The sequence below is a fragment of the Alligator mississippiensis genome, chromosome 1 (assembly GCF_030867095.1).
Source record: "Alligator mississippiensis isolate rAllMis1 chromosome 1, rAllMis1, whole genome shotgun sequence".
Lineage (NCBI taxonomy): Eukaryota > Metazoa > Chordata > Crocodylia > Alligatoridae > Alligator > Alligator mississippiensis.
Genome location: NC_081824.1, coordinates 177,573,475 through 177,861,832, shown reverse-complemented (window position 1 = coordinate 177,861,832; position 288,358 = coordinate 177,573,475). Strand labels below are relative to the sequence as shown.

Below are 288,358 nucleotides of genomic sequence, written 5' to 3'. Positions count from 1 at the left end.
CTGCCATACTGCCCCTCCCAACTCCTCTCTTTCCTTGGTGCTTCTAGCCCCCTCTGCTACTGCCAAATGTGTGAACCCTGTCATAAAACACCAATTTAATGCACCAGGCTTCTACCCTTTCATTGGCTAGACTCTTTCTCAAGCTCCATGTCTGCTATGAAGCCTATAAGAAATAAACAAGCTTATAAAACACTGGATACAGCACTTGGGCAAAGGGTAGGGTGGGGTGGGGTGGGGTGGGGTGGGGGGGTATAACCAAAATATGTTACAGGCATTGCCTTTGACTATCCTACTTTTGTGTTGTGCTCCCTTCCCACTCCCTCTGTCTAGTTTCATCGGTCACACTGGGAGCACTTTGTTGCAGGCACCGTGAGCTCTTCCATATCTTGGAAGCACCAGGCCCCTTGCAGGCACGGCCATAGACTAAATCTAATTATAATTATAACAAGGCATGTGTGTTTGTGTGTGCAGAGTTCAGGATTTTAGTCATGGCCTTCAAGGAAGTTTTGTCTGAACAAAAAGCTCTAAATGGCCAGAGTGTGTTAGACTCTAACTCTGCAGTCCTTCAGCGCAAAATTCCTTCGGGAACTTCCATAAATGCATGTGGTCACAGGGGAAAATAGGTCTTGAAATGCTACCAGTAGCTGAAGGGCCCTTGCTCATAGATTTGACTTTTTCCTCCCTTCCCCCCTCATTTCTGTCATGTTTTCTGGCTATTTCATTTCTCACTAGTTTCTTCTGATCCCTTAGGGGAAGTCTGTGTTGCAGGTTTTATTAAGTGCCAGTCACCAGGCAGTCCCAGTTGCAGCTGTGCATAAAAGGGTAGCTTCAAAGAGCAGCTTTAGCAATAGCAGCTTTAGGCCAGATACTTAACTGGGGCAGCATAACCTTCCTTATCTGCATACATATACCAAGCACTGTGCCCAGTGCCAAGGCTGTTGTCCATAACATGCAAAAGGCCCAAGGACAGTACCCTATAGTAGTTACATCCCTTATGTAGAGTAGGAGTTGGCTACTGCATTTAGCAAGTTGTTTCAGTCCATTGGCTTAAAAGACAGCAGCTCATATTGTTAGAGCTGACAGTCTGTTGGTTCTAGTCCTATTGTAGGCCTTGGTGAGATCCATCACCAGAGCTGACCCTAAGGGATGACATGGGGAACTGCCCAGGGTGCCATGGTCAGGGGAGGCACCAAACACACACACACATGTGAGCAGCCTGTGCTCACAGCAGTGTACTCCCCCTGCTCCACCCCACCCCACCCCACCCCCGCCCTGGCTGATCCCTGCCCCAGGCAGGAGGGGCGGTGCTCAGCCCAGCCTGCCTCCCACCTCCAGCTGCTGCTCAGGAGGAGGCAGACCAGGCAGTGCAGGCAGCAATGCCTGCCTGCCTACCTGGCTGATGCACTGTGCAGCTTTGCCACTCCACTAAACTGTCCCCTGTGCCCCTGCCTACCTGTGTCTGCCTTTGCCTGCAGCAGCACTGCTGACCTGGGGGTGAGTGCTAAAATACAAGTTCACCCAAAGCACCATTTTCTCTAAGGCTGGCTCTGGCAATCACACGTAATCATTACTGTCAGGTAGTTTTGAAAGTTTCCCTGTTGTACCTGCTGCAGTTGCTTAAGTGCTGGCACCTTAGTAAAGGTGGTGAATCCACTCCCACCTTGGAGACCTCTCCTGGTCTCTGCACTACTCAGTACAGGGAATGCGAGTAGTAGCTAATTCCTTCACAGAGATCTTCATTTAAAAGACAGAGGCAATAGAATCAGAGAATCATGGAAAATGATGGTTGGAAGGGACCTCAGGAGGCCATCTAGTCCAACCCTCTGCTCAAAGCAGGACCAGCCCCAACTAGATCATCCCAGTCAAGGCTTTGACTAGCTGGGTCTTAAAAAACTCCAAGGATGGAGACTCTACCACATCTCTGGGTAACCTGTTCTAGTGCTGCACCACCCTCCTAGTCAGAAAATTCTTCCTAATATCTAACCTAAACTTCCCTTGCTGCAACTTGAGACCTTTGCTTCTAGTTCTGTCATCTGGCACCACTGAGAGCAGTCCAGCTTCCCTCTCTTTCGAACCCCACTTCAGGTCGTTGAAGGCTGCTATTAAATCCACCCTCAGTCTTCTCTTCTCTACATTAAATAAGCCCAATTCCCTCAGCCTCTCCTCATAAATCATTTGCCCATCCCCTCACCATTTTTGTTGCCCTCCACTGGACTTTCTCCAATTTTTCCACGTCCTTTCTATATTTGGGGGCCCAAAACTGAACACAGTACTCCAGATGTGGCCTCACCAGTGCTGAATAGAGGTGAAGAATCACTTCCCTTGATCTGCTGGCAACACTCCTACCAGTGCAGCCCAGTATGTTAGCCTTCTTAGCAACAACGGCACACTGGTGGCTTATATTCAGCTTATTGTCCACTGTAACCCCCAGGTCCTTTTCTGTAGAGCTGCTGCCCAGTCAGTCAGCCCCCAGCTTGTATTGGTTCATGGGATTGTTCTGTCCTAAGTGCAGGACTTTGCATTTGTCCTTGTTGAACATCATGAGATTCCTTTTGGCCCAATCCTCCAATTTGTCTAGGTCACTCTGAATCCTAGTCCTACCCTCCAGTGAGTCTACTACAACCCCCAGCTTGCCATCCTCTGCAAACTTGCTGAGCGAGCACTCGATGGCATCTTCCAGGTCACTGATGAAGACATTGAACAAAACTGGCTGCAGGGCCAACCCCTGGGGCACTCCACTTGATACCAGCTGCCAACTAGACGTTGAGATATTGATTACTGCTCTGAGCCCAATGCTTCAGCCAGTTTTCTACCCACCTTACAGTCCATTTATTCAGCCCATACTTCCTTAGCTTGCCTGGGAGAATACTGTGGGAGACTGTATCAAGAGTACATTGCATCAAGGTACACCACGTCCACAGAACCAGTCACCTCATCATAGAAGGCAATTGGGTTGTTCAGGCATGACTTGCCCTTGGTGAATTCATGTTGACTGTTCCTAATCACCTTCTCCTCCAAGTCCTTAAAAATGGATTCCTTGAGGATCTGCTCCATGATTTTTCCAGAGACTGAGGTGAGGCTGACTGGTCTGTAGTTCCCTGGATCCTCCTTTTTCCCTTTCTTAAATATGAGCATTATGTTTGCCATTTTCAAATCATCCAGGACCTCTCCTGATAACCATGAATTTCAAAGATCATGGCCAGCAGCTCTGCAATCACATCAGCCAACTCCCTCAGCAGCCTCAGGTGCATCCCATCCAGCCTCATGGACTTGTGTATGTCCAGATTTTCTAGGTAGTCCCTAACCTGTTCTTTCACTACAATTGGCTGTTCACCTCCTCCCCAAACTGTGCTGCCCAGTGCAGTAGTCTGGGAGCTGACCTTGCCTGTAAAGACTGAGATGAAAAAAGGCATTGGGCAGCTCAGTCTTTTCTGCATCCTCTGTCACAAGGTTGCCTCCCCCATTCAGTAAGGGACCCACACTTTCCCTGATCCTCCTCTTGCTACTGTCATACTTGTAGAATCCCTTCTTGTTCCCCTTCACATCCCTTGCTAGCTTCAACTCCATCGGTGCTTTGGCCTTCCCAACTTCATCCCTGGATGCCCAAGCAGTACTCTTATACCCCTCCCTAGCTGTTTGTCCAAGTTTCCACTTTTTATAAGCTTCCTTTCTGTGATTTAGTTGACTGAAGAATTTCCTGCTGAGCCAAGCTGGTCTTCTGCCATACTTGCTAGTCTTCCTGCACATCAGGATGGTTTGTTCCTGCACTCTCAGTAGGGCTTCTTTCAAGCTCTCCTGGACTGGCTTCCCTGGGGATCCTGCCCATGAGTTCCCTGAGCAAGTCGAAGTCTGCTTTTCTGAAATCCAGCGTCCTTACTCTGCTGCTCTCCATCCTTCCTTTCCCCAGGATCCTGAACTCAATCATCTCTTGGTCACTGCTGCCCGTTTTCCCCCAATTCTTCCCTGTTTGTGAACGGCAGGTCAAGAAGAGCACAGCCCCTAGTTGGCTGCTCCAGCACTTGCACCAGGAATTTGTCCTAACACTCTGCAGAAACTTCCTGAATTGCCTGTGCACTGCTGTATTGGTCTCCCAGCAGATGTCAGGGTGACTGAGGTCCCTCATGACAACCAGGGCTTGTGATTGGGAAACTTCCACCAGCTGTTTGAAGAAAGCCTCATCCACCACTTCCTCCTGGTCGGGTGGTCTATAGCAGACCCCCACCATGACATCACCCTCATTGCTCTCCCCTCTGACCTTAGCCTAGCCTTTCAACAGGCCTGTCTCCAGTTTCATACTGGAGCTCTGAGCAATCATATGGCTCTTGTACATAAAGTACAACTCCTCCTCCTCTTCTCCCCTGCCTGTCCTTCCTGAACAGTTTGTACCCACCCATGACAGTGCCCCAGTCATGCAAACTCCCACCAAGTCTCTGTTATTGCAGTCACATCATAGCTCTGTGACTATGCGAGGACTTCCAAGTTTTCCTGCTTGAGTAGGAGGGTAATTAGCAGGAAGGGTGCACAGAGCTGGGATGAACTGTCTCTGTGTTTTATTTGATACTTGCTTGATTATTGAGTTGAAAAGGGCAAAGGCTCCAGTGACACAGTTGCCTCTAATGCCTGGGCTTTGTCAAGCCTGGGGACCTACTCCAATTTCAGCCATTGCTGGTAGCTGCTCCAGGATAGCCCCTTGTTTGGCAGGCAGAGATACCTCTCACAGCAGTGAGTTCACCTCTGGCTGAAACCCTAGGGGTCTGCACAGGTGAAACTGCATACATAGCTAAAACGGAGGCAAATCTTCAGTCTAGATGAGGCATACAGTGAAAAGCAGAACACTGCGGCCTCTCTCATGAGGAATCATCCAGCATGCAGGTGTTCTGGCTAGCACTTTTATCTTGCCCTCTTAACAATTTTATGCTGCAGGGCTTTTTCCTCAGGTTTTCAAAAGATCCCAGGTCCAGGGCCTCTAATAGCAGCTGCTATATGCTCCCCAGGGTAGGGATGATGACGATGATGGCAATGATGATGTAACAGCATTAACGTCAAGTGGCTGAGGCAACTGCAAATAACTATAAATAAAATAGCTGGATAAAGCCAAGAGACTAGAACAAGCAGGATCCTTTGTGGGAAAACTAAGGTAATTCTTCATTTTCTGTTTAATGCTGAGATAGTGCACTTCTGGGTTCTTTTCAAAAGCAGTGAAATAAGAAAGAGCAAAAGAGAGAAAGAAAGATAGACTTTTCTTTATAATGTTTCAGACCTTCATTATACAAGGTCTGGGAAGGAGAGCGTTGTCAGTTAACACTAAACCATAGCCAGAGAATGAAAACTTAAAAGAGCTGCTTGGAAAGCAAAAGATGCTGTTAACTTTGCTCATCCACAGACGCAGAGATCAGCAAAGCCAGGAGTCACATGGCATTCAGACGCATGTAGCAGTCAACCAGTGCTTCAGTCCTTACTGTTTCCTAATTAAGAGCAATTGTTGGGGTGGAAAAACACTGAAAACACCTCAAGCATCCTCTTATTCAAGCCACTGGCAGCGGCAAAAATAGTATCTGCTGCACGTGTCTAAGGAACCACAAGCAATAAGGAACAGTGGGGTTCCAGAGGAAAATCTTGCCAGGTAAATTTGACCACTGGATCTGATCATAAATACATTTAGAAAGATCAGAACTGATTTATAAACTGTGTTCAAATTTTAAAAAGATCTACATTCAGAAGATGATTTACTTACAACTACTACTGTTTATTTAGTATGGAGAAGAGAAGACTAAGGGCGGAATTTGATAGTGGTCTTCAAATACTTGAAAAGTGATCATAAAGATGATGGAGATAGACTATGAGGGTATTCAAGCATTGGAACAGGCTAGCTAGAAATTGTAAAATCTCCATCCCTGAAAGTGTTCAAGAGCAGGTTAGACAGACACTTGGCTGGGATTCTTTTTTAGGCATGATCCTACCTGAAACCAGGAGCTGAACTAGATGACTTCATATGGTCTCTTTCAGCCCTACTCTCCTATGATCCTGTGAACTCTATGGAGGGCCATAACCAGGAGATACATGTACAAAAGATGCTTGAGAATTCAGAAACAAAATCCAGATTCCACATGGGCAACTTCATCTTGAGGAATATAATTGACAGGTGACAGGGGCTAGAGCAGTTTACTTTTGTAGGGCTAAACATGACCTTATAACACTACAGAAAGTGAGTGTGCACACTTTTAGGCTGGTTGTGGTGCTACAAAGATGATGCACCTGCTACAAAAAGTTCCTGCTTCAAAAGTTTAGTGCTACATTTAACATGTGCACAGTTACAGAGAGGCTGGCGAAGTCTGGGGATTAGTAGCCCTGAAAGAGTAAATCAAAGGCAAGATTGCAACTCAATATGGTAGCAAAGAGGGTCAATGCCGTTCAGTGCCGTCTGTTAAAAGAAGGATACTTTACATTACAAAAAATGGCTGTTGGGTCGGTCTTGTAGAGATTAGGGGCAATGATCTAATACAGCAGTTCCCCAAATGGGGACTGTGACCCCAAATGGCATCATGACATGGAAAAGTGGGGGCATGATCTCCATAGAAATTCAGTTAGAGCAGTGGGGCTTGGATTATTAATGGGATCAGAAGCCCAGAAGTAAGGTTGGCACAGAAAAACACTGGGAACCAGTCATCTAGTTGTTCTTCTGCAACTCAAATGTTCACAGTCCTCCCAGATCTGGTACTATGCTTTGGAAGGTGGCTTACTCTACCTAGGACAGTGTCAGACAAACAAACCCCTTTCTGCGCACATTGGGTAGATCTTCCCCTCCACAGAAAGTGGCACTTATGTGCCACTTAACTGCAGAAGCAGTATAACCCTGGATCCAAACACCCTTGAGCTTTGGGTAAATTCAGATCTAAATTCAAACATTGTCTCTGGATCTTCCATCTATCGCAGGCTGAGCCAAGACTTAGATCAAAATAACCACACAGTTTGGGGCAGCTCTGACTCAGCTCCAGCTCCAAAGTGTGCAGCACAGCTCAACAGTATTTCCCTTGCCTACTGATCTCTGGAACTATGTAGACCAGGCCCTGATCCAAAGTCCCCTGAAGCCAGAAGGAGTCTTTCTACTGAGTCTGTGGTGTCTTACACCGTGCCAAGCACATTATCCATGTTCTACAGTTCATCATTACTACGTGCCTTGCCATAGCACCCCAAAATGGTATCTAGAATAAGAACCTTTTTTTGCTAAATACTGTGAAAACCCAGAGGAAGACCTAATCCTGATAAAATCTCCTTTGTTCACTGGCTCACAGGAAAGCAGGCAAAGGAGATTTTACAAAGCATGTTTCTGCTGAAGCATGGGTAACTGCTGCTGCTGCTTTGTGGTGATGTATTCTGCCCGTGTAGATAGCAGACTACTTGTTCTCTCTCTCTCTCTCTCTCTCTCTCTCTCTCTCTCTCTCTCTCTCTCTCAAGTTCTTGGATCCAGAATATATAATAAACATATCTCTGGGAACACAAGAAAGAAAATGGAAAAATTCAAATTATTTACCAGTCGACTCATGCTTAGAGTAGCACCCATGGCTTAGGTTTAAAAATAACCCTTAAATCTCATTTAATAGCTGCTATCAAAATCCTATCTGAATCCTAATGCAATTTTTTCTTCCCCCTTTCCACATCCATCTAGTCCCAGAGAAGAATGACAAAATATTGTCATTATGTGTCCTTCATTTCTCTGTGTCGCTCTTTGCAATTTAGACGGCATTTGACTCAGCCATTTGAAAGAGCAAATCCTAATACTGCACATTCATGCTTCATCTTTCCCAGAGAAGAAAGGGAAAATTGCTGGCATTATACAAAAGCTTCTGTATTTTGGTTTCCCTCTATATTTTCCTCTATGTGCTCTGTGGCTTTTCAAAACTACCAGACTCACCCAACCAACTTGAATCTCTTTTCTTTCCCCTTTTCTTTTGTTTTTTCTGGGGGAGGCTGTATTTTTCTTTCCACACTCAACAGGGGATGGAAAGCAATATGCAGCCCCAATAAGCTGGCTTCTGCTGCCCACGTCCTTTTAACAGTCTTTCTGGTTTCCTCTGAGGCTACATAGGCAGCAAAGTAAGAACCTAAGGCAATGGGCCAATCCAGTTTCCATCGTGAAAGCAAAACACTTGCTGCCTTCAGTAGGAGCAGAATCAGAACCAGGACATGCTTTTAAAAATACAGTCCAGTTAAAAGGAAATCTGGATTACACTGAAGAAACTTTTGTTTACTAGAACAAAAACAAAAATGGATCCCCAAAGGTGCCCCGGGCTTCAGAGGGGGATTGAATTAGGAAAAAAAGTAGCAGTTGTGTTTTCTTGAGCATTGTCCTCAATTCATATCACGCACACAATGAGATGTATAGATTTTTACAAAAAAAATTGTTCCTCTTCCTTCTCTCAGATGCACTGAAACAACAGCAGTTTTGCCATTTAAACAGTCACAACTAGGTTTCAGAGTTAACAGCCCACTGAGGAGAACCAAAGAGTTCAGAAATCGGAGATGGGGCAGGTTCTGCATGTATTTAGGGCAAACGTCATTATGATGCATTCACTACTGCTGACCGCAACTATTCAATAATGGGGAATCAGGCTCACCACGATGACACATATATACCCAACCACACAATAATGATTTAGATTTTTTTTATTTGCTTTCTGTCATCAGGGGTTGACTTTTCAAGCTTATCTCGCAACCAAGGAAAGAAACTTGCTTTTTGAAACAAATGAAAGCTGAGCTTCTGAGGCCTTTGCGTTCCATGTGGGCTAGGGCTTCGAGAGCAACTAGCTATCAGACAACTCAGCACATCATGAGAGTTGGCAACACCATGAATTATGTTCAGCTCACAGATATTTTTTTCTCACCTGGTAGGTCCAAAGACTTCATTTTTTGTGAGACAATGAAGACTGGGATGAAAGCAGAGATTATAGGGCCCACATTGGCAGCACAAACAAAAGTATCCAGCTACTGAGATGCTGTTGCAGTTCAGCCCATTTCAACCAGGGCTCAGGGTAAATCAAGCCCCTTATGACACATCCCTTGGAGTCTAGCAGATGTAACTGTTTCTGTTGTGTCTTTGTCCTTGCTATTGAAAAAGTCATCTGGGCCCCCTTCCTTCTCCGGGTCAGAAATCCAGACATTTTGATTCCTTTTTGACCTCAAGCTCAGTTTATTCAGTGAAGCCCTGAAGAGATAAGCAAAAGATACTGTGCCTAAACATTTAATCCCACAATGTGGGACTCTCTTTATTACTATTTTTACAATGCATTAGTTGCCTGCCCTTGGGGTTAGAACTGGGCAATGTAAAAAAAGTGAGATCCTGACCCCAAAATGTTACAGTGTCAAAGACAGAAACCAAAGAAGACTGGAAAACCAAGAGGATGGTTGGGCTCTGCCTATTCATGTATTTAACATGGATATTTTGGGACATAATGATGCAGTAATTCCCCAAGGCCATCATGGGAGAAGTGTTCTTTATATAGCTTTGAATCAGGGGAGTATAATGGTTTGCTGAGTTGAATTTGAAAGGGCATTTGAAAACTCATGGAAAAAGGAAAGGGGACATCAATGAGAGAAGCCTTGAGGGTGGTGCCACGAATGAGCCCAGCAGGTGGGTTAGGGAAGGTAATAAGAGATGAGGGCAGATGTATAGGCTGGGCCTATACATAGCAGTGAAGATGTGAGGGAGCCAGTGGTGCAGTCAGACTGATAGGAAGAGTGTTTTTACTGGCTGCATTTTGAGTGGCCTGTAGGGAGATTCCAGGGAATAGCAGGCTAGAGGACTGAAAAGATTTTCATAGGACTTTACAAAGAAACCCTGGAGTTTAAGTAACTTTTTTATAGGCTGCACAAGGCCAATTTCACCTGGAAAGAATATACAGATGCAAAAATGTAGAGCAATCAATATCCTGGACAAGGAAATACATTTATTATTTGCTAATTATGTGATATCTGTTGCTTTCACTGCTGATCTCTCTTTTTAGAACAGAGAGAGAACTGGTTTTGATTTCACTCACACTGGTTTTGCATCCATTTTATTCCACTGACTTCAATGGAGTTGCATCCAATCTGCTCGAGTTTAAATGTGATCAGGACTAGACCCCACATCTGCTTAAAGATTTATTGGTTGGGATGCAGTAAGTGTTTTCAGCTTCAAATTGTAGAGCCTCCCAGAAACAATACTGCTGGGAAAGATTGAGAATGTTAAAACCTTCTGCTAATTAAGTAAATGTGTATTTATACCAGCTCAATCCCACATGCAGCATATGACCCTGGGAGCAGTGTTCAGAGACTGTCCTATTCCTGCCCAGCTAGTGGCAGCAGCGCACCTATGAGTCAATACCTAGTTAAAAATGAAATCAACTTTGCCCTTAATAGGCCATAGCTCCTTTTTAATCCTTGCCACCAGGGGAGTGACATATTGACCAAACTGTAGCAGGTCCAAGAATCACTCATACATGGAGATATCTGCCAGTGTACTACACCATGACAGCAGAAGGTCTGGCTAACATCTCTACAGACCTGGTCAATATGAGGGTGTAGTGGTCAAGTGGTAGGCCGGGAAACGGCAGGTGGGTAGTTCCCCACGATGGAGCAGAATTAGGCACAGAAGCGTATTTATTAAACCAAGATTACTTTACTTACACTGTCGATGGATACAGTGTAGGCGGAGAGGTAACTTCAGTTACAGTTGCAAACCGAACGAGAACTCTATAAACCGAGGTGAAATGTCCATGAACAATTCAACGAGCATGCAGGACACGGAGTAACAATTCAATGAGCATGCAGGACACGGGGTACGTCGGGAAGGTCGATGACGGGGAGTCGTTGGTGGGTGATCAGCCCACCAAGTTCACTCTGAGATGGGCGCGGAGTTCTCCAACTTGGGCGGAAACTGCTCTAACTTTTATACGGCTAGCGAGCCAATTGCTAGTCGCCATGTAGGAATAATTTAGAACCGGCCAATAATGGTGTGAGTATTTGCATAAGGATGGTGGGAACTTTTCTGCATCGGGGTTCTCCACCGTAGTGGAAAATTCCACTGTGCTGAGGCACTTAACTACTGGGTTCTGACATGCCCCATTGCCGATGGCACAGCTGGAATTGGAGCACATGCACGTCGTTTAAATCGTCATCATCTCTCTCGGGGGGTACATATGGTAAACGGGTATATACAAAAGCATACAGCGAAAAAAGTTCGTCCTCAATGGATCGAATTAAATAATAATCAATGCAAACACAAATACACATAAGTATATTAGTTATAAAAAGTTCAATTATGAGGACTTCGGTAGGTGTCATGGTGAAGTCACACGTCAGGCCCCAGCGTCTCCGGTACTCTTCTTCTCTATCTCTCTTCTTCTCTTGGGGTTTCCCTCCGCCACGCACAAAAAAAAGCTGTCGAGAAAAATTTCTTAGAACAGTTAATCAACTTATATTACAGTGTTTATATGGAACCGCGCGCGCGACGGGACAGCCAATTGGATTTTTTCGCTGCTTCCCACTTCCTTTAAAGCACACGATACAGGTACTCGGACACAGTCCTGCTCTGGACGATTCTCTCTCTCATGCTCGCGGACATGACCGATGCGGAAAAGGGATGACGATCCATACAAGCTCACCCGACGTGAACCTCAGGCGTTGCGTGGTTTTGTCCGCGCTCAGCAAGATGAGAACGTCATGGATTCGTTGTCTGGCTCTTTTGGATATTGGAAACCTAGTTCATATGCTAGTTGCCATTGGCCCGCGTCTCCCAGGATTCGTAGCTGCCGTTTAGTGAGCCTAGAATGGTGTAGGAGGAATCCAAACATGATCCTCTCCTCTGGTGTTCTTTGTGGCAACGGCTGCAATGTTTGTCCAAGGTCAGATTCACGATGCCTTGTGCTCTGAGCCTCAATCGGGCATTCAGTGGGTCGATGCTCTAAATCGATAGAAGTTCCTGTGTCCGACTTTATAAGGGCCTGTAATCGCAGGAGTTGACGTAAAAGGTTACCTGCGGGTTGGCCAGCTAGTGGGTTGAGGAGAATCCGAAGGATGATGGCATTCCTTCCTCCATAAACTTCAATGCAGTCTTCCACGCTGTTGAGAGTTACCGGGACAATTCCAGGGTTTCGCAGGTGGCGGTGAGGCCACGGTCCTCTCTGCTGGGGCTGTGTTAGTCCCAGTGCGTGTGCTCTGGAGTTCCAGGAACAGTATGAGATTCCTATTATTGCTAGTAAAATTTGTTCTGCTCTGGCATTTGATGGGCGGCCGTCGTGCCATGCATGGGATTTGTGGCCAACTTGGCCCGCAACAAGTGCTGGAAGTGGGATGGGCCAGTGAACGTTGCACATTACTATGTCTATGTTGGTGGCGTGCCCCCCACTCCACGAGGCTTGCCGGGTCAGGAAGCTTGCCTCTTCCAAGACTAGCAAGTCAGATCCAAACTCCACGACCAGGCGTCCTAGCCACATGGCCAGAGTTTCTTCAGGCTTTATTTTTGATTCCTTGCATAACTCCTGTAACTCAGTCCAAGTACGAGCGCGATAGGTGGTGGTGCGAACTGCACCCTGCGCATTGATTACTCGGTTGACTATCACTACAGGATGAGCTGCTGTCGAAGCTGTTGCTGTGTCTGGTGGGAGGGGCGGATGCAATCCTCCGCTCGATGCCCCCTCCGCGTGATAAGGAGGTGGGGCCACCGGGAGCGACGTCACCTCAGTGGGCGGGGCTGCTGGGCGGATTCCCGCTGGTTCTTCTGAAGCTCCGCCCTTCTTTTCTGGGTTCTCCGGGCGGCTGACTCCTTCCTCAGTGCCATCTTGAAATGACGTCGACTCGGGGCTTTCTTTTACTGCCGCCTCTTTAGCCGCCTGAACAGCTGTGAGCAGTTGGGCTTCCAAATTTGCATTCTCCCGCAGCAAAGTTGTTATGGTGCGGAACATCACATTCAACATTCTCCCCTTGTTGCTCTTCGGGCCTACCCTCTCAGTTGTGGCGCGTCCCTCCGCCTCTAAATTTTCACGGAGCTCAGAAAGAAGCTCGCAGCCCCTCAATCCAGACGCCAGAGCTGAGGGACTGAACCGGTCGATCGGCATCAGTTCTCCACCCTCCCGCATGAGTCGCATACAGCGGGCATACTCTTGGCTAAGAGTCGGGTCTACTGCGCCCGCCGGTATGACTCTGGTGAGGGATGCGGTGCTTATTTCCTCACGGGGCCTAAATAGGACCCGCTCACTACCCATCACACACCCGAACGCCCCGGGGTGAAGATGCGCTTCCCATTCTTTCGAAGCTCCCTCTTCCCCCTTCAGCGAAAGGTAACCGCTGATGAGCTTTTCACCCATTCCGCCCACTTGGTGATAGGCGATGTGTGCCCCTAATTCCATGGCGTTTGTCATTTGGCGCCTTTCACTGCGCCAGGGGCAGTTTCTAACTAATTCTAACTCCATCGCGTCTTCCCCAGATCCTGTTCGTGACGCCATGTAGCGGTCGAGTGGTAGGCCGGGAAACGGCAGGTGGGTAGTTTCCCGCAATGGAGCAGAATTAGGCAGAGAAGCGTATTTATTAAACCAAGATTACTTTACTTACACTGTTGATGGATACAGCATAGGCGGAGAGGTAACTTCAGTTACAGTAGCAAACCGAACGAGAGCTCTATAAACTGAGGTGAAATGTCCGTGAACAATTCCATGAGCATGCAGGACACGGAGTACAACAATTCAACGAGCATGCAGGACACGGGGTACGTTGGGAAGGTCGATGACGGGGAGTCGGTGGGTGATCAGTCCGCCAAGTTCACTCCGAGATGGGCGCGGAGTTCTCCAACTTGGGCAGAAACTGCTCTAACTTTTATACGGCTAGCGAGCCAATTGCTAGTCGCCACGTAGGAATAATTTAGAACTGGCCAATAATGGTGTGAGTATTTGCATAAGGATGGCGGGAACTTTTCTGCATCAGGGTTCTCCACCGCAGCGGAAAATTCCACTGTGCTGAGGCACTTAACTACTGGGTTCTGACAGAGGGAACCAGAACTGAGACATAATCTAAAGGGTCATCCTAATGCCTTTACTTGTCCCTTTATGTCAGCCTTATCATCACAGTACCCCAACAGCAATGCACTAAGGCTGTGCAAAGCTTCAGGTGCTGATTTGATTTGGAGGAGATTCGGCCCAATTTGGTGGCCGAATCTCTGAATCTGAATCGAATCAGGGGACCAATTTAAAGGTCTGAATCAATTCAAAGATTTGGAGAGCTTTAATGATTTGGCCAGTCCCTGGTGGCTGCATCAGGGAGCTGCAGGGAGCTGCAGCCACTCCGAGCTGGTAAGAATTGGGGGTGGAGAAGGGCGGCTGGGGGATGGGGGAGGGAACCATGGAGGGACCCCTGCCAGCCCCCAGCCCCTCCCTGCTCCCCCAGCCCCACAACCCCTGCCCACCCCCAGCTGCCCCACAGGTGCCCCACCCACCCCAGCTCCCGGCATTTAAAAAAAAAAGCCCCAGTGCTCACCGGGTGCTGCTGGATGGGAGGGCGATCCCTGCTGCCCCCCACTGTGTGGGGGCTCTGCACAAGCTCCCCAGCCCTCCCTTGCTCCCCCAGCCACCCCCCCTCCCCCGGCTGCCCTGCCTCCCAGGGCTCTGGCGCTCTAAGAAAAATAAAAACCAGAAAAGCCCCGGGACTCACCGTTCCTGCAGGAGCCTCAGGGCTTCAGGGGGCTCATGGAAGAGCCCCCCCACATGGCACAGGGCAGAAGGGATCGCCCCCCTGCCAGCAGGAACAGTGAGGCCGGGGTTTTCTCAGGGGTTTTTTTTCTTAAAGGGCCAGAGCCGTGGCGGGTGGGGCAGCGTTGGGAGCGGGGCTGGGACAGGGGGCATTGGGGGGCTTGTACAGTTTGGGCAGTGGGGAAGCAGCAGGAATCGCCCCCCCTCCCCCTCACCCGGCAACACCCGGTGAGTCAGGGCTTTTTTTTTAAACAAGTGCTGGGAGCTGGGGCAGGCGGGGCAGCCATTGCCAGGCTGGGGGGGATGGGCCTGGCCTGCCTGAATCGGAGATTCAGAGATTCAGCAGCAGCCAAATCTCTGAATCAGATTAAGCCAAATCAATTCAGGACAGTGATTTGAATCACCCAATCGAATCACTGTTCCCTGAATCGGCATAATCCGAAGCAAATATTAGCCACTTCACACAGGCCTACAATGCACTATAATGGCTTCTGTTTTACAGTCTCCAGATCTTCATGTGCCATCTTATACAGAGTGAGAAGAATAGTCTTCGGCTGTGCTGACATGGAGCAATAACAGAAGTACCCACTGACAGTGTCTACTCATTTAATGGATAAGCAGGCAATTTCTCCCTACTTATTCCCTGGATGCTTATCTTGCTGGGATCCTATGACCCCAGCTGACTTCCTGCCCTTTGGGCAGGGGGCTGGACTTGATGATCTTCCGAGGTCCCTTCCAGCCCTAATGTCTATGAAATCTATGAAATCTATTCTATTGAAAAGAAAAACAATGCTGTATGTTTCCTCTTTGACACCCAACTCCCAAGTGTTCAGATAAGCAATGAAATCTGTGCTTTCAGGCTTTGCCCAGTAGCTGTATTATAGCTGGGGAAGGCTTGGATATGAATCCACAGAAATAGTTTTCAACAGGTGGTAAAGGGGAAGAAAATAGCTCTCTACTGGTGTACAGCTTTAAAAAAAGGTTTATATTTGGTACTTTTCAGGAGAAAATTGACTCCATTTCAGCAAAGTTCCTTAGTGCCTTAAGCTGTGATTGTGTGAATGCATCTGATGCACGTAGAAATGGTTCTGATAGTTTTCATTATGTTTCTGTATCAAAGTTAAAAGTATGTGTAGCAAATGCGTTTGACCTCCTGTTCTCTGGACTCCTGCCTGTAACAGATTTTTTTGCTTCAGAGGTCATATTTACCTTACTGAAACAAACATTCATTCAGTCATACTTCTTTCCTAGGTCTTTCTGATGTTGTTGCACCTACTTCTGAGGCCACAAATCTTTCTGTGAAGTGGGTCCTCCTCATTATCATCTCTGCAACCCACTGTTCTTGATCTAGATCCCTGAATAAGCAATGGCAGAACTGTGACTGCTTATGGGAAAATAATACATGCTCTGGTTATTTATTTTTGCCAAGCTGAAAATAGGATTCCATCTTTGTTGCAGGTTTGGGGCTTGCAATTATCTTTTGATACAGTGGACGAAAAGGTCTCACTGGAAGAAAGCAAAGAAAATGGATCCTATACATTATGGAGGACTCTTTTTCTGGAGTGGCAGCACGTCTTTTGTATCACTGATGAACACTCAAAGATCCTTCCCACCATCAAATACCTGTATTCCAGACTAGATGACCTTGTATTCCATTTTCCATCATGTTCTTAGATGAGGATGATTGGATAAGATTGCCTTTAAACCTTCTCAACATTGCTCCTTCATTTTCCAAAGACATTGCTGTTGACCTGCCATTCCCTCTCGACTCAGACACAATAAGCTTACCATATAGCTTCTGCATGACCTGAGGATGGAGAACACTGTACTCTGCATGTGCTTCACTTACCTAGAAAAGCCATTAGCCCAGACAATAAACTGCTAAAGGAGGCTGCAAAGTCATATCACTTTTATGATGTTGCTATGCTATGGATGATCCAAGTGAGGTCTTGTCCCAATCTGCAAGTATTCACCTGAACCTGCCTAAGTATCAGAGTTTGTCTGTTTGATCCTCATCTGCTCTGTTGAGATGCATTGTGTGTCCATCAAGCGTTCCATGGAGATGTGAATAAGTTTGGATCTAAGATATGTATGTTGAACATCCAGAGTAAGAGATATTTTGTTTGGAGGTGTGGGGGTAGGCTGGACTATTATATATACAGGATCCTCTTGCAAAATACCAATTTGGACTTACAGCTGGATTTTGAACTGCTTCAAATATAAGGGCTGTTGATGGCTAGCTATTTGGTTGAAGCCTATCTCTATGTATAATGGGCCAAATTCTCTGCAGTTATAAATAGGTACTGTTAACTGAAGCCACAGGACTACATCCATTTACAGCAGCAGAGAATGTCTTAATCAAATACATTTTATGTATATGCAAACTACATATCAGTTGCTATATTTCAAATGTCCTGTTCATTGGCTTCCTACATAACATTTGTAATGTACTCACTCACTTCTTATTGTTACATACATTTTATGTGCCTTGAAAGCTTAAACACACTCCAGTACATATTCCCCCAAGAACTACTTATAGAAAAGGAGTGTAATTGTTTTCTCTGTGTGCAGTTACAGCCTTTCAAATTGCTTTTGGGACACAGTCACCAATGGAGAATGAAGCTTTGGTTTTCATTTTAGAGCAGCAGTCCGAGCAAGCAGATGTAGCCAAATGAGGCTGACATTTAAAGCAACTACTAAGATTACATTACGGAGATTATATTTAATATGGCTGGCCAAATCTTTCGTACAAAATCAATGTTCTTTTACTTAATAATACCCTCAGCACATCTTAATGAAGGCTCCTTCAGGACAAGGTCCTATTTTTCTCCAGTCATTTTGTTCTGTGACATCGCTGTCTGCATCAGATGGTACATAATGTTATTTTCATCTGTTTCTATTGAATTTACTACATTCCCATTTTTGATTTGTCAATTTCAATATCAATTAATCAAAGAATTCTGAGGAGGGAAATATTTTATTACAGAACAAGGAAGAGAAATTAATTTAAATCTTGTGCTTTTCTCTAACACCCGCTTTGTATTAATGTTCCATCCAGCAATCATCAGCAGGAGCAAAACCCTAGACCTTCAGCACAAGCCTCTCCTGCTTGAACTAAAGGACAAAGTGTGAGCAGATGGTTCATAGCCTCTTCTCTGTTAAGCAGGCAGTACTGGAAAAGGCCTGCTTTCACCCAAATACTCCTGCCTTAATTAGAATAGACTTCACATTCTCATTAAGAGTCCCTCTTCCTAGCTTCTAATTGCTAGGAAAACCAACAAGAAGGTTGTTTTGTTTTATTTTTAATTACTATTTGAATCACACAAATATCATTACTGATAGCGCTATGTGACATTATCAGTGTGCCCATGGGCAGATCTAGAATTTTGAAAAAGGGGGCGCAGATGGTGAGGTGCATCATCACATATAAAAACACCACATATTTTTCATCAGTTAAAAATAAACTAGAAGCTTTACTAATATGCTAGTGGCTAGGGCTGTATTAGTCAATTAAAGATTGATGCAAAAACAAATGTAACTTCATTGGAATGGCTTAAAAACAATCTGTGCCGCTGTGAAATAGGAGCTTCATGACCAGGAGCAGCTAACAGACAGCAGAATTGCAGAACAAAGGATACTTCTACTGGGGGAACATTAAGACTATTCAAAAGAAGAGAGAATCATTAACACCTGTGGAATGAAGAGTTTAGAAGGGATCAGGTAGATTATAATGAGCCATGAAATCAAGTGAACCCCCTCAGCACTGCCTGAGTTGAAATGCTGCTGCCACTGCCACTGCCAGGCAGTTGGTTTAAAACTTTGGGCAGAACAAGAAACAAAATGAGGTGCAAGTGCATCAATGCTCCCCCCTTCCCTGGGATCCACCCCTGTGTGTGCCCCATGGTATGATAGGACATTCAGAAATTAAGCTCTGGTGTACCAGGACCAGCTCTGGAGTCCCTTGAGATACAAATGATTCCAGAGCAGATTGAGAAACATTTCTAGCACATGCAGCTCTGCAATCCAGAGTAGGCCAACTACAGATACATTCTACAAGGACCAAACCAGTTGCAGCCATAAGAGGCTAAAAAATAAAGAGCAAAAGGGTTGCTGTACCAGTGACTCCAGCTATTGGCGATGCATAGGGGGTGCCCGTGGGTGTACATGCACCCCCTGAGATTGGCCGTGTACCTGCTGAGATTGCTGCTGCCGGCGGTGTCTGTGGGTGGTTGCCGCTTGCCACCCCTCACTCCACTGCTGACATTACCAGCAGTGTGTGTGGGTGGTCATCAATCGCCACTTGGCGCTCGCCACCCCCTCTCCCCCTGCTGCCGCCACACTGCAGCTGCATGTGAGCGGATCCTGCTCAGCCTGCCCTCACCGCTGACATAACCACAGCTGCCTGTGGGTGATCCTCACTCGCCACCACCATACCTCCTCTGCCACTGCCTGCAGGCAGTCGCCATGCTCCCCTAGCCTTGGACCACACGAGGCGTTCATGACTCCAGCTTCATTGGGGATTGCCAGGCTAGTGTAGTTAATGTAAGAGTCATCTTGAACCTATGTCTAATTTCAAGCCAAATGTCATCCTTTGTTTGCAGGCTGCAAATACTGTGTTCATGAATTCACTGCCTAAGAGTGAATTTTGACTCACCAGGACCACTACAGTGAATTCCAGGTGCTGGTCCAAGCTCAGCGCTTGACTGTTCTTGAACCCAGAATTGTGACTCAATTGTGATATTGTGTGCCTAAACATCTAATCCCACAATGCACTTGTGGCATCTCTGTCACAAGCTGCAACATATTGCCCCAATATTGTAGCATAATATGGCATGACTTTCCTTCCTAAATCTGTAATCAAATTCATTCAACTATAGCTACTTTTAGCACAGTGACTCCATTTTCCTTTATACATACACTGGCTAGATCAGATGTTTCATTTTGCCTTATAGCCAAATGACAAATAAGGAGAGGAAGGGAGGGGGAAGGGAAGACCGTTCATGAAAAATAGAAAAGCATCATCTTGATATTGGAGAAAAAAGATGAGTAAGTCCTACAGAGCTATATAAATATCATAGATGAAAATAGAAAGACAGTTTGAATAAAATTGGATGTTTCCACAAGCCCTCACCCTTGACTCAATCCAAGGTATCTTTGCAGGTCATAAAATCCAGTAAAACATTTTTCCTTTGCTGCTTTTTTATGTATATGCAAAGTGACCCTGCACTCTCTCACTCTGACTGCAGCCAAAAGCAAAAGCACCAGAATGCCTTGGGAAATGCATGCATGCATCCTCTCACACTTTATTTACATTACTACCCACAGCACAAAAGTACCAGAAAACTGACCAGGAAGTCTTCAGCTCCAACAAACTGCTCAGCACTTAGTCTACGCTTAACTGAACTTCATTCATTATGTATCTACAAGACGCACCTAATCTAGAACCCAAACCCCAAAGATCTGAATGCCTCCAAATATTGTGGTAGTTCAGATCTGGTCCTAAACGTTGTGGCTGGGCTTTCTCTGTGCACAGTGGACTGAACCAAACCCCAGACCCAAACACTCTTGAATATGAATCAAGCTTGATTCTTTGTCTAAGCTCACAGCTGAATTAATTCAGGTCGGCATCTCTTTACACAAATGCTGATGAAAGGAAGGTGGACATTCAGGTCTACAGAAATTCTGTGCCAGTGTGTAGGCTGCAAAATTTAAAAAGGGATTAATAAAATACAAGCTAGAAATTAAAAAATAACATTGGATGGACTATGATCTTATTTTCCATGTTCCACCAGAGCCTTTATCAATCCCATCTTTTTTTTTTTTTTTTTACTAGAAGAAAACCCGCCAGTTGCCACAGGGTTCTTAGTGAGAATGCATTTCCCCACCCCCCTTTGCAGAGGAAAGGCACAAGCTGGTGATTCTTGTTTGCTAAAGACAGATACCCCATAATGGATGAGGCATCTTCCTGGAATTCGCATTCTATGGTAAGAGGAAGCGGGGGGCCAGCTGTGTGTTCATTGTGCAGCCTGTTCTTCCTCTGCCTTCGTGCCTGTCGTGTCCGCTTGACGATTGGCAGTTGCTTAATTAGGAAAGGTGAAGCTGCTGGGACTGCAAGGGAATGATAAAGGTAGATCTTTTGTATCCCAGTGTTTAAAAATAAAAAGCAATTTCAGCAGTCGCTGCAGGAAAGGAACGTGCTTAGTGAGTTCATGCCGGGAAGGAGCGGAGAAGAGGGGGAGGGGAAGATAGAGAAGGGAGGAGTGAACAACTGTGACAACCGAGTTATCTACAGAGAGAACTGAGAGAGAACATAAAAATGTGCTCAGAGAGCTCTGCCAAAAACAACCCTTACTCAGAATAAATTACATTGCCCATGAAATATGTGCCATACAGGACAGCTTCTGCAGCTATTTTCGCTTCAGCCTTTGCTGTAGTTGCTATGGGACCAAGCCTGCTCCCATTCAAGTCAATGATAACAAGGTCCTTAACACCTGTTGTACAGAAGCAGGCCTCAGGGCTTCCTCCTGCCAAGTTCTGACCAGCCTCAGTGTATGCAGATGTCAATGCAAAAGGAGGTGCTCAGCCCGTCAAAGGATCAGGCCCTGCCATTCAGTTGTAGCCCACGGTTGGTGCTAAAAGCCTTCAGTTCCCATTAAGACCAGTGACAGTGCAGGCCATCTTGCTTTCTGGTGCCTTTGACATGAGGCCCTGACCTGCTGATGCAAAAGGAAATATTTGCATTGATTTCATGTTGTGTTGGAGGAAACCCTATATGAATCGTACCTACCTGGATAAACAATAGCAGACTGATGAAGCTCTGTGAGAACTTGTACACATGACAATGTTGCCATGTACAAGTGATGAAATTCCCCTTTGTGTAGCTTAATGGCATCACACTTTGCATGTATGTGAGTTTTTGGGGTTTTAAATTAGTTTTCATCATTACAAACTAAACCACATCCCAATGTAGTTTAGTTTGACACCTTGCAAATTGCAACAAGGAGGCCATAAATCTGTCATCTGTACATGGTAATTCATTGAATTACATGTACTTAGCCCCTCTGTCCACCAGGTGTTGCTACAATTTTTGTGTGGTGAGCACCCTTGTCCACCAACTGTCACTACACTTTGCAGGTATTTGCAGGTATTTGTGTGCAATGAATGTTTTAGTATACCAGGTGTAGCTGCAGAGCCCAACATGAATCAATCTTTTGCTGACCTCTTTTTCATACTTCAGTAAATAAATAGTTCAAAGAAACCATTTTGTGTTTGTCAGCTCCTATATCATTGTTTTGACAGCTGGGTGTCCTAGGGTAAGTTCAGGGGTTGAAGATTGGGGTTGGTGAGCTATACCAGGCATCCAGGAGCACAGTAGCAACCAGTAAAATCACAGTCCCAAGTGTCCAAAGTCTCCAAGTACCTCCTTTTTCACATGAGATGCGTCCAGCACAAAAAAGAGGGCACTGAGCAGAACATTACAATGGCTGAATCCCAAATTAAGGGTTGGCTGGCTAATGTGGGTGCAAGGTCCCTACACCCTTTTTTTTAATAGGTCCCATTTGGACATCCAGAGCTATGCCAGGCATCAAGGTGCCAGAAGCAACCAGTAAAATTGCAGTCTCAAATGTCCCAAGTCTTCAAGCATCCCCTTTTCACATGAGATGTGTTTAGGAGGAAAAAGCAGGGTGCTGAGCTGAACTTTGAAACAGATGAACCCTGAATTAAGGGTTGGTTGGCTAATGTGGATTTGAGGTCCCTGCAACCTATTTTTGAACAGGTCCCATTAGCAGATCCAGAGCTATGCCAGGCATCGAGGCATCTTTGCAAAAACATAGGTCATCTCTGGCCCTGTTGGGTGTGTTCTGTTCTGAGCATTTAACACTTCATACAAGTTTAATGACCCCCCAGAGTTCATTGCATATTCTTCTTTGAGAAACACAGAGCAAAAGTTTTTTGGTCAAGCAGCGTAGAAGAAAACATGCGCTGACCCAGAGGACATCCAGCTACCCACCCCAGCCAGGGATTCCAGGTGAACAAGGAGCTCAGGTCTGACAAGGAGGCCTGACTACTGCCATCCCCCATTCTCCATCAGCCTCTCTTCCCATTAGTCTTGTCCCACTTTCCCATAGACCCTTCACCCCTCCTGTACACATTATCACAGTGGTAATGCAACTGCCACCTATTTTGGTTGTGCTTCTGCAGCCTACTCTAGTCATGCTTTTCCCCGCTGCCCCTCCCCCTCCCATTTCCCTCCACTGCATCTTCGGCAGCTTCCTCCCCCTTACCCCTCCTCCCCCACCCCATCAGCTACAACATCAGGAAGAGGAGCCAGAGGCAGAAGTACAGCCAATGGTAAGTTTGCCGTTGTGGGGGGCTTAGGTATATGGTAATAGGGGAAAGCGTGAAAGTATAGGTTAGGGTATGTTGGAATATGTTAGGCTCTTTTCCAATTGCCCTCCAGCTGTGCCTTGCTTGCAGACATTGGATGCAGCAACCCAGACTCCTGAACATGGATATTTAGCCACACCAAGTGCATAGATATGCCCAGACAAGGCTTGGGGAAATCTCCCATGGGAGATTTTGTAGCCTCTAAGAGGAAGCAAGGAAGGTAAGTTTGGGAGTATGGGGCAACTCCCTCTGCTTTCTTTCTTCCCCTGCAACACTCCTGTCATTTGGTGAAGAGGGTCACTGCTACTCTGATGGGACTCCATTTTTTGAGAGGAAGAAGACTTTGAAGGGGGCATTTTGGATCTTTCCTTTTATTTATTGCTTTCTAGTTGTGGGATAGGGGAGTGGGTATTCAGCAGTGTTTCCATTTTCTCCATTTGGTTATTTGTTTATTTATATTTGAATTCCTCTTTTATTTTTGTAAGTTTCTGTTTTTTTCAATCAAGGTTTTTTCAATCAAGCAGTACAATCTGAAGGGCATCAGTCTTGTCAGTGGTGGCTGCTATTGGTGTTGGGAGTCTCCATTGAGGGGGTGTTGGTATGAATTTGGTGTGGAGGATGCTTTCAGCCACAAGGGGTGACTGGCCGCCATTGGGATTTGGGGTTTGTCCATTCAGTCCTCTGCTCAGCACCTGCCTTTTTTCTGCTGTGTGCTTGACGTGTTTCAGGAGTAATCCACAAAAAACCAAAATCACCAAGTTTCTAGAGGAGGTGTGGTTACAGGAAACAAGTCCCATTGGGAGTGGGACCTGTGTGGCCCCCCCCACCATGCACCTCTAAGACCTCCCTTTTTGACTTACTGTTGATTGCTTGTCTCCCATAACACCATTAATTCACTCATCGCTTTTATGCAAAACCAACAAGCAGGATTCTGTGAACCTGATCATGAACCTAAAGCATGGCTGCTTTATGAATAGCAGGTACACCCTGTCCCATGTCATCCAGAATCAGCATGGCTATAAGATACACAAAGTGACTACGGGTTCAGCCAGAGCCCCCCACCCTGGCTTGACCCAGTCTAGACTCAAAATGACCCAAGTGAACCCCTCTGGCTGGTGCCAAAAGTTGCAAGCCTGGCAGAGCACGTCTATGTCAGCTGTTCACACTTTGCCCAGGCCCTACAGGGTCAGAGCTTGTGATGAACTGCCCTTGGCCAGGTCACCTCAAGGCCTATAAACTGTCTGCACAGCTCCCCAGGGTACCCTTAATTGATCTGAGATGTCTGACGTTCAGGGCAGAACTGAGCGGACCAGAGCACATAGTTCTAGGTCCACTTGGACCTTCACTGAAACTAAGAGCCTGGTGCATGTGCTGGGGGACCCTGATATCATGCTTCAGTTTTTCTGCAGCCCAAGGACCAATTGGCACATCTACCTGATGTTGCAAGGAGAACGTCAGAACAGGATCACAACAGGACCACACTACAGTGCCGTGTCGAGGCTAAGATGCTGCAGGCAAAATTCCACAGGGATGTTGACAGAGCACAGCAGCAGGACACCGCACTCCATTACATGGCTCAGTACAGGTACTTCCAGCTGCTAATTGAGGTACTGAATTGGCATGAACACCGAGGGACAGAGACTTCCAAGGCATCCTGTCCTGCAGACAGTTTGCCAACCATGGCTGCCACTCGCAGGCAATCCAGGGACTCCAGTGGAGAAGAAAGCAAAAGAGTCCCGGCCATGCCACCATCCGGTTCCTCCAAGGAGGGTAGACCAAGGACCTTGATCTCCACACCTGGTATGTGAAGCCCTGGGGAACTTTATAGTCACCTGTCACCTGAATTGACAGCTGTTTGCAGCTGGATTGTACTTGTTTACAGCCACTCAGGGTCTGCTACCAACTGTGGCCAGGCACCCATTCTCGGTAATTTTGGTTCGAATGCTTTCTTTCCGCACACATGCAAGATTCGCTGAGTGTGTCTATTTTGAGTGGCAAGAGTCCTTAATTCACTCTATTTCACACATTTGTTGATTTTCTTGATTTCCTTGATTTTCAGCTCTGATTCCAAGGATACCCAGGCAACTAAGGCAGACTGTATCCAGTGCTAGAACTGACAGGGTGGTGAATGCCCTCAGGGAATGTGAACAGTGGGTGCAAGAGCTGGTCAGACAGGTTAGTTGTGCTGTGGGAAGCATCATGGGAATCCAACACAAAAGGAACTATGCTAAGTCCAGGAGGCATTCCAACACACAGCAGGACAGGAAAGTACTGATGGGCATACTGCTAACCATTCTATGCCTGGTGGTCATCAGACCCGGTCCTGCAGCAGCCTCTGCACCTGCCCATGCCAGTGAGCAGCAACGGTGGGCATGGATCTGCACTCTGCAATCCAACAGTTCTCTGTCAAGCTCAGAATAATTAGTAAGAATAGTTATTAATTAGCTCTGAGTAGTTAGTAATTGTTATAGTAATTGTTTAGTTATTGTCATAGTAATAGTTTAGTTAATTGTTATAGTATAATTATAGTACAGTAATCCATAGTTATTCATAGTACTTTTGAATCAAAATTTTTAAAAAGTTGTTCTTTGGTTTGTTTCCTTTTTTATTTTTGTTGTTTGTAAATAAAGTTTTCTATTCCCTTTGTTGCATTTTTCACTCCTTGTTCTCTCTCTTTAAGAGGTAGACTGTGGAAAGAGGTTGTTGCTAGCCTGTGAATGGTTGGCAGGAGGTTGTTTGATGGCCCCTTGGTAGCTTGATGTGGTCAGAGGACCTGCCCAATTAGGGTTCCCCACCGTAGCCAAATTCTGGGCCAGGACACACACTAAGCTTCCTTGGTTTGCCTGCTATCTCTTTCTGTGGTCCCAATAATAAAAGCCTGGGCCTTGAAAAACTCCCATCCCCTCTAGCTCCCCCCTTGGGTGGGCTGCCTGGGGAACGATGTAAAGCTGCATGTGCTTAGAGTAAATGTTATGGGTGCAGTGCAGCAGCTCCAGTTACAGTGGCCGCCACTGGCTGTCCATGGGTGGCCACCTGCTGCTGGAGCAGGAGGGTCCAGTCCCTGGTACACCTCCAGGCGGCTTCAGGGGCAGGTGGTGGCAGGTGAACCAAAGGCAGCACTCCCACAGGGCCCTGCACCCTCACCCCTACATCCAGATGTTGGCTCTGCACAGGCAAGAGACAGAAGCATTTTTTGTGTGGGTTTGCAACATTGCGGAGATATGATGCTCTGCACCAGGGGCCCAGTGCTGCCCGGCCTCAGATCAGTGGTTGCAGTGTGAGGGTGCCCAGGGGACATGGTAAGCTGTCCAGATGGTCAGGGCTATGCCTAGACAGATGCTGGCTGAACCACCTGTCCCTGCTTGATCCTCTGTGGCCGTTACTACGCTATGCACTGGCCACAGGCAGCCTGCCTGCCCTGCCCCTTTCCCAGTTGCCACAGCAGCAGACTCCTCTGCACCTCCCTCCCTGAACACCAGCCATTCTGCCACTCTTACAGTGCCACACAGAGCCTGGCATCCATGCTTGGGGCGCATGGGGCTCCTGAACAATTGGGGCAAGGGACTAGCTGTGTCCCTGCCTTCCCCACAGGGGGCCTCTCCAGGGAGGTACCAGGAGGCCATTCCCCCATGCCACAGCTGTACCTCATGTGCCCAGGGCAGTGCGTGATGATCTGTATGTGCAGGCAGAGAGGTGCCCAAACCATTATGCTCTACTCCTGCTCATCCTGCTAGGGCCCTGGGCACACCTGCACTCCTGGTTCAGGACCTTGAGCTATGATAGCACTGGGGGTGAGCCTGGGCTGCCGCGCAACCTTCGCCACCGGTTGGATGGCTACCTGTGGCAGCGCTACACATCCTTGCCTGCACTACCAAGGAGGACATCGCTGCCAGCATCGATGCCTTCCTCGATATTAGAGGCCATTTCCACCCCAGCTTTAGAGACATGAACATGTCAATAAAATTTTGTGCTGTTTCCTTCCTGCCTCTCTGTGTGCAGTGGAGGTGCAACCTGGGGCCAGGGGGAGTGTGGGCGGGCCACGCCTCTGCAACCCTTCACCTGTGAGCAGACAGACATGGATGACAATTCATTTTAATTGCATCTAAGAATTTATTTTAACATCAGTAAACCAAAGCAGAACAGAAAAAACCCAGGAACATAATGCCCACTCCTCCAATTTTCCTATAGAAAGATAAGCAATTCACTAACAGCTAAAAATCCAGCACCTGTTATTGGTTCCCTTCCCCCCGTGCACCCTTTGTGTAACCCTCCCCTTCATCCCTAAAGCATACTGGTGCTCTCCTTGTCCAGCTAGAGAAAGGGTATCCCTTGCTTGCAGGCACAGTGCCTGTCAATGAGGTTGTTGCAATGTGGGGCTGATTATGGATTGCGTTCTCTGTGAAGCTCCTGGGCGGGTGGGGGGGGGGGCACTCCTCACGAATGGGGGCTGGGGTCAGTTGTTTAAGGAGCTCCTGTCTAAACTTTCCCTCCTATCGCCGGGTCCACTGGACATTCTGACAGAACTTATTGGGCAGGCTGAGGAATCTTATTGTGCTGGCCATGGCGTCCTGGTAAGCTGCTGCCTCTAGCTTGTCAATCTTTCAAAACATCTCGCACATTTTGTCACCCAACTCAGCTGTAGTGTGTACTTACAGTTGGGAGACCAACACTAAAATCTCCATCATGCCTTCTCTTGACTCTCACTGCCTGCAGTAGTGCTCACACATTTGCTCGGCTTTGGTCTGTGCTAGTGTCTGAACTTCAGGTGTACATCCCAAAATTCCAGCAGATGCAGTAACTGGTAACAGGAATTGGAACAAAAAAAAAGGTCTTGATGGTCAAACATCTCGTCCCACACCCCCACTAGCAACTTTAAGAGATGGCCCAGCATGTCCACTCCATGTATGTGAAATATTGTACAACTGCAAGCAGTGGACATATATGCCACTTCCCATAGTAACCCCCTCTTTCACTAAGCCCTAGTTGCCCAAACCAATCTAATGCCCCTTTCCCGTAACCTACAAGTCCCTGGGTCTGGATCCTCAGCCACCTCCAGTACTGACATCGATCTTTGTGTCTCAGGAATTTCTGGTGTGCGGGACAAATTCGGGGTCAGTATCATCGTGGAGTCCTATGCGTACTTCTCCTCTTCCTCTGGGATATTCAGGACAGATCCTGGGGAGAGTGGAGTCATGGTCAAGAGAACTTCTTCTTGGTTCTCTGTTGCCTGTTGATGCTGCAAACACTCACTGCCCCCCACCTCAGACTGGTTGTCTGAAGACTGAGCAGTGACTATCTCACTGCCCACTCCAGTGTCAGGACAGTCTGTAGGCTGTTGCTGGCTAGGTGATGCTACGGCTATCTCCTGCACCCCATTGTACAAAATGATCATTTGCAAGCCCTCCTGCGTCCTTTGAGAGAATGGTCAACAGCTTATCATAGAATGCAGCTACTGTGTGTCTAGTCTGAGAATGAGAATTCTGGTCCTTGGCCTGATGGAAAGCACATTTCAAGGCCTTCGTCTTGCTGTGGCACTGGACCCAGGCATGACTGTGGCCACATTCCTTCATTTGCTCAGCAATGGTTGCATAGACTGGCTTATTTCATCGATTTGCCAGCTGCGACAGAACCTTTTGTTCCCCACAAATATAAATCAAAGTCTTCAGTTCATCATGGCTCCAGTTGGAGGCCATGGCTTTGAGATGTACAGGGCTGCTCCTCCAAGACAGACAGACATTGCTCCTTCTTTTATGCCACCATGGAGTATATTTTCGGGGCCAAAATTAGGCAGTGAGAGAGGGGTTGCTATGCTCTAACCAGAGTCAATAGATGCTTTCTGCCCATGGCTGAGAGCAGTTACATAGACATTTATTTGTATGGAATCTTTTCATGCAGGTCTGACTTGAAAGATATGCATACCTATGAAGGTGTGAACTGTGCCTTAGTACTGATACTAAGCACCAATCTGCCCAAGTGAATTTTCCTAACAGAACACCATTGAAATCCATAGCCTGCACAAAAGTGTCCCGCACATGCACCCATTGTCCAGAACAATAGGTCTTAATGGCTCACTGCTGGTAATACCCAAAAATCACTACCTGCAATGCAACTTTACTGAAAGGAATTACTACTGGCCCTTCAAGCACCCTCCCTCTCCCACCCTGGCAGTGATTGCTCATGGATGCCTGGCATAGTTCTCAATGTGCTAATGGGACGTATTCAAAACAGTGGGTGTGGGGACCTCACACTCACATTTGTCAACTAACTCTTAATTTGGGATTCAGCCATTCAGTGTTCTGCTCAGGACCCCCTTTTTTCTGCTGAACATGTCTCATGTAAAAAGGGGCTGCTTGGAGACTTGGGAAAATTGGGTCTGTGATTTTACTTGCTGCTCCTAGCTCTGGATATGCTAATGGGACTGTTAGGGTGATTGTATTTGGATCTTGGGAAGCATTGGATTTGCAGCTGAATAAAAGGCTATAACCTGTAGCCTAGCAAAGCTGCTAACCACAAGGCAGAATGGTATGTTAAAAGTAACAATGCAAGATGCTTAGGCAAGCATTTTCCTAACAATGTAGTAGTGTTGTAAGATACATAGCTCATTGTGTAAGGAGAACAGGATGCAAACCACTGGCTATCATTAGAGATAAAGTAGAAGCAAGACCTTGGAGATGGTGAAGAAATCAGCAAGAAACCGCATATGACCTAAAGAAGCCAGGGTCATGGTTTTAGGCATGCACTCATAGTGAAAGCAATGTAAATAAGTGAAATGCATAGGTAATTCCATGCTAAAGAAATAAAGAGTAAACAGAGGTGGAGTTTAAGATAGGAGGGAATATGAGTGGGACAAAGGAGGGACAAAGGTGGAGTAAATGTTAATGAGAATAAACCAAGATGTATAAATATGAAAAGAACTAATGTTCAGTGCAGCTCCCTGGTTTGTTGGAGCTGGCCTGAAGCTGTCTCCAATTTGAATAAGGCTGTTGATGAGCAATGTGTGCAGGTGATGCATGATGGCATTGATCCATTGTCTCCCTAGTTGTTGGGCATTGTGTGGAGTAGGGGTCTAACAGGGACCTATTGAAAAAAATGGCTGCAGGGACCCCTCTCCCACATTTGCCAACCAATCCTTAATTTGGGGTTTGGCCATTTCAGTGTTCTGCTCAGCATCCCCCTTTTTTTCAGTTGACCATGTCTCATGTGAAAAGTGGGTGCTTGGAGACTTGGGAAAATTGGAACTGTTCTTGTGGCCATTAGACACCTCATGTTTTCACAGGAGGGGCATTTACAGGAACCTGATCTGTGTAGGTTGGGAATTAAAATGTAAAGAACATGACCGTTATAATGCTAATGACCTTATTAACAAGCCCTACCTAGTCAACCCCCTTAGCACAACCCCCTTAGCACAAGAAAATGCTAAAAGCCCTACCTAGTCAACCCCCTTAGCACAAGAAAATGGTGCTCCAAGGAACAGTTGTTTTCTGCATAACAAGATGGCTTTTCTCATTTGTGATGTAATCATCCAGGAGAACCAGATGATCTTGGACCCCTGGAGATGTCCAGCTGGAGAATGGAGGCACTCAATAATGAAATCATGCAGCTACTGAGTGCAATGTATGCTGTGATGACCCTTGTACTGAGGCACCAGTGCAGGATAACAGCTTCACATGCCTTGTTATATCAGGAAATTTTTTGGCTGCTACAGTTGGTGAGCTGACAGGTAGCTGTGGATCTTGAGACTGACAGGATTCTGTGGATCCACCTACAGAGCAACAATCACATGGTCTGGGCACATGCGAGCAGCTCTGACCAGTGGGAACACATCATACTCTTGTCTTGGGATGATAAGCAGTGGCTGGAGACCTTCTGCATGAGCAGGGACACATTTTCCCACATAGTCTCGATGCTGTTGCCACACATTGAGCACCAGGAGACTGTCAGGTGTCACCCCTCACACAAGAAAAGAGGGTGGCCATGGTCATCATGAAACTGGCCACCCTCACCAGCCTCTGCTTCATCAGGAACTAGTTTGGGGTGGGTCCCTGCCCAGCCAGGGTGGCAATACGTGAGGCATGCCAGGTGCTGCAGGACATTGCACTGAACAACTTCATCTGCCTCCATAACGACAGGAAAGTTGTTGAAGGCTTCAAGGCCATGGGGTTCCTAACTGCATGGGTGCATTTGACAGCACACACATCCCAGTCCTATCCCCATCCCAGGAGAGTCGGTCATTTATCAAGAGGAAGGGATTTGACTCAGTGATCCTCCAAGCCATAGTTGATCACCAAGGATGCTTCGCTAACATTTATACAGGCTGGGCAGGCAGCATTCATGATGCATGTGTATTTCAAAACTTGCTGCTGCCTGGCATGATGGAGAAAGGACAATATGTACCTGTGGTCCCTGATGTAGTGATCCAGGGTGTTTCAGTGGCCACTTATCATGGCGGATGTGGTTTACCTCCTTCTGCTTAAGCTCATGAAGCCATATGGAGGGCAAGTTATTAACTGGCAACAATCCACGTTCATCTACCACCTCAGCAAATGCCGTATGACTGTTGAATGTGCCTTTGGCCATCTGAAAGTACAGTGGAGGTCACTGAACTACAGGCTCGAGGTGGAGCCAGAAAACATCACCACTTTCATTGTGGCAACCTGCATGCTCCACAATATTTGTGAGACCAGGGGGAGATTTTTAGTGCCTCATGGTCTGAGGAATTGTGGAAAGTGAGGGAGGCAGCGTCCAGGCACAGACATTGGCAGGCAGAGCACGGTGCCCTCCCTAGATCAGCAAGCAAATGGTGGTCAGGGAGCCATTGTGTGGAATTGCCTGGCTGCACACATTCTGGCTGCTGCAGATAAAAAGGTGCTCTGTAGGCCACCGAATGATCAGCACTGAACGCTAAAACATTCAGCAGTTACAGTTCAGTGTTTCTATTCATAAAATAAAACATTTCATTGCAGCACTTCTGTTTGAGTACATTGTCTCTAGTGAGATTGGGGGTGGGGGAGGAGCCAACAGACGGCTGAATTCTAAAGGTTTTCCTTTGCTTAGGGGAGGGGAGGAGCCACCATCAGGGCACTCCTGAGGCTGTCCCCTCTGCTCACGGCCCTGCTCCTTTAGGCTCGTGATTGGGTTTACAGAACTCGGCTTGTGGGGGTGGGGGGGAGCAAAGGTTTTTTCATGGTTGTTGGCAGCCTGGTTGCAGGCATCTGTGGCAGGCAGCATGCATCTCCTCCCCTCTGGCTGGCCCAGGGCCAGGGGCTTGGAGCGAGTACGGGGCTCCCTATGGGCAGCAGTGGCTTCCAGTGGTTTTTTGAAATCTGAACCACCAGGACTGCAGCAGGGCAGGGGAGCTGGGGGGCAGGCACCTGCCACTCAAAAGCAGGAGAAGGGGGTGGGCAGGAGGGGGCCTTCAGGACAGGTGCCTGTGCTCATGGGGGCGAGGCAGTCAGGAGACACTGCCTGGGAGGTGGAAGGGGCATGGCCAGGCTGCCTGGCATGGCACTGGAGCCCCAGCCCTTTGCCTCCCTCCTGCCCATGCTGGGCCTTAATTGCTCTGGTCCAGTCATGATGGGAGCAGCTGGGGGCCCCCTCCAGCAGGGCTGGGGGGAGAAGGGGTCTGTGGGTTGGGAGTGAGGGACATGGGGGAACAGGAGGCTGTGGGTGATGTGGGGGTGGTGGGCTGTAGGTGAGGGGCCCTGGCAGTGCCAGGGGACTGTGAGTCAGGAGTAAGGGGCAGTGGCAGGGCCAGGGACTCAGGGTCAGCAGTAGGGCTGGGGGGCTGCAGGTAGGCACTGAGAGTTACCAGCATACCCTGGGAGTGAGGGGCACCGGTGGGGCCAGGGATCTGCGAGTTGGGAGTGAGGGGCAGCAGCAGGGACACCCCCACACCCTCCCCACTCTTGCTCCCACTGGCCATCCCAAGTGCAGACCAGCACTGCTGTGTGACTGGCTGCCACACACAAGGGCTGCCTCGGCTTGAACCGCCCCCTCCCCCCATGCCTTCCACCCACCTGCCTTGTTCCTGACGGCCATCTGGCCAAATGTCAGCACCCTGTTCGAGTGGAATAATACTAAAAAAAAAAAAGTGGATTTACACATGAAATAAAGTTTATTGATGACATAGTAAAATGCAAAACAAGGTGAGAATAAAAATAAAGATTGGAATAAAGATAGGAATGAAAAGAATAAAAAATAAAATAAGAATATATATTTTTAAAATAGTGGTGGAAAAAATAGAAAAAATGTGTAAAATATATGAAAAAATAATGAAATTAATGGAAGTAATGAAAGGACACCTAATTAAAGTATCTACATTAATGAAACAGCATCACTTCCTGTGATCTGCACATATCAGCATGCTGTGAGCTACAGGCACCTCCTGCTATAATTTAGTACCAAGTGATCAGCGGGGTGGATTGTTATGCGGCGCCCCCTACAGTAATTTATTTTGAATAGTGAACTGAGAAATTTATGAGATTTATGAGTGCTCACGTGTACACATTAAAACCCACCATTCCAATTGAAACCCTGAGGATTAAATCCCCGTCACATATACAAGCGCCCTGTATGTCTAAGTAAGCCAGGAAGGTCTTCAGAACAGCTTTCTACAGTACTGTACCTCTAAGGAAGCAGAAAACAAGAGTAAAACCAAGATAGGGAATCCCTTTCAATGTTGGTTTCTTTCCTTGGACTGCAGGGGGAGCTAGAAATGAGATCTGAAATACAAGAGTAGAATGTTGTCCCACAAAATGCCCTCACAATTAATACTCTTTGCTGAAATCTTAACACTAATAAAGTAGCCAAGGATGGCTTTAGATATCCATAGTAAAAAGGAAGGAATGTCTTGGGGGTTATCATGAGAGTGAAATTCAGATCAGGCTTTATATGGCCCATACTACTGTAGTGTGAGGCCCTCAGTATCTTAACTAAAGTAACACTTGCCATTCCCAGCCCTGTGAATTGGGTTCCCCCCTTTACGAATGGGGAACAGAGGGTACTGATTGGATCAAAGCCCCAAGTGAAGCATCTGGCAGGTCAGGGAATTGAACTGATCTTCCAAGTCTTAGACTAGTACCCTAAACACTCGACCATCTTTCCTCTCTATCCAGGCACCCCATGAGATTTTGGATCAGCTATTTAATGTCTCTGAGCCTCTGTCACCTCCGCAAAATGAGGATAATACCAGATTGTTCCATTTGTAAATCAACCTTTTTTCTCCCTCAGAAAGAACCATAAAAAAAAATCATTAGTTTACTTATATGCAGGGTTAGCCTTGGCAATAGGCATTCAGTCATATCGTAATATCCTAATTTTGCTTGACCCCTCACAGAGGCATCAACCTGAAAATGTGGGATTGACTTATCAGTGGAATGATACAGTAGTACATCCTTCATCTGTCTCTCCTGTTCAGACTGAAAGCTTTTTGGGTCAGGACCAATCTCTTAATCTGTGTCTGTGCAGCTCCCAAAACAGCTGGGCCCTGATCCCTACTGGGCATGTAGACACTAAGGAATAATAATGTGGGTCAGGTGTGGGTCCTTGCTAAGTATTTCAAAAGTTACCACCCTTCCTGAAATACATGGGAAAAAGCGGTTCTCAAACACACAAGAAACATGAACCATTGACCAACTTGGTCCAAACCTCAACATGGTTTTGAGGTTCCTGCCCAGTCAGAATTTGGAGGTAGGGGTTGGATTTGTTTCTGCTGGATCAGAAAGCAAGTTCTCCCAAAGGAGAAGTAACAAAGATTTGTAGGTGCAGTGCTAGCTAGCCTGACTTCGACAGGTAACTTAACCAAGCCATTCTATAAATCTATCTTTATTCTGTCTATGCAACTTGCTGCATATCTGCAACGAACGTGAATCCAGCATGCATTTAGACATGGCAGATTAAGACTGCGTTGTATCTCGCGCATTCCAATCTGCACCATCTTTAATAAATACACGCAGCAGCTTATCCCTTCTGACAGGAGGGATGTTGAATTTAGTTAAGTGGTACTTGAGCTCAGATGACTGAAGAAATTACTGACAGCAGAACAAGGAGGCAAAGTGTCTTGCAAAGATTTAGAAGATTAGCATTCTCTCAGGAAAGCCTTCATGGCTCAGATTCTGCTCTCAGTTACAGCTGGGAGGTCAGTGAGTTCGCACAGGTAAAATCCAAGGCAGAAGTTTAGCCCACAAAGTGTGGCTTTGCATGCAAAAAACTCCATGAGCTTTTCCAACACCCAGGGTTGTCCAGGCACAGTCCAAAAACTGTGAGATAAGAACCATCTCTTTGTTCTGGGTTTGGACAGTCCCTAGCACACTAAGGTCCAGCTTAGTGACTGAGACTGAAGGGTACTACTTGTAGCAGGCTCCCCAAGCCCCTGCTGCTTTGGAGGATGGGAAGCCAGCATCAGAGGGCTGCAATCAGGTGGGGAGCTGAGCAGAGAGGTGGGGAGCTGAGGGAGGCTACAAACAGGGGCTAAAGGGCAGTGGGAGACAGCTTGGCAGCTGGCTGCATGCCCACAGGCAGAAAGGGCTCTAGGCAGGTAAAAGGGCAAAGACGACAACTTAGTGGCTCAAGCTGCAGCACCTGAGGCCAGACTGCTACAGACCACATTGGGTTGAGCACTGGGTTGCTTAGAAACCCCTGGGCAAAGTGAAGGCCACATGACTGGAAGGGATGGACCCCAGCATACTAAAAGTGTGGCTTCTGGTACAGAGAGCTTAGTCTAGCCCTGACATCCACTGAGGGAAAAACTCCTGCTAGCTTGGGCTGCTAGAGAGGGGATTCTAGGCAACACAGATGCCCAGAGAAGCTGCAAGGAGCTAGCAGGATAGGAGTTGCTGGGACCCAGGGAGACCCAGGAGGGGTTTGGGTAGTGGCTGTGGGCATGGTGTGGAGGCCACAGGTAGTGTGCCTGAGAGGCAGCCTGCAGTAGGAGAGGCTAAGGCCCAAAAAGGGAGAGCCCTGCAAAGGTCCAGGACCTGATGGGCTGTGTCGAGTTAAAGCCAAGCAGTTAGAGACTGGAGATAGTGGCTGTGTAGACTCAGGAGCTCCAGGGGCTGAACTCAGTACAGGGCCAGGGGCCCAGTGCAAGAAAGAGATGGACCGGGCCTCAGTCCACAGCTGAGAGGGAGAGAGGGAATGGTCTAGCCAGGGATAGGGACCCACTGGGGCCTGGTGCATACGAGGACAGGGAAAGAGGGCCCAGGACACGAGAAGACAGAATAATATGTGCAAGGTGTGAGTGTGGCTATGGAAGTGCCTGGAGGCCAGGCACGCAAAATATGGCCTGCAGGCTGGATGCCGTTCTATCCGGTCTGTGGGGCCCCTCCAAAAAACAATTGCCTGCCCACAGCTACCCCACTTCTATATATACTATGCAAAAACATAAATCAGGACAAATATTTTTTTGCTGTGTTATGCTGCAAAAAACTTAACTTAAAATTAAAATATGTCATATTAGATGTTTTATTTTTAGTATATGATTTTTTTTCTGGTTCCAAGATGGCAAACCCCACTCCTAAAAGGAGTACTGCTGGGGGCAAGGGGAGGGACTTCTGCTGGCAAAGGCCATGGGCTAGGGGTGAGGCCTCTGGTCCCAAGATGGTGATCAAAGGGTGAGGCACCTGTCAAGGGGTGGGGCTACCCTTTTGGCCCTTAACAGCTCACCAAAAGTCATTAAGTGGCCCTCCAGCCAAAATAATTGTCCACTCCTGCCTTAAGGCAATTCAGACTGTATGGATCATGATTAAGGCCCATAGGTCCCAGTGTCAGAGAGGCAGTGTTCAGAGGAGTGGGGCTTCCCAAGAGAGACAAATAGGATTGGGCTTAGAATAGCGCCAGTAGGATCACTCCAGGGTTTGGGGAAGGGGCAGCCTCCCAGCATAACACAGCATTAAAATCAAGGCATAATGGGCAAGACACCAAGGAGGTGCACCCTAGAGCTAGAGTAGGGTAAGATTAAGGCAGCCATCAGGGGCATCAAGGGTGCCCTTGGGGTCAGTCTTGTCACACTACTACTACTAATAACAAAACTACTAAAGATAATTTATTTACTTCCAGCCATTCTGATTTCCCTAAACGCTCCCCTGACAACACCAGAGAGTACTATATGTATGAGAAATATTGTCAACACTACACGAGCTGGCTGCTGGTGATATCTCTTGTCTTGTTTGCCAATGTAATGTGGTTGTCCCCTGCCACTGTGAGCCATTACCTGTATTTTAGGCTCTACCTGGTTTGTCCTGATTTCAGAAGGAATGTGTAACAGTGTGTAACAGCACTAAGCCTTTGAGCTTGATCTTGGGTACGTCTTCATTGATTTTAGTGGGCAGTGAATCAGGCCCTTTTTAAGCAAGGAGCCATCTAAGCTTTGGAGTGCCTTTGGAGCTAGGCTCTTTACTCTTAAGCTGATCAAACAAACAGTTAGAGCAGACACTTCCCTTTGGTGCAGTAATTTCTCTTCTGCCAATTTCTTAGTGGGCAAATCCTTGCTCTATGTTTGTCTATCATCTTGTACACACTGTGTTCAGGGAGTCCCCTTGACCCATGTCTGTCAGTTCCATGGACATTGTCTTCCTGTACCTGTATTGCTTTCTTGAGGTTTCAGCATCCTTTTGTGGGGGAGGCAGGGTTTCCTACTCACCTGTTGCTCAGTTATACCTGGTCATGAAGATCTTTTCACTCTTCTGCCTTACAATATCAATCTTCCTCTGCTTTGTTGGCAAGGGAATATGAGCCAATCTCTGAGACAGGCAGAGGCTGAGTTACTGCCTGAGAGGCCTTTAATTTCAAGGTTAACAGGATATACACTACTAGTTTTCTTAATACTGCCATCTTCACATAACAGTTCCTTCAGACTTCTCTCTCCATGTGGTTCTTTCCATCTATCTGGTCTGAGCAACTTTAATTCCTGTAGAAGATAGTGCTTCTTCTCTGCATGGTAGAAGGGTCAGGTAGACAAGCAGACAGACAGCAGAAAATCAAAACCCCCAAACCAAATCCATGATATATATTGAATCAAAACAAGATTTAGGATATTGGAAAAATACAAATTCCTCATAAGCAACATTAGCAGACATTGGCACAGATGGTGCTGATCAATTTCTATGTTTGTTGCGAATCAAAGAGTGTTGTGGTCCCTAAATGAGATTAATCATCCTGAACAATACCACATCCTACTGGGGAAGATGCATCTCATTTCTATTCAGGCTTCTTAGCAGCCTCCATTCCATAGCAGAAATGCAACCACCAACAAGCTTTCTGGCTGCAGGTTTGCACCAAACTATGAAGTGACCTGCACTTTGACACTGATCTTGTTGCCATTTCCAAGGTCTCTAGCACTACAGTCCTAGTAATACTGTTTCAGGAGTCTTAACATCTTCCCCTGATGAACAGGGGCCTGGCCACTGTTAGGGACAGGATGCTGGCCTGGGTGGTCCAGGAGTCTCACCAACCTCCGCATGCAATCAGTTCACGTGGGTTTGAAACATTAGCAAATTCCTTGGCCTTAGCAGATGGTAAACTTGATTACATTGAGAAAACAAGATGCTAATGAAAGAAAAGGAATGATGTTAAAGGGTGTTACTTAAAGCTTTACCCCATTATTGTACAATGTAACAGTTCCACCATCTTAGGTTCATTTAATCACACTTTTGTAAGCAGATTGGAAAGTGCACAGATAAAGACTCCATAGACATCTAATTTAGCCCCAGAGAATCTGTGAAGCTTGCTGATTCTAACTGCTCCATTTCAGGGAAGGCAATTAGTGATAAAAGGGAAATACAGCTACAATTCCTTTTATCGAAGGAGCATAAATGACTACAATAAAGAATATAGCACTTATAGGGCCCATTTTGCAAGGTGTGTGCTACAAAGACATAGCAAGAGAGAGCTACTGTCCAAAAGAGCAACCTAGATGGCTAATCTACAGTGTAAAGACAAGTAAGACAGTTACATCACTCAGGCAAGAAGAGGTTTTTTGAAAGGTTGATGCAAACTAAGAATTCTCTTTTGTGGTGGGGGTGGGAATGGAGGTTTCAATGAAAAACAAAAATTAGGTCTTTCAAAATTGTTATGAAAAGAAATGGAAGAAAAACATGAAGAGGGAGAGAGACCCCAGCAGGGGCATTCACTTGAGATGTAGGAAAACCAAATACAAGTCCCTGCATTACTTAATTGAGAGCAGGGACTTAAATCTCAGCCTATGCGAATGCACTCACATCTGGGCTAACAAGTGCAAGGCTCACTTGGTAAATCACGTCATGATCCTGAGACAGTTTTGTAGAACCCAACACATTTCCTTTTTCTATTTTGTGGAAAATGAGGTTTCCTATAGGGGGCTGGGAAACAGATTTTTTAAAAAGAGAAAGAATCCTCAGCCCACTGATCATATAAATCAGGAGTATGCAACCATTTGCTATTGCAGGCTGGAGCTTGTGATCCAGACTCATGCTGCAGGCCTCAAATCTCTACCCCCTGGAGAGATCAAGTTGCCTGCATTTCTCCTCACTGCAGATACCAGGCCCCTCTGCAATGAGGTAAGCACAACCATGAAAGAGCAGCAGGTAGGGCTGCAGACAAGGGTGCTGTGGAGGAGACTGCCAGCTCCCTCATGCAAACTTGGGCTGGGTCAGACCTTCCCAGGCTGGATAAAACATTTTTTCAGGTCACATCTGGCTCATGGGACACAGGTTGCTGGTCCTGATGTATGTTATTCAGTGTCCCACAGAAACAAGTGCCAGGACAAGGAGCCAAGCCTGCAACTCTTCAGTCACTGTTTGGTTTCTTAAGGATAAGACTGATCATCTTCAACCTAACTCTAGTTCAAACTTGGCAACATTTATGCAAAGACTGTATTCCGCCCCCTTTGAATAATGAGTAAAACAAGGCATGGAGAGGGCTGAAAGCCTGACTTTTCAGAGCACCTTCATGGACCCCAAGTAAATCAGCGACAGAGGAGGGCATAGGACACAGGATTTGTCTTGGTTTCTAGTCCTCTGACCTAAGCACTAAGTCAGTGATTTCCAAAGGGTGGGCTGCAGCACACTAGTGTGCCCTGAGATAGCCCATGTGGGGAGGTAAATGCTCTTCTCCACCATCTGGCACCTTGTGCCTGCCCCAGCAACTTTGGTGATGATGCCTGTGGCTGCTCATCTAGCAACTGCCGAAGTTGCTGCTGCCTTCCCCCAGTCACCTCTGCCCCCAGGCAGCCCCTGTGCCAGCCCCCCAGTAGGCAGGCAGGTGCACAGATGGTGTCATGCTTTGCAGCTCTATTCTTCCTCTTCCTCTTCTCCCCCACTTCCAGGGCCGGCAGGAGGGGCAATAGGCTTGACAGGCAGCTAGAGCAGCTTCAACCGTGAAGGTTGCCCTTGTCCCCTGAAGTACAGACTGGGGGTCAGGAGGGGGCAGACAGTGGAAAGAGCAGGGCACAGCCCTTTTTTTGGTGCCGTTCTTTTACCAGTACGTCTCAGCACTGATACAATTTCCTTTGGCAGGGGAATGGAATATGTTATAAGTTTTGAAATATAGACTTCACTCTTACATCTGAAAAGGCGTGTGTATGTGTAAGTAATATATATTACACACACCCCTTTTCAGATGTGACATGTGCCCCCAATTTTAATCCAGAAATGGGTGCCCCGGTTATGACAAGTTTGGGGAACAGTGGACTAAGCGATGTCCTCCTGGAAACTATTCCCATCTCTGGGCCTTCTGCTGTTCAGCATCAACACAAGACAGTAACATCACCAGCAGCCGGCAACTGGCACATCAGCAACAGAAGCTGACTCAGAGGTGGGGCAAGAACATCAGACATCAACGCTGCCAGCCTAGCCGCTGCTGCTGTCCTATCTGGCCCAGCCCCTGCTGCCCGGGGCATAGGCACTGGCTGTTAGCGCCTCTGACACAAGAACCTAGCGTTTTCCAAAGTGCTGGATACTTGACCTCCGAACGATGCACATTATACAGGATGGATAAATATAGCCTTGTTTAATTAAATAACCTGTCCAATAAGCAGCTTCCATATTCTGTGCAACATGCAGAGGAATATAAATGGGTCGTATCTATTCCAAGGGTGCAAAATGATGCCTCGCTATTTTTTGCATTGCTCCGACTTCCTGTTATAGTTACCTGATTAATGACTCTGTAAGTGCAGTGTCCCTGGAAGTACTCCAGGTTCCAAGTAATCTCTCTGCTCTGTGCATCACTGGTGGAGCTCATTCTGGAACTGTACCATGAGTTCTATAAGCTGATTGACTGAGCTGGGTGACCGGCAGCATGATGCAAAATAGGACGTGCACAGCTCCAGGGAGATACAAGGGACCCTGCTAAAATGCTCTCCCTACCTGTTTTGGTTCCTTTCTCTGAGGCAATGATTGATTTTGATTCCTGTATTTAAAGACACCTGGAATGAAAGGTGACCTGCAGTTATTTACAAAACAGCCAAGCTGGTCAGCAGCTACTAGGGTGAAACAGAGAGCTAGCAACAGAGTGATATGGTCCATCGGTATAGGAAACTCCATCAATAGATCTCAAATGCTTTACAGCAGTAGTCACCAACAGGTAGATCGCGATTGACTGGTAGATCACAGAGCCTCTGACAGTCAATTGGGGGCTGAGCGCATGTGGGCATGCATGCATGCATGCCCTCCCTCCTCTCCCCACCCAGCAGGTCAGTCTGTGGGAGAGGGAAAGGGAGGGGAGGGGGGCACATCAAGGCCCCCTTAAGAGAGTGGGGCAGGGGCAGGGGCTGAAGTGAGTGGGGCCCTGGCCAGGTCGGGTGGTAGGACAATCAGAGCCCAGGTGGTTCATCCAGGGGTGCAGGGACCGGGGGTCTCCCACCACTGTGCGTACCCCAGCAGAGGCCTGGGGGGTACGTGCCCCCCCCGATCTGTGCATGGGGAGGAGGCGGCTGCTGCTGCATGATGGTGTCTGAGCCCTGAGCCCTGCTGCAGCTGCCCTGGGAGCAGCGTGATGCCATGTGTGCCCCACCACCAGGCGGGCAGGGGGTGCGGCTCAGGTAGATCCTGGGTTGCACTTTAATTCAAAGAGTGATCTTGTGCTTAAAAAGGTTGTAGACCACTGCTTTACAGGCATTAATCTAATGAGTTTCACAAATGCCCTGTGAAGTAGGGGAGCAACCATATCCCCACTGTGCCCACAGTGGAGCTAAGAACCTAGGTCCCCCAGGAAGTGACACAGCAAGGAATGCAACGTGGATCTTATTGATACCTGCTTCAGAGCAAACAACTTCACAGCCCTCCAAAGAGTGTGATAAGTTGGCCAGTCCTGACAAACACTTGATACCCACCTTCTTTGCACTTTAATCCAAGCTTGAATGTGGGTGCTATGGTGCACAGTTGACAGCCTAGAGGTCACAAATTCAAGGCCACAGCAGAAGTACTCACAGCGTGGCCCTGTCAGATTCCAATGAATCTTCAGATTCTGTTCAATATCTTGTCACACAAGGACATGGAAAAGGAAAGGAGAGGAAGTGCAATATGGGGGCATTCTCTCTGCTCAACACAGGAAGGCTGAGCAACAAGAACATGCTAATTGGTAAGGGTGACCCCATGACTGACTCCACTGAAAGCTGCTGCCACATAGCTCTAATTTGTGCCCCTGACGTAGGACCGAAAACTGTGTCCATACTGCCACCCAGCATGCCAGGGAGCAATGACATTAACACCAGCAAAAAGTAGGTGGACGGATAACTAACCCATGGGTGGCTCTAAGATAATTAATCAGGGAAAGCAGAGGTAACAAAGGTCAGAAGGTAGGAATTTGAGCAGTTCACAATTAGTCTAGCTTAATTTTTGACTAGCAACATGCATCTAGGTGGTGTGAAGCACAGCATCATGGTGGACAGTTCACCTGAACATGTTAATTATGCTGCCCTGGTATGCCATAACATGTCAGATACATCTTCAAAGAATGTGTCCCCTCCCTCCCCACCCCCCCAATATCAGGCAGTCTTTAACAACCAACAACATATACAGCTTTATTACCTAAGGAAAGCCAGGCACACACAGTTCATACATAGGGCTTTTGACCTAGAAATCTCATGCCAGGTTACAACGGTGCAGCTTATTCCTCCCATTTTACAGATGGGGAAAGCAAGGCACGGAGAGGTGGAGTTAGCTTGGCCAAGAGCATCCAACTGGCCAACAGCAGAGCCAGAAGTAGAACATATGCCTAAGTCCTAAGCCAGTACACCAGCCACCTTGCCACACTGCTTTCTGGATAGATTGGGGCAGTGATGATGACTGTACTGCTTGGCCAGGTTCAGAGCCTCTCAACCTGAGTCTCCTAGCTTGTGAGGCTCCTTCTGGTGCCTGTTACCAAGGCTGTGCATGGCTCCCTCTGTAGCTACACATGTGAGAGGTGTGGAGAGGAAGCTGTTCCTGCTTGCACAGTCACTCTGTCTATAGTTTCTCCTGCTCCTCGCATAGGCCTTAACTGGTGCAGAAAGGCTGTTGAGAACTTTCAGCCTATATCACCACTGCAGGAGAACACTGCGGCAGTATCGCTTGTCCATCCGCAGTCTTAATATCTAATAGATAATTAAAGTTACACCTTCCCTTTTCATTAATATTTAATTATCCTATCTTTCATTTGTATAACACCTTCCATCATTAGCAAAAGAAAGGCAAGGGCCTCTCTTAGAATACTTTGCCTCTAGTATACTGTGAAATTTTAGATCCTAATACCTTGGTATTATTATACATGGAAAAGCTATTATAGTTTCTTTTCAGAGGCTTCTGCAATGTAAAAGTTACGATAGTCTTCTCCCTCATAGGGCTAGTAAGTTGGGTTCAGGGAGGTTAGCTTTTTAAAAAAAGCATGAAAAAAGTGGTACTAAAGCATTTGTGTATACACTGGTGTGATAGCAAGATTTTTACCTACACTTTGAGATCACCTGGATAACCTCACTTGTGGATGAACTGGTTTAATTTTTTTTTTAACCACAAAGTTTTACCTTTAAAGAAAATGTCCTTTTATCCAAAACGAAAATTCTCTTGGAAAACTATTCAAATTAAAATTATCCATGGGGGTAAGGAGGGGAGGGGGATTTTTAATACCAGTAACATTTGCTTATGTATATTTTAAACAAAATGTTAGCAGCATTTTTATCAAAACTGTTTCTGAAATAATTTTCTTTGTCAGCTTTGCTTACTGAGAACTGTTTTTTTTAACTGAAAATGGAGTTTTCAAGTCAACTAATTTTTTCATGACATTTTGAAAATAATCCTAATGAAAATATTGATTACAATATTGATAAAACATTAAAAACATTCACAAAAAGTAAATTGGATCTCTCTCAAACCCTGTGAAATAGCAAGGACTGTGACATTTCTCATTAAAGTAAAGAATTTCTCTCAACCCTGGGAGAAAACCTGATAACGATGGTTGGTTCTTTTAGCCCTGTGTGTCAAGTGGTCAGGAAATCTATCAAAGCACATTAGCTGATTCCAAAAATATCCCATTGGTCTGCAACGCAATTCTGCCTAGCAGTAGAATTTGCAAAATACCAACAAGATTATGAGGGGCATTATTGACAATCTCCATCTAAACCCCCAGGAAGAATGCTATATTTCTCATAGGCTCCCATGAAGTTTTAAAGCTGTTGTGAATAAGAAATGACAGCTCAGGGACCAGAACTGCAACTAGAGATGAAAGGGAAATATTTTGAAGGTCTGGAAGCTCTTCCTCCTGACAGGAGTCCCTCAGTAAAACTGAATGAACAGCCCAGTGAACTACAGGGGTAGGTGCTGATATATATGCTTGGCCTGAGGGGTTCAGAAGCCCTCCCTGAGGCTACGGTGGTACCAGGGATGTCTGTTGAGAGTCATTGAAGGAGAAAGACCTGCTGGAGTACAGAGTGCCTCTTATGACTGATTGAACCATTGTGGGTATCCATATGGCAGAGTAGACCAGTAATTCTAGCCCTTTCTCTAGTCTCGTAAGTCAATGTAGGCCTAGAGAAAGGATACCTTTTCAGGGATGGCTATGGCAAGAATCTCCGGTGGGTGGGTGCCAGAACTCACAATAAGACCGTGCTGACAGCTTCTTTAGAATTAAAACTAAAAGGTACACAGATAATGGCAGTGAAATGGAGACAACCACTGGCAGTTAAGTCTGTGCTAATGTTAGCATGGGTACTACTGGTGCCATATTTGTTACATCACATTGCAATAAAGGATAGGTGGCAGTGGCATGAAAAATAGGTTCTCTGATTCCATGTGTACCTCTAAGGCAGAGGTGAGCAAAATACAGCCCGCCAGGCAATTCCATCTGGCCCGTGGGTGCCCACCAATTAACTGTACCCTGCCCGGCCCATGCTTTGCTCCCACTCATATGCGTGGAAGGGCCCAGCCTTCTGGGCAGGGCTGCTGTTGCCACTGTTGCTGCTGCTTGGCTTCTCCAGCCTCCAGCAGCTCCTCCTTGTCTCCCTGCTGCAGCATGCGCTCTGGGCAGCAGGTAGGGAATTGACAGGAGGAGGAAAGGGGGGAAGGGGACAGCTGCAGCTGAGTGGGGGCATGGAACAAGGGGCTGGGGCTGGCGGGAGCATGAAGCCCACACCCAGGAGGGTGGTAGAAGTGTGAAGCTCGGGTGGGTAGGGTGTGGGTGGGGGGGGGGGAGGGGGGAGTGTGAGGACTCCCACACACTCCCTCACAAGGCGCACAGCCTCCATTGGGGCAGCAGCAGACAGGGGCCCTTGGGGCACTCGTAGCAATGCTGCCTGGCAGTGTGCAGCATCAGTCAGAGCTGCACGTGGTGGAAAGGAGCATAGCCAGACGGGCCCGCCTCTGTAGTGTGGGGCTCCCTGCGGCGCACGTGCACCTCGTGGCACTCGCATGCTACTGGGGGAAGCCTTGTGCAATGGAGCTGACTGCCTTCCCTGCCATCTGCAGCTGCCAGGACTCTGCTGGAAGTGGTTGGGAGCTCTGCACCCTGCTTCCATGGTAGCAGCCGGCTCCATCATGCAGGGCTTCTCCTGGTGGTGCACAAGTGCCTGGAGCTGCATATGCACCATAGGGAGCCCCATGTGATAAAGGTGGGCTGACCTGGCTGCACTCCTTGTTGCCATGTGCAGCTCTGGCTGGAGCTGCATGCTGCTGGGCAGCAGCAAAATACAAGAGTAAGACTTTATTTTGACATATTATACAGTCATCTCTATATATACTACACAAACAGAAATCATGACAAAAATATTTTGTAATAAAATTAAAATACATTATAGTATGCTTGATTTTTCGTATATGATTTGGGTTTTTTTCCGGTTCAGCTGGCTACCCCCCAACCAAAAGGAGCACTTCCAGGGGCAAGGGGATGGACTTCTGGTGGCAAAGATCAGGGATTGGGGGGGACAGACTTCTGGTCCCAAAATGGGGACCAGGGGGCAGGGCACCCATCAAAGGGTGGGGCTACCCTTGCAACCCTTGACAGCTTACCAAAACTCATTTGTGACCCTCCAGCCAAAATAATTACCCAACCCTGCTCTAGGGTCACCAGTACCAAAAGCATTGAAGCCACAGAGGAAACAGTAGGCTGCCAGTGTGGAAGTGGAAGACTCTCCTTATTGGTTTGTATCAGACTCAACAAAACCCACAGGGCCAGTACTAGGGATGACAATATCAGGGGCCACGTCTCTGTTCAGATGATTCTAGGGAGCATAAACTTGAGGCTCTTATTCTGGTCTTGATACCAGTGGAGACATAAAACCACTTGTCAGAGGCAATATGGTCCCCAGAGTCCTTTCTAGAGCACAAAGAGGCCTTCTTATGTCTAGAAGCTTGCTCTTGGCCTGAAGCAGCTGCAGTATTTGAAACCCTGTGAAGTGGTGCTGGTGACACAGGTCCCTATGTCTAGTCCCAACAGGAGGTAAGTGTAATGACTGGGTCATGGGTGGTTTTGTCTAGTGGTTAGGCTACCAGAGGCAGGCCAGAGACCTGGGTAGAGTCCAAAACACAGGGAAAATCCAGGATTAGGAAACAGGTACCAGGTCATCAGATCTAGGGGCAAGGTCCAAATTACAAGCTGAGTCAAAGTTTGGGAGTCAGAGACTGAATTACCAAATCCAAGGGAAAATCTAGAAGCCAGAGTCTAGGAAAAGCATAAGCAGTGTCAAGAAACCAGGAGTATTAGCCCACAGAGTCTTGCTAAAGCAAAACTGCAGCAGGAACCATTGGCTGGCTTGGAATCTGCTGCCACAGCAAGAGCTACATGGGTAGGGTGCCCTCCTGGCAGCTGGTCAGGAAGCCAAGACAGTCGCCAGTTGAAATCATTAGCTGGGGTAGGGCTACCAGACAGAGCCCCAGGCAGATGTCCCATAAGGTAATTAGCTCTGTTAGGGCCCCTGACAGTAACAGACTACTCAACCTTGTAAGGGCAGTCAAATAATGCCAAAGGAGCAGTTTTCATGGGGAACAGCAGGATATCCTCCCCGCAGACTGAGCAGGATCAGAAGCTGGGTGCGCAGACTCTTCGAGCAGCTAATACTCAAGTGCATTACCTGTGTTCTGAGTCTGCTTTTTAACAGATTTACAAATGCTTCATTTTCCCCTGCTATGCCCTTCACCAAGGCACATCAAGCAGCAAGCCTCAAGATTGCCTGCAGGCACAACTACTGCACAGGAAGGACAATGCTTGAAGTCTGAGGACTTACGCGTTTCAAAAGTCAATGCCAAGCATCCCCAGGCCCTACATAACACAGGGATAAAAGAAAATGTTTATAAGCTAAGAGCTAACTATCCTCACTAATTATACTAGCTATCTATTTAGAGTAAAATGGGCATGAAAGTGTTAATAGGAAAAGACTAGGAGGCTTTAAAAAGGCATTGCATTTGTCCCTGCAGAAGCCATTTTCTCCCAGAACAAAGTGCAGTCATTCAGATATCCATGTCTGTTGTCCCAAAAACAATCCTAAACAGGTACATGGGATAAGACATATTAACAGTTTGCCCTGGGATACTGCAAAGTGTGTCTGAATGGTTGTCCCAGAACTGCATCATTGGATCAATGGCTGAAAATAGTCAGTGCATTCAGTTGCTCACTAAACCCTGATTAGAAGGGCAATGTGTGTATGTATATTAATCTCAGAACATTTCTGTTCTGGGACAAATGCAGGCACAACTTGTCCTAGGACACATACTATGCCTGTTCCTAGCTTGAGAGTAGGACTGTGGAAAGCTTCGGGTGCTGATTCAATTTGGAGGAGATTTGGCCTGATTCGGCAGCTGAATCTCCAAATCCAAATCGAATCAGGAGACCAATAAAAAGGTCCAAATTGATTTGAAGCTCTCTGAATCGATTTGGAAAAGATTCAGAGAGCTTCAGAGATTTGGGCAGTCCCCGCTCGCCACCACAGAAAGCTGGACGTGGACTCCATGCTGGTAAGTAGGGGGCAGGGGAGGAGGGCTGGAGGAGAGGGGAGGGGACCATGGGGGGAACCCCGCCAGGCCCCATCCCTGGCAGGAGCCGATGAGTTCAGGGCTTTTTTTTTTGAAAGAGCTGGGAGCTGGGGCTGGGTGAAGCAGCCATAGGCGGGGCTGGGAGAGTGGGTGAGGGATGGGGCCTGTCTGATTTGGAGATTTGGCTGATTTGGCAGTGGCCGAATCTCCAAATCAGATTTGGCTGAATCGATTTGGGAAAGTGATTTGAATCACTGAATTGAATCACTGTCCCCAAATCAGCTGAATCCAAAGCGAATACTAGCCAATCCGCACAGGCCTACTTGGGAGGTGTGCAGATAGCTCCAAAAATGGGCATATCTGGGATTTTGAGAAGGGGGGGTACAGATGGTCAGGCGTATCATCACATGTGAAACAGCAGATATTTTTCTCAAGTTGAAAATAAATTAGAAGCTTTACTAATAGGCCAGGGGCCTAGGGCTGTACTGAAGCAAAAATAAATATTACTTCATTGGAATAGGTTAGAAACAGTCTGCAGGGTTGTGTGACATATATGCTCTTCATTACCAGGAACAGCTAACAGCAGAATTGCAGAACAAAGGTTAGCTTGATTGGTGGAATGACCAGACCATTAAAAAGAATTGAGGATCATTCATACCTGTGGAATGAAGAGTTTAGAAAGGATCAGGTAGATTATAATGAGCCATGAAGTCAGTTGACTTCCTCAGCACTGCCTGAATAGAAATGCTACTGCCACTGTCAGGCAGTTGGTTTTAAATTTTGGGTGCAATGAGCAGGAATGAAACGAGGGTGCAAGTGCACCACCGCCTAGATCTGCCCTTCTCTCCAACTCTTGATCACAGTCAGTAAGAAGGAAATAAGAGCAGGAAAAGCATCTCCACCTTTTTTAGCTTCAGCTAAAGGCACAATTACACAAAAGGACACAAATGTAGGTGCAATGGGTTTCAATGCGAGTGTAACCTCTCTGACTCCAATGAGCTGGATCCACATGCATCTAGAACAGAGGAGACTTGTGCAATCAGTCAAGGAAGAGGCCACAGTTCCTGAATGTTATCATTCCTGTACTTAGTCATCAAGCAGCTGCAGTGTCTCATCTCCCTCTAACCTACTACTCCTACCCTCCTTACTCCCTTAGCTCAAGTGATGGCCCTGTATATCAAATCTTCAGGTTTCCATCCTGATCATCTGTGTGGGTGTCCATCTGATGGAATTTGTGGAGCAGGGGGGTTCAGTTTGCTTTTTTTTAAGTGCAAGGTAAGTATAAATGTATCTACATTAAGAACAACATTAAACTTGCAGTCAATCACTCAGATTTGGAAATGCCACTGTTAAAACCCTATAGGTTTACAGGACCAAAGCCCTGGGTCTCACATGGGCCCTGTAGGAAAAGAGTAGTTTAACACTATCATGTGTATACCCAAGGACCAAACCAAGACTGCACAGGGAGCCATAAACCTGGTATTTCCTAACATTTGTGTGGTTGACTTTGCAAACATAATAAAGTTCTTTTGGCATATTTTTGTTTGCAAGAATTTTATAGACTCATCACAAAGAATGATCCACTCTCTAGTATGAAGAATGGCAGGTACTTAAAAAGACCCATGTAAATGATACAGTTAGGACAGGAAGTAAAGAATACCAACACTTGTTGTGAGGATCCTTCCCTTACACCTAAGTAGATAAATCCAGTACTGTATTCACTAGTTAAATAATAACAAACTATCTCTTGCAAAAAGTATAAAAGGGCTTTAATGGCTATAAGTAGACAATGTTCTTTCTGTTTTATGCCTCTTTTATCCCTTCTGTTTTTATTTCACCATACGGCTTAATCTTGCAAAATCTTGACTTGCTGGAGGAGCATTTTCCTTGTCTGTGTTCACAGCAGAGGAGAAGGTAGAAATACTTGTTTGCACTGAGTGAAGCAAGAGCAATTGGTTCTGATTCCTCATGCAAAGTGTTTAATTCTAAAGCTTTAATGTTAAGCTCTCCCAAGTGGGGAGAGCAATTAGGTAATGGTTAAGAATGGTTACTTCTGCTGCAACTGAAATGATCACGGGTAAATGTGTTCAGAAATACCTTAGAGTTACATTATGGTGCTAATTAGTAAGCTCTGCACTACTTCTTCGGCAGTCCCTCACAGTCGAGGATGATTGTCTTCAATGATTGTCTTATCTGCATCTAAAGATGATTGCTGAGGCCTATCCAGGATCAACAAACTCTACTGTAGCTTGGCCACATTTCCATGTAGGTTGTGTGGTGCTGGATTCTTGATTTGGTCCACAACATGTTGTTTCTGCCGTTCCCGCTTTTCCATCTCCTGTTGTTGTCATTAGGTTTCAAAGTACTGAGATTCCTGCAGCAGACTCTTCCTCCATTTGGGGCAGTCCTCAGCGATGGTCTCTCACAAGTTGACATTGATGTTGCATTTTTTTTAAATTGGCCTTGAGGACATCCCTGAAGCACTTTCTCTGCCTCCCTCTTCAGCATACAGCTTGGTTGAGCTGGGAGAATAAAACTGGCTTCAGGACTCTGGAGTTGGACATCTGGATGACATGGCCAGCCCAATGAAGTTGATGTTGGATGATCATCGCCTCAGTACTAGTGGTGTTTGCCTGCAGAAGGACACTAACACTGGTGCATCTGTCTTCCTACTGGATTTGGAGGATCTCCCACAGGCAGCATTGATGGTACTTATCCAATGACTTTATGTGTCTCTTGTACGTTGTCTATGTCTCAGCTCTGTACAGCAAGATGGAGATCATGACTGATGAACCATGAGCTTGGTTTCAGATCTGATGTTGTGAACTTTGAACACCCATTTCTTCAGGCATCCAAAAGCTTCACTTGCATATTTAAGGCAACGTTGCATTTCTTCATCGATGTCAGCCTTCTGCAAGAGATGGCTCCTGAGATAGTGGACATACGCAATGTTCTCCATAGTCTCACTGTGGATCTGGATTACTGGAGCTGGAGACTGTTCATTAGGAACTTGTTGGTGGAGGACATTAGTCTTCTGAATGTTAAGCATCAGTCCCATTTTCTTGTATGTCTCAGTAAAGACAATGAAGATTGCTTGAAGGTCTACTTCCAAGTAAGCACACATTACAACATCATCAGCATATGGAGCTCAATGATTAAGGTCACAGTAGTCTTGGTTTTGGCTCAGAGTCAGTTGAGGTTAAATAGCTTACCATCCATTTGGTAGTTTAGCTCCACTCTAGCTGGAAGCTTGTGGGTGGTCAAATGTAGCATTGCAGCAAAGAATATTGAGAAAAATGGAGTGATGAGACAGCCTTGCTTAATTCCCATTTTAACCTCAAAGGAACCACCACTTGCTACTGTCATGGAGCAGGCAAAGAATGGTGACAAATTTTGGTGAGCATCCATACTTCAGAAGGATCCTCCATAACACTTCTCGGCTGAGTCGAAAGCTTTCATGAGGTCAAAGAAGAATGTGTAGAGAGGCTTATATTCTTCTGCAGCTGGCGAGCTGTGAAGATCATGTCAGTTGTGCCTCTGGAGATTACAGAGGCTGCTATACAAAAATTTGAAGAGAGAAAATCCAAATGCAGTTCAGTACATTGAAGCAGGGGTCAGTGACCTGTGGCCCATGGTCTGTATGCATCACAAAAAGAGATTTTATCTGGCATGGAAAGCCAGAGGGGCAGCAGCAATCAGTGGCAATGGTGAGTGATGCAAAGCGGTGCCAGCCAAATTTGCAGCAGCAGCTTGCCTAAGGACCAAGCTGTGTCAGCTCAGCCTGCTGTTGCTGAAAGGCTGCTGACACCTGCATTAAAGCCTAAAAGGTTTGAGGGAAAAGCACTTCTCTGTTCTACCGTTTCCTTTGTGCATTTGACAGTACTTTGGCACCAGTCCAACTCCCTCTTTCGGCAGTGAGGTAGCACTTATACGGCTGACTTTAGTTGCATAAGTGGTATTTTACTTACCCGCCCAAAGGTGCAGTTGGATTCGGTCCTTTGTGTACAGTCAAATTTATTCTGTTTTCTGTATGAGGTGGTCAGTTGCCAAAGTTGTTTGTCTGGGTCTTTCACACAGCAGCAACAGAGGAGGCAGATAATTCATAGTCATATTTTAAACACATGGAGGGGTTCAAGGACAGTCAGGGTAGAAGGAGCAGTAGCACCTGGAATTACTTAAGTTTCGTGATTTGCTCACTGAGCAGATTTTAAGCTGACAAAGCCTTTCCTGTTTCCAATTGCATGTCACAGAGTATTGCATCTATGATCAGGAACGACCGTAATCAGCATGGTAGTAATGCATCAGTAGATTAGCTACAGAAGGCAGTTTAATGCCCTTTTTCATAGACTCAGTTTCACACCCCTTAAATACCACATTTACTCACACACCAGGTTTTCCCCAAAAGTGCCTTTCCAAAACTGGAGAGTGTGTCTTAAGCTGTTGGGTTTGTTTTTTGGCCGGGGCGGGGGGGGCAGGGTTGGTTGTGGGAGCATAGAGGAGTAGAAGCTGCACTACAAAGTGGCTGCCTCTTCTGTCTGGAACAGCAGAGCAAGCAGCGATGGCATCCGGTGTTAACCCTTTCACAGCTGCTACTGAATTGGCAGTAGCTTTTGTCTGAACGTAGAAAACTGCTACCAATTCAGTAGTGCCTGTGAAATGCTTAACATTGGTACCCCTTTTGCTTGCTATGCCAGAGAGAAGGAGCAGCCATTTTGCAACACAGCCTCTCCATCAGAGGCTATGATTGGAAAAATCTTGTTTTCTACATTTTGCCTTCCAAAAGCAAAGTGTGCATATTATTTTGGGTGGGTGCGGTATGTGAGTAGGTTTCTTTTTTTACCTTCTGGCTTTGCAGGGGAATTGTACCATGATTCTCACCCTGTCAGACCAACAGCTAATCTGAATCCTACCAAAACTGATTTCCACAGCATCCTGAGGGGGATCCCAGAATCATGCCCTGGGATATGAGCTGTGAGGAGATCCCATTCACCCATTAGTGCGGTAGTTTTTACTGAGGTCAGGAATGGCTGGTCACTCCAAAGGCTGTGATCTCAGGGGCTACTGGGTCTGCAAGAGTCACTTTTCTCAAGAGGGTGGTGATTTCTTGCCTCATTTTTCAGTGGTGGACAATACACTTTGTACAATTGCAACACTCCGCCAAATCACTGAGGTGAACGGAACACCTACGGTTTTCAAAAGATCTCCGGGGCGTTAGCTGTCCAGTGCCCAGTGATAGCTCAGAGAACTTACGTGCCTGATTTCCTTGGGTTCCTTTGGAAACTCATGCCTATATTTCTATAGCAATGACACAGAAAAAAGTTTCATAGTAGTTCATAGTAGCTAGGGTCAGGAGGGACCTGAACAGATCATCTAGCTTGACCCCCTGCCACAGGCTGGAATGAATGCTGGGTTCACAAGACCTCAGACAGGTGATCATCCAACCTCTTTTTGAATTTGCCCAAGGTAGGGGCGAGGACCACTTCCCTGGGAAGTTGGTTCCAGATTTTGGCCACCCTAACTGTAAAATATTGCCTCCTGATCTCTAACCTAAACTTATTCTCCATCAGCTTATTACCATTGTTCCTCATCATCCCAGGTGGTGCTGGGGAGAAAAGGGCTCTACCTATTTGCTGTTGATCTCCTCTGATGAGTTTGTAGGCAGCCACCAGGTCCCCACTCAGCCTCCTCTTGTCGAGGCTGAACAGGTTCAGGTCCCTCAGTCTCTCCTCGTAGGGCCTGTCCTGATGCCCTCTCACCAAGCGGGTGGCCCTCCTCTGAACCCTCTCCAGGCTGGCCACGTCCTTTTTAAAGTGTGGTGCCCAGAACTGGACGCAGTACTCCAACTGCGGCCTGACCAAAGTTGCATAGAGGGGAAGTATCACCTCTCTTAACCAGCTTGAGATGCATCTTTGGATACATGACAAGGTATGGCTGGACTTGCTGGCTGCGGTCTGGCATTGGCGGCTCATGTTCATCTTGGAGTCAATAACGACTCCAAGATCCCTTTCCACCTCTGTGCTTTCAAGAAGGGAACTCCCCAGCCTGTATGTATGCTGTGGACTCCTTCTCCCAAGGTGCAGCACCCTGCATTTATCTATGCTGAACCCCATCCTATTCTCATCTGCCCACTTTTGTAGTCTGTCTAAATCTAGTTGCAGCCTCTCTCTCCCTTCAAGTGTGTCCACCTTGCCCCACATCTTAGTGTCATCAGCAAACTTGGACAATGTGCTTTCAACTCCCTTGTCCAAGTCACTGATGAAGATGTTAAACAGTGCGGGCCTGAGGACTGAGACCTGGGGGACCCCACTGCTCACATCTCACCAGGTTGAGTACGACCTGTCCACCACTAGTCTCTGGGTGCGCCCCATCAGCCAATTTTTTACCCATCCAACCGTGCAGGCATCAATGCCATAGTCACTTGATTTATTGATGAGGATGGGGTGAGAGAGTGTCAAAGGCCTTCTTAAAGTCTAGAAAGACTACATCCACGGTGACACCATCTTCCAAGGATTTAGTTACTTGGTCATAAAAGGCAACCAGGTTGGTCTGGCAGGACCTGCCTTTGATGAACCCATGCTGATTGCCCCGGAACATGATCTCCCCTGCAGGCCCCCCACAGATGTGCTCTTTGATGATTTTCTCCAAGATCTTCCTGAGGACTGAGGTGAAGCTTACAGGCCTATAGTTACTTGGGTCCTCCTTCCTCCCCTTCTTGAAAATAGGGACCACATTAGCTAGTTTCTAATACCCTGGCACCTGGCCAGACAACCATGAATGCTCATACAGCTGGGCCAAGGGCTCCCTGATGACCCCTGCTAGCTCCCTCAGCACTCTTGGATGGAGGGCATCTGGACCTGCAAATTTTAAAATGAATAGCCCTTTCAGAAGATCCCTAACTACCTCTGCACTGACCCAAAGCCTGTATAGGAGGTCCCCCCACCTCCTCCCTGATCTTGCTACAGAAATGCACGATTGATTAATTCTGACTGATGTGTTGCTTTTACCAGTCATTTCTGCTATTAATGGGCAAGATGCTATTGAAATTAGCCTTTGCTAAGGAGGGCATGTCTGTGCCACCTCCCAGGAGCATCATAGTGAAGAACAGCATGCCCACTCCCAGCACACTTAATCTGGGAACAGATGTCATGCAGCCAGCTTGGAGCACTCATAAATTCTGTCTTGGGAGTGCTTATTGGCATCTACTTGATGCAGTTCCAAGGTGGATATAGTTCAGGTCCAGGTGTAGCAAACAAGTTGCGTTTCACTGCAGCACTCCACTAGTCTAGCGGGGATCTGCATAAGCCTTTAGTCATCCAGTTTGACTACTGGCCCTTGTGAAGACTTTTCCTCCCCAGTTTCCCTTCACCCAGCAATTCACAAATGCTTCGCCTTTGTCTCCATTCAGATGGACAAGAAGGCTACATGGTCTTCACTCCTCTTGATATTTTGTTTCCAATCTAGCTGATCAGGATTAAAACATAACAAATGCAGTAAGAATAGTGTAATGGAATCAACTGTATTCCTCCTGTCACCTGGATTAAAATTTAAGACAGCAACTCTGAGCCTTAGCCGGTCTTCCAGGCAGTCACACACCTTGATTCTCATGATGCATTATGGTGGTTTGAGTGTACAACTGAGGCAGAGACAGGAAGGGCTTCACTGAGGAAAGCACCTAACCATGGACTGAATGTTGACCTCCTGTTTGTGTTCAACACTGTTGCATTCAGTAACGCTCTTAAGTACACAGTTAAAAGCAAGCACAAGCTTAAGTGCTCAGTTGAATCAGCCTCAGCAACTTGCCTTAGGCAACAGCATGAGTCTGCTGAGACTGGAATTTTGGAAGCTCTTTGCTGCCAGGCTATGCTCAGCCCACCAGACCTCTTTGACTCTCTCCAGAAGCCAGTGCAATATGAGGCTGAAAAAATGAGGCAAAGGCGCAGCCAAATCAAGCCCAAATGTGGAATTAATACCCTTTCCTCTCCGCTAACCAAGCAGACTGTCCCAGTTACTTCCTGCCCATTCCTTTAGTTTTCCCAGTAACTCTAAACACATGTGCTTATTCCATTGTGTTAACAATTATTCCGAACCGAACAGCATAGGCACTTATTACTCCTGGTCAGACATGCATCTCAATGACTAACCAGCAGGGGGAATGACAGCCAGCATTGCAGTCAGGTGAAATGGAAGCTATTACGGTTGCATGAGAGTACCTGCAGGACAGCTGGGCTCTGGAGTGTCATGAGACAGAGGCCCTGCAGCACCAATATTGTGACTGTGCATCTGAATACCAACTGACAGTCTGGAAAGGAAAAAAGCAAATGTCTTTTCAGAACAGGCAGCCTATTAAACAGTGTATCAGCAGTCACTTTTTGTTGATATATTTGAATATACTGAATGTGCCAGAGTACTGAAACATTCAATTTTAGACCTGGTTTTTAAAGTAGCTCAGGGGGTCTCTTTTCTTCCATCTTCTCTTTTCTTTATGGCTACTTAGAAGGGCAGGACACTTTTGTCACAAAAATAACACTTGCAGTTAAGAATGAAATTCAACTTCAGTTACACATAAAGAACACGGTATACATGAAAATTACAGCAGTTGGTCTTTGTACATTGTGAGTTTTCTAAGAAGTAAGATAAATAGATTAGTTTACATGTTAAGATTATAGTTACACCATGCTAGGTATTTTTGGATTTTTTTTCACCAATGATATAATTACTGCCCCTCTTTTAAGAGTCCTTCAGTTAAACTCACTGAAATCTAAGGCATCCCACTTATGTGTATTCTGTGCACATCTGCATCTTGGACCCCGGCAAAACCCAGGCCATGGTGGATTCCTAACAGTTCTGGTGTTTGAGCCCCAAAAACAAAGTTTAAACATTTGAGCTGTGTGTATGGGGCTGCTCAGAGCTTTCTTTTGTGTTTGCTTTACACAAGCCAGCTAAAGGAAAGAATTTAGGTGAGATCACATCTCTCTCCAGCTTCACACTGTATAAGATACACAGCGGACTTGTTTGACACACAATAAACTGTCAGGTGGCGGTGGAGGATGAGGGGGTGCTGGTTAATCTTCCTAGCTCATATCAACTACTGCTGTAAAGTATTATGCTACTGGTTAGCAGCCTGGACACTGACTAGGCCCCATCTTTTCCAATGTTGCTGCTGGGGGCATAAAGCATTTTGAGTAACAAGGTAATGAGCCTTAATGAGGTGAGAACAGCTGAATGCATAGTTCCTGAACAAATTAGCCCTATGTGCAATTCAGCTGAAGCAGTACCTTTAATATTGAAATCAATGAGTTTTGCCAAAGGGTTAGAGCTATTTACATGATTTAAATGGCTGCCCATCTTATGTTACTCTCAGGCATCTTAAGTGGCTTATACTGTTCTTATTACCTGAATAGGAATATAATAATATCTCAACAGCCATATTCCCTTAGCTCAATGCTTTACTAAGGCACAGTGACTGCCAGTAAAAGGCTGTACAACTGGAGAGAACATTTGTTCCTTGTGGCTGTATGTGAAATGCTCTCACGTGGTAGAAGTGGTCTCATGTCCAAGAAACCAATGAAATGAAACTCATGGAAATGTTTGAAGTCTTTATTGTTGCTGTAGAGTAAATAAGTGACACGTGAATAAAACATTCTAACATATCGGTGGTCTTTGAAAACTAAGGCTATTCTGTGGATTTGTCAGATCCTGGTGTCTGTTTTCATACAATGCATTTATAAAACAAAGCTATAAAAACACCCATTTTTTAAACAATTGAGATTGATAGAATGCACAGAACTAGAGACTACATTTAGTATGATCAACACAACAATCTTACAGACCAGCTTTTGCTTCCCACATTACTAACATTCAAAACAACAAAGAAAAATGCTTCAGTCTGATGCACTGTTATCTCAAATGACTTTGATGACAAGTAGAGACCAAGCATGAGTTCAACCTTCTTTTCTGAGCAAAGAGAAAGAGACCCATGATCCTGATCAGGAAACATTTGAATAAGGAAAATGAATGGTACCCTTAAAGGCAAGAAGAGCGTGCCATTCTTCTCAAGAAACACAAGTGAGATCTAACAGACACACGGGCCCCATAGCGTGAGTGCAGAATGCACCAGGGCATGGCCACTGGGACTAGAGAGAATGGTAGCTCTCAGAATTCATGCTAAGAAAGTAAGCGGTCTCCTGGTGCCAGTATGCTTCCATGAAAGATCAGTACATTTGATTTCCAGAGCTCCAGAGCCTTCTAATTCAGTAGCACTGGAAACATTTCAAAGGGAAAGGATGTTAAAACAGAGCGGTCTGGCACTTTTTAATATGTGTAGTTTGAATTAACTAAACAAGGGTGAATGAAAACAAAACAGCCTCCTAGTGGCCTGAATGCTAGGGCTAGTTGGATAAGAACCAAAGGGGAAAGTGAATATAATCACAAGTTTTCCCCACTTCCCAACTAGTTTTATTCAGCAATGTGGCTCCTGAATTTCACCAAGATTATTCTTCTTTATTCAAATGTTAATATTTTTTTCCCCTTGTGTTTATAAGAAATCTGGAAATGGAGGTGGATTTTTGGATGCTCTCCATGTTCGTGCATCAGCCTCAATAATATTAGCTTTGCTTATAGGAAAAGGGTTTTATTCACTTGACTTGTGCTGCCCTTCATTGCTAGGGCAAGCTATCCTAACACATAGCATTTATAGCTCACAAGACAACAGAGTGACGACTATATACATATTTTTATTTCTATGAATGAGAGAGAAGTGAATTACAAATTTGCTGGATGTCTCCCACATTAAGGTATGTAAGAAATTTGGCCTCACTGAGATAGAAAGCTCCCCTTGACAGGTCAGCTCTTGGTTTGAGTTTCATTTTTAAAACCATTTAGAGATCTCATAGCAACAAAATACAGACTTAAAAAAAATACAGTAGAAATTTGCACTTTAGAAATGACCAAAGTCTCAAACTTTGATCCCTGACACATTTTATGACACCATAGTTCGCTTTAGGACAGAACGGAACGCAGATGGTATGTGTGTTGGTGATGTGAAGGCTTGACCTCTGCAGTATTTGCTCAGCATCTAGGTTGGGGCTGTTGGAGGAGGCTAGCCTTTGATACTACAGGCGTCTGTAGAACCCAAGCCTTGAACAGATCCCCTTTGAAAGGTAGACATAGATGAGGTTTTTTTATCTCTTACTGCAGGAGCTGAGACAGCTGGGATCACCGGAAGTTGAAGCAAAAAGCAACGCTATCATATGGAAAACACACTATGTAAATTTGAACAGCTGCCTTCATATCATAGGCCATTTAAAATGCCTCCCCAGTGCAAAAAGACCATCCTTTTCTGCTGTACTTGTGACAATACAGTATCAGATGTCAAGCTATTTATGCATGTATGTCTAAATATAATGTGAGGAAGTTTGTTAAGAGACTCATGCCTAAATTAGATGCCATTTTTACTAAAGAAATAAAGGTTTAAAAAAAATTCCTGAAGTAAAACAGATGGCTTCAAGTACTTATGCATAATAACTAATTAGTCATTGTGAGCAGGGATTAAAAAACAGCTGTCACCTTGTAAGGGGCAGTTAAATACAGGTCAGTGATTTCACCCAACAGTGGCCTGAGATTCAAAAGCATCAGATAACCATGCTTAATGCTCACATTCAAAAGAGAACCAATTTGTCTGCAGTGCTGAGCCCAGTGTTCTAGAGATGCAAAATAATACACAGTAAAGTCTTCAGACTGCAAATTTACACTTCACAGTAATATAACTCATCATATGGAGTTAGATCACCCCAGCATAGCACAGGCACCTTCCAAAGCCTTTCGGGGAGCAGATCAGAAGAAATAAGGAATGGTCTGTGGCTGTGCAGTAGGCCATCTTTGAGGCTAAATGGCAAAGGCAAGCTGAGGCGTTTGCTAAGTGCCGAGGGTGTTCATTCCATAGTCTCCATAATCTGGAACCTCAATTTCTACTATACGATGAGGATTGTGTGACATCATCAGAAAAAAAAGTCTTCTTTGTCTGTAAAGGTTTGAAAAGACCAATATACCCTTGGTTTATCTGGCGTTCCACCAATTTCGCTTTTCAGTGATGGACTCCAACAAAGGACTGGCCTCTGAGAAAGAGGAAAGCCAAGGAGCATACTAGTCTTTGCACAGGGAAATCATGTTTCCTGTGTTGTGATAGGTTGAACTATTTCTTTTGTCATAACTGCGTACAACCAATCATGGCCTGATTGAGTTTTAGCAGATCTGAGTTGTGAACTAAGAAAAAAAAAGTTTTCCTACTGTAAACAATGAGGGTGTCTTTCCACGTGCTTCAGGGGTGGAGATGGGGGGAGGGCACTTTAATTGGAGTGGCTCTGTCACGTATTTGGCATCCTGCTCTGCAAAATGGTGGTGGGGGGGCTTTAACTAAAGCTTGTTTCATGACATTTGGTTAAAGTGCCCCCACTGCCATTCTGAAGTATGGGGATGCTGACTACAAGAGATGTGAGGGCTGTTGGAGCATGCTAACTGGCACGTTCCAGCAGACTCTATTGAGTCTGTTCCAACACACTGTAATTATAGCATGTTGGAGCAGTGCCCCTGCATGTCTACAGGCATCCTGAAGTTTGAAATGACTCAGAAAGCACTTTAAAAACCAGAGAAGCAGATTCAGGGAGTAGACATTTTTTCAGATTAGTTACTTCTACAGAAAGAAGTCAATACTTGCTAGCTACCTAACAAACAACTGGTTTTGTTTTAGGGGAACAAATGCATCTAAGTAGCAGGTGCAAGTCTCCATAGGGTACAGGTGTTATGTAACTGACAGCTGAACTGCAAGGCAGGGGGGAGGGGACGGTTGGTGGTGAGAGTTGGGGTAGGGGGGAAAAAGCTGGCAGAATAGGTCTTGGAAATATTCAATTAAGACTCATGTTGGGTTGGAGCAGATGGCCCTGCCTGTACAACAACATAAGACATCAAGGTTAAAATTATCATCTAATTTCTTATTCACTGAGCCAGCCAGTCAACAGCCAGGAAAATCTGTGAGAAAGAAGTTTAAAACAAATACAAAAATATTAGAAATACTGGGGAAGGAAGGGGGAGGGGATCTGTATTTTATATTTGGTGATTATTTTATGACAAGGTGAGTGTATGGGAGTCACAGATCTGTCTCTCTCAGCTGGACATTGTGTACTTGCACATTTGAAAAGTTCAGGGTGCATCACATTTACTAATTTCTTAATGATTGTTCAATAATCCAGCATGTTATTTCATAACTACAGTATGCTGCAATTGCTAACTGCTTGCAAGAGCAATACTGATATTACATTCAAAGATAAAAACTATCGTTTTCACAGTTAGCAAGAACTAATATTTCTCTTTCTTTTCCACAGAACAAGTGCAAAATATCTTTAGTAATAATGGTAGTAAGAAAAGACTGAGTGTTATCATGCAAAAAAATGTGTCCCTGTACAAAGTCTGCGGCACATCTCAAAAACATCAGTTATCTCCCCTTGTTCCCTGCTGAACAGCCTTCTATTCCGTCTTCTCACCATACAAATTTTGTTGTTTATTAACATATTGATGACACGCAAGCTCAATTAATTCTAGCCCTCCAAATATTTTCTGTTGCATGGCAAAAATGATGACCATGATCAAAAGATACCATCGCACAAAGCTGTACAAGTACAGCAGTACAAACATAGCAAGTGTGAAGACTGTCCAGTACAAGAGTGAAATGCACTTAACAACTAGGACCCTGAGTTCAGATTTACATGGTGGAATTATGCTTCGCCCCGTTGCATCGAAGTACTTTTCACCTTCGTAGAACTGCCGGAGTCTTTCCTCTTTCTCTTCCCAACGCTTCTGGCACCAGACCTGCAGCTCTTCCCTGGAAGTGGGCACAGTGTGTACTGGATATCTGCGGACATGAAAATGAATCTCCTTTGGGAAGTTTCCATTCAAAATGTGCTTCTCCGTTTGAGGAATGTTTTGAGGGTATGCCACAGTGATATCATGGATAGCATCAAGGTTATTACCTAGAAGAAACATTTTTGAGAACAAGATAAATACAGACAACAGAATAATCAGTTTTCATGACAATTAATAATGATTAGCTTAAGGCTACAATTAAAAGCTGTCAAAATCATAGTTGAATTCACAAAGGTTTAATGGCAGATACTGACTATCCTACTTATATAATGTTTAAAGGCCAGCAGGTCAATATTTCCTAATCATTTTCTTTATCTGGATTATAGCTAAGTCCCCAAGGGACAAAATGACATTCATTTACAGAAACACTATCCTTTTACCCATCCTGTTTGAGAATTCTGGATTAATGTTAAATTTCATTTCAAAGAGAGATTAGTATAGGTGTGCCTGGTCTTTGCTCCAAGTAAACATAAGGTTCCGGTCACTTTATTTTCATATCCTTCTGTAAACTGTTTCTTACTGCATTGGAAACTGCAGTTCCCTTTTACCTACTAGCTACGGCACTTTTTGCAAAATGGACTGTAATGGCCATACAAAAAGAAATCTGGTTTAAAATTTGATTCAGATATGTATCAAAAGATACATTCTAATTCATTGACGGGCTAGGAAAAAAAGAGAAGAGACAAAAACCCCAGAAAACTAAATCAGGGAAGTCTTCATCTGATAGAAGATGGCGAACAGCTTCATGATCAGCCAGGTTGGGAAACAGAGCAGTCAAATTAACACTCCCCTTTAAATAGAACTATTCAGTGTTTCAAATGCCAGACATTAGTGGCCTTTGCATGAGGCTTATGGTTCTTCAGTACATTCTAGGCCTGGAGAACTAGAAGCGATGTGCAAAAAAGGGAGAATGTTATGTTTGGGTACAGCTAAGTCTATGATTTGAACCTGTCAATCTAATCTAAAAACAACTTTAGATTAGACATTATAGAGGGGTGTTGACAAAAGGACTCTGCTCTTCTATCATTATGCCTGACCGAGCCAATCTACGTGTTAGAACATAAATGTTGCTAAAATAAGTTTTATCATAGCGTCTGTGCATTAATATTAATTTCAGGAAGATGCACTCTTCTGAACATCCCCTCTCCCAGCAGCTTCTGGCCAAATGACATTCTTTTCACATTTTATAAAGCTAACTTTGCTAGTTTAAAAATTATCTAAAAATAGTTGTATTGCACACCAATGTGACATTAATGTTATGATTTGCCAGCCCTATGCTATGATTAATTTTGTGTTGCTGTTTTGATTTGGTTGGTCATCTCAAAGCAGAAAATGGTGAGTTGGAGACTAAATAGATTCAACTTGTCTATAGGGTGAAGCAACTGAAGGCAGTTTCCACCAAAAGGGATTTCATTTCTTAGGTGAAATCACTGCATGGAGACACCAATTTACTGGTCCCAAGATTATCCCCATCTCTGCACCGCTGTCCCACATCTCTAAACATGACATAAAAAGAGTGGGAAGTGTTACTTTAAAAGCCAGTGTTCAAAGTAACATAGCCAAAGTTCAACTCCAAATACCCTGAGGTTAATATTTACTCTGCTTTTGAGAGTTCAACTTGTACTTGTTACCTTGCCCCTTGTTGGCATCAATTTGGCTTCCTGAACACAGTCACTTAGGAACAAATTTCCTTTTGGATTAATTACCTTTAAACCCTGCTTAACAGTGTTCTCTCTCACTCATGTTACCCTCAATCCTCCCCTGTTAACTTGTCAGCTGGTGCGTAGCCAGCTGGAAAAACCTTTGGCCGCTGTTTACTGCATGGTTTGCATGAATGTCTAGCAGCTAATATTGTGATGTAGGCAGCATTTCTTAATTTTATCATTTAAGCTGGCATGCTCCGATTGACACATACAGTAACAATGCACATTACTAGAAATGGTTATAGAAACTGTATGGCTCTGTCCCTGTACACTAAACAGTTGCTCGATCACTCATTAGAGCAACGTTATATATTTGGGCCAATTTGTTCATGTGCCGCAAGGGTCTGTGATGCTCTTGCCATAAATTGCTCAGATACAGACACTGGTGAGATACAGATCAGACTGCATTTTACCACTGTGCAATATTATAGTTTTCTCCCATAAAGTGCTGTGCCACATATAGCTTAGGCCAGGGGTTGGCAGCTTATACTGCCTGTGAGCCAGAAATGGCTCAGGAAAGTTCCACCTGGCCTGTGGCAGCACAGAGTATCAGGCACAATACAGCTGTGGCATGTCCCCCATCCCCTCTACAGCACCCTCCTGCTGCTCTCTTGTGCCTGCACTGACCCTCATTGTAGTCGGGCCAGATACCTATAGTCCCAGTGCAGCTAAAGGTTGCCAACCCCTGATTTAGATCACTGAAGAATTGCACAGGATTCCCAAGGGCTTGCTGAACAGGTTTTGTAGAGCTATAGAGTCGGATCCCATTGAGATGGGGAATTGCTGCATTCTATACTAGAAACTTTCAAAATTCCTTTTAAGAGAGCCACAAGTAGAGTGCATCAGAGTAACCCAGCCTTTAAGAATGAACTGTGGCCAGGCCAGTTTCATGCTTTTAAGTCTCCACCTTTGCAGAGGAGCCAGATTTTTTCTCTGCCCCTTTCTAACACTTCTAGTCCTTGTGTTGCAGCTCTGCCCTAGAAGTGGGCATGGCTTGTATTGGGCAGCTACCCAAGTGATCCTAGATAAGCCTACTAGATACATGCCTTAGTGAGATGTGGACTTCCTAAGTTCTTCCTTCTATACCTGAAGTGCAAAAAAATTATCCTGTTCACTTCTCCCTGTCCACAGGGCTCCTGTTCTATACACCACTGTAAGCTTACAAGAGTGAAGAAAGGTGGATCAGACCAAGTGACAGCATTACATAAAAAATCCCTTTAGGCTGTTGCTAAAGATAAGCTAGTTTAGCAATGGATCCAGCAGCACTCTTTGCATAAAAATGCCCTTGACAAAAAATGCTAAATAGTACTACACAACAGCTCTCCAGCCTTCTCTCCATCATTTCTGCCTAGATTCAGCTGAATAATTATCTTGCTGTTATCACCCCTCCGGGGGGGGGGGGGGGGGGGGGGGATTCAGATTTTTCTTAAAATCAAGACATTACACATAAGCAATAAGTAACATTCAACACTTCCATCACCATGTTTCAATTTAAAAATAATATATTTATTATACGATGGTGTGTATTAGGCTCTGATGGCGAAATTAAGTAATCTTAACAATGCCCATTCTGTTCATCTTATTAAAACTCGTATTTTGTTAGCATCCTCTCACCCACTCAACTGCATCATGCTTGAAATTAGACAGTCCCCATCAGAACAGAGACCAGGTTCTCTCTGCATTGCAAAGTGACTATTACATTTTGACTGTAAATTAATCCTAGGGCAGAGCTCAAAAACTTTTCCACAGTAGCTAGACAAAGCTTTACTGATTCTTTGTTACAAATGGGAAAACTGAGGCAACTGGCTTAGACTAGCAGCAAGTGAGGACTCCTAATTCCCAGCCCTATGTTTTGCTCATTAAACTACCATAATATGATGATAAACACAAAATAAATATTTTTGATAAAGATTAAATGACATAGGTACTTCAAAGGCAAATTCAGCAGTCCTAAAGGCAGAGAAACATAAAATACAGAAATACAAGAGTTAATTTGCAGGGCTCTTTAAACACATCATTTGTCTTGGTCATGAATATTTAGAAACAAAACACAAATGGCATCTTGAAGCTTTTAATTCCCTGGCAGAGTTCACATACAGAGATGACAAACTTCAGCCCTTCTTTAATAACTGTTGAAAGGAGCATGGCCTCTGCTATTATTACCTGCAGTAAGCTGTTGGATCCACACTGCATACCTCAACAACTCAATAAAAAGTTTGAGAATGTTCTCCATTAATCTGTCAATGCCATTTATTAATATGAATAAGGCCACACTGCAACCACACAGCACCATACAAATGAATGTGACTTTAAAAAAAAAATCACTGCAACAGGTAAGTAAATCCCAGAAACTCAAAAATTCCTTAGGAAAGGTGGAATGTCTTTAATTACAGTCTGGGTCATTTTCTCGGCAGCCATGCCTTTAGGGCTGCCTCTCTCTTCCAGTGCAGGCTCATTTGCTGTGCACTGCAGAAACAAAGACACAGCAGCTGGTACAGGACAAATATAATTTCAGGGCTGGCCAGCAAAAGGCAAGCAAGGGCCACGTCACAGGGAATGATGTGTTATGGGAGAACTGCAGGGCAACCAGAAATGCAGGGACTGGGGAGAGAAAAAACTGGGTATGCTGTATGTTAGAAACAGCTAAGAAGTGATTAGAAGGGGAAAATGAGAGAATGACTCAGGAATGGAGCCAACTAGAGAAGAGGAGATAGTGGAGGAAGGTGGCAGTAAATATCTTGCTTAGCAAGTTATTTCTAAATAAGAAAGGATGCCACAGGAAGATGAGGAGGAGAAGGAGGGGTGAAGTATGAAAATACCATGCTGTGCAGAAAGTTTAGGTTACTGGACTTAGCTTTACTAATACATTTTACCTCTTATGAGCTCTCTCTAGAATATGACCCATGTTCCTGTTAAAGAGTGGCAGGGTAGTAGAGGGATTTGGCAGGTGGTGCATTAGCAGAATGTTGCGGATGGGAACTGCGTCAAACTGGAGCTTACCGTTACCAATGGGCATGTAACTAGGTTAGCTAGGAAGCAGGCAGCACTTTCTCCTTACTGAATTTAAAATTTAAAACCCTGCTTACAAATACCTTGTTCTGCACATTTCAAGTGGAACCCATAATCTGTATTTAGAGTCACATTGCTCTAACTACCATTAGCTGTTCTTAATGAGCCAGTAATTGAAAGCGGTAATTGTCTGTAGCCTGTGCTTAATGAGAAAGACCTGAATGAACGGGGATGTACTAACTTTCCGGGATGCTTCTCATTTGTGCAAATACACCTGCTATTCTGGGAGGAGAGAAGAAATCAAATAGTGCTCCGCTGAATCCAAAAAGTTAGCTCCTCACTGACATTTCACCTTCAGGATCCAAGTTTAATAATTGCCTAAATGAGCATAACCAAGACAGTGAAAGTAAAAGGTGACAGGCATGCATTTCAATGGTCTAAAACACAACCGTCAGTTTTAGAATCTTTCAAATTCTCCACAGCCCTTTAAAACAGGGATGGGAACAAGTCTATTTAGCACGTAATGGTGAAGCTGTATGCCAAACAGTACGTAAGCACTGCAGTAAACAGGAGCTGTATCACAGTCCTGCTAACTGACTCAGAAAGCTGGATCCCATGCAACCAATAGAGGCAGAGTGGTTAGGTAATGTGTGTCTTAATCTTCACCTACTTAGTAGCTACTAATCTGGAAAAAATCCTGAAAGTATTACTGTGGGATGCTTTGGCTTTAATGCTTCCTGAGAGATATACTCATGCTCCACTTAAACTTGCTCATACTTTGGGATTGAACAATGTAGGATGTTTTTTTTTAAGTAACTACAACACTAAGTTGTTTGCTTTGGGCACTGCAGTCATAAGTGGCAAAAGCTAGCACAAGTAATTCTGACTGGGTTTGCGAACAAAGGAATAGCATCAGCAGTGAGACTTTCTTAATTTAAAATATTTTTTTTAGGAGAAAAGTTCATTGTATTTGTTCGTTAGGTCAGATGCTTTGTTAGAATCTTTCTTGTAAGAAGCTCTTTTACTTGACTCAAAGCAAACCTATCTCAGGCACACTGAAATGACATTTAATTGTGAGTTAATAAAATACTAAGAATACTAATGAAAAGGACTGCACCATCAAACTCTTGCTATACTTAAGATATATTGATGACATCATCATTTGGACTGAAAAAACTGCAATCTCTGATTGAGTTCCATCAAAAATTCAACAATCACCATCCCTCCATCCAACTATCCCTTGAATGCTCCAACACCAAAATCTCCTTTTTAGAGACAATGACCAGTATTCAGAATGATAAAATACAGACCACGTTATACAAGAAACCCACAGACCAACATACATATCTGCACAGAACCAGCAATCACCCTAAACACACCAAAAAAGTTGTGATATACAGCAAGCCCTCAGACACCACCGAATTTGCACTGAGGAGAACACATGGGATTGCCACCTCACCAATCTTAAAAAGGCTTTCACCCAACAAGGACACTCCTCCAGAGAGGTAGATCGCACGTTTGAAAGAGCTGCCCGGATACCACATGAAGAATTGTTGCAGTACGGAAGAAACTCCCCCACAAATCACACACCGCTGGTTATTACATATCACCCCTCCCTCGAACCCATACGGAAAATCCTCAAACAATTGCAACCCATACTAGAAAGAGACCCTATTCTTAGAGAGATATTCCCAGAGCCACCCATCCTAGCCTTCAAACAAGCACCGAACCTCGCTAACCTCATCACCAGAAGCAAACTTCCTCAAGCCCAGAACACACCAAAAGGATCCAGACCGTGCTATGACAAGAAATGCAAAACCTGCCAACACATCTCTACCACCCCCACTATTACTACACCCCACAACAGAGCCATCAGCATCCCAGGATCTTACAGCTGCACCTCCAGGAATGTAATATATCTCATCCAATGCACCTAATGCCCTGATGGAAAATACGCAGGAGAGACCAAACAACAACTGCGCACCAGAATGAATGCACACCGGAAATCTATCATAGACAAGAATATCCAATTACCTGTGGGGGCACATTTCTCACAAGAAAACCACTCTCCCTCCAATCTCTCAGTCTTGATCCTCAAAGGGAACTTACAAGGCACGTTTCACAGACAAGCCTATGAACTTCACTTCATCAACCTCGTGGATACTAAAAATCAAGGACTAAATACAGACATTGGATTTATGACACATTATAACCTGCCTGACATCTGATTCCCCAGGTACCTCTCCACTATTCATCCCCCTTCTCTCCCCTCCACCCAGCCTGTCTCTCACCCATTGACTCCTCAACTGACATCTTCACTGACTGCTTATCTTGTATGCATACCAGCCCAGCCCCTGGCTTCTTTACTTTTCATTCCATCCAGGAAGAGCACACACCAACTGCAGAGACTTCCTCAGTCTGACGAAGGGTTTTTAAACTCAAAGTTGGCTTAAAAATTTTCCCAAGCCGCTCCACTACTCTGCCCCTCCCTCCCCCCCACCCCAATTCCAATTTACCTTAGATCAGCTGGCCATTTTTAACGCGATCTAACCACCCCAAATGTATGTATATACCCTACTGAGAATCTGGGCATCTGTAATTTGTCCTTACATTACCTGTCACTGACACAATTTTCAGTTCCAGTTGCACAGAGTACTAAATAATCCTGCCCCACTCCCCATCTCCTCTGAGCCAGAATTGACTATGATACTGCAGATTATATCCAGACCAATGTAACATCATGAAATGGTTCCTAATAAGCTGCCAGGCCGATCCTGATTTGCATGGTTGCAAGGCTGTTCACTGTGTACCTAGCATTGCGAAGTCACAGGGGCAACAGCTGTACGTAGGGGTTTCCTGCACCCCTCCAGAATATCTAGGGTAATGGGCCTCTGACCCAATATGGGGCCTTGAAGGCACTATCGCAATCACAATAATGCAGGGGAATATTACATTTAAAGAATGGCATTGGTCCAGACATTTTGAGACATTCAAAACAAAGATAGAAACCAGCAGAGGGAGAGGGATTACCATCTAACTACATCTGATTCCAAAGAATCACAGAAAATATATGTTTGGAAGGTAGCTGGGAAATCATCTTGTCCAACACAGGAAAGATCAACCATAGCTAAACCATTCCTGACAGAAGTTTGTCTAACCTGTTCTTAAATCCTCCAATGTTGGAAATTCCAGATGCTTCCTAGATAATTATTCCAGTGCTTGACTATCCAAGATGGTTAGAAAGTTTTTCCTAATGTCCAAGCTAAATCTCCCTTGCTGAAATTGAAGCCTATTACTTCTTATCGAACGGACAGGGAAAAATAGTTTATAATAATCTTTCTCTTGGTGTCAACCTTTTGTATACTTGAAAACTTATGTCTCCCTCAATCTTTCAGCTCTACAGATTAAACAACCCACTTATTTCATTCTGTCCTCATTGGTCATGTTTTCTAGATCTCTTCTCGTTTTTCTTGTTGTCCTCTGGACTATTTTTAATTGTTTCACATCTTTCTTGAAAAGTGGTGCCCAAAACAGGACATAGTACTCCATATGACACACTGCTAGCTTTGAGTAGAGTGGAAAGATTACTTTCTGTCTTACATACAACACTTGTGTATATGTGCCCATACAGTCTTTGTGCGCGTGTGTGCGCAACAATTTGACAGTGTTACCTCATTTTCTATTTGTGCCCCAGATGCTTTTCAGCAGAACTGTTGCCTAGCCAGTTATTCCCCTATTTATGCAGACTACTTCTCCAATTTGTCAAAATCATTTTGAATTTTAATCTTATCCTTAGAAGTGCTTGCAACTCTTCCAGCTTGCTATTGTTTGTACATTTAATAAAAGTGCTCTCTATTCCATCATCTAAGTCATTAAAGGAAATATTGAAAAGTACCAGATGCAAGACAGACCCCCGTGCTCAGCCTCACTTGATGCATCCTTCCAGTCAGAGAGTGAGTAATTGCCAACAACTTGGAGTACAATTTTCCAACCAATTAGGTACTCATAACAGTCTCACCTAGACCATAGTTCCTTAGCTTGTTTATAAGGCTGTCATGGGAGGCAGTGGCAAAAGATACATCACATGCACTGCTTCTCAGCACCCACAAGACCTGTTACTCTCTCCCAGAAGGAAATTAGGTTGGTTTACATGACAAACCCATGTTGGCTGTTACTTCTCATCTTCTAGGTACTCTCAAACAGATTACCTGATTGTTTCAGCATTTCCAGGAATGAAAGTTAGGCTGACTTGTCTATAATTCCCTGGGTGCTCCTTCTCCCTCCTTTAAAAAAAAAAATCAGCACAATGTTTGCTGTTTTGCAAAAGTCTCTGTTCTTGTTTTTCCTCTATGAGGAAAGAGAATTACTCAAAAATTATTCCTAATGGTTCTGAGATTGCTGCAGCCATCTCCTTATGTACACTAGCATGAACTCAATCAGGCCAGCTGACTTGACCACATCTAACTTTTGTTTTTAATGCCAATTCCACTAGCCATTTGATCAAAGTTAACCTTTTTAGTGAAGACCGAAGCCAAAAAGGCATTGCATAACTTAGCTTTCTTGGTATCGTCTATTATTAGCTTTCTCTCTCCGTTGAGAAGAAGCCTAACTCTTTCCTTGGACTTCTTCATACTACTAATGTAGATACACAGATTGTTTTCTTGTTACACTTTATGTCACTGGCTTGATTTGATTACTGCCCATTGAGTTGATCCCTGTGTATTAACTCTCAACCACAGATAACACCATTGGGCATTTGTTATCTAAAACTGTTTACTGGAAAGTGTTAGTCTTGGCTGCTGAAAGAGTCAGTTTTCTTAGTAAACATACTAGCTACAGGAAGTAATCTTGAGGATTTATAACCCCCGCTAGGGCAGTATAATCTCTGTGAAGATCCAAAACTTCAGACATTTCTCTGGGATAAAGCTAAACCACTTAATAGTGATCGGGGATTCTTTTCTTTTTTTTTTTTTTGCCTAAATATACCAATCAAATAAGCAAGTCAGAAAGAAAAAATGTTAATGTCAGTCTTGATTTAGTCCATGAAACAAGCTTTGAATCTAGAGATATCAAGCTAACCTACTCAAGTTTGCACAGGTACTGCAATATAATGGGCTCTCAAAATATTCCCACCCGCTGACTTGAAGAGGTCAAAGAAATGAGACTTTTTCTCTTGAAGTGTTATGTATGCAAATTTCTGGCTATTTTTTCTATATGATTTATACTTATTATTCATGTTAGACAAATTTAATGACATACAGGCTTTTGGTTTGATGCTAGATTTAGTAACACCCAGAACAGTCTCTCGATTTGAAACCAGCCAGGAAAAAAAAAAAAAGGAAATTCTGCTTTAAATGTGAAGTCTGTTGTAAACCCATTTACTTAATGGATTTTAAAGCAAGAACAGACTAGAATCATTACCTGTATCTGACCTTCCAAATACAATAGGCCATAGAATCTTTTCCCGTAATTTTTGCAACAAGGCTGTAACTTTGTTTTGAATTATAACATGTTTTAAGAAAGCCCACAATTTTGTTATGTGGACTTCCAAAGATGAAAAATCTTCCATATCTCTACACAAATTGTTTCAACATGCAAATGTTTTTTTCTTTCAGCCACTGGACTTTGTTATGACCTTGTCTGCTAAATTAAAAGGGCTATTTAGAGTTACATTTCTTCCCCATGGAAGTCCTTCAAGACTGTGATCAACTCACTTTAAGTTTTTCTCTTGAATAAACTGAACAAATTAAAAGCTTATGCCACTCAGTATGCGGCATGATTTTTATAGCTTAGTCTTATAGATCTCTTCTGAATGCTTTCCAGTATTTTAGCACACTTTTTGATATGTGAGCACCAAGCTGGACATCAAGCCACTTAAAGTTTTTAATAAAGCCACAGACATCAGCAAGGCCTTCCTACTTTTGTTATTTATTTGCCAAGGCTTGTCAAGACTGTCTTCATCTTCCTACTCATAGCTGCACATTTGGAGCTCATGTTTTACAGGTTAACTGCTACATCAAATGACTTTTCAGCATCACCACACTGCAGGATGCTGTCTAGTATGTTTTGAGCGTGAATTCTATTCTTGGGCCGTGTGTAGACAAAACGAGGAGGGTGCATACATGACACTTTAAAGCGGGCTAAATTCTTTTGCACCATTTAATGGCGTCGGTGTTTGCACACCGAGGCAGCGTATTGTGTATTAATTCCAGCTGTTGTAGGAAATTCGGCAGCGTAATGTGCCTTAAATGACTTGGCGTGCAGCAAACTAAAACTCCCCCAAACACTTTTAGTTTGCTGCCCTACAGCTGCAGAGCAAAGCACCGGGCTCCGTGCAGCTCCATGGTTCTGCAGGAAGCTCGTGCAGGCAGCCTAGCAGCAACCCAGGAAAGCAGCTCCACACAAGAAAAGTGGTGAGCCTGATCTTTTTTTTCCACCCCCCCAGAGCCTGCCTGAGTTGCATGGGGGCCCAGTGCTTCCCTCTGCGTCTGCAGTGGCCCCCGGGACCATCCAAGCCAGGTGCCTGCTGGTGGGGGCCGCCTGGGTGGGGGTCGCCGCTGCCCTGGAGGGAAGCACCACCCCCTCCCCTGCAGCCCAGGGACTGCTACGCCCACCGGCAGCTTGCCCTTTCCTCCCTGCTGGAGACGCAGGTAAATCAGGTGTGTGCACAACATGGGGATTTAATCAGCCCTAAACTGAAGCAGTGTTTTTAAAAACCCACCACTTCAGTTGAGGGCCCCCGTTTCAGCTACACATGCCCTTGGTTTTTAGGTACCTGAATCTTTCATTTGGCTATGTTAAAATGCACGTTTTCAGATGAGACCACTTCACCAAATGCCCCACATTTACCTCTATTACAGACTTGTCCTCATCATTATTTTCAACTCCACCACTTTCTGTAACACCTGAAAAGTTTACTAGAAATTATTAAAATTTTTCTGCCAAATCACCAACAAAAGATATATAAGAGCATTAGGATGAGAAGAGTTCTCTGCGGGATTCCACCAGAAATACCACCACAGGATGCTAATTCCCTGTTTACCATTCCTTTTGAGATTTATCAGTTAACTAGTTTTAAGGCATTTATTACCTATAGGCCACTTTTCATCTTTAGCTCTCATAACATTTTATGAAAGATACCATTACCAGTACCCATTCAGGCAGAAAAACAGACAGAAACTTGGCAGGTTTTGTGGCCTCAGCAGGGGCCACCACACCTGCAGTTTTCATCCCACTGTGCCTTAACACACACAGGGTCATCTATGTCATGAGTTGTGCCTGTCAGCAGCTTGAGGTGCAGTTCTCTCCAAACCCCTGTACCGATCTCCTTGAAACCTGGCAGGCTTTGTGGCCTCACCAGAGGCTATCACCCCTGCAGTTTTGATCCCACTGTGGCTTAACCCATACACATGACATGAGTTTGGTTTCAAGAATTTGGGGTGCAGTTCCCCCCAAACCCCGTACCCTATCTTCTTGAAAATTGGCAGGCTTTGTGGCCTCAGCAGATGCTACCACCCCTGCAAGTTTAATCCACATCAGACAGAAAACAACAAAGTTATAGATATTTAATTGATTCCCCATTATACCCTATGGCCAGATCTCGGAGGCGGCTCTGAGGCTTCGGAGCCGCTTCAGCCGGATCGAAGCGGGAAACTGGTCTGGAGCTCTGGATTGGATCCCTGGCATCTGAAGCGGCTGGACCCGAAGCCGGATCGAATAGCTGCCTAATTGCACAGGCCTATTGGCTACATTTGAGTGTGCCAACCTGGCAGCTGTAGTTCAGTCTTCAGAGCAGTGCTCACCCTCCCGCCCAGCATCTGAAGTGTTATTCTGTGAATTGCGAACTATAAATAAAATGCACAACATGCGGAGAGTAAGGGGTAGGATGATGGGGGGGGAAGAGTACAAGGATTTGAATATAAGTTATTTTCAGTTGCTAAGTGTGACCAGGCATAACTGACTCATTGCTCTTAATTCCATCATTCTTAAACTGTGTTTGTCAAACCTAAATAATGAAAATACTTGGCCTGTTTGCCCTCTGTGATGTGCACTTGCTCTCTCTCAGCCTCCCATAAGGCTACATATTCATTCTACATACATGTACATGATGTAGTTTTGTAAGCTCAGTCTTTTCATAGCAACATTAAACTGTCTTATTAGTGATGACAATATGTTCCTATCTAAGACATGCTGCTATAGTGTTCCAGATCACTGCAGAAGGTAATGTTTCATATAAGGAGAGACAGTCAGGAACTGAAGTACTGCTAGGTATTTGCCCAAATCCAGTAAGTCTGAGCATGGATTGCCTAGCAAACACCGCATAAACTCTGAAGGCAGCATTCACAAAGATGCTTAACATAAAAAATAATTTACTACACAGCAATAAAATCCATTTTAAAAGTGTCCACTACCCCATGACATTTGCTACTACCCCATGACAGAGATATCTGTAGAAGAACAAATATGTAAAGATGAGTAAAATTGTAAAAAATAAATAAATAAATAAATAAATGGGACATTCAAGTGTTTTCCAGAAATCCTAGTATCAGGACGGGGGTGGAATCCTTAGAGATTTACAAAGGATACATGCACACAGTCATGCATATATCAAATCACTTGGCTCCTGACATGTATAAACAACCTCACATTGCTATTTTACTTTTGTGACTTTCTAGCAATAGTATAAATGGTTCACAACTCCCTCCTGTCTCAGTCTTAGCTATTTGTTTCTCAAAAGCTAGGCTGAACAAGTACCTTACCTATTCATAATCCCTTCCCCTCTGCCAGTGCAACACGTGATCCACATCTGCTGTAATACCACCCCCTGTTTCACACTTTAACACCATCATTTTTTGGAACGGAAACACACAGTAACAGTTATTGGAAGGTAATTAAAAAGGGTTAGAGTTTGTTTTTTAAAAGTGAGAGTTCTTGCTTTTGCTTCTATCTGACCTCACAACATTAATGGTAAAAATTAATGCTGTGTTTTGCAAATGGCTTGAGAGAGACAGACTGGGAAAGTTATTTTGGGCTTGAGTGTTCTCAGCATGGCTTAAGCAGAATTTAGGTGCCTCGTTAACAAAAAATGATCCAGAATGACCCCACTCCAGCAGCTGCAAAATCTTTTAGGCATCTCGATTCAAAAGGGACCTCCATTTTGTCCAGCAAAGATCCCCCATGCACGCTCAGAAACAATTCAGATCAGCCACCTAAGAGGCACCATACTCCTACCTACATTGTGTTGTGATCCATATAATTGTGGAGAGAAACCTAAGTTCTTCTGAAGTCCCTGATTCCTTAGGCAGATGGACAGTATGCCTAGCAACTCGTTAAATGCCAGCAGCCTGCATGCAAAAGCCTAGTGTTTAAGAGTACTCATCCTAGAAGTGGGAGACCTCAGCCTGAAGGGATTTGAGGCCTCATCTCCACTTGCTGGAAGAATGCTTTTCCAACCAGGCTTGCAGGTCTCTGGACAACCCGAACACACAATTAATGGAGCTAGGAAGACAGCAAGAAAGAACAAACATGACTACAGCTCAGGAAGGAGTGCGCTCCCCTGGGAGGGGGCAGTCCTAGGTTCCTGTTCCTGCTGTCAGGGTTACTTCTTTTTTCTTAGCTAACGGGACAATGCTTAGATGGCCAGTACGCCACTCAAGGGGCTAGAAGGACAAGAACATGGGAGTGAAACTCTACTGACCTGTCCTGAAAGCATTTCCCTGAGAAGGAGTGCTGGGTTCTGCAGCCTGGGCTATTTCTGATTTTTCTGCCAATCAATGTCTACTGTAAATGGTGTAAACAGGAACCAGAAAGCCAGGACGATTCCTTTCCAGGGGAACACCCTCCTTATGCTAGAGTTGTTCCCTCCTGCTTGTTTTCTCTCTAGCTCCCTGAATCTTTCCTTCTTGGCTGCCCAAGTTCAACGGAAGAGGTGGAGGGCAGTGCCATCCAGGCTAGGCTTAAATCTGATGGTTACAGACACTTCCTCGGGAAGGGGATATGTGGGTTGGAATCCCTCCTGGGCTGAGAATGTCCTAGAACTGAGGTTTGCCATTTTATGGTCAAGCACTCCAATGACTAGGCTACAGGGCAAAAGGTGAGCACCACCACTAACACTCCCATTTGAGACTCGATCTGGAGCACTGTGCTTTATGTGAACAAAAAACTGCTGTAATTTAGACAACTTGGCTTAGTTAGGTACTTCCCATTTGGGCACTATGGCTCTTGAGATGACAGAAGTAACTAATACAAAGCATTGAGAGTTCACTCCGAGTAGGGACACGAGCATACCTCTATGTCTAGGTACCTCCTGCTCAGCACCTAGTTGATGTGTGTGGATCAACCATGAGAGGCACCCAGGCCTTCCCATTTACCACAGAGGGAATCTAAGGACCTACCCTGTTGATTGGGATCCCCTTGCTGGAGCCAGGCACCTAAATTTTAAGGCACTGCAGTGCCTAAGTGGAGGTGTCTATAAGGCTGATTTGCACCTGGCTTCTTTTCTTCAAAGGAGGAAATGAAAAAGAAAGCTACAACAACAAACCCTGTTAGAATAAATACACTGAAACCCATGATCTGTTTACATTGTGCTATCATTAAAACTGGAGTTTTTACTGTCTCAGTTAAAACATATATATTAAAATGGATCATACTTCTTGCTTTCCCAGTCTATTCAGGTTCAATTAATTTTCTTGCCATTTGTCCAAGACTATCACTCTCCTCAATTTACTTAAAAAACATCTGCCTTTTATAGCTCTGGAATAAACATACCCTTTGTTTAAGAATTTCCTAATTATATTTACTGAACCGGAACACTTTTTCCCCCCCAGGAAAGTCTCTTTAACTCATGCTGCCTCCAGTCTGTTACAAAATTATGGAAACCTGGGGTAGTACAGAACCAGAGATTAGAGAAAAAGCAGTATGGCAACAATCTTTAGAACAAGAAAATGATCACAATGGAATAAAAGTTGATCTGGCCAAAAAAAAAAAAAAAAAAAAGTTACCCTCTTCTTTTCAGATGTGTCCATAACGTTTTTAACTTTCCTCAGAAAGAAATATTTGTTTAACCTGTTGATGGAAAGAGGCTGCTGTTTAATAGTAAAGCGATACTGCAAGAATGACTACGAGCAAAGCAATGGCTATATGAAAAGTCAGACTTTACAGTCAATTCCTTAGCAAAATACAGGTCGAAACTTTAGGGTAGATTCTTCCCATGGAATCTCTGATTTAGGTTTCCAGTTAAATCTCTCTGTCTCTCTGTAACTCCTTAGCATCTGATGAAGTAGGATGTTACCTACAAAAGCTCAAACCTCTCTTAATCCGTTAGTCTCTAAAGAACAGAGCACGCATTCACCCGGTGTTGGTGGGGACAAATCTTAGACCAGGTTCTGCCATTTTTAAACCAGTCTATGCATGCCAAACTTCGGTTCTGTTATGGGTATAGACCAGTTTTGTGTGCTAAATTTCTGTTCTATTATGCATATAGATCACTGTCTGATCACTTATACTAGTAAAAGTATAAGGTCTGTACCTGGTGGAAGGTGGTACCCTGCCCTACATCCTGCCTGAGTTCAGACTAACATAGCTAACCATCTCTTTCTCCTTAGAGTTTGCTTTGCACTTTCATCACTATCCCAAGGCAACCACTAGAGAGTACTCTTTAGCTACCCAGTGACCTTACACTGTTTCATAACCCTACCTTTATGCACTGTCCCAAGCATCACTTGTGACCCGTCTAGCCTTCAAGCCCAAAGGAAAACAAAACTGGCTGCTAATTCGGGTTGAGTACTCCAAAATATTACAGATGAGCTAAATGACATGTACAGTGCATGAGAAAAAAATAGAAAAGTTTCTCAGACTTAGGGAGGCTCGGTGTTAAAAATATAACAGATATTAAATCAAAATGCTGAATAAAAATGCACACTGCTACAAGATAAGAACAAAAATTACTCGTTGAAAGAAACCCCCTGCCAGTAGCTACCTCAGACATTTGGACTAAATGCTTCCACTTAAGTCCTGAGCTAATCTCTTGTATTTCATGCCTCACCACTTCATTCCATTTACATTCTCAACCACTGTGGCTCTCCTTTCAGTGCACAAAGCAATGAGAACACAGAACAGCGCTAGCATCTGACAACACAAAACACAATTTTGGTATTTGGTCAGCTGTTATTAGGTTTATAACTTCTCTCTAATTACAAAAAATTACACTCATCTTATCTTTTTGCCCTATCTTATTTTAAAACTTGCACAAACAATTTGTTCTGACTGTATCTTCTGTTAGAAGTGCCTCTAAATAGGGACCTGTGCTTACTGGCTGATCAGTTCCCAGCTGAGATGTATTTACCCACAAACATACTCATCTACATATCTTTTTGAATGAATTCAGTTTCAAGCAGACAAAGCACTTGAGCTTCAATTAACTTGCATAGCTCCGGCCCTAAATTAGTCAACAGAAAAGATCCTCTAAAATCATTTGACTCTACAAAGAGGCATTAATGCCAATCCCTGATCTTCCAATGAAGACAGACTTACTACACCATACATGCCTATCCCTCCCACCCCCAATGATGTACTCTCCTAATGGTATACTTGCCTGACAATAGCGAGTGATAACAGAACAACAGATTAGAAAGGGATTTATATAACATTACAAACAACAGGCATTTATGTCCATGGCAGGCTGGCTGGAGAAACAATCTTATTGTTCCCAATCCTCTGGCACTAAAACAGTTTCTACCAGAACATAATACACAAGTGGACAAATCTTATTAAATTTAATCAGCCTGATACTTGGGGGAGCTGTCTTAATCAGAAAGGGATTTAATTAAAAGCTTCAGCTCCAATGAATACTGTTTAATTATGACTGACTAATATTTATCCACAAAGAAGAATCTGTTTCAGGATTAGTCCGAGACCTGGAAGAAGCCAAATACATCAATTTAATAATGGAATGCCTAATTAAACTATAATGGAATCCTAATTGTGATATATTGCTTTGTAGTGCATATGATTTATTTAGTACAATTGCTTTTCAGTAGGCTCATTAGGGAAAGTTAAACAAAATGCAACAGTAAGAAATAAAAAGAAAAAAACCCCAGACTGACAGATCAGAAATTCCAAGATGATACAGTGTGGTGTCAAATGCTTCTCCCTCTGTTGCTTCTGCCAATCCCTCAGGTATTTTTTGTAAAACGTTAAAAGGGGTAACATATTTCCTTTCCTTTGAAAGACAGGGGACTAGATTGATTCTGCCTCCTATGGCAGCTGCTTTGCCAGGGCTACTGGTATAAATGGGCTATAATGCTGGAAGCTCCATCTGTCTTTGGATTTCCTCAGCGTGGAGGAATCCCCAGGTGGCATGCTGGCTCCTAGCAACTTTCTCTCTCCCAGTTTCCCATGCAAGGACTCATACCCTGGGAGAATTGAAATGTGGTGTAAATCTCCTCCAGTCATCCCTACTGATGTATCAGTTGCCCTTTGATTGCTGGGTGCAGCAAACATCAAGCAAAATTTTTTGTTTTAAACTATTCAGTTCTTATTGGCAAAACAGATCTAACTCATGTATAGAGAATGAACTTATTTAACTCATTTCTGTTCCAGTTGTTGGTAATGTTGGCAAACCAGGAGCCAAATGCTGCCCCAGTTACATTAAGACCACTGAAGACAGTGAGTTTGCAGAGACACCTGAGGGCACACTTTGGAATGCAGAATTTTAATTAATGGAAGGAAAGCATGCAAAGGAAAGAACCCAGCTTAACTTTCTGATGACCATGAGTTTTCAGGGCTAACAGGTGTGGGGGCAGAACATGCAGCTTCACCTGTCTATTAAGCATATTTAATTAGGAATTATTGACCTAAGGCACTAACAAGCACTCTCTTTACAAAATTACTGTTCAGAGAACTGCACTTTAATAAGTAAATGAAGGCACTACTATTCAAATTACATTTTGTAAAACATTTTTTCAAGTTCATGTCTTTATTTTGGGTCTAACCTTGCTCAGTACATATTCATCTTTTAAAAATAATATATTTAAATCTGACAGCAATTCCTCTTTTGTTTAAAAATATCTTCTGCTACTGCTTCAAACTGAACTCAAGATTAAACTCCTGGTCTTATCCTTTTACTATCCACAGAATTACCATTTCAACATGATGTGATCATGTATAGGCCACTCAGGATCCTAAATTCACATTAGGCTGCCTGCTGTAGTACATCCTTTTTTCACTCTCACAAATTCAGAAATGTGTCAGCATGGGTTAAAAGCAGACAAACAAACAAAACAACCCAAAGTATCTTAAGTCAGGGGTGTCAAAGATATGGTGCACAATGCTGCCTCCACATTGTGGACCAGGATATCACATGCAGCACATGCTGGCCCCAGCTCTGCGTATGACATGTGGCACGTGGAGCTTGTCTGGTATAGGCTGCACATGGTTTTTATGCTTAAGCCAGCATGCACACTGCATGCAGCACACAGGGCCAGTCTGGGGAAAGTGCTGCATGTAACACTTGCACCAGGCCAGCCCAGCACACTGAAGCTGGGCCAGTCCAGATCAGGCCCACGTACCAGCTGCACATGCCATATCCAGCATGCAGGACAGATCTGGCATGGGCACCATACACAGCACACACTCTGGACCAGATCAGTGCATTGCATTGGGCTGTGAAAAGCACATATGGCATGCAGTGTAGCCCTGGAGTATGTGCTGCATGTGATGCCCATGCCACACCAATTCTGCACACTGGATCTAGGGCAGTCAGGATCAGGCCTATAGACTGTCTCATGTGCTGAATCCAGCAAACAGGGCCAGTTTGGTGCAGGTGCCACAAGCAGTGCATGCCCAGGACTTACCCTGTAAACCTTGTGTAGCATGTGCCCAGACTAGCTTCATGTACCATATGTGGCGCTGGTATGTGCTGCATAGAGGTCCTGGGGATGGAGCCAACGCGTATAAGGTGCATGAAGTGGCCACACCAGATCAAGCCTGCGGGCTGGCCAGAGAGGCCTGATACTAGTACAGTTCTTAAGTCTCAGGATTCTCACCCAGATACAGTGTTACCAACTCTGTGAGACAAACAAATGATGAACTGGATGTTCCCCCAGCCTAAAATTATTTTAAAATCATGATCTTTGCTCTTCTTCCTCCTCTCAGCAGAGTACACGACACTAATCAGTGGGTAAGCACTGTTTCTAAAGCCTCTGGCTCTTATTTAATCTAGTCACATATGCTGCTACATTTCAGCACTACAATGGCAGCCCACTGCTGGTGAAAGATCTTGCAGTGACCACGCTTGTAGTATCAGACGAAGTAAGCTATTACTTCTGAGAGCGTATGTTTCTGAACATGTTAGTCTCTAAAGTGCCACCTGTCCCTGCCTTCTGCCTGTCCAATAAGGCTAACTATAGACAGTCAAAAAGCCTGAGGCTGAATAGATTTCATCTTTGCAGGTTAGTCTAAGATGCAGAGATTAAACTGACTAAGGGAACAAACATTTACTTGTGATTCAGGAAATGCAGCCACATGCCTGCAGTGGCTCAGGCCAGCCGCCAGGGGGCACCAGAGTATGGCTCTCTGGCATGTAGCCAGCATAAGCTGTGTGTTTGCTTCCTCTTCCTGCTGCCCCCCAAGGTCGCTGGGATTTGCAGTTCAGAATCACAACAGCAGGACTTTACAGGGTTGGACATCACTTGCTTGTCCTGCTTCCAGGTGCCTCTGGGATTTATAGTCCACAGTTGCAGCCAGCAGTAAGTTTAGCAGGGCAGGGCAGGACAGCTCTGTACCTAAGGGAAGTAGTGTGTGTGTGTGTGGGGGGGGGGGGGAGGGGGCGTTAACCTTCTCCCTGGCCCCAGCCCCCATCTGAAGTTTGCCGGGGGGGGGGGGGGGGACAGTCCCTGCCTTCCACCCCCCAACCCTTCTCTGTTGGAGCAGACAGCACAGACCACCCCAGGGCAGCAAAGCATGCTGAGATGCTGGGGGACTGTGATTTAACTTGAATTAAGAAGGGGTCTGGGACAGAAATTTCATAAACCAGTTTGACCCAAATCAGTTAGGTTTGATGCTACATTCAACAAGGTTTATCCTAAACCAGTTCAGCCATTTTGACACTGGTTTATGTGCACTGAGCTTCTATTCTGTTACGGGTTTAAACCAGTGTCTGATTACTTAAACCAGTTTACGTGCAACTTCTGTCTCTAGCTCAAGAGTTCACTTTCCCTGCTGGCAGCAGCAGGAACTGCATTTCAGGCTGTCGACAACCGCATCTTCTTGCCAAAGCCAATCCTGCTATGTCATTTCCAGTTTGGCCAGAAATCATCATGAGAATTTAAGAAGGGATGGGTGGAAAAAGTGTTAAAAAATTGGAGGACACAAGAAAGCATGATAGTTGGCAGTGCCATCAATGAGTAATCCACAAGCAATTCAGTGCTGTGTGTGTAAAAAGTTCAGTTTTTGCAGAAAATATCTGCCTTTGGCTTTGGTTGTTTATAGGATGTTACATTCAGCAGTCCCTTTATATTAAAGCAAGGGTTGACAACCGGGATACGTGTACCCCCCAGAAGTACTTGGAAAGGGGCTGGGGAGTAAACATGGGTGGGCGGGGATGGAGCGCTGCCACCTCCCTGAAGCAGAGCCGGAAGCGGAGGGTGTGGGGGCGAGGGCAGTGGCTCCCTTCTGTAGGCCGCACAGGCACCGAATGCAGGGGGAGTTCACATGTGGCAGTCACCACCACCATCCATCACCCTGCGTTGCAGCATGCAAGCCCCCCTCCACTCCGTGTCCAGCCCTCACCACCCCTCCTTCCCTGCTCCACCAGAACTGTACTCAGAAGATTGAAAACTCCTGTATTACAACAACTGAAACCTACTGAGACTGCCTAAATACTTTTATTCTTAGCCAAATGTAGGCTAATTTCTGAGCTTCTATCTTCCTTTATTTTCAAACCTCTGGCTCTGTCAATTTTACCAGTCTGAAAGGAAAAAATTAACTTCTGCTTCAGGGCTAGCTGAAGAACAGGCTCTGGGCTAACTGTGCCTCTCTAAGTCTGGCCTTTTCATTAAAGCAGAAGGGGTAAGGCTACTTATACTGGTGTTTTGGACCAAGTGAATCGAGCTCTACAATTCAAGTAGAAGTGTAGTATGTGGGTTTTGTAATCCGCATACCACACCTCCACATTGGTCAATACCGTGTGCTCTGCTTCAGCGCAGATTTATGGGATACCCTCAGGCACCAGAAAGCTGGCAGCTGAACTGTCATTTGGAAAAATGTGAGCATCGTTGCATTGCTTGAAAACCTCTGTACAAATACTCATCTCTGCGTCCACATGAGACAATGCAACTTAGCTGGCTTAGGCACTGGGATCTTTATGGGTAGTCATTAACAATACTTTGATCATTGATTTTTAGCACAAGAGCAAATACATAACTAAATGGCTATTGATGAGAGCAATTCGGGGTATGATTAGATTTACTCTGTGAGACTTAGAGATGCAAAGGGCCTATTTTGGTTATCTAGTCTAGTCCCCATCAAGGCTGCAGGATTGTTTTCCAGACCTCAGATATTTTTAGCTTTTAAAAAACCCACAAAATCCCACACACAGAATGGGTGTTGTTCAAATGGAATCTTTAGCTGCCCTGCTTTACTTTTCAAAGTGGAAATAAAATGAATTTAGTTTTAGAAAAAATGTGTCCAATTAATGAGCGCTGAAAACTGAAGTTTTCCATTTACCGCAGAACATTTTCTACATGAGCAATGGCAATATAAACTCACTTCATAACCCTGCCAACAGCTTTGCCCACTCTGTTTTTAGGGGCACTAAAATAAGAGATGTGGGTTTGAGAGAAGAGTTTAACATGAAGTCTTTGACGTAGACTGTAATTGCTTGTCTTTTTTTTTTCAAACCAAAGTAAAATTGGAGTTATCCAAATCCTGTGAGTGAAACAAAAGAGATACAAGAGAAAAACAAACTAAGACCTCGAATATTTTCCTTCTTTCAAAGCAATATCATTCTAGAGTTAAAAATTGATAAGTGGTTAATGCAACCTTAATTACAGTATATTATCTAGAAAGCAGCCTTTCAAGCATCAATTCTGACAGCAAAACCCATTTAGCACACCAATAACTTCTGTTCAAATATCTCTGGCAATGTGTATTTAAGTGGACTGCATACCAAAGTGACAGAAACTCTTTGATCAATTTCTAAAATATATTGTATATCAAATACCATCTAATCAGAACCTAGCTCTACAGGGGTGAATACGCTGCTGCAGAAGTAAATACCACATACAAAGAGACTAGATAACAGAATATTTTTCTACCATGCTAGATTTATGAATTCACAGGTTTCCACAGAATTATGTTCACAGACGGCACATCTACACAAGCACATTTGCTGCACAGTAACCAAAATTACTGCGCAGTATGGGCATGTGTCTATATGTGCATGCCCATACTGTGCGGTAAATATGGCGACTTATGCCAACTTGAGCATAAATTTGATACTTGCATCATGCAGGTATCAAATTTATATCCAATGAGTTACTGAGCAGTAATGCATGTGTAGATGTGTTACTGCACAGTAACACAGTGTGTGTGGACTGACTTGGGACTAACTTTAATCCCAAGTCAGTCCACACGCAGAGTTAATTCACTTTAATGCCTGCACGTGTACACACCAGCCTATTCCCACTTAGTGTACAGTAACTGTAAGCCGGTGTAAATACATGTGTAGACACACCCAGAGTGTAGTAACAAGTGAATAATTCTACCACTAAAATAAAAGCCTGAACACTCCTGCATCTTAATGTGACTGTTATTCATAGATTCATAGATGTTAGGGTCGGAAGGGACCTCAATAGATCATCGAGTCCGACCCCCTGCATAAGCAGGAAAGAGTGCTGGGTCTAGATGACCCCAGCTAGATGCTCATCTAACCTCCTCTTGAAGACCCCCAGGGTAGGGGAGAGCACCACCTCCCTTGGGAGCCCGTTCCAGACCTTGGCCACTCGAACTGTGAAGAAGTTCTTTCTAATGTCCAGTCTAAATCTGCTCTCTGCTAGCTTGTGGCCATTATTTCTTGTAACCCCCGGGGGTGCCTTGGTGAATAAATACTCACCAATTCCCTTCTGTGCCCCCGTGATGAACTTATAGGCAGCCACAAGGTCGCCTCTCAACCTTCTCTTGTGGAGGCTGAAAAGATCCAGTTTCTCTAGTCTCTCCTCGTAGGGCTTGGTCTGCAGGCCCTTAACCATACGAGTGGCCCTTCTCTGGACCCTCTCCAGGTTATCCGCATCCCCCTTGAATTGCGGCGCCCAGAATTGCACGCAGTACTCCAATTGCGGTCTGACCAGCGCCCGATAAAGGGGAAGTATCACCTCCTTGGACCTATTCGTCATGCATCTACTGATGCACGATAAAGTGCCATTGGCTTTTTTGATGGCTTCGTCACACTGCCGACTCATGTTCATCTTGGAGTCCACTAGGACTCCAAGATCCCTTTCCACTTCCATGCCCCCCAGCAGGTCATTCCCTAGGCTGTAGGTGTGCTGGACATTTTTCCTCCCTAGGTGCAGCACTTTGCATTTCTCCTTGTTGAACTGCATTCTGTTGTTTTCTGCCCACTTGTCCAACCTGTCCAGATTTACTTGCAGCTGTTCCCTGCCCTCCGGCGTGTCCACCTCTCCCCATAGCTTTGTGTCATCTGCAAACTTGGACAGAGTACATTTCACTCCCTCGTCCAAGTCACTGATGAAGACATTAAAGAGTATCGGTCCAAGGACCGAGCCCTGCGGGACCCCAATGCCCACACCCTTCCAGGTCGAAACCGACCCATCCACCACGACTCTCTGGGTGCGACCTTCCAGCCAATTCGCCACCCACCGGACTGTGTAGTGATCCAAGTCACAGCCTCTTAACTTGTTCACCAGTATGGGGTGGGATACCGTATCGAAGGCCTTCCTGAAGTCTAAGTATATGACATCCACCCCTCCTCCTGTGTCCAGGCGTTTCGTAACCTGGTCATAAAAAGAAACTAGATTGGTCAGGCACGATCTGCCTGCCACGAACCCGTGCTGATTTCCCCTCTGCATAATTTGTCCTGCCGGGCTCTCACAAATGTGAGCCTTGATAATTTTTTCAAAGACTTTGCCAAGGATGGAGGCGAGACTGACTGGCCTATAGTTGCCCGGGTCCTCCTTCCTCCCCTTTTTGAAAATGGGGACCATGTTGGCCCTTTCCCAGTCTTCCGGGACTTGGCCCGTGCGCCACGAGCTTTCAAATATTCCCGCCAGTGGTTCTGCAATGATGTCGGCCAGTGCCTTCAGCACCCTCCGATGGAGCTTATCCGGGCCTGCTGACTTAAAGGCATCCAGTTCTTCCAAATGACTCTGCACCATCTCAGGGTCTACGCATGGAAGTCTGGCGCCTTGCTGCTGCCTCTCTACAACCGCAGTGAGAGACTTGTCGTGCCCCTCACTTAGGAACACTGAGGCAAAGAACTCATTGAGGAGTTCAGCCTTGTCCCCCCTGTCCGTCACCAATTGTTTCTGCCCATTTAGCAGGGGTCCTATTCCTCCCTGGGCCTTCCTTTTACTCCCTATATATCTAAAAAACAATTTCTTGTTGTCTTTTACTTGGGTTGCCATCCTCAGCTCCATGGTAGTTTTGGCCTGTCTAACTGCCTCCCTACAAGCACGAGCAGAGGAGGTATATTCATCTTTGGTGATCTCTCCCTGTTTCCACTTTTTATGTGCTCCCCTTTTGTCCCTTAGGCTGCCCTGGATTTCTCTGGTCAGGCATGGAAGCCTCCTGGCCCCTTTCCCTCTTTTGCCTCACTCGGGGATCGTCTCGCTTTGTGCCCGAAGGATCGTTTCCTTAAGGCACAGCCACCCTTCTTGGGCTTCGATCTCTTCAAATCTCCTACTCTGCAGTGTGTCCTTGACTAATCGCCAGAGTTCACTGAAATCAGCTTTCCTAAAGTCTAGCACTTTCACCCTACTAGTTACCTTACCCACTCGCCGTCTTATGGTGAATTCTATTATTAGGTGATCACTGTCCCCCAGATGGCTACCGATCTGAAGGTCCGCTACCATGTCATCTCCCATTGCCAATACCAGATCCAGTATGGCATTCCCCCTAGTGGGACCGTGTACCTCCTGAGTCAGGTGGAGGTCCTGTACACAGGTTAGAAACCTGCGTGAGCGGTGGGACTTTGCTGTCTGTGACTCCCAGCAGATGTCCGGGTAGTTTAGGTCCCCCATGACTACCGCCTCTTTAGCTTTTATGGTCTCCGAGATTTGCCTCAGGAGCCCCGAATCTCTTTCTTCCCCTTGATGTGGGGGTCTGTAGCAGACCCCTACCACCAAATCCCTTTCTCCTTGCCCCCCATGTAGCCTAACCCACAATCCTTCTACTTCCTCATCCTTGGATTCCGTCTTGATGAGGGTTGATGTATATTGCTCACTGACAGAGAGCAACCCCTCCCCCTTTCTTCCCCACCTTGTCCTTTCTGTACAACCACCCTGTCCTTTCTGTACAAAATTCTGTTATATTGAATTATGGCAGGGTCCATGATGATGAAGTGACGTTGTGGACAATAACCCCAAGGTAGAACAAGGTTGGCAAGAGCCCATGAGTCTGCATTGAGTTTCTAAACCAAAAAAAAAAAGGTGGTGGTGGTGGTCTTATTTTTTTCAGTGATACGCTGAATACAGGCCTTTTTGCTCAATTATTTTTTTATTTTACTTGACCTGAAATGGGAAACCAGTGGTGCTTTGATAACTACTGAATGGCCGGCTAGTTTTACTGGTGTTCCTGTGCTCTCCACTGCAGCCTCTGTTTACAAAGTTATTTTGCCAGCTGCTAAAAGTAGTGAACGTGGGGCTCTTCTCCATGGAGATATCTCTGTCCTATTTCTCCAGAATGAGCTAGTGGACTGAATCAGACTAGCAACCAGAAAGTCCTCCCAAAGCTGTTTCAAGCAGCATGACAGCATGTGCCTGGGCTGATTTCATAGATAAGATTTCATAGACATTATGAAGGGGCAGAAAGTCAGCTGGGCTCAAAGGATGCTAGCAAGATAGGCATCCAAATGTTTCTTGAAAGTTTCCAGAGTTGGTACTTGCGGGGGAATCCATTCCAGGCCTTGGTGGCTCAGACAGTGAAGAAGTTTTTCCTTATATCCAGCCTAAAACAGTCTTGCAGGAGTTTGTGACCATTGGTCCTTGTCTTCCCTTGGGGCGCTCTGGTGGCAGTACATCCTATGTTGCTTCCTGTAATAGGGAACCCTTACCCTGTTACAGAAAAGTGGAATGGCCCCTTTAAGGGAAAGGTTTTTGTGAATGGGACAAAGGCAGCTGGCAAGCCTGGGGTTAATAAACAGCCCGGCAGACAGGTCAGCTGATAGGGCACGTGCTTAGAAGGGGGCAGGGCTCAGGGCATTTAATCCTTGGCCAGAAGAGCAAGGGGATCTGGCCCTGGAGACTGCAGTGGAAGATGCTTCAGAGCAGGAGAATGCCACTGCTGAGTGGTGATGTGTAGGGAGTGCATGTGCACCCCCTGACCAGCCGCACTCACTGCTTAGGCGGTGGGAAGGGGGGAGCGCTGGTGCCCCCCTGCAAGTGTGGCCCAATCACTGGAGCCGCTTCCGGGAGTGGTTGCGGTCGCCCGTGGGCCCCCACTCTGCCCTGGTCAGCAGGAACGCCTGTGGGGGACCCCTCCCCGGTTGGTGGGACTGGTCACAGGGAGGGTAAAGCATCACCAGTTGCCCATATTGCTGCCTTGCAGAGAAATGTGACCTCGGATAAGGGGAAACCCAGTGGTACAGGCAGGTAGCCACTGTTTATGTTCAGACGCAGAGTGACCTAGTGATGTTATAGCCCAAGGGCTTATGTTTTTGGTTACACCTTAGACAGGTGGTTTGAGTAGCATTATGAGGGGTGGTTTGGAGGTCCCATTAGTGCCCAGGAGGCACATGACTGCCTTGAGTCCTGCCAGGGGCCAGGCTCAAGGTGCAGATTGGGGGCAAAGGGCCCAGCACCCGAAGCAGAGTGGAGCTTGGGGCCAGAGCATGCTCAAGTGCCCAGAGCAGGACAAGGACAGGGCCAAGAGACTGGAGAAAGACAGATACCACAGCCAGGGAACTCAGGATCCAAGGAGGAGATACAGGGGGTGGAACCCAGAAGCTTGGTCCAGTATAGTAGACTGGAGCTAGAGGGCTCAGCAAAAGAAAAGGGGTGGAGGCTGAGAAGACCAAAGCCTCAACAAGGGAATGATTACAATAACACCTGTGAGACTTGTGTTGGTGTAAAGAGGTGGATGGAGTCATGTAATGGCTCCTAAGGCTACAAGAGCTGGGCCGACAGGTGGCTGGTCAGGAGGACCCACTCAGCTGAACAGGAGAAAACTGAGACCAGAGCAGGGTCTGCGAGGGACCTGCTGGTAACTAGAAGAACTGGGGCTCACTGTAGGACCCTTAGGCAGCCTCCCTTCCAATAAAACAATTACAGTGAAGGTGTGGTTGGTGAGTCTGAAGGTGAGGGCACCCTAGAGATTAAGCAGGGCAGGGGTTGCATGGTCATCAGGGGGCGTCACAGCTGCCCCTGGAACATGAACCCTGCTACACTGACCAACCCATGGAAGTGGGATAGCCATTTACTGTGGCGTACAGTGAACACACAGAGGCAGTTGCCATGGAGTAGCTGGCATGCTGCAAATTCACAATCTAATTTAAATCTCATGACAACATTTTGTTTGTTCACACCCTCTATCCTTGCATCTTAATATCACAATCTCTAATAGAATATAATCTATATTAATTTCTGACACACTGAAAAGAATTAGCTAGAATTTCTACACTTTGAAAAAGTTATAGGAGAAGAGGGGCCTGAAAGAGAATGACAGAAAGAATGACAACCACTTTTCTTCTCAGTCTCTCTCTCCCTCCTCCCCCACCCAGCATTGGAAGTTTACTTCTTTCACATTTGCTTGTGCTATAATCGATGAGTTACAACTTTTCAATATGCTATAAAAAGAATATTGTATCCTAAAATGTTTTACAGAGTTAAGTAATAAAGGAAGAAAGAAATGTAAGTATAGACAAAGGACAAGATATAAGCTGACAAGAGAAATTTGAAATGAATGAAAAGGCTGAGGATGTCATTCTGTCCAGATATCAATAGGTCATCTACCATGAATGCACACAAAAAGCTTGATTCCTCTAATGTTTTTCATCACAAATTTTTTTTCCTTAATACATGATCTATTTTAGTGGTTCTCAACCTTTTTAGACTGAAGGCACCCCCCAGCAGATTCAAAGCACCCCTCAGAAAATGCAGGCTCTTCGCTTTCACTTTTTTGTTTTTTACTACATATCAGGGTCACTATTTTAAAAATATTTACCTTTCTGGCTGTTATGATTAACTTCCCTTTTACAGCAGTTTGTAAAGGAAGGAATGGGTGAAAATAGATAGCTAAAGAAACCTAGAGCAGCAAAAAGGAATATGGCATGCACATTTGTCTGTTTCAGAATAAATCTGCATATAGTGTCCTGTAGCAGCACGTTTTACAAAGGGAATTAAAGCCATGAAATTAACATTTTAATGAAGTAGAGAGACCATTGACGTCAGGACTACTCACTGATTGCTGCTTCCAGGTGGCCTAATGAGATGAAAATGAAGTTTATATCCTCAGCTAGTCTAAGCCAGGCTTGTTTTGTGGCTATGATTGAATTTAAATGAGAAGCTACTGCTGTGTGCAAACATGTCTAGGCTGGTAAGTAGCCCCTTTTGAAATCTAGGCACAATAAATGCTTGATTTAAAAATATTTTAAGTTAGAAAAGGGTTTTCTCTCTTCCTTTCTTACACACATTTTTCAACAAGTAAGCAAAGCCAGTGTATGATATGGAAAAAGATGATAAAAACAGCAGCTTTCTCCAGGAGTCCCCTTATCAGATTTAACTAAAAGGTATGTTCCTTTATGCACTGATACACTGAAACATCCCTGGGTTACAGAGCTGAAGGGGGGGAATTATAAACTCCAACTGAGCCTCTAAATAACTTGCAAGTGACTTTTTGGGATAGGAAGCGACGGGCTGGGTTCAACTGACGGAAACGTGATCACCAGATCTTTTGAAGTGCACTTCTTCAGAGGAATCTCAACGCATGGTTAAGGTCCATGCTCTTCAATGTTTTCAACACAGACTATTATTTTTCACTGTCCAAAATCAGAAACAAACTGATGACTTTCTTTTCAACTGCCAGACTCCCTCCATGAAGTTACAGTATTCATGCTGGTGGTCATTTTTCAGAATTTTGGTGGCACCCAGTGAAGAAGTTTTACCCCACTTCACCTTCTCCAAATTAATTCCCAACCCAGTCTCAGTTTTTCAGGTCTATTTACCTCAGGGTCATAAACTCTCACTTCATGAGATGTCCTGACCTGTAAACTACTGCTGATGTTGAGAACGCAGCATAGCACAATCAAAAAACCCGATTCACTAGCCATTCCAGCCTTCCTCCAGGCTCCATCTTGTAGTACTGAAAAATGGCAACACCAACATTGCCAGAAGAGCATGTTCTGCATGTCTTACAAAGTAGGTGTTTTCCATTTTGCCCTTTATAATCCATGGAAAGGTAGTTAGCCATGCCTTCTGCCTTTATAATGTAGGTAATTATATGTTTCCTGGGTTTCTGGAATGCTCTTATTAGAAAGACTGACTGTGAAAAAGGTTGGAAAGAATCTGTGCCAATCGCACTGGGCCGCAACACAAATTCAGGGATCAAGGTAAATGACTACTTGAAGCAGCTGTGTACAAACTCTCCTTATGCTAGTAGCAATACTAGTAAAAATGATTACTTTTTCAGGGAAATAAATCTATCTGGGTTTGGGATTTCACTTTGGCCCATGAATGTCAAGTCCTTTGATCCAACATCCCCAACATTGGGTGGGTTAAATTTTTTTAAGAGCTTACTATGTCCTGGGCAGGGCCTAAATCTAATGTCTATTCATGTGTGAACCAAGTAAAATCCCATCTTTTGATTACTAGACCTTTCTTGTGTGCTGCAAGCATGTATTTTCTACTTTTCCATTCAAAGTAAAACACTGGTAAGTACATTTTTAACCCACCAAACTGCTCAGCAGTCTCAGCCCTTTCTACTGAAGTATGATTCTGTGTCAGTACAAAGTCCTTCAGTCACAGAGGCACGTACCTCATAACACATTCTCTTAGATCTGGGTAATGGAGAGAGGAGATGACTCGTTATTCTCCTATGCTCAACACTGGCTTGCACCACTCAAGATGATGCCAGTCATCTATCTCCCATCAGTCCCCTCTCTAGGTCTCTTCCCTCCACATCATAGGACAGGCCCCTTATCACCCTTTGACTTTCCTCCCATTAGCAGGTTTTGCTGTGATTTACGTGGTGACTGGGTTCTGCCTCAAGTACCACTAGATTTAGGAGTTCCAGTGGGTTCTCACACTGGCAGTCTCTTCCTTCACCCAAAGATATTTGGCATTCTTAGTTCATCCCACCCAGAACAGATCCGAGTGCAGCTTGGTCATTTTATGATAGGGAACCCAGCCTCCAGCTCAGTCTATTCTGCTGTTTAAGCTGTGGAGAGATGAGCACAGAGAACAAAGCTTCTTTCTCTCTTGAGGTTCATATGGATCAGGGCCAGGGGAATGGTGAGAAATGGGAAGGGAGGCACACTGTTTCATTATTCTATGTCACTTACAACAGCATCTTGAACAGGCTATATAGCCAGAGTAGAGAAGGGACATGAATACCCTGATTTTCAGAGATGCTCTACACCAGAGGTGGCTAATCTGTGGCATGCATGCCACAACCGGCACAGGCAGCAGCTGTGTATGGCAGCAGCTGTGTATGGCATGCAAGTCCTGGGCACTCAGTAAAGGAAGTGGAGGCAGGAGGGCAGGATACTCCTGGCTCAGGTAGTATCACATATCACTGCCAAGAGCACTCACCACAAAACACTTCCCTGTTGCAGTTAACCTAGCTCTTAGCAGTGACATTTCTACATGATGAGGCTTGAGCCCCCTGCCTCCATTCTGGCACCCCAGTGCACAAACTCTACTGGGTATGCCTTAGCTTGTGGTATACCTGTCAAAAAGGCTGGCCACCACTGCTCTAGATCTACCATTGTCCATCAATTCATCACTATGTTAAAGGGGTGCAGTCCTTCTTAAAATCAAGCTTGTTTGCAACAGCTGGGGGAAAAATGGAGTGAACAACAGCTGCTGCAACAGGTCTAGAAACCTTAATAAAGGAGGGCAACCTCCAGTCCAACTCCAACTGAAGATGCAGGCACAATCTCATTCTGTTTTTCTACAGGAAAGGCCTATTGCCCATCAGCTTCACATTTACTTTTTGTACAAACACAATCCCAGCCAGTTTGCTCCCATCCACATCCAAATCTCTGACACCAAGAAAACACAGAAGCAAATGCATGTTTCCTTCCATCTAACTAAAAAAGCTGGGTGGTATTCAACTAGTAATGATAAGAAAGCCCATAAATGCTGTGCAATATCATCTAATATCCTTAGATATACATGGAACAAGAGGAGCAACAAATTCAAACTCTGCAGCGTCCTGCATTTGAGAACCCCGAGGGAGGAAGTTAAATGTAATAACCTCCCTTTCTTTGTTATCTGTCAGTATCTGGCTCTATATTCCTCATCTGAGCAAACAACTCTTACTGAAATCAATGAGTTTTAGATGCACAAAAAAATACTTGGAAGGAGTACAACAAAGGAAGGGCTACCCTGATCTTCTTCAGGAAGGCATTGTGCATTGCATCACACAGCTTGATTTCTATATTTTATTTATCTGATTTACAGAACTTACTTTTTTTTAAAGTTATTTGGATGAGATAATTTCTCAGGCTTTTCATTCCTCGTTTCTTAATTGGCTAGGAAAGCTAGGAATGTCATAGAACTAGCTTCTAATTTTAGTTTGATGATGTTTTTTCCCCCCCAAAGCAGTCTTATAAACTGAGATGCTATGTTACAATACACAACAGCATACCATGCCTTCTAAAATAGGTTTGCTACTTGCCATTAGTCACCCTGCTGTCTCAGGACAATTGTTAATCTCTAAAATGATCTGTGATTTAGCACCACAGAAGAAATGCAATAGTGCATTAGCTTGATTTGTCTGTGATAAGACAGTACATTCAGACTTGAAGTGCTTTCTTATTTTTAAACATTCAGCAGAACTTCTTAGTTTAACTGGCATATTTATAAGCTAACAGATCAAGCAGCGTTAACTCTGGATGCAACACAATTTCTATGTTTATAAGAAACATTGTTGGACAGGAAGCACACATTTTGAAAAGGGAATTAAAAATAACCTGCAGCATATCAAAATATTGTTGACTGAGAGAACAGACACAAAAATAAAACTACTCTGGTTTATCCCTTAATCTTGTTTCTTTGTGACTATGTTGTAGTATGCATGGGAAAATATTTGACCAAAAAGCTAACTGTGGAGATGGGAACAATGATTCTGAATTTCACTATGAAATAATGGTACTGAAAGCAGTTTATGAGCTACGTCAGGCATGTAAACCAATTCTGTGTTGAGACTCTCTGACTAAATGTCAGTATTTCAAAGCTTTGTTGGCCTATCTTAAAAATCTACTCATCAGAAAGAAGGGGAGAATGGGACAGAGAGAGCAATCAAAATGGCAGAAGCAGAATGCATGAAAATGCCAGTTGGAGTGAGTTTGCTATAGTGGTTCTCTCCTGCAACATTTAACGATACCACAAGCGACTGTTTTAGCATGATGGCTAGGAGCATTCTACTAAAACTGGGGTTGCAGTGGATGTGCTCAACATCTGGAATTTAATATGCTTGCCTAAACCATACTTGCTTAACCTAAGTAATTATAAGTTTTGCTTTTATGAAACCCAGGCAGAATTTCCATCCTAAATCACACAAAAAGTCGTGAATAAATCATGTAACACACCCATGTAAATTGTAACCTGTCAAGGAGCTGCTGATTGTAGTCAAGTGTATGGCAGCCATATTGCTGCATTTTCTGCAAACTGACTACCTCAGCCTTATCCCCATCCCCAAGTGCTGTAGGTAAAAACTACATATGACAAAAGAACTTGCTTGTTGGGTTTTTGAGAAATTCCTCCCATGTGCACATCAGTGAGAAGCTGTAGGTTTAGTACATACAGTGAGAAAGGCACTGAGCCAAAATGTATGTCTTATTCCTTTCATGTCTTTCTGTGTGTTGTACACCTACCACAATCTGACTTTCATTATGAGTTGGGCCTTTTGGTGCTATTGCTATTACACCATCTTTTAGTTTTAGGGACAAAATTCAAAACAATACAAATTAATTCCAGGGACATGATTTAACTTTAACAATACACATGCTGTTTGTTTAAAAAAGTTGGGATCAGATCTGGAAATAATCCCTGTGGCTTTCTGTTGGTTCCTCAAAAAAAAAAAATCGGCATTTAAGTATTTAAGTACAGCAAATCCACTATTAATTGTCTCTTCTTTTCTGTGCAACTAAATTAATCAGCATCTTAAGGACATTGTATTGCCATTTAAACAGATAAATAAATCTGTACTTTTCCTATATCACAGTCGAAACACTGACACTGAAATTCATATGTGAATATTCTAGCAGGTAAACAGTATAGTTCATCTAGTTTCAAGCATATAAACATTATTCTTGTTCATTCAGAGAAGAATGCAACCAAGTTTTCCAATAAATTATTTATAGTGCTTTATTTAGCCCAAAATAATAAGAAAAATGGTAAAGTTACAGTAACAAATTATACAGTCATTTCACATTGAGGTCACTTGAATTTGGTCAGCTCAAAGTGTTAGAAATTCTTACCAACATGATGGCTCCCCAAAGGGTCCTATGTTAAATGGCCCTCAATCAAGCCATTACTGGAAAATGATTAGACTTTTAAAAAGTGCTGAGTATTCAAATACCATCAAATTCAGCACTTCTGATGTAAAGCTCTAAGTGTATGTCACAATGCCCCCCCAAGCACTAATGTGATTAGCAGCTTAATATAAAAGGACACACAATTTAAGCTTTTAAAGACACACACATAAATTTTTTATAGTATTTGCATTGGAGTCCTGCTTTCCAGCCTGTAGCTAAAAACAAACAAGACAAACAACAACAAACAAAACTTTATTTTTTCATTTTAAGTTTAAGGCTTCTTCCATCTCTTTGGTGACAATTTTAACAAAGAGCAATTATGCAGAGGCCACAAAAAAGGATTACACACAACACTTAAAATGTACAGAATAAATTGCGAAAATGGCGAGATAAAATCAGAACCAGGATTTCCAAGTGACAGCATCATATTCTAACAAATACATTGTGCTTAGGTATGTTGGGGAGGCAAAAAAGGGCTATGAACGGACAAGAGGAATTAGATGGGCAATGTTTTCTGAGTTCTATATAAATAGGTTTTCTTTTATATTCATGGATATACTGTATTTGGGCCCAGACTTTGCAGTGAGACACGGGGGGGGGGGGGGGGGGGGGGGGGGGGCAGGGCGGCTCTATATTCATGAAGAACAAGTTACAGATAGAGCCATCAGACTTGAATTTAAGTGCATGAGAATTTTTAAGTCTTCATCTCTGCAAGTGGAAAATATTTTCACAACATCAAATTAATAGATTTGAAAAAAGGAAGAACATTTGCACTTAATTAGAAATGCTACCGTTTGTACCAAAAACCCACTTTTAGAAAACACCAATTTGAAAATTTGTAGTTTAGGTATCTGCACCACTGTTGCTACCTCAATCCACACACAACCTCCTCTCTTCTTGCTTATTTATTTACACCGTTTAAGTTACTTTTTTTATTTCTCCCCTTTCTCTGTCACTTGCAAACAATGACCTGAGCAAGCAAAGGAAGTCACTATTATCCCTAATCTGTAATATTCTTATGAAGAAGCAAAAGTTAATGACAGAATGTTAATTTACATTATGTAAATATTACTCCTGCCTTACATATTGTGCTAGATTTTCAAAAGTTGCATACATACAGTTACAATAAAAATTACCAGCCCAATTTAACGCTTCATTTGTATATGTACTTACTGTAATTAAGCATAGGAATTGGACAACTGCATGCACAAAAGACTCAAGAGACTAAGAGCCAGATCCTATTCCATGCATCAAGACAGCTGTGATCCTATTCCACCATGCTCAAGTCCCTGAAAAAAAACTGAATGCAACAGGTGGGTTCGTCCTTATCTTCTGCCTTCTCACTGCTTTATTGTGACTTGTGGTATGACAGGCATTCGTTTCCAGCACTGCGGATACCTGAGAAAACTTCAACGCTAGAAATCTGCCTGTACTCTCCCTCTCTCAGGAATTCTAGCTTGAAGCTGCCCCCTCTCCTCTGCCCTTCTCAGGGGACCTCCTCTCATCCCTGAGAAGAGTCAAGCAGCAGGGAAGTATATAGGTGGTTGTTCCTGTGCAAGAAAAAAAATGTTCTTTCCTGTGGAAGGAACTGCATGAATACCTTTATGCCCCCAGTTTCTAGTCAAAGAATAGCATTTCTCTCACTAGAAAGGTTGCACCTATCTACCCTTAATCCTAAAGCCAAGATGATGGTGTGTTACAAAAGTAGACATTACAGGCACTTTTACACATGCTCCAGGGGTGGGGGAAGGGTTGCTTTATTTAGAGTGGCTCTGAGAGCCTCTCTAATTAAAGCGCCACAGTGTCTCATGTATTAGCATCCCTGCGCTTCAAATGGTGGTGGGGACACTTGAACTAAAGCTTGTTCGACGACCTTTAGTTCAACTGGCCCCGCTGCCATTTTGAAGTATAAAGATGCTAACAGAATCATAGAAAATGAGGGCTGGAAGGGACTACAGGAGGTCTAATCCAACCCCCTACTCAAAGCAGGACCAGCTCCAATTAGATCAGTGGTTCCCAACCTTTTTGCACCACTGCAAACTGTGGACCAGAAGTGACCACGGACTGGCAAATTGCGGACCAGCATACCGCAGATTGGAAGTAACCAGCATACGGTGGATTGGCAGCCAACCTTTTTTTATACTCAGTATAAAAAAGGGGTGGCTGCCAGTCCGCAGTATGCCGGTCACTTCCGGACTTCTGGTCTGGCAGCCAACCCTCCTGCAGACCAGCAGCCAATGCTTTGCAGCCTGGTACCAGGCCACAGCCTGGGGGTTGGGAACCTCTGAACTAGATCATCCCAGTCAAAGCTTTGTCTAGCCATGCCTTAAAATCTCCCAAGGATGGAGATTCCACCACCTCTCTAGGTAACCTGTTCCAGTGCTTCAACACCCACCTAGTGAGAAAGTTTTTCCTAATATCCAACCTAAATTCCCCTTGCTGCAACTCGAGCCCATAGTTCCTTGTTGTTACCTGCCACCACTGAGAATAGTACAACTTCATCCACTTTGGAGCCCCCCTTCAGGTAGTTAAAGGCTGCTCTCATAATACATGAGATGCAGAACCTGGTAATTACCACACTCCAGCAGACTCAATTAATCGAGTCTCCTCTGATGTGCTGTAATTACAGCGTGTCAGAGCAGCCCCGCAGCACATCTACAGGCACTTTAACACTTCTTCAGGGACTCAGTTAGGGAGTAATCACAATGAAGTGCCCAACTGGTAGAACAGGACCTGGCAGAAATTGTGCGCATAATTCTAGAATTATTTATGTGATTTGTATGCCACCCTTCCCAACAAAGACTCAGGTGGCTTACACTAAAAGAACATAGTAACATATAAAATAGGAGAGCAACAACAGAATAAGCCAACTTAAAAGGGGTACTAAAATATCAACAGAAAACAGAGACCCACTAAGCAATTATCTTGGCCTAACTGTCTGCAGGAAGGTTTTACAGCACTTCCAAAAGATGTCCAGGCTCAGGCTCTGGCAGGGCTCAAGGGAGGGAGTTTCAGAAATGGGGAGCAACTGGATATGCTTTCACCAAGCAAACCTGATATACTGATGATGCTAACAGGAGGTTGTTCTCAGCTGACCATAGGCATTGTGTGGCAGACCCATGCCCACAGCACTGCCACTAATGTGTCCTGCCCACCTGGGTGGTACCCCAGGACCTACTCATCTGCCACGACTTAGTGTTGTTTAAGGTTACCTGGTGGTGTTGTTCAGTGTTTCTTTTCTGTGACCCAGGGGTCTCTGCTGCTATTTCTTCTGTGAGGCTCCTCGGCACTTCATCTTTTCCACTCGGGTGATCTACTTTGGGTGATTAGCTCTGGAACCGGACGCTGGCGCCATTTGTTCCCTCTCGACTCCTGCCCATACTGTTTTTAGCAGGAGTATGGCCAAGCTCTCCCACCTTAGCGAATATACAACTTAGCTATCACTGAACACAAGATGCTCTGATGGTGCAGATAAGCAGGGCACCAATGCTACATGCCTCGAATCACTTCAATTCCACACTCTAGGCTCAGCAGAACGTGTTTTACCCGGTTCCCACACACTTCCTCAGGTGCAAGTACACTCTGGGTGGGCCAGCACTTTAAACCTGTTGGCGTTTGGCCATATGCCGTGCTGCTTCACAAGACGTTCCCTTACACTTGCTTGGGCCCTGTGAGGCTGGCACTGCCTTTGCAGGAATTTTTTACTCTGGGCTCACTCATACATGATGCATGGAAACCCAGGGGCACCTGATGAGCTTCGTCTCCTGGTGGGTCCCACAAGTCCTTCTTGGACAGCCCACATCCTGTCTTGACTACCTTCAGAATACCTGGTGGTGTCATGGTGAGCGAGTGGTTGCCTACTCAGGCATGCATCCCATGCCTCACCGGTCGTGGTTCCTGCACCAATACCTGCTCTCTCCCACAGGCTCCCGGCTGTCTGTGGCTTCTGCTGGTTCGGCAGGGGCTCCTGCTTCAGGAAGGATCCCCAGCTCTGCTGCCGCAGATAAGCATTTCCCCAGCCCCCTATGGACTGGGCTCTGCCAGTGTTATCTAGCAACCAGCTTCTGCAGGGGCTCAATGGTTCTGCTCCGGGTGTGGGGAGGGTATCATGTAGCACTTCTTCCTCCCTCTGAACTACAGCTAAGGAGATCCTTTTATCCTGGTAGCCTTCCAGGGTTGGGCCACTCCACAGGGCCCCTCCTGGCCACATGGTGCCAGCCAATTTCCCCACAGACCAGCCACCTAGACACCAGCGCTGCAGTGAGTTGGCCATAAGCCTGCCACACATCGCAATAAAGTTTAGCTTTGCAATTATGAAAATCCAATGTTAAGTAACTGGCGTTTTTTTGTTGCCAGGTTTGACTATTCCCTCTGACCCCCTTTCCCCCCAACAGAATTTAAGTCTGAAAAATCAGAACAAAGTCCACAAGACTCTGCTTTTTAACCCTATCAGCAGGGTAGAGAAACCTTCTTGCTGTTTTCAATAACAAAAAAAATGGAATTTTTAATTCTCACACCAATCATTTCCCAATCAAATCCTTCATGTTGTCTAAACGGATTTAAATGGTCTAACAAGATTATGTCAATACACAGAGACTGAATTATAGCAGAAACATTTAATAAAATTAAAAATCCAGCAGAGAACTGTAACATTCTCCTTCCAGCTGATCTCCTCCCACTAAAGTGGTCTCCAGTTCATAAGGAGGACACAAAACATTATGAAGCCTGCAGTATCATATGTTACAAATACATACATTCTGGCAAATTTGCACTCAATGCCTATTTAATGATAGGTTAACTAAGCAGCTTACAGTCCTAAATAATTTTATGCTAAGCCACTATTATAGGGATGCTCTGTGGCAAGCTTTTTAAAAACTATCATTTTGTTGTTATTAGGTGAGGAGCAAAATTTTATTCTAAATATCTATATTTTAAATCACTTCCCTCAAAATGGATTGTGCTGATGTAGCAGCAGTGACAATTGGGAAGGACATGTCACACTGAGGAGAAGCTGTTAGGCCAAAAAAAAAAAAGCAAAGCAAAAAAGCTGTTAATTTCAGCTACATTAATGTATATTTGAAGTGCCATACTGGGTCAGACCAATGGTTCATCTATCTCCATATCCTGTCTCCAATAACGGGAAGAATGGATGCTTTAGAGGGAGAGTGTACGAACAGACATTGAACCTTTTTGCCAAATGGATAGAGGACAAAAAACAAGGGATGTGCTCAAAGATAAGGCTGAGAAAGGAGAGGGGGAGTAAAGACTATATTCAAACTTTTAATAGGCAATAACACATTTTCTGGAAGACGTAATTCCAAAAACATCTGGCAGAGATTCAGGGCATCCATCACCACAAGCAAAATAAGGGTCAGTTGGCCATACTGTGAAATATTAAGCTGAAGGTTTTGAGAGTCATAAATTGTATAAAACGTACATGTGCCAAATATATGCCCCTCCCTAGTTGTACGCTTTTTTTTTGGTAACCTCTGTCCTAGACTTATGTCCTTCAATGCATCAATAGTGGGAAATGTCTAGTAAACTAAACTCAGAGGAATTAAGACCAAATAAAAACAGACAATGCATAAATATTCTAAGGCCCCGTTTAAGGAAACAAAAGAGTAACAAGATAGCCAAAAGCCTGAGACAAAAAACAGAGCTGTTGGTTTTGCTAGAGGGCTGTAATTAGTGAGGAATGAACCACTTTGGAGAAATTAAAGAAACGAAATCTTCCAGGTCTCAGTCTTTCCAGGAATAGATCAGGCTCTTAAGTAAACCTAGTAGCCTCTGCTGGGTATTTCAAAGCTGCTTTACTGACATCTTAATTTTTTTGTTTTTATTTCTACATGCTTTTAGTTCAGGGGCATCAAGCATACAGCATGCAAAGCTGCTTTATCCAGACTGCTGGGATACCAGAAGCTGGGGGCACAGCCAGTGCTGCCAAATCTGGAGCTACTGGGCCCCAGTGGATGTGGCTGTTGGTACATGGAGGGCGAGTGCAGGCTCTTGCAGGCACTAGAACCTTCAAGACTTTGCTCTGGTGACAAATACATCAGTTCACAGGTGGTAAAGCCAAAATGGACTATGATCTGTAGCTACCCTGAGCTGCTTCTGCATAGCACAGGCCATAGGATTTCTTTGTTCTGCTCTCCCTACATGAGCTGCCCTCTAAAAAGTGTTATAAGAACCTCCCCCATCAGGAAAAGTTACTCCACAGTGACAGAACTTCTTGCACCTATCTCTAAAATAATTGGAGAATCAGGGCACCTGACTGGATGAACCACTTGGCTAGGGGCAGAAGTTGCACATAAGCTGGTTTAAAGGGTCAGAAATTAATTTAAACCTGTAACAGAACAGAGGTTCAGTGCCCATAAGCCAGTTTCAAAATGGTCAAAACTGGTTTAAGACAAACCTGGTTTAATGTAGTATCAGACTTAACTGATAGAGGTCAAACCAGTTTGGGAACTTCTGCCCCAGATCCCTTCCTTTTTCAAGTTAAATCACAGTCCCCCAGCATCCCAGCATGCTTTGCAGCCCTGGGCTGGGCTGTGCTGTGCTGTCTGCTCCAGAGAGGCAGGCTGGTCCCGCCCTTCTGCTCTCTAGGCAGAGCATTGAGAGCTGGCTGACAAGGGGGCTGGGGTGGGAAACCTGGCTAGGTACCACACCTGGGTCTGCCTGGGGGCAGGGGCAGCCCCTGCCAGATCTCTCCCTCTGGAATGGAGGGCATGGGTTGTGAGGCAGGGAAGAGCAACAGCCTGAGAGGGACTGCCCTCCCCCTCCCCCCAAGCAAACCTGTGCTGAGGTCTGGGGTCCCAGAGAAGCTTTAATCCTCCTGTCTATAGCTCAGTGTGCTGCCCACAACCCCTCCTCTCTGCTGGAGCAGGGTGTGGGATGTAGGCAGGCAATAGCCTGCAAGGGACTGCTCCCCCAGATGAACCCCAGCTGGAGTCTGGCAGGGACTTCAATCCCCACTTCCCCAACTCAGCGCTGCCCACATCCTCTGCTCTCTGCTGGAGCAGGGCATGGGGCGTGGGCAGGTAACAGCCTGAGAAGAACTGCCCCTCCTCCCCCCAGACAAAACCCAGCTGGGGGCTGGAGGGGCTTTAATCCCCGCTTCCCTAACTCAGTGTGCTGGCACCAAGCCCTGCAGGACCAAACTGAGAAGTGAGAGGTGTTGGCCAAGGCCTGACACAATTATGACATGTGTGTGCTGGAGATGGAGTTAAGGGAACAGGAGAGGGACTGCTTGGGCTGATGTGACCAAAGAAAGCAGAGAACTACATTTACAAATGGCAGGAGACCAGCAGACTCCACCCACTCCCACCTCTGGCAGAAACTGAGGCAAGCAGTTGATAAGGGGAGGGGGCATAATTCCTCTCAGCACCCCTCAGGCCATGGGGGAGGGGGAAGAGGCTGGGGAACTGGACTAGTGCCTTGCCACCTGTGAGCACAGGACCAAGCCCTGCAGGGCCAGACTGAGAGGTGGGAGGTGTTGACAAAGACCTGGCACGGAAGAGCAGGAGGGGAGGAGAGGAGTTTAAACTCTGGGGTACCATGGGGCCGAGGGAGGTGTTTTAAACCCTCCTTCCCCCGCCCCCCCACCGTGTGCTGGCCCAGGCTGAGATCTGGCCACACCCCAACCCCCTCCCACATGAAGCAGGGGAAACACCTGGCAGGGGCTGCCCCCCGCCCCCCCAGCTGGGTTCGTGCAGGTCAGGGTCAGGGTTTAGCGCCTCCCTCCCATATTCAGGTATCCTGCTGGGGCCTGGCCAGGCTCCCCCAGCTCGAGCAGGGAGGGGTGAAAAGCCTCGGAGGGCTTCGCTCCCAGCTTTCCTCCAGCCTTCCTGCCACTGCTGAAGGGAAGGGAGGGGAAGGTGTACTCTAGCACCCCGCAGCTTCTGGCCTAAGCCACTGCAGGCATCTGCCTGAATTTCCAGAATCAAAAGTGAATGTGTTCACTTGCTTCTGGTTCAATCTACACAGTTTAGACTAACCTGCAAAGATCGAATTGATTCAGCCTTGGGCATTCTGACTGCCTGTACTTAGCTCAGCAGAGCAAGGCTGGCCCTGCCCCCCTGGTATCCTGAAGCAGTAAAGCCTCTGCTCCCCAGCCTCTGCCTGTAACTATCAACACAGAGGGATGGGGGGCAGGGGAACCCCGCCCAGGGGTGGGGATTATTGTCCCCCTGCCACAGACCCTCAAGCTGGGCTGGAATCACTTTAGGCACCTGCCCTGCCCCCCCCAGAGGCAAGGGCAACTGGAGTCCCTCAAAGGCAAGGGCAGCTGGTGGGGGCTGGAGAGACCATTCCCCCCTTGGGGGGGACAGGAAAGGGCTGGGGGGGGGGGGTGGGCATGTGCTAAGCAGCCAATCAAGGATTTGTCCCACTGGGGTGCATTCCAGTACCCTCAGCAGTGGCTGAGCGACCCAGAGTAGAGGTGACCACCCTCCCCATGCACCCCCCCGGCTGCAGCCCCTGCCCCTGCAGCCTGGTGACTGAGCCGGCAGTCCCAGAGGGAGAGGTAGAGGGAGGAGGCAGGTCAGGGTGTGCTCCCCATGGGGAAAGCCAGAGTAGTGGGAGGTGCTGGGCTGCGCTGTCCTCTGGAGCTGCCTTGGTGAGAAGTGGGTGGGGCTTTTGCCAATTTCTGGAGAGCTGCAAGTACCGTGCTAGTGAGCCACAGTTTGGCCACCATGGTCCTATGACTTTTAAACTTGATACTGGTGCACAAGGCAATGTTATTATACTGGACTTGAACTTGCCAAGCCCCTTGCAATAAACAAAGGACCTAAGATTAAGCTGTCTGAGCCCTATACTCCTATAATACATGCTCTCAGAAAAAAATCTGTTAGTTCCAAGGCAAACCCTGAAAAAAGAATAAGAAAAAAACTAGTTGCTCAGGATATTATTGAGAAAGTAGAGGAACTGACAGATTGGGTACATTCTTTAGTAACAGTGAAAAAAGATGGAACCCTTCACATTCACCCAGACCCAAAACAATTTAATAGATATGTAAAAAGAGAACATTTTCCGATTTCAACCGGGGAAGGAATCTTTACAAAGAGATGGCACAAGCAACATATTTATTTCTCCAAATTAGATGCATCAGCTGGGTTTTGGCATGTTCCTTTAGAGAAAAATAGCAGACATTTGTGCATACTCAAGCCTCCATATGGAAGATTCTGCTGTCACAAATTGCCTTTTGCGTTATGTTCAGCACCAGAAGTCTTTTGTAAATATATACAACAAATTTGATGACCCTGAAGGTGCCAAAGTATATACAACTGATATTTTAATATGGGGACATACATTGGCATGTGTGTGCGCATGTGCACACAGACACATTACTGGGTAAATGGGTTGCGTTTTCTGCTTGGAAAGGGGAGCTGTGAAGATTGTGTACCTTTAAATGTTAGGATGTCACTCAGTGACCCTCCAGGATATCACTGTTAAATGTGGGCAGAGTTTGAGAGAGAGCCAAAAAAGGAATTTCATGGATGTCTGGGTGCTTTTGGCATAAATAAAGAAACCTCCTTGTTCAAGTGGCTCCTGACTTAGTGAACTGAACCCACAACACAAGACGACCTAACATATGCTCTGCATCCTGGGCCAGAGCAAGGTCAAAGTTGGAGCCAGAGCCAAGACTGAGGGTAAGCAATGGAGAGGGAAGAGGGAGGCAGCAGAAGGGGTGCAGGCCCTGGGGGCAGATAGTAGGGGGTGCAAGTAGCAGGGAGAGAGCAGGTACTGGAAGGCACAGGCATCGTAGTGGGGGCAGGCACCATGGAGGGGGCTATGGGTGGCATGGGTAGCTTGGCTCCCCTCACTACCTGCTCTCCCACTGCTTGCCCCTGTGCCTCTACTTTCCCTGCTGCAGAGGTGGTGGTGGTGGGGGAATATGTAAGATGAACCACCAATCGTTACATTCTATACATGGAAAATATAACAAACTTATAAATTTTCTATGTATAGAAACTAATTACTGGTGGGGGGGGTCATCTTAAATTCAAAGTTGCCTTGGATTTCTCTAAATACAGTATTTTGTTTTTATGACAACCATGGAATGTGATTTTGAACGAGAAGACACAGCATCTGGCCTAGAAAATAGGCATTTTATGTCGTTTAACTCACATGAATAAAAACTTTACTGGTCTCTGATGAGGGAAAGTTTGTATTTAATTTGTTAAGGACTAAAGTATTTGGAAAACCTGGGGAAAAACTTGGGGAAAAGTACTTTTTAATAATCTATATTTTATCAGGCTTTAAAACTATTCCCCACCCACTCTGTTATCACAATGTTGAGGTCCTTAGTTTTGGGGGAAAACATTAACCTCCTTCTTGTCTCAACAGTGGTGCTCACACATCAGACTTCCTAATATAATAAGGGAGGTTCATGGGATAATTTATTAATATGTAGATACCTTTTTACTAACAAAGACAAATACAAAACACTCTTAATGAAATAGCAGCATTCTTACTACAACAGTGATGATTGCATGCCAGTCACAAAGAACTGGTAAGCTTTTACATTTTGTGTTCCAGAGCCTCAAAGCTACTGCCTTCTCTGAAGAGTCCATCAAGAGAGAGCGGGGAGTATCTGAATGAAACTTAATCTGGTTTAATAGGAAAAAAAATCAGCATGCATGTGACAAGAGTCTATAAGGGGGGCAAGCACTAAGAATTAGTCAGTTCAACCTGAAAACATTAACAGGACCTTCAAACAGTGTGTGGGTTAAGGGCAGGGAGGAAAACTATCACAACTTGCATGGCGTCTTATGGATATTTTAAGTGACTGTTTTAAATCAAAGGCAGAGGGGAATCAGAGTGAGGGGAATCTGCTGGATATTGCCTTTAAAAGCATTAGTAAAATCCATGAAGGGGTACAAGTGAGATTGGGTGATAAGAGAAGAAGAGGGGAAGACCTGATTCAAGAACACAAACACATGATAAAGTTAGGACTAGGAGCAAGGGAGAAGCGTGTTTAAGTAGAAAGACGAAGTTGGCAAAGAGTGTTACAAGTTACCATCCTTTTCTCAAAAAAAAAAAAAAAAAGATAGGGAAACTGTGCACGCCTCTACTGAAGATACTTGTATCAAATGATGGAATGAATTAATGATCTTCAAGAAGTTTGGTTAAGGAAACAGTTCCTTGACTAGTGCTTTAAATGCTAAGTTTAAAGTGGAAAGAATAGAAAATATTGGCTAATTTTTGGAAACTGAAGGAGAAAAATATGCTGCCTCTTCAAAAGGACAGCTTGCATTCTCTCTCAAAAATGTTATTTTCCCCATTTATGTTCCACTGTTAACACCAGAGGTCTATCATATTTGTTCAAACATCCAAAGTCATCATGACTTTGACAGACAGTTTGTACCTGTCAGCACAAAACATTACAGTACCTTGAATTAAAAAAACAACAAAAAAACAGCACAGGCAAAACTGTTTCTATGGCAGGTAAAAATAGGAGCTAGATTTTAGATGACAAAGATTCTCTGAGGATAATTTCTGATTGGCTAAAAACAGGGGTCATTCAGGTTTTGACTAGAAAAGGCACCTGGTTCCCTGGAGCCATGCAGCTAGACATGAAAAAATAACTTTATAGAAGCAATGAAAATTTATTGCAAGTGCAGACATTTATAAGCTGGCACTGTTTGGTTAAGATGCTCACATGTTAAATTGATATATATATATCTCACTGGCCAAAAAATTAACTCTAGATTACTATACTGACTAATTTATTTAGGATGATAAAAAGTTATTCCCTCCGCTTTGACTGTGTTCTCTCTCTTTCTCTCTTTTGGAGAATGACCACTTTGGGTTTGCCAAACGCAACACACCACAGGCAAAACAGATGATTTTATCCAAAATGTCCTTGTATGATGTTCATTATAATTTACACAGTTTATTGCTCACTTATTAATTTCAGTTTAAGCGGTTTAGATGATTAGATAACAGCCTCAGAGAACAGATAATTTCCGTAGCTTACCACAGAAAACAGGAATAGAAAAAATGAAGGGAAAAAAGACAGCATTACATGCAAATGAAAAAATACAAGCAACTGTGCATTTTTACACATTATCAATACAGGGCACTCTTAAACAGAGAACCACAAACATATTAATTTGGAATGAAAGATTGCTAGCTTTATATTCTACCTTACTTTATGTACCTGAAGAGAACTATTAACATTGTTTTTTCATGAGCAGAGAGAGGTAATTATTACTTTACATAAGGAGGTAACAAAACAGCTACTTTAGCAAAGGAACGCAGTGACTAACATTCAGCTACCCCATGTTACGTATGTATATACTTGATTATACTGACGTGATACTGGCTTTTCAGAAACAGCAGAGTTTGAAACCTAACATTTAATTCAGGCTTGCACTGAATTCTTTTTCCCCCCTCTTGGACTAATTGTAAATATACCTGTAGATTCTTAGCAACCTCTTTCCCCAAACTGGGGACAGTGAATGCCAACAGATTCAGGAAATGAAACTAAACTGGGCAGCAAAAAGAATCGAGAGAGAGAGTTTCACTTTTCATGGGCATATTTATAAAAGCATGTATGTAAGAGGCAAATAGATGGATGGCAGATTTTTAGAACTGTCTTGGCAGGTGAAATACCCATTTCTCATTAAAGCCAATGGCAATCAACAACTTCATGTAGTAGGCACTTTTTCATTAGCCACCTCTCTCTCTAGGCCAGCGGTCAGCAACCTTTCTGGGCTGCAGGCCGGAATGACCCAGTATGAGTCACAGGTAGATAACTAGATAGATTGATGGGTGCTAGGACCCAGCCATCACCACCACTGTCCTCTATAATGGCACAGGGAAAGAGATTTTCGCTCCCCCTCCCCCACATCATGGAAAATATCTGCAGATGGTGCGTCTCCTTGTGGCAGCAGGAAAAAGACTACTGCCCCCAGCTGCTGAAGCCCCAGGTCTGCAGGATGGATCAAATGGCTCTATGGGCTGTAGGTTGCCCACCCCTGCTCTAGGTGGTTCAATGCCTTTTAAGTTGACCCCATTGTCTTGCTATAGACTCAGATATGCAAAACCTTCAATTAAGTAGGTAACTTCCCTCTCAAACTGGGCGACTTGTTAAGGATACCTAAAATATCTTAGAAGTTGTTTCCTGACTTTTTGTTTTACTGAAGCTGAGCTAGAAAAGCCACATCATAATTTGTATTTGGTAAGGAATGCATTTTGATCTCCTTGCAGAGACATGTCTGGTGTAAACCAGCAAAATGCCTGGAAAGTCAGAAAGGAGACAAATATTCATACCAGCTGAGACTCTAGCCCCACAAGCCTATACAAACAATAAAGCAGCTGTCCCTTACTGGAGCCAGTGAAAGCTGCATTCATCTTGGAAGAGAACAAAATAGCTTTACCCATAAAGGGATAACACATTATTAGCAATAAAATCCTTAGCATTCTTTTTAAGAAAAAAAAATTATATTGTAAGTTGATATCTTAACAAATTGGCCTTAGATGGTTACATTAGGTTTGTGCAGCACGATGCCAACATACTGTGCATTTTCCTGATCAAGCAGAAGTAAAAGTGGGACAAGTTGTGCAGCCCAGTTTGGTGATCTAATCTAAAAATAAAGATTTTGAACAGCATTTTTTTGCTATCTGCAACAACTTGCACAATCACAATCACCTTCTATTCTTATAGGTTTCATTACTAGCACCACTTATGTAAGACTGTGCAATATCTCCCAATATAAAATCCTGTTTTCAGTTACTTATACATTTATCTAACTTAAAAATGTGGGCTGAAATTGTCCATATTTGGTGTCAATGTTGGGCAACTTTTTCTTTTTAATACAACTGCAACTGATGTTTCAGGTTAAGATACTTTTAAGAACAATGTAGAGAAGATCAGATTTTCCAATATCGACCTCTACTCTGCACCCCAAAAACCTGGCAACCTTTTATCTGAGACATTGTCATGCTTCCAGCCTTTGGAACTGGGACTTAAAATTTGGCAGAGTGTAACATTTGTGTCTAGGATGCGTCTTTTACCAGGGTCCACGAAGATCTGCCCAAAATCTGGCCAAGTTCTAAATCTCTGAAAAATTCCAGCTTGCACATTTGCAGTGGAGATTTGCTAGAGCTTACAGCTAAAATTTCAGCTGATCCACTTCTCCCCCCAAACCCTAGCTTACCCAAGCTTCTCACAGCTGCTTTTGTTGGCTGCAGTCTGTATGAATGCACTATCTTCATAAAGCAATTGAGCCTGCTGCACCCCCCAACAGCTCCTACATTTGACCACTTAGGCAACGTGGAAGAAAGGAAGCAGCCTGACTCAGACTGCAAAAAAGGACAAGAACCAGACCTGGGGCTGCATAGAGAGGACTGAGTAGGTTAACACAAGCAGCTTATAAGGAGAGCCTGGAACCCACTCAACCCAGCATAGAAAAACACTGGAGGAAGAGCTGAGGGAGACTGGAAACTACTGAGATGGGGGGCAGAGATTGGAAACAGATCTGAGAAGGAGCCAAAGTATGAGGAGACAAACTGGTATCGGCTAGGCAAATCATCTGGAACAAGGAGCTAGGGAAAATAAAGACAAATATTGGATGAGGAGCTTAGGTTCTTGGGAATGGAAGACAGTGGGGCTAAGGAACATGGGCAGTAGGAGCAGCAAAAAGAGACAAACTGAAGAAGGAATAAGGACCAGCTAGGCAGGGAGACTAGGACTGGGATCTAGAAACCTGAGCAAATGCAGCAAGGACTAGAGTTGCGTAGAGAATGGCAATGGGACAAGGCGCTGGTGGGAAAGAAGCAGGCTGGAGGGCAATGGTTAAAAAAAGGGCTCAGCAATGATTTTGGGCAGAGCACCAAAAACGCCTCAACTTTGACTTGTAAGATGGTGTCCGGATGTAGATGGTGGGGAGCTGCGAGAGGCCCAATCCTTGTTGTGGCAATACAGCCCTGACCCCTCCCCTTCCATTTGCCCCGAGGCATACGTGCACCCGCTGCCGGCAACAAACCAGGCCAGGGCTTTGCAGACGTTGGTGCAGCGGCTTGTAGCCTCCTGGCTGCCTGCCACAGCTGGCCCAGGCTCTGCATAGGCCCCTGCCACCCGCCATGGAGCCCAGGCTGCTTGCAATAGAAGGCAGAGAGGCTACAAGCTGCTGCATCGAGGTCTACAGAGCCCTGGCCTGGCTTATCGCTGGCAGCAGGTGCACGTGTGCTTCTGGGCAGACAGTAGGGAAGCTGTGAGGGGCCTGATCCTTGTGACAGTGCGGTGCCAGCCCCTTCCCCACTGTCCACCCTGAGGAGCGTGTGCCAAGCAAAATACCTTCACATGCCACACTCTGGCATGCATGCTGGGCGTTGCCAACTCCTGGGCTAAAAGAATCTCATTATACGCTCCCCTCGATACCCTAGGAATGAAAATCAAGGCTCCTGAGCCTCATTATTCCTTCACTGTCAACAAGTATCTGTGAAACCCACTGGCAAAACTTCCCCTTTCCACTGGTTTACCTAGCAGCAGCAGGTTGTTATTCTTCACCAGTAGGAGACTGTATATGCCAAAAAGTTGTGAAAGGTCAGATTCAATGGTACCTGTGCAACCTTAATTCAATTATCATGCATATATACTCACGGGGAGTATGATACAGCCTTTAAATTTCATGATTCTATATTATTTTCCCCCAGGATCTTGTCTCATTCAGTGTATAGGAGGACCTGGTCTGGAGTGGAATCAAGGCTATGCAGTGAGGGTGACCATAGGACCCCTACTTTATTTGTTGCAGAGGCTGGTAGGTAAGTAGTTAACATGTCAGAACAGGGGTGGCCTGCAGGTCATATCCAGCCCCCAGGGGGTTAACACGTGGCCCCTAGGCTTCCACCCAACTGCAGCCCCCAGCCTTCCCCCCCCCAGCTTCCATAGCTCCTAGTGCTGCAGCAGCCAGCATCTCCAGGCTCCCCTTCCCTCCTCTGGCTTCTGCTTCCTGCCCCTGCTCCTTGGGGGCTGAGCAGGGCAGTGGGACTGTGCTGTGTACACAGCAGTAGAACTGGGCTGTACATGTGGCGAGAGAGGGCCTGGATTGCTTGTTGCCCACAAAGCAGGGGGGTAAATATACAACCTGCACGGCACATAGCACCCTACCATCCAGAAGTTTTACAGCCCCGAGTCAGAGGACTGCAGGAAGAGAAAGGATGGTTTAACAATTAAGGCAGTTGACTGCTGCTGTAGAGATTGGATTCTATCATTGCCTCTGCTACACAGTTCCTAAGGGGTGCCAGGTAAACCACTTAAAACAAACTTTTCACAGGTGGCCACTAATTTTGTGTTCCTTATTTTTTTTATGTGCCTGACTTGAAACTTTGGGGTCCAATTTATAAAGTTGTAAAGATGCAGCTGAAGTCTATGCAAGTTCCGTTCTGAAAGTACAAAGTGTTACGTATAATGCCAAGTAATTTGAAAAGTCACAACCTAGGTGTCCCAAATTGAGTATCCAACAGTAGTGGACACTTTTGACATTAATGTCCCTTTGTCTCAATTTCTCATCTGTAAAATGGAGATACACTACTCCTTATCTTAGATGCGCTAAGTGACAAGTGTCAGAGCAGCCTATGAAGGAATGAGAACAGGGGTTGAATAACACAACCTTGGACAACACATGGAACAATAAACAAAATATGGTACAGTTGGTACCGAATGAGGCAGGTGATCAGTCAAAAAATGCTCTAATTAAAACCAGCATCATAATGTATATGCATAGAGGTCAAATTAAGGTTCTACAAGCAACCTTAATTTTGGCATCACTTTATATTTGAATACTTGACTTATAAGCATGGTACAGTAGAACTTGGGTAAGGTTCCACATCCCTTGGGAAGATGCAGATTTGCAAACAAGTTGGGGGATGTATAGGCACTGGGGGGCTTCTAATGAGCTTTGGATGGGTGGAGAAGATGCACCCTTTGAAATAAATACTGCATCAACCAAATGAGTGGCTTGTCAGTACAGTGACCCACTGTAAAGTAAGTGGACTCAAAGCCACATGAATACAAATAATCTAGGTTCTACTGTAATGTTCTTTTAATATATTTTTGGGTGTGTTATCTTTAGTGTTGGCCTGTCCAGAATGGTGCCCAACACCAGTGGAGAAGACTGAGAGAAACAGCTCCTTAGGTTTACTGATACTGGCTGATGAAGGAAGGTGCAAGGCAAAGCCTTATTCTTTCTTTTGTAAGAATATGGACAGATGAAATGGTTTCAATGGGGTATAAAACTAGACAGATAATGCAGATCTCTAAAAATGAGGTTACTTGGCCCAGTCTGATGGAGGATTACATAGTTTCATAGTTGGTAGGGTCAGAAGGGACCTGGGCAGATCATTAAGTCCGACCACCTGCCATGGCAGGAAAGAGTACTGGGGTCAAACAACCCTGGCAAAGTGTTCATCCAGCCTCCTCTTAAAGACCCCCAGGGTAGCACCACTTCTCTTGGAAGTTGGTTCCAGATCCTAGCTGCCCTGACAGTGAAGTAGCGCCTCCTGATATCTAGCCTGAATCTACCCTCTGCCAGCTTGTGACCATTATTTCTTGTAACTCCTGGGATTGCTTGGGGGAACAGGGACTCCCCCAGTGCCTGTTGGTCCCCTCTGACTAGTTTGTAAACAGCCACTAGATCCCCCTTTGGCCTTCTCTTGTGGAGGATGAACAGGTTTAGGTCCCTTAGCCTCTCCTTGTAAGGCCTGCCCTGCTGACCCCTGATCATGCGGGTGGCTCTCCTCTGGACCCTCTTCATGTTGTCCACATCCCTCCTGAAGTGCGGCGCCCAGAACTGGACGCAGTACTCCTACTGTGGCCTGACCAGTGTCGCAGAGAGGGGGAGGATCGCCTCCTTGGACCTGCTTGAGATGCATCTGTGGATGCATGACAAGGTGTGGTTGGCCTTCCTGACTGTGTCCCCACACTGCTGGCCCATGTTCATTTTGGCATCAATAATGACTCCAAGATCCTTTTCTGCCTCTGCACTGACAAGAAGGGAGTTCCCCAGGCGGTAGGTATGCTGCTGGCTCCTCCTTCCCGGGTGCAGCACCTTGCATTTGTCAGTGTTGAAACCCATCCTGTTCTCATCCGCCCACCCCTGTAACCTGTTGAGGTCCGATTGCAACCTATTCCTCCCTTCTAGCGTGCCCACTTCCCCCCCACACCTTAGTGTCGGCTGCGAATTTGAACAGGGTGCTTTTTACCCCCTTGTCCAAGTCGTTGATGAAGATGTTTAACAGTGCAGGCCTGAGGACCAAGCCCTGGGGAACCCCACTGCCCACATCCCTCCAGGTCAAATAAGACCCGTCCACCACCACCCTCTGGGTGCGGCCCTCCAGCCAGTTAGTGACCCATTTGACTGTATAGGTATCGATGCCACAGTCCCCCAGTTTTTTAATGAGAATGGGGTGAGAGACAGTGTTGAAGCCCTTCCTAAAGTCCAGAAAGACTATGTCCACCATGACACCTGCGTCTAAGGATTTTGTGACCTGGTCATAGAAGGCCACCAGGTTGGTCTGACAGGACCTGCCTCTAATGAACCCGTGTTGGTTGCCCCTAAGCATAATCTCCCCTGCTGGCCCCTCGTGGACATGCACTAGGATAATTCTCTCAAAAAGCTTACCCAGGATCGAGGTAAGACTGACTGGCCTATAGTTTCCTGGGTCCTCCTCCCTCCCTTTTTTGAAAATGGGAACCACATTGGCCCTTTTCCATTCCTCTGGCATCCTTGCCAGAGCACCATGAGTCCTCGTAAAGCTGTGCCAGAGGTCCTGCAATGACCTCTGCTAATTCCCTCAGCACTCTGGGGTGGAGATCGTCAGGACCTGCGGATTTAAATACGTCCAGTCCCTCCAGAAGTTCCCTGACTAGGTCCTCGCTGACCCTAGGCCTGGGTGTGCCTCCCCTGGGTCCTCTGGGGGTCCCGGTGGGGGGGCAACCCAGTCCCTGCTCAGAAAAATGGAGGCAAAGAAATTGTTAAATAGGTTAGCTTTGCTGTCTCGTGTGACAACCAGATTTCCTAGCGTGTCCTGCAGAGGCCCCACGTGACCCAGTACCTTCTTTTTACCCCGTGTATTTAAAAAATGGACTTCTTGTTGTCCTTGATCTGGGTAGCTAGTCCCAGTTGGCTTGGCTTTCCTGACCACCCCCCTGCAAACCTGAGCAACCGAGGTATAGTCCTCCCTGGGGATGGCCCCTCCCTTCCACTGGGTGTACGCCTCCTTTTTAGCTAGGAGACGTTCTCGTATGCTTTTGGTGAGCCATGGGGGCTTCTGCGCCCTCTTGCCCCCTTTGATCCGTGTTGGGATTACATCAGTTTAAATTATGTCTGTATATGTGCATCCTGCTAAAGGGAAACAGACACTTACCTGCTTCCCTCCTACTTACTGTCAAAACACTATACAGTAATACCTCGGTTAACAAATCCTCTGGGAACAAAGCTCTGTTATAACAAAATCTTCCGTTTTCTTGCCAAAAAAACAAAAAACAAAAACAAAACATTGAAAAATTGTACCTCCCTCCACTGCGGCTTTCTTGTTTTACCAGAGAAACCCATGGATTTTGCTATTTTGCAATGAGCTCCCTGTAGGCTAGCAGAGTTCCAGCCTGCAGGGAGCTGGGAGGGAATGGGAGGAAGGCGGTGAGACAGGGGGCACCATGTACATGTACAATACATGCACGTGGCCCCAGGCAGCCTGCAGAGCAGCTCCAGCAGGTAAAGGGTAGGGAGAGGAGGATTGAGGCCCCTGTAGGAAGGTAACTGGGCAGGACTGGGATTGCTGCTCAGTTGGGCAGGACTTGGCTGGGGCTACAATGCGTGGCTGCAGGGCCTCAGCAGGAAGCAGGACGGGGCCACGGGTGGCTTGTCCAGGGGAAGGGGAGGGCCAGCTCCCCACTGCCGCATGCATACCTAGGGAATAGGGGGAACCCATGTCCCCCCGATCTGTACATGGGGCAGGCACAGGCTGCAAGCTTGGGCTCCCACCTTGCTTCCCTCTCCTAGGGCCTCCACAGCCCTGCAGGAACAACCCAGTATGACTGGGGACAGCGGGGCCGCACGGGGATCTCCTCGCCACTGTGAGCTCCCCTCCTGCTGCCCTGGTGATACACCTCCTGCATGTGCCGCTGCTTTGAGGGGAACAGCCCCATGCTGCTGCCCTCACTGCAGCCCTGCATGTAGGGGGTGTCGCCAGGGCAGCATGGGGTGAGCAGCTTCTCTGCGCAGCTCATCTGCTTCCTGCCACATCGGATGGTGCCTGCCATGTTGCGGAGGTCCGGGGCAGAGAACCAGTGCAGAGCTGACAGCGGTGAGCAGCTTCTCTGTGTGGTCCCACTGTTTCCTCCCCCAGGGCCTCCACAGCCCAGCGGGCACCACCTGGTGCGGCAGGGAGCAGGGGAGCCATGTGGAGAAGCTGCTTGCTGCTGCGAGCTTTGCGCTGCCCTGGTGATGTGCCTTCTGCATGCAGGGCTTCAGTGAGAGCAGCAGCGCGGTGCTGCGCCCCTCAAAGCAGCAGCAGCATGCACAGGAGGCATGTTGTCAGGGCAAGGCAGAGCTTGCAGCAGCGAGGAGATCCCTGCGTGGCCCCACTGTTCCCTGCCACCCCAGGTCATGCCTGCCAGGCTGAGGAGGCCCTGGGGGTGGGGAGCAGGGCAGGAGCTCAAGCCTGCAGCTTGCGCCTGTCCTGAGCACAGATCTAGGGGGCATCTCCCCTACCCCTCAGGAGTGCGCACGGTGGTGGGGAGCTGCCCAGGTCCATAGCCTTGGCAGCTGGGAGCCCCCTCTGACAGGGCTGGGGGAGCAGGGGCTGTGGGTGGGGGGCAAGGGGCACCAGGAAGGCTGGGGGTGGGGGGGGGAGTGCAGGGCCAGGGGAGCTGTGGGGGGGCTTTAATTGAGCATTTAATGATATTTTCCTACTGTACCCGCCCCTTCTCTGAAGTCCTGGAATGCATCCCTATGCCTCCTATGTTATTGCTACCTCTGGTAACAAAGTTTCTGATAACAAAGTGATGTCATGGAACACATCTACTTCATTAACTGAGGCATTACTGTAATTGGGACTTACTGTGTGAACTACCCCTGAAGAGCTGCACATCCATCCATTCCTGATCATGGTGCAATTAATACTGGTACACAAAGTTAAGACTATACAAGGGTATGTACACATCTCTGTGCCTTAAAGAGAACCAAGCATCAAAACACTAGTTCATTACTGGTCTATAGCCTAGGAGCTAAAATCTGACCCTTGGATCATGATTCCAGTCAGTAGTGCCAGCTACCAACTGGTCAGCTCTTACCTGAATTTCTATTTACACTAGAGAGCCAAACAACTGCACTGACAGAGACTGACCCCAGAGTGGTTATGAAAACATGCAGTGGATCAGCAACTCCTCCAAACATGACTGAAAACCTAGGACAACAAAAAGACACTTTACTTTAAAGGGTAACAAGGTTACTGTACCCTGAACTAAAATGTGTCGATTTTAATTTGATACAATGGGGCTGGAAACATAGATGATAAAGATTTTTCACTCTTTGATGGACAACATCACATGACAACAGACAGCAACATGTGGTTGACTGGGCACATGATTGATTGCAATTAGATTGTTCAGTGTTCTTCTATGTCAGAACAGCACTGGCACAGTCAATTCCATGTAGTATTTTTCCATGATCAGCTCTCAAATAATTATAAATCTCATTTGTTAATTCATTCTGAGCTTGCAAACAAATTCATTTAAAAAACCCTGTATTTTGCTATTTTAAGCAATTATAGAAAAGTTAAAGCTTTTACTGATCTATGATCTTTGTACATGAAATTTGCCATGACAACATAGTCTTTCCTTGGACCTTCTCTGTCGTGCTCATGGTGTCAGATATCAATTTCCAAATCTATGAGCCGCTATCTGGTATTATTGCTCAGCATACAGATTCCATCTGCCCCTTCTGGGCATTTGTCAAGTTTGCAGCTTTCGACCAAGTGCTGTGCTGTTTGTTGGACACTGCATTCACACAGGAGCTGTCCACGATGTTCATCTTGTGAAATGTTGTTTTGAAGTGTCCGTATCCAGATCTCAGTCTGTTCTGCTTGACCCATGCCTACCTGTCAAAGTCATGCCCAATGGGTGACTCATCTGGTGTTGGTATAAAATGCTGTAGGAATAGGTCTGACCTTTCCCAGTGGTTGGCCCATTTCATTGCTCTCCATACATTTGGTTCAGCATCCCTTCTCTTCCAAGAGCTTGTGGGTTTCACATATAAACGGTTTATGACTTTTATGTCTCTTAAGCCTCCATCTGTTTGGGTCTTCAGTTCACCAGCTCCATCAGCTGTTATTTCTGTCACCTCTTGCCTCCATTGCTAGTAATGATGCTAGGTCTGTATTCTTATATCACTTGGTCTAATGCCTGAGAGTACAGGGAGTACATCTGTGTGTGAGTAGTTTGTGCAGCCTGTTGCGAGTCTCAGCACACTGTTAACTACAGTGTTGAGCTTTTTAGTGTGACAACTTCTGGACCATTTTTTTCAATGATGTATAAGGTCCAAGGACCATACAAGTCTTGTAAGGTCCTGGATGCTCCTTGCTCCTAATACTTTGTTGAAAAAAATATGTACTCAACAACAACATATATAATTTAAAAGCAGCAAAAATATAGAAGGCAAGAAGCAATTAGCCTATAATATGATCTTCAATCTTCTTATTCCTAAAAAAAAGGTCTATGAAGCAGACTTGCATTTGGTCATTCTTATATGCACCTGAAGTCCAGAACTCAGTTCCTGCAGTACTTCACAGGTTACTCATCGATTGTGCCTCCTGTGACGCACATAACACAGACTGAGAATTGCTGGTGCTTTATAGGAAACTTTCTGGCATCTGAGTGGAGAAAGATGGAATAAAAGCAGATTTGCAGCTCTGTGCTGAACACTTTATCACAATCCATAAGTTGACAGCTTCTGGTCTAAGTGCTTTTGATATCTCTGTTTCAAAATTAAACAGCCAGCACCAATGAAATGTGGCACAGGCATCTGTTCTGTAACTGTTCTTGTGAGAGGGATATTTTTATAATGCATATTAACACCATATTTAGAAATTGCCTCAATACATGCAGAACAAACTAGCCACTACAATGGGCCTTTAACTATTGTCACTATACAGACAGTATGAGTAGAGTCCAATTCAGAATTATCCCCAACTTCCTGCAAATAAAAGCAACCGCATTCGATATTTGAGAAGGAATGCACAAAGCAAACAAATAGGGTTCTGAGAGTCCTTATCTACATGATATCCAGCAGAAAAGGTTAAAAAAAACCATTCAGGATTTCCCACCATGTCCAGTGGGCATTTAAGCTACCTTGTCCCACCTTCCCTCACCATTTTCCATTCTTCCCTACTTCCAGGCACCAGAATGAGTTTCTAGTTCCTCCCAGTGGTTGACCGCCTTCTTCCTCTGCTTGACTTTATGCTGGATCTTGCTTTCTTGTGCTCAGTAATCTACTGTTGAACCTCCAAATCTGTAGGGTTAAAAAGCCCCTCTCCTGCTGGCCCACAGTCGGACATTAAAAACTTTTAGGGAAAGCAAATGCTCAGCCTACTGCACTTAACAGAAGTTTGAGATCCTTTTGGCAGAGAGTCCCCCAGCTGCTTCCACAACCCACTAGAAATTAGCCAGTCCCTATGCTTTTCTAATTAGATTACAAGCATTGATAATAGTACCTATCTCAGTGACGCTGGATATCCTTTACCACATTTTCCATTAAACCATTACAATCCCAAAGAAAAAAGTAGAGTTTGAAAATGTCATCCGCAAGGAATTAAATTAGCTTCCACACAATTCATTTGATTGTTTTCTAGATAACAGATGTCTTTGCGTAGAGTGCGATTTTACTATATACACAACATATGTTAAAATACCTACACAGAATAGGGAGGGGGGGGAGAGGAGAAACGAAAGGGTATCTACTTCAATTATGGATTTCGTTGCTTTTGCTGCTTTGCACTATTTTAATACAAAGTTGGCTGCTTCAAGCCGTACTTAATTTACATAAAAATTAAATCGAATGCCTCTTTGCATGCATCAACTAGTCATGGTTAGCCATCTATGTATATTTAATATATTTCCATGTCTCCAACCATTGCTAGATAATTAGTTCCTGGAAGTCTTACTGTATTTCAAACAGTGAAACATAAGATGATCTTGTTTAACATCAAGTTTCCATTCAACAGATAAGTAGCAATTTCCAATCTACCCCTACCTTTCCTTTACTTTAGCACTTTTTTATATCTAAACTAAAGTATGCCTACAACTAAAATAGGCAGTTTGTTCACAACAGAAATATCTGCCTACTTTGTTCAGGCTAGCATTCTGTACAAATAATTGCATCTTGGCCTTCTCCTCTCTCCCTCATGTTAATATTCCCCAAATTATGTGACCTGGCCCTCAACTTTGGCTGATTTCTTGGATACTCGTGGCATTTACATCAACAAAGAAACAAAGAAATTTTATCCAGAGTGTCATGCTTCTATCTGTTACTCTGGCAGAGTTACTGACTTTTCCACAAGTCAAATTATGATGTCACTGAGGTCAATGCTGAAACTCCCACCAATTTCAGTGGGGCAGGATTTCACCCACAGATTTTAAAACCAAAGTAGACCATTATGATCATCTGTGGTATCCTCTTACCATAGGCCATAGAATATCAACCAATAAATCCTACAGAAAGCCTGTACATTGCAATTAAGCACAATACAACCATGACATTTTTAGAAATAAGTTATTTTTAGTCCCATACCAAACTGCACACAGGAAACATTGCAGTGATGGTATCTAGCAAAGGGAGAGAGAAATCCTGGGAGGAACTAGCAAACTTCATCCCTTTCCCTCCTCTAAAGTGAATTCACCTCTCTGGGTAACCTGTTCCAGTGCTTTACTATTCTCCTAGTGAAATTTTTTTTCCTAATATCTAATTTAAACAGCCCTTGCTACAACTTTAGAACATTGCTCCTTGTTCTGTCATCTGTCACCACTGAGAACAGCATCTAGCTCCATCCATCTTCTTTGTAACCACCCTTCAGGCAGTTGAAGGCTGTTATTAAATCCCCTCTCAGTCTTCTCTTCTCCAGACTAAATAAGCCCTGTTCCTGCAGCTTCTCCTCAGAAGTCCATGTGCCTTAGCTTTCTCATCATTTTCATTGCCCTCTGCTGGATTCTCTCTGATTTGTCCACATTCTTTCTGTAGTGCCCTTAGACATGGGGTGGTAAACTCATCTGGCCCTATGAGCCAGATAGGGCTCACAGAATGGCCCAACACACTAAATCCAGTGTGCAGAGCTGATCTGTTGCAGGCACTCAGTGCAGCATGTTATCTGAACTGAACCCACATGCAGCTTGTGCCCAGGACTGGCCCCAACCTCGCACAGTACATCCAGCACATGCTAACCCCAGCCCTGCATGTTGCATGCAGCGCTGGTCAACAACATACACCACACTCTGCATAGGTTCAGTCTGGGGCACAGCTCCCATGCTGGATCCAGCACATGGGAGTCGTCTATGAGCCCACCCACTGGTCTGGACAAGCCCCAGATTCAGCGTTCAGGGCTGGTCCAGTGTGGATGCCGCATACAGCATGCGCCCTGGCCCAGTCTTGCATGCTGCACTCAGTGCCTGCACCAAACCTGCCCTGTGCACTGTGTGGGGCTGGAACTGGTGTGGCTGCCTGTAGTGCACAGGGACGGTCCAGCTTGTGGGCCGTATCTTTGTTGCTCCTGCCTTAGACAATCACCTGACTACAGCAATTGGGTTTTGAGATCTAGATAATATAATGTGAATTTAGGAAGATGCTATAGCTAGTGCATAAATAAGAAGAAGATAACATGTTACACCAGTGCTCTTCAGCCTACCCTGGATTCCCCTTCATTAGTAGAGTGCTGCACTGGATGCAGTATTGATCCTCACATACTTCACTGGGACAGAATCAGGTCCTCTCTAGTAGTTTTATTCATCCTGGCTCTGACACCTGTGATCCTGCAAGGTTACTCCACCTGTGTCATTCAAAGCAAGTCCTTTTGAAGAACTATTGCCTATTTGCTGTCAAGTCCAGAGTGGGAACCCTGTGCCCTAGATCCTGACATAAAAGCAGCCTCACTACTGATGCTTGCTAGTAAGCAGAGAGAAGAGCCTGGGGCCTGTTCGAGAACTCCAGGTTGACAGTCTCCCAAGGTAGAGTGCTCGCTCTCAGCTGGTGTCTATTGGTGAGCAAAATGAAGTGACAGGAGGGTTTAGGCTCACTTGCATTTTGGTTATACAACTGTTTTGGCCACAATACAGGTAAATCCTGAATTTGCAGCTAATAACATGCTTATTAACCTGGTTAGGAAATGAACAGACAAGAGAACTATATCAAATATGCCTGGGATGAAGGGTCTCTCAGCCATAGCAAAGTCTGGTTGAGTGTGAGAGCAGTATACTAAACAGACAAAGGAAGGGGGGTCCTTCCAGAAGCATCTCTTTTGTGGCAAGAAGACTGAAATTGTGCAGAGAGCAAGCTAAGACAGAGTGACCCAAAGCTGAAGACTCACTACAGGGCTCAAATGAGGGTCTGCCTGTCCAGAGTCCCTTCAACTGAGCTAGACAGTACAGCATCGCAAATGGCACGTCAGGGGAGGGAGACAGACGTTCCCTAAATCTGGACTTTGGCAAATTCTGGACAATAAAATGAGTTGGATACAACTAAGGTGACATTTTGGGACAACATGAAATCTAGGACACTGTCACCTTCTCCCTCTCAAGTCAGCAGTGCTGCTGCAGGCAAAGGCAGGGGCAGGATGGCATGGTGTAGCTCTGGTATTACCATTCAGGCAGCTAAAGGAGGCAATGGCCTGTTAATGACCCATTGCTCTTTGCTTCATAGGTGTTAACAATCCATCTCCCGTTTTTAATAGTCTTTCCACAAATCAAGCTATTTTAGGGTAATTTTGCTGTCTGCTAGGGCTTACCTATGTCACTGCTTCTGCCGCTTCATCTCCCTGACATGTGCCCAGGACACTCATTTTAAATTTTCACCTGCCAGCTGCAACCAGCCTCTGAAATCCCAGACTCTCAGCCGAACCAGGATGTATTGTCACCCTAGGTATAACAGAATAGGGGCAATAGCTTGATGCCTCATTAACATTACCTTGTAGCCACAGCCCAGAGAGTGAAAGGAGAAGAGGGATTGAGACTATTCCTAAGAAACCACGGGGACTAAAAGTTTTACTCGCATTTTTGATTAATTGCTGGCTTCTCCCAGTGTGTTCTATGTCTCCCTTTCCCTAGTCCAATCCACTCCCAATTAAGTTCACAGATTCAAAGCCTTGAAATCGTTTTGCAAGTATTGCTCATCAAGACACCTAGATGACATAATTTAATTTCTCAGGTTTCTGAGCAGTGGCCTGAGCCAGGGTTATTCAATCAGAGATGGAATCCAACCATATGCAAGTGAAGTCCACCCTTTTACTGTCAACAGTACCTGGCAAAAGGGCTACAAGAGTATGTAGGACCTCTTCTGGGAAGACCTGTTAAGTCCTCAATGTAAAAAAAACCCCAAAAAACAAAAAGAAAAGAAAAGAAAAAGAAATAAGAACCCCCCCCCCCCCCCGACTCTAACTCCAAAGATGATAAATGTGTCAAGGAAAAAAGATCTCTAAGAGGAAGGATCCTGGGGTTTCTTTACTCATCTCTGGGATTAAGAGGGAAACCTAGATGGTATAGGAATGTAGTATTAGAACAGGAAAACCATAGCCACCTTCAGCTTCTGGAGGCTGGGAGAGGTCACATCCAAAACCCTCTTTAAGCTCATATCATGGGCAGGTACCTGGCAGTGTGGTAGGTAGCCAGCAGTCTAGTGGGAGACAATTTTAACATACTAGGTTTTGCCCTACAAGGCAAGCAGGAATGGGAATTGTATCCAGAGACCTTCTTCAAAGACCCCTTTGTCATCCAAGTGAAAATCTGATGAAGAGTGAGCATCTGCACTGTCTCAAGTTATTGTGCATCAGAATGCACAATAATTCAACTGGGAAGTGCTGTCATTTAGCAGAGCTAAGAAAGCTAAACTTTCAACTCATAACTCAGGAGGGTGCACACTGTGGGAGGTGACAAATTCCTAAACTGTCACAGGCTGCCAGATGGCTATCCCTACTTTTCAGAACAAAGCATTTTATTCTGCTACTTTGGTTTGGCTTGATGGCTACCAATAAATGTGCATTTGCTCATTTGAACATGCTCTGAACAAATTGAAAAAAAGGCATCCAGCTTCTCTGGCTGCCTCTTAATTCTTATCAGTTTGCATGTCAGTTTGCATGTGGTGTGCCCAGAGAATCTGCTGTAGCTCACAAGTTCTGCTGATAAGCGTTAGCTCCTCCAGACTGCATTGCTAAAATTTCATTTTGCCTGGGCTGATGCCTCGAAACTTCTGCTATCTTCATCCAAATTTGCCCACAGAACTATAAAGACAGTGAACAGTTGTTGCTATTCCTTTCTAACCAAAGTGGAGTATTATAGAAAGGAGAGAGAAAAAAAATATCTCACGTATGTCAGCATATTATTTCCCTTGTAACTTTAAGTAATTCCTTTGGTTAATTCTTAAGCTCTGACTTTAAGTACAATTTATTTCTTTTCAACTAGCCTCCCTAGTGTATTTCTCTGGTTCTGAACATTCTTTTGTAATAATAAACACTGCTGAAAATAACTTCTTATGAACTGCAACAACAGCATGAGAAAGATGTTTTATTCCTGCAGTATACATAAAAAATATTTAGATACTTTTTCAAATCATGCATACATTTTTAAAACAATTAGTTTTTTTCCCTAATGAGCAAGTATATTCTTGGTTCTCAACATAGTTCATTGTAATGCTAATGAAAACCTTTTTTTCATACTGACTTAGTTGAAGGATATCCTGTCCTCCTGTTGCATTATTAATGTAGCCAAACCACTGGAAAACTAAGCGCAAATGCCAATCCACTTAGCACTATCATTCGGCCGCACAGAATTTTCCATTTTAACTGCAGCATGTGCTGAATGGCAGACAAAAAAAAACATACATATACTTTTCAACAGTTTTTCGTGATCTTGTGGAAATAAAAATCTGACTGGATTAGTATTCATATTTTTGTTTGCAAGTAGTTCCTTAAGATTGTTCTCACAGACATCTCAACAGATGCATCCTACTTCAGGCTTTAGAATCATGCTGATGTTCTATTTCACATGATAGCTTCCAGTTTGTCAGTGGCATTTCCTTACATGCTTAGTATATTCCAAGTAGTAAGAGCGAGATGAAACTTCCTACCTTATATGAAACAGCAGTTAAATATGGTGAAGAAAGTCTGAGGAATCAATAGCACTTCATAGGTAATACTCAAACAAGGTGTATTGACAGAACAGAATTTAAGAGATAGCAATGACTTTTAGATTACCTTTTCCAGAATCCTCTTGCATAGGATTATTTTCTACAGGGCATTTTCTGGTTTCCTCCTGTATGGAAACCAGTATTGTGCTAATACCCTGACTTATTCCATCAGCTCTCACTGATTCAATAATTAATTTGTTATAACTGCAATAATATGGTTATTTTAATTTGATATCTGTCATACAGTGCTTGTCAAGCTAGACTGTCTTAAGGAAAGGTTAGGGTGCTCCTGACCTCAGTCACACAGATCCTTCTACATGTGTTCAGCTCCCTATACAATATATTATATTCCTAAAAAAGAACGTGACAGTGGGATCCATAGGCTTACTATATTCCTTTAGTAGCTAGTTACCTGTTGCAGTTTAATGAATCTTGTTCTGTTCATTACCATATAAACAAAATGACAAGCCAGGGAATGCTTTGCTGGGCAACAGATATACTTGTCTGGTGGTGCTGAGAAGCATCAGGCTGAAAGCCAGGATAATTTCGCCATCCAAGAAGCAGAATAACCCTCTGGAAATGAATTTTCCTAGAATACTACACCATTTTTATAAATCAGAAATTATTGATATATTTTAAAAGTGTGCATGCAAGAGCATGAAGTTGGCTGCATTCATTAGCACCACAGGTATCACAAATCCTGGTGGATCTCAGCTGCTTCTCAGTATGACTTAGAATTTATTATCGAGAAGTTTATTAAATATTTGCAAAGCATCAGACTCCATCACCAGTTATATTAATAACTTATGATTCCATAGCTCCTGTTTGAGACTAGCAGATCCTACTGGACTGCTAACTACATTTTACTGCTAAAACATAAGTTATCTACAAGAGTAGATGTTTTAAAGTCACATAAAATCAAGATCCATGCCTTGAAGAGCTTACAATCTAAGTAGACAAAGATTTTTTAAGAGGTAGAAAATGTGGGGAAGAGTAAGAATAAAAATTCTGTCCATAAGGCAGTTGTACCCATATATATTATAGTTTTAACAGCAACTAGGGTTTCAGTTTTAGTTGCACAAGAAAAGAAGGGTGAGCGAGCTGAAGATTAGGTTCTGTATCTACTTTATTATATGTACCTTATTTTTGAAAGGCAACATATTCTGGGGCATGCTGCATGTGAGGAAATACAGTAATAACCAATCCCATCAGTTATGGTGGAGACAGTAGGCAGAGAGGACTGAATGAAAAACCTGAAGAAAATTTGGATGAAAATTCTTTTAGGGGAATATTTTTCAAAAGCACCCAAGAAATTTAGAAGTACAACCGAATGGATTTTAGTTCCCGAAAAGATTTTCAATGAGGTTTGTGCTTCAAAGTCTCTTAGAGGCTTTTGAAAATCTGCCCTTAGAATTTTGCATTTTTTATTTCCCTTCTCAGAGACATCTCTTTTGCCCCTGTAATAAAAACCACCTGAGCTGACTGCATTCTGGGTGGTATATATAGTATCTGATTACTAAGATAAACCAAAATATTTTTTTGTTCCAAAAGTCAAACATATTTTATAAGAACTATAACTAAACTTTATGCTGCAAAGTCAACAGCAATTAGCAACATACAAAAGATACCACTGTAAGTCTCTAAATATGTTACTGGAAACATAAATCAACTGTATTTCACACTGTGGCCATATGTTTTTAACAACATGGACTGGGATGAGGGGAGACATGCAGAATTATGTTATCCTTTTACTTGTAAAATGCTCCAATTCTAATTGAGAACCACTGTGCTAAAAGTGGTTTTTTTAATGATAGGGAATTATGCTCAAACTAAATCCTGCTACATAGTTGATAAAACACTATTTCTTGCTGTAAGGTCATCTATCCTAATTTCTTTTTCTCAGTACTACAGATAAATACCACTGTATGTCTACATATGCAATACACAACACGGGAAAACATTCTCATATCTGCCATAATAATGTCCGCTGAGAACACTGAGAAGGAAAGGCCTTATTTCCTGCCCTCCAGGGCCTTGTGGTTCAGAAAAAGGTTGGTAAAAGAAGGTCAGAAACACAATATTTCTGATCACATACAAAGTTGTAAACAAGGTGAAGAGTTGAATTTATGCTGAAGTTTCCGTTTTGATAAAAATCTATTTTAAAAAAGTTTATGCTCTGTTGCAGTCTTTTTCCCAAGCTCCCCTGCCCTCTATGTTTTCAGCTTTTCAAAACCAGTACCCATAGCAACATCCAGGGAACAATATGATGTTGCTCTCAACAGCTCTGGAATGGGGTTCAGTGAATGACTATCCAACTCAGGGATGCCAGTCAGCTCAGAAAAGTACACAACTAATGTTTTGTATGTATTGGGAGTCAAGGAAGGATTAAAGAAACAAAGTGCTCACAACATAACTGAAGCTTAAAACAAATATAACCAGGAGATAATTTAATAACTTGATTAATTTCACTTTTATTTTTATCTTGCATATAAATATTAGGACTGATACCCATTCTGCGTGCTAGGGTCCCAATTTCTTTATAACTGAAACATGATTACATGGACCATATCCCCTCCCATTCACAGTTACATAACTTTGTGGCAACTAGAGCAATTGCTCTTATATAAAAGGGTACTAGGGAAGCACGCATTTTAGTTGTGGGATCTTAGTGCAATTTAGCAGCTGGAAATGAAAATGATCAGCATCTGTAAGCTCTCAGCTCCCTGCAGAGTACTGGTTGTCCAGGGACCACAGTACTGAGAATTCCTGCCATGGCGGAATACTGTCTAGAGTCAGAATGATTACCCTCAAAAGGTCCCGATTTTCTAGCTGAAGCACATGGGCAAGGACTCTATTTGGGCTGAAAATAGTGATCATTAGCATTGGGAAAGTACATGTAGGGTGTGGACAGACATAGCATTTGAACCATTACAAGAACATCACTGATTATATTACAAGGATCTCACAATTGTCTCTGGACAGAGGTGCCTGCTAAGGGGCCTAAGTTAAACCTTTACCTTTTAAGGGATTGCACTGCTGCCAAAATGCCAACAAGGGATGGTAAAGTACCCAGACCACCATGCCTTACAGGGGTCAGGCTTCCCCTAGAGAGGGAGGAACACTAGATTGGGGGACAGGGTGGAGTGGAGTGGAGGGGTTGCCAAGTACTGGGGGGCTGTGTGGCTTTCTGCTTATGGTTCCCTAGGAACTGGGTGATCTGCCCTCTCCCTCCTCCCACCCCCTCAAGAACTCCCCAGCTTTTCCAACCCCTGCCCTGGAAAGTCATCTTTCCAATTTTATGCATCTGCTATGGATCCTGAATAGTAGGGTCCCAGGCTCAAATTGGGATGGTGGAAGGGAAGGGGAAGGGGACAGGAGGGGGTCACATGGGTTATTTATTGCCCCATTCTTATTGGCTGCAACTGCTACTCTCCATCCAACCCACTGCCCATGCTTCAGTTTCCCTGCATGCCTCACCTGCACCATGCCTGTACTTGCTTGTGCACTACTGAACTCTCTACAATGGTACCCAGGCAGCAGGGGTTGGGGGCCTCTGTCTCTTCATTCTGGAGGCTGGTTGCTTTGGGACCTCCCACAGTCTCCTTCTCACAATGAGACTTTAAAAGGACTTTCTCTAGAAAGCCCCTCAAATACCTTGCATTGCCAAGAACTGCACACAGATGTATGTGCAGGGTGGAACCTGCAGGACATATCTGGCTTCAAAAGTGCAGCAGAGAGCGAGGAACAATTACCAGTTAATGGGCAAATTCACTTCATATTGAGCATGGAATTAACAGTCATTCTGTTCTATTAAGTGCCCATTGTGCAATGGCTGTTTCCTACCACTACCTAGCAACTGACTGGTGTTTACTGTTATAGGCACAACCACCCATCCAACACAAGCAGGGGGCCACAAAATCCCTCACCCAGCCCTGCCTAAAACCTGGCAATCCCCTCACCCCCTGCATGCACACACTTGAAATAAGCCTGGGACTCCCACCCAGGGTCTGTAGCAGGGAAGCAAAACTGATGCAAAGACTTTCTGCTGCCCCACCCCTTTGCACTATGGTCTCTGCAGGCAATAGATCTTTGGGCAGTAGAGTCCTGGGCTACATCCCAGAGCAGTTGCATTGCTCTGCTCTGTGTCCTCAGATGACAATGAACTGGTTCTAGGAGGACCTGCTCAACATAGTACTCGATTTTGTGGGTATGTTTTTATAATGTTCCAGGTCTAAACTGAAGTGCTCTGGGGGATGGGTGGGGGTGCCTTTTATCATAGTGGCTCCAAGAGTGGCTCTAATTAAAGTGCCTGCAGCGTCTTGTGTATCAGCATCCCCCACTTCAAAATGGTGGTGGGGTGTTTTAACTAAAGCTTGTTAGAGGAGCTTTAGTTAAAATGCTCCCCCCACCATTTTGAAGCATAGGGACTGATACAGGAGATGCAGAGGCTAGCTGAAGCACACTAATTAGCACTCTTCAACAGACCTGATTAACAGAGTCTGTTTCAATGTACAGTGATTACAGTGCATCTGAACATCCTCCCCGCACATCTACAGGGACCCTTGGGGCTTAAAGTACATTTAAAATGTTCTAAGCATTATGCGAGTCCACACATGCATCTTCTCTTGAGAACTACTGAAACCAATGTCCATGTGTTGGCTGTTAGAATGATTGTCAAACATGTCCTGGGAGGAGACAAAGTCTTAAGTGGTTAAGAATTGATTGTAAATGTTTTCTCATCAGTATTTCCTCAGTCAACCTGGAAGTTGAGAAGATAATCAAGGAATACAGATAAAAGATTAAAATGATAATGCTCAAGAGCAGCAGTGCCCAACCTTTTTCCTCCCTTGGACTGGATGGACAGTGCTCAGTGCTCCAAGGGCTGGTTCCCACCAGAGGACCCTACCCAACACTCAAGGCAGCAAGGCAGGGCTTAATCCAGATATCTGAGGAGGCCAGGGAGGGGCCCAGATTGCGGGGGAAGAGGATGTGGTTTGGCCCAATCTGGGGGCACAGGGCTTGGGCATTTGGCACTGTGGAAGGGGTGGCAGTACTACTTGCCACTGCTCCCACACCACCAAATTTTCCATTCCAAGAGGAGCCCTGTTGGCTGGATGCATTGGCTCTACAGGCTGCATTTGGCCCACAGGCTGGAGGTTGAGCACCCCTGGTCAGGAGATAGGAATATCTAACTATGTGTATCCATGTGTTAGCCAGTGGTTGGATGATTCAAAAAAGTATACATATATAAAGATGCATGTTCTTAAGAGGGTTTTAGATTTTTGTACCCTTGCATTTATCCCCTCTGTCAGTCAGACTGACCAGCCAACTGACAGGGAATAGAGGCTACTTGGTGAACCTGCACCAATGAAACTAGAATATGTTCCTGGATGTTGTGATACCCTGCTTCCTAACGATCCAGACTCAAAACAGGGAAAGGGCTTGGTAGATTTGGTGATGTCAGGGAATTAAATCTTACCACAAAGCTATTAATTCACTTTATGTTAAACTCACTGTTGACAATAATAAAATTAATAAGGTAATGCAACAGCAGCTGCCTAACAAGGAGAGGAATTAACAAATTAATGCTTCAGAAGACTTGCATATTGTCTTCTCTTAACACAGAATCAACGTTTGGGGTGTTGTTGTGAACAAATAATTTCATAATAAATTAATTTTTCTTAAGCCTCTTGAAGGCCAACTCATGAGTAAGATGTTGAAAGAAAAAGTATTTTAAAGATACTGCTTCACTGTTTGCTATGCTAAAGTGATGGCCACAGTAGAAAAGCTTAAGATAGATGGGGTCAATGGATCTTTGAGTCATATAACTTATAAGGCACCTGTCAATTCTTTAGATCATGGTGTATGTGAAAGAGGTCTAGTTAGGTGCCTGATGAATCTGCTTGCAGCTGACAAGCCCAATTCGAGAGTGACACAGCTTGTTACAAGTTTCACAGATGCAAGTGTTGTCTGAGTTGTAGTCCAAGTTTACAAGTAACTTATATTGAAGTGAATATCAAGGATTACCATCAAGATAGGCACTGACAAAGATTAGACAAGAAGGTATGCCTTGTTTTATACCTTCATTCCCATACAACTGACTAGGGCAAACAGCATAAACTATCAAACTATCTTTTTTGAATGTTTAAAAGAAGAGATGTAATTAGAGACACAGGTGGGAAAAGCTATTCACTTCCTAAGAGACATTCTTACTGAATAATTCTTTTTTTAACCTAGCTGAAGCTAGCCACGTGGTCTACTTTTACATATGTGATCTGACCTCCAGTTGATGCAGTTAAGTCAACATTTGCCAAACATTACCACATAGTTACCACAGATACTGTCCACTGCAAGTTTAAAAGGAAAACTGCTGAAATCTGTAACACCATAATGTGGTTAACTACTGGCGCACAGTGACTTTTTAAAATGATGAGCACAGTTACTATTAATAACCTGTGAGGAGGTAAATGGAAAATGACTTGCACGTGGGTTTAGTTACAAGCCACGATTCACACACAAATGTCCAAGACTATGAGTCTTGATGCACTCACACTTGACAAAGGTTTCTCATGAACACTTAAAACATATAGACAGCAAGTAGAAATGTAAAAAGGGTCAGTCACAAGATGACAATGCTACTGTAAATAAATATAAATAAGTCTTTCTGGAAATCAAAAGTAAGCCCTGAAACAAATGAATTTTCAAAAAGAATTCAGCAGAAGCAAAGAGGGCCCAGAGAATCAAAGAAAAGAATGATTAGGATCAAAAGGAACCTTTTATACAATGAGTTCATGAAAGGACTGGGTTTACTGGACATAAGAGAGAAAACTATACAATAACCATATACCAGGGTTGCAAACTATGGGCTGCAGCCGGGTCCAGAGGCTGGACCCTTTAGGTCTGGCCTGTAGAATGGTAGCTTTGTTGGCATTTGGCAATAGGAGACTTTGCCAATGTTGTGCCTCAGTTGGAAGCCCAAGTCTCAAACGGAGGGGGAAGCTCTCTGTCACGGCGGGGTCCTCGCGGAAGGCCGTGATCTCCTTGAGGCCCTCTCACCGCGCTACTCCGGCATGAGGGCACCCTCCATTCTCGCCCGCCACGTCTTGATGGAATATATGTAATAGGGAGGCTGCCTTGTGTTTCCTCGGGCCTGTCAGCTCCTGGACCCCTCGTGGGTCTCCCCGTACAATGGGTGCTACCCAAGCGCCCTAGCCTTATGGGCTATGCGTGGCTCCTACCAGCCCCTAATACCATGCCCCAAGCCTCGCAGATGTAATGGACGTTGTTCGGTCTATACGCCCGCTTCCCGGGCCTCCTCTCTCATGCCCAGCCTCTTGCTGGGACTCTCGTCTGGCCCACTCTGGGCCTCCCCTGCCGGTGTGGTTCCGCTCCGGGACTCTCCAGCGGGCCTCCGGTCCTACGGGCCAACCACATGGATACCTTCCCTGACTCTGGCTCCCTGCGCTGCTACTCCCTGTCTTCTCAGGTGCAACCGCAGCGCCCTGCCTTGGTCTGAGGGGTATTACCGCACTAGCTTGCAGCCGGGCTCGCTATGCCCGTGCACCCACACTAGGCTACCCAATAATACACAAGGGCGTTCCCCCTCTCTGGGGGCTCGCCGCACCACACTGGGCTACTCAATAATACACAATGGCGTTCCCCCTTTCTGGGGCTCGCCGTGCCCGGACTGGGCTACTCAATAACGTACAAGGGCGTTCCCCCTCTCTGGGGGCTCGCCGCGCCCACACTGGGCTCCTCAGTAATACCGCCCCTTTCCTGGGGCTGGGGGGCTATGTTCCCCCCCACACGCAATCCGGGGTCTCGGTCCCCGTCCGCAACCTACGGGTTGCGCCCGCGACCCACTGGCCGCGCTCCTCGCCGCCAGCTGCTCGCGCAGTGGAGTGCGAGCTGCGCCTTTGGGGTCTATGTTCCCCCACACGCAATCCGGGGTCTAGGTCCCCGTCTGCAACCTACAGGTTGTGCCCGCGACCTACTGGCCGCGCTCCTCGCCGCCAGTTGCTCACGCACTGGCGTGCGAGTAATTGAGGCCTCCTCCAACCCCTACAGCCTCGCCCAAGCCTCCGGGTGTAATAATACAAACACAAAGCAAAACCACAAGCCCCTAGGCTGTAACACAAATGCAAGCCGCCTGGCCATAACTCCTCATCATAGCTCAAGCCTCCAGGGCTATCATGAGCTGTACTTGCGACTTAGGCTCCTTCCCATATCTCGGCCGAGGGAGCTCCTGCCTCTCCGGCTGCTGGCAGAGAACTGCCAGCCTGGCCTCAGCCCTGAGCTTTGTAAGGGCCAGGCCCTGCCCCCTACAGGCAGCTGGCTCCGCTTGGTTGCTCCGGCAACCCACAGCTGTGCTCACTTGGTTCTGCCAGGGCTCTCTCCCTGGCAGTTTCTCCTCTCTTAGGAGCAGGGGTACCGAGGTGCCCTGCGACACTCTCCCTACACTGTACCTTAGGGAAGGGAAAGTGACAGAGGCAGTTAGGTCCAAGTGCCTGCCCATCTCTGACTTCAGCTGGGTCAAATCCAGTCCCCCACCATAAAACATTGCTGACCACTGCTGTATACAGCAAAATAAAGAAAAAGAAGACCAGAACCTTAGAATCATAGAAAATGAGAGTGGGAAGGGACCTCAGGAGGTCATCTAGTCCAACCTCCTGCTCAAAGCAGGACTATCTCCAAGTACATCATCCCAGCCAGGGTTTTGTCTAGCCAGGTCTTAAAAGCCTCCAAGGATGGGGATTTTACAACCTCTCTGGGAAACCTGCTCCAGTGCTTCACTATCCTCCTACTGAGAAAGTTTTTTCTAATAACTGAACTAAACTTCCCTTGCTGCAACTTGAGGCCATTTCTCCTTGTTCTGTCATCTGCCACCACTGAGAACAGTCCAGCTCCCAGGGCTGTCCGTGGGGGGGAAGGGGGGCACAAATCAGGGCGACTGCCCCAGGCCCCAAGTTTTGGGGCGCCCCACGGACAGTGCTGTACAGGCCCCTCTGCGGCCACCTCGTGTCACCAGCTCCTCACTCCAGCCGCTCGCCACCCCCTCCTCTTGGGCTGATATGCCCGAGGCCCCACATACCCCTACGGACGGGTCTGCCAGCTCCATCCTCTTTGTAACCACCCTTCAGGTAGTTTAAGGTTGCTATTAAATCCCATCTCAGTCTTGTCTTCTCCAGACTAAATAAGCCCAGCTTCCTCAGCCTCTCCTTTTCTACTTAATCCTTTTTCTTATGCACTAAGAGGACGTTAATTGAAACTGAATGAGGTCAAATTGAAAACTTCTAAAATTGAAGGTTTTTGTACCTAATGACTAAGCAACACATGAAATTCACCACCATAAGATTAGATGAATTCAAATATGGTATATAGATAACAAGCATATCCAGTTATCACTGTACATATTAAAAGGTGAGTTTTGAAAGAAATATAAGCCCTTATATTTCAGGGCATAAGCCAACATCTAAATATTTTAAGTGATGGGGAGAAATTCGCTGTGCGCAGGTATCCTAACACTGCTCAAAGCAGAACTTCTTACATCTTTCTCTGAAGTGGTTAGCACTGATTACTGCCAAGAAAGAAACTAGATTCATGGATCACTGGTACAAGTGACCATGGTAAAATGTATCTTTAGGACCTGGACCTCTAGCAGTGAACTAATAAATGTATGGCTTTATGAATATGACCAAAGCTTGACCACGACCATATGACCTTAGCATCCTGCACTATCTGGTACTTGTGCTAAAGACCAAAGGAATCTAATTATAATTGATAGTACCCAATGTGACTAAGGCAGTCAAAATTAAACACATGGAGTTATTAACAAGGCAACAGCTAGCAGACAAATCTGGGAAGTCAAGTCATGCTTCAGATTATATAGACAAGTTTCAATGTTTGCAATAATGCACAACTGTCTGCTTTGTATTTTCCACATTACTGAATTTCATGGACATGCTTAGTAATAGAAAGATTTTTTGAGCAAAAGTCTTTGTGGTTTTTATGAACTAATCTATTACTAGACTTTTTCTAAAAACAGAACACACAACAGGCTTCAAACTTCAAATTATATGCAGCTATTTCTATATTAAAGGCAATACTGTTAACAGCACCAGTTCTAGCAGCCCTAATATGCATTAATCTGAATATAACGATGCATACGACATCTCAAAAGCCATACTTTCTTCTTGAAAATATTTCTTCAGAGTCACATTTGTATGCAGAACTCCACAGGTTCTCAACATTTTGAACACTGCCCCTCATTCCCCTTACTGATGCCTAGTTTATTTAGTTTTAAAAACAATAACATTGCACCCATCCTAGGCTATAGATGCCTTTGATGTATTCTTGAAATAAAGACCAGATGCTCCCTCAAAACTAGAAAAGGACCTTTTAGGTCTCAAATTAGCATATCCAACCCACCTACTAACAAAATATGCTTCCCTGTCTTACTCAAAAATCTAAAATATACCCCAAACCATACCCCACAGATCAATATATCATGACTGCTTTAGGTTATAAAGATCCTTTTAGTGAATTAAAAAACTGAGAGTCCCTTACTAAGAACACTTTTCTGTAGCTCCCACGTTTAAACAAAGAGCTCATATTCAAGTGCCCTGCCAATCATGGTTGCAGTATGGCATGAGAGACACCTCTCACATGGTCATAATCTGCAAAGCCCTAAACAGAGTAAAACAGATACCTTAAATGTATATGCTGGCAAATGAATAACACTGATAAGCATCAGGCAGATTCTGCTTATGAACTAGCAGCCAACTAGACTGCACATATATCAGAGGGCACTTGTCACAGCAAGTATTTTAAGAGGAGTAACCAAATAATGCGGTGGGATTTATTTCTGCATAAATTTAAGTGAAGCGTTTCGATGCGTGTAAGCACAAAGCATAACACACAAATATATGGTGCCAACAATAAGTATATAAATGTTCATGCTCTGGTGGCATTTGTACAATAGCTTCCCTAAAGTATCTGGTATCTGCAAAATAATTTAACTATTCCACAGGAACCCAGAACTATATACCAAGTGATCTCAGACCCTACATAACAGCAGCCAAAATTGTTGCTATGACCAAAAAAACAAAACAAAACAAATTCTTTATGTTTAGGCATTCAGTGCAATTACTGAACTGCAGTTTAATATTTTGATATCTATTTAAACCTTTAAATCTATCTTAATGTTAATCTGGGAATTGCCTTAGCTCTCAGAAAGCATTTAAAAACCATGTAGCAATTTTAGGAAAACTTAGGTAAATAACTATTTTCTCCTGACACATTATTTTACTATAATTATAGATGTTTTGTCAAGATAATACATGCAATTTTATGAAACTACATAGTGTAGAATTCAAATCAATGACTATGATTTTCAGTCTCCTTGAAACTTAATCGTGCAGCTAGCTGCATTTTCAATGTCACTTGGAATCTTGGACAAACTTTATGAAGTGCAGCAGGAACTGATATCCAATCTTCAATATCGTCTAAGTAAGCATCAAACCTTTTCAGAATTGATCCTACTTACTATATCTTGGAAAGCATCATAGCACAAACAATGTATACATGTACACACATGCATATACGTATGTATGTTTTTATATAGACATACATATATACACATATACATACATACACCCATACACCAGCCTATTTAGAGGTATGTCATACAATAAAAATAATTTTAGAAATGGATTTCTATACATTTCTTTTTTAAACTACTACATTTTTGTGGGAAAACTTGTCTGAATTAACCCAAATGCTGCCAAAAATATCTTTAAGAACTAATTTGAAGGTTGAGACAATTTCATTTATAGGATCAGCTTTCAGGCGCAAATGCCCCTCAGATCTAGGAAAAAAGCAGATATAGCTTAAGCTAAATGCCTGGTAGAAAAACTGCATTTTCTCACATTAATAAATGTGGTCACTTAAAATGGAAGTGGATGGGGAATTTGTAAAGCAAAGAAGTTATCAAAAACCATTATTGACCAAGTAAAAACAAGTTGCTATAATTGAACCTAATTAAGTTATTTACTGACAGTATTTGCAGGGAAAAGGGATTGTTTCCCTGTAAAGAAAAAAAAAAAGATTAGCATATGGGACAAGGAAGTTATAGCATATGGAGCCATAAAACCACTGTCTGTGTTAGGACCTTGAGTTATGGTGTCCAGTAAAATTATGAAATTTTTGTTCCTAGGCTCTTCTTCTGAAGGTAGTGTGTTAGTCTCCTTTGAGGACAAAGATTATAAAATCAAAAACTGAGTGGTTGTTCTGTAAAACAATACACTTCCCATGGTGATTGAGTGTTTCTGTCCATCATTGTTTTTCTTCAGTTGTTCATTCTGAAGCATACTGATTGTTTAGCTTCACCCACATCATGTTCCATATGCCCTTCATGGAAATCTGGTGCAATGGATGAGACAAATCATATTTTGTGATAGACATGTGTGAGACTCATGGATTTTGATGGTTCTTGTGTGGGGTAGGTTGATGGAGATGTGTTGGTGGATTTTGAATTTGCTGATCAGCAGAATTTGCTTCTGATTGTCACAACCCAAAGTTGTGATTTTTTGTTTGTGTGTGTGCTTTGGCACCGCTAAATTATTTCCCGCCAAATTTGTCACTTTCTTTGCATGGTAGAGTTCTCTGCTGCTAGAGAGAACTCTGGTGCAGCGGGGGATTTCCCGCCGGATTGCAGCTTCTTTGCAGTGTGCATCTCTTTCTTGCACTGTAGTGATACACATTGCAAAGAAGTTCCCGTCATTTGTATTAGGATCCGCGCCATGTTACTGGCCGATTCCTAATTTAGGCATGCGTGGCAGCTAGCGATTGGCTTGCTAGCCGTACAAAAGGCTTGGGTAGTTTCCGCCCAAGCCGGAGGAGGGAGGAAGAGAGAGAGATTCTGTGTGAAGATCTCCAAGCGCTGTGGACCCTCGCGGACCCGACGCGCCTCCCTGAAGCAGGCAAGAGAGGCAATAGAACCGAGCCTACGGAGCTTTCGCTTCTCGCCTCTCCCCGTAGCTGAGCGCAATCCTAGACGTATCCCTTTCCTGTAATTTCGGACCCTGCGGAGCCTAGCAAACTCCGGGGGAAAAACTTATTGGACCCGCGGAGCCTGAATAACTCCGGGGAAACTTTCGAACCCAACTTAACCGGACCTGCGGAGCCTAGCAAACTCCGTGGGAGCAATCGATTTGTCAGAGTCCTCCAACGAGGGTTCAAGCGGGAGCTGTGCCTGGAAACTTGTCCAGCCTACACCGATACCATCTTTGGGTGTAAGTAAACAATCTTTTCAATCAACCGTTACGCCTCCGTAACTAATTCTAACTTGCGTGCGCTAAACCACTTCGCGGCTCTCTCCCACCCCGCGTGCCCGGGCTGCCGGCCATAGCCCGCGTGCACCGAAGACGGGTCCGGTATGACCCCGGTTTGCCCCCGGCTTGCCTGTGGCGGCCAGAATGGGATTGGAATCACTGCCGCGCATGGCGACGAGGGCGGGATTGGGGCCCGGCCCGCACACTGATGATGTTGGTGAGTCTGGAAAACGGTTTGAAAACCATGGATAGGAAAAGGCTGGGGCATTGGGAACATTTATTTCAAGATGTGATCTTTTTCAAGTATAGATTTAATTGTTTAATGAGCTGTTTAAAAGGCATATGTGTTTCCATGTGCGATAGTATATCTCAACCAGGAGTGTGCATTCAATCCTTTTGTTTTGTTTTGTTTTTTTTCACTGAAATAGGTTTGTATGTCGTCTTTGGGTGGTTCATTCAAAAGATGTGGTCTACGTCTTTGGCAGAGTACTCTTATTGGGTAAAAGCAGTTCTTTAGGTTGGTGGTGGACATATGAAATAAGCTGCCTCACCAATATTGCTGCTCACAAATTCCCAGGATCAGACAACTAAAACACCATGACTACAATTTTACTAGAAAATTCTCCAGACAGACCATCAAGACTTCAAGATGAATTTAAAAAGGGACCCAAAATGGGGCTAAGAAAAGCAGTTAACAGTCAGTCATAGTCTTGACTCCACAGCACATTTTCTCTTGCTCAGACATTTCCAAATGTGATCTGGAGTAGGATTTTCAAAAAACAAAAAGGCTTAATTCTTCTCCCATTGAGTCAACAAAAAGCTCCCATAATTTTCAACTGAAGCAGATTTAGACCAATGCTGACCACTCCTGTGATTCTTACTTCACTGTTTTGCCTGTCATGTATTTCAAAAAAGGCCCAATGTTTGCTTTGATAAAAGTTAAAAAAAAATATTAAAATAATATATTTATTAAAAATATCCCAGGAAAAGCAATTTTATCTGACTTTAAATAATCCAGATACTGCAACATTTTGTCTGCGTAAGACCCTAAAGTTGAAGTGAACCTGATTATTTAACAAGAAAGCTAAGTGAATTGCAAAAGGGTAAACAGTGCACAATAAAACAACAGTGAAAAGCTGCCATTCTGGTAACCCAAGTGTCATTTAGGGAATTTAACTATTTCAACGTAACATTTTTAACCTCATATTGAATCCACAATAAAGGCCACCCTAAAAGTATCTAACCTGACAGGATCCTTTGAAGGGACCGAGCCACTTGCAATGAAAAACAAAACATAACAAAACAAAACCCGTTAAAAGCTATGATTAATCACTCCGTGTAAAAAATTCCATAACAGTAAGAGAAATTCTTCTGGTCTGTTTTACTGAACAAAGAGACTTAGAAACAAAAAACCTCAACAGAAGCCACAGTATATTGAATGAATTTCAGCATTTCAGTGGTTTCTCTGCCCAACAAGTGGTTGATTTTCAATCGGGTGGACACATTTTAGCTCTAATCAAGCAAAATGCAGAAGCCTATGTTTAATATTTCCCATGCAGATAGTTAATAGGACTACTCACATGCTTAAGTGCTCTGCTAGATGGGGGCTATATTGCTCAGCATCTCAAAAAAGCAATCTGTAAACTTGCTGGGAAGAACGGTTAATGGTACTTTGAATGTCATTCATCAGCAATGATTTGCGTAGGCTATGACAAACCTACATTAGCTCTTGCTGAGCCTGTCACAACTAAGAATGTAGTTATTACTATCACGGTTTCTCTTTATTTGAAGGATGTAAAGAGCACATATATTCTACTTATACTTAATATGTTCTTTTTTCCAACTACGTAATCTTCTCCTACAGTTTTCTGCTTGCACCTCATTCATTCCCCATCCCCATACCGTCATGTGAGAGAATCACTATTCAGTATAAAACTCAAGCACTTAAAAACTTAGTGGATTGGACCATATATTCTCAGCATTTCCTTCAGTTATTTCAGTATGCTAAATTCACAGCTGTATTATCTCTCAACTTCCAGAGAAAAATAAATAGTAACTGAAGCTGTATCATATAATTCTTCTTTACACTACTGCTAAAAAAATTAAGCATACTTCTTCAAGAAATGGAATACAGAATAAAATGTAAACCTTCCTCCTGCTTCAAAAATAGCAGTAATTGTAGTCACCACTTAACTGGATTATATCACTAATTATACAATTAATGTGCATCAGATGTATTTAGGAAGTATTTAAATTTACATGAAAGGGATTAACATGGCTTGAAAAAAATATAGTAACGCAACTTGTTACAACTGGGATGACAAGATGTTTTCCTTTTGGCATCAGAAGATAACAGAACAAGATAATTAGCTGTATTCTTCAGGGTATATAGAGGCATGGATCTGAGGGTGAGCTCAAGGTCACTGCCTTGAACTAGAAAAGAGCTGTGATATGCAACCAGAAGTAACACATTCAGAAGCAGAGGGAAAACTGTACAACCAAGACAATCCCTCACACCACTCACCAGCCTATTTTTGGCACAGCATTAGGAAAGGTTATGCGGGATTTCATTAGTTCCTATAATCTGAGAATGAGCCAGAAAGCACAATTGCATCAGTTTCGAGGGGGGGGTGGGGGTGACACGGGGACTACTAGGGCTGTGCGAAACACCATCGTTTTGTTTTGACATCTATTTCACCATTTCGAAGGGACAGTGTTTCATTTTGTCTCGTTTCGAAGCACTGTCCTGTTTCGTTTTGTTGAAACTGTTTTGCTGTTTCGACATTTCATCCATAGGCTATAATGGGGAATCATGAAAATGCCTAAAACTTTGTCATTTCTTGCCTGATTTGGATGAAAACTGCAGGGATGGTAGCCCCTTCTGAGGGCATGAAGCCTGCCAAGCTTCAAGGAGATAGATGCAGAGGTTTCTCAGACTCTGCATCTCAAACTTCAAAAAGCAAAATTGTGACACTTGCTGGCAGCAGCAGCCTCCTGTCATCCGGCGCGCAGACCTGGGGGCCCTCACCCCCAGGAGGGCTGCGGGGCTGTGCCAGACTCCTACTAGGAGTGTGGGCCCCTGGATCTGCACTGGATGACAGGAGGCTGCCACTGCTGCCTGGGACCGGTGTTGGGAGCAGCCCATGCCCAGCGCTGGGGAAGACTGATGCTGCTGCTGGCCCCAGACAGCAGTGGCGGCCTCCTGTCATCCAGCCTGGCAGTGGGAGGCAGAGAAGAGTCAGGGCTGCGCTCCGCCTCTAACTGCTGGGCTGAGCTCCATGGGGATGCAGAGCCGCTTGGAGCGCAGCCCTGGCTCTCCCCTACCTCCCACCACTGGGCTGCTTCAAAACTCAAAATGTTTTGAAAGTTTTGAAATGTTTTGAGTGCCCTCATTTCGTTTTGAAGCTGTTTTGAAGCTTTCTATTTCATTTTGATTTCGCTGTTTTGAGCTCAAAACACATCGAAACAGCTTTGAAATGAAACACGTGGCAAAATTTTGCACAGCTCTTGTTACTACATGGCTAGGGACAGACATTCAAAAAATCTGAGTCTGAACTGATTCAATCTTTACAGGTTAGTCTGACCTGCAGAGAGTGAACCACTTTGCAAGTACACAGACATTCGGCACATGCCTACAGTGGCACAAGCCAGAAGCCTAGGGGCGCTAGAGCAGCCCTCCCTTCCACAGGGAAGCTAAGCTGAGGAGGGGTGGCATGGCCTGGCCTGGGTAGGCCCACCCCAGCAGCTCCCTGGCAGCCAGGAGCAACCCCGGCACACAGGTCTGCCCAGCCCCAGAGGGCAACTCTTTAGGCAAGAAATGACAAAGTTATAAGCATTTCAGTGATTCCCCACTGCAGCCTGTGGCCAAATCACTGAAACAGCGTTGAAACTCCAAAACAGATTTGGCCGAATCAAAACGGAATAGCGATCCGAAACAAATCACTATCCTGCAAAACAACCGAATCTGAAAATGAAACAAAACAAAACATAGGTATTTCACACAGCAAGGCCCAGAGGGGAACTCTTCCCCCCACTGCCCCAGAGGGGGCTTCATGCGATGCTGCCTGGCCCCAGGGCAGGGTCGGGTGCAAGGGGATGCTCTGTTCCATGCTGAAGGGAACTCTTCCCGCTACTTCTCCTGCCAGAGGGGCAGCGGGAGTGTGGAGCTCAGCTAGGCAGGGAGTGGGTATGTGTGTGGTGGGAACCCCCCACACCCCCCCCATGGTGTGCAGCCCATGCTGCCTGGCAGCAGCAGCAGGCGAGGACGTCAAGGATCTCATGCCTGACAGGCATGGCTCTAGCCAGCTGAGCAGAGGGATTGGAGCTTGCCTTATCCCTGAGGCTCTCCTCCCCAGGCCTATAGCTCCAGCCCTGGCAGTGGGGGAAGCCCCACACTGGAGCCTGCTGTCTTCCCCACTGTCTGCTGCGCAGGTCCTCACATTCTACTGGGAGCCCCGGCCCTGCTTTCCTGCACAGTCCAGCCCAGGGCTTCTTTGCTGCAAGTGTGGAGCTGCAGGCGCACAGTGTGGAGCCCCAGGGATAAAGGCAGCCAGCACTTCACTAGGGACGAGGAGTGCAGCCTGTCTGGACTCTTCTATCCCCTGGGCTCTGCTCTGCACACCTGGAGCTCTGCACTCACAACAGGGAAGTCCTGTGCTGGACTGCGTGAAGAAGTAGGGGCGGGGCTCCCTCCACTCCCAGCAGAGTATGGGAACTGTGCAGCCAGGAGTGAGGGAGACAGCAGGCTCCAGTGCGGAGCTTCCCCCACTGCCAGGGCTGAAGCTACAGGCCTGGGGTGCAGAGCCTCCAGGACAAGGCAATGTCCACTCCCTTCTCCATGAGACGCTGGCTGGAGCCAGGCCTGTGCTGGGGATGAGCATGCTGCTGCTACCAGACAGTGGGGGCTGCATGCCATGGGGGGGGGGGGGGGGAGACGGGGGGAAGTGTGTGTGGGTCCCTACACCCTCCACCCTCCCTCACACCCTGCCCAGCTGAGCCTGCACTTCCACTGCCCCTCTGGGGGGGGGAGAAGGAGGAGCGAGACGAGTTTCCCCCAGTATGGAACAGTCTCCCCCTGCCACCAACCCTGCTCTGGGGCCAGGCAGCATCACATGAAGCCCATTCCCCCCCGCCCCAGGGGGGCGGGAAGGTAAGGGGAGGAAGAAGAGTCCTCATCTAGCACCTCACAGAGTCCCCCTCCCCACCCTGGGAGGAGGAGGTGGTGGAGGAAGAGTTCCACTCAGCATGGAACAAAGGCTCCCTCCCTGCCCTGCAGGACAATCAACCCAGCATGGCCCCGTTAAGGTGAAGGGGACAGAGAGAAGGGTTAATTCCTCCCTCCATCCCTTCCCTGCAGCTGGGGTCTGCCAGTTCTAGGGGCCACCACTGCAGCCTCGTCCCCTCTGCTCCCTGGCAGACTGGCTGACCTCTGCTGCGGCGGGGAAAGAAGGGAAGACGACAAGAATTAACCCTCTTGCTGCCGGCCACGGACCCTGGGCTTCTTGGAGCAGGCGGCTGAGAGGCTGCAAGCAGCCTGGGCTCCATGGGTGCTTGTCCACGTTACACCTCTCCTGTTATGACATTATACTTTTCCTGTATCCCTGTGACAAAAATTGCAATTAAGCTAGCTAAATAGCATCTGTGTATCCACAGTGTCAGCTGATTTTATCATTTAAATTTTTTTTTATTGTGATAATTTACAAGACCTCTGACATGTTTTACTTTTAGCTTCTGAATTTCTTCCATGAGGGTTTTTTTTATCATTTAAAATTTTCAATGTGGATCTGACTTATGCCCCAAAATGTGATTTTTCCTGCTTTGCAACTATTACACCACAAGATGCCGCTTGGGTTCACTCGGTAATCCATGGAAATTCACTGAATCTCTATTGTAACACTTCAACAAGACTCCAGGGGCTAATCTTGCAAATCTTTATTGGTGATTTAGTTCAAGGTTCAGATTAATGAAAAATACAACTTTTCTGGATACACACCCAGTCAAGCAGGGTAAAAGAGGTGAAGGGAACCTACTCCCCAGTGGCGATTCCCTTTTGCAAGCAACTCAACCCTCTGGTGCCAGGAATCGAATCCAGGTCTCCCACCTGGCAGGCAAAAAGCTGTATCACTAAGCTATTAATGCCTTGACTGCTGGATGCAGCTCCAGGCTCTAGTGCCTCCAGGATCCTCCATGTGCTGTCTGCACACTGAGCTCCCTGGCTTCATGCCAGAGGGGGGTCGGAAAGAACCCAAGCTGCTGCCTGCAGCTTGGGGCTTTGATCCCTCTGGGACCCACTGTATGGCACTCCTGGGATGGTAGGGGGCTGCGGATCAGGAATGAAGGACACTGGCAGTGTATGGTGTGGGCTGTGCTAAACTGTTATATGTGGCTTTTGCATCCAGCTCAGGGGTGCATCTCAGCCCTCCCCATACAGTTATATGCAGCTGTTATACCCCAGAGCTGGGGCTACCCCATGCCATGTCGCGCTGGGGGACTCTCTTGGACACTCCTAACTATAAGGGTTGGACCAGAGAGAATGTCCAGCTGTAATCCCAGCCCAAGAAACAGCCCAGTCTCATTTCTTGGGTGGCCCAAGAAAGATTTCCACTTCTAATTCCAGCCCAAAAGAAATGCAGGAATGGGGATTTGTCTCTGAACTGCTTGCTAGGGCATGGCTTCCTCTATTCCTAATGGGGCAAGTGACAAGAAAACAATAATATTGCTGGCCCTAGAACAGTCACATCTATAGGAAACTATATGGTTTACTGAACTGGGTGGGTGTCTGTTCACACTCCTGGAAAGCCAGGTTTGGAGGTCTACCTCAAGACACAGACTGATGAGAGCTGTAAGTTGAGCTGCAGGGGAACCAGTATTGATATGCAAATAGGGCTACTATGAAATGCTGATAAGACAATGCACTGTCAGATTTCAAGTCTCCCCTCAAAAAGCAGGCCTGGGGTCCCTGGACTCTGCAGCATAACATGACTCTGTATGAAAATATAAAAAATAAAATAAAATTGCTCAATCAAAAAGAGTGTGGTCACTGATTTCTCATGCTTTGGGGTGCCTCTCACTTCCAACCCACAGCCCCTGCCCCTGCAGTGCTGCCACTGCCCTTCACTCCCAACCCGCAGCCCCTACCCCCCAGCCCTGCCGGTACCCTCATCCAGAGCCCAAGGGTCCCAGCCAAAAAAGCAATTTCTTTGGAGCACTGTTAATGCAGACAAAGCAATTCAAAGAGGGTTTGGGTTTTTGGTTGTTGTTGTGTTGGTCTAAGGACATGGGCAGGCAAGGTTCTATGAGCAGAAGTGATATCTTTTATTAGATCAGCTGAGTAGTTAGAAAAGCTTCTTGGCAAGCTTTCAGGCTCAGTCACCCTTCTTCAGGCATGGGAAGTCTCTGATGTTCTGAGACTCCAAGAAATGAAAGAAGCTAAAAGTGTGGCAGATGTCAGTGAAAATGTAAATAGGGTCACCACTCCAGGATTTGGCCAGAGTCACTCAACTGGTTTAATAGGTTCTGTTGAGGAATCTTAAGGTAATAGGCTAAGGGATGGGAAATGGTCCTCGCCAGTCCTACAGGAGACACAATATACAACAATCACACAGAAAACATGATCATGCTTTATAGCCAAGCCACTGCTGGTGTCCCTCCCCCCCTCACTCCTGCCAGGGTGGCCCAAGCTCTGGGATGTAATGGCCACATACAAGAGTGGATGGGGAAGGCAGAGATGTACCCACCTCTGGGGTGTAATAGCTCCATATAACAGTGTATGGGGAGGGCTGAGATACACCCCAGGGCTGGGTGCAACAGCCACATACAACAGTTTAGCACAGCCTGCACCATACACTGTTATATGTGACCATTACAACCCAGAGCTGGGTGCATCGCAGGACCCAAGCCACTCCAAGAGTATGTGACTCTCCTCTCCCTGCAATGGGTGGGACTGTGGCATGAGCACGTTGGGGGCTGGTGGCTGGCATGGGTGGCACCCCTGTCTCCCCAGTCCTGCCTGTGCCCCTCACTCTGAACCTGAAGCCCCCTGCCCCACCGGCCTTGCCAGTGCCTCTCATTCCTAGCTAATCTGCAGGCCCCCCCCCAGCCCAGCCGGTGCCCCTCACTCCAGACTTGCAGCCCCCTGCCCTTCCAGCCCCCTCCCCGCGAAACCCTGCCAGGTCACCTCACTCCTGACCTGCAACACCCTGCACCCCCAGCCTAGCTGGTGCTCCTCACTCCTGACCTGCAACACACTGCACTCCTAGAAAGAGGCAGCAGTATGACTGCCAGGCAGAGCAATGGCAAGCAGAAGATGGTCAAAGCTATGGCCTGGGCTCTGAGCAGCTGTAGCAGGTGGCAGGCAGGCTGCAAATAGCTGCACTGGGCACTAGAGCTCAGGCACCAGCTCCATGCTGGTGGCAACTGTACACAGACCTTGGGGTGAAGGATGGGGAAGGGGCCAGGGCAGTGCAACCCCAGCCCCTCTTCTGCCACCCACCCAGAGGCACACATGCAGCCACTGCCAGCAGTAAGGATCGGGCCCTTTTTGTGGCTCCCCTGTGATTGCCTCAACTATGCTAAGTCAAGGTATGGGTCAGGGTTGGGGGCTTTTCAGCACTCCATCCAAAAATGCTGCCAATGCCTGACATAGCAGGTAAATCTTTCATACTGCAGTTTGCAATGCATAATAATCAGGGATCTTGCCAAATCAAATTAATTTTTTCAAAGTTAAAAAACCAATTCAACATCTAATGACATTTCCCCTTCTCTTCACTGACCTATTTTTGGAGCAAAATAATGTACTTAGGCCTCGACCAAAAGCATTTCAGCCTGAAGAAGGGAAATATGCCATGAGCCAAAATTTATTCACAGTAAAGCCATGGGGTATTACGGTTGTCACCCATGCACAAAAATATTTTTGAAGACGTAAATATGACATTCAAGTTTCAACTAGCACCAGCCCAGCATGGAAGGGAAAAAAAAGACACCCCACCCTCCTTCAGTTTCAGTCACATGGATTCACATCTATTTCTATACCATTATGATTATCTGGAAACAGAAGGTAGCGATTAGCACCCTAATATTAGGGCTCTTGATTTTTATTACTGCTACAGTTACAGTATGTAGCATGTCAGAAATTATGAGACTGGAAAAAAATATACTATAGTGTTAACGACAAGAGAGAGAAAACCTGAATATGGAGATGCACTATAACTAAACTCCATACACAAACTCAGAATCACAGGAAAGCAGGGCTGGAAGGGACTTTTGGGGGTCATCTAGTTCAACCTGTTGCCTAAGGCAGGATCATCCCTATCCAAACCATCCCATATAAATCGTTGTCTAACTTATTACTAATTACTTATCCACCAAGACTCCTACATCCTTCTTCATAGTGCTGCCAGCCATGTTGTCTTTGTGTTTTTTGATTATTCTTCTCAAAGTGTAACTTCTTGCATTTGCCATCATTGAACTGTTAGCTCCTGCCCAGCTTTTCAGTGTCAAGATCCTTCTGAACTGCACTCCTGTCCAACATTGTGTTTGCAAAACTTTCCAGTTTTACAACATCTGCAAATTTGCTCATGCAGCTCTCTATTCCAGCATCCAAATCATTAATGAACTCCAAAAACACACAAGTTCATTGTAAAGCTACTAAGCAAAACTTAATATATAAAAAGTATATACAATGCATTAAAATATATATCTTAAAAGAGAACAAATGTTTCAAAAGTCAAAGGATCAAAAACTGGGAAATAATAAAATTAAGTCTGCCCACACAGAAAATTTCAGCCCAAATATTTAAAGCTTGGCAAACTTATAAACAACTGAAAGTAAAATCTTTCCATGGAAAATACTAGCATAACTACTGACTTACCAATGCGCATACTCACTTCTTCCCTCACCCCTTGTTTAATTTGTTAATAGCCAGCTTAAACAGACACTAAAATTCCGCTATGAAAATTTGCCTACTCTGGATACAAGTTTTGTTTAGAAGTACTGTTCCAGAAAAATCAGATTTTTAGTTCATTTAGCCCCATTCTGTACTGCATAAAATCAGTTTGCCTTTTATAATAAGCTATTCCTATTTATGTGGGGGTCTCTCCTAGCAATCATAAGTGAAAAGAGGTGGGGGGGGGGTTTGTTTGTTTTTTTTACACAATCATAAAATGACTGTAAAACCACAAATATTTGGAAGAGTCCTTTGGGACAAATACAGAATGTGACCTTTTTAAAAAAAATAACCTGATTGGATTTCAAGTTGAAATTATTATTTTACCTGAAAATTGATCCAAGAATAGGAATACAAATCCAGCTAAGGGATTTAACAGTGTGAAGTTTTATACAAACTGAGTTTGTGTATAACAGTGAACATATTACAGCAAGTTAGACAAAAAACATGCACGATGTGTGGAAAGTTTAAGATGCCCATCAAAAAAAAATCATCTTTAACAATGGAGAGGAAAGGGGCATCAGTAGCTATTTAGCATGAGAGTTAGGATACAGCCTCTGAATCAGATCTTTCTAGACCTTAAATGCTGAAGGCTGCAAGTGAGAGAGGAACAGTGGAAAAAACCCTGGTCATACTGAGTTCACTCTTCCTTTTAGCATCCACACTCTGCTACTGAGACACAGGATACTGGGCAAGATCTACCTACTGTCTGATACAGTAAGTGGAAATTCTTATGTTCTTAGGCCATTTTGCACCTCCAGCTTATAATGTTGCTCATAGCAGTAGGTTGCTGTAAAGTATTTGGAAAAGCAGTGAACTTATGTGTTTGTGGAGTGTCTAGCTCAGTGGATCCCTGATTTCTTATTGTGGCCGATAAATGTTACCAAAAAAATGCACAATATGACTATTCTTCCTTAGGGATTTATAGTTTTATTTCTGAAGAGGCTTACTAAAAAACCTACAACATTAAAAAAAAACAACCCAAGTTGGATTAGGGAGTGGCTTCTTGCCTCTCGGTTAATGTTCCAATTCTGCCCAAACCTTATTTTCCTTTGGCCTTGCAGAACATATTTGCAAATTCCCAGACCAACTCTAATCTCACCCTATTACACATATCAAAAGAATGGTTGAAAACAAGAAGGCTGTCATGTCATACAAGCCAATTCTAGAACTGCTTTGGAGTAGCTAGTTTACTGAAGATCAATTACCTTGATTGCCAGAAATTAGTTATTTGCAAATAGCAGAAAAAGAAAGCAAAAATATATCAAAAGAAATGTTACCTTCCCGTAGACGTTCAACCACAAAGGTGAACCCAGTAGTTCGTGGATGCAAGACATATTCATATTTTCGAAGTCCATTCTTTTCAGCAAATTCATGACTGCGGGCTTTGGTATTGGCTAAAGATAAAAAAAAAAGCATTAAAATAATTAATATTAGTTGCAGAGAGGGAAGGGAAGAAGGCTTAAAGCTCCACTATGATGTAAAAGCAGGCAAAACAGCAGCAGCGCACATTCTACAGATGAATAGCAGTTATTTTCTGATGGAAGCAAAACTAAATGTCCTTTCAATTAGGCTCATAATACCATAAGATAGGGAAAAAATGAGTTGCTAAAACAATTGTTAATTCTCTTACTGTATGAAATTATCTTTAAACATAACTAACAGGTCCTTCGCATTGATCAAATGCAAACTCAAAGCTCTCTTTTAAGAGAGATTATAGTAAAATTTACATTGTAATATACAAATTCTATTAGCATTAAAAACACTGCCACTAAAAGGGTACAATTTATAATAATGTTAACTTTTGATATGGATTGAATTAACTTAGTCAAAAGTGTTAACTTGTGTTAAATTGTTACAAGTACCTTCTCTCCATCCAAAGAGAAAAATCTTATGCTTTTTAAAAATAGACAAGTAGGAATGAGTCAAATACGCTAGAACAATATTTCTGTCATCTCATATATTCACTTTGAACTTGATAGGCTTTATTTATTCATCTGTTCATTCATAAATTCGAGTTGCATGTCTATATGCTCATTAATTTTTCAACCTAATGCTCTCTACAGCAAGATGGGCTTGCCTCTGTATGTAAGCTTTGCACAAGCCATCTGAAAACAGTTTGGCTGAACATGTAGGGAAGTATGTATTTCAACGGTCTGGCAGAAAGAGTACTCTGATGAGGAAATGGCACAAGTCTTAAGAACTAATTACCAACACAGCCAATTCAGCAAACAACAAAAGAGACGCGCGCGCACACACACACACTGAAGAGAAAGCCTCTGGAGACGAGTGGGCAGAAACCAATTTGTTTTACAGGTGGTGTAGAATTCTCTGAACTGTCAGTATTGAAGTTAATACATTCAGATGGCTTTGCCTACTACATTTGTGTCCCCGGATGTTGCTACAACTGCATCTTCCGGGGTAGTAGGCCTAAAGTGCACACAGGATCTTCCTGAGACAACTTGAGCAAAATGAATTTAATCAAGTCCATGTATTAAACATCACTAGATGTTTTACAGTCCTTGCATTGTTATTTTTTAAAGTCAGCATTCCTGCAAAAAAGCTGCAGAAAAAGATACAATACAATACAAAATCTAACACCTGTACACAGCAGAGCTCTTACTAGAACCGATCAAATTTAACAGAAAATAAGGACAAAGCTGTTCATGGAAGGCATGCTGCTGCATAGTAATGTAACAAAATAAATCAAGCAGAAGTTATTACATTTTTCTTATAACTGGGTTAAGGTCTTTGCCACCCTAATTCATTTGCCACTGAAGCAGCAAAGAAGATTAATGCAACATTGGGCAAGTAAGGTTACACATCTTTCTTTATATTCTAAAACACATGCTTTCCTTATTGGTAGATGGGATACTTTACATGAAGCATAGCATGTTTGTTAGTAAGTATGCTACCTAAAAATCGATGTGCCAAATAATTTTTGTTGTAACAAAAAGTGGAATATACATAAGACTGTCTTTCATGGATATTGCCCTTACTTTTTTTACAATGGAGAAAGAGCTTATTGACCATCTAATTTGGATAAAATTATAACTACTGCACAGTAACCACTATGACTGTGGAGTAGTTCCAGAAGACGAGTAAATGATCCAACAGAAAAAATTTAAATGTACATTTTTCTTCTAAACTTCAGAACCAAACCACACCACTTCAAACGAACTTTATAGTTCTAAGAAAAACAGAAAAGCTTCCAAACCGAGGGTGTGTGTCCTTATGGACATTAAAATATTAAATATTCCATTTAGGACACTCATTCACACTGGTTACCTAATCCATAATTAACAGAATTACTTTTAAAATGTCAAAATTGGTCTACATTCAACTACAAACAGAGATCTACAGCATAGATTCTTAAGCTGGGTTCCAAACTAAAGGAGAAGTGGGGAGGGGGGCCAGGAATTAACAGGTACTAGGAGGTACAACCATTGTACCCTTCCTATTTTACTGAACGAAAGGAGTGATTCTAACCAGATATGTAGGGGTACCCAAGAGCCTTCGTGGCCTAGAAAAGGTTAGAAACTTAGTCTGGTACACCAGAATGCTTACAAAAGACAGCTGCAATTAAACGTAGAGCATGTTGCCTGAGGAAAGGGTTGTAGACGGTATTTGGTTATTTGAATTCATGATGCTTTGAGGACTGAAAAAGGAAAAGCCAGTAAGAGGGTGAGAAGACCATACTTGAACATTTTTTTTATTGGCTAGGGAAAGATGTTACACATAAACTGGTTTAAGTAATTAGAAACTGGTTTAAACCTGTAACAGAACAGAAGTTCAGTGCATATAAACTGGCTTCAAAATGGCTGAAACTGGTTTAAGATAAACCTGGTTGAATGTAGTATTAGACTTAACTGATTTGGGTCAAACCAGTTTATGAAACTTCTGTCCCAGATCCCTTTCTGGTTCAAGTTAAATCACAGTCCCCCAGCATCCTAGCATGCTTTGCAGCCCTGGTCTGGGCTGTGCTGTCTGGTCCAGCAGAGAAGGGTTGGGGGGCAGGGGAAAGGGAAGAGGAAAACCTGCCCACTCTGACAAAGCCCGGCTAGGGTCTGTGGCCGGGGGTGGGGGATGGATTAAGCTCCCCTTCCCCAAGTACAGAGCTGCCCTGCCCTGCTAAACGTATTGCTGGCTACAACTGTGAGCTACAAATCCCAGAGGCACCTGGAAGCAGGAAGAGGAAGTGATGAGCATCCCTGCACAGTCCTGCTGCTCTGATTCTGGAGTGGAAATCCCAGAGACCTCAGGGGCAGCAGGAAGGAGGAAGTGAACACACATCCCATGCTTGCTGTGTGCTCTAGTGCCCCTTGGCTTCTGGTCTGAGCCACTGCAGGCATGTGGCTGCATTTCCTGAATCAAAAGTGTCTGTCCAGTATTTTCGCAATTTAAACTCTGCATCTTAGACTAACCTGAAAAGACTGAATTGATTCAGCCTTGGGCTTTCTGACAGTCTCTACTTAGCTATGGAAACTTCAGTTACATGACCACATCCTATTTTTCTAACCAGAGTCCTGCCACATTCATTTACCTGGATGGCCTATATTCTATATTCACGGCCAACCTGTGGTGCATGTGCCACAAGTGGCATAGACAGCCTGTGTGTGTGGCATAAAACAGATCAAGGAGGGGACAGGCAGCACAACAAGAGACATGGCAGGAAACAAAAAGCAGAGCAGATAGGGCAGGGAGCAGAAAGAGCAGCAAATCAGGCAGGAAAAAGAGATCAGAGTGGCACTTAAGAAGTACTGAGGTTAATTTGCGGTATGCCTGGCAAAATGGTTGGCCCTCACCACTCTAAGCTAACCCAGAGTACATGGAGATATTGCACTTAGATTGACTTAAGTAGGGCTAGGCTGACTAAGTACCTATCTATACATACATTTGGGGAGGTTAGATTGGGCAAAAAATGGTTGGCTTGATCCACTGAATGTCTCCACGTATCGGAGCACAGCTTCAGGGCTAGCAAAGTCTAGTCACTCACTCCAGCCTTAGGGTTATACTTTTCTTACACCCCTTTTTCTCCAGCCCTGCACTGGGCTATTTTTAGGCCACTCAGCCACCTCATCCCCAGACAGACAAGCCCTCTCCTCACCCCCCAAACCCACTTAAAGCAAGCTTCATGATCAAAGACCAGGTCCTGGGAACAGCTACATGTGCCTTCAGGGTTGTGCAGGGAAGAGTTACCAGGGAAGGGTTGCCACCTCACTTGTATCAACAGTTGGAAGATGCATGGAGAATGAGGCTGGGAGCTGCAAAAAAAGAAAGAATGAACTCATGGCTAGGGCAAACTGGATTCTGCCTCTACTGAAAAGTACCTCTGTGATGCCCAGCTAATCATTTAAATAAAATTTTCATAAGCTGTCCTTGATGATATGTTCCTTGTTACCTGTTTGAGACTCCCCCCACAGCCCCTGATCATGCCCCTCACTCCCCCCACAGCACCCCCCCTGCTCAGGTCCTCACTTCCCCCACAGCACCCCCTGCTCATGACCTCGCTTTTCCCACAACAGCCCCCAGCCCTGCTCGTGCCCCTTATTCCCCCCCAGCCCCCCAACCCCGCTGGTGCCCCTTGCCTCCCACCTACAGCCCCTGCAACCCAGCCCTGCTGGAGGGGGCTCCCAGCTGCCAGGCTATGGGGCCAGGGACCCAGGTCCACAGCTCCCTGCCCCCAAGAGAGGGCAGCAGCTGCTGCAGCAGAAGGAGCATGGAGTTGGCTCCCCCTCTGCTGCGGGCAAAGGCAGGAGTGGGGCAGGCTCCCAGCCCAACCCCCCCAGCCCTGCTGGTGTCCCCTATCCATGACCCACAACTCCCCAGCCCTGCCAGAGGGGGCCCCCAGCTCGCTGCAAGCTCCACTTACCCCTCAGGCTCCAGGAAGAATACGGAGCCTGAGCCAGGCCTTGGCTGACTGAGAGCCTCCAGCCCTGCCCTTTCCCCTCTCCCTCCTGGCAGGGCTGGGGGTTTCCCACCCCTTTTGCAATCAGCTCTTGTAGGCTGGAACTCTGTCCACCTGCAGAACTCTTTGGAAAAGTGGGAAATCTGTGGGTATCTCTGCTAAAAGGGAAAATCTGTTTTTTCTCTGATAAAAATCAGGAAATGTGTGGTTTTCAATGTTTTTCCCGTGAGAAACAGAAAACCTAGATCCCTTGATCATAACCTTCCTGTGCCTCACGTCCTTAGTTGTTAAATGGAGATATGCCATTGTCTCATCTCAATATGTTTTGTGCAGATACATTCATTACTTTTAGTGAAGCACTCAGGTACTATAATGACAAGTGCTACAGAAAAGCCTAGGAAGAAGTAAGAAATTCCACCTTTCTTCAGGCTTGATAATTAGGTATGTAATAGCTGGGACTCGTATCAGCTACTTGTTAAGTTTTCAAATAAGCAGTCTCTGCTTTGTCCCATGCTGTCTCTTGCTCAGCAATTCCGCTCTGTAAATACCTGCATTAGTTTCCTTCCAAACCTCCTTATAGAAAGACCTCCCCAAAATACCCTGATAACAGATGGGCTGCTGGTGTGCTGGGGCCACTGTCTGTCATACTATCCACCAAATACTGGATATGGACACACCCAACACCTAAATCATTTTAAATGCAGTTTAAACCCAAAGTGAACAGACAGGTGAGCCTATTTAATAGGTTTAAAGCTGCCACGAACAGCTCTGAGGCAAACCTGGAAAATCAAGTATCCTTTGAACTGGTTCAGTTCAACCACATCCTCACTCCCTGCTTTATCTCAACCCCACCCTCCCCATACACACACATCATGCCTCCTTGCCAGCTCTTGGAAACCCAAAAATATGGCTCCATGCACTCCTGTGTCCCCCTTTGCCAAGTCAGGCAAGCACACTGCCAATTTTGGTCAACTGTGGTCTACTGAAGTTTACTGAACTCATGTTTGGGAGAGAAAAGAAAGGAGAAAATTGAAAACATCCCAGCCATAGGTCACCCACCTCATGGGACCTCCACAGTATAGATGCAAGCACCCCCACTTTCCCTCATTCACTGCAAGGCATGCTGGGCCAGGTGCTAATTCTCTTGCCCTGGTGTCAGAATCACCTACGGTTACATCATTTCCTTGCACCCAGTCTATCTTTTGGAATCCAGCATTGTTTGTCAAGAAATCAAGTGAACAGGATACAACTGAGATCACCACAAAGCTGAAATTGGAGCAGATTTGCTCTTTCATATTTTTCATATGCGTGCTCTTAGCTGAAAGACAGAAAAATGCTATTATCGGATACACTACTCAGGAAAAAAAATCAAAATTCTGCTTACTGACATGCATATAATTGAATCAGTCATGGAGGGAAGGGGCAATAAAAAACACACCTGAATATTTTATCCTGAATACTTTGTAGCAAAACAGAGCATAGAGGCATTTCACCCAAAACAATATCAGAAAAAATGTCAAAATGTTGTAGAAAGAGAAAAGCTGGCTTTTCAACAACTATCACTGGAACTACATTAACAACAATCTGAATCCCATCAAACATTTCAGACTTGGATTTTATAATGCTTATGATATGGATTTTATAATACTTATAGTAGTGAAGGTGACAAAAATGATCATTTTAACATTTCTAAAATGAGACATGCAATTTTCATAAGCTAGAGGAACGTTTTCAGAGTATAAAAAAGTCTGTACATATGCCTCTTCCAGTGTTAGCTATTTTTTGATTGCAAGAAACTCAGTACCTCTTATTGGTATTCAACCAACCTCTCAGTTTCATCCCAAACACAATTTTAAGTGTTAAGAAGAAAAACTGTAAACAAAATTGTTTGTAACTACTTCTGATAGTATACATTAAAGGAAAAAGATGCATTTGGTAACTATGGATCATTCAGTAGCAGAATAATTTAACTTTGAGTTGTGCCTGCATCATGAACAAACTGCCAACTATCTAGTATTCTAGTGAATAGAGACTGTCAAATATTTATATGTAAGGAATAACATTGACTTATAAATGTATGTAATGCCTGTTCTCATAAATGGGAAGTACATGGGAAGTACAATCATATTGCTGATGGGTAAAATTTTGAAGAGCTGCTTAAGTGACTTATGTTCCCAAGGGTGTGCCTACCACAGTAAAATGGAGATGCATTCTGGCATGTACCACCATACCTTTCCTAGTTTAATCTAGATAGGATGGGTAACAGTGACACATTAACATACACTAGCCCCTAACATGTACCTAGGAGGCCCTGGAGTTTGTGCTCTGGTTGATAGCATATGACAAAGCCAGTGCGCTCTTCCTATGGCTAGTCATGCTAGCTAGCCTGTGCTAGCACAGGTATGTTAACATGTGTTGTATACTCAAAAAAAGTATTTTTTTTGTAGACAAACTCAAAAGTCACTTTTAAACGCATTGTTTTAAAAACTTCAAAGCAGCAGAATAATAGTCTTTCCCTGGCTTTCAATGAGTTCCTCTTCCACGTATCTTTGGGAGAGGAGGACAGATTATGAACGAATATAGGTTAAATAGTTCCAATATTGTTATTTAAAAAAACAAACAAACATTTAGATATCACTTCAGAGCTTCAGCAGGAAGTAGACAAATCTGAAAGAATTGTAACTATTTAGGCACTGCTTTCAGAGGCACAGTACCTTCTAAACACACCGTCTTCCAAGCTTCAGCATCACCACTAAAAATCTCCTGTGGAATTCACAATATAAAAATCAAATGAAGACCCTTCATTTTAAGTAAAATTAAAGGGAAAATACCACAACACTATTTTCTTAAGAGTTAACGTTTAATTGTATGATCACACGTAGGCATCTCTTTCCACCCTCCTACTTGCAACCTGTGCAATAACCTGGTCATCTTGGCTGCTTGCAGATGTTAAACAAAACAAAACAAAAAACACACTTTACTGGAAGCTCTGCATCATCTGTATAGATCGGGTGCTTCAGTGGGGCATTTTGGTGCTTTTAGCTAAAGCTGATTTAATCAACTATTAGATAAAAGCACCAAAAAAGCCCTACTAAAGTACCTGATCTATACATACACTGAAGAACCGGGTCCAACTAACATGCTGCTTTTTCTGGCCATGCACCAGACTCAGAATGAGAATGCACTGAGCTTAAAGTGCTGCTTTTTTTTTTAAACATTTGGAAGCAGCCCTTAACTCCTACTACCCTTGTCCTATCTCTCTTTCTCCTTCGTTTGCTTTGGTACCTTCCATAGTAAATGGGCACATCTACACATGCAATTAATGCAATTAAATATACTCTGGTTCAATATGAGCCAGAGTAAACTAATCCTGACATCACCATCTACATGTATGTTTAAGTGCAGTATTTTACTGCACTGCCAAATACTGCTCATATCAGACAGGACTATTCAGCAGCGCAGTAAATTAATCTATTGCTCCCTAATTGCTGCACACGTGTAGATGGTGACACTTTACTGAGCAGCAAATTAGTCTACTACACAGTAAAACATCTTGTGTAGATATGCCCCATAGGCGGTAAGTTTGGAGCAAGCATAATATCTCATCTATATTGACAGATAAAAGCATATTTTGGAGTGCTAATAAAGCAATAATCAAAAATTATAAATTGTGTCTTGATATAAAGCCTCTAAGCAATTAAAGCACACAAACTGATTTCAAGTAAAAGACTGCAAAAAAAAAAGTTCCTCAAATGAATCATAGTATATAAGCATAAGTGGGATGCAGAATTTGGAAATGGATGCAGAATTTGGTACCTTTCAATAATTTGTATTTCACAGAAATGAAAAAAAAATGGTCAGAGGAATATGCAAGACAACTGATACCCAAAGCAGTGAAATGAAGTTCAAACAGCTTATCATGTACAGTTGAAAAGGGAAACACAAAGAAATATTCAAATCACTTTGCTTTACTAAGGTGCAGGGAAAAAAGCATCTGAGATAAGACAGATCATCAAGTAGAGACTTAACAATACACGCTGTCACAAAGCGGGAGATCGCTAAGGCTTTATCTATACATATGAACTGCAATGGTTTAACTAAAATCTGCAATTCCTGTGTGTAGGCAAAGCCTAAGATCGAGAGCGAGAGAGACTCTCAAGCTGTCTGATGAAAAGGATCAGAGTTGATACTGCTTTCTAGAAATAAAAGATATTTTCTGTTTTTCATTATAACTATTCCAAAGTGAACCTACTCTGTTGAATTTTGGAAAGTACTTAGATGAAGTACATTTTTTCTATCAGTCAACTTTGTCTTATTAAAAATATGTATTTTAGGTAATGTCCAACTAAATTGCCTAAGAGGAACAAAACTGTCAAACTGAAAATGTGGAGAAAGTAAGTATGTGTAGGAAAATTTTTCTACCTCAGAAACTTCAGTCAAAATGGCCTGAGCAGTCTACTTTATCAAAGCTGTGCTCTGAGTAGTGGTCAAGCAGGCATTATAGTTTGGATAATTTAATACGCGAAACTTAAGTCAGATAATAAAGACTTATGAGAAATAAGAGAAACCATCTTTTTTATGAAAAAACTATGATGTACAGTTTCAAAGGTAAAGAAAAACTGGGATTCAACAAATGTCTGGTAAACATTTCAAATGTTAAAATGAACAGTGTAAATGAGGTTGCCTGTTACCCTTCACCTATCAAACAGCTAGAATGGTTCCCATTCTTTCAGACTTTATTCACAAATAAAACAGACTAAACATTCGATGGAATTTTAATGATCTCCGTCCCAAGCTAAGACATAGCAATGTCTATCCATGAGGTTCAGTTTAACTCTCATGAAGAGCTGAAGTCAAAGAGTTGGCAGAAAATTTCCAAAGACAGAACACTGAAAATGTAAACCCAGTATTTGTTTCTAGGTGTAAACTCTGGAATGTAAAAACTTAAGCCATGACTTGTATCAAAATAGCTTAATTCACATAATTATAAATCATCATGTTCGTGTTGCAACATATACTTACAAGATTCTAGGCTAAACCTGTGATTTAAGTTAATAAATGTTTGTGAAAATAATGAAACGTGATGTAGAAAATGCTTTACCTGACTCAGAATGTAGATGCACTGTTATTTCAAGTTTTTGACAGAGAATTGTACAGAAAGATGCACTTAAGTTATGCACTTCATACAGATAGTTTCATTGTCATGTAGAAACAGACACCACTATTATTTGAGGCTGCTGTCATTGGTCAGACTATTTTGATTTTTTGATGTCTTTTAGTACACAGTGATATTTTTATTACACCATTTTTCGAAGAATATATTGAGCTAGAATGAGACTGAAGTCCACAAAAATACACATCACCTATGTTGTCTAAGTATACATAGGTGGGGGGAGTGTCTATAGTCAAAATTCCTTGTCCATATACTTAAATATTACCCATGTAGCCACTAGGCAAATGGTAAACTGAGGATCTTTCTTGATTAAAACTGCGGACATCATCCCATTACTTTTCTTACTCTTCTGTTCTTGCTCTGATCCTCTTTTTGTCTCATTTCATTATTGTGTCTTGTGATTTAGACTGTCAATACTCTCACTTTCTATCTGCTTGTACAGTGCCTACCTTGAGACCCAGCTTGAATGAGGCTGTGAGGGTCTATTACTATGTATTTTGAACACAGCAGAACCAGGATTTGGGGGTCACAACCCAAGTCTTGTTTCCAGTCCTACCACTGTGGTAATTCATTTATCCAACATATATGCACACTGGCACATGTAAATTATTCCTGTAAGGGGGGAATAGTTTCCAGCTGCCTCAAAATGTTATTTGGGGACTTTATCCTTAGCAAGGCTTTGAAGTCCTTGGACAGACACTTAGACGAGCGTGGCCAGACGGTATGTGGTGCCACAGACTACACATTCAGGTGTTCTCTGTGCTGCAAGGTAGCAGCATGGAGAGGTAGGGAAGAGGTTTGATCCCAGGGTCAAAAAAACCCATGCAAAAAAGCAGCAGGTTGGCACACGTGGGGACAGCATGCACGCTGCTCAAAACCGGTGCTTGGCTGGCCAGAGCCACAATTGAGCTGTCAGCCAGGCTCCAAGTGGCAGAATTGCCACTGCTGCATCCCCAGGAGGCCCCCAGGACCCCAGGTAAGGCTGCTGGGGCCAGCCCAGTGCTGGCCCCAGCCTCCCCTACCTCACCTGGGGTAATCTGCTGTGTGCCAGAGGGCATATGGCATAGGTGTTCCTGGGGACAACCAGCAGCCACACAAGGTGTGCCACTGCTTCTTGCATCTGGGGAAAAAAACGTCCATGCTCATGTGGACGTGGCCTTAAAGTTCATAGCTGTGCTACAAAATTCATGTACTTCATTGATTTTGGGTTTTTTGCATCATACTGAACACTGTTCCAACAGACTATGACAAGAAAATCATGAATTTCTTAGATGGCTAGCTGAAGAACCTCACAGTAAAAACTAAGGGCTCAGTATTGGTATTACAGGCTTTTGGCAGGTTAAGCTGCTTTTTACTATTGAAACCCAAGAGGATAGAAATGAGCTAACTCATAGCAGTTCAGTATACCAGTACTTTCTCCTAATGGCTGCATTTTATAATTTATAATCTAGTTAAAAAAAACCTCCATCATATTTTATTGCAGAAAAAGCCTTCAAAACATGAACTCAGTGTAACAAATGGAATAATATCTGCATGAGTCTGCAGACTACCTGAAAATATAAATTCCAGGGCTCCTATCCAGCAAAACACTTAAGTATGTGTTTCAACTTTAAGCTCTTGAGTAGCCCCATTCAAGTCAACAGAACTACTTGCATACTTAACATTATATACAAGGTTATGTGCTCTGCTGGATTGGAAACTTTAAGAGCTACAATCCTCCCCATTCAAGTCAGCAGGTATGTCTACATGTTCATTAATGTGCAGTAACCAGAGTTACTGCGCAGCAGCACTGGTGAATACCTTTTTAGTGACAGTACTGCTCAGTAGCCTAATAATACTGTGCAGTAGCGTATTTGCACTGTCCGTGCTGTGACATGCAACTGCACAGTGTTATTAGGCTCCTGTGCAGTTAACATCTCTTGTAGATGCACCCAGTGAGGTGTTAATTCTGAAGTGAAATCCTGACAATTTAAATGCAACTTTTGCTGCTCATAAAGTAAAAAAGACAATCGTCGTATGATCTAAACAACCAATTCCAAGTGGCATTTCAGTTAGTCATGGTTAGTGAACTGAATTTAGAACAGTACCACCAACTTTGCTACCAGTCTAACCAAGGTTCCCTCTAAGCTGCACATGTATATGGACACGCACAAGAAAAAAAAATCATGCCTGCAGTAACTTTTTAATGCTGCGCACCTGCCCCAGCCCAGCCACAGCCTGCTGCAGGAGAGGAGGTGGGAAGGGGAGGGCACACAGATACCCATGCAATCCCAGCCAGTATCGGAGCCGAAGGCAGGTAAGTTTCACTGGGCTTGGAGGGAGGATGGGGGGGCGCATATCGAAACCCCCACAGTGCAGGAGGGAGTGTGGTAGGGGCAGGGTGCTGCCCTGCTCCCTCCTGCACTGTTGGGATTGTTCCACAATCCAGCCCGGCCAGGGGCCTGTTCACCGTGAGTTGGAGCCTGGTGGTTTGTCCAGGGTTGTGGGCTCCCGCCACTGTGCGCATTGTGGGAGAGGGGGGGACACATCCCCTCTCCTCCCGGTTCCCCCACGTTGCACCCCTGGGATGAACCACTGGGCTTTGATTGCAAAGTACACTAAAAGTACCGGGCCAGGTTGTGGGGCAGTCAAAGCTCGGCAGCCCCTCCAGACGTGCAGCGCAGGCAGCCAAGTGAGGACACATGGCCTGGCCCTTGATCTTTGCACGGGGCAAAGGTGGGTGGGATCTGAGCTCTGCCTGTTCCCTGCCTCTGCACCTTGCTGCAGCCTTTGAAAGCGATGCTATGTGCCTTACTGCCTGGCCCGCCCAGCGGCGGGACACACACGGTGCTGCGCTGCTTTCAAAGGCTGCAGCAAGGCATGGAGGCAGGGAGCAGGCAGAGCGCACAGACCGAACTGGGGCGCTCATGGATTGCTACACTTTAGGGAGAACACTGAGTCTAACCTTTGTTGAAATCTTAGGCTCTGGGACAGAAGTTCCATAAAACTGTTTGACCTAAATCAGTTGAGTCTAATACTACATCCAACCAGGTTTATCTTAAACCAGTTTCGGCCATTACGCAAGCAGTTTAAGTGCACTGAAGTTCTGTTCTGTTGCAGATTTAAACTGGTTTCTGAACATTTAAATCAGTTTGTGTGCAACTTCTGTGCCTAGCCATACTGTCAAACTACCATTGACCCTGCACCAGAAAGTGGAATAAGTGACTCCTTTCAGTACATTTTTCATTTTAATTAAATATCTCCATTGAGCTACTACTACTACTACTACTTTGAGTGTCTCTACTTCACATTTGACCATTTTGTTATGCATGCTTGCACTTGTTTAGTGTACTTTACAACAATGTTTCTCAACCTTCTAAGTAGCAAGCACCCCCTAAAATCTGAAAATGCTAATACGTACCCTAACACTCAGTTTTCTAGGGGATTTTGTATTTACAGACTAATGTGTGCTATATGTTGGAAGAAAGGCTGTGTATATAAGGCCATGATATGACAAATGTCTGATCTGGTGTTGGTAGGGTTGCCACCTTTTACACCAGGGGTGCACAACTCAAGTATGTACCTGGGCTAGAGGTGGTGTTGCCCAAAGTTAGGAGGGGTGAACCCAGGCATGCCAAATTATTACCGGGGAATTTTAATGTGTGGCACACCAAATTTTTTGCCATAGTTTTGAGAGAAAAAGAGGGCAAGAGAGAGAGAGAGAGAGTGTTGGGGTACCCACGTACCCCCTGCCTGTGTCTCGCATACTGCCAGGGGTACATGTACCACAGGTTGAGAAACTATGCTTTATAAGATGTTTCGTTGCGCATGTGCCTTGCAGCAGGTGTTGCAAAGTCTGAGGCTCTGTGCTGCAGTCACAGGGGGTTATAGCAGAAGCATTCATGTTGCGATCCCTGCCAGGTAATACCTGCTAATACTTGCAAATTCTGTTAACACTTCAAACCATGATTTAGCTACTTATTTGGTGGAAGGAAACAGTCTTTATCATTAGAATATTTACAGTACTTAAATACTCCATTTAAGATTATGGACAAGGGTATTGAAGTATTCTTATTTTTCTTTTTGAGAAATAAATCATTAAATGTCATTTTCAACTTGTTATGCATCAGAGCTTGCATTATCAGGGCCCATAGACCTAATGTTTTCCAAAGTCCAAAGGAAAACCATGAAGAGAAGAAATAAATGGGATACTGCTGTCTCTCCCAAGACAGTGTGGCATGCATATCCAAAATAAGACATTCCTGCAAAGGTACAGATTTTGGCATGTCTCTCTACCTATTTTTTTAAAAGCAATTGTATGGAGAAAAGCTGAAAATTGTATGGAGAGTCTTGTGAAGGGGTCCCATAATAGCAAGAGACTGTGCAAAATGGTTGATTATGTTTAAACTTCTAAAAACACTAGGCAAATGTCTTTTTTGCAGTCTTGCAAAGCTGTGGGCATTAGAAAGGCTGACTATATACTCTTCGGGTGAGGGCTTATTTCAAATAGTGTCTGTAATAAGAACACGGGTGGCCAGCCTGTAGGTTGCGAGTCGAATGTAGTGACTTGGGTGGTTTAAACGCAGCTCCAAGAGGCAAACTTTTAATGACAAATTATTATTTGAGCTGCAGCACTTGCTGAGCCTGAAGCATGGCCATCTCAAAAGTTTTTGTGCAGCTCTGAGCTGTGCCAAGTTTGGCCTGCCCAGAACAGAATTCTGTAATACGTGGGAAAAGTAATATGCTTGATGGCTTTTCGCTGGTCTTGAAGTGAATGATGGCCAACCTATCATAGTTGTTTCCCTAGCCCTTATAAATAGAGCCTGCAAATTGTTTTGAATGTAGAAGACAGACAGTAACCATCTTTTTGCTGTGTATTGTTAGGCTGCTACCACTGTCTATCCCAGGGCTAGCTGAAAATACAGTGGCTTTCTGTAGTAGCTTACTAATTATCTACTAACACTTCTACTGTCCATGAGCTGTATTTGCTCCCACTTTTTACATATTTTGAAACCATTTCCTGAAGACAAGAATTTCCATCTCAGCAGATCCAAGAAGAGACAACAGAATTGACTCACCTGTGAGATCGGTTCCTTCAGGAAAGATGAGGAGTTGTAGTGGCTCACGAATGTCACAGAAATAATCCAGCATCTTTTCAAAATGATTCTTGTCATCTTCCCATTTTCTCTGAATGAAAATAAAGGCAGCAACCTGCATTGCCCAACCTAAGAGTAAATTTAACACATTACTTACATTTGTATCCTGCCTGTTATTCAAAAATGTGTTACAGAGTGAAATTGGCATACACTTTACCTACCAATGAATTGTAACTGCTTCCAGTTTAAAAATGCATAGTGATTTTGTATAACTGCTTTGGACAGGAAGCAAAGAATGAAACATACAAATGAATCTAGAACAGAGTAAGCGTGGCAGAACTTATCAGTTTCGAAAGCTACCTAGTTTAGTGCCACTGTTCTTGAAAAAAGTGAACTCAGGTCTTTAATGCCTCATCTTTTTATAAAACATTCCCTACTACTTTTCTACCATGTTGACTTATTACAGGACAGAGTTCTAAAATTGTGGATATCTAACAATGGCCTATGAAGTCACTGTGACGGTATTGCTTCTGAAATAATAACTAGAGGCATGATATTTCTCCAAGAGCTGTGTGAGAGAGGTTTAACTGAGAACACATGAAGACCATGCAATAATGCATTGCCAGTTAAGGTTTAACTGAATAATACTTTATTTAGAAATTCTACTTTATGTAGAATTATATTAAAACATATTTTAAACCCATATTATACAGAAAATATTTATTTAACAATTACATAAGAAATCAGCACTAAAAAGTTTGATGCTTATAATGTCAATACATCTTGAATTAATCATAATATTAAGTAGTATGTCCTTAGCTTATGGGCACTAATTTCACATAGAGCTTTCTTCATGGGCATGCAAATCCTGGTACAGCTGTTGGGATTTATGCCTTACATTAAGAAAGTTGTATGTCCTGACTTAAAAAAAAGGGAACTCATTCAGTGCATACCATTCTCTTTCAAGCCATTTCTGACTTTGGTTGGAATAATTTACTATATACAGCATTACTCTGTGCTTCCTTTTGGCTGTGCTGTTGTCTAATGAAATAGACAATAGAACCATGAATCAACTCCTGGAGTTTACACTCTACTCTACCATTCTCTCTAGGACATTAAGCATGTCACAATTTACACTAGTAACATGGATACTGCTTGTGAGTATATGCAAACAAATATTTGAAGACCTCCATTCAGCATCTCACAAGCTCAGTTCAACATACATCCTGCATGTTTATACATCCTTGAGATGATCTCCTGCATTGCTTATCTTCTGCTACCAACACCAGTGGCTTTGTCTTAGATTCTGGATGGAGCCCAGATGGGTCAGGGAACTGGTAAAACACAAGGGAGTCTCCCGCCTCTAACTTGTTATCCAAGGCATGCTGGTAGCAACCAAAATTTTTATCTGGAAGTTTTCCTTAAAATGAAATTGGTGGTTTCCTTCCTGTTCACAAAGACAAGATATACAAGTCAACCACAGGTCACCAGCACAATTGGAATAAGCTTGGATGGTCACAGACATCAAAATACTTTGTCCAAGCTCACATGCACCTACACTGCCTAAGCTAGCTCTAAAATATGATAGCTCTAATACCAGAAGCTCTCCAACCACAGTAGCCTGGAGATCCTAAAAAGCAGAGCAGAAAAACTAATAAGAAACTCCTTGTAAAAACAGCTACTCTACTTCTGGTAGCCAAGTACCTCTGCATCAACACTGTGGTCTACAGTGAGCATGTCCTAAATGTCCATCCTATTCTTTCAGTGGCATGACTAAAGATATACAAGAGCAACAGCTTTCCAAAGAATGAAAAGCAATCAGATTTTCACTGCCAAGGAGAACATTTTGCAATTAGAACAGATACAAGGTTAGATGGATATGAAATCCTGGATAGAACACTTTCCCAAACCTGCTAACATCTAAATTAGTTGAAATCTTCTTTGAAGGGCAGAATCAGAATATTCTACGTACAAAATAAAAGCATTCATGAGAAACCTCAGAGATTGATTTTACCAAAAACAAAGAAGAAACTTTACAAAACTTCCATCCGTTATTTGTCACACTAGGTCTCAAATTTAATGATTAGGCTTGCTGGTGACTTGCAATGATATCATTCTGCCACCTTCATTAACAGTTTCTCATTTTATTCTGATTTGTGTCTTCTCATTTTGCCTCATAAATGGGGTCTTCCTTCCACTTTGTCTTGATAACATCTTTTATTAAGACAAAGTGCATATACACAATAGTTGACAACTATTAAGTTTAACCCATCTTTTATAAGCTATTTTTTTAAATGTAACATTGTCAGGCACCTAATCAGACTAAGCATTGGAATGTTGAAGGGGAGGTAGGTTATCAACCTTACTTGGTTAATCTTGCCTATATTAGCTAGGCGTGTTAATGGTGTTTTTAAAGATTTATCATCTATAGCGTAGAATAAATACTCATTTTGCATAGCCTTCAAGCAGTCAAATGGAGCACCTTCAGCTAAGGAATCTCTGCAATCTGGACCTGATTGAACCTGAGAACAAGAAATGCCTGTATTGCAAAGAACTGAACACTGAAAAGTTTATACTTGGTAAGAGATGAACTATTCAGAATACTGTATTAAACATCTTCATCAAATTTCATAAGTTGCATTTATGAAGAAAAAAATCCTTATTCAATCCTTTTTTTCTTTTATAATGTAACACAACATTGACTTGAAAAATGTAAAATGCATCCATTGCTGTCTAGCACTTCCATCATTGTGGCATCAAAGCAATAAGAAGCCTCAGTGTAACTTGATAAAGCTAATTCTGCCATTCTCTTGGAGATGGTATTGTTTAGAGGATCATTTGGGGGGAGTAAGTAAAAGGATTTTTTTTTTTTTTTTAAATAAAGAGAAATGATTTTTGTACCCAAACTCCATCTCTTGAACATGCTCAAATGAAACCGCAAATTTAAATTACAGCTTAATTTTAGTACTGGCCTTTCATTACAGCAATGTTAAAACATGGCATAAATATTTTTGGCAAACTATTCAGAGCTTAGTTTTTCTACTGACCTTGTGCAAGGTTCAAAAGCCTATTTTCTCTCTCAAGCCGGCCAAAAGCTATTCTATTTGTTGTTCTATAAAACATCTCATTTGAACTCTGTAATCTGTATAAATGAGTTTACTGCAACTACAAGGATTTACTTGACAAAATGGGGTGGGGGGTGAAGAAGGCTTTCTATTTAAAAAAAAAATTATCATCTGATAGATCATACATCAAAGAAACCAGTGCTGAAACTGGACTTTCTTTGTGCAGCAGAGGGAAAAAACTAATTGGTATTGATTTTAAAAATGTCAAATATAACTTGCATTATTACACTTTTTTATCATGGGCCAACACAATAGCTAACATTTTCTGCATGATTTGGCTTTGACAAAATGTGGCAGCAAAGGAAGAACACTCCTACAGGATGGGAAAATTGCAAGTTGTGCTTTGTCTTTTATAGGTCATCATTGCTTACATGGGAAGAGTTTCAAATTTCTCTGGAGTTCTTATAAAGAACTTCACAAAGGAAAGAAAACACAAGTAAAAGTTAGAATATAAGTAAAATGAATACTATTTACAGCCCTTTGACAAGGCAACAGTCTTGGTGGGATGGATTTATTCTGAGTATACACCCTGGTTTTTGTCCTGTCCTGGGTGGTCTGTCACTACATTCAAACAAATGCTTGTGTCCCATTTTCAGAGGGATACCCAGGGCAAGAAGACTGTCCCAATAAAAACAGGGCTGTCCCCCACCCCCATCTCTTCTGCCCACTCAGCTGAGACTGAGTATGTCAAAGAGTTGGGGTAGAGTGGAGTGTCCCATTTTGTGACCAGGGAAATATGGTCACCTTGGATGGATTAGGAAAAAAACCTCCATGTTTTTTGCATACACCATATCTCCAAATATAATACAGACCTTGTTTTCAGGAGGCAGGGTGAACAGAAAATATTCCTTGAAGAAACCAAGTAACAGCAGGTAGGGAGGGAAGCTGTCCCTGAATCTGCTGCCAGCCCCATAAGCCAGATAGATAGGGCCCTGCCAACCAGCCCCATGGCATGCTGAGTTCATCCCCATGCAAGGTCCAGGATCCAAGGTCTAGAGCTGCATGTTGACTCTAACCCGGTGCACCAAGTCTGACTCACGCTGTGCACCAAGTCCAGGTCCACAAGCTGGCTCCACCCCCTGGCTCTGGAACCCAGCACACCAGCCTACTCAGGTGCATGGCACCATGTCATCCGGCCAACGGGCTCCCCATAGGTCCAGCTATTTGCTAGTGGGGAAGTGGTGGAAATGCTAATTGGTGACTTCTGGCTATTACAGAAAGACAGGAAATCAGTTTGTGAGGTCTAAATTCTGCTGCTCTTGAGCTTGAGGGTGGGAGAGGAGACAGAGGCAAAAAAAGTGCCTACCTGGAGGCCCAGTGATACTGTGCTGACCCAGCAACATGCTGGGAGATATGATCTCTGGTCACCCCCGCAGCGAGAGAACAGAGGACACCTGACACCAGATTCTGCCTTCCTTGCTTCCCCTCCAGGCAGCTTCAGACCTGAAAATTATATGCTGGGTAACTATGCCCGTAAATTGCACCATAATGTCTTGTCAGCAATCTTTCTTTTAAAGAATCTCCAGCATGAATCTACACCACCAATGGCTTTTGTCACTAGTGAAAGTTTATACTGTATATTTTGTGTCACTTTGTCTAAGTCACTGAGTTAATAAACCCTTGAAGTTAAAAAAAAAATAAAAAAAAATGAGCAACTTAGCAAGTACATTTCCCTATTTAAATTGCACTGAAGCTGGCTACAGTATTTCGTTTCTATCCTAAACAGCAATAAACTTGAACAACAATTCTGTTCCTTTGTATTAATTCAAGTCACTATATACGTGGCATTTAGTACTTCCATCAGATTCCTTAGTACCTGTGCTGACATGAGAGGGTCTTAAGCTTTTGCCTGGAGTTAAGATCTGACTCTGCCATCACATCATGAAGAACATAAAGAAATCTGCCATGGTTTATATAAACAGCCTATTTACGTTTATGTAGATCTGCCTTTAAAAACAGAAGAATGAAGGGGTAGGGGGAGGCAGCAAAAAAGATTTAAAAAATGAGTTTCCCGTTTTGGTTTCCATGTTTATGGAGGTTACATCCCTGGAAATGTTTGTAGTTGCAGTAAACTCTTTTATACAGATTATGGAGTTCAAATGAAATGGTTTATAGAACAAAATGGTTTTTGGCATGAACACGCACAAAGCTTAGTGGGGGGGGGCGGGGAACGATGGGTGGAGTGACAGATAGAAAACAGAAAATGCAATGGACAAATCTGACAACTTCTGCTAACCAAGCCAATTTACAGAAAAGGCAGACATAGGAAGTACTGTTTCATCTGCAGCCTGGGGAATGCTGTCAAGTTAATTGTTATAAAACTCAGGTCAGCTTATTGTCCTACATTAAATGGTACTTGTCCTCATCCATATTTTTGTGTTTGGTTGTCTGGAGTCCCTGGGCAACAGAAATGTTCTTAGTTGGAAAAAATGTCAAACGTCTATTTTGCTGGAGAGCTACAGTCTGCTTTTTATTTATTTTTTTTAATTTTTAAGAAATTTAATGGAGAAAATCTAAAAGAAAGAAATTGGGAAGTGAATCTAATCACACTGATGCTTTTGCCTTTTTTTCCCCACAAATGTAAACCATTTTTTTGGTAATATCTGGCATTTCTGATGTTAGCTCACAAATATACAAAAATGGAATGGGTTTATATTACTTTCGTGTATGTTAATTGTTAGGGGTACAGAAACTCACCTCTGCATTAAACAAATCCAAAATATAGCAGGTTGCTTCAACAACTTTGTAATCAGCTTTTTGTGGCTGATAAAAATGGCTGCAAGTTTCAAATCTAAAATAATACCTATTAATCTGAGAAATAGGTAACTTTTCTTTTCTGCTAGACTTTTAAGTAGCATGTATGTGTTATAGCATGTAGGTGTACATTTTTTCACACCTATCTTGGTTTCATTGTGCCCATGCTACAGTTTGACACCTTGATAATACACGAGAAAGGAAATGCAACTATGGAATTAGAAAAATATATTGCATTATAAAATATGTACTACTGTTTTGGCATGGGAGAGGCTAACAGTGGCTATAACCACTGTTAGCTCACATACCTCCTGAGTATTCACAGCATTATATTTAAGAACTCTGTACTTATAAATGAGGAAATATTTTAATTCTAAAACCCCTTTCCTCTTCTCTTCCTCAACCCTCCCAATTCTACTTTCCAATGGGAATCTTATGCTTCAAGTTTCACATTTCTTAGCTCCAATAGTAATTTTTGGAAATGACATCTCCAAAATTAGGAAGACAAAGAGGAGACAAAAAAATCTTTTTGAGACTATGGAAAGCGATCAACCAACACAAAGTACATATTACTTTTTTTTTTTTTTTTTGGTCTTCTGTGGTCAGCACCTGTAACTCTAAGACCCCCAATAATGCCAGTGCTGACAATGACTCACCACTTAGCAAACTTGAAGGCCCTCAGAAATGCAGCAATGGGAAAACTAAGGACTTACTGGACAAGCATTCAAAGCAAAGAACAAGGGGAGAGAGGAAGTGAAGCAACACTTGAACCACTGCATGGAAATGCTTTAGAGTGATTGGGGATGTGAAGAGGGGAAGGTTTCAACCAGAACAGTGGAAAAGAGCTTGACTATGAACAGGAAAGCAGTTTCTCTAGCCAGAGAAACTCTTAGGATGGTCAGAGGCAACAATAAAAGAACCACATGTAAAGCACTGTATGCCAGAGGTCCTGACCCGAGAGTCTGCATTGTTAGAAGCAATTACCACCCCCGACTGCTTGGCCATAGCCTGCCCACCAGCCATCCTCCTCACCTAATACTGGCAGAAGTTCAGTCAGTGCTAGGTCTCCAAATGCTAAAGAACACCTACTGCTGGGAACAGCATAACTCAAGCAGATGGGTCCCCCCACAGAGCTATACCTTTGCTAAGAGAGAACAGCATATTGTAGGATCCCAGCTTTGCTTCTAACTCCCCATGCCAGCCAACCTCTGTGACACTCCAGCCCTCTGGGACAGAGTCCTGGTTCAGAAAGGGGCTCATGCCACCCTGTCCCTGAATTCCACCAGCCCATAAACTGCAACCCACCTACCCCTCCTTCTGTTGGCAGTGCTAAATGTTTTTATATTTGCTGTATAAGGTTTTGTCTGCCTCCAAGTCCCCACCCTTTCTACAGTTCACGGTACCTTCTTGTCACTGTGCAAGTGTTGCCCTCCAAACTCTAAAGCCTCAGCCCCAAGTTTGCACTGGTTGTGTAATTATTGGGAAAATAAGTGTTTGGCTTCTGGCTAAAGAAACCTTCATTAATTTAATGAGGCAACAGCAATTAGAAATTGACTAAAACAGTTCCTGGGAGAAAACTGGGCAATTCCTACAAAGCAGACAGCCCAAGTAGGCACTCCTGTCAGCTGTCAGTTAAATCACAAGCTACAAATTTCCTAACTATGAAAACAGGCATGCAAAGGCTCCAGAGGGACAAAACACCCCTGCAGGCCTGAAGGATCAAGCATATAGCATTATAAAGCAAGAAAAGTGCATAGGGAATATGTACAGCCTGCATAGCATCTTGTAGACACATGGCAGAGGCACCTTTAAAGCAGGAGGGTACAGTTTCAGCTGGCAAACCCACAGCTGTGCAAAGGTCTCCCCCCTCACACACGGCACAACAAATGGACTAGAACCACCAGGCTGTCTCACAAAGCAGAAGCACAAGAACTTGGGTTAAGCTGACCCTGGCAAGTGGAATCCACTAGTGCTCTAGCTGCTTAAGACGTTGTTCCAGTCTTTCCAGCTCCCAGCCATTGCCAAGGCCCTCCTCCTCACTCTTGCTGATGTTTTTCAGAACACAGCAGACAATAATGACTGCTTGCAGATGTTAAAAAAAAAAAAGGCACTTTAAATTCAGAGCACACCTGCACTGAGCCCAGCGCATGCCCAGAAGAGGCAGGCATTAGTTGGATCCAGCTCACCCAACTTCTGTATGGATCGGGACCTTCAGTAGGGCTTTACTGGAACTTTTATATAATAATTGATTGAACCAAAAAGCCCTGCTGAAGTGCCTGAGCTATAGAGATGCTGAAGAGCCAGGTTGAACTAATGTGTTGCTGTTTCTGGTAAAGCGTGGTTTTGTTTTTTTCCCTAATGTCTGTCAGCAACCTAAGATCCTAGCAAGTACATTTCACCAGTCTCCAGCCTCATACCTACTTCACAGTCAGGGCGGCTAGGATCTGGTACCAACTTCCAAGGGAAGTGGTGCTGACTCCTACCTTGGGGGTCTTTAGGAGGAGGCTGGATAGTTACCTAGGTGGGGTCGTATGAGCCCAGTATTCACTCCTGCCCAGGGCAGGGGGTCGGACTCGAAGATCTACTTAGGTCCCTTCTGACCCTACATCTATGAATCCATACCAAACACCTGCTTCCTGCATTTTAGTTTCCCAAAGGCTTTTTCTACCTGAAGCTGCTTCAGTGATAGTTAAACAGTTTTTCTCTGCTAGTAAATGTAAGATTTCATTAGCATGGCAAGAGAGAACAGACAGTAGGGCTGTGCAAAATTTCGGCAGTCGTTCCATTTTGGAGGAATTTTGGCCTGTTTTGGTGCCCAAAAGACCAAATCCGAAATGAAACAGAAGGCTCCAAAACATCTCGGAAATGAAACCAAACCATCTGAAACATTTCGGAAATGTTTGGGATGTTTCAGAGGTTGGCTTGCGGGGAAACAGAAACTAAGAAGAGGGAGGGGGACAAGGGGGGTAAGGGCTGCTCTGGTATTGACATCTGTAGCTGGCCGGTGTCTGCAATCGGTCCCTGAGGTCCCTTCCAGTCCCAGTGCTCTGGAGGAGGGATGGCAGCCTGCACAGATCCGGGGGCCCGTACACCCCGGAAAGAGTCCAGCACAGCTCTGCAGCCCTTCTTTTAAAGTGCTGGGAGGCTGGGGTTGGGCAGGTGGTGGGGCCGCACAGGGGAGCCATGGGCGCTTCTCCTGCAGCTCCCCGCGCTGGAGCAGAATTAGGCAGAACTGGAGGAGCTGCAGGAGAAACTTCAGCCACCCAGCTGTGCCTGCGTCTCTCCAGCTGATCAGAATCTCCAAATCAGTGCTGAAACAGCGTTGAAACTCTAAAACAGATTTGGCCAGATCAAAACAGAACAGTGATCTGAAACACCGAAATGAATCACTGTCCTCCAAAACAGCCAAATCCGAAACGGAATGAAATATAGCCTTTTTGCAGAGCCCTAATAGACAGGGTCCCCAAAGATGAATGGAGGGCTGCTCAGCCTGCTAATATCAATGCGCTTCACAGCCCTAGCAAACTGCTCCCTGTACTTTAACGGAAAAGCAGCAGGAATTGCTGCTTTGAAAATAAATAAAAAATTTCCTGGACGTTTCTAAGGCAAATGTTACTATTAAACCTGTGGTCTTCAAGGCCTTGCAGCAGAGCAGAGAACTCATGATGGTGAGAAGGGGGAAGAAAAAAAATGGGAATATAGGCTCCATCAATTGTTCCACTACAGCTGGGACGCTCCATATATACAAAACTGTTCACAATCCCTTGTCAGTTTGCAAATCTCATCAATACATGGTGACTACCATTTTGATAGCAACAGAAGCCTGTACAATAGTTCCAATGGTAAATTTATTACTGCTAAACTTATCTGTAGAGGACAGAGAAGTGGCACACAGAAAGCTTCCATTCAAAGAACACAGACGCACACTTCTCTGTGGGAAGTTTCATGTCACTGGATTGCCACTGCAGCTTTGGAGTCAGCTCAAAGTAGATTGCCAGGAATGTAGCCTAGTTTATGCTGCAGCTCTCCTGTTACTGTTGGATGTCCTAGATCTGTAGCACAGTCCCTTCCCACTAGTCAACATTCATATCTCAGACCCAGAACCAGTGTTCAGCTGACTACATAGTCCTAGAGCTTCTTGGTTCGTATCTCATCATCAACAGCCGCCCATATAGGTCCGTGAAGTGATCTGCCTCACAAACCATTGCTTGTGGTCCTCATATACCATTAAATTTTATGATTGCTTACAGATACAAGGGGCTTTTCCTGACATACCTGGTGACAGACCACAATATACATCAAGACAACCTGTGAAATGTTTGACATTCACAGCCTAGCAAGGTTGGGATGCGGCATACCAATGCTGCAGTTCCTCCAGATTGAAAACAGTTCTCTCTCTTGAAAAACTAAAATCGATAAACTAAAATCGCAAAACAGGTACCTGCTTTCACTCAGGATAAGCAAGGGCAGATCCAGAGCAGATGAAGTGGTGTGGTTGTACGCACCTTTTAGGACCATGCTGCAGGAGCAGGAGTCACAGGATTTTTTCTTTTTCAAGTCCCCAAAGCAGTACAAATTCATTCTGCTGGGCACCCAGTTCCTTCCCCTCCATGCTCAGTAGCCCTTCTCCACCCCCACCCCCATTTCCCCTCCCTTTCCTGCCACTCCTTGTCCTGCTTCATACAGGTTGTACAGGGAGCCAGGGATAGTGGCAGCAGTGGGTAGGTTCCTGGGGCCCACACCCCGCATGTGTTCCCCACCAACCTGAGAGCAGGCTCAGGGAGAGAGGGAAACTTGTTTGCCACTGCTGCTGTCCCCATCCAAGCCCAGCTCCCGAAGCAGCAAGTCCCCACGGTCCTGCTGAAACATACAGGAGTGGCCAGGACAGAAGTAGCAGTGGGCTGGTCTCCATGCAACCAAATGTGTCAGTAGAAAGGGAAGGCATGGAATAAGAGAGCAGGAGAGGGGAAATGCTGCTGAGCACACAGGAGAAGGGAAAAGGTGCCAAAAGTGGGGGTGGGAAACTTACTTGGGGCAAGGACTTAAAGATTCCCAGCTGCTACCTTTGCAGTGCGATCTGTTCCCTTTCATAGTTGGTCGGGTCGGAAGGGACCTGAGCAGATCATCAAGTCCGACCCCCTGCCATGGCAGGAAAGAGTACTGGGGTCAAATGACCCCGGCAAGGTGTTCATCCAGCCTCCTCTTAAAGACCCCCAGGGTAGGAGCCAGCACCACTCCTCTTGGAAGTTGGTTCCAGATCCTAGCCACCCTGACTGTAAAGTAGCGCCTCCTGATGTCTAGCCTGAATCTACCCTCCGCCAGCTTGTGACCGTTATTTCTTCTCACTCTTGGTAGTGCTGGGGGGAACAGGGACTCCCCCAATGCCTGCTGGTCCCCTCTGACTAGTTTGGAAATGGCCACTAGATCCCCCCTCCACCTTAATGAAACAAATTTACCAAGGGATGTGAGAAATTAATTGTTAGGCATAAAACTTTTTTCCTGAAGAAATTGGTTTTCGAGGTCTCCCCCCACCCATGAGGAGAGGGCGGGGGGGGGGGGGAATGCACCCACATCTACAGCAGTGGTTGCTGCTCCAGCACTCCCCTTTTTAAAAATCCTGGATCTGCCTATGTGGAGAAGCCAAGGTCAGGAAAGACAAGCTGGGTTGAAAGACTCTACAGTGGAGAAGCAAACCATGAGCGGCAAAAGAAGAATCCTGGAACAAACCCAGAAAACTATGCCCTAGCAAATCAGAGCTGCTTATCCTTACATTCAAGGCTCTTTCAATTCTGTCTTTTCCCAATTACTTGTTTAGTTACCCTTAACACGCTGCCTGTCTCCCTCCACATCCCTGTTCTATTATGCCACCCTTGTGCTATTGGTCCATTTGTCCCTTGAATGTCTCTATACTTTCCATTTGTAAAAGGAACAACTTGGAGGAAAGTCCTAAAAGAAAAAGAATCCGTAAAGCACAATACTCCTTTTCAAATCCTCAAAGGTCAGGTCTGCTATGAGATCTACAGGACACAGGTGTGGAATAGTTTGGCTAGCTAATGATATTAAGATAAAATAAAAATCCCCCATAAATAAATTATTCTGAGCTACTAGACTATGCACAGAATTAACATGGATAACTCCCATAACAGCATGGGATATTACTGTTTCCTCCTCTTTTCTCTCCATTTTCCTTTCTATTGTTTGTCACATTTATTGCTTCCTAATTTGGAGCACTTTTGGGGGAGGTGGGAACTACACCTACTTATATTTGAACAGGATCAGACTGTGATCAGGACTTTTTATACAACATTGCTACAATTGTGCTGACACAGTGTGGGACTCATCACCTGGAAATGCTTGATTTCTCTGCATACAAAATATGCATTGCACCCATGTTCATTAAAACTTTTACTTATGTAATGTGTTCCATCATAAACATTAGCAAGGCAAGTGTAACAAAACTATCGATATCCTTGATTTAAAGATTTATGGTCATCCCAAATAAACTTTAGTAGCTTTGTACTTACCACTTTAAAGAACAATATCTTTAAAACAGAAGAGTGCTAACAGCTCAAAAATAATTTTTGAGTCAGGAAGACAGAGGTCTCACTGTTTTTACTTCAATCTCTCATCATTATAATAAGAAAGTTAAAAAAATGTTTGAAAAAAAATGTTTCAAAACAACCATTAACTATTTCTTCTCATTAGCATCAAGTCTAAGTGCCTTAATCAAATCCAATTTTTTAAAAAATTCTTAATGTAATGGTTTATATGTTTCTAAGTAGAAAAATAATTTAAGAAATGCTTTTTGTACTGATCTTTCTGGTAACTCAGTTTCCAGTCATGGTGAATATTTACCATGCTCATCTCTGATGTGTTATTAATAGATATATAATGAACTGAACAGCTATCATTTGACTTCCTAAATGATAAGTTATTAAAGCAATGGGATAATTAGTTGAAAGATAAAATGCATAAGCCAAGACTCTTTGTATCACTTCTATTTTTCTAGCAGTATAGTACATTTTCAATCTTCAGGTATAATTATTCTTAACGTATACTGATGGTTATGTTTATTTTATGGTTTATGTGATGTATTTTATATACAGTTTGGTTTTTAAATGGAAAGTAGTAACTCCTTTGTCTTTACCATTTTGTACACTCTGTATTCTACAGATACAATCATCTAAGATTGCATCAAGATATTATTTCAACTCTGCTATATAAAACTCAGGCGAGCTTCACGCATGCACACACACACAAAAATAAATAAGTGACACTCAGTCTATTCTTATAGTGTTTTTATAACTTGTCTTTACATGAATTATTCCTGATTTGCTTCAGTATAACAAGCAAACAGAGGCCAAGTACAGACATTACATTTTTTTTAGGTATGTGTGATTGGAAACTTGTCTATACCTGTAACAGGACAGAAGTTCAGCACCCAGACTGGTTTAAAAATGGCAGAACCCAGCCAAAGATTTGCCTCCCCCCCGCCCCCCCAACACTAAAGTGCAAATATGTATTTTGTTTACTATTGATCTAAACTGCACTACTTACAGAAAACCATGCAACTTAGATTGATTTTACCTCAGGATTTTTGAATGTCTGTACCTATCCAAAGTGTTTAACATTAACCACATTCAACTGTTAATACAGTTTTTGTATTTCCCTTCCCATACTGTCATACTTCCCATACCAAAGCATGTTATTAAAAGCATCTAGTTGAGGTCAATTTTCATTCATCTGAGAGACTCATTAATACACGTTTTCAACTACTATTGTAATAGCTTATTTATTCGCCAAGGAGGCAGCTATTTTATTCTAAAGATCGCCAGATTTATTCACTGATGTTGCAACTGATAAGGACCACCACCCCTTAAACAGTGATGCTGCTGATACCACTAGCAAATCTGCAAAGAAAATGGGTAAGAGAATCTCCCTTGTTGTAAACAAATACTGCACAATACTCCATATTTCAGAACCTATTTTGCAGTCTGCACTCCCAAAATTCTTTCACAACGTAGTAACTCTGAAGTAATTAAGTCTGGCAGCTTGTAACTGAATTGCTAGAATATAGAATATGTCGCCATTCCTCAGAACTCTCATTTCAACCTATTTTACTGTAGCAGAGACATCTGAGACCTGAACTACTCTTGAAAACTAAATTGCTAATGATGTTGGATTAGAGCTGTGAATTTTTAAACCAATGATAGTTACACTGGTAAATGCTGTAATGTGGAGGCAGTTTTATCAACATCAAGGTACGTTCTGTTGGTGTTGTCATTCCCATTCCAGTATGGAACTAATCAATATTGTACGAGCAGTTACACACCAATATAACTATCCACACTGGGTATACATGTGCTCATTTCTACCTTTATCAGTAGGATTAAAGCAGTACATTTTCTCGTGTAAACTAGGCCTTTTTCTAGAAATAGATCAAATCTAATTCATACAGCATTTAGGTCCCAGTCCAGACACAAGCCTTAAGGAGTCACTGAAACATAAATATATTGATAAATAATAAAACAGTAACAAAACAGTAGCAGTAGCAATATTAGGCAGTTATCACCCAGTTGGTTACTGAATAGCTCTTCAGTTGTTACAGTATTACAATCAATATAATATCCAAGTACAGCAATTACAATTTGCAACAAACCATTCATAGTGGTTTTTGCTCTTCATTTCTCCTAGGTTCAACAGTTCTACTTACACTCCTCCAATCCAGCATCCTATTACCTCACACTCTACCTTCCCCCTGCTTTGTTCTGCCCATTTTGTCTTTGATGCATCAGGAAGGGTTTTGTGAAAAGGAAAAAAAGTCTTGCAAGACTATGAAAAACAATAATTAATTCCTCTGTACCTTCCTCTTAATCTCCATATGTCTGATATTTTTTTTTCTTTAAACATTAACTTGTGTTTTTCTGTTAATATGAAAGGACATGGTATGAGATAGGTCCATCATCAATGCTGTTTTTCCATTAACATGAAAGGAGCAAATATGTGATAAATCCATCATCAGTGGTGTTTGAAGCACCACCTTATTTCATATCTGTGAATTTAATTAATGTGCCATTTACCTTTTCCACCTCCTTGATAAAGGCATTAAATGAACCTAGGCTCAATATTCCTCCATACAGCAGCCTTTGGAAACCTCCCAGCACACACTGATACCATCCCATTTTGGTTATGGCCCTCTAGACAGTTTGATTCACATAACAGCAATTATGTGACAACCAATTATAATGTATTTTTTCAAGAAAGGCTTGAAGCACAGTATTAAATGTTTCCCTAAAATCCTGGTACTGTACTGCTGCAGCCCCTTCCCTCCACTATTACATTGGTATGAAAATGGTGAAAACAAAGGAGTTGCTGCACATGAAGATAACATTTTTATTTCCAATAAAACCTCATGAATTCTTACAGAGGCAGGAGTTTTGAGAAGTGGCAAATGAAGAGGGGGAAAATATTCAAATCATTCTTTGGATTTATTTGATGCTATAGTTTATTCCCAATTATTTGCAAATCTCCTTAAACAGCAAGTGAACTACAGTATATAATCTGCAGAATTCTGTTTGAAAAGAAGTCAGATAGGAGACCCTGCCCTATCACTATTTCTGCTATTCAATCTTTGCTGAGAATTGTTTAGAACAGTGACACACAACCTTTTTTGTACCAGGACCCATTTGTAAACAACGATAGCTAGTCCCAAACCAGTAAACAGTTTAAGTAGAAGACAATCCCCTGGCCCTGCTGGTGCACCTCACTCCCAGCCTGCTCCCCCCTGCCCCCAGCAGCCTCCAGCCCCCAAGTGTGTAGGGCAGGATGTGGGTGTACGAACTGGGCATGGGGTGGGGCATGGAGGGGCATGTGCCCCCTCCCCAGATTTGTGCACCCACAGCAGGCATGAGGCTTCAGGCTAGCTGAACTGGCATGGGCAGGAGCTGCCTCCATGGCCCAGTGAACAAGACTTGGCTTGGGAGGGCAGTGAGACCCACTGCTGCCAGAACCCTCACACCAGTCACGCCACCAGCAGCACGAGGTGTAACGGGACAGGGAGGAGGGCACAGGGGAAAGTGCCGTTCTGCCCTCACCTTGTCCTACTGCCAGCTGCTTATGCACCAGACCATAGCTCTACCCTGCCACCATGGCCCAGCCACTGCCACCACTTCCCTCAGGCCACACTTCTACCCCAGAGAGGAGCTGGGGTGGCAGGCAGCATCACCTGTGCCCCTCCCACCCCTCAGACATATCATGTATGTTCCCTCTCCCCCCGCATAGACTTACCTGCAGGGAGCTGCAGGAACTGCTCTCCATGGTGCCTGGCTGCCACATGCATGAGTAGATGCACATGGTGCCCCCTTGCCTGAGTGATCACCCTTCTCCTGCTCCCCCCAGCCCCAAGCAGCCCCTGGCAGGCACGCTTTTCTCCTTTAAAGGATAATCCATTTTTAAAGTGTGTTGATCCATTTGTTAAGTTTGTTCACGACCCTTTCATCTAGTCTTGCAACCCACTTTTGGGTCATGACCCACGGGTTGAGAAATGCTGGTTTTGAACCCTATATCTGTACATGTACGTTAGGAAGAGAAAAAGCTAGAAGAGTCCTACTATTTTAATTTACTATGAAGGAATCATTCAGTGCTGTTAGAAATTCTGAGCTCTGCCACTGTAGAAAATGCCAGAGCAGCTTTTGATGACATCATAAGAGAAACTGTAGCAACAGCTGAACAACAAATTGATCATATGGAATTTACCTCTGGCAAGTAGCACTGAAGTAATGTAGTAATGTTTCTGAAACTCAGATCACTGAAATATACTATTACAATTTGGAAACTTTAATTCATTCACTATTTATTAAACCAAAGATACAAGTCCCAGGAAGACAAACTTACATTTAGTCAATTCAAAATTTCTTGGTACATTAGAGTACTCCAAATTAATAACTGAAGCTCTCCTAAATGTGCCCAAAACTCCTAATGAGTCGTTGTCTACCAGTGACATGAGTCATAATTTCTTAAATAGAAAGTAACTGCATATATACATTATGTAATTGTTACATTTTAATGTTTCAGATACTTTTATTCTTCTCATTTCTAAACATTTATTCTACAATATATTACATTTTCAATTCAAATGTAATCTCAAGCACAATGAGTGCACTAGCTGAGAGCCAGGACTCCTGGATTCCATTTCTAACTTTTGCCCTAATGTGTTGTATGACTTGCAGAGAATTCAGCTCTCTGGGACTTATTTTCTCGCTCTATAAACTGGGATAGCTTAGGTGCAATTATATTATGAAGCTGAATGTTTGTAAAGAACTCAAGAGTTACTCCAATGTACCGGTTATACTTTAACTCCATACTGTATGCTAGTTTGAACTGATCTTCATGTAGTTTCCTAAGAATTTAATATAACAATTATCTTTAATGCAATCAGCAGCTCTATGCTTGTCTACTTTTAATTAAATACAAGTAGTGCACATCAATATATTAATCTGAAGAGAGTAAACTAAAAGGCACTATAAGAGAAAAAAATTAATTTAATTTCAAAGTTCTGCATGACCCCTACAATAAAATATTATATGCTAACAACCAGTATGCGAGTCCTTACACCTAAAAAACTGACAATGTGTTCAAAGGATTTTCAAGTTGTTTTCCTTGTGACTTTTAGGGGGCACTGAAATACTAAAAGCTTATAAAGATGAGCAAAAGTTTTTTGAAACAAAATCAAGACTCTCAACTTCTTTCTTTTAGCTATCAATATCAACTAAACACTTTCCCATTACATGGCAGAGCCATGGGTTAAAAATTGTGATGTTCTTTTCTGCTGCATAGGATAAACGTGAATTCAAACTGGCCACCATTTTCTACTGTGACTTGACACAACAAGATCTACTGAATATATCTTTGCAGTCCTGACATGCATTTAGAAACCCGAAGTAGAAAGTCAAGTGAAGGATTTACAAGAGACATGAATTCCTTTCACTGCCTTCCATTTTCTCTCCTCTACTACTTAGCCCTCTGTATTAAGCCTCCAGCAGCTGTCAACATTTACTGCGTTTCATGTAGAAATCTTCCATGCAAGTAACTTCATTTGATCCATGAATCTCACCTTTCAGTTGCTCCTCCTTCTCTACCCGACTTCACATAGAATATTTTTTCCTACCATCTCAAAGTACCTCAGTAATGGGAGCAGTTTTTTTTCAACAAATAAATGCAACTAAAAATGGCGTTTTTGAGGAGTTTGGGTTTGGGTAAACCAAGCAAACAGTCTCCAGGAAAAATGAGAAGGTGGAAGTTTTGAAGGTGTCAAAGCACATTTTAAATGGAAAATGTGATGTTTAAATTTCCAAAAAATGCATTTTTAATTTAAAAACGAATCTAATTTTTTAAAATCTAAAATAATAAAGCAACTTTTATTTCTCTAAAGTACCCCCAAATTTTGTTTTGGTCATCTTGAACTGAATTTTCTCCCTACCCCCGCCCCTCCTTTTCAGCTCAGTCATTATTCACCCAGCTGTACTAAGCAAGTAATATCAGTGGCCCTTCTATTCAGATACAGCTAGCCAGTCTATTGCACAAGCAACACCAACAGATCACAAAACTGACAGCACCCTATTACAACCATCGCTTTTACCCACTAGTTTGTGCCCAAACATCATACAAATGTATTATTTTTATTTCTGGTCTTACACATTTATCTCAGAAAACAGTAACTTTTCCAACTTGCACTGAAAACCTCAAATTGATAAGTAGCTGGATGACTAAAGTATATGAAGACCATTAAAAGGTACATCTACATTGCAAAGCAGTCTAGTTATGGCAATATATAGCTCAGCGTGTCTTAATTTACCTTGTCAAGAAATAGAGCAAGGTACTGAAGCTGAGCTCCATGCTGCCCTGACTATTTTTTCTAGTACCTGGGTTAGCTGGCTTAAATGCTAGCTCATGTAACACACAGGGCCTGCAAACTACAATGGATATCGGGGGAAAAAAAATTCCTTGTTTTCAAAGTATTGTTGAGCAACATATACCTTACTCGTATTTTTTGTAGGTCCTGAACAAGCCATTAAGAAAAAATAATTTAAGTGACCAATTGTTTATTAAATGAACAGAACTGATGGCAAGTTTTACTACTGTTTTATTACCCATTTTTAAAGATTGTTATTGTAAGCTGCCTTAGGCCTTTTTGGGGAGGGCAGCCTAACTATCAAAGAAAAAAAATTCTCTTAGATGCCATTTGGACCCTTGAACATACTATACAGACAAGCACTATAAATTCTGGATAATATAAATTTGCTTGGTCCTCCAGAAGAACTACTCAATGTCAGCCCTTAGTTCTTTAATCCCTTATATCACTGTTGTAAGCAGACTGATTTTTATTAGCTCCATGTGTTGGCAGTAAATACTCCATATATTTTTGCAGGATTCAAACACCTGAGCTTAGGTTGACTACACACAGGAAGCCCTTTATTTCTAACTGGATCCTACAAATTTCACTGGTTATGGAAAGAATTTACCACTAGACTGATATGACACTGGTTCCTAAGTCATCTCTCTCCTCACACCTTAAATCAATCAATGCAACCATTTAATCTATTTGCTCCAATAAAAGGTATATTACAGCTAAACTGCTGTAACTTTGAATCTGAATGAAACCAGTTTGAAGCACTGACTGTCAACCTGGGTGCCACAGCATCTTGGGGTGTCACCAGATCCTCTGAAGGGTGCCACGAGATAAGCAGATACCAGGCTTAGACGTGTTCTGGTCTGGCTATTTCTCAACCTCCTTCCTCACTGCCCATCCCCTCTGTAAGGAGGTAAGCACTGTAATATACAAGTTACATCACAATTCACAAGAGTTATGGAGGGGTGCTTCAAGTCCAAAAAGGTTGAGAACCACTGATTTAAAGTTACAACAGTTTAGCTTCTGTTTAGAGCAGAATAGGAGACAGAAAAACAGTTACAGAGGATCCGCTGTAAATTATGATTTCAAAAGCACCTAACAGTTTCTTTAGAGGCTCTAGTAGATGTAAATACTGTGGCAGCATAAAACCATAGCATGCACCGTTTTAAGGCCATTAAACACTGGATGTAGCCCAACTAAATTCCCCTGCATTGGTTACTAAGCTACTAACTTCCGAATATTTAAAAAGAAAATTACTCCTCTTTAGATTGCAATACACACAAAGTCCCACTACTGTGTGTTTTGAAGAATACTTTTTGATTATGAAGTCTTTGTGCACTGTGGAGTGGACTGGAGAAAAAAAGTCAGTTGCAAAACTTTCTAATACCTCTCACTAACTTTTATTCACCAACAAATATGTTAGGGCCAAATCCTGAAAAGGCACAAATACTTCTAACTTCAAGGGTCTAGCCTTTAAAACAGTTAGGGAATTTTAATTTTGACAAACAGATGCTAACACACAACATGCTGTAACTCATTTTAGTAACATACAGTAAAGAGGAGAGTAACCTTGGGATTCAAGTATACTGTATCCATAGGAATTTTCTAAAATTCCTTAGAAAAACATTCACAGGTGGCATCTAAAAGAAAAGTCTGAATATTTTTATTAAACTCATAAAGTATGTTTTCAAGTTATGAAAAGCATCAAAACAATCTGCATTGCTTTACAAGGGTATAAAATGCATCCACCAAAATTTCCTGACTTTTTGCAACTTAAAAAGGAGCAGATATCTCATTTGCATCAAGTGAGCGTTACTAGAAAACATGCATAAATTTCTCTTGCCACTTTCACTACTCGTATTTAAATTATTATTTTTTCAAGTATATTGATATGGCACAACAATGAGAGCTCCTCCTATTGTTCAGAGTGCCAGAACTACACCAATTCCTAAAAAAACTTGTCTGCTCAGACCAATGGATGAAAAGCAGGAAGCGATAAGATCAGGTTAGTTTTTGGACTTCAGGGAGTTGATACATTTCTTGTACGACATGGTTTTGTGTAAGATGTCAAATGTAAAAGATAAATAAAATTCAAAGAGATTTTTTATTACAGTTAAATCTACATATTTATTCTGAGACTACTTGTATGACAAGTTCTTGGCTTATTTAAAGTAAGTTTCTCTAAATTTCTACAGCCTAGACTAGCTTCTGGCCTTTATCACTGTAAATGCTGGCTACCTCATATCCTGTACAGTGTACTGCTATCACATGAGCTCAGTTTGACACTACAGCTATTAAAAAGAACCTTAAGTTCTCAGTTGTTTAGACAAAATTTTAAAAAGACAAAGTCTTCTTGGTTTGCGTATGTAAGATAATAAGCAAAGGCACCTAACAAATACATTCGAACAAAATGAGAAAATCTTGTTTCCTTAATAATGAAGCAGATCTTGAACTTAAGTCACTTGATGAGGCTTGAGCAGCGTTGGGGGAACGGGAGAGTGTTTTCACAACTGTTCTTTTTCTGGTTAAAAGTGTAAATGACCTACCAAATCCTGGAACACTTTTGAGACTGGATTTGAGACAGATCTTTTCTAGTCTGAGGTAGCTGTATCGCAGCAGGCAATTCCATAAGAACATCCAGTCCATTCTTGTCCGATGGTTCATAATAATGACGCTTCTTTCTCCAGGAATGAACCCATCACCTGTTATAACCACCTTTGCACCGAATACCATCTCCAGCAAAGCCTACAAGAAAGGTTACGACATTATCATTTTCCCTCAGGAAAAATAAAAGCTTTAGCCCATCAATAACGGAAATAAGTTTTAAATGATTTCACTTAAATGTCAACAAAAGTTCATTAGGAGAATGAACTTCCCTTAACTGTTTTCTTACCAGAAGTCCAGCCATATATACAGGACCCAGCCATTTTCCCCTGAGTCAAGTGGCGAATACAGTGAATTTCAGCACTTCTCAACCAAATGTTGTTTGCTGATCTGGAGGTAAGATGAGAACACCTTATTTGCCCACTATCTTATGAGAATCAAAATGCAGACTCTGAATATGGCTCACCAAGGCTTACAGCACGGCAGGGCAAAAGGGAAATTGCCTCAGGTATCCTGCAAGTGGTCCAGTGGCCAAAGTTACTACGGCACTGATAACTTCTGAAGCGTGATTTCCTATCAGTGTAATACAATGCTTCACTCTCATCCCCACAATTAGCTAGTAGTAAAGATAGAAAAACAGAGGCTTGAGGATGGGAAATCCCAGACAAAACTTGAATGCACTTTAACAGATTGGCATATGTCTGTGCAAGTCAGAATCAGTGCTGTGATGTTCCCCAACATTATAACTACCCTTCTTTACAACAGGGGTGGGCAAAGTGGCAGATCCAGCTACTGGCCAGACTCCATTTCCCAGCAGCCCCTGCCTGCATCGCTGCAGCCAGTTTCCATGGAGACCCTAGTAGCGGTGCACCGTGACAGTGCAGGGCCAGAGACAGGCCCCAGCAGCACTGGCAGGGCACGTGGCTGGGTGGGGAGCTGCTCTGGGGATGGGGCTGGGATCCTGCAGCAGTGACAGCATGGTCCAGAGCCAGGGCAAAGCTGCGAGCCGCTGCCCACAGGCATCTCCTTTCCCCTCCCAGATCCAGGGCATGCGAGCAATGGATTGAAGCTCTGCCCCAGCTCCAGACCATGCTGTCACTGGCGCAGGATCCCAGCCCCAGCCCTGGAACAGCTCCCAGCCATGTACCTTGCCAGCGCTGCTGGGGGTGGTCTCCATGGAAACCTTGGCCTCACGTTGTCACGGTGCTGCCGCTTCTGGGGTCTCCACAGAAACTGGCCACAGCAACATGGGCAGGGGCTGCTGGGAAATGGACACTGCCACGGGCCCAATCTGGCCAGGAGGCCAGACTTTGCTTGGCCCTGCTTTAGAAAAATGTAATTTGTATTTTGAGCGTCACTGTAACTGCCAACAGGTTCTGAGAATACCCCAGAGGATCACAGTAATGCCATGCACCTCCCTAAACAAGCTAACACAAAAGTCACTGACAACGAGCTTTCAAAAAATAATGGTTTTACTATGGAGTATGCCATAGCTAAAGAAAATCAGGTGACACAGGTAAAACAAAGACTTAGGATCTGAGTCTCTCTCAGCACAGCCCAGAGGGAGGACAGGCATAGACCCATTTCCTGAATCTAAAAGCTCAGGTTTTAATTCAGGCATGCTGCTTGGGCAAAAGCATTCAAAAGGTTTTTAATTTACCTCCAATAAGGAGCTGATTTCAATATGGAATGAAACCAGATTTCTAGATTGCAAAAGTTGCCATGAAACAGAACTGTCATCCTTCAACAGCCCTAAGCCTAACATGCACTTTTTGAAAAATGGGGCTAATACACTGAAAAGTTTACTGTTAAATTGAGAAACAAACCTAATTTTTTTTAACTAATCAAGAGCTGCCTCTGGATTACTATGAGAGCAGAAACTGTAAGAAACAACGGAAAAATCATTACCTGTCAAGAGTACTTCTTTTAGCTATCACTTTTAGCTACCGCTGTTACTATTACCAACTGCTAGGTTTCAAGCGTATCAAAATACCTAATAAAAGCATTCCAAGTTCCAATGACAACCTTTGCATCAAAACAGGTATTCAACAGGAAAATTATAAAGCACTTAAGAACCCACCCTCTTCTGCCATCAAAAGGAAATGTGTGTGTCCTGTTTGGTGATCTGGTAGGTACTCAGAGTGTCAGTCTTCAAACATAACTACTAAAGTGAAGTTCAAATATGTACTTGGCTGTGACAGATGAAAGTGACCAGTGTTATTTTCCCTTAAAATGTTAATTTTTATTTCCTTCCTAATTGAATTAGTTTTGCACTAATGGTAGAAAGAATTAGCAATTTCAAGCTGCATATGGAGAAGTCCAAATGCAGGTAGAGAAAGTAGAATCATTTTTTTATGCTTTAAAAGGTATTAATCCTTCCATAGGAGACATGGATGTGCTGGAAGCAATGAGGCCGTAACAGCCAGGGTAAATATTTTACTTCAGAAAAATTAAACAGGCCTACCATATTTACTCGAATCCAAGACAAAGTCCCCCCCAATCAACATGAAGGGAAAAAAAAAGCAAAAAAAAAGCTGGGACTCTTGGAATTGAGTACCAGCAGAGGCAGGTGGTTGCTGCAGCCCTGGCTCTGAGCTTAGGGCAAAGTCAAAGCCAAGCTGCCACCTCGCTGTGGCAGAGGGAGTGAGCAGTAGGGGGAGTGTAGTGGAGACTATGTGGGGAGTAAGGGAGGGGGGAATCCAGGAGAGACTATGTGAAGGAAACGCATGCTATGCTACGTAATTCAGAGGGAGCATGGGGGAGACTGTGCAGCCGCTCCCCCACCACTGCCTGCTCCCTCTCCCCAATGCTCACATTCTATTCTACCCTAAGCTGCTGATGTTGCCAACTGCACCAGAGCCAGAGCTGCTAAAGCAAAAGGGGAAGGCAGCGGCAGAGTTCTGGCTAGCTGCCTCCCCCCCATCCCTGCCATGGGGGATGAATTTAAAGACACTCCCTCAGTAATTAGATTCCATACATGGAAAGTTATAAAAAATGTATGATCTTCCATGTCGAATTCAATTACTGGGTGGTTATCTTGCATTTGAAGACATCTTGGATTCAGATAAATATGATATTTATGAATAATTTTTTTTAATTCTCAACTATTTGTGAACAATAATAAAGAGTGCACTGAGCAGACAATGAACTGTGGGAAAACACGAAATGGACCAAAGTAATTTAAGATTCACTGATTAAGCCCTGCTATAGGGACTTGGTTAGATCCCATAACACTTTTTATAGTGGTATAACTCAAATAAATGGAAAATTGTGTTGATACTGGGTCCTCTCTCTTTTATACAGCTCCTACATTGATGAGATACAGAAGATTGCTGGAAAGCCTATTGTGCTCTACTACTCATTGCTTTTCTGAGGTTTTCTACCATGTCCGCTCCTCTTTTGGCCTTAAGAAATCACTTTAAATATATTTTAAAGAAACAGTCTTTTGCTCTGCAATTCCCATTCTATTACAATTGTTGCTATATTGTTTTGGGAATGGGAAAGGGAAGGAAAAATGGGAGTTGGCCAATGGAGGATAAAACTGCCATCCAAGAGAGAAGCATTAACTGAACTACAATTTCATTAACAATAATGCAACATTTCTGATGCACTGGGCATGCAAGGGAGATATTTTCCATAGTCCTCTGAAACAGAATGAAACCAACAGGGTGAGGTCTGATGTAAAGTAACTATTTATATTAAGCTGAATGAAAGTTCAAAAATATTTGAAGGCATCTGGCTCAGAATGCAGTTCTTTTGGAGGGTAGATTTGGAGACTTCATAAAAAGACCTGTCAATATTAGAATTTAAGATGTGATGCTAGTTCGCACGCTAAGTAACTAGTGTGAACAAAATTCACTGACTTTCACGTGTTAAATTGGCTGAATTAAGTCCTACGCTCCCAGTAGGTGCTAGAAATTATTAAGAACATTTTCATAACATCAAGAGTGTTGTAAGACAATGTAAATATAAAGGCTCACTAGAAGTACACTCATGTTGCAACTTACCACTGGAAGTGTGAGCCAAGTGGCTACAATTCGGTCCACGATCCAGCGATACCAGGCAGGGGAAACAAACATCAAAGGTAGAAAAGGACTGAGCATGAAAATACTTCCAAAAAAACTTCCGAGGAACAGTGCAAGTAAAAAATATATCCCTTTCCATGACACCATGGCTCTGAAAGACAAAAGTTAGCATTCTGTTACGCAAATGTACTTGCAGTCATGTTTCCATTACTTAACTCAACAACTGCCCCTTCCTATATAATTTCAGTTAGATGTGGCCTCATTCATTTTTGGCCTATTTTTTAATGTTACTTCATTAAAAAATGTTACAGTAATGTTACAGCAATGTGAACTGAAAATGTCCTACCTAAGTGTCAGCATTTCACTGGCAGCTTAAAACGATCAACATAAGCACAGTAACTTTTAAAGTCTTTGGGATATTAAGAGACCAAAAGATTATATCAGCTTCATCTTCAATTATTTCCTCTGCTTAGTATAAAAATTCAGTTGCATGCTGAAGTTTTCTGAAAGCTATTTTTATGGCACCAAGTGACAAAGGGGATAGAAAACCAAAATGATTTGTGCCATGTCATATTTCTGATGAATTGTATCATCTCTTGAGTTTCCAAAATCATAATCTTTTGATGATGACAAGTACAAAAGGGGACACTAGGCAAAGTTTTTCTATTTCCCATTTTGTGTCCTCTTCCAAAGTCTAGTGTTGCAGTATCCTTTCTACCACACTTGGAAACTGATTACATCACTTTCTGAAGAGCCTACTAATACCATCCAAAGGAAAGATTAGGAAACAATCTTCTAAGCCAAAGTTTCACAACTTTTTCTTATTGTGTACTCCCCTCCAGATTTACCAGCTGCCTGCATACTCCTACCAGCATACATTTTATGTTTTAACTCTTTAAATGCCAATTATTATTGTAATGAAAATTGAATCTGCCATTACACAATTTCTCCTGCATACCCCCCAGAGGTATATGTATCACAGTTTGGGAACCCCTGTTCTAAGCCATTCTGGCCTATAGAGCCTGTAACCTAGGTCAGGGCCCCCAATGCATTTCTGCTGGCTTCAAGAGTTATCTTCCAGATGATGCCATCATATGAAAAGAAGTGTCTTCAGAAACTGCAGTGTTTCAGTTTAGCAAACTTCTGACTATTGCATAAGATGGCCTTCGGTTTCATAAAACAGTAGTCTAGACTTAAAATATTCCAGTGACCATACCATCAGCTAGACTGTGTGTCTTGTTATAGATCAAAATACATAATGCATAAAGATTCTTAATGGATTAATGTAGAACAGTTAGAGCAATCCTCCAACAGTTTGTGCTGGCTACAAGCCTTTCCAATTCAGCAGAGACAACCAAGCTATGACAAAACAAATCTGGAAATATTAATTCCCTAAATTAGAAACTAAAAATAACCTGTTTAGCACTAAACTGGTCACTTGCGAAATGAAAGGTTAAGTAGAAGTCTCCTTCCCAGTCACTTCACTGAATTCCTCTCCAAACAGACTGCTTTAGGAATTATAAGAGCTCAGATAAATGAGAGTTTGGTACTAGGAAAACAGGAAGCTGGTGCTTTAATTTTAAAATGAGCAATGGAAAAAGTAATCCATTAAGCCTTGTATACTGAAGCCTACATACTTGATCTTGACTGTCCTTTCAAAACATGTTCCATAGTAATAATACAGTACTAAGGTTGCACAGCAAAGTCTTCAAGAATCCAGAGATACCAAAATTAAGGTTCTAAGCACCATCTTAGCTCTGTTTCATTGGCCACTGCAAAGGCCAGCCTTCCTCTGGTGACCTCTCAGCCTTTGTTTATCCCTGTCCTTTAGCCTTTTTCCTACCACAGAATAACCCATAGGGCAGTGGGGTTTTAAGGCACCCTATACTTGCCTTTCCCTGGGGCTGCAACATGTGGCACTTTATAGAGGCTACCTTGCCATGAGTAGCCCCACACTACACCAGACCCCAGGAGGGTGCAGTTTTCAGGTCTTACCCAGAACCAGGAGGGTCTCCCTCTTGGGTTTATTCAGCATCCCATTTGCAGTCATCTAAGGATTCCCATTCTGGCTGTCATATTCTATCCTGCAACCCACAAGACCTCTTGCACCCTGAAATTTCTATGTCTACTTGTGGGCCCTTAAGTTCTCCTATATTCTACACAGGGGAAACTGAGTCCCTGCGTGCACACAGCCCTTCCCGGCCAACGCACCAAATGTAACAAAGGCCAGCCTCAGGGCTGGCCATAACGCTGCCTGGTGGTCACTCAGCCTTCGTTTCTCCTTGTCTTTTAAGCATCCTCCCCTTCTGCTTGCCTGCCAAGCCTTGCTATTAACACGTATTTAGAAACAGGAGGCTGTTCCAGGGATCCCCGAGTGAGTTCTCATCTGCTCACGAGCCATGGTCTACCTACTCACTGTCTTAAGGACAATTTAATGGCCTCTCAGTCTCCCTTTTAGCCACACTCATGCCTTGTAGACTTTACCAATCAATCAATTATCATCAATCAGTTCCATGGACCCTCAGCCCTAGTCTCAATTAATCTAAGGGCCCTTGGCCCTGCTCCACATCACCCTCTTGGCCCCTCCCCGGGCACTTGGGACTCTAGCCCCTTCTCTGCCCTGTTTCTGGGCTTTGGCCTTACTCCCAGGCCTCTAGCCCTGTTCCTGGGCTTGTTGGGACCTCTTCCTCCGCACAGTCCCCCCTATCCTGGGATCTCCACTTCCCCTTAGTCCCTCCCTAAACTGCCGGAGTTACCTCACCCTTAAGGCTGTATTACCCAGAGGCTTCCTTGATGTCCATCAGAAGTCTCTCTCTGTAGTCTGCTCAGGAGTGCCTCATACATCAGCCTCCAGGGGCCAGACTGCACGCCCAATTCAGGACTTGGGTGTATACACCTAAACCTGATCCTTTCTGGTCGGGTATCTCCCCTAATTGCTGACTAAGCCCTCCCTGCAGCCTTTTTTCTCTTAAAGAAACAGGAGCATTAAGATCCTTGTTATACCACGGAAATAACAAACAACTCTACAACCCAAGACATGCATATAATACAGGGTAGGACATGGCTGTAAAGGTATGCCAGAAAAACACTGCTTGAAAGTTATTTATGTGAAAAGAGAATATTATAAATTGTACTCATCCAGATTTCATAGTGTAATAAAAAACCCCATAAAATTTGCTGACATAATGAGGGCACCTTACTTACACAGGACAGTTTTTAGTATAACTCATAGCATTAATGAGCTTCTTTTCAGGTTTAGCATTTGTTACTAGGAATGAGTTTAAGCTAAATTGAAAGTAGTACACAGTGGCATTCTGGAACAAGTCTGTCCACAAGGGGGCTACTGCTATCCTAGGATAATCACTGAATCATGGGCTTGGAAGGGACCTCACAGCCTATGAGAGTCCAGGGGCCTGTGCAAGGTCAAACTGCACAGATACAGGATTTGCTGTTCCCAAATCACCATAGACAGATGCCTATCCAGTCTCTGCATAGAATAAAATGATACCTATGTAACTGTTAAACTATTCCCTGGGACAAAAAGCTTAAGTAAAACTTCTTAATTAAGTTCAATTGTGGGGTCTAGGCAGTTAAGATTCTATAGAATCATACAGAGGTGCCAACAGAACTATTAAAATGAATACTGCAAGAAAGAATTTATAACAGAAGTCCATTTTTTGGTCATTTTGATAATAAAAATAATTGAAGTATAAAAAAATGAAATAACGCTGAAGATACTACGTCGGTGTATTTAAGTTGCATATTACTTTGCTTCTGAGTGAAAAAACAGCATGTGATTCCCATAATTAAAGACGATCAGTCAGAGGCAAAGGTGAAAGCAAAGTTAACAATACAAACTTGACTTGAGTTTTTCTAGATGTTGCTCTAAAATTGTATGGGGATTAAATGTGCTCAAATTTAAGATCTTATTTTAATTGCACCTGCATTTTTCATCAAAAAATTTTTTTACCATCACCAATAACTTTAAGAAAAAGAAAAATTGACTAGGATTAAATTAGCAAATTCCAAAATGCTGATATTACTGTTGGAAAAGCAGATGTCATGCAGAAGCTGTGTGACCTACTGCCGCAAATGCTAGGGGAGTAGAAAGAGGAAAAATGCAGAGAAAGCCATAAATATGATAGTCCACCAGAAATAAGGAAAAGTAAACTTGATAACTGTAGTTGAACTAAAGACAAAGTTTAACAAAACCTTTCCCTAAAATGTCATGTGTCCTGATCCAAGTAATAACTAGATTCCTTCATTAATATAACAATAAAATTAGAAATCTTGGGGCAGAACAGCAGTCCTTTTTATATTTTTCCAGCTGTATAAAGAGGTCTTCAATCTGCCCTAAACAGGCAGCTGGGGATGTTAAGGTAGTAAACTGTTCCCATTAATTTGGGTTGCTAAGTAAGATACTTTCTTGGTTACTCAAGAAACCTGAAAAATCTTTCTTGGTTACTAAAAAAAACCCAAAACCTGCCTTCCTTACCTTTTAGGGATATTTAACATTTTAAGCTGTATTCATATTTTTTTTAAGTACATGGACCAATTCTTCCCCCCACTCCTTAAAACCTAGAAGTCCCAAGCTTCCTCTAAATATTTGAGCCAAAACTGTTTTTACCAGACCCTATGCTCTTAACTGTTTGCTAAACTCTAACATAGCAAATAAATCTAGGCTGGAATATTGTTTAGACAGTTTGTTTTGCATTTTCTCCTGTTCAATAAGCATTTTTCCTGTTTCATAAATGCTATTCTATTCTCCTACTGTAAGCTGCCCTGACCCTCTGTTGGGAAGGGTAGCATATAAGTCTAATCAATCAATAAATGCTTACCCATTCAGATGAAGAGTACAGTGAATTATTACCCAGTATTGATCCTACTGTAATTGGGATTTTACATCTAACTACAGCTCAACATCTGCTATTTACTATACCAGACAACAGTTTTATATAGACACAGCATGCACTAATTTTATAAGTTTGCTGAAACTGGCTAAATGCAAGTCCCAGTGAAATCTTTTAGTCACAAGTAGGATTCTATCTACTATAAGCTGGCAACAATATTTCCCAAGTCAGTATCCTGAAACTAATAGGGCTGTGCGAGGCTTCGGACAGAGCTTCAGATCCGGAGAAGCTTCGGACACTTCGGGGTCCAAAGCAGCACATCCGGGTCGAAGCACTGGCCTCGTTAGGCTTCCTGAAGCGGTTCGGAGCCGCCTTGGAGATCTGGCCATAGCGTATAATGGGGAAACAATAAAATATCTATAACTTTGTTGTTTGTTGAATGATTTGGATGAAATTTTCAGAAGTGGTAGACTCTGCAGAGACGATGAAGCCTGCCAAGTTTCAAGAAGATCGGTGAAGGGGTTTGGGGGGAACTGTACCCCAAATTGTTGAAAGCAACACTCCTGTCATGTCTATGTGTTACAACACAGGGGGGTCAAAACTGCAGGGCTGGTAGCTCTTGCTGAGGCCACAAAGCCTGCCAAGATTTAATAAGATCGGTGCAGGGGTTTGGGGAAAACTGCCCCTCGAGCTGCAGACAAGCTAAACTGGTGCCATGAGTGGTTGTAGCTACTACATAACGACTTAACAGGCATCAGTTAGCACCTACAAAACCAGGCTAAGGAGAGGAAAGAATCAATACAGACAATCAACTGCCCCAAGACAGACAGAGTCTTGGCACGAATTTTGCCTGTCAGCAGCTAGGGATGCAGGGCTCCAGAACCCCCCTGCACCGATCTCCTTGAAATTTGGCAGTCTTTGTGGCCTCAGTAAGACCTACCAGCCCTGCAGTTTTGCCCCCCCCCCATGTTGTAACACAGCCATGACAGGAGTTTGGCTTTCAAGAATTTGGGGCGCAGTTCCCCCCAAACCCCTGCACCGATCTTCTTGAAACTTGGCAGGTTTCATGCTCTCAGCAGAGGCTACAATCCCTGCACATTTTATCCAAATCAGACAAACAACAACAAAGTTATAGATATTTCACTGATTCCCCATTATACCCTATGGCCAGATCTCCAAGGCAGCTTCGGAGCTGGTTCAGCCAGATCGAGGTGGAAACCTGGTCCAGAGCTCCAGATCGGATCGCAGCCATCCAAAGTGGCTGGATCCAAAGTCAGATCAGATAGCTGCCTACTCGCACAGGCCTAGAAACTAATACCTGCTGTCTCTATACTTTTAGTTATTTCATTGTATAGGCCTGATCCAGATCCCACTGAAGTCAAATAGGAATCTTTCTATTGACTTCAATGGGTTTTGGATGAGGCCCCATTTTCATGTCACCAGTAGGATCTGAACACGTGGGCTAGGGACATTACACATAAACAGGTTTAAGTAATCAGAAACTGGTTTAAACCTGTAACAGAACAGATGTTCAGTGCACATAAACCAGTGTGAAAATGGCTGAAACCGGTTTCAGATAAACCTGGTTGAATATAGTATCAGGATTAATTGACTGGGGTCAAACCAGACTATGCAATGTCTGTACCAGACCTCTTGCTCATTTAAAATAAACCAGACTCCCCCAGCATGCTCTCTGGGCTGGGTGGGGATCTCTGCTCCACAGCAGGGCTGGCCCCTCCCCTCTGCTCTCTGGCTGCAGCTCGGCAGTCTCTGCAGGCATCTGCCTGGCTTCTGCTCCCCCCCTCCCCTCCCCACTCTGTGCTAAGCAGGCATTCATTCCCCTGTCCTTCACAGACACCTCAGCATTAGCTAGCAGACCACATGCTGGCTACAGTCTGGTCTGTGCTGTGGCAGATGGGACAAAAGCGGAATCAACAGGTAGCTGGTAATGCCCTCTGTTGTTTGCTTAATGGGGTGATAAACACTGTGTTGTCAATTCCCAGCTGGGAGGGGCTGGGCTGGTTGGAGGTGGGCGACACCCGCCCTAATCAGAGCATCCTGCCAGGGCCTGGCCATGCCCCCCCTCAGCACAGCACAGTAGAAGGGAAGGGAGGGCTGCTCTAGCACCCCCCAGCTTCTAGCCTCAGCCACTACAGGCATGGGTCTGCACTTTTTCAGTCCAGAGGGAATGTCTGTACAGTTATAAACTGGTTTAGCCTAGCCAGGTTAGACTAACATGCAAAGATTGAATAAATTCAGGCTCAGGCTTTTTGAATGTCTGTCCCTAGCCATATTAAACAGAAAATAAAGGCTTCCTATGTTAAATACATTTAATGCCCAAAATTAAGGCTGTTACTCTTGGAAATATAAATGGAATGAGGGAGCAAATATTTTACTTAGTAGCTTATAGTGAAACAGAAAGTTTGGGGAGACAGTTCCCAGTTCAAGAAAACCCAGCAAAGTTAAAAATAAAATTTGAAATGCTCCAATTTATTTTGATACATCACTGCAGATGCCATTTGAGGCTAATGATCAAACTAACAAATCAGTAGCAAACTAGAGTTTTATTCATTTTAAGTAGACTTAGATGCACAGGCCAACAAAGTACCAGAAACATTTATTAGCTCTGAAAACAAAGCAACACACAGCAGAAGATAAGCAGGTAAAATTCAGAATTTGTATCATGTGAACTCATCCACACTAAGGGAATATAAAGGATAAGTATATACTTAAAACAACAAATTGAAAAAGAAAATATTTGTATTGCTATCAATTTGTCAGGTCATGTAAATTAAAAAAGAAGGGTCCTATTAGCATTTTTACAAGAACACTTCTACAAATATATACAAAAATCTAGAACACTTGGTTCCAAAATGATACCTTTTATTAGACCAACTGGAAAATCGCAAGACAATTGTCCTTTTCTGCAAGCTTTCGGGATCAAAGTCCCTTCATCAGGTTCTGGGAAAAGTGTAGATGGTACAAGATGGTAAAAAGTCCCCATAGGTAGGAAATAAACTTAATTTTTACACAGAGGGAGCTCACGGACCCAGAGGGGCAGCCTTCCATCTTCAGCTTCCTCTGTGCAAAAATGAAGTTTATTTCCTACCTATGGGGACTTTTTACTATCTTGTACCATTTATAGTTTTCCCAGACAAAGGGACTTTGATCCTGAAAGCTTGCAGAAAAGGACAATTATCTTGCGATTTCCCAGTTGGTCTAATAAAAGGTATCATTTTGGAACCAAGAGTTCTAGTTTTTTGTATGTCTTCTTGTCTCAGACCAACATGGCTACCAAGTACACTCTATAAATATATAGCATTTTACAAGATTTATTCAGACAAAAAGAATTTCTGACAGACAATATGGGAAAAAAAATGAGAAAAAGACTGTAAAATAGGAGTACCATGGATTCGGCTGTTCAAAACACAGAATTTCTAAATCCCTAAAATAAGTCCCTAATCCTAAATAATATATGGTTTTATCCTGCAAAACCCAACCAACCCTAACAAAAAAGTATGATTGGTAACCACTACAAGGCAAAGTTAAGGCCATTTGGACATCTTACTGGTACACTTCCAAGTCTCAAGATTATTTGGCTCTCTTTTAAATTTAAACTTAATATGCTGGATTTATAGCATTTGGTTCTGGAGCTAAAACATTATGTTTATCCTTACATTACAGATATGCATGTTCAAACCTTAGCGTTATACTATGTTGTCTTTAGATTGTATTTATTAACAGGAAACAGGCAGAAGAGCAATTGGAAAGCAAATGCATTCCCTTCAAGTTTCTAAGAAATTAATCTTCTTGGTTTAGGTACTGTAATGTTATCCAGACACGGACTGACCACACAACATCTTAGAAGAGAGACAATACAGTAAAGTACATGAACGCAATAGAGAATATTTCAACAATTTCAATTAGGACACAAGAATGTTTCCATATCACTGAGTGCCTTAAAGGGGACTCCAATCTCAAAACATTCTACAGGCCCACTTAAAAATTTTAAAGCCTTAAATACTCCAATTTAGCTCCTCAATTTTCATTTAAAAATACAGCAGCTATAAAATTCTTTTTTGTTTTGTTTTTAATCAGCCACAGAAATTTATGCTCTGACTACAAGATCGATTTGGAAGGAAGTCTCACTTAGCCAACTGATGAATGGTGCAAAGCAGATGTATAAAAAACAGAACTACTGAGGGCAGCTGACAGTTTACTGATATTCTACAACAGTCTCACTATCTAATTTAGAAGTAGCCATGCTGGGCTCAAAATAAGTTTTTGATCCTTTAAAGAAAAATACAAGACCACATTAGGAGACAGAGATAGAGCGCCAGATACCATTTAAAATCCAATAATTCCCAAACCAGATGCAATTCCCCATTCTACTGAAGCTGAAATTCACACCCAAATTCGACAGTTAGCTTGTAGATTTCATAAATGCTAGAAAAAGTACAAATCAAATTACCACTTTAACTTAGGGGGAGGGGCTAAGTTTTTTTCAAGCCTATTATTTAGATCTACAACATGGATCACATGCGTACTAATTAATTTCTACACTGCAAATATAACTTGGCTTCATAAATGAAAAACATCATATACCTGTATTGTTTTACAACCCCCCCCTGCAACAACCAACCCATAACACTCTGGAAAGCAAGAGTATCTAAACCATCTTGTAACTAAAATCCATAAATGTATAGAGAATTAGTGCTTACCATTGACTTCTAATGGCAATATTTCAAATACTTGAACATTTTTTGTGCTTATTTTGCTATTTTAATACTAAATTAAATAAACCCATAATAAATTAACTTGCATACCAGGTCAGAGAAAGACTCTATCATCCTATTTTGCATTAAGATTTTTCTTCTGCATGTTTACTACATTTTAAAATTTAAGAGTACTTGTATAAGTAAACATTATGCAAAAACTTGATGAAAAAGGAACCAACCCATGGGTCAGATATTTAATCATGAGGTAGTCCTTTCTCTGTCTTCTAACTTACATTTACACAGGGGAACTGTATTATCCCTCTAACAATTATTTAATTCAATTACAAAACAATGCAGAAACATCAGTTTATAACTACAAAACATGACCAATAAAACAACAGTAAAAAAAACAACTAACCCTTTTGGGTTGCAAAGTGGTATCTCAAAAACAAAATGCTTACAATAAAAATTTGTTTGACTATACCATCCCCCTTCACTGAAAGAGAAAATGCATGCTACATGAATCAAGGCACTGGGAAGGAAGTTATGTTTGGTTACTCCACTGTTTTTCAAGTAGAAAAATACTTTTTTATTGCTGCTGACAACCACCTCTTCCTACAGCAAGAATACCACTCAACACTTGATTTATGGCTACCACACAAAGGCTTTGGTTTACTCTAAAGTTACTTTCCATTTGTGGGATGGGGGCAAAGGAGTGTATGGACAAGGATAAAAAAGAATTAGATTATGATTCAGGTTTGAAACTGCAGACCGCTATAGATGCTACCCTGGTGCTGGACTTGTAATTTTTCATCTATTTTGTGGCAGAACTCCAAGTGAAGGGGTACTGTATGTTCACATTTTCTTGTTGCCATAGCAGGAGAAAAAAACATTATCTGTCTCCAGGTAACGGGTAACAGTAATTCCTAAAATATAATTTTTTGTTTTATATTTCAGTTAATTTTAAACATTCTTAGCTAAGATGGGACAAATTACTTTCCAAAACAGTTGCATTTTTGTAAACTTAACTTTACTAGAAGCTATTCTTGAACCACTTTAATATTTTATGTGAACATTTTTTAAATAATAATATAAAGCAGAGGTATTCAGTTGTGGTCAGTTTTTGGCTCACATTTTGCCTATTAGTTACTTGTTTTTACTCAAGGTACAGCTGAAATGACTGCCAAACCAGAACTTGTTATAATGTTGGTTTTCAAAACTTTTAAACAGGATCTGCGAGAAATCTGTTTTGTACTACCAAACTAAACCTGAACCATGAAGAATTCCACAGGCTTAGGAGGGAAGAATGGATATAAAATATATTCTCTTTACCTGGTTAAAAATAAATGGCTCAGCTCTTAAAATTAAAGGTGTTTAGCAGTTGCACAGTAGTCAGGTCTGACTTCATATTATACATTTCACTGCTAGTTTCTAAATGATTCAAAAGGTCTTATAAATAAAAAAAGAAAATTAAAACCACCATAGAATTGCTATACAGTCTTTCAAGTTCACTATAAGCAAAATTTAACCTACAATATGAAATCAAGCAAGTCCTGCCTAGCAGACAGGGCCACTTTTTCTCTAATGACTAAATGGATTCCATATTTGAAATTAAACAGTTGTCAAATGAGGTTTCATTATATCACTAAATACATTTTTAAATGCTCATTATTACCACTAAGACAACAATGCTCATATGCACTCTGATTGGCTGGAATTATGTTTCTGTTTAACAGCCACTGGCACTGAAACTGTATGCTCATTAATTCTTTTGAACCAGGGGGCGAAACGTTATGAATTCAGCTTCATTCTTTTTTGGTCGATACTTAGTAGAGGAAATGGCAACAAAGGATTATTTAATTAAGTAACAGAATACTACACACTAAATTTTCATTAAACCAAGCAGAGCCTTTGAGCAAGAGCCAAATCTTTCCTCCACTATTTCAATTCATTCAATAAACAAAGTTCACCAATTTACAGGTGTTAGCTACAAACGGTATTTTGATTATTTAGTCCAGTGTCTTTTTATAAGCACAAACAAGCCATAACTGTACAGGAACCTGAATTTCCCCATCACAGAAAGAGAGTCACTTTTCTAGAAAAAAAAAACAACAAACCTATTCCAAACCAGATCAGAAAGTCCAAAGCTTCATTTCAGTTCTTTCAAACCAGGAATTCTTCAAAAATTTGTGATCATCTCCCTGGCTGACTGGGGGTAACTTGGCAGACAGGCAGTGCATGGAGTCTCGAAGCCCAGACACTTATTTACCTATTGGGCAAGGAGCTTGTGAAAACTATTAAGCAGCCAGGTCAGACAGCCTGGAAATCCTGAGCAACTTGCCAGCCAGACATCCTAGAGATCTGAACAGCCAACAAGGAGCCAGTGCACCCTAGCAGGCAGCCAGAAAGTTTGGATGGAATCAATAATGTTCCCATACAAAACTGATCCAATCAAATCATCACTTTCTAACAATGATCCTGTTCCTCTGGAAAATTTTTGACCAGCTCTACCATTCATTTTAGGGTCAGAATAAGAAACCTGGAACTTAAAGTCAATATTTTAAACATTAAAACTGCACACAGAATGGGACTGGAACTGAGTCTTTCCTACAAAATCTCTTTCAGACTTGTCTGGTTCTTTGGGCACAGAACTTCATTTCCATGCCTCTCTAGGTCTAAGGTAAACATGGGTGAAGTTGTCATTATTGACAGGGAGAAGAGAAGTCTTGAGATCCTTGATTAAAAGTGCCACAATTTCAAGATTGTTTTTAGTTCTGCTTTTAAAATAAAATTAACCAAAAACCTAACAACACCCTCCCCTCCCTTCCCCCCCCCCCGAAAAAAACCCCTCCCAACAAATAAACAAACAAACAAAAACTTCTGGTGATTTTTACACTCAGAGACTGACTAATCAACTACCCAAACACTATCAGCAAGTTTTTTGCCAATCTTTCACTGCATCTCAGACTCCTGATTCTATTACTTCAATACTGGCCCTTTCCAGAAATAAAGACTACAATTCCTATAAAAACTATGCCACAGACTGATTGTATGGAAGGAACACATGCCAAGATATAGGGAGGACATTGCTAAAACCGTTTTCACTTTTAATTGATGCCAAGACCTTAAAATCCTCAGAGATGACATAGAAGATTAAGCAAATGTATCCAGTTGTACATTCTTTTATGATAATTAGGATAATTAACACCATTAAATGCATCTCTGATGCTCTCCAACAAGACAGTAAATAGATACTAGTTTACATCTGCACAAAATAAAGAGCACAATACTTAATGACTAATCTCAGTAAATATTACCAATAAGACATGATTACCGCAACACCATCTTACCATTTATTGCCTCACTTTGATTGCCAAGACTTAATCTGACTATTATAATTCAATAAAAGATTCAACAGAATATTTAATTTGTTCTGCCAAGCAATTAAATATCTTTCCAAATGCAATGAAAAAACGAGTCTGGCTAAGATTCTCTGCAACACAGCCATTAGAAGTCCTAAGTAGTTAATTCAGTGAGGAGAAAAAGACGTAAATTGGGAGTGGGAGGGTGTTGTTTATTTCTCCCCCCACAACACCTGCATATCTTTACTTCTTAAAGCATTAGTCTAAGCAGTCATTATATCAATAAAGTCTTACTAAGAGCACTGAGTAAGGTATTCAGAAAAATTTGGAAGGTGTCAAGTAGTAGGTAGCTACAGCTACTTTATGGAAAAACTTAAGGAAAAGATCCATTTTTATTCTTAGCTCACAAGATCTGGTACAATCTGCACTTGAACAGCAGTTGCAAGAAATGCCCAGGAAGGAAAAAACTAATCAACCACAGCCTGTAGCTTTTTCGACCGAAAGCTGCCCGTTTATATGTAATATAAAATGTACAAAAACAATTCCAAGTTACTGCCTCACAGCTTTCCAGATATAAAACTACTCTATATTCCATCCTATATTGTTGCCCTGTAAACCTGCATTCAAACAGCACTAGACAGAAATAGCCTCTTGGCTGTTGAGGCATCAAGAATAGAAGGTCTCAGGGATCAGAAATAGCTCCTCTACTAGCTGGGGTTTTTTGTTTGTTTGTTTGGTTTTTTAAGGCTGAAAATTTTCAGAAAAGTTCAGTGAAATACCAGTTATTAATAACCCCTAAAATAATCTTCATGCATGCAGAGAATGAGGACATTTTGTGAAGTGTATTAAGTATATCATACAGGAATTTAGGTTTAATTCTAAGCCAACATACGCCAAGAAAACCACTTCTGGTTGACAGGTGTCAAACTGTAAGGCACTCTTCCTCAGCAGAATAAGGGGAGGGGGCTTCTTAATTTAGAATAAAGTTGTCCAAACTTCAAGAACTTACAGCAACTGAAAAAAAGGAAGATAAAAATCAGATCTTTAAAAGCCCGTCAAAATCAGAGTTGCATGCAAATCTGATTTGCCCACAAGTCCTTCCCACAGGAATGAGGCACTGGTCATTTTCCATCAGCACTGCACTCATTCTCCTCACTCTCGCCCTTTGCTTCTTGTGGGAGATGTTCTTGAAGGAGCAGAGTAAGAACTGCTTCCCTGTACAAGGCTACCTCAGAGCTTTAGTTCCCAGCTACTCTTTATAATAACCTTAAAAAGTAGCAGTTTCAGCATTATCTGCTCACCCACACTGATGACTTTGTTAGTAAAAATGAATCAAACATCCAGTCCTATGGAAGTCTGACACAAGGATTCAGATTTGATGAATGATACAATAGCTTTGCTCTTTGGCAGTGAAAACCAAGCCAATGCCCCAAAAGAGAATGAAGGCTCTATAGTCCTTGCTACCACACACTGCATCTGTGCCAGGATGCACTCCTCATGCTTGATTTAAGGTTTTGAGTTCCACCGTTTGAATGACTTTGCTGTTCACCATTTTGAAAGTCTGGTTGACCAGCTTCTGATACATACTTGCTTTTTCCTTTTTTTTGGTAACAGCATATTGCATGAGGAATTTTAATTTTTAATAATGTCACTAAGCAAAAAATCAACATGGTAATACGAGCTTTAATGCCACTTTTGATGCATGTTTTCTGTTCAGGATGATTAACATAAGAGAAATCTAGGAAATAAAGCTCAGTGTTTGACCATGGTTCACCTGGACAGTGAAGCAGGCTATATGGAAGCCATCAAACATGAGTGAGAATGTACCCGTGTCATGGTAAACTCAGCTTAAGTCAAGTGGTCGCACAAAAGGAGTGCAGCAGTGGTGAAAATAAAAAAGGGACACTTGGATTATCAAAGACACAAACAAGAGAAAAGCCCCAACTTCCCTATGCCTTTCAGTGGGAATTGAGTGCCAGCCCCTGCCCTTTAGGCAATAGGCAGGGGCTAGTGTTCAGTTTAAAATTAGAAAGTCTTATTCATTAGCTTGTACCCCCAATTCCTGCCCAATTTAATAACCAGGGATCCTGGTTTTCTTCGTTTAAAAAACGCAAATTCACTGATTAAAACCCCCCAGATCCGTGTTTTTCCATTATTAAAATAAGCTGCCACTATATCTATATTTATATCTATATATCTGTATCTAGATATCTAGATATATGTATATATCTATCAGTTGAACATAAGATTTTATTGAAATATTTACAATTTTAAAGCAATTTGGAAGCCTACCAGTGCCTCAATCACTATAATAAAATAAATTCTAAATACTAGGGGTACACCAGTAGAGATCTTTGGGGCCGATACTGATAGATTTTTAAGGAGGCATATCGGCCAATACCATCGGATTTCTGATACCAGCTTGGCAGCCTGAAGAGCAGTGTCCAGGTGGTAAATCTGTTGCGGTGGAAGGGGTGGGGGAAGGGGAGAAGTGTGTGTGGGGGGGTGCAGATTGAGGTCCCTGTGGTGAGGGAGGAAGTGTGGCTGGGGCAGGTGCTGCCCAACTGAGGCAGGGCAGGGTACAGGACAAAGCTGCAAGTGGCTCACCCAAGGGGACAGAGGAGAGTGGCTCCCGCTGCTGCACGCACCCCAGGAAGATATGGTGGGGGTGCCCCCTGGATCTGTGCAAGGCAGGGCTGCCACTGCAGGCTAGAGCTGGGGCTGGGGCTGCACCAGGCTCCTCCTGGCAGGGGCTGGACCAAGCTGTGCTTGGGGCGGACGGCAGCACTCAGAGGGGGCTACGGGGGCACTGTAGCCACTCCAAAATTTGCCACAAACCCCCCAATCCCCGCTCCCAGTGCTACCACCTGCCCTGAGCGCAACCCAGCCCAACCCCTGCTGGGAAGAGCCCAGCACAGCCCTGGGCTATAGCCCGCAGCTGCCTGCCCTGCCCCACACAGATCCAGGGGGCATATGCCCCCCCACCATGCTGTCCCAAGGTGCGCACAGCAGCAGGAGCTGGCCCCCGCTCCCATGCCCCCAGACAAGCCGTGGCTCTGTCCTGCGCCTGCCCTGCCCTGCCCTGGCAGTGCCTGCCTTCCTGCACCAGGTCCCACTCACTGGGCTTTGGAGGCCCTAGGGGAAGGGCATCAGGGTGGGGAGCCCGAGCCTGCTGCAGGCAGCCCATACCTACCCCTGCCCTGTGCACAAATCTAAGGGCACATGTACCTGCCCCGAGAATGCATGCAGTAGCATGGAGCCAGCCCTTCCCCAACTCCCTGGACAAGCCACCCGTGGCTCTATCCCACTCTCCACAGCCATGCATTGTGGCCGCAGGCCCTAAGTCCCATGAACCACCCTGCTGGCCAGCAGCCCCAGCCCTGCCCAACTCCATCTCTATGCGGCCCCCCCCCCCCCCATTAGACTTACCTGGGGGAGCTGCTCTTCAGGCTGCCTGGCTGTCATGAGCATGTGCACATGCACACGGTGTCCCCCTGCTGGTTGTTTCTCCCAGTCCCCCTAGCAGGCTGCACCTCTGCCAGCCTGCAGGGGGAAACCCACCATTTCCTGATTTTTTTCTCCTTTAGAAGAGAAAATCTAGGGATTTCTCCTTAAAATGAGAAAATCCCCATCTTACTGCATTTTTCCATGGCGAACCCTGTTAATAACCTTATTTTTAGTGTCATTTGAAAAAACTGTATGCATGGTGAACAACAAATAATTAAGGCTTTGGTCTACTCGTATTGTAACGTACTTTTATAAGCCCAAACAGAAACTCCACCCCTTTTAGAGCTACAATTATGCCCATGTATGCCAAATGTGTTCCTGCTCTATTAGCTTACTGTTTGCTGAAATACCCAGTGAGCTTTAATCTTGCAAATCTATACAGGTGCTGACAGACATGAGTAAAAAAAATCCCAAAACAAAAATATTCCCCCACAAACCTCACACTTTACCAGAAGAGGCAGCACATTCGTTTGACCCAGCTCCAGAGCATTTATATGCACTGGATGCTTCAGTACGGCTTTTTGGCGCTTTTATCTAAAGCCAATTCAACCAGCTGTTAAGACAAAAAGGCCAAAAAGCCCTGCTGAAGCACCCAATCTATACAGATGTTGGGTGAGCCAGGTACGACTAATTTGATGCCTCTTCTGGGCATGTGCTCACTTGGTATGGGGATGTGCCAAGCTTAAAGTGCTGCTTTTTTTTTATGTCTATAAGCACTCAATGTGAGCAAGCTCCCCAGAAACTCAATGGCGTTCCATGCAGACACATAGTTGTAGGACTGTTGTAATGTCTACTATAAATTCAAGATTGACTAGAAATGTTAAGACCTTTACCTTAATTTCACTGATCTGACAGATCACTCTGAGCATGCATTATAGGTGGAGTTAGTAGGCAACCTAAAACCATATTTGTTTATTTGATATTATTAGTTATTATCATTATTATTATTTATAAAACCTTTTTGACAGTTACTTTTAAGCTTGCCAAACTGTTCAGGTCGAAATTTTCCATGGTGGGTATCTGCACCAGGCTGATTGTCTTAAATTCTCTCTAAAAGGAGTCAGCCATTTCTGAGAACAGTATCAGGGAAAATAAATTGTTTTGCCAAAGTTAAAATAAGATGTATTCTTACAACTATTTAATTGGAAAGTTTCATGCTCTGGAGTCTGACTTTAAATTTGGCATTGGGAGCTGCCCTGCTATCAGGGATAAAGCCAAAAACTTAAGTTAAAATACACGGTAGTTTGAAACATAAAATTTGTCCATCAGCAAATATTAGATGTTTATAATAATGTTAAAAGCCACATAAATTGTGATTTCCCCAACTTCTTCCTATGCTTGGTAAATGGTTGCTTTCCAATGAAAGCACAATAGAAACAATAGGTTAGATACCTGGCAGATACAGAAACAAAGGGGAAGTGTGGGGAGAAAGAATGCAGTGCTTTTGATGGAGATTAACCACTGCTGCATTCCTTTAGGAAGGAGTGGTGGGCAAATCTGATTTGCATGCAACTCTGATTTTGACACAGCATCCAATTCTGACAATTTTTGGTAGAGGTGGCCAAGAAGTCCAAGAGCACCTGTAGACCTGATGTTCTTAATTACTACTACAATTTGGTAGCACAATATGGGGCTATTTGGCGAAACTGTTATGTCCTTTCCAGAGGCCAGCTGGAGGTTACATGCAGGTGGATTTAAACTGCCTTCAAGAACTCTAGTAAGTGGATCATCTTTCAGTGCAATTTTAACAACCCTGATGAGACGCCCAAGTCATAGCACCCTTTCTTGCCTGTGAGAGAACAGCAAAACTGCTCTTAATTTTCATAGCAGTAGGTGATACAGTTTCACCTGCTTTTTCCCAACTGGCATGCACCTCCTGCTTCTCCTCAATTTCCTCTGAAAAAGTTTGAAGTACAGTTCCTGGAAAACCATTTGCAGCACTTCCTCAGTTCATGCCTCAAGGGAATTCTCATCCAGATGGATCAACACTGTTCCAATCTTTCTGAAAAGACATAAAAGGTGCCACAGAAGGATGAGAATCTCATCCAAAATGTGTAACCAAAATAGATGTCATGAGAAACTTCCCATCCAAAGAAATGTGCTGAGGTTCTTTCAGTCATTTTCCCTCACTGTTTAGAAAAGCCCTCACTGGGAGTTCATTTGAAGAATGAATACAATGTAACAAATCCATGACAAGACAAATTGTGTTTTAGCATGCTTAACATTGAGCAAGAACATCTATCCTTCTGAGGCCTGATCCACTGATTCACATCAGTGCATGTCAGTGTCCTGGCGCCATTTAACAGGCACAGCTACTTAGGGCTATCGGAAATATCATCTTAATATAGGCTAAGCAAAACACTCCTCCCAGGGAAAAGGCTGTTGGTAAATGCCTGTTGCTGCAATGGGACACTGACTGTATAAGTATTTTGCTTAGAGGCGTGATTTCAACAGAAAAAACTTACTTCTCCCTCCACAACTGTGGACATAAGTCAATTGCAGTATACAACGTATCTTACGAAGATGTAACTTGCTCCTTTTCTTTTATGGAGGGAGGGAGGGAGGGGGTGAACTATAAACTAGCAAAACCATCTTTATAATCAATAAATCTGCACCAACATGGAGAGTTGTACTACTTTAGCCAAGTACAACGAGGCAGGGGTTCAAGCTGTAAGTTTTAAAAGAAAGGTGCCACATCTTTCTGCTGGTTGTAAAGCACCTAGTTCAAAGGGAATCTTAAGTATAATTGCACCCTTTTCAAACTGATAAAATGCAAGAACCAACAGTAAGAATTATGAACTAACAGTAAGAATTATTTATCATATTTACTCAAATATATGACAAGGTCTTGTTCCCCAACCAACATGGAGGGGAGAGGGGAGTGGTCCCTTGTCTTACATTTACGTACAAACAAGCTGTATTAAATACACTGTCTATCACTGAACTGCTGCCAAAAGCAGCATATGCTCAGTAATGGAAACCAACTATGAAGTTGATTAAATGTAGCCAACACTGAGCATGACTATAACACACATGGCCCATTTTGGTCAAACATGCTGATGGGAACCTACCACAAGGACAGATTAGTGCAGAGCCTATCTGAAGAAGATATACAGTAGTACCAATGATGTGCAGTCCCCCTCAGCACCAACTTTTTCAAGTCACGGTGAGCCACTATACTAAATACATTACAACTTCCTCTTCACTCCCACACCTGAGCTGCACCTTATTTCCCATTTTCAAAGCTTCCTGGTTCTTCACCCAGAATCCCTCTGTTACCCTCTCTCGCAGCCTGTTTCCTATGATTTGTGTGGCACTGCCCTCTATGAGGTGAAGCCAGAGTAGGTTGCCCTGCACCTCATCTGCATATAATTTTTCAGAGGATCCCAGGACTTGTGACAAGAACACCTGGTTCCAGTCTCGAGTGGGAGGCTCATTAGCACATGGATTCTGGAGAGGGTGGGGGTGGTAATCTAGAATACACAGTGCTGAGCTGTGGGGTCACCATAGCTTGAAATGCTGTTGACTCTGATGAGGCCCAGCAGAATGAACTGTATGATAAAATTATGAGAGTTTTTTCACTATGAATTAATAGCATGCATAGTATGTACTATATTTAAGTAGGTACAAAAGTGCTGCTTAAATGTGTTTTAAGGAGTACCTGTGCTAAAACTTGCAGCAGTTTCAACAACAAAGGTAAAATGCATTATTCTGAACGAAGTCTATGGGCACTATATGCAAATTACCACAGGTATGTTTATTTCAAGGTCAGTGTTTTTAATTTGTTCCTCAATTCCATGTGCGCAGGGAGAGCAGGGTTTAACAGTAAGAAGGGGAGGAAGACGCTGCAGGGGTAAGAAGTTGCAGGGAAGGAGGAAGAGGGCAAGAAAGCTACCTGACCCCCAGATTTATTTTCCTTGCTGTAACAGTGGGAAGGGGACAAATTCAAAGCAAATCTCCAATAATTAGATTCTATTCCTGGAAAATTATAGCAAATTTATACATTTTCCATATATACAATGTCATTATGGGAAAGGGGTCATATTATATTCAGAATTGTCTTATATTTATGTAAATATGGTAGTTAACCAAGATATCTTGTCTAGTTCCACGGGTATGAGAAAGTCAATTCTAAGTCAATGACATGACTTTGGGAAGTGGACATAAAGCATGAGACTGAAAGCCAAGAGATACTTAGTTATTGAAAAGTCAACAAACAAAATGCTAGCCTAATTAAGAAAGTTAAATGCTTGTATGTTTGTTCCTTTACAGTTCAAAGTTCTCAAAATAGCTATGTAACACACAAAAGTTAGAATGGGAAAAATATCTAACAAGCAAATGTTTCCTGTGGTTGATTTTCAAATTGAAATAATCAACAGCTTCTAAAGTTAAATGATTCTTAGCGTCAATGTATTTGTGTACGATTCATCTGTGATTTAGATAAGGTCTGTTAGCATTTTGAAACATAAGTCTACCCTAATTCGTCAAGTAAAAAAATGTTCACATCTGTAGCCCTCTAAAGAGTAGTTATTTCACAGAAGAGTTATACAATGATGCCAAGAGGGCTATTCAAATTTATTCTTATTTTAGATTACTACACCTGTGGCTTTTTACCTTTTCTGAATTTTAGGAGATAATTACTTCCACACAATGTCTGAAGAATATAACACAAACTTTTAATTTCACAAACAGAACCAAAAAAAGTATTTGAGTTAATTAAGGAAATTCTTACAAAAACTCTGCTTTCAGTCAGCCAGTGACAAGCATTGAGGATATCAAATAAAATATCATGATCTTAGCCATAAAACCATATTCATCACCTCCAAACAGGTTTACACTAACTCTGGAATTCATCTTTGATCTCCTATATACTCCCTTCTTGCACATATGCTAGTACTTTGTGCCTTGCATAGAGTATTTGATAGGACTCTAACAACAAATTGTAAATATATGACAAACAGCAGGTTACAGATCTGGAAAACATTTGGTCTAATAGCAAAGCAGCCAACAAAAGCATTCTCAAGAAACAAGATGACTTCTTTGTACAAGGCAGTTGCTTGGTACAGATATCTTTATTTTAAAATATCTATATAGCAGGTCTGTTCCTTATATATCTTAGAGAAGGGTCTCAGGATACAGTTCATGGAGAATATTTTTTAAATTGCTTAAGATATTATCAGAGCTCTATATTATGCCCAGAGTTCCTTCAGGCCACCTTCTACTCATTCTCTTTGCAAGAGAAAAAGCTTGAAATTAGAAAAAAACACCCCCAAACCTGAGAATCATCCTTACTGAATATGATAGCTAAAGTTTTCAGTCTTCAAATCTTAAAAAGAAAAACTTTGTTTAGAAACTTCTTTACAGAAAATACTAGTTACTTTAATCACATTTTTCTAATTAAAAATGAAAAAAACTTTGTTGTCCCTCAAGTACTCAAGAAGGTAAAAACAGAACACCCCCCCCCACAAAAAACCCTTCCTTTAGACATTTATTTACTTAAAAACTAATTAAATACAAGCCCTTTGTAAAAATAACTGATCAATACTACTGTTGCGTGAATAAGGAAATGTATTGTATACAAATTTTGCAAGGTCATTTGATGCTGTAACTCATTACCAATACCAAGTTGTTCTTTGATAGGAAAATTATTCATGTTATTTGGAAAAGTTAGTTACCTGGAAATGTTTATGCACTTTTTTTTTTTTTTTTTTTTTTTTTTTTTTTTTTTTTTACTAAGCTCAGGAAGACAATACATAAGACTAACAGATTTTCAGCTCTCCAAGGTACATAAGAGAAATTAGGAGCTACTAATATGAAACAGGAAATTACATTTCTATTAAAGCAGGATGGAATTGAACAGATTTCAGAAAAGAAACAAAATAAAATTAAAACTATCTTTAAAGATGTTGTGAAAATTTCTCTCTGCAAACCAAAGAACTATAATCATAATACCAAAGAACTAAGAGTCAGCTGCAGACGTATCAGTAGACTGCAAATTCATGAGCTGATGGTGCTCTGGCCAATGTGAAGCTGCTATGTAATCTAAAAATACTGAAATGTAATTATTTAATAAATATATGTGACCTAATCAGTGAGATAATCCCTGTGTAGCTATAGGTGGTTTTCAACCTGTGGTCTGCAAATCCCTGAAGGTCTACAAACTATGTCTAAAGTATCCATGAAAAATGACTATGAAAACAAAGGTTCAGATCCCAGAAAAGGCATTACACATTTCCAGAGGCACCTTCATTTGGAAGTTTTTAGGGGTCTGCAAATGAAAAAAAGGTTGAAAACCACTGCTATAGTGGTGGGTTTGAGGTTGTAGCTGTGTAATGGGTTATTACACTTTCCAGATGAATATGCTGATATAGGTTAATAGGAGGTTATTAGAAAAAAAAATAGCAAAACAGCAAACAGGAGTTTTAGATAAACTGCTTCCTGACAGACTTGATAGCAGCTACAAGACAATAGGTTACTTCCAAGTCCCCAACCTAAACTCACACAGCTGTTTTGCTAAGGCTGGGTTCTTACAGATAAAAAGGGTGATAAGCAGTTAAAAATGACTTGATTAATGGGACACAGGAGATGAGCCAGAGACTGAGCAGTTTTTAAAAACTCTCTCCCCCTAAAACAGACTGAAAAAAAATGATTAGAGATCTAAGGGAACAGATTATGCCAACAAGTCCCCACAGCTCTTGTGGGAAAGGGTTTTATATAGGATACTTGAAACTTATTAAGATTCACATGTAGAAAATATACAGAATTTGGTAAGGTATATATTCAAGGGGTGCATTTATAAGTTTTTGTTTGTAAAATGTTTTGGTTCCAAGTCACATTTTTGCTTAAAGAAGGGCTTTCAGCAAACACTGGTGATCACAGGCTCTTGATTAGACTAGAACTCAGGTCTGTTGAGGTAATGACTCTGAATAGTGAGGAACGAAGCAACAATCAAGGAGGGAGCCCTACAGATAAGTCTCTTTCCTACATAGCACTTATTTGCCCCTAAGCTGGGCCATCTTCTGCTGGAGTCATATGAAGAAAGAAAAAAAAAAGGAAGCTGTGAACGTGTAATTAAAACCACGTGATAATGCAGAGGACCAAACATAAGTTTGTCCAAGCAACCTTGATTCTGGCATTTCTTTTATTTCCAAATGCTTGACTTTGTAACCCTAATGTTTCCTAGCCAAATGTACTACATGCTAGAAGTTAAGTAGACTATTTAGGGCCTTGTTACACATTAATTTTAGGTGGCTTCTGGAGCTTTTAACCCCTGGATGGTCCACATGTTAACACCTGAAACTAGTTTTATGCACACTTTGGGCAGCTTAGCTAAGCCACTCCAGGGCAGGTTTCTCTCTGATCTGTGTTGCCCAGCTTGTGTTCCATTAATGTGTGGCCATTTCCCACAGATGAGCTGCCCAAGATGCAGTCCTCCAGCATCCCAGGATGCAGTGTCCCCTCTCCCACCCTCCTGTTCTGTGTGGACAAGCTTTCCACCCCCTGAGCTCTGCTGCTCAGGGGGCAGTTCTGGCACCAAGTAAACTCCCCTTCCTGCCCCAGGGGTGTGACCTTCCCACCCCCAGAGATGCAATCCCCATGCAAACAGCCAGCAGAGCACATGCTAGCTAGCCAGGTTGAAGGGCACAGATGGGTCCAGGAGTGGGGTTTAATGGGGGGGAACAAAAGTTAGGGGGCCAAATCAAGTCCCCATGAGCAAGGGCTTCCTTTTCAGGACAAGGGCAGTAGCGCCCCCACAAGCACCTTCCCTCACCATTCCCACCTCCAATCCACCCTAGGAAGCACAACCAGCACCCCCACACCCCAATCCCAATTTATTAAAACATGAAGCTTTCTTTAAATTTACTGCCTCTGTATTTCTTTAAGTTTTTTTGTTTGTTCGTTAGTTTTAACTTCTTGTTATTTTATCCTTCAGTGGCTGACTGACTGAATTTCACCACCTCTCCTCTACCCCCATTTCCTTTCCACCTCCCATTTCATTACCAACCCCCATCTCATTAACTCTCCACCTCCCAGCTTTATACTCCTGGGCCCCCACATCCCATCTCTCACAAACATGCAGCTAGAGAAAGACAGAAGCCTGTCCTGGCTCCCCAGCCCTGTAGTGGCAACTCACAGCTGTAGCTCCTACTCGGGCTCCTGCTCACCAGCCCTCTAGTGGCAAGTCACAGCTGCACAAGGGGGAGCAGTTAGAAAGTTCTTAGCCTTAAGGTGCAACTGCTTCAAACTCAAGCTAGCACTAACGCTGATCCAAGTGTTATTCAACCTGCTCAAAATGCAACATGGCCCTTAGTTTATCTGAAGAATCTCTCTGCCAGCATAAACACACTGTTAAGATGTAATTGCTGTTGAAAGTTCTCGGAGAGACAAAAATTAGTAATCCCTACTTAGTGAAGACTTATTTTTTCTTTTTGTCCTTAGTTAGTATGTAAGTACTCATAGTTAATAACTGCATTTTGCTAATCGACTGTTGCCACCTAAAGCACAGTGAGGTTTCCAGGTGACTAAAATAGTGGTGGCCATATCTCTAGAGTAGCACTAATACTTAAGGTCTAACCTATCATTTTTTTCCTCCTCAAAGCTGTATATTTTTAGTAGTCTGGGATAAAAATTACAGGAGCTTAATACTCCTCTCTCCCACACAAATCATTGCTTCCATTTTCTGCTGCCGTCACTGGCTGACAGTGAGGGAAGAAAGAAACAGACCTAGGACAGAGTAGAAATAAAGGAATATTTCAGATAACAAAGGAGACGTTATATTGACAAGAAAACAGTCAGTTACATGAGGTACCACAATGTGCTTTTTAACAAAAACAACCAGAAGAAAATTACAGTTGAGAGGATTAATTCAGTGACTGAGGCAAGCAACCAAGGTTTCCTTCAGCATTGCCCAATTCACTGAAAAAGTAATACAGTTGGCTGTGAATGGACAAAACACTGTGGGGGACACAAGCCCAAAGGTGACTAAGCACTACGCACAGGGTTCCAACAACATTTAAAATTTACAACTATTCATTTTTGTCATGGGCAAGAAGAAAGTTCCTTTTCCATTTTAGCCACTGTTTGAGCTACATTTTACTGGACTATTTCAACACATGAAATATACAACTACAGCCAGAATTTAAAAAGAACTCTTACTTCTGGCTCAAAACAGCTTTCTTATCTGTAGTGCAACTACAACTGCCTTCAGTGGGAGCCATGCAAATAAAAGCCACCAGCAGCTCTTTTGAAGTTTACCAAAACGCCTGATCTCAACAACCAAAAAAGAAACAAACAAATCCCAAACATGAAAAATGCCTGCAAGTGCTAAAAGTTTTAAGACCAATATTTGCAAACATAAACTGCTGACTCTCAGGGTAGTTAGGCACCACAGGTGGGATTCGATTACTCTTTAGACACCAAAATGTCATTTACCAATTGGATGAACTGGATAATTCTAATTTTCATAAAAAAGTTCTCTCAGATCTTACCTGAAAAGGCTGCAGTTTTAAATGGCTTTTGTTAAGTGCTAGCTAATTTATCTTGAATCTGAACACAAAGGAGCTGGGTAAGAACACACGTTGCCTCCACTGTAATGGAGTAATAAAACAAAACGCGTACAGGTTAGTGCATGCTCATGCAAGGTAGAGCACTCCTCCAGGTGTTCTAGGTTAAACAGATGTCAGCAACCAGAATTTAAAGGGTATTTTAAAAAATTCACCTAAAAAAAAAATTACGTTTCAATTTTTCATTCACATATTACTACAGTCCTGCAGGGTCTCCAGTTGCACATGTTGTCTCCCACGGAAGAATTTTTAATATAAAAACACAAGCAGAAGAGACTTGGGAAGACATCGTTGTTACACATCGTAATGCAGCAAACATTTATTTCCCTTGTTCAAAAGTGACATACAATTATAGCTGACCGTAGGGGGGTGCAGGGCCCAGGGCAAATCAGCCTGTTTGGGGTTGCCTTAACACTGCACTGGGCCATAGCACCCCTGCAAGGACTGGGGGGGTGCTCCATGCTTCTTCCGTGGTGCAGGGCTGAGCCGCAAGCTCCAGGCAGGCCCCACGGGAGGGGCCATGGCCATTCCACCTGGCTCTGTGGCCCCCCCCAAAGCATGAGGCCTGGGGTGGTCGCCTTGATTTGCCATACCCTAGGGACGGCTCTACATACAATAACCATTTATCACCAACAGGGGTTATTATGAAATTGCTAGGAGCCATTTTGCACTTATAGTAATCTAGTATATCAAATTCATTATGCCCACACTGTAATCTCATTTGAAAAACATGTCACTTTCTCATGCTATAAAATAACTCTAAAGGCTTTACCACACAGCTAAAGATCACAAAAGTCTGAAACACAGGCTGGTTAATGTTTTAGACTCTGAGCAAAATATGCCATCACAATAGGAAAAGCTGAACAAATACTTTGCTTCAGGGTTTCCCCAAACATCCCACCAGCATGCAACCAGAATCTTTTTCAAATGGAAAATAGTTATGTAGGCAACATTGTACAAGTCCCATCTGTCGGAGCAGGGATCCCCTAGCAGAGTTTCCTGTTTGAAGGCTTCCCTATAAGAAAACATAACTGCTGTTGCCACACACCAACACACCGAAGAGTACTGCTATGCAGGCAGTTTCAGAAAATGAAAGACATTTACCATCTCAGATACCAAACTGTTATTGAGATCAATTCTCAGGGCCTAAATTTTCAGAATGACTAAATGCTTCTGCAGGAAAGATTTAGAAGTGACAACAAGGACACTGATGGTTCAGTACATGTGTGGAAAGTACATAATGAAATGTAGTGTCATAACAAAAGCTAATTATTGCAACAACCCATTTTCAACTAAATATTTTAGTGAAAAACTACACTGAACTGCTTTCCCTTCACACCTTCTCTAGTTTTACTTTGTTAAAAATTTCTGCTTGATTTTTACACTTGAATTGGTCTGGCTTCAGCTTCCAGCCATTGGTACTTTATTCTAGCAGAGAAAAATATAATTAAGTCTTTTAGTATCCAATACTGTCATCCCATGAAGATGTTTCCAGACTCATCACGTCACTTCTCAGTTGTCTTTCAGACAAGCTAGAAAAAGGTAGCTAGCTCTCAGGCAGTTGTTTTCTCCAGCCCTCAAATCTTTTTCTGGAGGCTTGTTATTTTACCCTTCCCAATTTTTAACATTTTTAAAAAGGAGAGTGAATGAAGAATGAGAGGCAGTACTCTAGTATTAGAGTTACTAATAAAAAAAAGTAAAGGTCAATTATCTAAGTGTACTCTACTACTTACTTACTTACTCCCCTGTTTATGGAATAGGAACCCCCTTCCCATTAATTGAATGAATTAAATCAAGGGTAGGAACCCCCTGGCATGCATGCCAGAGTGCAACATGCAAAAGTATTTCACTTGACACTCACACGTCAGGGAAGAGGCCAGGGCTGTGCTGCTACAACAACAACAACAACAAAAAATCAGGCTCATAGCTCACCCTCATAGCTCTCTCGCCATCTGCCCCTGGCATGCCAACATGTTATAAATTGAGGTTGAGGGTGTCAGACAGTCTTTAATCTACTAATCCTGATATTGTAAGAGTGCCAATTTTTTAATCAGAACATCATACTATGCCAAATAAATTGTTTAAAAAGTCTGTGTTTAACATCTATATGGTAACTTTTAACAACCAAACTTGAAACAAAGAAAGAAATCAAGTTTGTAAAGTATGACCCTTTTCCATAAATCCACATTGACTGGCATTAATAATAAACTTATTTTATTACTTCATCAACTGAACCCATGTCAAAACCTGAAAGTTAAATTTTGATAAGCTACTAGGAAAAAAATCTTCCCAAATTTATCTTTACATGTTAAGTAAGCAATTTAGTTGCAGACAGATAAATCTCTGGAAGACACCACAATGGTTATAATTTTTTTCTTTGATTACACAATAATATTTTTTGAAAGCAAATATTAAGAAAAACTAAAAAAAATGTAAATGAAGTTATATAGACAAAATTAGCTATGCCCTTGTCTAAAAAGATGCCAGGGATGAAGAGTTTTCTGACATCACCCGTGTCACTGGCAGAGCTCTAAACATTTCCCCTATACAGACTCCATCTTAGTCTAAAAGACGCAGATTAGCTACAGATCTCAAAAGCAATATGCCAGCAGATCTTCTCAAAGTGGGTAGTTTAAACACAGACATTCATTCAAGCAGTGATATTTTAAGTATCCTAAGGAAGGCTCTGAGTCCACTCGCCATCAGTTTCTTCCATTCTTAAAAAACCCACATACCATTACATCATTTTTTCTGTCTAATTCAGTAGCAACTGTATTTAAGAGTATATACAAGTTATAATTCCTACAGTAAATAATCATTTAAAATATAAAAGCACTTGCCCAAGCTGGGAAATTCAGTTTACCTAGCTCATCCCAGCACTCCTCATGCATGATGCATCTTATTTATGAGAACTCAGTGCTTCCACAAGCATTTACAGGTATTTGTACATTCATAGAGACAAGAGTATTCAAACAGAATGGTTAAACACAAGTACAAATTCAGACAGATTAAATTTGCTTGAATATACAGTGGAATAATGTGCAGCAAGAACATCAAAACCAGAAGACAGAACTAATAAAAACGCTGCACATTCACAATGTGTGTTTTTAGCGAGAACAAATATGCTTAAATAGAAACAAAGATAGCAGGATGGTGATTTCCTACCAAACACAAGAATGGCTTCCTTAATTTAAAGCAGGGAAACTCAGGCAGTATTGCCAATCTAAAAAATAGCGACTTCCCTTCAGCATTTGTTAGCTCCTTCCAGTTTAACAGATGGGAGTAAATGCAGTGAAGCAGAACTCTAAAGTCTCAGTAGTCTTCTTCAGGAACAAACTGTGTCTTATTTTAGACTTTACCATTTGGCCATTTTCTTATGGCAATTCACTCTTTAAATATAAAGATAATTTGAGTCTAGTCTTTTATCCCATTAGAAAAAAGTGTATTATTAGTTATATGGGTTTGCCAGCAAGAAACAGCTGAAATACAGTTCCTATGTCCATACCCGCCTTCTCTTTAAGCAATAAGCACATTTAATTAAACACTGAACTGATCAAGAAATTTAATTAAGTACCATATTATAGACAGTTAAGACAGCTATACCTCTAGTTGAGGCTCTTAACACTATCTATTAAGATCTTGTTTTCAGTTGCTTATGATTTCAGAGAAAGGAAGCAGCTAGTTAAGTAAAAACTAGCATTTGGTCATGTATATGAAAAACTGCATGATCTTAAATATGTAGAAAGGAGCTGAATTACACTCTCACAAACACTTTAATTCTGGAATTTCCTTATCTTGAGCGTCCATCTTTGTAGCTTTATTCTTTTAATATAATTTATGTATTTGTATATAAATATACCGACATGGCCACACATGTATTTTCATGGGCTTAACCTACAAATAAGGATCATACAGAAATTGAAGTTTCTTCATTTCTTAAGGACGAGTCACCTTAAGCACATTTTTTTTCCATATCCTGCAACTAACATGGTTCATCTTACCAACACTGTGGGAGTTTTTGCTTCTCAAACAATGCAATATTAGGGCATTCTTTTTCCCATTTCTAAATGTTTGATTTTGTAACTTCTAAAAATGCTCAACTTAACATTAAAATCCAATTCTTCCTTCACAAGTTTTATGCCAGTGTAATTTTATGTACTTCCAGGAGTTAATTCTGATACTCTTGCCTCTCTATACATGTATTTTCGTGAAAGAATCAGCTGCAGCCTCTCTACCCTCTACCATGAATAGTAAGATCTGAAGCCAGCAGCCTGGATTAAGCCCGACAGCAGAAGTGGAATTTCACAGTGTTCACAGTAAACAGTGCAGTAGTATAAGAGAGTTATGTTTTGCTTCGTAGTATATTATTTTGGTATTCTGTCTGTTTTTGTGGGTTGTTCCGTCTTTTACAGCAAGATGCCCTAAGCCTTCTTTGGCCAGGGTGGCATAGAAATCTAACACACATGCACACGCCAAAAGAAACAGACTGAGAAAATCCTAAACTCAAAGCTATGAAGACTTGTCACGCATCTGAGTGCCAAGGACCTAGTGACAGTACTGAAGCTGAGTGACATCACGCTGGATATGGGGACAGCTGCTGATTCTGCAGCACTTGGATATTATCACTGAAGGATACTCAAAATATTAAATCAAATCTCACGAAGAAACTGAGACTTAAAAAAAACTGAGAACCTTACAAGTCTCTAAAATAGGACCTTTCCCTTAGAACATAATACCCACAAAGAATGCAATCAACTCATTTTGTAAGTTGTAGGGATTTTAGCAAAATTTGGAAGCAATGGGGAAAGCTCACACAATGTGGTAAACCCAGAAATAAATGACTGCACTAAGGTGACAAAAGAAAAATAAAAATTCATGTTTTCTGCTCCACCTCTTCAAGACAGCAGCAAAGGTAGAAGTGACTTTCTCCTCACATGGTCTGCTAATAAAGACATTCCAAAAAAAGTAAAGGAGGGAAATAATGAACTATAAGAAAGTTCTCTCTCTTTCTTCTACCTTACCTCTACACTACAATATCACCCTACCAATACAAAAACTGACTGTGCGAAGTCCGTGCTGAGGCCCAGACAGTACCAGGATGGTGCACGGAAGACTAAGCTTGGTGTGCTTTCCAGGAGAGATCCAGAGCAGTTATGGTGAAAGGGAGCAAAGCGCCTGACAGCAGGAGGAGCAAAGCGCCTGACAGCAGTCCCAGAGCCAGATACACAGTCCGAGAGAGAGAAAACGGAAACTTAAAGCCTACTAAGAAAAGACTGAATAGATAACCTGGAAGGAAAAAGAGGAACCCAGAAATCCCTAGAGAACATCAGCTATATAAACAAAGTCACATATTTGTTTGTCCGTGATTAGGATGTAAACTGAGGTACAAGACTGGGGGTGGGGGAGAGAATTTAAGTCACGGGGATATGAAGATGTGTCACTTTGTCTAAGGCAATGGGGGCTCAACCTTTATGGCACACATCACTAAATTAGCCCTGCATCCTCCCCAAGTACCATTCTGAATCCCTTCCCTTGCCTGATCTGCTGCTCTGCTTTCTTCTTCCTTCCCTGTGCTCCCTGTCTGATCTACCACTTTGCTTTTAGCTCCATCCCGTCTGCCACTATACTCCCAGCTCCCATCCCAATCTACCTGAGCCACTTACGTTGTTCGCTGGTCATCCCTGATCTGAGGTTTGCTGATCACTTCCGTGAACTTCACGTAAAGATCATAACAAGTCCCTCCTGTTACAAGTGTAAAATGAATTTCTTTCACTTGGTCTTCTCTAACAAATAATGAAATATTTAAGTAACACTAAAATGGGAAACTCCATTGCACACTTTTTGCCTTGGCTAGACAATGAGAGAACAAAACTGCATCTAAACAGGTTGTAAGTCCCATGCTTTATGAACTACTAGAGGACCCTCAGATACCAGAATAGATAAGTACAATATAACAACCTCTGTAAAACTAAATCATTCAGGAAATGGTACTAAGATCTCCATGGATCCTGAAACTCTCCTGGTATTGAGAAGGGTATTTTAATATATTTTAATTGCATTGGGAAGCCAAGAAAAAAGGAATTATGAGGAACAATAGGCAAGTGTTCTAGTTGCTCAAATTGAGAGAGAGAATTAGGATTTTGAGGAGATTAGTGTTTGTCTAAGAAGAATTAGAGAATAAAAACTTTCAGTGTCTACATGTTTGGTCAGGGCAGATTGATGCAAAGGAAATAGTGGATGTGTAGGACATGCCAGAAAAATTGTTCTGAGGTAGGGAGCTAGCTGCTGTAAACTGTATTGTGGTCTGCACTGCTAGTGGTTTGTTGAAGCTCTGCATCTGATAGCCAGACTTAACAGTGCTCATTTCTCATCATAACAAAAACGGATATCAAGTTGAAGCACCTTCAACCTGAAAGGAGCCACCTGATACCATCACAAAGCTGCTGGACAGAGTTTGGGAGAGAGCAGGGAATTAATCCCAGCAAATCCAAACTCTCAAAAAATATTTGGCAGAGCAATTTATAAAAATCTGATCAGGAAGAACAACATTAGTCTGAACTGAAAACATAATTCTTAGAAACAGCTGCTAAAAGCCACATGGACTTTCCCTGCACTTCCTGTTTTCTCAACAGAGATAAGAGGTTTGTAAACACCACCAGCAGGCAACAGTCATCATAAACGGGGTAAACCCCTTCACTTTTCATGAAGATACACAGGGCTCACCTCTGAAAACTGTCCATCTGTAGCCAGAGACTGGCTGGAATGGGATGGCATTACCCCCTTTTCAGAGGACAGGTAGTAATGCAGAGTCAATACAGAGGACTGACAACCGACCTTGTAATATTGCAGGCCACCAAAGTCCTCATCTCCAACGGTACTTCAGCTCAATACACTGAATTGCGGAGGAGTGAAAGGGGGTATTGGGGGGGCAGGGGGAAGTGGGGGGAGAACACCTACAAGAGGGAAATTAGTGAGCAATTTCATTCCTTTTTTGTGTCCTTGTGAAATGGTATTTAGCAAAAACTGTGAATCCATTGGAATCTGACAAGGCTGCTGTACCACAAACGCTTCTGCTGTGGCCTCCAATTTGCAACCTCTGGGCTGTCAACCATGCACCTTAGCACCTGCACCATCCCAGCCTAGACCAAGTTCATGAATGCTTTAATACTCCCCATCTTTCTCCAGGCTTTGGGGCAGCAGCTTTATCAGAAAGAAAAGTAGACCCTCCTAGGCTCAAAAAAATCCTGGTTTAACTCACTGTTCTGAGATGGCTGAAATACAAAAATCAGTCTCATATTTTGAGGCTGTGAAGATTCATCTGTGGTTGAGCTTTAAGCACAAAAGACAAAAATGCCCTGCATATGGTATTTCTATCTCCAAAGAGCTCAAAAATCTTGAATCAGATGCCTCAAAATCACAAGACAGGCCTACAAATCAACAGAGCAAAAAAAGATTAGCAATTCCAATGGTTGTTCTGCTTTCCAGTTTTTCATGATTTCAGTCAGAAAGCCAAAAAAAGTTTCTTCATTGGCCTCTCTCCAATTGGCCAGGTGAAGGATATCACAGAAGGTCCCTGTGCTGGCTGAGTTTCCCAACTAGCAGGAACGAGCACTTCAAAGACCCCCGTAAGGACAGTTTGAAGACGATGCTGGCTTCATGGTTCACTGACTTATACTAGCCACTGGAATCCAAAAAGGAAAAGAGGATGAAGATGGGGCAGACATTACATCTCTTAAGAGGTACAATCTGAAGTTCCACCCCAACCTCATGACATCCTAGGTCATCTGGATGGAGACTGGGGATGCTTCAAAGTGCCCAGCCTGCTCATCTTATTTGTCACCATTCAGAGCAAATGGAGTTTGAAGAAGTCAAAAATGTTTAAAAGCTCTGAAAAGGGGGTGGGGTGAGGTGGGGTGATAATGATATTCACAGAAGAATGTAAAAGGAAAGGGTACAGAAACTTAAGTTTTTCAGAAACAGGAATCAAGATAGCCATGATTCCTAAATCTCAGTCACGGTGTGGGACCATGGCAGCAGGGTCCACAGCAAACCAAGCAGTTCTCTCACTTGACCCAATACCCTCTGCCTATACTGTGTAGAAGGAAGAATGACAAGCCAGTGGAGGGGGGTTCTCTAATTTGTAAGCAGTACAGCTATGAATTTTATGGGCCAACCCAGTGAACCTCTGGATGGCTCCATGGGATTTTGGCCACCCTATAAGATGCCTAAGTAAGTAAACACTGATGCTAATATGTAAGGAAAGCAGGGGAATTATGCAAGGGCCCCTAGACCCTGACATTCAGACCTTTAAAATCTGATTGCAGTCTTTGAAAAAAAAATTCAAATCTACCAAATGCTAACTGTGCTCCCCTTTACTCAGCCTACAGTCTCAGGACTTTTCCATACCACCAGGGTAAGAATTAACACGCATACATATTCAGTTCTAGATCAAAACCCCTGTCACTACTACTGCTCTCAGAAACAAGAAGCAACTTTAGCACCACAATTTTCTCTTAATGTTGCAAGCTGCCCAGGAAAGGGAAGAATGAAACATAGTTCTACTAAGAAAGGAACATTTGTAAAAACAATATATAGGTTTCCACATGTATTTCTAAGCAGTTTCAAACATAAAAATGGCTCAGCTTCACAAGAAGGTTCTCTGTCCCCTTCAAACGCCAAACAGTAAACTCAACACAGAATTTGAAAGTCACGTTTTGCTCCTTCTGGCTCATACAGCACCAGCAGTCATAAAACATGAGTTAAATCAGTGATCCTCAACTAGAAAGCTTCAGTACCTTCGGGTGCCTCGAGATCCTGTCAAGGGTGCCATGGCATACCACACAATATTAGCACTGTTGGGTTTACAAACAGGATTCACAAAACCCCTGATATTTCAAACAAATTCGTAGCTATAGTTTTTCCAAGTTCTTTGCAACAGAAAAACTGCTTGACTTTTTTCTGTAGTTAAAAAAAAGAGTGAAAAATAAGAACTGGCATTTTCCAAGGGGTGCTTCGTGTCTGCCCAAGGGTGCCTCAAGTCCAAAAAGTGGATGAGCCACTAAGTTAGACAATGCTTCCCAAAATTACTTCTGTCTCAACCTGCCATTTAAAAAAACCATTTCTTCAGTTACATTGCTGTAACTCTGTTGCCTAACTATTAGCACAATTTAAAGGCTACCAAAGATTACTTAATTTTGTGAATTTATTTTTAACAACAAAAAAATTGAATCAATATCCACATGTAACCAGGTATTCTTAGCACTATTAGCCTTGTCCTCTCTTCCTCAACTTCTTCTCTGCATATGTGAGTGCAAAACAGTGAGTGTTTTGCACTCACTTCGAGTTTTGCCTTCATTTAGACTGGAAACTCCTTAAGGCACAGCCTGTCTTTTACTGCATATGTATACAGTGCATAGCATTAAGGTCTCTGGGCTTTCCAGTAGCTGTAGCAGTAGTAGCAGCATATTATCGGGTTTCTCCCACCTCCCCCCACCCCCACATTTATTAGGAAAGTTGATTCTGTGAAATACTTTGATGTGATTATTCTGCTTTGTGAAATCATTTATAATAATAAGATCAATTTCAAAAGCAAGCAACTAAACCAAAAAGTATGTCACCTGGCATCACACTATATACTAACTTATATTGATCAAGCAGTTGTCACTTGCGTGAGGATTGCTTACTAACCAGTTTCATAATGCGAAGTTGGCACTTAAATTATAATAGTGCCTTCACATGCATAATGTAAGGTAAATATATAAAATGTACAATAGTGAAAATTCACCCTTTTACTCATATTCAACCCCAAACATACCCCTCTCTCAACCAGGCCACTGTTTGACAAGACTACTACACTGATTTAAAAGCTTCTGCATGAACCAACCAGAAAAGGATTGTATTACACAAAGGTACATTGTCTAACTTGTATGACAAAAGAAGTAAAAACTCCCTACTATAATGAATTGTTTGAACAGATGTTTCTGCTAGACTGACTAAAACAAAGTGAATAAATCAAACAGAACATTGGTAATTAGACGAGAGACAATTTATCTGAAAAGACTAATATTTCTGCACCTTGGGCATAAGTCAAACATTCTGATCATCTTATGGTGGTTGCCCCAGAAAGGTTTGGTTCTTTGTACTCTTGGCACCAAGCACTGACTGCTTCAATAAAGATTTTACTGCATTCAGAAAAAAGATATAGTTTTATATTATACATAAACCAAAAAATAAAATTAGAGGTGAAGGTCCTTAAGACAGTTGTAACTCCTACTCGTACAGAAGCAAAAACACAGGTACTATATACAGCATGTACTAAGGACCATTTAACCTCAGACCATTTGCATATACTAAGGACCACCTTCCACTGTAGCAGGGGAAGCCCTGTATTCTCTCTGCCCACGCACAGGAGATAGGCAGGGTAATGCCACAGCAAGCAGTGCATCTGGGAAGTAGGGACAGCAGACCAATGCTCCTGATGCCCCCCCCCCCCCCCCCCAGCCCATCCTAGGAGCCTTTGCCAGAGCAAGTACAACCTGGCTCCCAATATGTCTTTAAATTGAAGTGGGGGAAACAAGGCCAGGATCTGTTCCCAGGAAGCTGAGCCATGGGGCCGCTGCTGGAGCTGATGCTTCTCAAGCCAAGCTTGAAAGAACATATATGCCTTTGGGTTTTCATCAGGGTCTGAATACCACCCAAGTCCCATATTAAGTAAAGGCCGGTATCCAGAATTAGCAGCCTAGCCAAGTAACACATTATCACCTGTCCGGTGCCTGCCCCCGTCCCCGCCCCTTTTTTTTATTTGTTCAAAACTTACAGAGCTGAGTCAAAGATATGCAGAAAAAATCCAGGTCAAGTAAGGCCAAGGACTTTGGCCTTTGGACACTGCTTTTAGGTCCGTGTGTTTCTTAACTAGTCTGGAGAGGCTGTGTGGCATTTTCAAAAGCAGTCAGTACTAGCTGAACCCTCCTATCACTTAAATGCATAAAAACTTAAAAACTTTATTCCCACTAGAGTAAGAATTAGACCAAACTTGAACACACTGGGGGGGAGGAAGAATCATCTTGGACAGTTTTTACTTCATTTTTCTGACCTTTGTCAAGCTCTACATAAGGCAGCAAGCTGGAAGAAACACACAAGAGATCAACGGAGGACCTTCAATCAGTTTTTATAAGTTTGTTACCTACTGCCACAAAGCAGAAGCTAGTACTTTCCTCCTTTACAAATGAGTACACTAGGAAAGCCTGAAACAGATATTTTACTTGCTTGAAAATCCATGCATGCAGATCCCATTTCAGTCAGATGCTTAGAACTGATTGTAGTAGGATTAGACAGCTGTAACCAGTACAGAGACACGTGCATAAAGCAATTGGAGAAATGTGGACCAGATAAAACTATTATAAAGTAGATGAAAAACTGGCTCAATAGCCACAACCAAAGGGCTATTTGGATCCATGTGCAAATGGCAGGAGGTTTTGACTAGAGTCCCACAGGGGCCCATCCTGAGTCCAGTGCTGTTGGTGTTTATTAATTATTTGGATGCTGGCATAGAAAGCTTCTTAAGCAAGTCTGCAGATAACAAAACTGGGAAGGACTGTGAACACACTGGAAGATGGAAGCACAATTCAGAGGATCTCAAGAGATTGCAAAGCTGAGCTGAAGCTAACAGGATGACGTTCAATGCTGATAAATGTAAGGTGTTACGCCTTGGGAAGAACAATCAAAAGCACAAATACAAAATGGGCGATACCTACGGAGAAGGAGCTAGGATTCTTGGTAGATCACGGATTCAATCCGAGTCTGCAGTGTGATGCAGCTACACAAAAGGCAATTGGGGCTTTGGGATGCATCAATAGAAGCAAGACACGAGAAGTGATAGTGCCTCCATACTCAACACTGATTAGGCCTCATCTAGGATGCTGTGTGCTGTTTTGGGCTCCACACTTTAAAAAGGCCATGGAGAAGTCAGAGAGGGTCCAGAGGCAGACAACCAAAATGCTAAAGAGCTTGGAAAAGCAAGTCATACAAGGAGAAGTTGAAGGAGCTAGGTATGTTCCACTTGAAGGAAAGGTGCTTAAGAGGAGATGTGATAGCAGTCCTCAAATACCTGAAAGGCTGCCATGAAGAGGGAAAACACCTTTCCTTTCACATTGCAGGGAGTAGGATGTGGACCAAAGGCTTGAAGTTGCAGCAAAGTAGGTTTAGATTGGATATCAGGAAAAATGTCTTGATTGTTAGAACAGCAGGGCAGTGGGACAGACTGCGTATGGAAACTGTGAAAGTCCATCACTAGAGATGTTCAAGAAGAGGCTGGACAACCACAGGTCAGGGGTGCTCTAGGTGTAGCTATGCCTGTGTTCCACTATGGGTAGGGACCTACCAAAATCAAGGTGGCTGCCCGCTTATTTCATGGGCAAAATGTGGGGTTTGGCAAGCCAGTTTGTGGACAAAGCATGGCGGGCCCCCACACCTCTGGTTAGCTGAGGGGCCCTGCCCCTTGCCACCAACTGGCTGCAAGGGCTGCCTGTCATACAGCCCCGCCCCTCACTGCTGACTCACTGATTGGAGTGGCAAGTTTGTCCATCGTGAAGCCCCGCCTCTTGTTGCTGATTGGAGGGGCAGGGCCACATGGCAGTCCTCACAGCCAAAGAATGGCGAGGGGTGGGTGTGGCAGCCCCCTTCCAGCAGGCAAGCCCTGCCCCCCCAGCAGGCTACCACAGCACCCTGAGGCCTGCTGGCTCTCTCTGGGGGCAACACCGGATTTTGCAAAATCACTATTTTGGTATGGCCCTAACTATGAGTATTTCCCGTGCTTCTGGGCTTTAGTGGTTGCTGCATGGGGGCTGGGAATGCATTCCCTTCTCCCCCACCTGTTACATGTGTCAGGAGGTTTTTAAAGCTTCCTTGGATGCATTGATGCATTCGGTGCTGGCTATAGCCAAGACTGGGGGGTTTTGACTCGGCTGTGCCAATGCTCCTGCAGGAACTTAAATTTGGATAGAGGGTCTTGCCCCTCCCCCAGTGGTCAGATCTATTGCCATATTTGCGGTCAAGAAGGAATATTACCCCATGATCAGACCAATATGGATTGTGGGCACTTTTGCTTTCCTCTATAGTGTGGAACTTGGCTCTCTTCCTGGGATCTCTTGAGCACATACAGTAAAATCCCTGTTGTCCAACATTGTACTATCCAGCATACTTTATTAACTGGCACCGTACCACCACCGCCGTGCTGCTGCGTGCAACCACTCCACACCACCATCCACCACCCCACGCCATCGCCGCATGCAACCTCCCCCCGCACCACCATCCAACACCCCACACCACTGCCACAGCGTGCAAGCCCTCTGCTCCGGCTCCAGTATTTTTAGGTAACTGGCATTTTTACATTACCGGCACCAGGCATTCCCCACTCATCTAGATAATGGAGATTTTACTGTATTAACAACCTGACAGAAGCAGGATGTCGGTCGCGGTAGTCCCCTTGCTTTATCTGTGGCAGATTAGTGTTATGTCCTGTGTTGTGTCAGGGTAGACTGTGTAAGTTTTGCTAAGATGTTAGACAATGGAACTGTATAGGACGGTTAGAATAGGGATAATACTGCCTCAGGCAGGGGGTTGGAGTAAACGACCTATGGAAGTCTCTTCCAGCCCTACTTCTCTATATTTCCACGAGCCCAGCTCTACAGACTGGAAACAATGGGCAGTTTCTTTCCAGATTCTGAATGGGATTTCTTTTCTACTTAAGCTACAAAAGCAGCTTGCAGGATCATTTGCTTTAGCTTTCTCCAGTGTTTCCAGAACAAGAAAATCAAGCCCTGACAAGATTGTATTTCCTAAAGACTTGAGCAAACATGTTGCTGATAAAACAAGACAGAATGCTTGAATCAAGTTTTCTGGGTTTTTTTCTATCCTTTCCCAGCAGAAATCCCAGGCCAGAACAGCATTCTATCAAGATGGAAGAATTTCCTTCTTAAATCATTTTTTTTTTTTTCTGACAGGAGCAACAGATTCAGATTCTGGAGCACCTTTCAGCATGTTAAGATGTCTTCTCTAATTCTGGTATTCTGGTGTGACAGTCACTGAGGTAAAGTACAGTGCAGATGTACCTCTTTGAAAGAACAGATACAATCAGAGCTGTCAAAATCAGTTTTGAGAGATGTCATCAGTCACACAAGGAAGACATACTGGTAATAAAGACAGTTTTCTGATGCATTACTGTACTCACTCCACTGATAATATGCATCCTGCAGATCAAATTTATAGATTAAGGTAAAACCAAAGTAATTATACTGATTTTCTGCCAACAGAAGGATTGGCTGAGCCATTTCAAGGACAGGGCATACGCATAGCCCCAAACTGTGGTGTGCAGATCATAACACCCCCTTACTTTTCAGATAAAACTTCAGTGGTGGAGGTGGATGGCGATGTCTGGGAAACTGAGGACTGACAGTCAACTGCTAGTCCAAAATTTGGAAATTATAACCTAGATTTTAAGGGGGATTGTAAGAGGCAACATAGTTTTGCTAGTTCTTGCTACTTTAAATTTAGATGAAGATTTCTATTCTGATTTAGATAAGTCAGAGCCTGGAAGAAGTCTGCTCTCTTTTATGGGCTTTTCAGGAGGTCTGATAACTCTCCCAGGAGAGAAGGAGATGAACCCTATTAAATAAACCTGATAGGGATTGACGAGACCCACTTTCCCTTTGTTATTTTGGCTAATGCTGTTGATGTTTTGGGATTTTCACTCTATAGAGAAGTGAGCTGATAAATTGTCTGAAGGACTGTTTCCCGGGCTGCCTGCCCTCAGAGTTGCTGGAAGACTGCCCAGGTTGATGAAAGAGTCTATTCAAAAATCCAGATCTGACTGCGCTTAACAGAAAAAGTTGTTTGGGGAGAACAAAGGTTTATGCTGCCTACAGCTAGAAGACTTTGGTTTCTCATGTTATATGGTAAGAAACAGTGGCCTGCTGAAACAGCATAGGAACAGCTATGTTGGCTCACACTGGTGTTTTGTCTTGTCCTTCTGTCTAACAGTGGTTTGTACCAAATACTATAAGGGAAGGTGGAAGAAACCCAGCAACGAGTAATAAGGGAATAGCTGTCTCCATTCCTGTTATTTAAATATAATTTTAAAACCTAAAACACAAGGATTTATATCCCTCCCAAATGATTATAATAATGCTAATATTGTTTGTTCTCCCAGTGTTCTTTGAAGCAGTATTCACTTTCATTAACCATTTAAATTCATAGAAAGCCTCCGCCATCAGGGTGTGTTAGACAACTTGTCTCTCCAGGGAGAAAGCTACAAAACCCTCCAAGTTTGTTTTACGGGGAAGGGGAGGGAAAAGAAATCTAATAGCTTTTTTCTGACATGCTTAAAAATCAAAACAAAAAGCATACTGAAGGGTCCTTAGAGGACTGAGTTAAAAATCAAAACCAAAAACACCATCATGGCCATGGGTTAATGCCTGTCAGTCAATTTAGCTAAGCTCACTAAGAGAGATACAGCTAGCCAGGAGCCTACATCTCTCTCTAAAGAAAGCTAGCAATGGTTTTTTCCCTTTTGGAACCTTTTATGAAAGGGACAGGAGCAGGATTTAAAAAAGACTAACATCTTCATTTTGCCTAGTCACCAAGTTGAAGGGCCTCAGTCACTTAAGTAAAAAATTCCATCCTTCTGCAATACCTTATTTTTGATTCTCAGTCTTGGTACTCCCAAGTCCAGCACCTGTCTTGAAGTGAATATAAGGAGCTCTAAAAAAGGGAGTGGAAGAAGAGACTTCTAAGGGAATGAAAATAATTCAATTTAGAGATGAACGAATATATCAGTCCATATCAATGCACTGATAAAAGGAAAATTGACATTATCGGCAATTGGCTTTTTTTTTTTTTTTTGGCTGTTGTGACCTATGATGTCACCAATAAATGCTGTATGCATGTGTGCAGCTGCAGCATGCACATGGCCAGGAGTGCAGCCTCGCAGCTTGGAGAGCAGCATCTGCCTGGTAAGTCTGTTGGGGGAGGGGACGGGGACAGATTGGGAGGCCCCCACAGTGAGGGAGGGAGGTAGGGGCAGGTGCTGCCCAGTGGGGGCAGGACAGAGCTGCGAACAGCTCATTTGTGGGGAGCACAGAGGAGAGGGGCATGGGGGGGCAGCTCCCGTCACTACGCACACCCCTGGGGGAGGCACAGGGGACATGTGTCCCCCCAGTTCTGTGTGTGGAGCAAGAACCTTAAGGAAACGATCCTTTCGGCACAAAGCAAGACGATCCCCGAGCGAGGCAAAAGAGGGAAAGGGGCCAGGAGGCTTCCATGGCTGACCAGAGAAATCCAGGGCAGCCTAAGGGACAAAAGGGGAGCACATAAAAAGTGGAAACAGGGAGAGATCACCAAAGATGAATATACCTCCTCTGCTCGTGCTTGTAGGGAGGCAGTTAGACGGGCCAAAGCTACCATGGAGCTGAGGATGGCAACCCAAGTAAAAGACAACAAGAAATTGTTTTTTAGATATATTGGGAGTAAAAGGAAGGCCCAGGGAGGAATAGGACCCCTGCTAAATGGGCAGAAACAATTGGTGACGGACAGGGGGGACAAGGCTGAACTCCTCAATAAGTTCTTTGCCTCAGTGTTCCTAAGTGAGGGGCACGACAAGTCTCTCACTGGGGTAGTAGAGAGGCAGCAGCAAGACGCCAGACTTCCATGCGTAGACCCTGAGATGGTGCAGAGTCATTTGGAAGAACTGGATGCCTTTAAGTCGGCAGGCCCGGATGAGCTCCATCCGAGGGTGCTGAAGGCACTGGCCGACATCATTGCAGAGCCACTGGCGGGAATATTTGAAAGCTCGTGGCGCACGGGCCAAGTCCCGGAGGACTGGAAAAGGGCCAATGTGGTCCCCATTTTCTAAAAGGGGAGGAAGGAGGACCCGGGCAACTATAGGCCAGTCAGTCAGTCTCACCTCCATCCTTGGTAAAGTCTTTGAAAAAATTATCAAGGCTCACATTTCTGAGAGCCCGGCAGGACAAATTATGCTGAGGGGAAATCAGCATGGGTTCGTGGCAGGCAGATCGTGCCTGACCAATCTAGTCTCTTTTTATGACCAGGTTACGAAATGCCTGGACACAGGAGGAGGGGTGGATGTCGTATACTTAGACTTCAGGAAGGCCTTCAATACGGTATCCCACCCCATACTGGTGAACAAGTTAAGAGGCTGTGACTTGGATGACTACACAGTCCGGTGGGTGGCGAATTGGCTGGAGGGTCGCACCCAGAGAGTCGTGGTGGATGGGTCGGTTTCGACCTGGAAAGGTGCGGGCAGTGGGGTCCTGCAGGGTTCGGTCCTTGGACCGATACTCTTTAATGTCTTCATCAGTGACTTGGACGAGGGAGTGAAATGTACTCTGTCCAAGTTTGCAGATGACACAAAGCTATGGGGAGATGTGGACATGCTGGAGGGCAGGGAACAGCTGCAAGCAGATCTGGACAGGTTGGACAAGTGGGCAGAAAACAACAGAATGCAGTTCAACAAGGAGAAATGCAAAGTGCTGCACCTAGGGAGGAAAAATGTCCAGCACACTTACAGCCTAGGGAATGACCTGCTGGGTGGCACGGAAGTGGAAAGGGATCTTGGAGTCCTAGTGGACTCCAAGATGAACATGAGTCGGCAGTGTGACGAAGCCATCAAAAAAGCCAATGGCACTTCATCGTGCATCAGTAGATGCATGACGAATAGGTCCAAGGAGGTGATACTTCCCCTCTATCGGGCGCTGGTCAGACTGCAGTTGGAGTACTGCGTGCAATTCTGGGCGCCACACTTCAAGAGGGATGCGGATAACCTGGAGACGGTCCAGAGAAGGGCCACTCGTATGGTTAAGGGCCTACAGACCAAGCCCTACGACGAGAGACTAGAGAAACTGGATCTTTTCAGCCTCCGCAAGAGAAGGTTGAGAGGCGACCTTGTGGCTGCCTATAAGTTCATCACGGGGGCACAGAAGGAAATTGGTATTTATTCACCAAGGCGCCCCCGGGGGTTACAAGAAATAATGGCCACAAGCTAGCAGAGAGCAGATTTAGACTGGACATTAGGAAGAACTTCTTCACAGTTCGAGTGGCCAGGGTCTGGAACGGGCTCCCAAGGGAGGTGGTGCTCTCCCCTACCCTGGGGGTCTTCAAGAGGAGGTTAGATGAGCATCTAGCTGGGGTCGTCTAGACCCAGCACTCTTTCCTGCTTATGCAGGGGGTTGGACTCGATGATCTATTGAGGTCCCTTCCGACCCTAACATCTATGAATCTATGAACTTGCTGCCACTGCCCATTCAGGGCTAGGGTCAGTGCCAGGCTCTTCCCGGCAGGTGGCGCTGGGTAGGCGCTGTACTCAGAGCAGGTGGCGGCAGAGCTGGGGGCTACAGCCACCCCAAAGTTTGCTGTAGCCCCTCTCCCAGTGCTGCTGGCGCCCACCCTAAGTGCAGCCCCAGCCCAGCCTCACCCCCTCGCTGGAAAGAGTCCAGCGCTGCCCCTGACACTGAGTGGGCAGCCCGCTCTTGCCCCACACAGATCATGTGGTACATGCTCCCCATGCCTCCCAGAGGTGCACACAACAGCAGGAGTCACCCCCCTGCATTCCCCAGATGAGCTGCTTGTGGCTCCAATCCTGTGTCTCGCCTTGTCCCAGCTGTACAGCACCTGCCCCGCCTGTGCCCCACTCCCTCCCTCACCGGGAGGGCTTGATCTTCGCCCCATGCCCCCTTCCCCTCCCCAGATTTACTGGCTTGACACTGCTCTTCAAGCTTCTGGGCTGCATATCCACAATCAGATAGATATCGGCCAATATGGCTCATTAATAATTGGCCATCAGTATCGTCCCAAAAAAATCTCTATTGGTGCACCCCTAATTATATTATATATGAGAGGCTAGTACAGGAGGGGCCAAAGAGCAATGAGATGAAGCAACATGTAACTACTCGAAGAAGGACCCCAAGAACAGAAAAGAAGTGGACTGAAGTCAGGAACCACTTTCAAGCACTGTGTAGTAGAACTGCTGAGGAAGAAGCAGAGGAGAGGACATCTGCAGGCACGAGGCACAGAAGGCAGCAGCCTAGAGGGCAGGAAGTGCAAAGCCCCAAGGGCAGGGGCTCCAAGACAACTGCATCAAGAAGGAAGAGTGGTGGTGGTTGGTAACTCTCTTTTGCAGGGGACAGAGGCACCAATTTGTCATCCAGATTTGGGGGTCTGAGAGGTGTGCTGCCTGTCTGGAGTGCAAATTCAGCATGCCACAGAGTCTGCCAAAGCTCATCCATCCTTCGGACCACTACCTCTTCCTGCTTATCCATGTAGGCACCAACAGTACTGCCAGAAATGACAATGACCCGATCAGAGGTGACCGAGGCTTTTGGCCGGAGGATTAAGGAGCTTGGTGACAAATGGTGTTCTCATCAATCCTTCCTGTACATGGCAGGGGTTCAGGCAGAGACCGTCATATCCTGGAACTGAATGTATGGCCAAGACAGTGGTGTTGATGTGAACGCTTTGGCTTTTTTCAAAATAGGTGGATGTTTTTGGGAAGAACCCTGCCATCAAGAGAAGGGATCCATCTGATAAGAGGGAAGAGCATCTCTGGGCATTGTCTACCCAACCTAGGAAGACGGGCTTTAAACTAGGCGCCACAGGGAATGGTAATCAAAACCCTCCAGCAACAGAGAATGCAGTCCAGAACGGAAAGGACTTGAAGAATCAACTCAACTCTGTGGAAGGGCCAGAGAGCTACACAACTATAAGTGGCACGAAAACGGAAGAGATGAGGTCAAAATGCAAAATATGTCTGATGGGTGTATACAAATTGATTAAGTATGAGGAATAATCATGATGAGCTGGGAGCTGCAGCCTGTGAAGAGAGCTATGATATAACTGACACCACCGAGACCAGGCGGGACAGCTCTTCTGACTGGATTGTGAACGTTCAGGGTTACACTGTTTCCAAAGGACAGAGCTGGATGAAAAGGTGGTGGCACTGCCTTGCAAGTCAAACACACATACACTTGTTCCCTGGTTCAGGAGAAAGACAGTGGCAAAGCAGAATGCATTTGGGTGAAGATGAAAGGTAAAAGATGTGGCACTGATATAATGATGGGGATTTATTATACAGGCCACCTAAATCAGGAAGGGGAGGTGGATGAGGCACGTTTCAAGCAAGTGACAAATCTATCCAAAAGCTATGGGATGGTACTGATGGGAGACTTCAATTGTCTAGACATCTGCTAGATGCAGTCAAACAAAATGTCATGCCAGGTCCTAACCTGTGTGGAGGACAACTTTCTCTTCCAGAAAGTGGAGGATACAACTAGGGGATCATCTACCTTGGATTCTGTCCTGACCAACAGGAAAGAACTGGTGAACGATGCAAAGGTGATGCATAACTTAGAAGGAAGCAATCACAATACGCTAGAATTCCAGATCCTGAGACAGGAAAAGCATAAGGTCAGCAAAATTAGGACACTAGATTTCAAAAAGGTGGATTTCATCCAACTCAGGGAGTTAATAGGCATAGTGTCATGGGAGGATAAACTGAAGGATTAAGGTGTTTAGGAGAGCTGGGAGCTTCTAAAAGGCACAGCAAGCCCAACAAGAAACTTTTCCAACACAATGGACGCACAAGAAGAATAGCAAGAGACCAAAGTGGCCGCACAAGGAGGTTTTAAAATGCCTCAAATGCAACAGGAAAGCATAAAAGCAATGGAAGAATGGGTAGGTCACCAAGGATGCATACCAGAAAATAGCAAGAACCTTCAGGGACAAATCAGAAAGGCAAAGAAAGAACAAGCAAGAAAAGGTTCTATAAGTATGTCAGCCAGAAAAGAAGGACCAAGGAAGCTGTGGGTGCTTTGCAAACAAGCCTAGGGAAACTCTTAACCAAAGATACAAAAGAAGGCAGAGTTACTCACAGCCACTTTGCCTTACTCATCACAAAAATTTTAAGCTGCCAGATACCTAAGAGGGTATATCATGGGTAAGGAAGGGGGCAAGCTAAGAGAGGAGATAACAGACAAGACAGTCAGAGAGCTTCTGTTGGGTCTGAATCAATTCAAGTCAGCAGGGCCAGATAAGCTTGATCCCAGGGTCCTGAGGGAACTAGCAGCAAAGATCTTGAAGTCCTTGGCAATGATATTCATGAAGCTGTGGGAGATGGGCCAGGTACTAGAGGACTGGAGAAAGGCCAGCATAGTACTCCTCTTTAAAAAAAGCAAAGAGGTGGCTCCAAGGAACTACAGACCAGTTAGCCTCACCTCAATACCTGGGAAGTTACTGGAACATATCCTAAAGAAGGCCATCTGCAAGCATCTGGAGGAGGAAGGGCCGATTGCCAGTGGCCAATATGGATTCATGAAAAAACAAGTTGCGTCAAACAAACCTAATCTGATCAAACTAAATACTTGGATGGGTGAAGGGAATGTTGTGGATATAGTGTATCTGGACTTCTCCAGGGCTTTTGACAAGGTCCCACATGACCTTCTCATAAACAAATTGGAGAAGTGTGGGATGGATAAAACTACTACAAGTTGGATAGATAACTGGCTCAATATCCACAAAGGGTAAATATTAACAGGTCAATGTCAGAGTGGTAGGCGGTTCTGAGTGGAGTCCCACACTGGTCTGCCCTTGGCCCAGTGCTGTTCAACGTATTTATTAAAAATTTGGATGCTAGCATAGAAAGCTTCTTGAGCAAGTTTGTGGAAGACATGAAACTGGGAAGAACACATTGGAGGGTTCAAGTGTAATTCAGAAGGACTGACAGATTGGAAAATTGGGCTAGAATTAACAGGCTGAAGTTCAATGCAGACAAATGCAAGGTGCTACACCTTGGGAGGACTAATCAAAAACACAAATACAAAAGGGGGAACACCTGGCTACATGGAAGCACTGTGGCAGGCCAGTAGGGGCTGCTCTTGTGCCCAACCACCTTCCAGGCTCTGAGTGCCTCCCTGGGGGTGCCTCACATCTGACTGGCCTCCTCTATGGAGCACACCCAGTAGCCTGGGGGTAACACCACCACCACCCAGGGTCAGGAGTGATCTTGGCTCTGTGTCCCCTGGTAAACACAGGCCTAGTAGCCCTTGAGGATACTTGACTCACTTCAAGAACTTGGGGTACTTCCCTCAGTCTGAAGAATAAATAGTGGTCTCCCTTAGTCAGCCAAACCAAGTGGACCCCAAGGCATAATCTATACCCACTCCCAATAAGTCTCCCACACTTGGTACAAAGGATAACTTTATTAGTTACAAGGAGTAGGTTTGGAATAGGGTACAGGGTAGAGCAATATCAGAGAAATCCCATAGAGCAAACTGGTATGGTCGAGTAGACTTTGATCACACATCTGAGTTATGGCAAGCTATATATCTAGTTAGATCTCAGGTAGCTTACTTACAAGTATCATCCAGAGGCAGGTGGAGATTCCCTCTGGAGGCAGGCAGTTCATTGATCATGAGTTTTAAGAGAGACAGCAAGTTTCAGATGGTCTAGCTTCTCTCTAAGTTCTCATCATGGCTACTCTCCTCCTTCTGGGCAGTCCTTAACTTATATAGACCTTATGACCTCATTTACCTGGTCCAATAGAGGCCAGCACCTGTTGGCTGCCAGCCAACCAATTTGAAATTCATCACTGGTTGCCGGGTAGTCTGGCATTGCTTAGACCAATAGGGAACCTAAGCCCCTCACCCAGGTATGTGATGCCAATCACATAGACAGAGGAAGCAGATTTCCCTCCCTCCCTCAGGAATGTATCCAACTCAGGGTTACCGAAAGAGATGGGATGTCTGCCTTCTGCAGGGACCATGTTAATCAAATTGTCACATATAGTTTTTGAGAAGAGACAGAAGTGGCATTCTGCCACAAGCACTATGGAAAAGTACTTGGGAGTCTTGGTAGACCACAAACTCAATATGAGTCTGCAGTGTGATACAGCTGCACAAAAAGGCAAATGAGGTTTTGGGCTGCATCAACAGAAGCATTATGTGCAAGACACAGAAGGTGATAATGCCTCTCTACTTGGCACTAGTTAGGCCTCATTTGGAGTAGTGTGCAGTTCTGGGCTCCATATTTTCAAAAGGACATGGAGAAGTTTGACAGGGTCCAGAGGTGGGCAACAAAGATGATCAAGAGCTTGGGAGACAAATCACATGAGGAAAGGCTGAAGGAACTAGGCACGTTCAGCTTGTGGAAAAGGTGAAAAAAGAGGAAACATGATAGCAGTCTTCAAATACTTGAACTGCCATAAACTGGAAGGAAAATGCTTTTTCCGTCTTGCTGCAGAGTAGGACATAGACCATTAGCTTGAAGTTGCAGCAAAGTAAATTTAGATCGGATATCCAGAACAACTTCTTCACTGTTATAATGGTGAAGCAGTGAAATAGATGGCCTAGGGAAGTTGTGGGCTTTCCATCACTGGAGGTTGGACAGTCACTGGTCACAGAGGTGCAACTATACCTGTTTTCTACCATGAGTATTTGCAATGCTTCTGGGCTTTGCTGGTTGCTGCCGTTTGCTTCCCCCGCAACCCCCAACTCACCTTTTTCTGCTATATGTGTTAGGGTAGGAGCAAAGCCAGAGGTTCCTGACTAAACGTTCTTGCCTCTCTGCTCAGGGTCAGACCAACTGCCATATCTGGGGTCAGGAAGAAATTTTACCCCATGGTCAGATTGGTACAGACTGCGTGGGTTTTTGCATTCTTCTGTAGCATGGCCCTCAACCCCAGACCTCTTGAGCATATAATGACAACATTTTATAGGAGCAGGGCATTGCCTGACATGGTTCCCCTGTTTAACCTGTGGCAGGTTAGGGTGTTAGGTCTATGCTGTATCAGGGTTGAGGGTAGGCTTATGTAGAGTTTGGATTATGGTTGTATGGGATTGGTTTGGATAGGGATGATCCTGCCTCAGGCAGAGGGGTGAACTAGATGACCTCTGAAGGTCCCTTCTAGCCCTACTTCTCTATGACTATACTATTGTTTTATATACATATAAAAGTATAAAGAGTAATAAAAATAAAGTATATAATAAAGAAAAAAGGAGAGACTTGGACCTCCCTGTGGGATTTGGTTTTTCTTACTGACAGAATGAGTTAGTGTAGGTTCTTGGAAAGTTGTACTCCCAAGTCAGGAAGACCTTACTAAGCTGTTGCTGAGCTGGCAAACTGACCCAAGTGCCAGCTGCTAAAATTTAATCTTTGCTGATCTTGTTGGAAAAAATCCTCCTTCTGCTATAGCCACAGCAGGATATAAACTGGGGTTGAAAAGCTGAGCTGTATCAGCAGATGTTGTTGGTATGCTTTTTCAAGATTGGGCCCACAATGCCTCTTTGCAAAGAAGTCATTGTTTACAAATTTCTATACCTTTTTTGCCAATATTAAAGAATAAAAAGGGAGGCAAGTGGAAAGAGATTTGAGTAAGGATGAAGCTATGCTGTGATGAGGCACAAAAACAGGTTCTTGTACATGCATATAATACAAAGTTAACTGTTTTGTTCAGGGCATTAAAAAGCATTTCCATCCTTGATTAGGTAGCAGTTATTGTACCTCAAAAAGTTGATGAAAAAGGGAAAAGAATCAAAGTTACCACGAAACAGCATTTTTATGCAAGAGTTTTATATCCATTCAACTATAAAAACAATTGTAATAAATCATGATGTACTATTAGCTCATCTTTATTATTAAAACAGAAAAACAGCAAGGACAGTCAATTTTAGAACTAAAAATAGATATCTATATGTTAAGCGCTTCATCACTATCTAATTGGTAGATATGCATTTGACCTTTAAAAAGCTTTTAAGTAATTGCTTAGCTATCTTTAGTATTTTGCTCATATATTTTGGTTTTTCAGTAATAATATCTTCTGCCTGTTGACTAGACGCATTTATGGAATTATGTTTCTGTAGTGTTATTATTGCTCTCCTACAGTAAACCAGACAGGAACACAATGTGGATGACACTGCAACTGTAGAAGAATACCAAATGAGAAAGGAGAAATGTAATGAAATATATGAAAGGAATCACATTAATAAAACTTTTTAAAATGAAGGAGCTCAGTACTAAAGTCTTTTAAAATCCTTCTGGTTACCATTTTTATGACAATCAAGATGCTATCCATATGGCTACACTGCACAATGCATTGCTATGTACAGTCGCATTAGCATGGAACTCCATCCTGCTAATTTATTCTCCTAAGAACTTACTAGGGCTGACAATTTTTAAAAAGTAGTCACAATTAATTGCAATTTTGATTGCTCAGTTAAACAATAGTCAGCAAGCCCCCAGCCAGCACCTCGGAGCCTATGCACCCTATGGCTCCTTTCCCCCTCTCCCCCCACCCCACGAACAGCACACAGCCCCACCTCCAGTCCACCCCGCACCTGCTCGACTCATGCCGACCGGAGCAGACAGGCCAGAACCTGTACAAACAGCCCCAACCCTGGCTCGCCCCACATCAGCTCCAGACTCACCCACCCATGCTAAGCAGCAGTGGCGGTAGTTGGGCAGAAGCTGCTGCTTGGTGCAGGGGGAAAGGCAGTCCCTCCCCCTCACTGCTGCTGCGCCCTTCTTGCTGCAGCCACCCACAGCCCACGCTAGGGCTGCCCTGCGGCTCCTCTGCACTGCTGCTGCTGCCCCGCTGGGCACCCTGGAGGTGGTGGTGATAGTGGCGGAAAGGAGCTCCAGGGCCGCCTAGGCATGAGCTCTGGTGGCTGTAGCAAGAAGGGCCTGGCAGCAGCGAGGGGAAGGTGCCACTTTTCCTTTATGCCAAGCAGCAGCATCTGCCCAGCTGCCACCACTGCTCAGTGCAGGCAGGTGGTCCAGAGTAGGTGAGGGGTGGGCCAGGGTCCAGGCTGTGCACGCTGGTTCTGGCTGGTCCAGACCTGGTCCATTCTGCTAAGCCAAGTTCAGAGAGGGCATGGGGATGCATTTTGCCTATCCCTGGTCAAAATAGATGTGTTGGATTAATGCTTATTACAAAAATTAAACACATTAACTTGTTTTGCATTAATCATGTACATTAACTGAGATTAACTGACAGCCCTAGAATTTACCATGAAAAGCAGAGTAAGTTGGCCAGGATGAATGTACAGCACTAATACAACTAGACTGCTTCCAGTATTCAAGTTAGCTCTCAACAAGTTACAAAGCACTGCATAGCAGTGTAGACATGCACTTTGATGAATAGGGATCCTGGTTTTCTCTGTTTAAAAATCGCAAGTTCTCTGATAAAGAATACAACTTCTCTGACTGAACACCCCCCAAATCCATTATCCAAATTAAATGCCACTATATACATCTGTATCAAATGAACACAATGTTTTATTAATATATTTGCAATTTGGAAGTCTTCCAGTGCCTCAATCATAATAAAATAAATTTTAAGTACCTATAAATGGTATTTGATTGGGGGGAGGGGGTATCATGGAAAATCGGAGTTCCCCCTGTCCCTTGCGATCTCCAGGATGCAGGTCCAGGCCCCTCGCTCCCTACCGACAGCCCCCTGGGCCCTGCTGGTGCCTTACTCCTCACAATAGCCCTCCCACCTCCACCCCAGCTGCCAGGGCTATGGAGCCAGGGACCCTGGTCTGCACTCCCTGGACCCTGCAACAGTGCCCAAGCCCTGGCTGCTACACATGAGAGGCAGTGGCCACTGTGGTAAAGCGGAGCACAGAGCCCAGCTCCCCCTTCTCAATGGGGAGCATGGCAGGAGCACAGCTTCTAAAGTTAAGTCCTGGCAGCACAACCCCGTGCTGCTGCCTGCACTGTTGCCAGGCAGAGGGTGCTTCTTCATGGCAGCATGGAGTTTGTAGTGGCAAGGCACTTTCCTACCCGGCTCAGGTCCCATCCACTTGGCCACAGAGGCCCTGGGGCAAGGGCAGCATGGCAGGGAGCTCGAGCCCACAGCAGGCAGAGCACATCGGCCAGCCCGCATCTGTCCCCACCCCATGCACAAATTTGGGGGGCATGTGCCTCCACAACCCCCAGGAGCACACACCATGGCAGGAAGTCAGCTCCCATCCCCTGCCTCCCAGATGAGCTGGCCATGGCGCTGTCCCACGCTCCACCAGGGCCCTGCAACCACACATTTCATCCCCAGGTTCCAAGCCCCACACACCACCTGGGCTGGGCAGCAGCCCCAGGCTCAATGCTGCTCAACTCCCTCCCTATGGGGGCCTCAAACCCCTCTTCCCCCTCCCCCCCAAAACCAAAATTACTTGTGGGACCTGCTCTCTAGGCTGCCTGGCAGCCATGTGCATGTGTGAACATGCACATGCACATGGCACCCCCTGCCTGATCGCCCTCCTCCCACTCCCCACAGCCCCTTGCAGGCTGGAACTCTGCCAGCCTGCACAGAGTTCTTTGCAGAAGTGGACAATTAAAATGAGAAATCTGCATTTTTCTCAGTTAAAAGGGAAAATCTGTGGGGGTGGGGATCATTTTGCCATGGGAAACGAAAAACCTGGCTCCCTGTTGGTGAGCAAGGAAGATAGGATAATCCAAGATTTATTTACAATTTTTGATTTAATAATTTAGTGCAATCTACATAAGGGCACTGATGGTCAGAAAGTGACCTTTATCCCACCAGCTGAATACTCTTTCTGAGAGAAGGGCAATGTATTTCTTGAAGATGCCGAGTTTCTTGATGTGTTCATTACCCAAACCTACATCTTAGGATTCAACAGCATAATTCCTAAAACCACCACTTAGCTGTTGAAACAAAACACGACTGACATAATTCGTTTTTACTGGACTTATGCACATCAAAACAAACAACAGGTGGGCAAACGCCCTAGAACTAACAACATGTATTTTAGCCCATGTTTAATGTGATTTTTCTCATGATTAGCAAATCAAAACAGGAGGGACAACTATTTTGACATGCCAACAAAAATGTTTCATTTAATGATAATATTGTATTAAGAAGGGCAATTTAAAAAACCCATATGACAGGCACTTTTCAAAGTGTACTGAATTTAAACAGGCATCAGGAAATTGCATCTCAGTTGAGAAAGGAGTGTTTTCTATCTGGGCTCTGAAAGAGCATCTACCATCTCATGGAAACACAAGGCAGCAGTCAGTTGAGAAACTAGCCATATTTTCTGTACGTCCTTTTTCTTATTCTTTAAGGATCAATGTCAAAATGAAAACTAAAGTGAAAAAATATAAAGTGGTTTCCAATATTATACCTAGACACCTACCTAAATCACTGCACACTTTCCCAACATAGCGGCACCTTTAATCTTGCTCTTTTGCTGCTCGCAACCCTCCCTCCCCCCATCACTGTGTGGCTGAGAAGCAAAAACTGTGAGGCATTACTTGCCTCTTGGTCACTCAGCAGTGGTGGAGGCAATATAGTGAAAAAAGCGAGATTGAAGGCACCGCAAACTTCCGCCACGATTTAGGTAGGTCTCCAATTACACCTGCTTCTAACTCTTCAACCAACTTTGTTATGATTTTACAATAATTTTCCTGCGTTTAAGCTAGGGGTGCACCAATATATCAGTTGACTATCGGATCAGCACCGATAAAAGGAGAAATGATGTTAGCGGCTATTGGCTTTTTTTGGTCACTGTAGCTGATAATTCTGGTCACATGCCCGGAGGACCCTAGCGAGTATAGTCTGGTCCCTGTGCCCCACTGCCAACCTGAGCCCGTAGCAGACTACAGGTCCCAACAGAAGTGGGAGGTGGAGGGAGTGCCACACTCAGCAACAAAGGGACTGTTTCTGACTCCTGCTGCTATGGCAATACTGTGTGCACAACAGGGTGGCCTGAGTGCCAGGGCTGCTGCAGAGACGCTGGGCTGTGCACGGGCTGGGTAAGGCACCACATAAGGGATATTCCACTCTGCCAGGCACCGGGTACCTTTGCAAGACTGGCTTCTTCCAAGTGGCCACAAGAGTTTGGCTGTGCAGGGCCTACCAGTGCCGAGGCAGTGGCATGCTCTGGGGCTCCAAATGCACCTGGTGCTGCTGTCCACAAGAAGGCCTGCTCCCCTGCCCAGGGAGGCAGCACAGGCTGTGCGGGGAGTGAGCTTGTAGGTAGGAGCTGTGGGTGAGGGGACAACATGCATGGGAAAAGGTGATCACCACCTTCCTCATTGAAGGCTGGAGTAAGCAAGAGGCACGTGAGATACAAATGCAAAACAAAGAAAGGTTTATGTCAGTAGTTTAAAATGCTTTGCACTATTACTAAATATTGGTTATCAGATCAGCACTGGCAGATAAGGCTGGATAATCATCGGCTATAGGTATCAGCCAAAAAAATCTTTATCGGTACACCCCTAATTTAAGCTGTTTCTCACCTTCTTTACTGCCAAAGACCCCTCATGAAAAAGGAACTGCCCATAGAAAAAACCCTAATGAAACTGAGCCTATGTGAAGTGTCATCAGATGTACCAAGCTGGAAAAAAAAGTAAATTTCCTCCAGATCCTTCAGCTGCATTTGTTTAAATGTCACTTGAAACTACAGCAGGTATTACACTTTAATACTGAGGTAGTATTTTAAAATTGCCAATATCTCCAACTATGAGAACTGCCTTTAAAGGGGCAATTGAGGTATCCTCCAGCTTGAAGACAATTTTCTTAGGAAAAATCTAAAGATGTTATTAAATCCTAGAAGACTGCTTTATGCTACCAGCAACTTTCTCTGGGTGCTCTTAGCAGTTACCTTTCTCAAGTTAAATACTCTTAAGATGGGAACATCCACACGTTAAAGCAGGAAAAGACAAGTTAAGTGCCCCCTGAGCATCCCAGATTTATGTCTCTTCAGACAAGGATAGTCTCCAGCTGGTGTTAGGCAGCTTGTTCTGAAGTAACAGTTTACTCCACAGGGCCAATACCAGTAATTTGCAGCCCTCCAGCATCCCAGGATATACCACTACCAGCATCCCACCCCCTACATGTGGGTGATCTATCATCCAGAACTCTTCCCACTTGCCTCACAACTGACAGACCCCCAGGGATAGCTGAGCAGACCTGGGAGAGAAGTGGGGAAGGGGTAAGTGGGGAGCTGCAGGAGAGCCAGGCATCCATGGGGAGACTTGGCCACTCCTAGCTATGCCCCTGCTCGCCAGCCAGCCCTCTAGCAGCAGATTAGAGATGTGCATGTTAGAGAGGGTATTAACATTTAACATGCAACTGTTCCCAGCATGCGTTAATTTTAATACCACCTTAGAGTATAATTAAAGAATAATAATTCCTTAGAGCAGTGCTTTTCAAACCATGTTCTGCAGAACTCTGGAGTTCTGTGATAGGACACAAAGTGTTCTGCAAAGAGACTGGGGACAACGGCAGAGTGGGCCAGAGTACTGGCACCCGCCAGGCCAGGTCACCTAGCCCCACGTCAGTTCCCAAAATAGGAGTAGGGGTTACGTGGCTGAAGAAGGGATATGAAAGAGTTCTGCGATTTTAGGAAGTTTGAAAACCACTACCTTAGATTTAGCACATGTGATATGTAACATGCACGTAGCAACACCTTCTGTTGCATAATGGTGGGAAGTATGCATCAAGATCTCTGATCTGTGGATGCTAAAACAAGCCCTATGGCTCTGCTCCTGTAATTTAGAATGGCCCATAGACAGATGGGGCAATGGCTTCTGCCTTTAAGATCCACCTATCTTTCCCATGGCTCCTTTCAGCTAGAGCTTACACTTCAGCGGATATCTAGCCCGTAATATTGTCTGACACACTAAATGGTTACCAAGAATAAGTGTGACTTCACAGAAAGTTGGGCCTCAGGCTGAAAATATGCAAAACCATTTCACAAGAAAAATCAAAGACAAAAAAACAGATTGCATTTTCATACAATTCACCATTAAAAAGGGGAAGAAAAACAATTTGTTTTCAATTTAACAGTTTTTCAAAGCTTATGTAAGGTTTGAACGCATCTATACTATGATGTAGCCTAACAAAACATCTTAAAACAATTTTAGTTAAAGGTAGATGTGTCTCCAAGAAAAAAGGATGATCTAACTAGTTACAAGTGCTTTTGATTTCCTGTCTCCACCTTCTGGCAGGTGGATGCAATACCATTTGTCTAGACAGGGCCACAGGACATAAAGAAAACAATTTCAAGTTCCTTTTCACTTATTGGTATCATTGGTTTGCAGTGTTCTCAAGATGTTTTAGATGATCTAAACACACAAACTGCTGATAAGGAGTCTAGAGTACAAAAGGGATATAACATAAACAAACAAACAAAAAGTTAAGCATCATTACAAACTTAATTTCATTTTCATGCTGTTTTTTGGGGGGAGAAGGAAAGTAAAATGGATATTAATGATGGAAGAGACATGAAACTTTGAGGAAGTATTAGAACCAGTCAGAGAAATTGAATTAAACCTACATTAAATTAAATTAAAAAGGAAAAAAACCCTCTAAAATAGGAACTCTATTGTAATCAAGTAGAGAAAGAACTGTTCTCAGAACCCACTAAACTTCATGATGCTCTTTTCAACCTGAATTGGGCTACAGCTATAGACAGACAATGTTCAGACCATGAGGTATATGGTTACAAGACAACTTCTGCCACATCTCAGAAAACTGTCCTGTGTTACTAGCAAAATGGCAATCTCTTAGACTTCCCAGTAACTTAATGAAAAAAGCGTAAGACCAGCTGTGACTTTAAAGACTTTTCTAAAGAAACTACAGGTTCTGTAACCAGAAACCTGTAGTTAGTAAGGAGGGCTAACAGACTGAGCTAAAGAGAATTTTTAATAATTACTATTTCTAGGGGAAGAATAAGTGTCCTTTCCATAATGTTCTCTCTTTTAGGCTGCTGACGGATGTTAAAAAAAAAAACACAAAAAACACAGCACTGCACTTCACCAGAAAGAAGCAACACGTTAGCTTGACTTGGCTACACAGCATCTGTACAGATCGGGCGCTTCAGCGGGGCTTTTTGGCCCTTTTATCTAATAGCTAATTCAATCAGCTATTAAATAAAAGTGCCAAAAGCGCCCCACCAAAGTGCTCAATCTATGCAGACATTGGGCAAGCCTGATCTAACTAACGCATTGCCTCTTCTGGGCACGTGCCAGGCTAGTACAACGGGGTCCTGATGTCTGGCTGAGACACTTAAGAGGTTCTGCAATGCAAAAACAAAACAAAACCCCAAAAACCCTTTTCCAAGACTATTTCTTTAATTCAGCTGCTCAGAGACATTAGATACTTCAAATATTTCAAAATGTCAGACTATAGTTTGAAGCGTAATATGCCTAATACGATTCCTTTGTTAGTTGCCTGTAGCACTTAACACAGCAGCATCACTTCTCCTCTTAATTTTCAATCTCTGCACTTCTACACTCAAATAAAGATATCGAGCACAAGGATGGACAATTTTACACCATGGCATACTATATCCGACTTCTTCAAATTTAACTCAGGCTCTGTTTTTAAGTAAGGAAACCAAATCTCTATCTCGTACTTTCAACCAAGTGAAGCTGGGATCACCTTCACAAGCCTAAAGAACTTCCTTGATCTTAAGATTTTTGATCAAGTTTGATGCATTTTGACCATGAAATTGATTTTATTTTAAACACCAGCTGCTCTGCAGGACAAAGGCTGCACACAGGCATTCATGTCTACTTAGGGATATGTCCGAGACATTTCCCCCATAGAAATCCTTTCAAAGGGGGAGCAGTACAGATCTCCTGTCTGTAACTACCCCTCTCCCTTGCTCTCCATGCCTTTCCAAAACTGGGGTAATCCTAGTCTGGGGAAAGCAAGGGGAGCAGTGCCTACTCCACTCCCGCCGGTCCCAGCAGGGGAGTGGAGCAGCTGGAAAAGACTCCTCACACCTATCCCACACAGGGCTCTGCAGAACAGATTGCAGGAGCAACCTCTTCCATTCTGCCCCCAGTCTCTGGGAAAGGAGTGGAGGAAGCACTGGGGCAAAGCCCCCAGCCACTGCCACAAATTAGACAGTGTTTGGCTTGGGGGAAGAGACAGGAAGGAGCAGCAGCTGCTCCTCTCCCCTCCCCGTCTGAGAGGGAAAGGGAGCAGGGAGACACAGCCCCCAGCCACTTCCTCAAGCCAGGCATTTCCCCAGCCTGGGAAAGGTGCTGGGGTCTGTGTCTCCCCACTCCCTTCCCCACCCAGACCATTCCGGGAAGGGAGAGGCACAGCAAAGTAAAATCTTTCTGCTCAGAGTACCTGCTCCTCTGCTCTACTCCCAATCTCAGAGGCAAATCCCCTACCCAACTCCAAATACCTGGGGACTCTGATATGAGGAGCAGAGGTTTTGCATCACTATTCCAGCGAGAGCCTCCCTGAGTTGGTTCCCTCATGGGCTGGGTTCCCCTTGCCTCCCCCACCACTCAGTTGAGTAGTGGGGACAGCAATTTAAAAGTCAGTAGAGCCAGGAGCGAAGCTCAGGAAGGCTTTCTGAAGCTGGCTTCCCTTTGCCCCTCTACCGCTCAGCTGACAGAGGGAAGGCAAGGGGAAGCAGGAAAGGGGACAGCAGCATGTCCTGTACTCAGCTCCTTGTGCCCAACTCATCCTGGTGCAGTCTTTTTTCCAAATTACATATGTGAAGATACTGCTTAGAAGAGTTCTGTTTTAAAAGTTTAGAAGTCTTTTACTATCCAAGAATTCAGTAAGAGCAGGAATTTAGTCTTGGTTAAACACTTAAGAACAGCTTTAATTTGGTGTCAAACAAGGCACCTAGGGAGGGGGGGGAAAGATACTGGAGACTACCTCCTTAAAAATCCAACTCTCTTTGGATTGCTCATTTGAAAAGCCATCTCCATTATCAGTCTAAAAGACAGATGGTCCACACTGCAGTCTAAATGGAAGTACCCAAGATCTGCCACTTGGCTTAACTTTCAACTTTGTCAGTCTTGCTTCATCCTGCATGCTTTCAATTACCAACCACAAACTGAAAATAAATTCAAATGGGAGGTTTTTATTAGTGATTCTTGAACAAAAGTGGGTAGATAAGGATCCTTCACCTCGACAGGGTGGGCAGAAGTCAGTTAGCTTCAGACTCAAATTAACCAAAGTTTCCTAGAGCAGAGGATATAATCTTCTTTACATTACTATTGCATAGAAAAGCTTCAAAGTGCAGTTAATGCCTGACTTTCCAATAACTAAAGCAATAGCTTTGAGAAGTTATAATTATAACAGTCAACTCCATGGAATGTTAAATGCAGACACCCGATCATTTACACAAAAAACCCCACTTAACTATTCCGCTTTTGATCAAAGCATTTAAGTGAGTATAGATCTACATCATGCAACACTTGAGCTAATCAGCTCCACGAAGTAGTGTATATGTGTACTACTATAGCTATACTGTTGGTTAACCATGCTACCTCTATCACTGCTAGCCTAAGGATCCCTACACAGACCAGCATTATGCAGTATAGACACAGAGACAAACCTAATATGAAGACCTTGCACAATTTAAGTTAGAATACAGGGCTATTTAAGCTGTACCCATGTACCATTTAGGATACTTAAGAGAATCACTACTTTCTGCTTCCACATCCAGTTGAGTCTCATGCAGCAGGCCCAACTCTTTATATACAGATCACTGCAAATTAGTTAACTTTCTTCAGATATGGTACTGGCCTTAAGCTCTCATATTTTGCACATGTTGAAATAGCATGTCTGCATGTAGAAAAAACTGTTTGCAATTAGAGGTGCACTGAAAGAGATTTTGGGGGCGATAATGATAGCTGATTTTTGAGACATATCAGCCAATACCGATCCGGTATCTGATTCAGTTGTGTGCAGCTGGTAAGTCCACTGTGATGGAAGGAGAAGGGGGATGGAAGAGGCATGGGGGAGCAGATCAACTCTCCCCCCATGGTGAGGGAGGGAGTAGGGAAGGGGGAGACATTGCCCAGCCAGGGCAGGGTGGGGTGAGGAACAGAGCCACAGCTCGTCTGGGGGGTGCGGCTCCCACTGCTGCTTGCACCCTGGGAGGGCACTGGGGGGCACAGTAGGGCGGTTATGGGGGGGGGCTGCAGCCACCCCATATTTCACTGTAACCCCATGGCTTCTCCTCCCAGAGCCGCCACTGCCCACCCCAATCCCAGCTTCTGCCAAGAAGATCCCGACACAGCCCCAGCTTCAGCCCACAGCTGCAACCTGCCCACCCCACAGGGCAAACACCTCCTCTCCATCCCCCCCCAGGTGCAAGCAGCAGCAGAATCCCCCCCCCCCGACCAACAAGCCACAGCTCTGTTCCATGCCCTGCCCTACCTCAGTTGGGCATCTGCTCCTGTCCCACTCCCTCCCTCACTGCGGGGGTGTTGATCTGCCCCACCATGCTCCTTCCCTCCCCTTTCACCACAACGGACTTACCAGTTGCATGAAGCTCTTCATGCTGCCGGGCTCTGCTCCTTGCCACCTATGTGCTGCGCTGTGGCTGTGTGCATGCACAGGCATTTATCGGCCAAATTATCAGCTGCATTAGGCCAATTTCCGATACAGCCAATTTTCTTTATATCAGTGCAGATCTGATATTGGACCTATCTATCTGGGCACCTCTACTTGCAATTACTTAGGAGGTGTCTTTCTGCCATGACCACATTTCTGACCATTCTAATTTAAGATTACAAAAATTAAATTTGACAGTTCTAAATCAAAATGTATCACCACCCAGAACTGGTACTGAAAAACACCAGTTTTAATAGCTAGTTAAGTATCATAATTACACCCTTTGTTGAAATTGTCACCTTTAAGGTTTGATGGGTTCACTCCCTATGCAACGTGCTGTTCTAGTAAATTAACACTTTCTACTTGCAATATAAAGATATAATTGTATTAAGACTGTAGGGACAAGCACACAAGTTATGAAATATGAGAATCAAGGTTGCCATTGCATGTGAGTTTTGATACAGTCTTTGGTCTCACTTTTTTCAATAGCAGTGTGGTCCATGCTCCTTTAATAAAAAGCCATTCAATATTTCATTTTCAATGTTCAATATGTGACCTCCCCCAATCCTTAATTACCATATACTATTTAACCTCAACTATAATTCTGTCTTCAGGAGGTTTTTTTTCCCTAAGCTATTTACTTTTCACAATAGTATCCATGTAGCTATTTATTTTCATATCGCATCTGGAAAATGATTTTACAGCTCAGGCACTAAGGTGCAGAGAAATTAAGGTCAATGTGTTCTTATTCTGAACGCTTAATTTGAGACTCCCATAGCCAGATTCATCAGGGTATTAAGCATTATACAGCGCTTCCACGCTGAAAGCCCAGCTCCCATTGACTTCAGTTTGAAGCAACGGAAGCTCAAATTGGACTCAAGGATCTCAAAATGAGCAAAGGAAAGAAAGCAATTAGTGACCACTGGGGAAAGTTTGGACCATTGTGAAAAGACCTACTTATCACACAGGAACTCTCTGGCAGAGACAAGGACTGAATTCAAGCCAAACTCCACATAGGTACTTGAGTACCTAAGCCCAAGTTTGTGGTTCATAAACAGCCCACCTAATCCCATAGGTGTCCATTTTTTTGCCAGTAAGATTCTCTAGGCACCTAGGTTGCTGCTGCTATGGAAATGCAGCAGCCTCACCATCTTAGTAGAATTGTAATTTGGGATTTCCAAATTAGCTTCTGCAACAAATAAAAGATGGGCATTCAACAGACAACAGCCCTTTCACCACCTTGCCTTCATTCATTCTCAGAGCACTAAATGAAACAAAGTCCTGTGGGAAAAAAATGATATGGTAATGCAGAGAATATTAATAGATGCTGTGAAAAAACATAAAAAGTATAAGTATATGCAAAATAAGAGGCTTGCATCTTCAGCTATATCTAGGAATCTAGGAACACCCCCCCCCCCCTTCCTTCACCAATAAACTAAGGTCTTAAAATAGAAAAGAAGATGAAGTTTTAACTACAGGCAGAGCTACCAGTTCCACCAATAAATATATAATTTGAACTAATTACATATATATATTTGTACATGGGTAAGTAGGCCCTCCCATCTCCTTATTTAACCACCTTGTTTGCTGTTATATCTAGTACTGCACCTAAATATTTCAGTGACTGACACCTTGTAAATAACATAAATATACTGAAAAGAGTAAAGCTGGTAGCTACAAGTAGATTAATGGATGCACAGAATATCCTATAGTAAAGCTGCAATTAAACCAAAAGCTCTTCTTTCAGGCCAATACAGAATAATTGTGTATTCAGAGTACGGCACCTTAAACTAGAGGTCTAGACTGAACTTAAGAAAAAAAGGAGTAATTTCTATCATATTTAATATGCTTCATAAGCTAAATGTAGCCTTTTATCTTAATCTTACTTAGTTGTATTTTTGTGAACATCCAATGTTCTTGGCTATTTTCTTCCACAGCAGAAACATAATGCCCCCTGGTGCTATTAATTACTCTTAAAGGACAGATTTAGAACTAAAAAGAAGAATACAGTAATCCTAAGGTTTAATCTATTTCCCCTTTTTAAAATTTGTTTTCCTGTTTCAAACTACAAGGAAGTACTGATGAAGGCAAATTTATGGAGTTTGAAGACTGAAGGCAATCGGTGACTTGATGTTCCAGCAAACTACAATTTATTCAGCTATTTATCTTACTATGTTGAAAAAAAAAAAAAACTCCCAACCTTAAGACAAAGTAACATTTGTCCCTTATAAGGAATATTGGCAGGAAGGAGAGCTTAAACAATTTTTCTTTTATTCAAATTTAGAGGCCTAAAAGTAATTTACCTAACCTGGCTTCAGAGCAGAAATAGTTAACATGCTTTAATTAATGCATTTTTTCTTGCCAAATACTTCCTTAAAACTGTTTTTATTATAACTCATTGGCTGCATCTTTCTTGACAGCTGGTATTTCCTTAACAGAGAATGTCTCAAATGGCTTATATAAAAAACATTCTTTCTAAAATTCATTTCCTTTCTATGTAAGAAGTTAATACCGAAGGAAAAAGCAGGAATGTTTCATGCCTTGCGGGATATACCAGCTCTACATTTTTGCTTTAAATTGTCCCAATAACATTTCTGTAGAATTATTCCTAACAGGGCTATGATTTAATATTTGTAAAATTGAAATAAACAATTTGCCCACAATTCAACTTCTCTGCAGATCTCATTCTAATGTGATTCTTCCTTCCACGTCCCATCTTTGGAACTAAGTTCAGTAGAAATCTGAGCAGCAGTTAACAAGATGGGGCTGTCAGGAAGACACAGCCACCTGTTCAAAGATAATGTGCCTATAGTTCTCTACTCTATCAGAGGAGAGAAAAAAAAATGTGGGAGAAGAAAGGGAGGGAGAAAAAAAGGAGTGAGGACACCAAGTTCCCACAACAGGACTAAAATAGGCACCCCAGTTCTGAGCAAATCAAAGGCCACACTTTCAATCTGCTGTGTTTCATGTCCAGTGCGATCAGCTTTGTCCATCTGCGACAACTTAATATTTACGAGCAAGAATGAAGTTGTCATGTTTTAACGTTCGTCTCGTCAACCTTTAAAATCTTAGATGCCAGACTGGTAGAAGTTAAAAAAAGCAGCCTTTTTCTGCAGCAAAGCAGAATCATTACATGTTTCAACAGGTGGTTACAATGTCCACTGATGGTTCCTCACACACTAAATGGTTTAGTGAGCTATAAAAACATCAGCAGCATTCATAGAAACAATAAATACTATTTCATGAGTCAAGGGGTTTTTTTCGTGTCATCCCATCAGCACTTGAGAAAATAGTAAGCTTTCATTCAATGAAAAAGGTCAGTAAGTGGAATTTCCACACACCCCCCACCTCCATCTGAAAAAGGATTTTAAACAGTCTACATGGAAAATGTCTTTGTTATGAAGACAAACAGAACACAATTAAAAAAAACCCCAGAAATACAGAATTATTGTAGGCATTTGGTTCCCAGTGATAAGCTGCCCCACAAAGAACCAAAAAAGGGTCCTTATCAAGAGTGTCCATATGCCAAAAGTAACTTGCATTCAATCCCAAAGCTACCAAGAACAGCTTTTAAGATTCTCCACTTGTTACTAGACCCCAAGTCAGTCGCATGCTTTTAATTTAGCAAAATTTCCTCCTGGGTTAAACCTGGTGTTTCTAGGTGCAGGGAGAAGAGACAAAATGGAACAGAGAGAATATTTCCTGCCATACTTTAAACAAAACTGCTGTCCTGAACAAAAGGAAAAAAGCAACACCACTAAAAAAACAACATGAGCACACTTCACCAGGAAAGCCTGCACAAGGCCTAATCCTGCAAACCCTTACCTGTAACAGAAATCTGTGTGTGGGACACGCAGCTGTTCTCCTCACGCTGCTTCAAAACTTTTTTTAAATAGCTGTCAGAAGGCCTTTGCTGAAGAGAAGCACAGATGACACAAAAGACCCTGCCTTAATGCCTTTACTTGCAACTACTAGTATATACAAGAGGAGGCCACTTTGCAAACTACAAAACATCTAAAAATAACCTAATACTTCCCCAATATTACCTTTCCACCTAAATTATTTGCTATTGCTGCTTCAGAAAATATTATGCATTGCACAAGAGATGGTGATCTACCGGATCAAAAATGGGTAGGAGGAAAGTGGTACATAAAAACTCATTAATAAAATGTGAAAACCTACAGCAGCTTTCATGAAGTTTTTATAAATCCAAACAACTGATTCTGAAATGTATTCTCAAATAACTGGATGCATGGGAGTGCTGTATACAAAATTCTGTAATAAGGAACATGGCCTTTACACATTTACATGAAACATTAAACAAAAAAACCCCAAAATACTAATTCCATCCCTTGTGTACATGGATACAGTGTTTAGAAAGATCGCCTACTAGTTTGTTTGTTTTTGTTGTTTTGTTTTGGGGGGGCAGGGGGCTGGGATGGTTTCTTGGGTTATTTTCTTAACAGGACCACTACTTCAGTCAGTTCATAGAATGTACCTTGCCTGGGGCTGGATGAGAGCTGTGCAATGATAGAAATGGCTATAGTGAACAAGGCAACAGACTCATGAAGAGCTCATGGTTCTTAATTCACGGTTCCGTGGATTTTGTAGAAACCACAAAAGTCTGAGATTGTCTGCAAAAATCAACAAAAAATAAAAATGCTGCAACCCATCCCCCCAGTGGGAGCCAGCAGTCCTTACTGCCGAGAAGGCACCAGCTGACGGGGTGGCATGAAGGACAGCAGACAATATGGCAGCTACCCCATCATCCTTTCTCCCCGCATCGAGCTTCTTCACCGATCAGCGTAAAGGTGCAAGGCCACACGAAGGGCAGGCAGCAATCAAGATGGCAGCTGCCCCCTTGTCCCTCCTCCCCCCAGGCCTCTCTGCCAAACAGCACCAAGGGGCAGGACCACCATAAAATGCCTGCCAAAAGCAGGCCATAAAAAACCCTTTGTATCACCATGATTTAGGTAGGTCCCTACTCATGATTAAGGCAACCGAACACTGCCCCATGGAACCAGATTCAGTACCTGCTTATACTACTGACTTGAGACCTGGTCTGATTTGAAGAAGGGCTGAACTCAGAATCAGTGGACACTTTTGACCTTAAATCACTGTACCTCAGATTCCCATCTGTAAAATAAAGACACCTGTTCATCTCAGCGGTGCATTGTAAAACGCACTGATATCTGAAAAACAAAACACTCCAACACAATAGCAGTGGGCAGTATGGAGAATCCAATAAAGAAACAATCAGCTGTCTCCAGAACAGGATTTGAATAAATATATAATAAATAAGACATGGAGACACATAAGGAATAAGAATGAAACAAAACGCTGGAAACAAACACCATCTATTTTATGCACTGAATGAAACAGGGGACCTGTGGAAAAAAATAGCTTCCAATTACATAATCACATGCTAATAAGCAACTTTACATATTAGCATAGAGATATGGCTGGCATATGTTACAAGCAAGTTATAAGAATATAAAATGTTATCCCCAAAATCTTCTCTAATTGCTAGAGGGGATATTTATGGGTTAGAGAATCCAGCAAAAAATAAGTTTGATATGCAATTATACAATGTAAGTAGGACATGTGCTCAAACTGACATTTTATTTAGTTTGAACAACAGTGTCTAATTCTGAAAGGAGAGAGTTATGGACAAAGTAACTGCCATTAAAAGAAGTCCTAAACTAGATTTCAACTTTTGACTTGTAAAAAGCTCAAGGAACGTCTCTAAAATAACAAGTATGACCGATTTTTGCTGATAAATATTCCAACCTGACTCATATAATAGCTCATTTACACACACATTCAAAATATGAAGTTGAAGTCTTAACTCTTACAACAGATGTTTTCACATAAGCCGTGTCACAAAAGGTGGCCAACATCCCCCTCCCCGCCAAAAAGGCCAAGAACAAAAAAACCAGGAAGACGCTTACCCAAGGGATAGATACTGTAACAAAGCCAATACTTAAACAGGCATATTTACACCACAGCACTATCACAGCTAATTAAACTAGTACGCCTAAACCACAGTAAAGCCAGCAATCAAAGTGCCCAAACAAGCAGTGTTTTTTTCCCCTGCCATTCTGTTCCATGTTCACATACAACACAAAGAAGAGAGTGCGCTACCATGAAGGTATTCCACACAGTTGAGAAAGCTACCACTTTCAGGAGTGATCCAAGATTTAGAAAGGGCTTTCAGGAACCCAAAGAAATTATCTGATGGAAGAAGATGAACTGCTCATAAGCTCCCTGTAAATTCAAATGATTTCCAGTAGTTAATTTCAAAATGCAAAATGGAGTTAAACAAAAACTTGTGGTATGCCAAAATCATGAAAATTATTGACTCAAGTATTAGAAAGAGGTCTGGCAATAATTCCTGCAGAGCTACATAGCCTAACCACATATGAAATTACTACTGGAATCTACTGAATTTCTCTATGTTCATGCACATGGCCTAACCGGTTCTACAAGCCATGCTTACCAAGGGACTGTCACTTGACTTAGGCCCTTGATATTACAGACTGCTGGAACAGACTTCTCAAAACTCGAGATGAGCCACGGTGGCTGAAGAACCACAGGAGAGAGACTAATCCTCCGGCCCGTGGTAAGTTATCCCAAGCACTACGCTGCCTGATTCCAAGGACAAAAGCACCTCGCAGAACTGACTTGGCAGGGTAACACCACATCAGAAGAGTGAGGGTGACACGTCTTGAAGAATACAAGATGTGATTCAGGTTTCTACTTTAAGAAAAGTCTAAGCACTACTCTGGGAATTATTTTGGAACAATCCATCAGGAGTGTCAAAATACTCCAATGTTTATGAAAACACTTGTTATTTCAAATGTGCTACTGAAGCTCATTACTTAGCCCTTAAGAATAATCTACTATAAGGTGCAACTGCTTTAAAAGAGGAAGATTTGCTACAGCTCTTCCCCTCTTCAAGCGGGGGATACTAGCAACAGCATTCTTGTAGTGACTGGTCAAATTAGATTTGATTTTTGCTTACGTTTAAATTCTGCAGCATGAAAACTACTGTATCCTCTCTATTTTAGAAACTAAATATCTGCCAGGTATCCTTCAATGACCTATAACATAACACTAAGAAAGCAACTGCTCAACCCTAGACAATGCTTTCATGTATTTGTCATTCAAGAGCTATTAAGATGGCAGATTGGGTGAAAGGGCAATCATTTTATTCATAGCCAAAACCCAAACAAAATCTGATGCAATTTAATTACTACTTTGTATTGTATTAGGGATTTTTGCTTTTTACTTGCTGAAGTTGACAATATTGTATGTGATTACCAAAAAAACACCTCAACACTTCAGGCATTTACAGAGACCCGTCTCTACATAGGGTACAAAGCTAAAAGTACAAACCGGCAATACATTTCTAGTGGGAAATGGCACTCTCCCACAGGAAGACGGAGGAGTTGAGCAGCAAATACCACCTGTGCTTTCCTCATAGTGGGGTCACCCTGATTTGGGGAAAGAGGGGGGAGCTTCTCCCCACCACTTAAATCCTGCCCCCCCGCAACGTGTTTCCCAAATCTGGAGAAGGAAAAGATGGTGGGTATTTCTCCAGCTCAGCCCTATTTCTGTAGTTCAGCCCTAGTTTAACCACAGGGGAGATGGGAATAAAAATTGTCAAGTTTCCCAGAAATGAACCCTTGTCCAGTGTTAGAAATAAACCCCTGTCCAAACTAAGATGCCTCTTCACATTAACAGACTTGCACCATTGCTGTAGCCACGACGGTTCACGGAATATGCAAGAAGTGAGGCTTGTTTTTATTATTATTTGACCTATTGCATAGACGGAAAAGATGTTAGACACGTTTTCTTTGCTTCACAGGTTTGCTGCTCTTTCCCCCTTCTTTAAGGGACTATTTTCACTAACATAATGGAGTTATAATAACAGCTTTACCTCACATTTAACTGGAGTTTTGTCTAGTATCTAACCACTGGCTATATCTACTTCTTTCCCAGATCTGAGAATAGGCACTTTGTGCCAAAAAGCTTGTCTAACATCTCTCCCAACTATATATAGTCGGTCCAATAAAAGATATTACCAAACAAACCTTGCTTCTCCATGTTAAGCAAGCAGTAAAATATTCCCTTCATGTTAGGGTAGAATTGCAATAGGCACTGTGCCTAGCCCTATTACAGGCTGTAGGGGAAAAAAAGTTATCCCCTAATAGAGAGAGTTCCTAAAAACAGCTCTTTTAAAATCAGATTTTGGAAATTGAGATCCAAGATAAAACCACAAAGTCAAAGAACAAAATAATGACTTAGTGTCCATTTTGCAATGCAAAGAGAGCCAAACACAAACATCGGAAACAGTGGATAATTGTCAAGATTTATTTAAAACTTGGTATTCAAACTGGAAGAAATATAAGCCTTATGTTCTTAATAAACTAATACTTTGTCCTCTGAGCAAAACCATAATTTGGAAAGAACCATCCCCTCTGTCACTTGCAATGGTTAGAACTAGATGATTACGTATACACATGCCTTACAAATCAGACAGATGAAAGCAGTTTTCAAGGACACTATAGTGTAAAATCTGTCGTCTACTGAAGACAGAAGGATAAAATAATCAGACTGATGCTTCTGCTTTAAAGCATATTCAGACCCAATTTATTTAAGAAACACCAAACATGCACCAGAACATTAAACTCCCACCTTCTCAGACCAGTTGCAATACTTAATTGAAGAGATTAAGCCAAAACAAACATTTTCCCCATGAGAAAACACAAAGGGGTGGATCCAGCAGGAAAGAGGGATGGTGATGTGCTCCCTCACCCCTTTGCCCCTGGTTCACTGCTGGGTGCATGTTCAAGGAGCTCATGTGCACATGCAACTCTTCTTTGACAGTGATGCACCTCCCTTTTCAGCACCCTGCATCTGCTACTGGAAACATGTTTAATTCAAAAAGTTAAATGTTTCTACTATTTGACGATATGCTACATCCAAGCATTTACTAGTAGTGCATGACTTTTATTATTTAAAGGAAATCTGCAGGGAGGGGGAGGAAGAGAGAGAGAAAACTCAGTCTCTTTTCCTTTCTTAATGAAGTAGGCTTTATTAATCAAACAGAAAACTTTATCCTATCTTTGAAAAAAATAGCACTGCCTTTTGTCATCTTCTCCAACACTGCTAGAGTTGGAGTGGGGTTATAGGGGAAGTGTATTGATACCTCTCTTCCTTTGACTGGAAGGGAGTAGGTGTTAAACCTACTGTACTCCTTGGTCCTTAGTCACTGAAGCTAAATAATAGTTAATAACTAATGTTCTACACCATTTTATGTGCAAGAAATCCTTTCTCCCCCTACTGATTCTTATGAACATTAAATACCAAGTGAAATCAGCAACTGAGAAATGAAAGAACTTTACTGTGATAAAGTAAAAGCAACAAGGGCAAAATTTTAAGACACCTATTTAAACTTATGGATTGCAGTTTAGGAAAAAGTAATATTTTTCTGAAAATTAAGCAGCTACACCCTTCAAATCAGTTAGGACAAACAACACACACTCTCCTACCCCAACAAATTCTTCCACAAAACCAAAGGCTATAACTATGCCTAACGAATAGTGCTTGTGCCTGAAACCTTGCAAAGAACTTTTTATTAGACCAACTAAATAGTTGGGAAAAAGATATCACATCTACCCAAAAAACCTTGTCTGCCAACTGTCAACCATGCATTTCCCATGCAAAACAAAAAAAAAAGGGGGGGGGCAGAGAGAAGAGGGAGAGCAGAGGACCACCTTTCAGAACTTTATTATTTCATAAAATAAAGAGAGTTGCATATTCTGAGTAGAACAGCTATAAAAATCATTATGACCACACAATGTAGTCTACTAATATTTTAAGGAAAGAAAAAATTATTAGCATGTTTAGTAGGTCCAATAAAAGATTTACCCAGAAAACCTTGTCTAGCATGGTTCCAAGAATTTTTCTGATTCTTTCTGTGTGATTACACTATACAAAAGAAGCAATGCAGCAAACTATAAGAAGTATCTTGTAGCAAACTGAAAACTTGAAAAAGCTCTCATTATACAAAAAGAAAGTCTGGACAAAAAGCCAAAGCTTATTCTAGCTAAAATAAAAAGGGAAAAATGATATCTAAATTAGAGTTACACCATATAAAAATTATTTTCTCTATACAAGCTTTGATGCGATTCAGTAAATAAATAAATATGGATTGCAACCTAAGACTGTTGATGAGGCATTAAGATGTCTAACAGCTTAAATGCTTGTTTTCCTCTTGGTACATTAACCATAACAGTAGAAATCATGATCAAGTTTTTTCAGAACAAATTTTTCTTATCCTGTATTGATTAAGGCAGCATGAAAAGGAAGTGGAGCCATTCACTTCTATTTTCAACTGTCACATTAACTACACTAGCTATTGATTTTCTGCCAATGGTGACATCCTTTCTCCAAGGCCAACGTTAAACACCTAAATGAGCTTTAAAACAAGAAAAAAAAAAAAGGTGGCAGCTGAAAAGTGAAGTTTCAGTTATTCAGTCCTCATTATTATTATTACAGTTATTATACTTCAGTTATTTGAGTCCTCATTACTGTGCCTGAACCCTAATAACATTCCTCTTCCAAAACCTTCAGAATACTGAACTGAGGAGTCTAAATGAGTATCTGCATATTGAAAGGGGTTCTGCCAGTAGCAGCATAAAGCAGGACTCCACGCAACAGACCTATATGATAAATTGCACGGGAGTTAAGAAGCATTGTATTTAAATAGTGAAAGGTTTACCTGATCTAAAATCTGTTTATTGCATAGAATCACGGAGGGAACAGGTTTGTAACATCTCAGTTCTGATCAGCAGAAATACTCTAGCTTAAGACTGTCCAACTAAGCGGCAAGGGGCCACACACTGTGTGTGCATGTGTCTACCACACCAGCATGAGCATCCCCTCCCTGCCCCCACTGTACGGCACACCTGTGCACCTCACCCACTCCTGGGCACCCTCATGTACCCAGCCACCATCTGCCCTGCTGCACTAAATGGGTGAGGCTGCCAGCTCCTCCAGCACAACAGGCTGCACCATCCTGCCCCTGGAGCAGGAAGTAAAAGCCAGAGGAGGGAGGGGGAGCCTGAAGCCCCCAGTTGATGCTGCAGTCAGAACAGAGGGACTGATGGCTGGATGGGAGCCTGAGGCTGCAAATAAAACCCTTGTCAAGGCCCATGGGACACCAGTTATGGCCCTGCTCTAGCTAAAGCCTTTCTGAATACAACAGGGCCATTAGTAGAGACTGGTAGGGTTTAACTGCCTTGGCACCTGCTGCCCCTTGATTCAAAACAGCCTAGATGTGCTGTCTATGGCCACTGCAAAGACCTATTGTCCCTAGTTTTTGAAAAAGAGAGGAAAACAATGAATGCTTTCCTGGTAGAGGCCGCGCTTCACTCTTTATTTATCTGCCTACAGCTTCCGGGGAGTTGGGTTGGAGTTAGTGGAATTATAGTTATTTAGGGAAGTGTAATAAATGTTCCCAAACTGTTTCCAAATTGATTCAATGTGGACATGTAGTTTTTTTTCCTGGTGCATACACCTCAACCTTTCCAAAACTAAAATATGCTATTTTGAATATTTTCATGAAAACCATAGTGCTTGCTGTACATGTACATTTTTCCCCGCTACAAAAGCTTTGCCTAAGAGGTGCAAGACAACCACTGTAGATTTAAGTAATGTCTTGAGAGTCCTAGTTTGAAAAAAAACTTAACAGACATTAAACATCTTTGAGGAGGGGGGCTTTAATATAGTCTTAAGGTTGGTAAATGCATGAAATTTATTTCTGAATTATTATCCTTAAAATTCCAACAGAAGAGAATTAATGTTTTCAATTGCACCAACATATATTTTTGTAAAAAGATAATAAATAATATTTGAGCCAAGTCTCAAAAAGTTCTCGTAGAGAAACCTTAAAGGCATTTCAAAAGGTGTCAAACAACATAACATCATCAGTTTACAAGCATCATTACTTTTCACTTTTTCATTTATTTGAAAAGATGTATGGCAATCATGTTAGTAGCTCAGATATTAGAAAAGGTATGGCTACAGCTAATTTTAACATCCCTAGAAATGTTTGCCCTACACAGATTAAAATCTATATTTATAAAATGAAAGGAAAATTTAACCACAGAAACTGCATTTAGTTTAGAAAAACAAGCACAACTCTGCCAGAGTGCTGTCTTAAGTTTAGATCTTTGCCTTAGTAAAACATTGCAATTATGAGAAACCAAAATGGATTTCTAAGTGTTTCAAGATGAAACAGCCACAGGGTAATTTGCAAGATACGCAATTATCTTCTCAATTCTGAATTCATATAAATACAATGCTAATACTTACCATGAATAAATACAGATTGCACATCTTTGCTTATCTACAAGCAAGGAGGGTAGGGAGGAGGGGGAGAAGGAAAAAAATTATCGACATTAAAATATGGAATTAACACCTTTCATAGTTTCATAGTTGGGAGGGTCGGAAGGGACCTGAGCAGATCATCAAGTCCGACCCCCTGTAATGGCAGGAAAGAGCACTGGGATCAAAAGACCCTGGCAAGGTGTTCATCCAGCCTCCTCTTAAAGACCCCCAGGGTAGGAGCCAGCACCACTTCTCCTGGAAGCTGGTTCCAGATCCTAGCCGCCCTGACAGTGAAGTAGCGCCTCCTGATATCTAGCCTGAATCTACCCTCCGCCAGCTTGTGACCGTTATTTCTTGTCACTCCTGGTAGTGCTCGGGGGAACAGGGACTCCCCCAATGCCTGCTGGTCCCCCCTGACTAGTTTGTAAACAGCCATTAGATCCCCCCCCCCCCACCTTAATAAAACAAATTTAACAAGGGATGTGAGAAATTAATTGTTAGGCATAAAACTTTTTTCCTGAAGAAACTGGTTTTTGAGGTCTCATTCACTCATAGGGTTACACATTGTTAGACATGTTAAACTAAACAGAAAGCAAGCTGATAAGCTCTTAAAAAGATTTGTTGCAACAGAATCACTGACCATATGATTTTTTTTCAGTTCCTCAGACTGAATTACCCTAGCAAAATAGCTATGAAAAAGAAAAACAGACAAGAACGGACAGTTTCTATCTCCAGGGGGACCAAGTATCAAGAAAAAAATTCAGATGCGGTGAACAGAAGGTTAAAGTTTGACTACTAACAAATATCTCCACCATGACCCAATTAAACTTGGCTGGAAAGGACGGGCCAGTAAGAAAGCTGTCACTCACAAGAGTCTCCCTCGACAGCCCAAGCAAATTAAAATGCTACAACTGCTTTATTAGCAAGAGTGAAAGCTCAACTTCAGTGGAAAACCTCCCCTCTAACACAAACAAACCAACTTCTAAAAGAGACTGAGAAGTTGCATCAAAACCACTGGTCTGAGGCCAGAAAAAACACTGTCCTGGTTTCCTCAAGACCTATCCCCAGACTCTTCATCCACTACTGTCAAAGTCCAGAGGACGACTAATACTGACATAGTGTAAACTATGGAAACCAAAAAGCATAAAAAAAAGGTTTCTACCATGCCACCACATGTTATATGAAACCAAAGCTAAGATTTGTAACGGTCAAATACAGGTCAAAAAAAATCAGAGCCAGATCAACTGCAGTCCAACCTGGAGATGTGTAGCTCCTTTATTTGACAGTCTCCTTAAAAAATAATCATTAGTGGCACTTTACTCAACCCTAAGGAGGTGGGGAAGGGACCAAACAGTGAAATATTTATCCCAACATAAACACAAACGGACTTACTAAATGAAACCAAGCACATATTTCAGGAACTATGCAGGCATATTTATACTTAAAACCTAAAAAAAAAAAAAAAAAGGCATTGTCCCAAATGATAACCTTGCAGTTTTATAGATTACATCTGTAGTTTACTAGCTATTGAAGTTAACTACTCTAATAACTGCACTTGTATATCAATATACATGAATACAATGTCCAATGATGTAGTTTTAACCAAACACATTTAGCACGTGCTCAAGTGACATGGGCACAGTCAGTTTAAAAATTGACAATTCTAAATTATTTTCTCCCATGCTTCCATCATTTTACAATCCAGATTCTTCCCCAATGAAAATTATGGAAACCTACAATATCATCTTTTTTTGTTTTTTGGGGTTTGTTTTTTTTTTTTTTTTACAAATCATATTTTGGGGAGATACCTGGTTTTTCAGTTTTAAAAGGTCAGAGAAGAAACAACACAGGATTATATCCTATCAAAGGTGAAAGAACATGCTAAAACTTTTCAAGCTTTTGAATATAACAATTAAAAACAAACAAAATCCTACAAGAGAACTTAATCCTGGCCAACCTGAAGTATCAAGGATGAAACAGACTGTTCCTGATGACACTGATTCTAAGAGCTGCTAGAAGACTAGAACAAGGCCTTAGATCATCATAGCTATTTGCAGGTGACATTAACAACATTGTAAAATGTCTCATATACAGGCTATCAATAAAGGACGATTAAACTTAATATTCTGTCATTTACAATTGAATAGGGAACATTTTATTTAATGGCATATCGATCCTGTCACATCCAAAGAAACCAGTATTTTGCGCTTTAAGTATCAATATTTTCTATCTTGTCATTAACATCTCAGTAGTTCACATTTTCCTTTAGAATGATCTGTTTTCATTAGTCAGTTCAATTACTCATAACCTACTACTTCCTTCATCGGCACACATGGTGACTCTCTGATATGAGGAAATCACAACTAGTATCAGCTATATGAAAAGTAGCTTTCTTATTAAGTACCGATACCAGAAGAGAAAGCCACCTCTGGTGAATTCAACACTAAATATTAAAACGTTGTTCTACATGGCACACTGGCTGATCTTTTTACCAATTACTCAACTGCATTAACTTGTAGATTCTAGCACACCACAGCAAGGCAATCCAGTAATTCAGGGTTGTCCAACTTCTAGGTCATGTGCAGTTCCCAAACCCTGAGGCAGACACCAGGGGCTGCACCCTTCCACACACATACCACTGCACCATGTAGGCAGCCCCCCCTTTCAGCTCCCTCACTGCACCACACTGAGGGCCCACTGCCCAGCGCAGTGAGTCACACCACCCCACTCCCTGGGACAAGAACAGGGATGTGAAAGCTGAGGAAGGAGAAGCCTAGAGTGCAGCAGCAGCCAGAGCAACAGGAGCAGTGGCAGTCTGGTAGGAGCCCAGCAACTAAACATTAAGCACCCACAGTCCACATGCGGCCCACCCAGTGGACAGCCCTGCAACAATCCATTGCTCCTTCCACTCTCCTCTTCAGTCAATTCCATTTCCTAATCACAACCCTTACACAAATCACTGCTGATATCACTATTCCCAATCTTCACTAGGGTGTTAATGTAGAGGTTTAGGGAGGTGGGGGAAAAGGTGTTGTTTCCTCATAAGTAAAACCTGAATCTAAATGTGCTCACCACTCCCCTTAACTTGATAAAGAACACCTTTGTGCCCAAACTGAAATAAAAGCCCAATATTTCTTCAGTATCAAAAGTTTCAAATGTATGTTAGGTTGGCATAAATTCTTCAGTGACATGCTGTACTTCAGAAGGAAAAATAGTGCAGGAGACAACAGGGCTAGACTTTTCTTTTAAAAAAAATTTTTTATACAACTTTCAGTAAGATAATCAAATGGCTTTATACAGTCTTTCTTCTTTAAAGGATCCAAAAAAGCTCACAAATTTACATGGATATAGAAATTACATTAAGAAATTTGGCATGCTAGACCACAGGTAGGGACAGAAGATACAAAGGTACCTGTTTAACACAGTATATTTTGTGCAGGCAGAGAATTTAGCTTAATGCAATTATCTGAATTTTGTTTCGTCTAAAGCTCATCTGTACTAGGCAAGTGCAATGATTTAACTAAATCTGGTTAAATCAGAATGAACCCTTGATGTAGACACCTACCAGAATAACCCAAAAAACAACAATCCACAAACACAGGAGGTCACACCCTTTTAGTTAAATTAAATACCTTTTTAATCTAACCTAAAGACATTCTCTATAATAAACATGACCTGAAGATGCCAAAAGTCAACTTAACCTATGAAAGGTGCCAAGAAGTCTTCAATCACTACAAATAATTATGATCTCAACACTAAGCCAGATCCCCATCCTTATAATGGGGCAACACTACAGATAAGAGTACTGATTACTGAATCATCAATAGCACAGACTTTAACACTGCTATGTTCTTTGGAGGTCTACCCAAAAATTAACCCCCGTGAACCTTGTGCAGTAGGAAGGAGTCTGGTGAGCTTTTTTTCAGTTCCTCAGATTGCTAATTTGCTAGGGCAATTCAATGGAAAGGAAAAAGAGACAAGAACGGATGGTTTCTATCTCCAGGGGGACCATACAGGTAACCCCCACTTAGCGCTCTTAATCGGTTCCTGAAAAAACAAGTGTTAAGCGAAACGAGCATTAAGTGAAACTGAAAGTATATGACAATCCAAGATGGTGACTGCAACTGTTTTTAATGACCAAAGCATTTTACGAGGCAACCACGAGCATTATAACAAAACTCACTGAGCGCCAAGTGAAATCAGGCATCAATTTAAAATGAGCATTATAGAGAAAGTGCTAAACAAAACAGCGTTAAGCAGGGGTTGCCTGTACCAGGAGGAAACCTTCTGTTCACCACACCTGAATTAAGATTTGACTATTAACAAATATCTCTACCATGACCCAATTAACTTGGCTGGAAAGGACTGGCCAGTAAGGAAAAAGTCACTCGCAAGAGTCTCCCTCCACAGCCCAAGCAAATTAAAATGCTACAACTGATTTATTAGCAAGAGAGAGTGAAAGCTCAACTTCAGTGGGAAACATCCCCTCTAACACAAACAAACCAACTTCGAAAAGAGACTGAGAAGTTGCATCAAAACCACTGGTCCCATGCCAGAAAAAAAACACTGTGGTCCTGGTTCCTTTAGTACCTACCCCCAGATTCTTCATCCACTACTGCCAGTGACAAAAGAAGACTAATACTGACTACTTCTGCACTGTTTCCATAAAGTGTTAAAATTGAATGGACAGAGCTAATGGCTACGGAAGAATAAAAAGCATGCCCACATTGTACCCAGCTTAATTCAATATTATTTGGCCTCTATTTGCACGAACATCAAATTCCTTTTTTTGTCCTAACACATGGAGCTGACACATTGCCTAAGAACATGTGCCATCATTGTACTACTGCAAGAATACCAGTTTGTCAACATACTCCAAGTATATTATTACTGAATGTTTCTAAAATAAGTGTGTTCCCACAGAGGACTAATAAATCATAAGAGGATTTTTTAATATGTCGAAAGTAGTCGTCAAAATGAATTTCAACATCAATTAACACTGTGTTCATATTGAGTTAGCAGCAAGCTGAAACTCCTGGAATAACATTTAAGTGGAAAAAATACATAAAGAATTTACTTAGGTTTGGTTTTCATTATGAGAAATGAAAATCAAACCATAAAAATCCCACCCAAGATTCATACAATATAAAAGGCTATACAAAAAGTAGAATTAAAATCTTATTTGTATTTTATTTAAATACATACACCATCACACAAGCATAGGACTTTTTTTTTCAACTTTAGGGACAAATAAATGCCAAAAATTCATCAACTGTCAAGCAGATGGCTGTCTTCAAAGCAACATAGGCCTAACTCTTAAGAATGTTTGCATTCAATTTTCATTGTGGCATGCTGCCAAAGTTTTCTTGAGGAACATAACTGACAGAAAGGAAATAGAGATTAACAGTTCAACTCACCAAAATCTAAATGGAATTTCATGGGGCAAAGAAAGCACTCCTCTAGAGAAAAGCCATTCTCTCTGCTTCATTTCATAGGCTTGCTACAAACATCAGATGTGTAAGCTTCTCAAAAAAGTTGCTTTTGTACTAGGATATAGTAGGTAACATACGGAGGAAGAGCTGGTAGCAACCCCAATAATTCACTGAATTCAAGATGAGAAGTTTAATTACATTAGGACTACTGAACTTGTGCTCAGTATTGACAGTGTTGTTGAGCAGCTGCAGTAAATGATACTGGAAATGACCAAGTCAAAGGTCTTATACAGTAAAAGCTGCGCTATCCGGCATCTTACAAGCCAGCAAGTTCCACTAACTGGCATGCTGACTTGTAAGATAAAGTAAAACCGGAAGTGCCCACCGCGGCAGTTCCAGTTTCTCCAAGCCCCCACAGCCCGGGGCAAAGCAGCCTGCGCTGCCGAGCCCCCATGGCCCGGGGGCATAACAGGCAGCACAGGGCCTGCCTCCCTGTCCCGCGGGGCTCACAGGACGGGCGGCAATGCCACGGGAGGAGCAGAGGGATGCCCCAGACATGGTGGGAGAAGCGGCAGCCGGGGCTGCTCAATTAACCGGCATATTTTGTTATCTGGCATCCCCCATTCCAGGGGGGATGCTGGATATCAGAGCTTTCACTGTATCAGGTTCCACCACAGTTTAATGATGCATAAATCTGAAAATGCTGCAATTAAGTTGCTTATTGGTATATTGTGACAGGCTTGGGTATTCTGCCTTACCTGGAGTCAGGAGCCCCTAGTGGCCAGACTGGCCTGCCCATATTTCCTGTCTCTAATCTCTATCCTGCCACGACTTGATGTTGCAAGTATAAAAACAGGAGGTTGCCCATAGAGGTAGGGGTGGCCTAATCCTTGGTGCCTTTTTCTTCTCTGCCCACACCGTGAGGGTCTTAGTCGCCTTAGGGGCTAGAGTCATAACCTCCAGTAACATCCATGCTTTGCAGATGACTTATTTAGCCTCTTGTAGGGGATCTCTTAGTGTAAAACAGACTCTGGACCTGCAGGCCCAAACCCTGGTCTGGGCTTCAGCCTTCTTGACCTCTGCCTCTATCTGGCTGAGTTCCCTCAGTATAGGTCCCCTGCTGAAGACTCTGGGTTCTTGGGCCCCAGCCCCACATGTCTCTGACCAAAGCTGCTCTTGCAAGCATGCAGTACCCCTGGCATCCTGTTCCATGGCCTCTAGACATCCCCTACAGCTACAACCTGGTCCTCAGGTCACAAACTTAAATAAAGGAAAGAAAACCAACACAAAAAGGATTAACCATCTGATCCTAGAATCTGATTAACCATCTGATTCTAAATCAAACTCAACCCCCCTCAGGGCCACCTTCATAAGGAATAGCCTCAGATCCCCCAGCCCCAGTGTACCTACCTCCTCTTTTCTTGGCAGCCAGCTCAGCCTCCCAGCTCCTTCCCCTGCAGTCTGAAGGCCTGAGTGTAGAAGATATTGGGGAAGAGATGACTGAGGGGGGACTTGGTGGCCATCTATAAGGATTCAAGCAGTGAATATCAGGAGCTGGGAGAAAAACTGTTCACTAGGATGCGCCAGGGGAGGCCAAGGAGCAGAGGCCATAAACTGTTAGAGGGTGGTTTCACGTTGTTGAAAGGAAGAACCTTCTTTACAGTAAGGGTGACCATAATATGGAATAGTCTTTCCAAGAAGGTGGTGCAATCCCCAATCTTGGAAGTCTTCAAGAGGAGACTGAATAGACACCTTTCTAGAATCATTTGCTCAGCAGTATTCCTGCCCAGACCAGGGGGGTTGGATTCAATCTTTTGAGGTCCCTTCCAGCCCTTAATTTCTATGGTTCTTACACACAAGCCCTGCCCCATCTGGATAACCTACTGATCAACCCACTGCTGCCCCTAGAGATGTTCCCAGCAGTTCCTACTCAGCCTAATGAGCTGTTGAGCTATTCTTACCCTGCAGCCTTTCCAAGGTCCTTAGCAGGCTCCAGCCTCAAGGCTAGAGTTCTTGTTGGGATTAGATGTTGCAACAGCCAGCCCCCACGGGCTACAAAAGTCCTGCTCTCCCTCTAATTGCCGTTAACAGGGTTGGGGTTCCTTGTAACCTAGATCATGATTAACAGAGTAGAATTAGTTTAAAATCTGACATTCCTTTTTACTATATTTGATGCTGACGGCATGAAATGGGGCAAGTATTTTACACATTTTCATAAATACAGACAAGTTTCTTAAAAGGTCATACTCGGGTCTTGTATTTCTTATATATGGAGCTAAATAAATAAAAGTAATTGTCAGCCACAAATGTTATACCTCACTCTTGTTAACAAGTTGACAGGCTAAAAGTTCTGAAGCATATGACAAATGAGTTAAAAATGAATCTGTGGGAAGCTACTTATTAACAGACAAAAAGCCACACTTACTAATCAGCAGGGATCTGGGTTTTCCACTTGCCACAAAAAACTACAGTAAACCCTGGACTCTCTCATTTTAAAGGAGAAAAATGTGGGAAACAGTAGTTTTCCCCTTGCAGACTGGCAGAGTTCCAGCCTGCAAAGGGCTCAAGAGAGCAGGAGAAGGGCGGTCAGGCAGGGGCCACCACGTGCATGTTTGTATGTACATGGCCACCAGGCAGCCTGGAGAGCAGCCCACCACAGGTAAGTCTGTCAGCTGGGGTGGGAGTGGGGGGGCAGGGGTTGTATATTGAGGCCACCATAGTGAGGGTGAGGGAAGGAGTTGGGCTGGAAGCGCAGCCCAATTGGGGCAGTACATGGCACTTGGGGCCTGGAGCCAGAACGTCCAGTCACAGGGCCCAGGCAGCTCATCCATGGGGCATGTTGGGGGCAGCTCCCTGCCGCTGTGCACACTCGCAAGGGGGCATAGGGGACACCTGTCCCCCAGACTTGAGGGCAAGACAGAGGCAGGCTGCGGGCTTGGGCTTCCTGCCCTGCTGCCCTCCCTCTAGGGCCTCTGCAGCCCAGTGGAAGGGACCCAGCATGACAGGACAGTGTGGGGTAAGGAAGCTCAGTGCCGCTGCTGCAAGCCCTGCATACCATGGTGAGGTGTCCCTTGCCCACCCAGCAGTGTAGGGCTCCCAGCGGTGGCACCAAGCCTCCCTGCCTGGCCCTGCTGTGCTGAGTCCTGCCTGCTGGGCTGCAGAGGCCCTGGGAGAAGGACAGCAGGGCAGGGAGCCCCAAGCCCATAGCAAACAGCCTACATGTGCCCCCCACACAGGCTCTGCTCCAGCTGTGCCACTCACAAGGGAGGGGAAGTTGGGCTCCACACTCTGTTCCACCACAGCAGCTGCTGCTTCCTACAGGCAGCAGCTGGGGCTCTAGCACTGCTGAGGGGGGTAGGGGGCTACGAACCTGGGTCCCTGGCCCTGTAGCCCTGGCTGCTGGGAGCCCCCTCTAGCAGGGCTGGGGAGGTGCAGACTGAGGGGCACCAGCAGGACTGGGGGGTTATGGCAGGGCACCAGCATATCAGGGCTGCTCAGCACCACAAAGCAGTGAGGAGGGAGATGACCGACCGCAGCTGGACGCATGTTCTGGTGAGCAAAGGGGCAGGGGAGCTCTGATTTTCCATGATAAAAAACCCCAAAATCAAACACAAAAATTTATAAGTATTTAGAATTTATTTTATTATAATGATTGAGGCACTGGCTGGCTTCCAAATTGCTTTAAAATTGTAAATATAAATCAATAAAATATTGTGTTCAACTGATACCTATATTATATATATATATATTGGTGCTTCATTTTAATCATGGAAAAACGTGGATTTGGTCGTTTTTAAATCAGAGAATTTGCTAGTTTTAAATCAGAGACAACCAGGATCCTTGCTAATCAGACTTATGTTTACCTTCTGCATCCTTTCAGATATTCTACAACCAACCCGTCTGAAAACAGAGTTCTGTAGCTTTTGGATAAGCAGACCAGCTATCAAAAAAAAGTCTTTGTTAAAAAAAAATATTAATCAGAGGCAGTACATACTGACCGATGTTGTTGCATATAACAATAGCATTTACAAATTCAACTTGCTAAACTAAAAACAAGTTTGGGTCTAAATAGCAAAACATTTTCCAAGATCAAAGCCAAAAGTTATTAAAAATTACTTATGAATCCATCCAAAACAGGAGCTACTGCAGCCAAAATTTGCACAATATCAGCACCATTAAAACAAATAAGCAGAGTACTTTTCTACTGAGCAAAATTTTAATTTTTCAGTTCATAACACAAAACCACTATTTTATACATATGTAATCCAAGCCAACAGGACCAGAAAGGGTAAATATTGCCTCAAAATGTTTTCTGAGCACCAAGAACTGCTCTGCTACATTTTTAAACTATAGACTGCCATTGCTGGATTTGGAAGAGATAGAGAGAGAAAGAACTAAGCCAGAGATTCTCAATTCCTGGGCCACGGCCCAGTGGATGGGAGTATCCTTACCTGTCTGCCAGCTGTGACTGCTGGCCATGGCTTGCCAGGCTGCGACATAAAAAGTCTGAGAACTCCTGAACTAAGCCAGTTGCTTCCATAACTTCTGCTGCAGTTATGCTGCTGGGCACACTGCACACCTTACAGTTCTGCCTGACTTTTGAATATTCCCAGCTTCTTCTGCAGAGGAGAAGGAAAAATAATAGCTACAGAACTAGTTAGTCCCCAAGGTGTCACCTGCCCTGCCTTCTGCAGATCTATAGAGAGCAAAGCACCCAGACTTTCAACTCCAGATGTCTGCAGACTATAGCACCAACTTTTCCACCAGTAGCTAGGCACTGGCACCTCAGAAGCATTCAACTCCTGTTTTAAACCTACTGATAAAAGACATGGGAAAGTGGACAGCAACGAGGACTGGTTTCTGCAACCCTGACAGAACTGCAGAAGCACGTGGACTGATCCTGAGCCCACGCGTGTCTTGGTAACATTCACAGGCTAAGTCAGCAGGGTGCATGCAGTGGCTGTGAGCCATGCATGACCTTGCATGAGTCCCAGCAGTCCAGCTGTTTGCTTCACAAGGCAAAATGAACTCTCACCTCTTATCTTATTAAGTAGTACTGGAACACATACTTAGTGAAAGATACCAGATCGCATTGCAAGTCTCTTACTGAAACAAGTTGCATGAATTTTTCTCCATGCTTTTGTTCTCTATCTCACGCTCAAAAGGAGAATTGTAAAAATGTTAAATAGGTAATTCCAAGAGAAGCGGTATCACAGGAATCCCTTTAGCAAATATAATCAAAGCAGTATCCCACCCCGATACCTGCGCTGGCATACCAATTTTAGGCTGAAACTCAGACCATCTTAATTCTAGAGTACAGCTGCTCCTGTACAATATAAAACAGAGTGTTTTATCTGAAAGGTTTTCCAGTAGAGCAAGACACTTATTAGAACTCATGGGTTTCCATTTCTAATATTACAAGCAGCTAATTTTGAGCTAGTCACTCATGCTGCTGATCCACCCAAGCAACAAAGAGTAAATACTTCTGAACTCACAAAAACACCTATAGAAGGTATACATTAAATTTGGTAGAGTGAAAAAGATAAAGGCAACATAGACCCAATTTTCAGCTCCTGAGCATCTGCTACTCCTACGACTGACTTCATTTGGTTTGGTATGCTCATATAGCCCATTAAAAGAAAATTATGTGCAAAGCATCAACATTAATATATTAAATAAATAAATAAATAAATAAATAATGACAGCACTCTGCTTTTACTACAGAGTTAATAATCAGGGTGTCTCATCTTGTTTTGCTGAAGACCAATACAGTATTTCAGTCCCATTACTACATTATATACTGAGCTACAGAAAACCATTCTGGGTCTCAAACAGGGCACTTCACTTTTAAGATAAAGCAACTTAAGCAAGAGAAGGCTGGGTACCTTAGAGATTAATCCTTCCCTATGCTCTGTCTGACTTCAGACCAACACCACGACCTCTCTTGATCACTAGAGTTAATTATTTCCATCTACAAGGATCTTGTGTGAAACTCCACACAAATTTTGTGAGCATTAGATTGTAAAACATTAAATTACTGGGAAAGATACAAAGGAAGGCATTAGATCAGTTTGAGAAATGGAGAAAAGTCTTACAGATTAGTCTTTACCTCAGAAGAAAAGGTTCTGAGGAGACCTGATCACTGTACAAAAGAAGATGGATTGTTGCAAGTGAGCCTGTCGAAAAGATCTATTTAAAGTTTGGGAGACTGCTTAAATTTGGTGCATGATAAGAATGACTGGGTACAGAGACACAATATCAGAAAAAAATAGCTTGAAGAGACCCCACTACAAGCAAAAATATAAAATATTGGTTTATATTTTATACGTCCTGGAGTTACACTCTTAAGTCTATAGCTGGATTTCTAGGTAGCAGAAGCAGCCTGAAAAGATCAATGAGAGCTGCAAGGACTCAGTATTTCTGGAAGTCAAGGCACTTCTACTGAGGTTTAAAAATCTTGGCTATATTCACCTCTCACTGTTTATATACTGTTGGCTTAGCTTTATAATTCAAGGAAAGTAAAACATAAAGCTGCACATTTACAGTCAATTTCACTTCTTGTTTGCATGAAAAAAAAATGTATTCACAGGAGTGTTGGACAGTACTTCAGAATTTTGTTAGTTTTATTTGAACCATAGACAAACCGAGTCAGTTCACTGAGAAGGAAAAAAAAATAAACCCGTTCTCTCTCTGCCTGCTTTTCCTCTTTTCGCTTACCACTCTTCATGCAATACATTCACAAGCGATGTACAAAAACTGGGGCCCCAAGAGAGGGGAGAAAGGGGGTGGATCAGAGGAAATATTACTGTTGTCTAAAACTCACTTTGGGGAAAATAAGGAAAATACTGAAACACTGGAGCGGTTCCAAGCATTATTCTCATTTTACAAGCTGCAAGTAGAAAGCAACCCAGGTACTGTTTAATATCCCAGAACAGATTCTGCTCATCTCTGCTTAGGCTGGCTCCCTTAACATAGTCCACAAAAAAAAAAAAAAGGCAATAGGCAAGTATGGATTTTCTTGCAAGTAGTTTTATTTGGCAGGAATAAGGAGAGAAATTCTGTCTTTTTTATTTCCTGTATCCACTAATGCAACGCTATGTTTATGCAGTGTGGCTCAATTTCACTCGGTTACATAAAACTAGGAGCAAAAGAAAAATAACTGAAGCTGCATGCGTGACTTCAGACACAGAAAGATATTTTATCAGGTCACTTTACAAGAAATTGTATTCATCATCTTTGGGGCTAGGAGTGAGTGAATTTGATTTAATTAAGGCTTAAGTTCTCCATGCACAGTTTCTACTCAAACTTCCTTACCAGCACTTGCATACAACTTTGTTAAAACCCTGCCCAGATCATTTTACAAGATAAAATGCTGCATGTTACTAACTAAACACCACAGCTGTATGGTTAAGGTGGCAACTGGGCTATTATGAATCCCCCTCCAACACCAATAGTTTATTGACAGGTTTAGCTACCTTGCTTCAACATTTTGTAAAAGTTGAAGCTAAAGAACAGAAATAGTTGATTCTTCTAAAACACTGGAAAGAGATGCTTCAATAGCAAAACAGACAAAACTCTCACATGTGCTGAACTCAGTAACAGCTGCCAGGGATATTGCCCAAGCAAGGTAAATTATAGAATCAGTGCCCGAGGAAGAAGATATAGTACATCTAATCTGGATTGAGAGAATGAGAGCTCGATTTATTTAAAAGATGTTTTAAACTACTTCCCAAAGCAAGAAGTGTATAAAGGTTAAGAGCCTTTACTATCCATAGGAAAAAAAATTAGTAAGCATCCTCTACACTCCTGTTGACATCCCACTGCTTCTCTGCTGTGATAAACTACAATACCCAGGCTGTTGATCACAGATGAGAGGATATCAGACAGCAACAACTGTGCTTAATTGCTTGCTGCATATTTCACTTGCTTTCCACCAGACTCCCAGTCCAGACTTTTACCTTGTTTTACACCAGAACTCTATAAAGCTTAGAACAGAAACCTCTATAAATCTCTCTATATAGCACTGATTGTCCTAAAACCTAAGACAGGCTTTTGTGTTGACAAATTTGCTTCCTGGATTTGATCACCAGAGCCACATCCACATGAGTGTGAAGGTTTCATTCCCTGAGGACAACTAGCTGCGGGACACCTTGCACTGCCACTAGCGGTCCCCGGGAAACACTTGTGCCAAGTGCTCTGGTGCACAGCAGGTTATCCTGGGTGGGATAGGGGAGGCTGGTGGGATACTGGGCTGGCCCCAGCAGCCTTACCTGGGGATCGGGGGCCTCCTGGGGCTGCAACAGCGGTGATCTTGCCGCTCGGAGCCTGGCCAGCGGCCGGAGTGTGATTCCAGCCAGCCAGGCTCTGGTTTTAAGCAGTGTGTGCTGCCCCTGTGCACATCACTCCGCTTTTCTTTTTGCACAGGTATTTCTGACCCCTGGATATCTCACAAGGTTCTCATTAACAAACTAAGGAAAGCACAGAGGCAGAGAAGGATCTTGGAATCACTGTTGATTCCAAGATTAACATGAGCTGCCAACGTGGGGACATGGTCAGGAAGGCTAACCGTACCTTGTCATGCATCCACAGATGCATCACAAGCAGTTCCAAGGTGATCCTTCCCCTCTATGCGACACTGATCAGGCCACACTTGGAGTACCGCATCCAGTTCAGGGCGCTGCACTTCAGGAGGGATGCGGACAGCATTGAGAGGGTCCAGAGGAGGGCCACTCACATGATCAGGGGGCAGCAGGGCAGGCCCTACAAAGAGAGGCTACAGGACCTGAACCTGTTCAGCCTCCACAAAAGAAGGCTGAGAGGGGATCTAGTGGCCGCTTAAAAACTTGCCAAGGGGGACCAACAGGCAATGGGAGAGTCCCCGTTCCCCCAAGCACTACTGGGGGTAACAAGGAACAACGGCCAGAAGTTGACTCAGAGTAGATTCAGGCTAGATATCAGGAGGCACTACTTCACTGTCAGGGCGGCTAGGAGCTGGAACCAACTTCCAAAGGAAGTGGTGCTTGCCCCTACCCTGGGGGTCTTCAAAAGGAGACTAGACAACCACCTAGCTGGGGTCATTTGACCCCGGCATCCTTTCCTGCCCATTGCAGGGGGTCAGACTAGATGATCTGCTTAGGGCCCTTCTGACCCTACCAACTATGAAACAGACTAGACCAGGAGCACTCAACCCCCCAGCCAGTGGGCTCAGATTCAAGCCATGACCCCAGATCATCTAGTACACAGGGTTGCCAAAAAGTCTGTAAATTTGGCTACCCCACTCCCAATCACCACTTCCAGACCTGAAGGCGGGCCCTGGGCCCCTCCGACACAGGATTGATTAGCTGATCCCAGTGCATGGGGTTGGGCAAGGGAAAGCATAGGGCCCAGGGTCCAACCCTGGCAAGCTGAAGGCTGGGAAGAGCGGTGCTAGCCCTAGGACCCAATCTTGGTGTAAGAGGCTGGAACGGGGGAAGCGCAGGTTTCCCAGGCCCCACTCCCAATGCACTGGGGCCAGAAGGGTAGTGGGCCAGGTCCCTGGGGAGCAATTCCTGTGAAAGGGGGGTGGTACCAGGCCTCCAGGAACTAGTCCTAACTGGAAGGGGCAGCACTAGGCCCCTGGGACTAAATCCCCAAGCACTGGCACCAGAGGGGGTAATGCCAGGCCCCTGGAAACCAATCCCATGGTGAGAAAGCAGGAAAGTGGTACCAGATTCCAATCCCTGAAGGGAAGTGGTTGCAAGCCATCAGGGTCCAATCCTAGAATGCAGGGATAATGCCAAGGCCCCAGGACATAATCTTGGCACACAGGGCTGGATCCAGCCTAGGGACAGGCCCCACTTATCTGGCACATAGGGCCAAATGGGTGAGCACTCCTAAACTAGGTGAAAGTACTGTTATGTGGATGCATAATAGGTTGGATCAGCACGCTCAGTAAGTATTCATCAATGGCTCAAGGTCATGTTGGGAAAAGGTATCAAGCACAGCTCCAAAGGGGTCTGTCCTGTGTTTTAATAAACTTCAGTAAAGATTTGGATGGGACTCAGTATGCACTTTTCAAAATTGATGGATGACACCAAAGTTGGGTGAAGACATGATGGAGAATAGGGCTATGAATCAAACTGAGCTGGATAGACTGGGCAGGGGAAGAGTGATTGGCAGTCAATCAGATGAGATTGAACAAGTGCAAAGTCCTGCACTATGGCCAAAATAATTGGGTGCCTAAATACAAACTGGTGAGTAACTAGCTAGGTTACAGTAGTGCAGAGAAGGACTAGGGATTACAGTAAACCATAACCTTCATATGACTGAACAGTGTTCTCTTGTTGCAAAAAAAAGCCAATAGCATACCAAATTGTATTAACAAAAATGTCACTTAAACAACACACCAAGAGAAGCAATTCTTTCCCCTTTTGGCACTGGCAAGGGCTCACACAGAATACTGTATCCAGTCTTGGGCCCTGCACTTCAAGAAGTATGTGGACAGTTTGGAAGGAGTCCAGTGCAGGGCAACAAGTGATTAGGGGCCTGGCAACCATGACTTAACAAATAAAGGCTGAAGAACCTAGGGTTTAGTCTGGAGTAGAGAAGTTTAAGCAGGAATTTAATAACACATGATGTGGACAATTAGAGAGAGAGAGAGAGAGAGAGAGAGAAAAAATAGAAATGGGCTTGCTCTTAGAGGCTGAAGGGGACAGGTCAGGACTAGGAACAACAGCCTTCAGCTGAAACAGAGGAAGTTTAGGAACAACTCTCTGTCTGTGAAGGTGGTCAAGCACTGGAAGAGGCTACCTAAGGAAGTTGTGAAATCTCCATCCCTGGAAATTTTCAAGAGCAGGTTGGACAGACACTTGGCTAGAATGGTTTGGTCAGGGATGATCCTACCTAAGGATCAGTGTTTCTCAACCCATAGGTTGCAGGAAAGAGTCAAGAACAAAGAAAAAAAACAAACAAACAAAAAAAAAAAAAACAACAACCCAAACCTAAAAATGGATTCTCCTTTAAAAGGAGAAAAAATGTGGGAAACTGGCTTTTTGTTTACAAGCTGTTAGAGTTTCAGTCTGTAAGGGACTGCTTGGGACCCCTCTTGCCCCACATACAACCCCTTCTGCCCAATCCCACACAGAGGAGCTGAGGCCTGAGGGCAGGGGGAAGCAGGTCAGGAGTGAGGGGCACTGGGTCAGGGCTAAGCAATGTTTACAAATGAGTTGTGGTACAAAAAAGGTTGAGAACCAGTAGACTAGACCACTTTGTGAGGACCCTTCCAGCCATACTTTCCTGTGATCCTATTATGCGAATACAGGAGGGAGAAGAGATTATGCATATAAAAAGTTTTTTATTAAGTTCACTCTGTAACCATTTCTACACTGGGAGAATGCTAAAACAAGAATTTTCTTTCATATTCGTTTCATGCCAACAAGTTTAACTTGACATTGTATTTCACAGCATCTTTATTAGAAGTACATTTTTAAGATAAGCAGTTGAGAGTTAAAAGCATGCTTCCTGAGGAGATCTGGTACCAGACAAGAGGAAAGGGACAAATGAAACTTCCACTGAAGGCTGGGTAGACAAAGAGCAGCAGTCACACACACTCCCTTCTCAGTCAGATCCAGACTCTCAAAAGGCAGTGACCCTCAGCAAAAAGGGGGGGAGCGGGAGAACAGCCACCCCCCCATCCCAATGGTCTTTCTGACAGGGATCCTTGAGCAAGAGGTAGATCTACCTAGTGGACTGATTCTGTTCCACCTAACTATACTTGCATCTGTCTAGTACAGAAAAGAAATGGAAAGGTACAAACTTACAGCATCAAGAGAACCAGTGTGGAAGAAAGCCACCAAAGATTGATGCAACAGGAAGACAGCAACACAGATAATAAACCTATGCAACTGCAATTTGAACAACTTCATCAGAAGACTAGTTAAGAGGTCAAGGTGGTAGGCCACATCAAAATTTAAGCAAAGGTGGCCAACATGCAGCATGGATGCCAGAAGTGGCATGGGCAGACTGCATGGTGTGTAGCAGATTCAGAGAGGGAGACAGAGCACAACGGTAGGTAGGGCAGAAAGCAGAGGACCATATCAAGCAAGCAGCACGAAGCAGAAAGCTGAGCAGATCAGGTAAGGAAAGAAAGGGATCAGAGGGGTTCTTGGGGAAAGTGCGGGACTGATTTGTGAGACTGCTGCCAATAAGGTTGGCTCCCAAGTCAGAGCACAAACCAGCTCATACAGTGAAAGAAAGAAAGGAAAAGAAAAGAAGTTGTGGTACAGAGATAGGGGAGACAATAGTAATTGGTAAAGCACTAGGACCAAGAGGGAAGGATAATGTCATTAGTACTACCATCTGAAAAAAAGATTACAATGAGACATTTGGCAGGGAAAGAAGTTTATTTTGCCTACCCACTTCTCCCCGGACCCCTAATCAGTGATCTTGACTGATACCATCACATGTAGCATGTTTGAAAACTAGGAAGAGTGTGTTCAAGTAGCTATCTGGAAAGCAAAAGAAAGACAGGAGCAGTGTTTCAGAGAAGCCTTGTAAAGAAGAAACAACTGAGTAGATCAAAAGGCAGTGCAAAGAAACAGTAAACACATGAAAGCACATTTGTGTGAGAGCAGTCTGGCAACATAATTAGCTTTGAATTGACAAGTGCAAATTGCCTCATGGCAGAGCTTGTAAAAGGACCAATATCACAAACTAATTAAATGAATATGATCTAATCAACATTCAACTTTATTACAGGAAAAAGAGAACAATGTTAAGATTTCCTCAAATGAACCTTAAGTATTATTTTCATTTACTTATGATGTACATAAAACAAGATAAAAGAGAACATCTTTAAGGTCACTAACTTTCTATCACTGAGAGTCCCCATTCATTTAAGTCAAATGTTACCCAACCAAACTAGTCCTAAGTCAACATCACATTAAGTCAGGGGTCAGCAGCCTTTTCCCAGTAGAGGCAGATCTTAAGCCAACCAAGCAGTAGCTGCCTAGGAGTCTCTGCCAGCGTATACTTTCAAGCCAACTCGCCGCATCAATAGATGGGGAACCGATATGCATAGTCTGTGGCACTTCTTGAACATTTATGAACTTAATTTCAGAGCATTTGCATGAGGTGAAAAGCACCACAGATGCCATAAGAATGGGCACCATAGAAAAGCCCAAGATGAAATTCAGAATTCTGTCTTCAAAACAAAGGTTTTAATAGCTTTTAAATGTGGCCTAGAGGTACACAGTGAACAGTAAGGGGAAAAAAAATGCAACTCATTAAATAAGCATTGATCATTACATGCAATTAATTAGGAACATTGCTTATAAGAGTATAGCCTACATAAACAACAAGCAGAGTCTGCATCATGATGTATGTTTGAAGGAGCTAGATTTAGGTTAGACAGGTAACTTATTTCCGCACTTCCTAACATTGGACTGCTCCATTTCTAAATATAACAATACCCTTTAACAGCTCGTGTATAAGGGAAGTTTCAAGACATGATCCTGCACTTTTGAAAAAAAACAAAAAACAAAAACAAAACAACTATTTATAACAAGCTTAGTTTTGTCAATAGGAAAGTCGGTAGAAAGTAACCGCAATCATAAATTTCCTCTTTTCCACACTGGTATGTAAAAGGCTACGCAAGCAGGCAAAAGACAACCAGGTACAGGAGGGAAACTAGAACTCATCTGTAGGTGCTTGCAAGTCTTCTTCTAGAAGGAAGCATGCTAAGGGGCAGGATGCACAAACCTCGATTTAGTCTTACAACCCTAAATAAAAGGTGACTGAAGCTGAAATTTGGGAAGACCTACATGCTTCGCACAGAGAAACTGTATCTCCAGATTCAGCTCAAGCTCTCGCCTTCACCACGTTCTCATCGGGTCTTTCTGGCACGCTCACAGCCCTCCCCAACAGCAATGAACATGCCTGAAGAAAAACAGGAGGGCAAATTAAAGGATCACCCAAGCCCACATGACAGCCACTCTTCTCTTCTTTCCCCCCGCCCCACTGCCACATTGGAGGGCAAATTAAAGGATTACCCAAGCCCGCATGCCACATTGGCCCCAGGCCCACTAGGGAACACGAACAAATTAAAAGTGCGTGTGTGTGGGGGGAGGGGGGAAGGAGGAGGAGAGAGAGAGGGGGTGGTGGAAATGATAGGGGAAACACAACAACAAAATGTAGAAGGGGAAAGCCCCTCTTCAGGTTGGGACAGCAGCACGAAAGCTTCAGCCATGACTTCAGCCAAGTGGCCCAAGGCCGAGACCAGTCAAGGCTCAGGTGATTTCACAGGAAGAAAAATATGTGCACACACACAGATACGCAAGCTCTCCTGAGATTATATACATATACACCAGGGGTGGGCAATTATTTTGGACAGAGGGCTGCTTACTAAGTTTTGGCAAGCCATCGAGGGCCCGTGAGACAGGCTACCAGAGAGAGATAAATATAAGATTTTCCAAATGTTTTAGGGGCCCAGAGGGCCAGGTAGAATGGCCTGGAGGGCAGCATCTGGCCTGCATTTTTCCCCACCCCTAATATACACACATATTATAACTAGTATACAATTAACTGAATATTTTCTATGATTTCTGTGTGTCTACATGCATTCTAACATTATAAAAGCCTTAATCTGCCAGTCCATAACGCTTTATTTACGCTCCGATTAGCTGCCCAAGACAACCAATCATAGTGCGAATACAACATTGGGACAGGAGGTGGTGGTGCAGTGGAGCGCTGCCATGATCATGGGGACACAGGGGATGGAAGGGAGGGGTCAGCCTGGGGCTCTCGCTGGCTGAGCTCTGCATGAACAGGCAGAGACAGATGTTGATTAGTGATAATTATTATTATTAATATGTTATAAATATTGATGTTTAAAATAAATATTAATGTAATAATTATACAAGTAACTAATGATTTAAGTTATTATGATCATAGCATAATAAGTTGCTATAATAGGCCAGCTGGCCTCCCCCCTCCCCCTGCCCTGCTCCCTGGAGGAGGCAGCAACTGAGCCAACAGAAGGGGGTGGGGGCAAAGGCCAGTGCTGGTCTCGCCCCCCTTGCCCTGCCATGACATTTGGCAGGGGAAAGCGTTGGCCTGGCCCCCCCACTGTGGCAGCCTGGCTTCATTCCTGATGGGCAATTGGCTAGTATACTATGAGTGTGTGTGTCTACATGCACACGCACACACACACTATTATTATAATAATTTAGGTAATTAATAACTTAATAAATACGTGTTAATGTAATAATTATATTAAACATGTCAAGACTTGTAACCGATATATTATTATAACTAATCAACGTCTGTCTATGCCTGTACGTGTGTCAGGCAGAGCTCAGCCAGAGGCAGCTCTAAGCTGATCCCTCAAGAGCCCAGAGGCGGGCACGTGCGCACGCGCGCCTCCCCCGGATGGGGGGGGGCGCGTGGAACGGAGAGAGACCAGTGGAACGCGGGGGGTGACGTGGGCGCGGCGCCCGGCAGGAGCCTGCACCCCGGTACCTGAGAGCGGCGCCGCAGCAGCGCGGGGAGACAGACGGAGCCGGCCCCCCCCTCTCGGCAGCCCACGGCGGCCCCTCAGCCGCGCCAGGGAGCCGGGCCCGTGGGGGCCGCGGCGCGGCCGCCAACCGAGGAGAACCGAACCCAGGCCACCGCCATCTCTCCCCCACTTCCGCAGCGGCGGTCACCTCTGACCCTTGACCCACCTTTCCGGGTCACTTCCGGCGCGCTCCCGGTTCGACTCCCCTCCCACTTCTTAAAGCGACAGAACCCGCCTCGCTTTGGCCCAACTACGCCACGCCCCGGGGTGGGCGGGGGCGGGGCCTGCACCCGAGGAAGCGGTTGCGTCACAGAGGCAAGAACGCTCGCGAGCTCTGTAAGAACAGCAGAAGCAGAGCGGGCTCGTTGTCGCCGACCCTGGTTTTCTCTGATAAAAAAAATTCTAAATTTTCAGCTTTTAAAAAGTAATCCCCAAATCCACATTTTTTCGTGATTAAAATGAAACCCCACTATATATATATAGATATCAATATCTAGATAGAAAGATATCGAGATCTAGATGTCAATACGTTGGGATATCTAGAAGGCAAGATGTCGCTATGTTGAGATATAGATATCTAGAGATATAAGTGACATTTCATTTTAATAATGGAAAAATGTGGATTTTGGGTTACTTTTTCAAACCTAAAAATTGGGGTTTGTTTGGGGTTTTGTTTTTGTTTTTTAAATCAGAGAAAACCAGGATCCCTAGTCATAAGAAAGAGCCACTTGCCCCAGCAGTCCTTAAGTTAATGGTGCAATAAGAAAGAGCCACAGAGTGAGGTTGAGTTTTTTGTTGGATTTTCCTTTTTTGTGGCATGGCTTTGGCTCACCCCATGGTCGGCTGCCGGAGCCAGCGCACGGCTGGGTCACGGCGTCAGCAGCAGTTTACTGGTTCGCAACCTCTTAAGTAAACGTGTGGGTGAGGCCTTAGTGTGCAAGGGACGTGGGAAAGGATCCTGCAGCAGTGTCTGTTGGGAGCTCTTCTTTTATGGTGTCCTCTGTTAAAGAGCACCCCAATTCAGCCAGGCTCTTCATATTTAGAACCCTGAATGTGAGCACTTTCCTGGCTTGTGACCCCGTTCGTTGTTCTGCGGCTCTGCTCCTTGTCATCTGTTCTTTCAGCTGGGGATTCTCAGCCGGGGACAAGGGGGTAGAGATGACTCTGTTCCTTGTTCTTTAAACCAATGGCTTTCAGCCGGGGAGAGCAGGGACAGCAGCGACACCATTTCTTGTCCTTGTACAGGCTTTAACCCAGTGATTCTGTCAGAGAGGGGCACAGTGGTGACTACCTTCCTTGCTGTATGTTCTTCCATTCCCTGTTATACATTTTTCAAACTGGTGAGTTTCAACGGGGGGGGGCGGGCTGTGGCTCCCTAGGGTACCTTGAGATCCTTTTGTCACAAACCCCATTTGCAGAGAACCCCCTGAGCCCCAAATTTCTCCCCTGCTGCATTGCTACCTGCCCCAAGGAACAGACCAAGGTTGCCCCATGATAGCTCCCTATCCCAGTACCCAAGGTGCTCAGCCCTGGGGCCTGGACTCTGCAACTGCAAGGCAGGGGCCCTTCAAATTTTGGGTTATGAAAAAAATTCTAGGCTCCCCTCTCTGGAGAGGGTTGGCCTGGATATCACCTACCCAGAAGTCACTCCTTGCATGAGCAACCAATAAGGAGACAACCAACCAAAGGGATTTATATAAAAACAGAACAAGCATAAGAAACCAGTAAGTGTATGCTGAGATAGATATGAGTAAATAAACAAGAAATTACTAGATCATTGACCTGTTCTTATACCTACACCTTAAAACCAAAGATTCAGTCCTTAACCAGCTCCAGGCGTCTAAATGCAGCTTTTGGCTCTGACCCTGCCCGTCAGACCACCTGTATTTCCCTCTCATTTTGGCTTACCCGACCTCCTTGGCTGGTGGATTCAGCAACTCCTTGTACCTAGGAAGATTGAAGACCCATCTATGCTCTCTAAGCAGGCTTAAGTGCCTTTGCCAGACTGGCTGTTATCATACCCCTTCATTTCTAGTGGGTCCACACTATGCCAGTTAACTTCCTGATGCCCCCAAAGGTGCATATTTACCAGACAAAATTCTTGCATCCTTTTTAGACATGTAGACTCCTTGATCTGATATGCTGTTTTTCCTGTTTGATAGGTCTGACCAGCTAGGTGTTAGGCTTCTTTTAAAATGTAAATACATCCTTGTCTGATCATATGCAGGCTCTCTCTGCTGGAGGACCAATATACAAACCAAGTCAAATGCTATTTTCAGCCATTGATTCTCCTAGACAT

At 43.6% G+C, this 288,358-nt stretch overlaps 1 protein-coding gene and 1 non-coding gene across 12 annotated transcripts; one reads left to right on the top strand and one right to left on the bottom strand.

The window, feature by feature from the left end:
• The first annotated feature begins 16,173 nt into the window (after positions 1-16,173).
• LOC102574715 (uncharacterized) lies at positions 16,174-25,753 on the top strand. Its single transcript, XR_009456578.1, has 2 exons — positions 16,174-20,698; positions 24,512-25,753. It is a non-coding gene; the product is annotated as an uncharacterized LOC102574715 (transcript).
• A 32,338-nt stretch (positions 25,754-58,091) lies between these two features.
• On the bottom strand, positions 58,092-286,302 carry LCLAT1 (lysocardiolipin acyltransferase 1). Of its 11 annotated transcripts, XM_059717244.1 has the most exons (9): positions 286,023-286,210; positions 284,327-284,441; positions 209,581-209,734; positions 205,118-205,239; positions 191,278-191,446; positions 187,213-187,411; positions 165,863-166,009; positions 151,005-151,121; positions 58,092-62,529 (listed from the first exon to the last, which is right to left on the bottom strand). In XM_059717244.1, the coding sequence occupies exons 5-9, from the start codon at positions 191,440-191,442 to the stop codon at positions 62,027-62,029; spliced, it is 1,131 nt and encodes a 376-aa protein (XP_059573227.1). In that variant the 5' UTR covers positions 191,443-191,446; positions 205,118-205,239; positions 209,581-209,734; positions 284,327-284,441; positions 286,023-286,210; the 3' UTR covers positions 58,092-62,026. The 11 variants fall into 11 exon arrangements, with proteins under 11 accessions (XP_059573227.1, XP_019338636.1, XP_019338635.1 ...); XM_019483091.2 differs by lacking the exon at positions 205,118-205,239 and having other exon boundaries at positions 209,522-209,734; XM_019483090.2 differs by lacking the exon at positions 205,118-205,239.
• Positions 286,303-288,358: the final 2,056 nt, after the last annotated feature.

Bases quoted from the DNA above. Each gene is read 5' to 3' on its own strand.
- LCLAT1 (XM_059717249.1), bottom strand. From the start codon at position 191,442: ATGGTGTCATGGAAAGGGATATATTTTTTACTTGCACTGTTCCTCGGA. The intron at 151,122-165,862 runs GTGAGTCAATTC...TTTTATCTTTAG, and splicing joins TGAAGGAACCGATCTCACAG to CCAATACCAAAGCCCGCAGT. The intron at 62,530-151,004 runs GTAACATTTCTT...TGTTTCTTCTAG, and splicing joins GGTTGAACGTCTACGGGAAG to GTAATAACCTTGATGCTATC.